Raw genomic sequence first — 223559 nt, 5'->3', positions numbered from 1 at the left:
CATTTTTCTGGGAGCAGAAAGCAGATTCTACGCACAAAATTTATTATAAGGTTTAAACATACAGACCAAACTATTCTAGCGTGCAAGATTCGCGGGTGTCTGCCCAGAAAAAATCAAGGACAACACACTATTGGCAAAAAGAAGCTGCTCTGCCAACATTAAATAGAACGTACAGCCAATCAACAAACCACACGTGACTCTTATCGCATCAAGATAAAGTCTAAATTGGAGTAACAATCACTTTATCAACAGCAAATCGATTGGTCATAACAATTATACATGACAACAAACTTTAGTAGCGCGCACGACGCGAGTGAACACACACGTGCTCGTATTTAATTAATAAAATGAATATTATTTCGTTGGCTATATGGACTTTAGAAAAAAACTGTTTTATAGTTTACAGTGGACTTATAGTTTGTTTTGTGGCGTTTACTTTGTACCACAAGAATAAATTGGAGGAGTATTACAGTGAGAATTCGAAAAAAGAAAAGTTAGCGCGAACTGGGAATGGCGGGAAAGGTGACAGTGACAGATAAACTTTTTTATTTACTTTTTTTATCGATACCTCCATAGACGAGGAAATGAAAAAAGTATGATTCATAGTTTGGAGTCTTAAAATAAATAAGTTATAATTTAACTTAACTTAGGTACTAATGTACTTTGATTGAAATGGTCAGAGGAAAATGCATTCAGGATAAAATATTTTTCCTGCCCAAAATTGTACAAGTCGTTATAGTAAAAAATATTATTGAGTAGATTATTTATTAAAATATAATACCCTTGGTATTTGCAAGAGGTTGAGGACATACATTTGCCATAAGGTGAAGTATTTGTTAATGACTGCTATCACAAAAAAGCTTGCTTCTTACTGACGAATTTAATAAGTTAGCAGATACAAAAAATACTAATTTGAAGTAGATGTTCCGTAGGTATCTGGCCTTCTCGTAATATTGGTATAAGGTGCCAACATGGTCTTTTGTTAATAATAAATAGAAAAAATATATTGGAAAGAAATACTAACGGCTTATCTTAGTCACGATCAAGTTGTTCTACTGCTAATAAAATGACTCTTGGTAAAGGAATGCATCCATTCAACTTGATTGGTGCTTGAACCCAAGACTCAGGAACAGAGGTTTTCGTGGGGATAAATTTTCATGTTACCAAACTGGTGGGTCCCGGATGTCATTGGAACATCTTTGGCAGTCATTACGGGTAGTCAGGAGCCAGGTCTGGCAATCAGTCTTACCAATATGTATCTGGTTGCCCAAGAAACTGGATAGGTAGTTGAAGTCAGATAGGCAGTCACTGCATGTAAAATACAGGTACTGAGCTGCATCTGGTTAGAATGGAAGCCGACCCCAACATAGTTGGGAAAAGCCAGGTAGATGATGATATTTTTATAGCCACATGTCTATTAAATTAATTGTGTCAGCTGCATATTATTAACAAAAAGGACACGAGGGAAATAGGTTATCGACAATATTATTATTGTTGAGACCTCTTCGACCTTCTACCATATTGATTGGAAAATTATAGTTTTGGCTTGTTAAACATATGTTACCGCGTTAGGTACTGCGTTCGATTCCCGAGACGGGCAAGAAATAATTTCTTTAAAAATAAAGGTCTATTAATGTAGCTTTTCAGTGAGTAATAATTGCGTATCGATAGAATATTAGGTATAATGCTTACTATTCAAGGAAACGCGTAAGTAAGCAATTACTTAGGTATAAAGGAAAATATGTTAATTAGCTGCAATGCGAAGTTATTAATCTTGATTTGATTCATGTCGTAATAACCTTCGTAATAATTTTATGTCATAGAAAATATACATTTGCAAATAAATAGGTTATTTTTTTGATGAACAAGTGTTGTTCTATTAATGTTTGTATTTTATAGAGTTGTAAAATCTTATAAAATGACCTTTTGAAATCACATTCACATCATCATCCTCCGAGCCTTTTTCCCAACTATGTTGGGGTCGGCTTCCAGTCTAACCGGATGTAGCTGAGTACCAGTGCTTTACAAGAAGCGACTGCCCTGCCTGTCTAAAATCACATTCACACCCAGATAAAAATTATACCTAGAACATAAAAAACCAAAACCAAAGCCTAATCTTTTCTTAATAGGTACACAGAAAGAATATTAGAATAAATGCATACTGCAGATTAAACAGTCGACCAACAGTTGACCAGATGTACGGCAATTTTTTTAAGAAAATCTTAAATCTGATAAAAGTTTTCAGTCGGTCTGATACCGGCTAAATTCCACATCTTTGTAATGAGCCAAACAAAATATCGGCCGACTAAAAGTTTTTAGTGTAGGTACTCAAGTAATTTTAAGGATCATGATGATAGTCCATTTTTTGTGAGCATTTTTTTTATTTTCCTTGTTGAGTCATTTTAGGTTCGCTTAAGGCTTTCTTAAGGACAAGACATGAAAAACAGAACAAGATTTCGTCTGCTTAGATATTTAATAATGTAGGATCTATAGGCAAAGATGATTTTACTCAGCTAACTAGCCTGTCTGCCAGAAGTTATAGCTGTCCAGTGGAATCTACACTACGTAGGCAATCGGTGAAAATTCAGACCATGTCCTTCCATGATAAGTGGTCTATCACACAAAGAAATATTTTTTCAAATCTGCTCAGTATTTCTCGAGTTAAGCGCGTTCAAGCAAACGAAATGAATCTTCAGTTTTTACTATATTAGTATGGATTTAAATAACACCACACATACATTTTTTACAGTTGTTCTACTGAAACTAAGAAAAATATTAGATACAGTTAACGCTGAAGAGAAATTCACCGTTAATTGAGTTATTAATATGCCAGGCAAAAACTGAGTTACGATATTAGTAAGTTATCTTATACTAACACAATAAAGCAGAACATTTTTAGTTTGTTTGTGTCCTCCGAAGCTTTCTTTGACCTAGACCCGATTTGAAAAATTCTTTAACTGTTGGAAAGCTATACTCTTCTCGAGTAACACAAGCTATATTTTATCCCGGTACGGGCAGTGGTTCCCATGGGACGCGGGTGACACCGCGGAAAAATGGCTAATACTTATGTCACAAAAATTACGTACGTAGGAACTACTCTCATTGACATAGTTTTTCAGGGCTCCAGTACCTAACGCGCCAAATTTTACTACAATAAATTCAGCCTTTTCACCAAACCGTTTAAATACAAACAAACTCACTTCAACATCATAATTTTTTTACTTCGTTGAAATATAAATGGTTATGCCTTTGTATAAATCAATTATATGGTTTTTATAACTTATATCTAGATTATAATATATAGGCACATATTTCTATTATTCTGAAAAAGATTTATTCATCTGTAGATTTCACGAATACCTACGCAAATAAATAGGAAATTGAGCAAATTGAAATACTATAGCATTGTATGCAAAATATCTAGTTCGTAGTCAATTAATTGCCAATAGCTATATGGGACAATTCGGTACAAATTGACCTATTAGCATTAATTGCTCAAATGGCATAAATAGGCTTTGTATCGGTTCTTCTGAATTTTGTAACTTGTTAGGTTCAGTTGACTCGAAGCTAATCTTTTTCTTTTTAGAACGATTGGATCAACTGTGCTACAAATTATAATAAGTTCATCATCTGCCTAGCCTTTTCTTAACAGCCTTTATGTTATAGAAGGCTTCCATTCTAACTGGACAACTGCCTGTCTGACCTCCTCAACCTACCTGGCCAATTCAATTGCAATTGACAAGACAGGTTATCAGACTGTCTAGCTAGTCAGACCACCATTACACAATGTTTAACTTGCCTTCCGAAAAATACTGCAAAAAATATAAATAAACTGGATCTATTGTTTTAACATTACAAATGTGGAGGAGGACAGGAAGTTACTCGTTGAGCAATGAACTAGATAATCAGACGGTAAATGACCTAGAATTGTGATAAATTTTACATAATATTGTAGCTAACGAGAATCCTGGCAATATTAAAAATAATGGTCATAACAAGTTACGTATCTGGATTTTAAGCAAAGGGCAGACAAACAGAGATATTATACGTTTTGACCTATAACGTTTTCCCGTTGTTTCACCTGGGTTCCTTGGGAACAAGTGCCTGTACTGGGACTGGAATACAACATAGCCTATGTTAATTGGGAAGAGTGTAGTTTTCCAACCGTGTATTTTTTCCAATCGGTTCATTCGTTTCTGAGCCTTTAACAATTTTTATTTTTCATTGTAAATTATATTAGTATAGTTACATTACAGTCACGTAATAAAAGAAAATCCTGCTACACAAATAAAAAATATATGTAGGTAATCAGACTAGTCCCATTTCGATTCCATCAATTTTTATGTTCTTCAAATAACAAAGGACCATAATAACACAACATACCTATTATAATCACACAATATATTTTTAGCCACGTAACAACAACACAAAAAAAGGTCATTGACGCGAAACAATTACAATTAGAACAAAAACAGATTATTATTCCGTAATAATCATAATTGCAGTATTTCCAAGATATACACAGTCTAGAGATCAAGGCAACACGCCAGTTATTCATAAAAACCAGTCAAATGTGAATCTAATTGCTAGCCATTTATTCTCGACACGGATTTGAAAGTAAATGGAGTACTCATTCCGAATATTAAGAGGATCTTGTTTGTGAAATGGAGAAAAAACTTTATTTTATTACTTAAATAACGATTTAGTATTTACTAGCTGCTGCTGTGTAGCAAGAGAACTCCTGCTCGCACCCGGATAAAAAGTATAGTCCTTTCTCAGACTTAAGACTCTATCTTTTAAAATGAACTTTAAATCAATTCAGTAGTGTCGGCGTGAAAGCGCGAATAACATATAGACGAAGTTAATTTGCTGTAGAAGGGTTAAAATATAGATAAAATCAATCCGTCATTAACATACGACTAGGAAAAATCAAATTTCCAATAAAAACCAAAATCCTTTCTGCTTATTTATTACAACCTAGTTCTGTTCTGTTACAATTTTATTTCTAACCCATGGTAAAAACATTACGTGTTGGAAAATAGATCGATAAACATGATTTATTTATGAGGTACCAATGGTTATAGGACAAGGTCACTCGTGAATGCCATGACTGATGGTAATACAGTATCTTCTTTCATATCAAATAGCAAAGGAATAAACTTTGAATAGGCTTATTGTTTTCGCTGAAGAGTATGTTATAATAATGGAGGAAGACAAGATAGCGGAGATGCTATAAGGACGGTATAGGTGTCAGGCCCTTCTTGTAAGTCAATGTAACGTAGGGCAGACGTGATCACTGACTAGAACTAACGAGGCGTTCGCGTTCCTTTTCAAATCAAAACACCCGCATTTTGGCGCGCTACTTTCTTAAGAGATTCTGCTGATTTTCTGCTCCCCTGTGTGAAAGAAATGCATGGAAAAGCAGAAAACAATGGATATGGCTTTGTAGGAACAAGCCCATGAAAGCATCATTCATTTTTATAGAAACCGGATATTATATTTACTCTAAAAATAGGAAGTGTCATTGTCGCTTGCATCGTGCAGTCAACGACTGATAAGGTTATTAGTCACGTTTATCTATACAAATAATATATTGCGTTAGAAATGTATGTAGGCCAGTAGGTTACCCAAATACATTTAATTATTTTAAACCAGGGTCAGTTTAAATTTTGTTCTTTTTCTACTCCTGTTAATGTAGTTAATCCGATACTGACCTATGTCAGTAACCCGCATTGAGCAAGCGTGGTGTTTAACTTGTGTTTAACGCTCAATCCTTCTCCGTGAGACAGGAGGCCGCAGCCCAGCAATGGGACGATAAAAAGGCTAATAATGATGACGTTATACCTATAAATGTATATATGACTTATAAATGGGCTACCTAAGACTTAACATTTTTTCAAATCGGGCCAGTAGTTCCTGAGATTTAGCGTGTTCAAGCCAACAAACAATCAAACAAATTCTTTAGCTTAATATATTACATATTAACATAATTAATAATATTACACAATTATTCTAATGTTATGCGCAGACTATGTACATTAGATACAATGTAATAGGTACATACATAACATATCATACATAAATAACTAGAAATGTTATTATAGTTATGTCGACCATTATTTGTTATCAAAGTCACGATATATTTCAAGGGAAATTACTACTGTAATATATTTTAAATGAACTGTGGTTGAACAATTGTTGATAACGTGTAATTGGACTATTTTAAATACATTTACATGAATATAGAAATAATGACTGACTTCCTTTATCGATTAGGCAGAAATGTTCAACACTAGCTCTTATCTGTGGTTTCGTATGCGTGCCGAGGAAACGACTTTCCGTAGGTACCTGGATAAAAAGAAGCCTATCTATTTATTTATAGTTATTCTGCTATCAATCTTCTTAAATACTATACTATACTTCTTAATTACATCCAAGTTGCATTAAAATTCATGCAGTAGATATTGCGTGACAGAGGAACCAACATACCTACTTATATTCATATTTAAAAACTTTCGCGTTTATTATCTTTCAATTAATTAAATAAACCTGAATACAATTAAAAATAAACGTTATCATTAACAATACAGCCAATTACCTATATCATCGTCAGTCGACCTTTTCAAAAATAATTGCCTGCCACAAGAATAGTATCTTGGACTTTGTAACCGAATGCAGCGTGATAGATAAGTAAACGTGAAAATAATCATTTAGAGTCCAATTAGTGAAATACATGGAAACAGTTAATGACTAAATTAACATTGTTGATAAGCATATATTTGCATTATGAGGTATTTTTAATTGGTTTTATGGAATGTCATCAAATGACTCCTCTCGCTGTAGGTGCAGCGTGAGGGAGTGTCAGACTGTTACTGACTAAAACCCACCATGTTCCTTCTTAAGCCCTATATGTAGCAGAGCCGTGGTTTTGATTGTTTCTACTGAAGAGTCATCATCTGTCCAGCCTTTTCCTAACTATATATATAGGGTCAGCTTCCAGTCTAATCGGATGCGGCAGAGTGCAGTCTTTTCCAGTCTAATCGGTTGCAGCAAAGTACCAATGTTTTACAATAAGCGACTGCCTATCTGACCTCCTAACCACAGTTACCCGGCAACCCAACACACCTGGTTAAACTTTCTGGCTTCTGATTACCCTAACGACTGCCAAAGATTCTCAAATGACTTAGATAAATAATAGTACCTAGGTAGCAAAATTAAGGTAAAAATCGGTAAAATCCGCTTTATTTATTCAGTAGTAAAATAAATTATAAAGGAGTAAATAATTGTTATAACAATTAACTGACAATAGTGGGCGTATTCACTATAACTACATTAAACAGATGTTCGTTTGTATAACAGACGCTACTTTCTCAGAAACCGCACGGTTAACCGCAGTGGAGTTATTTTTGTACCAGTTTATATAAACTAGCAATTATTTTCATGTTACGGTTATTAATAGATGATTGACTTGAATGGAAATAGTGATAATACATGTATTTTTAATGACAACTTATACTTATCTGTTCTGGTCGTGACCGAAACTTGTATTGAAAAAAGTAACTTTTATTAACTTCCGCTGCAATTTCACCTGGAATTATTCAAAACTTGGAAAATATTCTCTCAACTCTAAAAATGGGCTATCGGTCTCGCAAATAGCAGTTCTAAGCGACAGAAAGAGAAAGGGCGACGGAAAAAGGCGATTCCGTGCTGCCAGATGTGGTCCAACCCTAAATGTTGTTTTTTTTTAAATTAGTCCATGTTTGAGTTTATCAATTACAATCATAGAAACAAAAATAAATGTAGGTACTCCTCTTTACAATATTAGTAATGAGTTTACATAGGTACCAACTCACTACACAATAATCTAGCAAAACAGATTTGAAATTAGAGACGCTATTATTTCCATGTGTTTGTCGAATAAAATATTTTGCCGATAACTACGACTAAAGAATGTTTTGCATAGGTCAATATACAACAGATATTTTGTACTACATGCGTCATTACTTCGATTTATGCATAAAATCGCATCAAATATTGAATTGCTAAAACTGGTTTTTGATAACCAGTATCTAACGCTAAATTAGTAGTTTCGTAATAACATTAAAGGTAAATACCAAATCTACAAACAATATTGAAATTACTGTTGAAGATACAATAAAGGAAGAAATACTGTAAATCAGGACAACGTGGGCCTTAATAAAGCAGAAAAGCCAAACAATTAAAAAACATAATTAAGAAATCCAAAATCTCAAATATATTTTCAAAATTTTCCAGCTCGAGATTTCCAAGATGATGGGGACGATGACCCTGATCTCCTGGTGCCAGCGATCCCTGAAGACACTGCTCACATCCCCTACAGGCCTCCCAGGAGGTCTGATGATGAGATCCTCACGAGGTCCCGGGACTACTACGAGCTAATGGCAGAGAGGAGGACCGTGAGGTCTTTCAGCCCGGAGCCTATACCTCAGGAGGTGTTGGATAATCTTATTAAAACTGCTGGTAAGGATGTCGCATATTTGCAAAATTAAGTTATTTTCTTAGGGGGTTTACGTCATTCATCATCCTCCGAGCCTTTTTCTCAACTATGCTGGAGTCGGCTTCCAGTCTAACCGAATGTACCTTAGGGGGTCTACATGAAAGTAACATTTTTATAGGACCTCTCACGAATCTCATGTGAAAGAAACAGCTCAGAATTCCTAGAGAACTTCTTTTGAAAAACAAAGGTATTACTTGCTTTTTTCCTCCTTCTATTATCATTGGCAACTACACGCCTGTTCTATTTTAAACTTACCTATGCGATAAAGTATATATTTTTGCAACATTTCCTCAGCGGAACATCATTTTCAATTTATTTATCACTTTCATAGTGAGTTAGGTACTTTTTATCCGATCTTTATAATTATTAATCTCCTTAAAAGCATTGATAGAAAGTAACCACATACCTAATATTTTCTAGCTTTCTAATCTAGACGAGAAATACCAGGACTGCATAAGTATGTAAGAGTGAAACTTGTACTACTAGTCTATAGGGCTCCAAGTTTTCTTGGCTTTGCGTAATATCACGTTTATTTATGATATCCAAAACGTTATAGATATATTATAATAAATGTTTATTTACGCAAGTTTCCTAAGGTGATTAAAGTAGGTCGTGATTCTAGAATTAATGAGAGTCCATAGATAGATAAACTGTGCAAAAATAGGTAGGTAGGTGATATTTTTCATAATGACATTATTTCATTCAGAGTAAGATAGTTCACAAAACCAAGATTTGTAAGCAGAAACACATTTTACGCATTATAATAATAGTGGAAATTACTTGTGATTGTAGTAAATCTGATGCCACATTTGAATCATTGTAGTCATATTTTAAGATCTAACTGCGCATTTCTAAAGACAAAAGGTTATCAAAACAAGTGACAAATTAGATTAACTATTATATACACGTGTATTAGCATTCTGCTACTGGCCTCCAAATTACGGAACAAACGCTATGCTTATCATAATATCAAAGCAAATAGATAATCATGACGTTGATAAAAACCACGAAACTGGAAATGATAAAAACAAGAATTTCCCAAATATTGTTAACAGAGTTTATGGTGTTAATCTTTATACTATAATTCATTAGCTTGTATCTACTGTCCCACAAGAAAAAGAAACTATCTTGGGTGGTAAAAACTATGAAATTGTAGAAAAGGTATATTAATCTGTTGGTACCAGCTCCTGCAATACTCGGATAAGAAAAGTTACACTTTAAATAAAAATCGGAGTAAGGAAACAGATATAATTCTTATTTACGTTTATTTATTTACTTTTTAATTAATACGGTCAAGGGCCAATTCAATAAAGATAATGTTAACTGTATTATGTTAACAAGAAACATTCATTTGATGTACGATACTAATTTTTTTTGTCACTGTCCCACTTTTGTAATAAAAACGCCATACCCGGCAATTTTATTATTCATTCATAAGTAGTGGAACTATTTGAATAATAAACTATTTGTAGAAGAATATGTCTATACTTTTAATGACATTGATGATACTGTCGACTGGTGACATAAAGTGAAATTGTTTGCAATGTGACTGTGAAAATAAAGAATTTGAATACTTTTATAGTTATATGAGAAGAAATCATGAATTTGATCCGAATCAACTTAGTTCATATTTACCGGTTGATTTTGATAATAATTTTATTAGCTTTATTATGTGCAGTATATCAACAAGTATTGTCAATCAAGCATAAAAGAAGTAGTCAAGTAGTAACAATCGAATTGGATAACGCAGATTATGGAACCAAACCTACTCTAGAACCGAAAACAGATGTAGGACAAACTACTGTCACCGAAGACGATATAAAAGCTCGAATAAAACGTATCAACCTAAATCAAGCTGTTTATAATTGGATTTTGGGCCCTTTCAACTACCATTCCAACATTATAGTGATACAAGTGCATTCAAATATATTCAAATTTAAACAATTGCTGGAATCCTTAAAAAACGCCAGAGGAATACGAAATAGTCTACTCATCTTCTCTCACGATTACTGGGACGAAAAAATCAATGAACTAGTCAGAAACGTCCGCTTTGCTAAATATGTACAGATTTTCTATCCATATTCGATACAGTTGTACCCAAACGATTTTCCTGGGGAAGATTTCAAACTTTGCACTGAGGGTAAAGTCTGCAAGAATTCTATCGCGAGAAATGCTAAAGTTGCCCAAAGCAAACACCACTGGTGGTGGTTAGCAAACCAAGTCTTCGACAACATGGCTATCACGAATAATTTAAATGAAGACATCTTATTCCTTGAGGAAGGCGATTATGTCACTCCAGACTTCTTGTACACGTACAGATTGCTTAGAAAAGTTCAAACCTCAAAATGTGAGTATTGTGAATTTTTAAGTTTGGCTGCTCACAAGTATACTGGTCCTTACCAGTATCGCAACGTACAGGACACTATTCTTATAGAAGTTTGGACTGAAAATATACAAAAATCCGGTTTGGCTTTCAATAGAGAAACTTGGAAAGCCATAAAATCCTGGAGCAAAGATTTTTGCTATCACAACGACGCACGCTGGGACAAGTCTTTGAGAAATTTAAGGAATAGAAAATGGAATAAAAATATTTATGTGCTAGCAAATCACGGTCCTAGAGTATTTAGGTTTGACAAATGTGATGGTAAAGGGGATGATTGCAAATCGCTGGCTGATGTAAAAAAGATCATTGCAAGCATATCTCGAGAGTTATTTCCAACGGGTATACTGATCAAGTTGAAGAAAGAAGAAGTGTTTAATGAGACTGAGCCTTCAGGAGGTTGGCTTGACGTGAGGGATCAAGAACTCTGCATGCATTTCACTAAACAAAGCCTTTGGTACTAAATTGTATTTTTTACTTTGTTATGAAATTATATTTGCATGTTTTGTTACTGTAATTTTTTGTGTTTCATTTGCATTTCTGAGATGAGGTTAATGACCTGGCAGACGTTGACTTCAGATGATGATTAAGGCAAGAGGTCTTTCACACATTGATTTAAAAGAATAAAGAAATACATGTTTAACATAGGTTCATGTTTTAGGATTTCAATACCTATCGTCAAACTATGTTAATCATCTTCAGTTTCTGATGCAAAACAAATTAACATAAAAAGCTTACCTGTTACATCAACTTTTAGACAAGAAGTTTGGCTAGTTTTTTAGCATGCGTCCTTTTTTATAATCAGTTGTCATCTCATCGAGAATGACATTCTCATTTATGGCAGATTATGTTACGGTATCAGCTATGTAATTTATTTATTTAATTTAATGAATTTCTAATCTTACAGTATTTATTTTCAAAATTATATGTTATTGTTAAATTATCGGGGACCATGAGTTTAAATCCTGAGCATTTTGTCCGTATGTTCATCATTATATTCGTCGTCGTTATGTCTACAATATGCTATGGAATTTACCAACAAGTAAAGTTCGTCAAAAGGCAGCGGAAAGATCTTCTACACAACTTCAATGACGACGGTTGTGATAATATCACGTATTCTGATTATGTACAAGAAAGATTCAAAGTAAAACTACAGACTATGCAAAACATACTCAAAATGAAAGCTCAGATAAGGAAAATAAATAGTGAACAAACTGTGTATAATCAAAGATTGGGGCCTATCGGGAACGATACGTATATCATAGTTATACAAGTCCACTCAAATGTGTACTACCTCCAACAGCTTTTATTATCCTTAAAAGTTGCCAACGGAATCAGAAGGGCGTTGCTTATCTTCTCACATGACTACTTTAGTCACGAAATCAACACAATCATCAGAAATATTAATTTTGCGAAGTACATGCAAATTTTCTTTCCTTATTCCATACAATTGCATCCCAATGTGTTCCCTGGAAATGATGAACAGTTTTGCAATGAAGGGTATGTTTGCAAGAAGTCCAAACTGAGAGACCCCGAGGCAGCCCAAGCCAAGCATCACTGGTGGTGGGGAGTTAATCAGGTTTTCGACAACATGGAAGTCACAAAGGGTTTTAACAGCACTATTTTATTTCTTGAAGAAGGCGATTACGTAACCGAAGATTTTATATACGCTTACAAACTTATAAAACAGGCTAGATATTTGCATTGTCCGTTTTGTGAAGTATTAAGTTTAGGGGCTCATGAGCCTGAAATATCTAAATACGAAAAGAAAACTATGATAACAGTTGAAGTTTGGACAAATACTCTTTCCAGATCAGGTATAGCCTTTAACAGGCAAATCTGGAATGCTTTGAAAGCAAACAGCAGAGAGTTTTGTTATCATGATGACTACAATTGGGACAATTCCTTCAGACATGTTGGTATTAAGAAATGGGAAGGTAATGTTTATTTAACAGCTATAGCTGGTACAAGAGTATTTCATCTTGACAAGTGTGATGAAAAAGATGTTGGATGCAAAATGGAATACAAAGTTGCAGAAGTGGAAAAGTTTATTAATATAGTCTTGAGAAAACTATACCCATGGGGTATAATCATGGTGGTTAACAGAGAAGAGGAATTTAATGGTACTGCTGCAGGATTATTTGGAGATATAAGAGATCGTGAACTTTGCATGTATTTCACAGAACACAGTGTGTGGTATTAAATTGCCTGTTTGTGATATTTTTGATTTTGTAAAAACTATGTCTATTATAAACTGATATACCTAAATATAATGTTTCATTCTGTACTATGCAATTATAGTAGGTATAATTGCATAGTTGTCTTAAGTACGTCTACATTTTACTATAAAATATATAAATAAAATTCGCAGTCCTGCATATTAATCTTTGAAGATCTATTGTAAGGATTATCAACAATAATAAAGACAACATAGTTACTCCTGAGATCTATTTGTTCTCAAAATCATTAGCAAAATTGAACTATGTAACAGTCAGTACCATACACTCCCATTCGCAAACTGCATACAAAGCTCATGATCTCTAACATCGGTCCAGTAACCAGATGCAGTGTAATTAAAATCTTCTTCAGCCGTCACTTTAATTTTGATACTCAAAGGGTACAACTGCTTCTTAATCACTTTTATGAATTTCTTTACGTCTTCCACTTTATTTTGCAACTTGCAACTAGAGTCTTTAGGATCACATTCTTCTACACGAAATACTCTAGGACCATCTATTGCAGTCAAATAGATATTCCCATCCCATTTCTCAGCACCGACATGTTTCAACGACTGATCCCAATTTGAATCGTTGTAATAACAGAACATCTCTTTCCAAATTTTTATATTGTGCCAAATCTTCCTGTCGAATGCAATAGCAGTTCTAGGCATCGAGTTCTTCCAAACTTCCATAGCAACGATAGTCCTTCTTCTTCTATATCTAGGCAGGTCAGGATCATGTGCCGCCAAGCTTATCATTTCACAAAACGGACAGTGTATATCCCTCGTGTATATTAGCAGCCTGTACACAACCAAAACATCTTCAGTCACATAATTGTTTTCTTCAAGAAATAAAATTGGTTGTGTATAGTTCTGTAGAACACGTAGATGGTCAAAGATTTGGTTGGCTTGCCACCACCAATGGTGCTTTGACTGTGCTGCCTCAGGATCCCTGTAGTCAGCCTTCACACAAGGGAAACCTTCGATGCAAGACTTTGGTTCAGCTCCAGGAAAAGCGTTTGGATGCAGCTGCATAGAATATGGATAGAAAATTTGCATATACTTGGCAAAATTAACAGTTTTAATGAGCTGGTTCATTTTATAACTGTAGTGATCGTGTGAGAAAATGATGAGGGCTGTATTAATGAAAAAAGCCCTTCGTAAAGAACTCAAGAGCTGCTGCAGTAGATATATATTTGAATGGCACTGTATTACGATGACGTAAGTCTGATTATCGATTGACCCTAGCTCGTTGTTGTTGACCACTTGCCTAGTATTAAACCATTTTATTTGTGTTTTGATTTTATAAATATTCCGTAAATACATTCTCTTGTTTCTGAATAGCTTCCCTCCTTTTTCCAGTTTTTCATCTTCATCGTCATCACTGTGAAAGTTCTGAAGGAAATCTTGTCGTTCTTTTTTAATATACAAGACATGCTGGTAAACAGCATAAATAACCATGGATGCAATCATTAAAAATAATAAAAAGTAGAAACGTAGCGAATGTAGTATTTTCCTCATTTTTGTTAAAATACAAACAATTTCAAAAGAAAATTACAAAAATCGGATTGAAAAATTAATGTCACAATCATGTCAAAGTTAATATCACTGATAAAAAAGGATGATTACAGTTACAGTGATCCTCCGAGCCTTTTTCCCAATCATGTTGGGGTCGGCTTCCAGTCTAACCGGATTCAGCTGAGTACCAGTGCTTTACAAGGAGCGACTGCCTATCTGACCTCCTCAACCCAGTTACCCGGGCAACCCGATACCCCTTGGTTAGACTGGTGTCAGACTTTCTGGCTTCTGACTACCCGTAACGACTGCCAAGGATGTTCAATGACAGCCGGGACCTACAGTTTAACGTGCCATCCGAAACACAGTCAATGGTGTCTAAGATATACTTAGAAAGTACATACAAACTTAGAAAAGTTGTAGATTACAGTTACAGTGATACCAAAGATAAAAAAGTTTTACCAGAATATCTGAAATCGATACCAGATACCAAAACAGCTATTCAAAAAACGAATTCTGCAATTCCAGGTACTTCTCCATCAGGGGCTCACACAGAACCCTGGACATTCGTCGTGGTGCAAGACCAGGAGATGAAAACAGCCATAAGAGAGATAGTAGAAGAGGAAGAAGAGTTGAACTACAACAAGAGAATGTCCAGACAATGGGTGACGGACTTAAAGCCATTTGCCACGAAGCCACTGAAGCCATATCTGTCAGACGCACCAGCGTTGGTGTTGGTGTTCCGACAGACGCACTCGTGGAGGGAAGATGGGAAGAAGAGGATGCATTATTATAGTGAAATCAGTACTGCGATCGCTGCTGGTATTTTGTTGGCTGCTATTCATGTGAGTAGTCTTAATGATGAATAGTTTTATTTGAGATTTAAGATCGAGGAAGGCTGTAGCGCTATACTTTTGTATCCAGGTGCTTAAGTAATTCCCATGGGATGCCAGTGAAACCGTTGATGGAAGCTAAAAATAATTTGAAGAAATACATGTTAGCTATTCTAATCCACACCATTTAACAGTTAGAATCACGCCATATATTCAGATGTGTTTTCATGGGCTAGTTTATTGTAAACATGCAATAAATAACAGATCAAAGCATTTATTTTTGGCGGTTGATTATCTAGCAGATATTCGTCATTATTAACCTTGACTGCTGCTGTAGGCAAATAAAGTTCAACCTAGAAAAATATTTTATTATCTCTCGCATAAATGGCAATAGCTATATTGGCCTCGTTTTCAAATAAGCAATCAATAATCCACGTCGTATAATTTGTTTTGCATTTGATTTGCATTTCAAACCACTGGTTAGATCTTATATAGGTATTTCTAATAGTTTTCTATGTTATCATCTGAGTTCGATATTGGTTAGGCTTCATTAACTTTAATTTGGCCTTTTTACTGAAAACAATGCATCTGCATGGATGGTTTAATAACTTCTAACTGCTCTACCATAATCCGTCACCATCGAGTCACACTCTTCACTGATCTTTTGATTTATATATATTTTTTATATATTTCAGTACTGTGGCCTAGTAGCCCTAACTTCAACTCCCCTGAACTGCAACGCCCGTCTCCGGGACCTGCTGTCCAGGCCCCTCAATGAGAGGCTGGAACTCCTTCTACCAGTAGGCAGACCCCATGAGGACACCACTGTGCCTGATCTCCAACGAAAGACTCTAGAAGAAGTCATGGTGAAGATCTGAAAGGCTGATTTGTGATATTCCTTGTATATATTTTTGAGTTAGTTGGTACATTATGCTCGGCGCAGATAGGGCTACATGTCGAGAACTGCTTGTTGCTGTGTCTGCGCCGGCCCTAAGGATGTTTTCTATTTGAAATAGAATTGAGAATTGTTATGAAGTTGTTTTATTCATCGCTAATGATAATGATTAGGAAACAATCAATCCTTTCAACTTGGGAGACCGTTTTAATGCAAAACAATTAATTTAGAATGATAACACGGAGGAAAGAAAGATGAGCGTGTAAGCCATAGTAGGAAGGTTTTATCTAGTTTAACTACGAACCGTAAGCGTAATTAAACAAGTGATCTTGAACTCACACGGCGTTAAGATTGTCAAAGATTGGTGAATTTGGTTTTACACGAAAGAGCGTTTCAAGGCCCGTTGTTCGAAGCTCAGTTACGTCAAGGTTAGGGTTAAATTCTAGTTATAGTAAAACTAGCTTTTGCCCGCGACTTCGTTCGCGTGGAATAGTGACTTCCGGCAGATTTTTGGTTTTAACCACATAGTTCCCGATCTCGCGGGATTTTTGAGAAGTTTTCGCTCCCGCAGGATTTTTGGGATAAAAACTATCCTATGTCCTTTCTCGTTATATTAATATTAATTTTTTTACACCTTTTTACTGTTTATTTACATTTTTCTGATGGATTTTCCGATGAATTAAAACAATAACATGAACCGAACACGTGTAATGACACCATTGCGCGATTAACGCCATCTATCTACGGAGCATAGGAACAGCTCGACACATAGGAACAGCTCGACATTTGACCAATAGATGGCACTGTATGTCCGTAATAAATTTTATTTTTTATTTTTTGTAATAAAAACTATCCTATGTCCTTTCTCAAGTTTCAAACTATGTCTGTACCAAATTTCACACAAATCGGTTCAGTAGTTTAGGCGTGAAGAAAAGACAGACAGACAGACAGAAAGACAGACAGACAGACAGACAGAGTTACTTTCGCATTTATAATATTAGTTTGGATTAACAGAGTTTAAATTCAAAAAGCGTTGTTGAAGTACCAGTTAGTTTTACGAACGTCAAAATTTAATAATAAAAACGTCAAATTTACCGTGGTCAAAATTGACATCGGTCTTTTAACTTTAACTTTACCGTTACGTACGAACAACCGGGCCTAAAGAAGGCGTAAGAGAGCCTAGCCAGCGACGTTACTCGTCCCCCGAACACCCGCATTTTGGCGACGCTGCCTTCATAGGAGATTTTATTTTATCTCTGCTCGTCACTTTATGTTCTCCATAGGCGTTAACAACACGTTGAAATAAAACCACAAAACTATAGTTAATAAAAAAAGATATGTATAATAGGGTGAACACAAACAGCACGGAAAATTTAACCTTCACAGGCCTAACGGGCACAGTTTTATGATCAGCAGCGGCGGCGTCTGCGGCGGCGGGGACAACGTTTCTTCTTGCGTTTGCACGAGCGACGGCGCTTGCGGCTGCAGCTGCGGCGTCGCTTGCGTTTGCAGCTGCGACGCCGCTTACGACGACAACTCTTACGGCGCTTCTTCTTCTTCTACAAAAAGAAACTTATGTCAAAATCAAAATCAAAAGTCATTTATTCAAAGTAGGCTGAAAATCAGCACTTTTCGAACGTCAAATTTACAAAAGACAGCCCCCAAAACGCCCACCATTCACCACTTCCTATGTGTTTACAATTAAGCACTCTTACTCAGGCAACAACAGTTTTAACTTAGAAAACGGAACGTGAAATCTCATAGTGATTCCATTTGAACATCTTTGACAGTCTTTACTGGTAGTCAGAAGCCAGAAAGTTTGAAAATCAGTCTTACCAAGGGGTATTGGGTTGCCCGGGTAAATGAGTAGTGAAAGTCAGATAGGCAGTCGCTCCTTGTAAAACATAAGTACTCAGCTGCAACCGGTTGGACTGGAAGACGACCTCAACATAGTTGGAAAAAGGCTAGGCGAATAATGATGAAGTTTACGTTGACGATGAGTCAGAGCCTCGAAGACAAAACTATATGATTCCATGGTAATAAACCATGCAACACGTTTTAAAAATGAAATAAATGTTACTTGGGCTTTAGAACGTCATATGTATATGTAATCTAGTCCATCTCTAACCTCCTAGCTAATGCTCTAGTCTAGTATCATCACCATTTGCATAGCTTTTACCCAACTGTCTGGATCGGCTTGGCATAGAGCGACTGCTTGTCTGACCTAATCTGTAGTGATCAGATTGCAGAAAGGTAAGATGTTATGTCTAAAGCAGCAATAAAGTGGATAACTTACACAAGAGCGACGACGACGACGACGACGGCACTTCTTTTTCTTCCTTCTGCGGCACCCTCGGTCAGACGGATCGTCCGGGTCGATGGACCCCGACCGATGGGAGTACGAACGAGCTCGGTGCACGTACTTGCCGCCACGACGACTTTCGAACATGTAACACTCATCATCACTACATAATATAACACAAGTCCTCCGCCGCGTATTTTGTGGTGAACGCACACTTGTCGGACTCGAAAGCGGTGAAGGAATGTCATTCTGTCCAATGTCATATCGCTCGCTAGATTACATGTAAAGAATTCTAAAATTCGATTCCTGCGCCGCGGTCGAGTCTGACAGGTATGCGGTCACCATTAGAGTTCTGGACTATGCTCAAAAGAGAGCAGAGTTTGATGTTTGATAAACGGGTGTAGTCTGATGGCCGGTGAGGCCTTTCAAGAGAGAATTCAAGGAAAGCGGAGGAGGATCTGGTTAAATGGTGGACAAAACTGGACAGGCCTCTTCAGGTACAGGATTGGCAAACAGGATCACTTCTCACGGTGCATCCACACCGCAGTTAGTTATTGTGGAGAAACTTTTAAAGTAATTAGTGGGTAACATTCGATAACAAAAAGCAAAAAATGATATAGTCGCAATAATTGAAGAATTTTGTCCAATGTTGTTAGATGTTCTGCGGTGTGGATAGCGGACTGAATCATGAGCTCTTCTAACCTCAGTTCAGATAGGTAAAAGTAAAAATCTTTATTTGGCATTATTGCCTCATCAATGATCATCTGTTGCCAATTATTTAAGGAAATAATTACCTGATAGTGTTAAAAATTACTTCTAGACGGTCACAAGATTTACTTTGAATAAGCCTTTGCTAGATTTGTGGTGGAGGTAAAAAGTCAGACACGCATGGTTCCAAAAAGTGGATGCTATGGCAAAGAACAGTCAAATGACGGAGTGCGTTAAATGATTTAGCAGTAGTTACCTCCTGCTCATGCCGTCTTCATCATCCCCGATATGTTCTCTGTAAGGAGTAAAGAGGTACCTACACTCAGTAAATAAATAAGTTTAGTTGCGACTATGTACTAGTTCAAAGATGACAAAAGCTTCTCAATCACGCTTTTAACAGCTGAAGGCAATTGACTGTTTGGCATGAATTGTATTATTATGTAAATTTGCGATCCGAAAACGGTAAGTAATCTTAGTTTCTCTCGGGACGTGGGTCAGATGGGCAGTTTATATAGCTAGTAGTTACAGCCTTTTTAACGTCCCACTGCTGGGCACAGGCCTCCTCTCACACGGAGAAGGATTGAACGTTAATCACTACGCTTGCTCAATGCGGGTTGGTGATTTCAGACTATATAGTCCAGGTTTCTTCGAGATGTTTATATAGCACTTGTGGTAAAATGGAACTCACTGCTTGTCCGGAGCTTTATCTTTTAGGTCGCCATCAGTTTTCTTTTTAGTAGTTGAGTTGCTTTTCTTTTCGTGATGGCCGTGTTCAGAGTGGCGGCGCGCGGCCGCTGCTCTCCGACGCCTAAACAAAATGATATAGCAATATTAAGAACCGTTACGCTTTGCTATTTCACTCTTGGTAGGCGTTAATACCTATGTAGGACTCGGGAAAGGTAAATTGGATGTACTGCATAATAATCAGAACAGGTGATGATAAGAATGTAAAGAGGAATATGTGGTGTGAAGCTGCGTAGAAACCGGCTATCGTGGTATGCATGATGAGGAAGCATGAGTCATGTTGTGAGAAAGGTTCTGGGCATGAACATGGACGGTTATAGTGGAAGAGAACGACCAAAGAAATGATGGATGGATTGTGTGAAGGTTGATATGGCTCTAAATAATGTTACTTCCGAGATGACGGGAGATAGAAGAGTGTGGGAGGATAAGACATGCAATTTGAACATACGATTGGTAAAAGATAAATAGATAAAAAACTTTTATACAGCGGAAACAAATAACAAGACACAACAAGTTATAAAATAGTGATAGAAAGAAAAACATAAAATGCAAACAGAAATGAACGGCGTGGTGCAGTGTGCCTTAAGTTTTGCACCGAATACCTGACGCTGGTATTCTGCTGGATCCCTACAATGATGACGGACGTCGCGTTTACCGAACAATGAATATCATTAAGGCATAATTAGTGTAATTGAAAAGTGTTAATGAATAAGTGTTTTATGTTCTGTGTTTGAATATCAACTATTTAGGCTGATTAATGATACATAAGGGCATGAGGATGATGACATGACTTTGGGCGCACTGAAGAAATAGTTTCTATTGCTTTTACACCTGTCATAAGCAATTGATGAGTGCATGGTTGAATAGGTCAGATGGACAGTCGCTCCTTATAAAACACTGGTCCTCAGCTGCATCGGGTAAGACTGGAAGTCGACTCCAACATAGCTGGATAAAGAATAGATGGTAAGTCTTGTCTCGACCATAATACTGATAATACCAACTTTTGTTGGAAATCGACGTAGGTTTTCAGTCGGGCGGTATATCGCGGCGCTTCGGTTTCGCTACGTTTGCGCATAAAAACCACTACGTCATCGTTTAACTTCTTTTTTTTCTCATCGTCGGGCTCCATCGCACCGCGGCTCCCCTGTTCTGGTCACCTGGATGACAATTACAACAATTAGTCTTGGAATTATTAGTATAATTCACTGGATATCGATAGATCCTAGCATTTATTTCTCTTTCAAAATGGGTAAGTCAACGAATAACTGTCACTTTTGTCTCTTCGCTTCACTGATAAAAAACCATTATTCAGCTTTCTGAGAAACACACTGAAAATTAACAACATTAGTATAATGGAGAACACATAGAAGATAGAGACTAGAGACCTCTGCACTGTTCATCACAATGTAAGGTCCCCATCAAATTGTCTGGGCGTTGGTACGTCTTAAGTTTCGTATGTTTTGTTTCCCCTATCCACAGTTCAATATAGCATTAACAGCAGGCCATTGCAAATAACTTTTAGTTACTATTTGGTGCTAGGACTTGATGTCAATGACATGTCATTTTTGTCCAAGGCATCTGATCCTTAATCACATTTATTAAGCTCACTACAGACTTGTACTCCATCATTAGAACCACAATTGAATTACATATTACAACTACACTAAGCTATAACAGTCAAAATCTTAGGTATGTTTCCCACTTCTATATTACCACTTGTAACTTCCATAATTCATGTTAAAACTTAATTATAAATACCACGTTTTTGTTGCTCGCCGCCAGCACATTCTTGTCAGAACTTTAAAATGAAAATTTCTCCAAAAAAATAATTTCCAAAGATTTTTAAATTTTTAACAATTTTAATAAGTGCGTGACATTACAGGAAATTTCTTTGTTTCAACTGAACACCATTCTTCTGTTTATGAATATCTGTCAATGATGGCAAAAATTTAGTTTTCTGCCAGTTTTCCTGTATCAAACTTTTTACTTTGCTGTCAAACCTACATGGGGAGATCAAAATAAAAAAGAATTTTCTTTTTTTCAAAAAGAAGGAGGTTCTCAAAACGGATGTTTATAATTTTTCCTTTTTTATGGTTTGGGAGATTTTATTGGCAGATTCAGGGAGACCGTGGCCCATCAGAAAAGAGTTACTAATACATTTAAATAGGTAAATTTTTCGCAATAGGTGGTTCTCATTCTACATCTCACACTACCTAGCTGATCTTCGTGTATTAAGTAAAATACTGGGTACGTAAAGCAAACATAATTACAGTTATTTTGACAAAAATATTTGGATTTACCAAGAAACGGACAAGTTGATTAATGTTCTCATTAACTTTCTTACATTTTTCACGAGCCGTGTTCTTAAAACTTCGGCCATTAAAAAATCAGCCGCTAAATCGCATACAAGTCAAGAAAACGGGATTTTTAGTCCCTTTTTTCATAAATGGGTTAATGGGCTCACCGCTCGGAAGCAACGTGTTAGCATTAAGAATGTATTATTACAACAAAATTACATTTTACATAACAATTAAACCTTAATCCGTTGCAACAAAGAACATTTTCCCACGACTACAATGTACGGAATGTTCAAGTTAAAAATACGTGTTCGGAAACTTTCGGGCGTTTCCGCCGGCGCCCGACGAAGTTCGGCAGTGCGCGGCCGCCCGCCCGCCGTACGTGCGCATACGCGTTGGGCGGCGCTAACCATCAATTAAATATTATCAGTTTTAAATGATTTCAATACATAATTGATGCAAAAATATACCCAATACATATAACATTAGCATTAGTTTTAAATTTTCTTTATGTAATATTTAAATAATTTAAAATATGTTAAAAGCTTTAAAATAGTTTACTGAAGTGTGTTAGTAAAAGTGTACAGTGATATGAACGTATGTACAGTGTAAAGTGATAACCCTATTCGTGCCTAAATAACAGTGGACGTATAAGAGAGAGTACCAATAGAAATCACGATTGTATCAAAATGCATTCCGTTATAAGATGTCGTGCCGCGCCACCGGACGATGCACGTGTTTTTATTTTCATTTATAAATAGTCCAGACACAAACCGACACTCTGCGGCTGCAGTATGATGTCACTGAAAGAGAACAGTGACGTCACAGACGTCGGACACGCAGAAGAAGAGAAGAATGGCAAAGTTGAACGAAAAGAGCCGAAAGATTTGGCCGAGTTGCCCCCGAGCGGCACGTCTTTGCACAAGAGGCGCAGAGGGGAACCCCCTGCTTCTCTGTCCGTCAAATCCCCTCAAACCCCTTCAGATGCTGAAGGTTCATCACCATGTACCGCAGGACCTTCACCCCCTGAAGAATACTGGTCCCTTAACGATGGAGAAGTAACAGATCCTGAAACAATCTGTGAATCGATGCTGCAAAGGTTAAGAGACCAGAATGATGCTATTTCTAAGAGAGGAAAAGAAGTAGCGCAAAGAACGAAGGACACGGTCGAAGCTTTAGATCAGTTAGAAAAACTACTGGAATTACTAGACGAGTTTGTGACCCTAAAAGAATATAACACACGTCTTTTAAAAAGGTTAAAAGACGTTAATCATTTGAAAAGGCTTCACAGTGCTCATAAGAAAATAGATGGTGAAAATGAAAGGTTAAAATCAGAGACTAAAGAGTTAGAACTGATTAATGAGGCTCTAGATGCCGAATTCGAGTGTGAATATGGACAAATACTCTTTGATTCTGTGATGATGGGTAACAGAAGTATGAAGAGGTCAGGTTCAAAGTGGAAAGGTCATGCAAGGTTCGGAGGTTCCCTCTTGAGGAAGCAAAGGTCACGGTCTGCAGGAGGGGATGAGAGTGACGTGGCTCCTGGTACTCCTTTGCGAAGGAGGTCTGAGGGAATTTTCATGAAGGAGGTGGAGAAATCCAAGGTTTCAAAATGGACGAGAGTGAAGGCTGCGTTTAGGTAAATATGATATTATTTCACGTAGCAACAATCTTAATTAGTTATTTGGTGAAACTGACTGAGTTCAATATTTTTACCTTCCATAACACTCCTCTATGGTTTGGGAGGCTAGGTTAAAGAACTGGTACTCAGTTAAAATACTTTAATATTGGAAACCGAATTACCAAAACCCCAACCTATGTACATAGAGATAGGGAAAAGGCTAGGCAGATGCTCATGATAAAAATATCATTGGCCACTTAGATAAATAATTTGTGAATGATATATGATAGTGAATTTTTGCGGGAATGAGTGAAAGTGATTAATGGCCAAGATTTATCTGATGCGAGAAATGATATAATGATATACGAGGCGGAAATATGAAAGGATTTGCTTAAAGTTGCATTTATCTAGTTACAGTTGAGTGGTCATAGATGGCTACGGAAAATAAAAGTAAATAATTAAATGTGCAAATAATAAAAACATATTTTTAACATGAAATATGCCTCCATGAAAAATCTCAACTAACGAACTGAAGAAGAAATTCATAAACAAATTGAACAATCTTAGAAATTCATCAACAAATAGATATTCCATAGAACAGAGCCCCAGCTACAATTGTTTGAGTTCTTTCTTTCTTTTCAGTTCGTAATTGTGTTTTTTTGTTCGTTGATGCAGCCTGAAAAGAATAAAGAAGGTTTAAAGTTGGATATATTTCACTCGTAACGGTTACAAGACTACCTATACTACATATTATACTACAAAACCGAATAAGGGTAAATACTGGAAGCTAAAGTTTTCCTGTATATCCTTATTTTTCTTTAATTTTTCGATTACGAAGTCAATTATAGTTTACTCTGAGATTTATCAAGATTTACTGCACCTGATGTTTTGGTGGTCATCTCCGCACATTAAGTACTTATCTATAATTTATTATATTATATTACTTAATTACATACTTTATATAATATTCAGCTGAAGACTTTGTTTATTTGAATGCGCTAATTTCACGAAATACTCGACCAATTTGAGAAAAAATCTTTCAGTGTACTCAGCCCATTTATCGAGGAAGGGTGTAGGCAATTTTTCTAAAGTTATCTTGTAGTAGTTCTCACGAAACACGGGTGAAACCGCTGTCGGTACCTAGTATATAATACTGCTAAGGATTTCAACATTTCCCTAAACAGAACATCAGAATGTATCCTGTATCGGCGTTGCTTTTACACATGAATCTTGTATACATAAACACACAAACCGGGAACAGTTATCTAGGCTATACAAATATTTGTTACTAGCTGCTGCCCGCGGCTTTGCTCGCTTCGTATGCATTTAAAACATAATTTAATATGTGGATAACTCCTCAAAGACTCGTACCCCAGTGGAGGCCAACAGGGCCAAAGCCTGTAGATTCTTAGTATCCTTATAGTTTTTTTGTTTACTATATTGTGTAGATAGTCTGTAATTGTTAGTTTACTATATTAAAAAAATAAAGACATTATAATATTCCAATATATACTTTATTATTTGTGACTCTTTTGACTCTGACGAAACTGTTGCCTTTTAATTCGGTTCGGCCCTTTTGGTCATCCTCCGAGCCTATTTCCCAACTATGTTGGGGTCGGCTTCCAGTCTAACCGGATGTAGCTGAGTACCAGTGCTTTACAAGAAGCGACTGCCCTGCCTGACCTCCTCAACCCAGTTACCCGGGCAACCCCTTGGTCAGACTTACTGGCTTCTGACTACCCGTAACGACTGCCAAGGATGTTCAATGACAGCCGGGACCTACAGTTTAACGTGCCATCCGAAACACAGTCATTGGTGTCTAAGATATACTTAGAAAGTACATACAAACTTAGAAAAGTTGCATTGGTTCGGTCCTTTTGGTGATTGCTCCGAAAAGATGGGCAGAAAATGATATAAATACAATATTCAATCCTAAATGTGATGTTTGCCGATGAATCAATATGTTTATTATAATATCTTAAGTTTTATGACAGGAAGTATGACATACCTATATACTAGTGGTTCTAGTATATAGATATGTCATATGTAAATGTTCTATCTTTATGTCAATTAATGTAATTGGTTTTACTGCTTCAATTAAAATTGATTGCAGTTAGAAGTATAAATTGCATCAAGCATAACTACATAGAATACGATACATTGATTATGATCATAAATTATTAGATGCATAGAGATCAATAAAACTACAAAGTATACCTACCCTCGTACATTCGCATACATTGCATTTCAGCAATAATAATAATTTAATGTACTGAAGTGATGTGTGAATAGATTTACGACTTTTGTAACTAGTGATGCGTTTAGAATGAGCGTTACGTAGGTCATGTAATGATATTGGGAGATAGTAAAAACTTATCTTGGCACAGGTTGCAAAAAAGGTCTCGTACTACGTATTTTTCGATGTATGGAAAACTACGACGCAAACAACAAACTGGTGAACTATCGATAATGAAAAACTTTTTTTTTCATGAGAGTTCAATTTCATTCATCGTGAGCTTTAGAATTTAAATGATAGCATACGTGTCATGTATCAGCCCGAAATGTGGAAGTTGGTGATTGACACACCAATGCCACGGAGAGCATGCTAATATCGGTGTTGCGCCTAATCTCTCTCCGCGGTGGTCATCGGGCTATGAGAATGAAGGAATAGTGGGTGCACAGGTGCGTCTGCGCAAAAATGCCTGTGTACATTATGAGTTATCTCATGAACATCTGTTATTCCATCCATGGATCGACCGCACCTTACCTTACATTACAAAGAATTATGAGTCCATTAACAAATCATATAATTCTCTCAATTCCTCTTCTTCTTCTCAATTTGTACAGGTTGAACTGTAGGTTACACCGGTTATTTATAAATTTTTTACCACTTATCTTAAATGATCTACCAAGCCAATATTATCATAAACTTTTCCCTTCCACAGATGGGAGAAAGCCCAATGGCCACAATCGGTAATGGGCAGTGCCGCCAGTGCAGTAGCCGCTGGTGCCATGGTAGGCGCCGTGGCTCTCGCGGGATCATCTCCATCATCAGCCACTCTTGCCAACCCTGAGCCCAGGGACTCCGCTAGTCTGACTCCTGGCAGCGCCTTGTCTCTTACTCCTAATTCCTCTTGTGAGGAGCTAAGGGCTGACTCTGGTAAGTGGTAAAGCTTTTTAATGCTTTTGTGTACTTGGCAACAAAATAGCCCTCATACTTTAACAGTCTTACTTAAAAACGTGAATTAAATAATAAGTTTTACTTAAGGGGTGTTTAAGAAAAAATCTACAGCCTTACTTATAAATATCAACTAATCATCTTCTAAGCATTGTTTTAACTAATTACTACTTAAGCCTTAAGTAGTGATTAATATTTTTTATACCTATTGTAGGGACACATGTAAGTATGTATGGCAGAGTGCAAGGTAAGCAAAAACGTTGCTTAAGTAATGAACAGATAATGACATAAAAAACATACTAATTTCTCAGCACTACCTGAATGTTGGTAGCTTAAAAAAATATTTGTCATCAAAACGTTGTGTAATGGCAACAATGGCATCCGTAAAATATAAAACTAAAAAGTTGAGCTGTCAATAAACCGGAAATGAAAAATCAGCTGGTAAAGATCCAGACATTTTTCTAATTAGCGGGTTAAACAAGGGTGTGAGGCTACTTAATTTGACAGCTCATTTTAGACATTGCTAAGCAAGTGATTTAGTTAAGCCACGTTCATAAGTAAGATTTTTCCTTAAACACCTTTTAAGTATAACTTATTATTTAATTCACGTTTATAAGTAAGACTGTTAAATTATAAACGTGGCTTAACTAAATCATTTTCTTAGTAATGTCTTAAATGAGCTGTCAAATTAAGTAGCCTCACACCCTGTGGGCGAACACCCTGGCGGCCCGCAACCGCGCAGCGCTACGAAGACCACAGCGAGCGATGGCCATCAGGGTCATAAGGGGTTACCGAACGATCTCGTTCGAAGCGGCATGTCTCCTAGCCGGATCTCCGCCGTGGGACATGGACGGAAGAGTCCTCGCGTCACTCTATACATGGCGCGAGGAAGCGGTGGGGCGGGGCGAGCGTCTCGCACCTCGACAAGTTGAGGCGCGTAGGGCTGAGCTCCGCCAAGTGTTAATGGCGGAGTGGGAGCAGAGGCTTGCACGACCCACGGCAGGGCACGCCGTTATCGCGGCGATAAGGCCCGTAATGAAGGAGTGGCTGGAGAGAAGCCACGGCGCCCTCAGCTTCCGGCTGACACAGGTTCTCACCGGACATGGTTGTTTCGGAAAGTTCCTGTGTCGCATAGGCCGGGAGCCCACGCCCGAATGCCACCATTGTGGCACCGGCAACGAAGATTCGGCGTTGCATACGTTGGCGGAGTGCCCAGCATGGGCAACGCAGCGCCGTGATTTAACTGCGGTACTTGATGCTGCGGGAAATCTTTCGCTGCCGGCCGTTGTGTCTTGCATGGTCAGCAGCGAAGAAGAGTGGAATGCCGTCGCCTCCTTTTGCGAGGAGGTGATGGTTTTAAAGGAGGCGGCGGAAAGGGTGAGAGAATCTGCTACCTCTCCCCACCCGCAGCAGACGTAGGGGCGTCGCAGGGTGGCTGATCTCCGGCCACCATAGGGCGGCCTGCGGACGACAGACTAGGGGCGTCTGTCGTCCGATCAGAAACAGGCCTCGAGACGGTGGCGTTGTGTTGCGCGCGCCTCTCTCAGTGAAGTTACTGTGGCCGCTGGGTGACGGCCACAAAGGGTGACGGGGCCCGCCTTCGAACATCTGGCGGGCCAATACCTGTCGGGGGTGCGGAAGAATGCTTTGGCGATACCCGTGCCCTCGACAACAGGTAATTGGAGGCAACACCAGGTAGGGTTTTTAGCCGGTAAGAGTCCGGCACACCCCTCCACCTGCCCCAGGTGGAGTACAGTCCATGAGGATTTTCCCCCCTGACAAAAAAAAAAAGTAGCCTCACACCCTTGTTTAATCCGCTAATTAGCAAAATGGCTGGATTCTTATCAGCTGATTTTTCATTTCCGGTTTATTGACAGCTCAACTTTTTAATTTTATATTTTACGGATGCCATTGTTGCCATTACATAACGTTTTGATGACAAATATTTTTTTAAGCTACCAACATTCCGGTAGTGTTGAGAAATTAGTATGTTTTTATGACATTATCTGTTCATTACTTAAGACATGCTTAAGCAACGTTTATAGGTCAAAATATTTCAATCACTACTTAAGGCTTTAAGTAGTAATTAGTTAAAACAATACTTAGAAGATGATTTGTTGATTTTTATAAGTAAGGCTGTATTTTTTTACTTGTTGCTTAAAGCGGTTCCACTGGAACGTGGTGATACAGTAAGACATAATTTGATTCGGCTCTATACGGCTGGTTCGGCACAGTAGTCCTCTCAAGGCCGTACCTTGCCACTCATTCATTACCCTGCATCAATTTTCCTTTATTCTTTATGAAACGTTGCTTTAAACCAAGAAATCCATCCTGTATAAAAAGGAAAAGAGCTACTTTTCAAAATATTTCCCTCTTTGTTCATTGTTATAACGAGCACTTAAAAAAGTCAACTTTTCGAATAAACTTCTGATTTACAACGCGAACTCCTGCGCATAAAAATGAAGTGTTTTGCGCGCGCAAGTTAAACAAACGGAATGCTTGAACCGGGGAGTATTCATGTAATATTTTTATATTTCTGGATTATGTTTGTTTACAATACGTGAGAGAAACTTTCAGCGTATCAGATGTTTTGGGTTTCGGTTAAATGCTATTTGATTTTGATGGCTTTTTTTCTAACTGTAAATAGGTATAAAAAGAAAAATATGACTTTATGCTTCATTTAAAGAAAAAGAGAACGTTGTTCAAAAATTTCAGTACCGTTTTTCAGAAGCGACGTTAAATTATACTAAGATTAAAAATGCGAAAATAAGTTTGTTTCGATGGTACTTTGTAGACGGAGACGAGATACTTTAGATGTAAGAAGTAGTTCCCTGTATATATTTGGTGAAAAGCCGCGTTAAATACCTAGTTAAAAAGATATATTTTCCTTATCTTTAACGCGAGCGTTTAAAAATGTTGCAAATAATTTCTGAGAAAGTGTCTTGTCTGACAAATCACATCTGTTTCATCTCAAAATGAAAATTGGTGAAGCGCGACTCACTCTCATACATTACGTTTGTGTTAGGTACATCAATATTGCAAAATTTTCACAAAATATTTTGTTGTCCAAATCTGTAATTAATATTAGAATTAAAAGCGAAAGTAAAACTGTCTGTTTGTTGCCCTTTCACGCTAATACTACTGAACCAATTTGTATGCCTATGTGCTTTTATAAGCTCTGGACTACCTACCTACCGGTAGTCCAGAGCTTATTAAAGCACATAGGCATACTTTTTATCCGTGGGCGCGAAGTACTTTCTGCAGAACACGAGTGAAATTACGAGTAATAGTGAGTGATTACGAGTATATCCTTCGTCAATAAAAATCTTCCCAAATTAACATCCCATTTTCAAACATTAAGTATACCCCACTATAGATATATACCATATTACACGTGTATTACACATATTACCATATTGCACATACATATAATCCGTAGGTACGTACGTACATACATATATTCAGTTCCCGGATGACCCTATTCTGTCAGCGTGAGTCACTCCATACTCGCTGCCGACTCGACCGAGTTGCTATCGAGTTCTCTCTCACTGGGTTAACGTAAACTATTGCCAAGCGATGAAAAACATGCTTTTATACTGTCATGGGTTTAAAAGTTTTGGATTTAACTTTGTTTGGGAGAAATTCTATTTTGAGAGAAGTTGCTTTAAGGGAATATAGGTCAAATCAGTACCCTTCCGTGCTTGATACCATGTTCTACTAGTATTTGCCAGCAGTTTCATTTGTGTCTCGATTTCCTGAGGGAACTATTTTGCTATAGAAGATTACTTCGAATGTTAAAAAAGGCGAAAGATACTTTGGTATATTACTATAGTGAATGATAAGATTATGTCTCGTATTGACAACAACTTAAGTAAAATACCTATAGACACCTCACCTTAAGATATCCACAGCCTTTACCCATGGCAACTAAACTCCTTAATCTAGATAAACTAGGTAAAAATCATTATGTCCCGTTGAAAGTAGTTTGAAAATTAACGGTACATACATACGGAAAATCACACACAATGATTATAGACAGATCAATTCAATTAACAAACCACTTCTAGAAAACTTAATTTGGCACAACTAACAAATAAACTAATGAATTACAATTCCCATTCACCTACGTAGAATATTCCATTTCCCTGAAAAAAATATTTACCACGGATTTCCTTTCCCCGAAAAAAATACCTACATACACAACTAGGTTGAATTTCCCAGATTTCCTAGATTTCCCAGAAAATATTCGCAATAACCGGTCAATGTGTTCCAGGTATGCGCAAGAGTGCGCGGGAGGATGGCGACAACACATTCCTGCAAGCTCCTACGCAGGTCAGCATCAACAATGTATTAATATCACTGTGTAAGATAATGCAGTAGATCAATGACTAGTTAGAATTTTGAGTTTTGGATTAATAAGATCATGGAAAATAAATTACTCAAGGAAAATGTTAGCAAACTTTGTGGTTATAGAATAGCATCATTTATTTGCCATAAACATGTGTATACATGGTTCATATGGATTTCGATTTTCAATGGAATCAGCAAACATGTTGTTAAAAAAAATGCTATAACCAACAACTATACCGCCTCTTTAAAAAAAACGTGAGATAAAATTTTAAATAGATAATATCTACTTAAGCAAGTGTGTATATTCATAACAAGACAAAACTGTTAAGTAAATGTGAAGATGCCTTATCAAAATTTTAGAGTACTCACACTGATTCTTTATTATTGTTATATCTTTACAATTGACTGTTGACCATGTCAGCTACATACCTACACAACACAGAGAGCGTCTTTAGTGAAAGTGGTATTTCAAAGTTTCATTCATACTTAAACTTCTGCCTCACGCTTCCTACGACATTCTCTGAAATAGTTATTAGAAATAGACCCATTCACGCGCGAAAGCGTCTACTAAACGACTGGCGGAATTATTTATGATGATAATTGTGCTATAGATAGATATACCGAAGGATGCGCCAACGCATGACCGGTGAATCGATCAAAAGATCTGTCAATCTGATTCGATATAAATATCGATTAATTTTTTTTTTTTTATTAATAATCTTGCGATCGGCTTTACCAGCCTTAAACAGATTTTTTGTGAGGATTTATTGACAGTTGAGAACTGTTCCTCCAGCGAGGAAACCGTCTCATATTAGATTGGGATTAGTCAACAAAGAACGTCCCATGTGTGTTGTCTTTTTAGCCTTCTGTCCTTTAACGATTCACAGAGAGCTCATGCAAGTGTGTTGGTATGAGCGTCGATGCGATTCTTGTAAGCTTTAACTCTATTTTCTATTTCTTTCTTGACCATATTCATTTCAGTGTATTCATGGAGTTCATTTGTTCTGATTAACAGTGGTGCATTAGTTATTATTCTCAGTGCTTTATTTTGGAACCGTTGCAGAATCTCCACATTTGAGTTTTTTGCTGAGCCCCATAACTCAATTCCATACGTCCACACGGGTTTGATCACAGTTTTGTAAATAAGTATCTTATTTTCCATTGTGACGCAGGATCTTCTGCCTACCAGCCAATTTAGGGTTCTGAGTCGTGCGTTTAACTCTTCGCGTTTTTTTTTTATGTGGATTTTCCAGGTTTGCTTCCTATCAAGATGCATGCCCAAATACTTGGCTGAATCGTGGTGGGGTAGAGTATATCGATTAATGAAGTTTAATTTTGCAACTAATTTTATTTGTAAAATAACGCAGATAGGCGTAAATTCGTTGAATGACTTTGGCTTGAAACGTACAATTATTGTTAGACTTAATTTCAATCTATAACCAAATACATCACAGTTGAAAGGGGTAACGTGAAAGTAATCTAAAGTAATTAATCTCAATCATTATAGAAAAGTAAATAGTATATACAGCAGTACGTAAAAAACACACACTTCATCGGAAATGTTTAAGCAATTTGTAATTACTCTTAGCAATAAAATTCATAAATTTTCCCATATCTCCCAAAGGACGACAGTTCCACATCACCGTCTCCGAACAAACTTCACAAAAGCACGTGGGATAAGATGAGAGGCATCATCCAGCCCCGCAAGGAGTCCGTCAAGAAGAAGACCACTAACAGAGGCTCCAAGAGTTCCCCTGACGTGGTGCCCAAGAGACGAAGGTCGCTCAGTGATGGTGGAGACAGTGATGCACCACCAGCGCTCACCCTGACCATTCCTTCGTCTGAAGAACTTGGTGAGTTTAGTTTACTCTTACTTTCTACATTTGCCTTATTTGTTTGGTTGGTGATAAATCATCGAACGAATGATTCTGGTAAAGGCGGATACAGACCGTGGTAACCCTTCGGTGAATTTTACGATTGCCTAGCTCTTACTTTGAGTCAGCTGAGTAGCTTTGGATTGTCATTCATAACCTGTATCGACTCAGTATGATGGGGGTTTTCAGATGAAGTGATTGTCTATCTGACCTTACTAGTTACAGGTAAAATTGTTCTGTTGTTTTGATAATAAGTAGCGACTGTTGCGATGGTCCATAGAATGATTTGGTTCAAGCGTTCAGTACAGTATGATCGAAACTATTTTAGCGTTTTACCATCGTCGCCCAAAAACCTACGAAGGTCATTCGGAAAGTTCTTTCTGAGCCACGTTGAAAACTTAGAAAGCAAAGGTTAGCCCAATATACCTAGCCCTGTATACATCAGACATCTTATCTACAACACTTACATTAACGAACCACTTTAATACATGGACACGTTCCAATAGAACTTCACTTGAAACACAATGCGTACACATTTCCACAGAATGACTCCTATTTGACATTCGCATTCCAGACCAACTAGAAATTTCTACATTCATCATATGCACGTAATCCCCAATTCTTAAAAAGAGATAGTCTAATGACTGGTGACTGCCGATGTGACCACTACTGTTTCTCCATTTTTTATATTGGTTTGTTCTAAGAATTTTCAGTAATGCCATACTTCTCAAAAATAACAAGAAGAAAAAGATCTAGATCGCACTCAATCTTATTAATGTAATCCAATACTATGATCTTCCATACATCTTCTTTACAAGTCTTACCAGATCGAGTTGTACATAACTACATAGGTACCTAGCTATGCATGTATCGTTGTTACAGTTTGTGTTGTAAATACAGCCTAATCTTAGCTTCAATACAAAGTATCACAACTTTGTATGTGTTTATAGCACGTGCAGGAATCATAACAGTTATGATTTTACTCAAATCATAATTTTCGCGAAAACCCCTTAAATCATTTGCCACATTTGCTGAAGTGTGTTTCAGAAGCCGCTGACTTGGCGATAATTTCCAAAACGATCCTGGACCTGTGCTCGGACCTTCCATGATTCCCTTGTTTATTCCACTGGCATTATCATATCCTGTTCTTCGAAACCTTTTAGAATGATAGTTTGAGGCTCAATTAATCGAACATGTGGACCAACTATATACTCATGATGGTCAAAGAGGCTGTAAGCCGTAAGTCTTACTTGGAATCTTGACAAGTCTTCTCTCTTCCAGAATCTGAGCCCTCCCACCCCGTTCTTCGCAAGCAGCGATCCCTGGAGCTCGGAGCCAGGCCTCCTCAGCACCGCCCCCCCAGAGCCTCCAAGTGGACCAAGGTCAAGAGAGCCTTTCTGACGTCTGCGTCAGCTTCTGTCCCGTCCAGCCCTAACAGGCATTCTGCGTTCTTCACTGATGCAGGTTAGTGGCTTTTTTGGCCTCCATTAGGCCTTATTCATTCTGTTGAAAGACATTGCGGTCTTCCTAAAAGTCATCGGTTTTGATTCTCAACTGTAAATAACTTTCATGTTAAATGCCTAGTTAGATTACTGTCATCGACTTGGTCTTCATCGTCAGCTTTGCTTTGAAATTCGTCTAGAAGTCTGTCATGCAGAACTTTAAATATTTTAGTAGTGATAGAAGTTAGTACAAAATCGATAAAATGTATGTAATATTGTGCATACATAAAATGTATCAGAATAAACTTTGCTGTCCTAAGACTGACTAAATATTTTTCAGTGGCAAGTTACAAATAGCCAACATTCAAATAGGATCCGCTATTACTCAAAAAGCTCATAACTATGCCGATTTTAAAGCCCAACTTATTCCCTCACCATCCCAATTTACGATGGAACTACCACAATATTTGTTATGCTCACAGTTTATTACCGAAACCACTGCCAAGACTCATTGTCGTCAGTTACTTGTAAATATAGTCAGCAATTTTGTAGCAATATTATGCTTCATTGAGATGAGTTAGTTATGTTTATAGTGAAGGCACATATATCTATGCTCTTCTCTATCTTCTTTTTAGTATTAGAACCACATCATTCATCATCATCTTCAGCCTTTTTGTCGCCCTACTGTTGAGCACAGGCGTCCTCTCACACGGAGAAGGATTGAACGTTAATCACCACGCTTGCTTAATGCGGGTTGGTGACTTTGTCGTCCAGGTTTTCTCGAGAAGTTTTCCTTCATTTGTAATCAGTCATTGGTTTCCAAGATATAATTAGGACCGTATTTAAATAAAAAAATAAGTTGCGTTGGCACTTGTCTGACATGGAATAGAACCCTATATGAGATGTTGGTGTTTAACCCACTGGGCCATCACGACTTTTTTTAGTACCACCATTATATAGGGGCCATATAAATAGACCACAATACCTATCTATCGTATTAGTAAGTTATTTTAGTAATACTGCTCATACATTAGCAGATCTGTCGATATTATTGCTCTGGATCGCGTCACGACCGTCCCTGACATATATTTGTTTCACACGATTGAGTTTTTGCGGTAAATCGTTCGTGAGAATATTGGTTTTGGCAAAGGAAAACTGTTTTTATGGCCCTTTAGTTGATTGGTTTTAATAGTCTTAACGTATAATATTTTTGTGAATGCTTTAAAATCAAAGAATTCCACTGTGTTGAAATAATATCTATTGCGATGTTGCGATAAACTGTGTACCTACTTCTAGTTCCCGCCAAACTTTGTCATGACGGGTTCTTGCACAAGTCACTGTGCAGAAATCAATGGTTTCCCCCTGGCTTGTGAAAACTACCTGCTCCATGCTCTCGAATATAAAGAATGCTTCCAATCCTACATTGTAATAATTTTGCAAATCGGTCCAATAATTCCTGAGACCAGCGCGTTCAAACAAAGAAACTCTTCAGCCCTATAATATTAGTATTACATAGACATTTATATAGATACACGTTGTATGACGTAAATAATCCTGTGTAAACTAAAATAATGTTTAGTAAATAGTTCCAACTGAACGGTAAACTATAATCTTTCAGAGGAAGCACGTTTTAAATAATTTCCAAATGTTCCCAGGAAATGATTGGCTAAACAGTTGCTCTCATCACAAGCCAACGAGGAAATCTTTGTGTTTACGAAGGGAAATTAAAGCTGTATTTACGTGTTTATGTATCAGTTTGTTAGGACATGTGTTGGCTAAAATATAGGTAATATCATATATAACTTCAAGGAACGACCGTACATATTTCTTTCAGAAAGATCGGCAACGCACTTGCGATGTCCAGAATGCTACACAGTAGCAGTTGTAGTTACAATTCCAAATCAGATGTCGTCAGGCGGATTTCGGAAAACTCTGACTCTAGGGCTTGTAAGGTGATTAAACCTGCAGCTCACTCGATAAGAAGAAAAAGAAGACATCAATTTGACTCGAATTTAGACAAAAGTTATAAAAGCAAAGTAGTGCGAATGAAACCAAGCATATATTTTATAGGTGTTTTTTTTCAAATTCGTTCAAATAGGTAGTTCTTCTTTCTTTCACTACGTTCATTTTCATTCATTTCTGTCACTTTCAATAGTCCAAACAGATAAGACAGACGAACATTAGTCTAAAGATGTAGAACACTGTTAGTAATCAGAAATAGTTGGCGCTATTCCTTCATTTTTGTGGCTATCTAAGCGCCATTCTAAAATCCTACTTACATTTGACATTTACGAGGTTCACAGGAAGATGTAAACTATCTGATATCTCTTACAACTGTTGGCGGAAATCTATTTCTAAATATCTATTAAAATATGATTAGTGAATTTGAATTATTTATGTTTAACGAGCCATTTCCTGCGATTTCACCTGGGTGTTGGGAAATTGTTGACCAACCTAAAGGAAAAAGGAACTATAATTAATCCTAACGATATCACACTGGCTATCTCAAATTCAAATACACATCATTACAAAAAATTATGGCAACAATATGACTTTTCCGCACCCTGATTAACGAGAATATTTTTTGCACTTTCCGCAAATTATGATCCATAAAGCATCAAAAACTCAATTACAAACCACAAACATCCCTTTTATCAAGAATTATAACAGACAGCAACACTGACATCACATCCCACCACCGCAATACCATAAACAAACAACCACTCCAGTTTTTGAGATCATCACCCACAAACATACAAACAGAATCAAAGTATTCACGCATTAACACTTGGAAGGTAGCCAGACAGACAGACAGACAATTAAAAAGGCAAAGGGCATTCACCTTTTCTACTGAAAAACCATCATGGCGAATTATACTCATAATTATGTCATACAAGATATGATCAAAGAACTGAAACTACATCAGGAAAGGACAAGTTATTTCGGAGATTTTAACGATAAATAAATGACATGAAAATCCATTTGATATAAAATCACGCAAGGGAAGTGATGAAATTGATCTAAAGTTAGATGTATTATAAATACTTATCATTGGATTGAATGGAGGAGACGGAGTAAAAATAGCTAGACTAGAACTGTCAATCAGAAAGATTTAGAACTGTTTCTATAGCTAGATTTAGACGCAGTTACTATTCGTTTGTATTTTAGTAGATTTTTTTGGTACAAACCTAAAATCAAATTGTATATAATAATTTTGATGGAAAAAAAAACAATTTTAAAGGGAGATGTCTCTTCTTCATATCTTATTTTTACCAAATCTTTTACAGTAAGAAGTTAAAATTTTTACTTGATCATACCTAGACACAACGTCTGCCAAACGTTAAAACTGCTTAATAACCAGATCAGTCTAGTTAAAGAAACATACAGAATACCGAACCAGATAAACATCTGATTTATCCAGTTGACTTGCTTTATACTCCCCAAATCTTTTGACCTAAAATCAAAGATACGTTCCGTATTACGCCAAATCCCAATTAAAAACATCAATTTTATAAAACTTCGAATTGCATCACCCAAATCCTGCATAATGCATACAGCATCACTGTACGCCAATGAATGTTGTCTTAAGCTGCGTCTACAAAAAGCAAATCATTTATTTTGTGAATTTTGGTTGATCTGAATTGGCGACTGTTTAAGTCCTAATCTTAACAAAAATTGTACTCTAAGATTTATCTACACAGAAGCTGTTGGTAAACCCTTTAATAAATAAATAAACTGTTAGTAGCCGACTGAGCGAGCCGCAAAGTGGCGAAGTGATATTTGAGTTAGCTGAAAACTCAGATCAATTTTCAGACATGGTTTGCTGTGAGTTGGCCACTGATGCAGACGGCGCACGTAACGCTACAAATTGCGGAGTGTGACACCAAACTTGCAAACTGGACACTCCATTTTAAATACGTATATGGGAGTGCGTACTGTTTTGTTTTATTTCTTATCTTCTTATACCTATATAAAAATGAGTTGCTGTTCGTTAGTCTCACTAAAACTCGAGAAGCCAATACGCCGCAAACTCAGTGGGCTGCTAAGTTTGCCTACTGGGAACACAGCCTTAGCATTTCCACCACAAACTCTCGTTTCGCAAGTAGACTATTTTTAATGTCTGTATATCGAACCAGATTTAGGTTGAAGATTAAAATTTTATCCCGCTGTAAATTTGCTTTTGAAATAACGGTATTCATGGCAAGAGATAAAGAAGCTTTGATTGATCTGACAGATGATAAGTTGGTGAAAATAATGGCTTACATAACTAAATGCCGAATGAGAGCAAGGAGTGTATCTTTCAGTATATCCAATAACTCCTAACGAGAGCAATTTTTTATATAGGACAAGAATTATTACGCATAAGATAGAGATTGTCGCAATGTGCTACATAATGATGAACCTATCCCAGTGAAAGTATCATTCTCTAATAGGAGTATTGTATTAGGTTAAGAAACAACTAAATTCAAAACACGATCACTAAATCTTTATTTATCAACCTTATCCTTCTTAACAATTTCATTAGCATCAACAACTGCCAAATCCTGCTGTAACTTAGCCAATTTAGTCTTAAACGCTGAATCTATATCCTGAACTTTGTTTTCAGACAGCATCCTCCTAATCATATCCTTCATTTGCTTGACATCAGCCTCTTTCTCAGGTTTAGCTATTTTTTCAGGCTTTTCTAGGGTCTCTGTTTTCTTAACTTTATCTTTTCTAGGTATATCTAGGACTGTAGCGTTATTTTGTTTGATGTAGTCTTTTATTTCTTGTGTGAATGTATTGTTGGTGTATACACAAACTCTGACATTTTCAACTATAGTGAAGGCTTCGTCTTCAATATTTCTGATAACTTCTATGAGGCAAGCTTCGTGCATTGCTCCATGTGCCATCAGTTTTGTTAGGCTGACTACACCTTCGATTAGTTTGCTTGTTACGTCCATCATTGCTGCTTTTATTATTGGTGACTGGAACAGAAGAATTTCATTATAGTCTCTTTACAAATAAGTTGAAAGATCACGTGTGAATTAAAAATTAATTAACTGTTATTCTATTTATATTTGAAAAATTAATACCAATATAGCAACTAGTAATTCATTAACATCGAACAACCACTCTATCATTGCCCTCCTACGTCTTCCACTAAAATCCATCTTGCTTTAAAATTTCCTAACATTTATTTTTCTTATAAAAATGTATCAAATAAAACTATAAAATTATATCAGAAATCAGGCACTGAAAGCTTCATAGCCGAATATTCTCGTAAACCATTCGACCGTCGCATTTTGTTAAAATATTTGCTTGAACAGCGGAAATGAATCATTTTCCGTGGGTATTACAAATCTTTTGGAGTTCCGACCTGAGGTTAGAATTACTTTAATTTGTTCAGTAATATCCGTTTCCTGATGGTGTTTATGAGGTATATAAAAAGTAAGAGTATCATCTGTAAAATTATCTGTACTTAGTGTAATGTTTTCGACGTTAAAGCGATTATTGTCGTCAGTTTTGGCCGTTTTCGCCATACCAACAGCGATTTTGCCAAAAATATTTGTGTCATGGACTGATTTTAAACAAAGCTTCACATTCCTTTATTACGACTTCTTAAGAAGTACACGTATATCTACATGTTCTGTTATTCAATTTATCACGTCTGATCTAAGTAATTTTAGATTTTAGATAAAAGAGATGATTCGAAATACGTAGAATGATTTCTAATTACTATAATTTTGCAGATTAGTCAATTCTGCATTATTTGGTGCCCATTATTATTTAGTAATGCGACGACATATGAAAAATATAATAATTATGGTCAGTTTGGGCAAACCTTCATTTAAAGAGCTTTAATTTAGTAAACACTAACAATATCTAATCTGGACGTATGCAAAAACGTGCTATTTGTAGAATTATCACCAGACGTCATCATAGTTCCCATCAAAATCAGAACACTTCAAAACTGTGCCACGGTCTACCCTACACGAATCATTAAAGACACATAATTGATACTAAAGCACTAATACACGGTCCCATGAAACCCCACACTTCGTTAAAAGCCATTAATCCTCCCACCTTGGAGATGACGCACTTGATGACCTTCTTCAGCGTATCATGGTCATGTCCACAGACCTTCAGAAGACTGTAAACCTCGTTCTTTTGCTCGTATATCTGAAAATTTTATTTTCTGTTATGCACCTGGGACTGGCTTTGATGTTGGGTAACTTTAGATCCGGGGGATACTGAGTTTTTGGGTTTTTTGATGGTGGATTAAATTTATTTTTGGTAGATGTCGTTGTAATGATTCATATTGAGACGGTAATGATTTAGGAGTTTTACGATTACTTTGAACTTGGTAATGATTGTAGGTATTCTAAAACCCCCACAGTTTTCTGTCGTGGACAACATATACTCATATAACATATCATGACATGTCTTTATTACCACTGTTCAGAGTATTACAGTGAGTTAGATCGTCATACACAGCTCTTTCGTATAAATATTCTACGACTTTCCTTCGCCCCGGTAGGCCCCTACATTTTTTTAGTTCTAAACTATGCTAACACGGCTATCATCGTCCGCCAACTCCTGACGCCAGAGAACAAGCAGACGATCCACTGTTGTTATTCCTAAATTCTTAGAAATACTGTCCAGATTCCAGTTCAAATTATTTGCGTGGAAACCGCGGCGTTCACGAACACCATCCATCAATGTTGTTTATGAATGAAGGAGAAATATTTTGTTTGCAATAAAGGCAATTCTCGCTACGCAAATGCTAGCTTTTACAAAAAAATATACAAAGGAAATACCACATTCCCGAACGTGTATGCAGAATTTTCCAAAATCATTTCAATATGTAGATAATTGGATATAAGCCAATTTGATTGCAGACTACGGGTGAATTGATTTCGATGTTCCAGAACTGATAATGGAATGTTAGTGATTGCTTTAATTTTGATTTCTTCACTTAGGATGTCTTTCATGTTTTAATCATCGCGAAATGAAGAAATTTAGATACGGTTTACATTTAAAAATTGCAGCTAGTAAAAGCTTTCGATCATCGAGATATCTGGAAATAGAACAACTGGCTAGTTTGGCTAGACAGACACCATTAACAAAAATATTTCTGAAAGAGAAAACTTCTTGTGGCTTATAATACAAAACCAGATCTGATGTGAAAACATGGTGGATGATGTACAGGTCCCAAGATAGTCTCCTTTCTAACAGACTTAATATGATGAAGATGGCAGACCCATCAAACTCAAATTATTCATTAAATTCTGTCTAGAACGTCAAAGCTTTTTCTCCCCTTGCCCTTTTTTCTTGGTCTACATCTTACCGGCTTAATCCCCGTCCTGATCATGTTCTTAAGAGCTAGCACACTGTGAACTGCCTGGGCTGGGTCATGGCCTATCAGGGCGTACCCACAGACCACCATCTGATGAAGAGCCTTCTCTGCCAACGCTGAGGTCTCGTTCTGTTTCTTCTGGAGACAGGTCTCCAACTGGATGAAGAAGATAATCGATTTAAAGAGAAGTTTTGTTCAGTAAGCAAATTGAACGCGCCCAACAACTAGCAGTTGAAATAACCATGAGAATAAATTTGATTATAGTTCAGTAGCGTTATCCTAAATTGTTCATATATAAAGTTATTTTCATTTATCATGATGAACTTTAAATAATGTCATATATGAGTGAACTCAGTAAAATCTCCCTGTAAAGAGCCTGCATTGAGAGACATGTCCAAGGTTTGAGACCAATTTATTAAAACTTTTACCTCTTTTTCTCCATGTCCTTTAATAACGTCCAGCATATCCTGAAGTTCTGCCAGTCTGTCCTGAATGTGCAGAGTCCCATTCTTCAGTAACAGCTTGATCTTCGTCAGTACCATATCCACGGACCTGGTTAATCATTTCAATATACTTGATCTTTTATTTGTAATATTTATACCATCTGGTCAAATATTTATACTTTTTAATTTTTCTTGATTAGTTAAACAGTTAGATATCGTCGTACACTTCTCTCTTCGGCTGCGTTCAAACCAAGCTGAATGTCAGCCACCGAATGTCAGCATCTAGGCATATTACGCAATTTTCCTTCCAGCTTTCAAGTTTAGACTATTTCCTTCTTTTGCCTAGTTCAAAATCTGTATGAAACAACCAACTTACTTCTGTAGGTCCACCTGGAACTTCCTCTCGAGGGATTGTAGAAGATCTTCGCTCAGCTTCTGCGTTATTTCATCTTCTATTACCTTATCCACCTCTTCTTTCCCAATATCTTTGGCATCTGTTAACTTTTTACATATATTTATATAACTTATCGAGTACAATTTTTAGTGTTTTGAATATATATGTATGTATAATTTTATTATTCATGTACGTGTTTAGGTATATTTTACTTCCGTTGACTGCTAAGAGCAATAGTCTATCTATGTTCTATTATGTCCCTAAGTAAACAGTCTTATTTAGGAATACAAGCTATATAGATATTATAAACCTTTACAGTATTCCAGCTAACCATTAATAACAAATCAATTATGCTCCAACATTTCACAATTTGCCTAGCCTTTTCCTATGTATGTTGGAGTCGACTCATAGTGTAACTGGATGCAGCTCAATACCAATGTAGTGTAATGGAGCTATCTATCCATCCTCCTCAGGACAGTTACCAGGGCAACCCGATACCCCTTAGCTCTATCTGTTCTTGCACAAATATAGCTCAAAATACTAGAAGTAAAACTCACCAAAACCGAAGATAAGCAGGCATAAACGAGAACCACAATCATGACATCCTTCATGGTCGAACCAAACAGTCTACAGAAAATTTCAAAAGAGCGGTACCTAGGTCACAAATAAATCTTGTATAATCGAATATAATAGTTTATGATGAAAAGTCGTAAAGTTTATCGATATACAAGTGTGTTATAGGCTATTTTTTTCGCAAGCAAACATTCGGTTGATCGATTTATTTAACTATTTGTGTTTGGGAGTACCTATTGTCGATATTACACGCTACAGTTTTTAAAATACTCTAAAAGTTTTAGTTTTTATTTGCAAATGTAGGTGTAAAAGGTAATTGCTGTCCTTCCGCAAGTCATACCTAATTAAATGTAGATAAATTTTATTAAAACGAAAAATGCAATCCACTGGATTGTCCAGGGATGGTGGCATAGACATATTTGTAACTTTTTCATCATTTGCAATACCGCAAACCTTAATTAAACTAGTTTACAATGCCTGAAGTACCAAATTGAAAATGTATTTCTCATTACCGAACCGTGAACCAACGAAAACAGAAATAAAACTTCATAAAATACAATAAAGTTGCGTGTAATCATCGTAGAAAATACGAAAAACATTGACAATAAAAATTTTGACAACCGAATCGAGACTCCCTTCGGGAAATCTGTTAAAGACGTGCAACAATTTACTTAATATAAAGAAAATACACCACTATGTCAAAACCCTGGTCTTTCTGCAAGCCCGACTCTTGCTGCACTTGCACGGAACCCTGTCACTCCTCTCTGACGCCATGTGACCTACTCGTTCCTAAAAGTAGTAACAATAAGTCTTATAAGTCTTTATTTTATAATGTCCTTCTTTTAGGTGATGTGGGTCAAATATGGGTCTTACTACGTAGTAAGATGTTCGTAATTTTCTCCCCAGGAATAGATTGATAATAATATAAGGAAAGGATGAAAAGTAGCTTCTATGTCATTATGAAAACAGATGGAATAAAATTAATATCTATAGGTAGTTTATCAGTAAACTTACTTCTCGGCAACAAACAGCACGACACAAATCTTTGCTGTCGACAGTTTCCAAGAACCGATAGAACTGAAAATAAAATTGCTGTTATTTTTCACCACCAGTCTACGACTCTTAACTACACACAACAGGCAGAATTGTGTCCTGTTGGCTAAATTCTCTAAGCCTACCTTGAGCATTTAGCCAACAGGACATGCAATTCTCGAAACAGATTCTCTGCGCCACCGCGCAGGACATACTCGTATTAGGTATCCGTCAATTCAAATACTGCGCAAGGCATGTTATCGTACACAAGCATTTGCGCAGACACAGGTGCACTCTCTATTCCTTCATTCTCTTAGCCCGATGGGACAGTAAACCAACACGACCGGAGAGAGATCAGGCGCAGGACCGACATTAACGTGCTCTCCGAATCACCAACTTCTAGACTACGGGCTGCTTTTGGGAAAGTTTCTAAAACCCACAAAGTGATTTCGGTCCACCTCGGGAATCGAACCCGAGACCTTGTGCAAAGCAGTCGCGCTTACGACCACTAGAACATCAAGGCAGTCAAGTGCCCTTATAAATACTCTAATTACTATACCTATGGAAACTTGTTTACCTGCAGCTTCCCTTCATACAAAGCTTCTAAAGACAGGCACACTATCCTGTCAATAGTATCTGAAGCCACTTTACCAACCCTGAAAACACCACATTATTGGTTAAAATCACTTTTCCTCGTAATCGGCCCAACAAACTGAATGTTCTTTGTTGATTTATTTATATGGTTTCTAGTATAAGAGTAGTAGGTACTAGCTGTTCCCTGCGATGTCATTCAGGTCAAGGGACAGTCACTCCCAGAACCGTAAAAGTATAAATGTTACTCATTTGTCTGGCTGTTGAATACCAAACCAAATTCAATTGAAGGCGGACAAAACGAATCACTTTCGCATTTTGAAGATTAATAGAAGAGTTTGAAAGAAGAAAACATGATGCACTAACCCCTAGTAAAATTGGAATAAGGACAGGAGAATGATGATGATGATGAGGATGAATGATTAGGTACTTACTTTACCAGTATATTGTACATATCACATATACAGCACAATGCTGTGTTCTTGTCATGTAATGGCGGTTTTATTTCTATTTTTAGACAGGACCCTCCCTGAGGCTCCGCATTCGGGGGCGTATTACCGAGAGGTACATACTGTAGAAAAGAGGCAATCAGAACGAATAATAATATAGCAATAAAAGTACACACAAAAATAATCTGAGTGCCTTTTCACAACTGCATTGTTATCAGAACGACAGCCTGCTGTGATAAATCCTTTAGTTAAACCGTAAAGACTACTAAAATTGTCACGAACAATCAAATGAAATAGAAACAAAAAATAATAGGACTTGTATTTTCATCTTAAACCCATTGTCAAAAACCCGAAGACAATTTGAGAGTGTCCATAGAGTTTCTTGTCGGTGCTTCTCCGTGGAGCCAACTTTTTAGAACAGTACAACTAGTGTGAAGTTTTATAAGACCAAAGGGTTATTTGAAATAAAAGTATGAGCAAATAAACTTACCAGTATGAAAATGGTGATAGCAAGAAACAAGATTAATTTTGTTATGCATTGTATTGGACAGTTGCGTGCTGAAAATATATGTATTATCGTTTAAACACCCAGACCCAGAACATTATTATTATTTTGAATAAAAGGTATAGGAAAACATCTTAAGAAAACCCGAACTACAAAGCCTGAAATCACCATCCCGCATTGAGCAAGCATGGTGGTCAACGCTTAATCCTTCTCCGTGTGAGAGGAGGCCTGTACTCAGCAGAGGTACGATAAAAAGGCCGATGATGATGATGTTACGGGGCAAATTGTTGTTGGTCTCCGATGCAGGAGTGTTTAAATCACCAATTTCTAGACTTTAGGTTATTTTAATAGCAAGACACTGCAAAAGGTGCTGATTCTATTAAGTTACAAAAGAGACATGTAACAATTTAACTCTGAGGGTATTTTTTTGAAAAACACTGCTACCCTTTCTGTAGGCCTTTTGATCATCCAAAAATCAAAATGATTTACCTCCAGAAATGGGACATGCTCGTGATGAACTTCTTCTCCGTGCTGAACAAGAGTTAGAGCAACTCATTGCTCAGACTTACTGATGTAAAATTTGGAATTTTATTGCTTTCATATTTTGCAATGGTTTTTTATTCGATTCTTCCCATTCTTTTCATTAAATGAACTAGTTACACAAAAATTTTGAAGAGCTAAAATTAAGATACTATGCAATTTTTGTCAAATTTCTTGATCTTGACAGTACATTTCAAGTTTGTGACGTTTTTCTGCAGTTTTTTGATGTCATAGATACTCTGTTAGCGTGGAGGTTGTTATGTGAGTATATTTTGGCTATAAAAAATAATATTCTTGGGCTCCTACTATTCCCACCAAACCCTTTCCATTACCGGGATACTACGCATACCGTGATGCGCCACCGGTAAATTGGCGGACATTCAATACGTACATACAACATACTTGCATTTTTTATTGCGAACATCCTTATTCCACCTGTAGCTAAAGCACGAAATTCTCTGCTAGTCTGTTGCCAAAACCTGCTACAGCATAAGCTTTGACCTGGGACTCTATAAGTTACTTCTCTAAGCAACGTGCCCAGCTTTCGACCTCATCATGGCTTGCCACTAGATCAGATAATAATCAAATTACTACACCACTAATTATTCTACAATAGTAAAAAACGTCATCCAGTAAAATGCTTTATTCTCCTCCCTTTTGCTTTTTCTCATCTGCTCTCTCATCAGCTGTCGGACAGCCTCGAATACAAATTTTTCCTTGTTCAACACATTTTGAACAATTTATTGAATCATGAGACGTCTGCGATTCAGGATCTTGGACTTTACGGACTACCTTTGGTTCTTTAGAACATGTCTGATCATCAGAATGGACGGACTTTTTGGAAGTTGTGGGACTAGGTTTGGATGAACCTATACTCAATGGCTTTGTAGCTGTGGAATTATCAAAGGGGGAGGGTGCTGCTGTCATTATTTGGGGGGCTTCTGATGCCATATCTTGAGCAGGAGACGGTGGCGGAAGATCATGTGGTTTGTTCGCAGGAGACGGTGGCGGAAGATCTTGAGGTTTGTTCGCAGGAAACGGTGGCCTTGTTTTGAACGAAGTCGACGGTGTAACATGGGTTGGATCTGGTGCTGGATTTTCTTGGTCTGGTGGCTTTTCCTGCTGAGGTGGCTTAGGCAGGATTTGCACCGGCTGCGTAGATGTTGATAGCCTTGAGGCTATATCTTTTATTTTGGTAGCTATCTCGTCACCATACTGTTTAGCAAATTCTGATACAGAAGCATCGAGCGCACTTTTTTGGTTCTCTTCAGTCTTCTCTACCATTGTGAAGTCTTCGTTGGAATCGAAATTAGACCGGGAGTCCACCAACTGTAACAGAAAATTCTTAAGTAATTTTCTAAGATCCCTGATGTCTTAGTATAAATTAACAATAGCTGTTCCCCACGGTGTTACCCTCGAAAAACACAGAATTACTTTCGCACTTATATGTATGGATGTAAATGAGGCGAATGACTATGTTACTACATAATAAACTTTGATGATGTTTGATTGGAAAATAGAAGAAACTAATACGTACAGAATTACCTGCGCTTGTCGTCGGCAAGATGTGCGACATTGAAGCACTCTCGATGCTTTCTCAACTACCTCTTGAAACTGAAATAACATTCAACATATTATTCACTAGTTGTTTTCCGCGGTTTCACCCGAGTTCCGGGGAACTTTTTCCCGTACTCGGACAACCATAAGTGTATCAACAGTGATATAATTTTTCAAGTCGGTTCAATACTTTTAGAGCCTTTAGGGTACAAAAAAAATCCTATTTATTCTATCAACTAATCATTAAATCAAGTCAAGTCAAATAACATTAAAATCAAGGAATTGTTTATAATTAAAAGTATAAAATTGACACTGATTATGATAGCCAATTATATACACGCACTTATTGCAAGTTCGTTAGACAGAACTTCAGAAACAGTAACAGTTACAACTAATAGTTGAAATACTGAAATACAAAACAAGAGCGCTAAATACTGTCGATTTAGTTTCTCAAACGCCTCAGTTGGATCTATTCCAAAAAACTGTTAATTTCTCATTCGTTCGATGTTTTTAACACTCACCTTTTTGGCCAAATTGTTGTAGTATTGAGCTACTGCGTCCACCGAAGCAGTGTATAGTTGAGTGGCCGGCCCGCATTTTCTGTTAAGACCAGAAATATTTATTTCTATAACTGTACCAGAAGGTTACTTTTTGGTGAACTTTAGATATCACTCCGCAACATATTTTGAATTATCAAAGCGAATATCCACGTTGGAAAGACACGATTATTAGTGGACAACTATTACGGCATTGATCGCGCTTGCAAAAGAAAAGCAAATCATCCAGAGACTCTTAAACACCATCATCAGTCTCACTTACTTGAGGAAGTCCTCAATAAGAGCGCAGGGGCAAGACTCGCAAACACAGCCTTCCCTCTGGGTCCCCGTGGGGGGGGCCCCGAGGGCACTCAGGCCGCTGACATCGCTGTAGGTGCTGGCCTGGCACCCCAGGCGGCAGTCCCCAGTCCATACCTGCCGGATTGCAGATGCAGTTGCGTAGTACCGACTGTTATCATGTGTCTGAAAGCCACATGTGAACATCGGAATACATGGGATGTTCTACCCCAAAGTCTTTTACGTAAAATTACAAAAAAAAATGACGAAGAAGATATAGCGTCGTTAGTAGAGGAAAGATTAGTTCCTGACAAATCTTCAGGTATAGTCAGGGAAATTATCTATTGAACTTAAAGCTTTATCAAATGAATTCCATTCTCATATCAAAGGCTATAAAAAAGGAATCTGTTAATCGGAAACTTACGAGGCTATATATTATTATAATGAATATTGCGAGAAGAAAGTAGCCGATAACCATTTGCCTGGTTTCGGCTGCCACCTGCAACCAAAAATTGTAGTTTTTAATTACACATTACTATAGAAAGAATTCTCAAGTGCAATTCGCATACCTGTTGCTAGCAAACAGACCAAGTAAGAATGCGTGTTATCATTGAAAATCATAGCCTGATCTCCAGGAATGACTAATAAAATTATTCGGATATATTAGTCTGAATAATATCTAGCAAAAATGATGATTAACGCTTAAACCCTCTCTGTATGAGAGGAGGCCTGAGCCCAAAAGTGGGACGTCCAAAAGAAGGCTGATAATGATTATTCTGTTCCATGCCTTCCCAATTACGATCATTTTTGAAGATCTTAAAGATAAATTCTCGCATAAAGGATATCAAATACTTACATGTTCCTGGTTTTGCCCTATTCTTTACAATTTACAGCACTTCATTGTATATATTTCAATAATCAGTGCTTTGAGGCACATGTTTGACAACGCGTTCGCGTGACGGATTTGACGTGACTGCTTGCTATAAACAACATGATTTTTATTTTCTATTTATCGATCTTTCTTTATCTGTATAAGGTTAGTAGCTAATAGTGACAAGGGTCTATCGATCATAAGGTTAAGCATCGCTTGGCGCGGTCGGTCCGTGTATGAGTGACCATCTAGCTACATAATAACAAGTTCGCCTTGTTTCGGAAGGCTCGTTAAATTGTCAGACCCTATTATTTTAACATCAGTCTATAGGCAGATGCCGAAAAGGATATCTGGTTTCCGAACCCAGCAGGGAACAGGTAGTCAATGTAATGGATTGATTGTCGATTTTGACGTTTGTATTTTGAATCGATATTTATAATAATGAATGTGTTCCAGAAACAGAGGGCCTGAGCAGTGGTTGTGAAGCGAGCGGTGTGCGAGAAGAGATAGCGCGTGACTACGCGGCATTGCAGTCCAGGCTGAGAAGAGAGTTCTCTGATAGACGGGGGAAGTTGTATGCTGGTAAGATATTGATTTTCTTAAGGCTACTCGCAAAATAACTAATAACTTTATAACGGCTGTGCCAATTTTGATGAAACATAACTAAGACAATTTGCATCTTAAAAATACCACATTTAAATCGTTTCAACCATTTAAGAGGTGTCACAGAAAGACACACATAGTGGTGACACCTACCACAACCCAATTTTGGGTTAGTGGGTTAATAAAGTAGAGATAAAAAAAAAAAGATTATTTACCATTTGACACACAAATTACAAATTAATAGCCAACTTGCATTACTTTTTCGACACAATTGTCACCAACTATTGAAGAGTACTTATATTCTAGAAGAATACTTAGCACTTTTATAACCTTGGATAATTTGAATTTCAGCGACACGTCCAGTAGCGACCGAGGAGCAGTTATCAGCAGACTTCAGGAAGAAGCTAGCTGAGTGGCAGCTCAAGAAGGGAGTCAAACAACCTCTGCCAGTCCCTGCTCGACAGGATCTTAGCGAAGACTTCCTGAGGAGATGGGGTAAGATGTACTTAAAGTATATAAGGATTGATGGACTATTAAGAGCTATATGAGCATGCCCACAGACTATATGGGAGTAAATAGGGGAGTAAATAAAGCAGTTTAAAGAAAGAGTTCATAGGGCGACACCCCTATAAGTTTACTTTCTTATGTACTCCCTTATGTATTCCTATACATAATCCCCCTGTTGTACCTGAATTTAATGAATGACAACTTTCAGCCACATAAAGTGGATGTGTACATATTCTTTCTTAAGGGCAGATCCTCGAACACATTTTAATAAAAAAATATTTAAATAGAAACTGTATTTTACAGACGAATGGAAACGCATGAAAGAAACCAATTCAGTGCCAGCTTGGGAAGAGGAAGCGAAACCGGATGAAGTTCTAGTTCAAACCTCTACTGGACTCTTTAAATTCCAAGGTACGGACTGCTCCTCCTTTGTATCACGAGTTGCTAACTTATATAATAACACCCAAGATCGACAGTTTACTGGCTTAGCCACGTGCGACCTACCAAATTAATAATCTTAAATGAAATACCATAGATCAGATCTTTGCCACAGTCAACTGGACTAACAGTCGCGAGCGACCAGTTGGCCACTCCTAATTTATATTCTTAAAATATTTTCAGGAATTTCTCGTTCCTTCACTCGCAAGCTTCACGAGTGGGAGAAGTCACGAGGCATCGCCCCTGAAGCCTCCACTTCAGCACTCCTGAGGGCAGCAAGAGCTCGCAACAGCAAGGTTCCTCAGGCACCCCTCACCAGGACCCAGTCTGATGGCAGTGTGGCTCCGTCAGCGGCTGGGTCTGGTAGACTCCATGCTTCGAGTCTTAGTGTCAATGATGCTGATGATTTCGATTCGGAGTACGATAGAGAAGATCATTCTGTGAGTTGATGTGATGATTATATTAATATTCATACAGCAAACAATGCTATATTTCCTTTAAGATATGAAAATTAATAATCTTTAGGTTGTACTTGGAACTCACTACAAAAGTATAGTATTTTTTTACTGTGAACACAGGTTTAACAGATTGTTCTATGTATACAATTGGATACATTTATACAATTGGTTTCATTATTTCCATTTTAGTCATACAATCTGAAACCATTTTGATGTAAACCTAAATTTCAAATAACACATATTCTTAACTCTATCGTACTACTATCCACAGCTGGGCATCGACGACTGTGATGGACCACAGACTCGTGGAGCAGTTCTGGTGGAAGTGGAAGACGAAGAGGTTTGCACAGCAGCTCCGCTCATGGCTGTGACCCCACGCCATACTCCTCAGAAGCCAGTGTACACTTACGGTCAAGCTGAGGCAAGACTGTTGTGTGAAACCAGCTCTGCAGTGACTGGGACGGCTGTTCTACAGCCCAATGGAGCTGGTAAGCAGATTATAGAATAACATGATGAAATACATGTACGTTTCATTGAGGAGGAGGAAAGGTCTAATGGTCCCTATAGTTGTCCTTTCAGATGCACGAAGTGTAAAATCAAAGGAGTCATCCGGAGCAAGACCGAAGATCCGAGAACAGGTAACACACACATTGATTACAGACTAAGGAATTTGGATTAAATTCTTCATAAGTAAATAACTTTTCAGAACAAACACACAGAGAAGAGCAGAAAAAAGATCATGAGACAGCCAAGCATTGAAGAAGATGCAATGTTTATAAGAAAAACAATTGAAGAAATAGAAAGGGGAAGTTCTAGTCGTTTTAGAGATAGGGAAGCTACAGATAATGAAACTCTTCACAAAAGTCCAGAAAGAGAATTACCAGTTATACCACACAGAGAAATAGAAAGAGATTACAGTCCTAAAACTAATAAAGCAAGTGATAAAGAAAGAACCGTTGATACTAAAGATAGAGATAGCTTTGATGAATCAAAAGATGATTTTAAAAAGAAGGAAGCAGAGAAGACTAATGGAAAAAAGAAATCGAAGTCTAGAGCCAGGTTAGAAAGGGAGCAATCCAAACCATCAGAAAGTGATACGGAGCCAGAAGTAGATACAGTAACAGTAGAGATACCAAGGAGAAGGAAAAGGCCGAGACGTGCATCAGAAAAACCACGAACACCACCAACTTCACTGCATTCAGATTCAGAGGGAGAGGTTAGTAGAAAAAACTCTTTAATTTCATACTGATCAATTCTTGCGAGATTTTTAAAAATAAATGGTACCATATTTCCAGATATTCGTCCTCAAATTGAAAGCACCAGAACAGAGAGATCACTCACCAGAAGTTATAGTAAAAACCACACGTAAAATCTTCTCACCAGTTGTACGCAGCGGCGAATCAGTACCCAGAGCTGTAATACCAGTAGACGTTGAGGACTTAGCCGAAGTCAGACCTTCAGACCACAGCCACAGACACGAAGCTAAGAAGAAAGAGCCTAAGTCTGAAAAAGTAAAGCAAGAAAAGACTGCTCGTTCCAAAAGTTCTGGTGATCTGCAAGAGGTTGAAGAATCAAAGAAGAGGACCAGACCTCCATTGCCATCTTCTCCGTCGTCACAGAGGAAGCCACAGCCACCGAAAGAAACTGCGCCGTCAATCAGGATAATGATTCAGCGTTATAATAAAAAGATTAATGAGGAAGGTACGAGCCCATTAACGATTTAACTAAAAACACATATATGAGTGAAACCAAGGCATAAATGAAAGACCGTACAGAAGAAAAAGTAGATTTTCATTCCCATGAGTTGAAAAAAAATTGAATAATTAACTAACAAAATTACCAAGTACTAGTCTTGATGCAATCGGTATTTACTATTTTGTCAGTGGTTTTTACTTATGCTGAGTTTACAAACACAATAAAATTGAATGCACCAACTGGTATTTTGGCATTAAAATAACTTGTTTTCGAAATATGCACAGAAACTGGTTTTGTTAATTCTAGCATTTACAAATCATTATAATCACTGCCAACCTAGGATTCTGCTCATTAGTGCGTTGAAACAAAACATGCAAACATGTAAATATCTAAATTAAATTTTATAATAGTTTTTAAAAGACAATATTTTTGATGGTTTACTGGTAGAGAGTGCCTTGTGGCATAATATCTCCATTCTTGTACATAAAATATAGATAAATAAATTTTACTGAAATGTGGCTTGTTCCAGGGCATACTTCAGGAGCCAGCAGTGGTGCATCATCACCTGCGTGGAGATCACCGTCTACTGAACGGCGAAGACCTCCCGACATGCCTGTTGGTGTTAACATCAGGTAAGCAGCCAATGTTCGCAAAACCCTTTATTTTATTTATTTATTTGGCACCCATAATTAAGTACACTCAAACAATATGGGTTACAAGATCAATGATGGTCGAGTGTATCTCTTTCAAGTAAGCACATCATGCACTAAATATTGATCAAAATGTATGAAGGCTATTTAAAATTACTGGAATATTTGATGCACAAAGAACAATCAGGCTCCTCGGGCCAAATCAAAACGAAAAGTTAGCAAGAGCATCCATTCAAGAGAAATCTTTTTTTGACAGCCATAAAAGATTTGTTTCTATAACTGGCTCTATTTTATTTTTTTTCAGAAATAACCCATTCCTCGAAAGGGAAGTCCAAAAGTCAGCAAGCGCCTGCCAATTATCAAGACGTGATGCTACTTCAGCAGAGAAGCGGCTCACCCCAGCCCCAACAACTGGACTCGATGGAGTACTCAAATCTCACAGTGCAAACGCTCTTCACCCAGAGAAATCTATCGTTGAACAAGTAAAAAAGAAAATTGAAGATAGTCAGGAAACTATAATACCAACAGCCAGTACTGATACTATAGTGCCTGATCTTACGAGAAATCTTCCAGAAACATCTTCGAATGCTGAATCAATGCCAGCTTTGAGGAATGTTTCAGATGTGACAGTGCCTACATTCAGTAGTTTCATGTCAGGGCAACCAGGGTTGTTCGGGAGGTCGATATCTACTGTAGAAACTCCGACTCATTATGAGGATTACGAGGCCAGTGCTGCAACGTTGTCAGAGAGGGCTGCGAAACTGAGGGCCGCGAGAGAGAGGTTCCTGTCGTCGACGGTGCCGATGAGGAGAGAGGGAACCAGCTCTGCTAGCGATTTGAGACCTGGAGACAGGTGCGTTTGTTAACAACTGTATCTAATCTCTTAAATAGTTTTGTAAAGTAACTGGTTGGTAGGGTCGATTAATTCTCCCCAAAGATAAACATGTTAACAAAAGTGTTTTGTATGTTTGAGAACGAACATATTTCCTAGCAGAAATCCTTAGTCTTTTTTGGTAATGAGCATTTTTCACCATCCCATCCCATCATCTCACGAACCTTTTCAACATAGTTGGGGTCGGCTTCCAGTCTAACCGGATGCTGTATTAGTGTTTTAGAAGGAGCGTCTGCCTATCCGACCTCCTTAACAAAGTTACCCGCATTTTTTAATACTGCTGCTTTATAATTTTCCAGGTCAAGTAGAATAAGTTGTGAGAGCGACGTAGCTGAAGGGTCTCAAGGGTCCAGCTCGCAGGAGGCTGGAGCACTCGGCAGGAGTGCGTCCACAGGCATGGTCAATGTGGATAGGGAGGCGTGGCAGAGGGTGGCTGAAGGTAAGGAGTTCTGGCTTTTAAGTACTTGAATTTATTGGTAGGATCCTTTTATGGATGTTTCATGTTACATAAGCGGATGATTAAATCACACTTGTGTATGTAAAGGTGCACGGACACGGTCTTGGATGACTCGGCGCCAAATTGCACGTCTAAAATGAAAAAATCTATGATAATTTAAAATACCATCTTTTCCCCAGGGTCTCGTCGAGAAAGTCGTTCAAAGTCCCGGTTCAGCCTAGCCAGACTGACAGCCAAGCTGCGCAGACGCGACGAGGGAGGAGCGGTCTCCCGTCTCTGCCGTCAGAGTCTACTGGTGCAGCTCATTAACAAACACTGAATTATTGTAATTATATTGTACGCATTGTATTCTGGTGTTTTATTTTTTATACCTAACTAGTTTTCGCTCGCGGTTTCACCAGCGTCCCGAGATAACTGCTTCCCGTAGCCGAATGGTGACAAAAACTATCCTTTGTCCTTCTCTGGAAAATTAGAGGGGAGATAACTTAGACCCCAAGGTCTAATTTTCAGCTTAAACAGTTCAGCCATTCTTAAGTTATAAAATGTGTAACTAACACGTTTTTCTACATAGCTTTGGTAAACTATCAACTTTAGTACAGCTGCCTGGTTCTACAGGGTAGGTCGATACCTATGAAACGCCGTTATGAAGTTTGTTATTTTTTTTCTTCATAAATCGAGGAAGGATAGGCTGCTTTTTGTCCCACATACCTAGTAGTAGAGTTGTTCCATTAGTTCACATTGAAAATATTTACAGGAATTGGAATAAAAATGGGTCAAAAATAAAACTAAACGATTACTTTATTTTCAAATTTAATATCGTTTCGTACAATACCGTGTTAACAGTCCGACGTCCGCATTCAATAGTTCGGTAACAATAATTACCATATCAAAAGGTGGATGCTCGAACTAATAGCATTTATTATAAAAAACACTACATTTCAGTTATTTATTAGTAATAATAAGACTCAAAAGAACACTTACAAACAATATTAAAGGGTAATTTGGTTGAGGTAGATTCAGTTATATTTTTTTAATAACTAACTTTTTTTGTTGTGGGTACATGATTAGGCAACTTTCGCGCGTTTAATTTTCAATTTATTTTTTTAGACTGGTCACATTTTTTTCATTATTTCAAGACAATTTTTAATGTCCCAAGTATATAATTTTTGCTGCCAAGTTAAGTTCAGGATTCTATAATTATTTTTATTGTTAATTTTAAAACCAAATTCAAACCAAAAAAATACAATAAACATTATCATGTCCCCACAATATATTTTGAATAATTCCTTATTTTATAGGTTTTTAAACGAACATTGGGATAATTTAATACACGAAAGAATTTAGGATTTCTACAATAAAGTTATGATCTAATAGAAAAAATATCTCAAATTAAAGAAAAATGATCTAATATAAAAATTATAAAACATTAAAGTATCCCAATTATTCGTAGTTTTACAAAATATTTGACTTAAAAGCACGGTTCGTGGCTATGTTCATTACGTCTGCACTTACATCGAAATTGAGCCACCACAATGGTCTTAAAATTTTTAAACTTGTATAATATTAATATACAACAACATCTTAAATTATCGCTTGTAGAAATGCTATTGGCGCTTTGCAACGAATTTTTGAAAAAATCAACTTGACTGATGCACTACCATACGTCTGATTTTACAAAAAAAAAAACGTCTGCCTTGTTATATAAAAAAAAAATATATGTTGTAGAGAAGAGAAAAAAAATGAATATAATTTTACAGTTTCAGTTTTTTTATTATGTTTACCTTTCAACTTAAAAAATATTATTTCTTCAAAAATACTCTGAAGCTCTAGTCTTTCTTATGTTGTGCCAAAGAAGACATAGAACTTAAGTATCAATTTTAATTATTATTTCGTTAAAAAGACAATTAAAAAGTCACCAGGGTTTCTCGCCGCCTTCAGAAGCGAGAAATTGGTGAACTCTATCGAGGCAGAAGTATACACAAAAAAATGTAGTCTAGGCCAATCAGAAGTCAGCTTAAGAAAAATCTTTAGACAATTTTAATTTTATTTAAAAGCAGATTTCATAGGAAATTACTACAGAGGTTGGTCCCCTGATATTTAGTACTAAAATTGTAGAAAATAGACTTTTTTGTAAGACAAAAAAGTTCGGTATTTTGTTTGTTTTATCGTCGCAAAGATAACCAATAACACACCTCCTGTCAAAAAGGGAACAAAATAAAATTGAAAATTAAAAAAACTTAAATCAACTCGTGTTAGATCGCGAACTAAGTTAAAAAATTTTATTTTTATTTATATTCTGGACGCGTTTCACTAAGTACATGCTACTAAATAAACGTCAAACTAAACTGAGTCTTGGTTATGTTGTTTTGTGGTCTATTTTGCAATCAAAAGATATTTTATGTCTCAAGTCATTGCCGTAGGAGGTAACGTATGTTTTTTGTATTATAGATGGTATAACAATATGATTTGATCGCAAAACGATGGAACAATTCGGACAGTATAAAAAACTAATACCAATATATACAGGGTGAATTGAAAAAAATACCCGAAATCTCTTAACTTTTTCTAGCACTTTAAATGTTTTTTGTTTCTTTTAGGCATCACTGGTAAGTGTGAAAATTGCTAGCAGGCTAACTGCAAGGATCAATATTATTAAATTTAAAATATGTTAAAATGCCAAAAAATATTTAGAAATGCGAAAAAAAACTTGCGAAAAGATTTTGGATATTTTTCCAAATGACCATGTATAAACAACAAATACGTATAAACTATTCTATTGCTTTACATTTTCAGGTGTATCAAGATATTACCAATTTGCGAATCTGCTAACAATAATTTCCAAATAAAATGGTTTTCTGTGAACAATTCCTGTATGCAAGATGACTTTCAAACTATTTTGCAAAAAGCATATGACAAAAAAGTATTGCAACTACAGAAAAATCATATAGAGGAAATCTTTTATCTTATTTTGTTACAACAACATGGCTAATTAATAACATATTATTGCTTATAAATGAGTTCTATTTATTAATATTTTGTAACAAATTGGTCAGCTATATTTAATGTTGGTAGAAGTCACTTAGTATAAAATGTAACGTTACATTTGTGTATAGTTTAAATAAAATAATGATAACTATATTACAATAAAAAAAAAAAACAAGAAAAACTGTATTTACAACATATAATCTGTTTGGTAAGTGGAACTATTGCAGTCAATATGGAATGTGCGTTAGTAGAAATAATGTATCTATTGTAAAAATATAGTGGAATGGTATACCCGCTTTGAAACTATTAAAAAAACATGTGAAAATTTAACAATGGAAGGTGAACAGTGAATAAATGAAGTGAAAACTAATTTCAGATAGGGGATGGCTTGTAGTTTGTCCTCTTATTCCTATTCGTCAAGACTTTTTGACAAAATGAAAAACATTACGAAGGTAAACTGGGCAACTAATGTTACTACAATAAAAATCACATTTTTGCAAAAGATTTCAAGAATGGTTACTTTTAAAACCATCCCCAATTTTAAGTTTACAATTAATATATTGCGAAATGAGATTCAAAATTATCATCAGAGGCACAATATCAGGCTTTTAATTATTTTTCTTTTTTTTTCATTTTCACTCCAAGGACGGACAAGCCAATGTAAAAAACGATTAAAAAAACTGTATAGAAACAACAATAAAATCAATATCAGCATATGGGAACAACTATTGTAGTTAACCTTAACTCTATTTTACTTATTTGGTTGGTGCATTTATCAGTTAAAATATAAAGAAAATGTATTTCTTGGAATGTACCTACTACAGTCACTTGTTTTGTTTTATATAGATAAGTACAATACAGGGTGATAAAAATCTTGGATATATTAAAATTTCTAAAGATTTTTTAGGTGGACCGTATATTTTTTCCAATAAACTATACCAACCAAATGAGTATACAACATACTTTATCAATGCATGCACTACTGTTTTATAAATAAGTTACAAAAAAACATTGTACATCATTCAGGTATCTGTTATTGCGTCAACGATTCAATTGTTTTGGTTTCACAATACAATCATAGAAAAAATAATAATAAATCCAACAGTTTGCAGTAATACAGATAAAGTGGTTAAATTATTTCTTAACACAACCACGAGTGAACTTGAAACTTTAATAAATTGAATTAGAATAGTAATAAAATAATAAGTTACAATAAAATTGTTAACTACACGGTAATCCTATGGGTAGAAATTAATAATTACCAACTATTTTAAATCTACGGTACTTTTTGAACATTGAAAGATAAATCTATTATTTTTTTAAGTTGTATAAAATCAAATGCATTATAATTATTTTATTTTCATTTAAAAGTAGCAAATACTATCTGTCATAATTTTATTTATAATTATTAAAAATGCAACTCTTCAAAAATTGTTAAACATCATATTTTTTTTACTCGAGAAACAGTATTTTGTCCCTATTCACAGATTATCTCCAATTATAAGAAAAATATGTTTTGGTGTTATAGTTTTATAAAGTCATTAATTTTATTTTATTTTAATCTATAGAAAACATTGAAATCGTGATTTTTATTAAAATAGTCACCGAAGCATTTGTATTTCGAATGTAATTTCCAAAGTTTTTATACAACTTACATTTAAAAACTTAAATAAGTGATTCAATAAATCGTGTATTTATACATTTTTGGCTGTAAATGGTCCGTTCGGACTTAGTTTTACCATTAAACAGAAATTCATCAACGGTGATTCAAAAAAGACAACAGCGAAATTCTTACACGCATGTAGCAATACTGGGGACAAATAAAATAATAAAAATACTTGTGTTAATGAAGAAAACCAGCGCACTACGTCGAGACCTAGACCATACGTTCAAATGTTGAATCAAAATAATGCATAGTTTTGCTTAAATAAACTAAGGAAAAAAACAGCGCTCATTTTGCATCTATTTAGAATCGAAGCTGAGACCCTGTGACAAAACCTAGCGTCAAAGATAAAATTCTAAATTTTTAAAGATCTAAAAACTACATCTAAGTCTAGCTAACTTAGTGTAATTGAATTTTTTTCAGGTACATAGTCGGCGTTTTTTCCTTTTCAATTTAATTTTAAACTGAGTTTTATATTTTATATTATTTACAATGGCGACCGCGTGCCTTAATAAGTCAAAAAATAAATACATTTAGATTTATTAAATATTAAATGTCACATTAATATTCGAGAGAAAAATTTACACTGAGAGAACCAAGATATTATTATTTTGAAAATTTTAATTTTTGACTTTTTCCGCGGTCGCTTTACCTTACCGTATAATTAATTGTACCTAGGTGCTTTTAACTCAAAATATAAATAGGTACATTATATAATATTATATACTCGATATAGGCGTCTGATTTTAGTGCGATAAAACATAATAAAATCAGTCATGATTTTTGTACATAAATAAAAACAAAAAACGTGAAAAAGGGCTTTGACGTAAAGTCTAAGAACTCTTGGAGTTGGTCGATATTATTTGATAAATATTGTGGTAAAATATAATACGAGTAGAATAAAATGAATGTGCTATTGAAACAAAAAAAAAAACAATCGGTAATTCAATATGAAGAAAACACCATGTATTACATCGAATTATTCAAAATAGTTGTGTGAAAATATAATATCGACCAAGAAAGAGTCACTAACGCTACTTAAAAAAAAATTGGGAGAAAAAAAAGAGAAAAAAAAACATTACAAATTATCAGTGAAATACTTACTGTCCTAACAATAAATAAATAATAAAAAAACACCACTTAATCTAACCAGTAAGAGCCGTGAAACCACTTCGTTGGGTTACAGTAGAAAACTTAATCGTGATCAACATTTAAAATTTTCCAATAACATCTAAAATAATCTAAAACGAATAAAATGAGGTAGATATAAATTGTGATATGGAATAATGATCAGCAAACATTATTTTTTGTAATGTACGCTGAGTTGAAACATGCTTAGCTTACGTCACTATAGATTTGGCCATGTCAGTCTTGTATTTTTTATTATTGAATAATTATATTTATTTAGTAAAGCACATACATACGTATATGATGTCCTCCTAACCGATAATCGGCCACGGCGGCTATTAGCGAGCTGCGCAGGACATGTTATAGTGCACGAGCATTTGCGCAGACACAGGTGCACTCACTATTCCTTCACTCTCTTCGCCCGATGGGACGGGAATCCGACACGACCGGAGAGAGATCTCTTTTTAATCTATCTATCTCTGCTTATTTTTTTACGTTTAAATTATTCAGAAATCAGATGAAATGTTGCTTAGAATTACCGATTAACGGAGCATTATGTCAGTGCTCTATAAGTTCTGGGTATATAAGAATATATAAATATTTTTTACTGAAGGTAACTATAACTATTGTGTAAGGAATGTGACAAATGGGTGGGTTTGGGTAATCTACTAATAACATTAACTAGAACTGGATAAAATGTATGATTTTTACGTCTGATGTATCTAAGTTCCTTTAAATAGCTCTCTTTCCTATAAATAGCTTATTTCTGTCTGCAAGACTAAATTAATTTAGCGAGCAACAGTAAAGTACGGTATGTATATGAAATGTATTATGTATTTTTATGTTTACTTGATTTTCAGTACAACTAAAATGGCCAGATCATTTTGTTTTAGTAAGACGTAAGCTAAGCATATCCCAACTTCATAAAAAAGAGGAAAAATGTGCATAACGTTTTAGTAACTTTTTATAACGATAACGCGTGATTTTATAAACTATTTTCATTCTATAATAGTCATAGTTCGTTGTAATAAATTATTACTTTTATCATAATATATATTTTATATTTTACAATTACTTTTTATTCTATCTACTTGATTTCTTAGGTTTTAAGTATCTAGAATTTGTGGATTAAAAGTTGTAAAACTGCTTTAAACAAAGTATATAACAGTAGGAAATATAATAAAAAAACCTGTGCGTTATAATATTATCTATTGTGTTGTGTAAAATATATATGTTTAAATAAAACTGGAATGTAAATTGTGAAGATAACTAGCATCTGAGGCTTTGTCTATGATCTGTGTGAAAATAAATCGGGAGAAAAAAATAAATATAGTTATTCATCATCATTTTAACATCGATAAAATACTTCTTTTTACCCGACTGCCAAAGAAGGAGGGTAATGTTTTTCGAGTGTATGTAAGTATGTATGTATGTATGTATGTATGTATGTCTGTTCCTTTGTGACCTCCTGTAGCCTAAACGGCTTGATGGATTTTGATGTATGAGGTATCGTTAGATTTGTCTTGATTACGGGAGTGTCATAGGATACATTTTATCCTAAAAGTCCCACGGGATATTTTTTCTAAATTTCCCTTTAAAAAAATATGTATGCGGTATCATTAGATTCATTTCAATCACGGGAGTAATTAATATAGGATACGTTTTTTCTCAAAATTCCCACGGGAACATGTTAATTCTGCGTCAACGCAAAGCAACTCATGCGTTAGCAAGCAAAAAGCGATTCTTTTGGCGATACAATCACGTCGTCTTGATCAAATGCATGAACGTCGTCTTGATCGTCTTGAACGTCGCATTGGCGGTAAATTTATGTTGCGGAGTAACATCACTCGTAATCTAAAGCCAAATGTCGTCGAAATAATTTAAAATGGTACTTACATATACATAGTCTTCTACATCTACAACATTTTCGTTAAATAAAAACAGCTAAAAGTTATAAATAAAAGAATTATTATTAAAAACAAAATACCCGACTGCACACTAAAAAAAGAGTAAAACAAGCCCCACAATAATATTGATCAATACAACTTTACTGAATATAATTTATAAATATTGATGGAAAGCATCGCAGGCGGGGACCACCTTGACCGCCACCAACGAAAATTCTGCTAAATGGTGCACAACCGAAATGACTATAAATAAGCCTCTGTTGGTCCCCGCCTGCGATGCTTTCCATCAATATTTATAAATTATATTCAGTAAAGTTGTATTGATCAATATTATTGTGGGGCTTGTTTTACTCTTTTTTTAGTGTGCAGTCGGGTATTTTGTTTTTTTTTATGTTATTTATGTACACGCGAATTCAATGAGTGTTTGGAATTATTTTGGTCTATATTTTGTACGATTATGTTGCACTAACGGTGAATCTATTTGTATGACTTATGATCAGTGTGTACTTCGAGAGGCACTGTTTATACACTAAGAGGTGACGACGCAGCACACTCACGTCTCAGTGACGCGTCATTCCTACATTATTGTCGGGCGCATATAATCTCAGGCCGTAACCGAACAACGCTATATACAAGTGCGGCTTGCCATAAAACCGGCAATAAAAACGTTATATATACACAATAACAATCGTAGGGTGTCGTTCACGACGGCGTTCCGACAGATCGGCGAGAATAACTCCACGTGGCATTGAACAACAGTTACGTCCGACCTGAATCCATTTTTAACACTTAAATTATTTACCCGTACTATTGTTTACCAAAAAATATCAGCCTTACAATAATTAAAAATAAATTCTAACGTTAGGAACGAAACACGTAAGCTATCCTCGCGCGAACCCGTATCGACCGGACTGTGTGAAGCCTCATTATTATCTATTAAAAACTTCAAGTATTACCCTTCTTATTATAGTCGTATATCCATTTTACTGTGTCTAACGAGCAACTAGTAAAAAAAAAACGATTTTGTCTGTACACAATCTCAATCCTTGACTTAAAAATAGCAACACCATTCGAATTGACGCGAGAAATCGGTATCGGTGAATCGATACCTGATTTCAGGGGCCGCCTACCCCTATTGTAGTTCTAGGTAACCGGGTGGGGGGGTGTTTCAACCGTTAGGCTGTAGCGTGGGGAGAATTTTGCTGTTGTCTAGTTGGAAGTCGGTGCTGCGGGTGAGTTCTGAGTTCATGTTATCGTCAGGGAGTTTATTGAAGGAGTTGTTCGAGCTGATGTCCCGGGAGGACCTGCAGAGGTCGTACTCTGGTCTCCGGGAGGTGTCGAGGAGGTTGAAGGTGGTGGAGGCAGAGGTGTCGGGGTCTAGAACTGTCTCGAGGGTGGAGTCGGGGTCTTCGTATCGAGCGACGTCGAAGGCAGCCTCGTAGCGACGGCCTTTTCTCATGCGCCCGTTTGGTGTTTTTGATTGCTGTGGAGTAATGAGAAAAGTTTATTAATTTTTTAGTATATCGGCTTACTTTCTGAGTTCACAATGATGACATAACCCGAGTATGTATTACCACTAAATATTCTTTACAATTTGTTATTGTTAGATTTGATTGCCATGTTTCCACGCAAAAACAAAAATATGAAGAGATTTCACACGTTATTAAGTATGATAAGTTCTATTTCTACAAAGTTTATTATTTTAATTAATGTTATGGTGTTTGCTGAAATTCATTTAGCAAGGCACTTAAATGACTACATTTAGTACTCACGTTAGGGTTCTCTGTGATGTGAACATGGCCATTCAAGAGTGGTTCCCCCGCGTCCTTCGAGCCGCCGCCATTGGCCAACCTGTTGCCAATGTTCTGCAAAAAAATATATAAATATGTCAAATGGTAAATGATCAACAAAAACTATGGGCCGATAAAAAATCAGCAGTGTGCCGAGTTCTCGCTGTTTAACTTAAGCTCTCTTAAAATCCCTGAGCCAAGCAATCATGCTAGGTTTTCGTAATGGCTTTTGAAACATGAAGATTTAAATGACTGGTAGGTAATGATAGTGGTATTTATGTCATAAGATGCATACCTTCATTTCCGCTCCTTCTTCTTCATTACCTTCGGGAGAAGAAAGGTTCCTTCGACGAGACCTGAAAACATTTTTATTTTTTTAACGCAAAGTTCAAGTATCAAGTATTAATTTTGTAACGCAATGTTCAAATATGAACTTATGAGGTAAGATATCAGCTTCTTTTAATTAAGTAAAACAACAACATAGCGTAAAAATATGTCAAACCTGACAGGAGATTGCGACCTCTTCCGTCTACGCCAAATGCAAATGGCGGCGACTGCCAGCAGACACAGCAACACCACGCCACAACCGATACCTATACCTGGATAATAATAATGCTGTGAGGATTTACGGGGATAAATAGCTAAACTGCACCTAATTATCCGAATTAAAAACCCCTCCTTTTTGGGAAGTCGTATAAGTAGGCTATAATGAAAAGAGGCAGTGCAACTCACACTCGACTACTTTCGTTATTGTACCGGCTTCCAAAAACCGAGGTTCGCAATTCGGATAACATAGACGGATTTGCAAAACTTTTTTTGTAATTTTTTCATTTATACCCAATATGGTCCCAAAAGATGAATGGACGGTAGTATGCAATGTTGCAATAATGTTGATGATTTATGATAATATGGCGTCATGCAGAACAAACGATACCGATTACAAAATTATGTTTCCCGTACAGACCATTAGCAATTCTTAAACGGTCAATTTCTATAACCTATCCATCGGATAGATAAGGTTGTACTTACTGAGGTAGAACGAGGAGTGGTCAGGCGGTCGTGGTGGTACCGTCACCACCTGGCTGCGGAGACTGGGGCCTGGGGCCGCCACCACCACGTAAGTCGACTGCTCTGGCTCTAGGCCAGTTATCTGGAAGTAGGGACAGTTTTTATTGCGAAGTACGGTATGGGTGGGTATAGAATATACAGGTAAATCTCAATCTTATAAGTAAGACACAAAGGCTCAGATTCAATTACACATACAATCTAAAATTCAACATAATATATAAACACATACAACCGACAATAAAACTTCAGTTGAATCTCAACCTTAAATCTAAGATACAGCAGCTCAAATTCCCTTGCACATAAAATCAAACGTATAACCATGTAATTCTCAACCTTATCTTCAAGCCACAAAAGTCCAAATTCCTTTACACATTAAATACTCACATGAACAATATTTGTGGTAACATTGATGGTGGGCCACTTGTCCAGTGACTGGGTCAGGTTCTGGGAGTACATCACCTGCCGCGGACCCTCGCCGCGCCACGTCACTGTCAGCCCGGAGCGAGTGAACCAGTACTGCAGCTCTTTGGTCTCTGGAAGGTCAAGGGATGGTGGTGAAAATGCTGTAGAGGTCATATGGGACCCAATAAGTGCCTGAGAACATGACAAACTCTCCCAAACTCGTTTAAATGGGAAATCTCCCAAATCAATTATTTTATTTCGGAAATCATCAAATGGGGTAATTTCCCGTCAGTCCCGTAGTGGTACAGGAAGGAGGAGGGGAGTGAGAGTCAGACTTTTACCGACTAAATCCCACCTTTGTTGCTTCTGGAGCCAAGACCGTGGTAATCGTACCGAATGTTCATACCGCCCAAATATTACATTTCAAGTTGAAAAAATAACACTAACACTAAAAGGGTTGCGGAGTTCGAATAGGCAATCGCTCAATGTAAAACACTGGTACACAGCTGCATCCTATTACACTGGAAACCGACTCCAACATAGCAAATGGCTAGGCAGATGATATAACTCTTGGACTTACCTGGTACAGTAACATTCAGTATCTGGCTGCGGCCAAGTGGCTCGTATCCTGTCACCATTACGTACATCTCCTTAGTCAGGTCCAAGCCGGTTAGCTGGAATATTAATTATATTTAGAAGAGTGGGAATTTTACTAATATCGGTATCAAAATATCAAGTACAAAGCAAAAAAAAGTAACTTATGTATAAAAAAATTATAAGCATTTTTATGACCAACTGCTAGATTGGTTACCTTTGAATGAAGCCAAAAACTTTATCATAGACAAAAGACTTTTCCCTGTTTCGCATTTGCAAACCACACTTTATCATATCAAAGATATTCAAATTGTTTATTGATCTCACATAACACAATTTAATTAAAACTGAACTCTATCTACCTAAAAATAAATCTCAAAGGACAATGGGCACAAATATATGGGACCTGGTATACCCCACCAATAGCAATGTCATGCATATCATTGGATAGGCCTTTTTATGTAGAACAACATTTACTATGACAGCTTTGCTGAAATGTTTGTCCGTTCTGAGATATAGATCAAAAACTGTCCAAAAGTTAAACTAAAGTTAACTTAATAATCTATTGATATCTCAAGTTTTAAGATGGGGTAAGGAGATCAGATAGGCAATTACATCCGGTTAGAATGGAAGCTGACTGCATGATAGCTGGGAAAAGGCTAATAAGATCATATTGAATTATTTAAATGTACAAAGTAACGTATGAACGAAATGTGGATAATAATATTATTCTTATATTCATATCGTCTATTTCATTCCGCAATGTACAGTATAAGGTGGAACTGCTAAATATAGTAACAAATGCAGACTCGCAGCAGGTACTTAGTACATCGAAGACATACATAGATTTTCCTTTAAACACTTAATCTGCATTAATTTTAAGTTTGTATTTTATCTATATCTCAGAACGGACAAACAATAGAACAAAGCTGTCATAGTAAATGTTGTTCCAGTTAAAAAGACCTATCGATCGATATGCATGACTTTGTTATTGGTGGGATCTATTATTATGCCCTGGGCAGGAGAAAGAAGAAGACAGTATAGGGTTGAAATGAAAAATAATAGTAACAATTATGGACCCTAATGGGTACAGTAGGTAGGACTCAGGAGACTTACACTTAGTGGAACTTAGTTTTTCCTCTTAAAACTTGAGATATCAATAGATTATTAAGTTAACTGTAGTTTAACTTTTGCTCAGTTTTTGATCTATATCTCAAAACGGACAAACATTTCAGCAAAGCTGTCATCGTAAATGTTGTTCTACATAAAAAGACCTATCCAATGATATGCATGACATCGCTATTGGTGGGGTATACCAATCTGCCCAATGTCCTTTCCTTACCAGCACAGTATTCCCCATGGTGTCCACCGAAGACCACTGGTTGAGGGGCACATTGCGCTCATTGCTGTAGTGGATCGTATATTTGCCGGGAACGCTGTTCCAGGATACTCGGAGAGTTGTGGCGTTCACCAGCTTAGCTGAAAGGTCCTTGAAACGCTGGGGGCCTGGGGAGACATGATGATAGAAGTTAAGCAAATGTAAACTGAGAATGAACTCGGAATCCGGTGTCAAGGAATGTCACTGGTTAAAAAGATTTTCAGAACTATTTGTTATACCATATTTGGAAGGATCATGACACTTGGATCTGAAAAGATCTTAATTTGTTCTTTATTACAACCTCATAGCCCGATGGGACGGCAATCCGACACCACCGGAGAGAGGTCAGGCTTCAAATTCAGAGGAGATCAGGGAGACTTCAAATACATACCATCAGAGGGAGTGGTAATAGTGATTGGCGCGGAGAAATCGCCGGCCGCGTCCCGCGCTCGCACTCGCGCCTGCACGCGCACCTCGTACATAGTGCTGGGGGACAGCTTGTCTATGCGGACTGACTTTAGCTGGCTGCAGAGGAGAAAGTTAGTCAGTATGTCGGAAGATAAAGATAAAAGTCATTTATTTAAAGTAGGCCGAAAATCAACAGTTTTCGAAGCTCAAATTTACAAAGGGCAGCCTACAAAACGACCGCCCTTCACCACTTCCTATGTGTTTTTACTGGGAAGAAGAAGTGGTGGAACAAACTCTCCAGCAACACAATTCTGTCTTTATGGTTTGAAGAACCGTATACTGTCGGTTCTCTAAAAGATTGTCTCTGTTGGTTATTTGTATACCTTGTGTTTTTTTCTATACCTATGACAAATAAATATATAGGTGTGCCACTAAAACAAATATACAGAACACTTTTAACTATCTTTATCGACAAGTCCAATGAACTCACGTCTCCACACAGTCCTCGTTGCCGTCGATTCTCCTGGTGCAGACCATATAAGAGAAGATATCGGGAGACAGATCCGCCTCCTCGCAGCGCCAGCGCACAGTGAATCCTTCTGGTCGAATGTCTGTTACCTCCACATCTTCGGGGATTGCTTTCACCTCTCTGAAGGTTATAATAGGCATAATGTCATGTTTGGATGTAAAGCTTAACGATATGTGGGGTAAAATATTGGTTTTAGAATGACGTAGAAATCATTTTGTATGCTTGGATCATCTATTCAGTGACTATTTACTTCGTATTTTTTTAGCTATCAATGCAAAGATCATTTATATCAGAAAAAAAATCGCGAAAACAAATTATCGGAAAGAACACCTCTGCTTCACAAATACATTTATTTTTGCTACAAAATTAATCTTTCAGACTTAAAAACCCCCTTTTTTGAAAAAATACCATGTACCCAGTTCAAGCAAACAGCTCAAATCTTATATCCCCTTTTGAAGACCCTTTGTGTATGTACCACAGCAACTTTCAAATGATCCCTTCAACCGAAAACCCCTTGTATTTATTCCCAAAACTCCAAATTAAATAATTGCAGATCTGTCTATCGGCAACAGAACCTCACCCGGCGTCAGGGGCTCTCACAGCCACGCTGGTGGACGTCCACGGCACTAGCGTCAGGTTTTGATGCAGCCAGGGAAGGTACTTCGTGCCGAGCACCCTCACTTGGAGGGGCTCTTGTGTTGATCCTGAGAACAAAATTCATCGTCATCATATAAGGCTAGTGGCGTTCATTGTTGAAAAGGAGCATGGTTAGAGAATAAAGATTTTTATATAAAGCTGATTTCTATAGATTGTTAATGTTGGAAAACAACATTTGAAAATGGCGCCATTTTCTTTTAAGAGAAAGAATGACAGTAATTTGATACTACAATGAACCGATCTGGAAGATTCTTTTTTTTCTTAAAAATAAAAGATCCCTTCTGTAAGGTTTATCGAACATCATTGGTAAATAGGTAATTGCCAGATTTTTTATATTTTGTATCACAAGGCCCAACTATTTCATGTCCATTTCATATTATCTCTTTGAGTCCACCGACTCTCAAGTGTCTTACCATAATCTTTTTTTTACATACAGAATGTACATATGTATGACTGTTACTGGAGTTGAAATATTCCTACCTTTAATAGTATAGTTGGTGACTTTTCCATCGAGGGTCACATTAAGTTCATCGGTGCTGTTCTCGACCTTATACTGCAGGATCCACTGCAGCACGCCAGGAGTCTGGTCTGCGAACTGCTTCCACGAGACCAGGATGTCATCATTTTGGCGGGCTAGTTTGATGGGTACTGGGGAAAGTACGAATAGGTTAAATTATGCAGATTTGTACAAGTATATCTTCTGATATCTGATTATTCGTTGGTCGCACATTCACGACAGGACAAAACGAATGAACCTATTTAAATAATATTTGGTACTCTGAAACTCTAGAGCCTGAAAAAAGATACAGACTTCTTTTTATTTGGGTGTGTACAAATGTAAATAAATATAATAAAAAAGTCAATTTACACAGGTTCCTGAAAATTGATTATGTAGGAATAGTAGAACAACGTAATTTTTGCATTGCGTGTTTACTTACCTCCCTGTCCTTGGCACGTGACACTCTCGGACATGTCACTCGCCACATTCCTGTTTGTCGTCGGTGATTTGATGTATGCACGGACCTGTTTCACAAAGAGATAATGTTTATAGAAATCTGTTATTTCAACATTCCCAAGGTTCTTTTGAGAATTTTGTAAGAAGTTCAGAGTGAGATGACTAAAAATGCTGATTAAAATGATTCTGACCTGGAACCCGTATGGTGTCAATGGCTCTGCGACGGTTATGATGTCTTCGATGCCAATCACAGGTTGGCCGGGCAAAGAGATTCCACCTGCGGAAAATAAAGAAAAATGTTTGTATTAGAGCTTGATATATCGATCAATTTGTTACTAAGTCTGCGGGTGTAATTAAAACTGAGGGTACAGTTTGGTTAATATTTTACTGAATGCTAGAGCTGAAGAGTGGGGGTTAAGGCCACTAAACACAGCACCGGTGAAAATACCGACGTCCCGACCGTTGGACCGATGGTACCTGCCACGTTGTACCTGTTGGGGCGGGCATTCTAGTTGACTCTCGTTGACAATATATTCCCTTGGACGATATATTTCTCGGAATGGAGCATTGCCTAGAGTGTACAGTAACATACCAGGAGTAGTGATCTGCACAGTGTAGGCCATGACGTCAGCGCGCACGCGCGGCCAGCGCACCAGCACGGCGCGCGCGCCCGCCGCGCCGCACGTCACGCCCGTCGGGGCGGCGGCGCCGGCGCCCGTCACGTTCAGCGTGGCCCACGCTGACGCTGTGGAGTGCGGCGTCTGCGCGAAGCATTGGTATACTCCTGGGAAACAAGAAAGATTCATAATAATGGAATGATCTTTGCAAAACATGAGGTCTGCCCGTGACAGACAAAAAAAGTTTGTGACGCTATTTACCTGCATCTTCTGAGGTCACGCTTCTGATGAGAAGTTCCAGTCGCTTGCCATCTACTGATGGTAACACCACGATCTAAAAAGATATAGACTCATTTTAGTGAAAAATAAAACACATCTTTCATTCGCATCCAACCCAATATCTTAGCCACACCATAATACTAAAATCCTCGAAATCAAAACCACGAAAGCAACAATTTGTAGCAAGTTAAAGGGACTGGTAACAATTAGGTAACAACTTTCTATATTTATTTCGAGGGAAAATAGGAGTGACAGAGATTCTGACGCCCCGTTACCTGTAGATACCCTAGCCACTAGCCCTAGAAAATCCTCAGTAACCAACCACTCACCCGTCCAGCCAGCGTGAGCGGCTTCCCATCCTTGTACCAGGTGACGGTAGGAGCTGGTTTCCCGGCAGCCGTGCAGTTGAATCGCACGGTGCTCGCTCTGAAGGTCTGCTTAGAGGTGGGGTGCACTGTAATGCGGGCTGGCTCTGTTAGAGATACGGCGAACGTCTGTGGAGAATAAGATGAGTAAGTGGATTTTTAAGGAAGAATCTTTTGACTGATGATAGTTAAATCTTTGGTGGATTTTGGCAGTTGAATCAGTCGTTATATCTATATAATTATCTTATTCTGGATACATCCCTGTATTGTGAGTAAAATGGTTGCCGACCTCTTCCAAGTACAACATGGAAAATTTTACGCAATATCAGACATGTAAGTACAATTTATGTTCATAGTAAACATCCCTACTCAATTCCTCAGAAAAACAAACGCGATACCATATCATATTGCTCACAAAAACGGGAGCAAACAAATCCATTGTATTAAAAGAACAATTTCCTTATCAACAACAGAATCAAATATCGGAATATGATATACAATAATCAAATACGCCTTAGGTTAACATTCAGTTAAATAAAGCAATATATATGTACCTATTCAATTCTTAACACAAAATGCCTTCAAGCCATACAGATATTTCGAGAAAACATCATATTATATACTCTATGTAAACCTGAAAGCAATTACGAGCTCGTACATAGATAACCTTATTTAATTTGAATTAAATATTACATGATAAGACTGCCTGTTTGCCTAATTTAGGCTGAGTACACATTTGCTTGTGGGTGTGATGCACGAGTGACATGGTACGTGAGATATTCATAAAATTACAGAAAGAAGTGAACATACGTTGTCGTTATAAAACTTTTTCAAATACGAATAATAATAAAACTAATCTACATTCTACTGTTCAAGTAACAAAAGACAATCGACTCGATAAGCTTAACTGGTTCCCAGCAGTATTCTTATGGCAAGATTCATCCCATGTTCGGCACTATGTCGTAGGTACACAAATGCTTCTTCTAGTCTACTTGCTCTCGTAACAAATTAGGTCCGAAAATAATGTAATCGTGAAACTGCAACCTTTAGTGCGCGAACGCAGGCTAGTAGTAGATCTTCCCTAGACCAAGGTTGCAGAGGAAGTACCATAAAAACGATTCTATTACCATATTTCAATAAAACCTTCATTTTTTAAATGTCATCCTTTTTATTTTAACTATATGTAGTAAAAGAATGAAAAACATATGAACCTTACCAATGTGTACTCACCTTTCACGAGCTCGTGTAAGCTTCAGGCGAACAGTTCAACAGTACGATGTTAAACAATAGATAGGTTATATCTATCTTTCTATTACGATTTAACGATTAATTGTACAATCGATGTAGTTAGATATTTTATCTAACTAAAAAAATCTGTATCTATTTAGATACAGATTTTTTTCGTAATTCTGGGTTATTTTAACAATATTCTAAACGTGAAAAAATCAATAAGTATTGAAATGAAACTACGATAAATAGAGCGTATTTCGACAACCAAAAAATAGGTTCTACACGTTAATATATTTTTTGTATATGTTCATCAGCTTCCGTCATTTTATCGCACTATTTTTTAATATCTAGCAGGGGCAATGACGTTCGCGTCAACTATGAACAGGAATGCATCAATCTCAACGGATTACCGTATAAAAGGTCTGTCTTCAGTGATGGACTGAATACGGCTGATGATCATGTCCTTAGTGTAAGTTAATGAATTTAATAGGGGCTTTAACCGGCCCTAGTTTAACTGTCTTTAGCCATTCTCAGTCTTCTACTCACCTTCACCAGGTCGCTGTTTCCCTCAACAGTGCAGGTATACACTCCCTCCTGCTCAGGGCCTACGTCACGGAGGATCAGGACTTCGTCTGTGGCTTCCAGCTCACTGGTCCTCTCGCCAGGTTGGGAGAACTCCCATATTAGCTGCAAGAGGAGGATTTTGTTACATTAGTTCTCATAGGAGAATAGAGGTATATGGTATTTGCCAGTTAGCTATGCTTGACATAAAGAAACATACAATATAATTATATTAGGTGCCTGTATAATACCAAAAATAAACGAATTGAAATGTCAATTTCAATCACGCAGATACTTGATAAACTATTTAGCAATTTTTGATATTCCTCTGACTGATTGTCAATTTCTGTAAAGAGATTTACTTCGCATTGGGATCGTCGTTTATAACCGTAAGAAAACAGGTTTTGCAAAGTTTTCTTTGTAGTTTTTACATAAACAATTATGATTAAATTACCTTAGGCCTAGGCCACCCTGTGACAGGACAAGGCAGCACAACGGTACTGCCCCTCGGAACTGCAATATCCTTCTCATGGTGGACCGGCAGCATAGCCGGGTCGGTATCCGGGTTACCCGGGTACTCCTCAACTTGCAGCTTGCCCTCATGGCTGTATCTCGTTCTGTTTGCGTGGGAGTTTGTTGCTTTGCATCTAGTGAGAAGATTTTTTAATAATATTATTAATTCAGAAAAAGTGTACATAATATGTATTATAATAATATTAAATAGATGTTTTATATGTAAATTGTAATGGCCTTACTACAAAAACTTTAAACACTGTTACACTTGCCTAAAAAAAATGTGGCTCCAAAATGAACCATATGTCAACGTCATAATTTGACAATTTTTTAGACAAGTCTTAAACTGACGTTAAAAAGTTTTTGCGGTAAGACGGTAAATATTTCAAATAAATAGGTGAGAAGAACAAATCATGGTTTAAGATAGCTAGCTGTTTACCGCGGTTTGTCACGCACGTCCTGGGGGGACTTCCCGTACCCAAACACAATATAGACCATATTACTCGGGGACAGTGTAGTTTCCGAGCCTTTAGGACACAAACAAACAAATATTTCCTATTTATTATGTTAGCAAAGAAATAATTTCTTAAAGTTATAGTGAGTTGCATTGTTTTATCGAATGAAATGTGACTTGGCAAGAATGCATCGCGTAGCAGTGTGCTACGGCGTAGCTCGTAGCAATGCATCACAGATACTTCGTAGCGAATTATATTGGCGTAAGCTGTATTTGAGTAGCCGCGATTTTGTATGCAAGTTGGACAATAAAAAACTGAACAAATCAGTTGGCTTATGTAGCTTATAGTCTTGATGTATTTACCTGTATAATCCAGAATCTTCTCCTGTCACGTCCGTGATAAGTAGCTGATTTTTCAGCACTGTGTATCTGAAACAAAAAAAAATAATGAGCATTTCAACCAAATTGCAAGCGCCCATTTTCATCAACCTGTTGGAACAATGCTGAACTTGCTAATGTTTCAGTACAGCACAAATTCTCAAGGACATACCTATTATTCTGCGGCAAAGGCTCTCCATCCTTCTGCCAGGAGATGGCGGCGGCTGGACCCGAGCTGATGCTGCAGTTCAGCACGAAGGGCTGGCCGCGCCATGCCGTCGCGTTCTCGGGGTGCACCGAGAACTGCTTATCTAGGTCTGTAAAAGATAAAGCATGGTGATGAGCTTCGAAGGTTATAGAAGTAACGTAATGGAAGATTTTTATGGCCACTGATAAAAATCTGGTATAGAGGAATAAGAAGAAAGTCGACGCTTATTAACAGCTGCAGTCGATCCTTAGATAAAACGCTGATACTCAGGTGCATCTAGTTAGACTGGAAGCCGACCCATAGCCGGCATAGTTGGGAATAAGCTGATGATAAGTAAAACTTTGTCCAGGAAGAGATTATTTTTGTACTTCTAAATATAAAGAAAAGCTTTGAAATATATTTTGCTATTTATTGGAACGCGGAAATACGCTTTGAAACAGGTGACATTCAATTCCTCACAACTAAGTATTTAAACTCAAAGGAAACGTAGAATATAATTATCAAACCTGTTACTAAAGTCCAAAAGTTAAAGATCAGAACTGCGGTGTAAACAGAGATCAAAGTTTAATTCAAGATGAAACTTCAAACGTTAATGTAAGGTTGTTCGCAGCATCATCCTACGCACTCCTATTAAATATAGGAAACTTTCCTATTCGAACGCTTAAAGGTCTATTTTTAGGATCTCCTTGGTTTCTTAATTCCTTCTCATTTGAGTGAACTATCATACAGATGAATAATACATTCCGATAAAAAAAATGGTTGAATTTTTACCATCAAGAAAATGGATGCGAAATACTATTTCATAGACAATATTTTTGCTCTAAAAAAAACCTTAAAAGACACACTGCAGTATATACATATATAGGTAGTTGTTTTTTTTTTTCAAGAAAATTCTATCGATGTTTTTATTCGGTCTGATACGGGCTAAATACCTGATATTTGTAATATGCGTACTACCATTCACCTTCATGAAGATTTATGAGCCCAAAAAACTATAGACCGGCTAAAAGTTTACAGTATTCCCACACACTCTTAATATTATTGAAAGAGCAATATGATTAGTCCTTCAGTATTTCTAACAATAGGCTATACCATTACGGAAAAACTTCAGAGTATGGAATGCCAAAACTGCCTGTGTCCCATATCGTAAACATTGATGGCTACCCCCATAACGCTACAGGCTTGCGTCATGACTGAAATTATACTAAAACGTTATATCCAGCAAGATTTTCAGGAGCCTGAAATTGGGTAGTGCTAAGTTTTTATTTTTATTTGAAGATTTGAGGTCACATGAGGTCAGTAGCGTTCTAACTTGAAGACAATGTATGTCAGCTGCATCATCTTGTAACCTTTTCCCAACTATGTTGGGGTCAGCTTCCAGTCTAACTGAATGCAGCTGAGTACCAGCGCTTTACAAGGAGCGACTGCCTATCCAACCTAGTCAACCCAGTTACCCGGGCAACTCAACACCCCTTCATAAGACTGCGTCTCATATAAACTACTTCTTTGTGTAGTCGATGGATGGGATATACAATACGACCCGACTTTCAACAGATTTTTCGTTCACCAAATATCACCAAGTACTTCCTAATCTAGGCTGAACAACCTGGCAGTATAAATCAACTGTTAACACAACGGTAAATCATTGTCTACCCTTCATGTCGGCGCGAATATCGCTCTGTATCGCTATCCATAGCTTTGATTGATTGTGAAGCAAACTCGCGTGTCACGGCATGTTATACAACATATGTAGGCATAGGCATGAACTAAGAGTATTTTGCCAACTGGAGACGCTTTGAACAGAAACAAAAGTCTGCCCAATCACGCGCAGAGGCAACGTAACAAATGTGATAGCGATAGATCATTCATGTATTTTCCATACGCATTGGGACGCTTGGTCACGACATAATTGTCGAACACGTATAAATAAAATGCATGCACTAGCTGTTTACCAAAGTTTCACCCACATCTTGGGGGATCTTCTATTCGTGCCCAGACGAAATATACCTATGTTACTGGGAAAATCTAGCTTCATAACAGTGAAATAAATTTTTCTCAATAGTTTCGGAGCCTTTAGCGCCACATACACACAAAAATCCTTTTATTGAATAGAAGATGGGCGGTGCTCTCGTATCGTTGGCAAAGGCGATAGGCACGACAATATCGTCTCCAGTTGGTTACATGCTCTAAGTAATATAACGATATACTAGGGAAAAACAAGGGCACTTGTGTTGATTTATATTCGTTTTCGGGAAGTGTTTCGACAAAATTATCGAGGTTATGTAGAAAATTGGGTCAATGAAATATGAGCAGATATCCCTTCGTGTGGGTTAAAGATAAACACGAGCAAAAAGTTAGAAGATAAAAAAAAATACTTAAAATAATAGTATCAGCAAGCATCCCTTTCAAGTAAAGGAAAACGAAAGGAAGAAATAAACACTTGCTGTTTTGAAGAGACTGTCTATGGAGTTTTTTTACCAGTTCTTCCCCATGAGAAAAACGTTTTCATAGGCTTTTTTGAAATAAATTTAAAAATAAGTTGAGTTTAATTCAATTCTTCCACCAGATAAGTATGTATCTTTGTCAATAAAGGTGATCTCTCATGGTTACTACGTAGATACCTATATGTACCTATACTTCATTGCGTGAACTTGGACAAACATACAAAAATAACAACAGTCCTGATAACACAGTTCAGGTGTCATCTATTTTGGTAATAATTAATTAGGTAAAAAAACAATATCATTAATTATTTTCATTCAATTTAAGAATGTTATTTTTATCTCAATTTTTATCGAAACAACATGTATTTTTAAACTCAGTTGAAATTTTATAAAAACGTTTTCTTAACTTACACTCAGAGTAGCTTAAGAAAACGTTTACTCTTATTATTATATTCAAATGAAATCTAAGAATTCCCATGAATTCAATATACATAGAGCGCCCTTTTATTCCACTTCAAAACTCATGTAGATCAATGACCTTACTACGATTCAAAACATTGGGTTCATAGATACATTTCATAAAGTGATGCATGACAGCTTACTATGGGTATGAATATTTCTTCTGGGCTAATCCCACTAGTAACCAGCAACAAATTGCACGCAAACATTGCTAAAATGTCCACTTCACTGCAATCTTTATACGCGAACATATTCTAGCAGTGGATTCGCGCCGACATTTTGTGTTCGCGAACAAATGTACGCGAACAACGATTCGACATCGCAGTGTTGTAACCTGGCCCTTACTCTAAAAAAACAACCATACCGCCCCAGAAATATTGAGAAAACAAGCTATTTCTTGATAAAACATAATTATAACATTTATAATATGTTTTCCGTGTTGAGTAGCGTAGAAATAAGGTCGGCGCGGGTTGTCGAGGCTCCATAAATTATTCAAGGCAGAATATAATTTTAGTATCTAAACGGTTATAAGTTATCTAGGGTACCTACGCTTGTGGCTACCTAGGTATTAAGTAATACTTATCAGTACGTTGTAATTTTCCTTAAATTGTCTAGGCGTTATTTTGTATAATGACTACTAATTTCTAGGCATGGAAATCGTGTGAACTTTTCACCCTCATAGGAAAACTTTGCAGTTCCAATTACATGTGCCAAATTTTCTACAAATTATGCTAAGGGTTGCATTGTGAAAAAGTGAATAAGAAAGATAATACATTTATTTAAGCAAATATAATGATACTTAATGCTCGTTCTGAACCGTACAGTTAGTAGATATATACCCAAATATGACCTTCTATATCCCCGTAAGGTTTACTTACATGTTATCTTAGGAATATTTTTTTCCAGCAACTGACAATTAGATGTCGAGGTAAATAACCTAAAACTGTTTAGTTCAAAACACAAAGTAACAAACATTCAAATATTTAGATAGCCTTCAGGTCAAACGCCTAAAATTTTTAGTTTTACCTATTTTTTCAGTCGTAAACAACATGATATTATTTTGCTAAAACTTGTTGTAACCTGCCAAGATTTTTTAAATAATTGTATAATAAATTATATTACTCATTCATTACCCACTGATAAAGCAACGAAAACAAAATAATTGCTAATTGCATATTTTTATATTACAAACCTTATCTAGAACTCTTTATTTATTTTTAAATATGTATCATTCATACCTATATACATAACCTAGGTGTTGTCTAAATATATCTGAACAATTAGGTATTATAAAAGTGTGTATTGAACAAATAAACACAAACCCTAAAATTATTTTACTATGTAGTAAAATCCTACACTAACCCTATGGGGTACATTTCATCCCGCCGCGAGAAGTTGTTTCTTTTACATACGGCTGTCTTAACATCCCTTTTTTTACCTTTAAGATATAGGTATACCATTTATAATATCGTAGTCTTATCAATAAATAAAAGCTGATGAAACAGTACCATATTTAGACAGTAGATTCTGTCGAGGAGGCATGATAATGGGCTGTGATTTCAAAAGGTGACAACCAAGCAACGTGGGGACACCTTTGACTATTAATATTGTAAACACACTGGATTCGCGGTTGATGCGGGCGAGGTGTAGATTTTTTATACTTATTCAGATAGAACATACATATCTACACATTTGCATGTACAGATGTCTATAGTCTTGATTTTTAACAAGCCATTTTTTTTAAATATTAACATTGTATTGTAAGTGTTACGATATATTCGCTTAATATAAAAGTTTTACCCAATTTCAATGCACGTTAGAAGAACACTTCCTAAAAATAAAAATCTCTACAAAAAATATGAACATTATTTAACCATTTAAAATACAAGAATCTTGTAGGAACTGTCTGCATTCTCGTCCCGTATGTCATTGATACTGAAATTGAATGAAATTGAGATCAAAGGCACGCTTGTGATTGAGTACCTACAGATATAACTTGATTTTCTTCAGTCAAAGACTTCAGGTAAAATGTACGCTTTACCAAAGATCATTTAATAGTTCCTACGTAGTTTTGCTGTAGCATTAGAAACCGCTCGATAAAATGTCTTTGGGGTAAATTCAAGTAAAAAAAAAATCTCGATAATCGTCCGCTTAATTTGTTGCCCCTGGAGCTTTCGAACAGCAAAATTTCATTTACAATGGTGTTTTGAACAACCTCACCAACTATCATATAACTTGGGTGCTTGTAACTTCGGATACCTAAATTGACCAAACTACAAATGTGTTTTTGATACGCCAAGAACTTCTCCATCCTTAAACAACTATCGGAAGACCTCAATTAATCACCTGAAACCCATTCTCATAAACCTCTCACAAGAACTTGTCCCATACATCATATAACCAAACTATAAGTCTCAAGATATGGAGTACTTCCACCCATCTATTATTTAAATAACCCATAAGGCCTAAGGAAATGGTTTAATACACCCAACTGCAATAAACAAAGACAGATGGTTAGACAAGAAGCTTATAAATCCTAGCGTGAATAACTAGCTTATAACTTAGGACAATAACGGGAGTGTCTACACTATCTACCAAAGAACAGACCCTTCTGTCGTCCAAGATTTATCAGACGGGTAGACAGTAATTCTACCTGTATCCCGATAGCATCTGAGAGGAAAATAACAACTTGTTTGTCAAATGGTGTTTTCTTCGTGTGTACGAAAATAGGCGCGTCTTTTGCCGGCTTCCGTAAGTAATGTCAGTTCTGTTTGTTGTGAAATAGGCCGCAAAAAATGTCTAAGAGATACGAAAAATGTAAGGAGGTCAATAAGAGAAGAGATACCGTCAAAATATTTAAGTGTGTGTCCAAAAATTGCGGGTAAAATAGGTTATCAGATATTTTAGCTTTCGTATATACTCCGTAAAGATTGCCTAAGATATTCAAGTGACTAAAAGGACCCACTACGTGCCTCTCAAAAATTGAGGAACTCTTTATGACATAGAAAATCACACATCTGCAGACCAACCGCACCAAGCGTTGCTTAATCTTAGGTTCATCGAACCCTACGGCTGTTATTTAACGAGCTCCAACGGAAATGATCACCCATCCTTGAAATTACCGCAAAATGAAGCTTCAAAGATCAGATAAAAATAAACAAAAGGCAGAAAATGTCTTCCCTTAGAACACCCACTCTTAGAGCGCGCACACACTACAAACTTTTAGTCGGTCGACTGTCAGAACGTTGGTAGGAAAACCATATTTTTTTTAGAAAGTCGTGAATAAAATCAAAGTTTTTAGTCGGTCTGATAACGAATAAATACCTGATCGTTGTTTCGTGTGTATCCATCGTTTCATTCATCTTCATACTGATTTTATGAGCCCAAATCAACTATCGGCCGACTAAAAGATTGTAGTGTGCGATCGCTCTTAACCTTTTTAAACGTTGTCAATAGCTGTACCTACTCTCTAATTTTCCGAAGCTGTGTAAATAACTTTTATTTACAACGGTTCGGAGTAAATATTGGGATGTTTATGCCCATTTACTTGCTAGGTGAGTGTTTATGTACTTATTTGATTAATAAAAATGTTTAATTAATTAATAAGTAAGGGAAGCATTTAACGATCCTCCCGATTCCCGTAATATCTTATTTCTATTTCGCAAAGACCAAGCATTTTGTTAAATTATTATATCATGTACGCCGTATGTTTTATGTACCGTTTTGAGTGTACATCGAACGTCATAATCATCCACGAATGAAATTAATTGTTAAAATAACCAACCCGACACTTTTATACAAACCTTTTTTATATACCATATCAGCACACACATTCACGCACACACACACACCAGCACAACAAAGACCCAAAAGATACAAAATGGTCAAAAACAAAAGGATATCTAACTAGCTTGTCAAATAGGTATTGTTGCAAAAGTAACGGTGATTACCGGGGCACAATAAAATTAAGCCTAGATTTAATCAGGCCAAAAGTACTGGACACTGGTTTTTCAGTTGCTTGTCCCTTCGGAATTAGGACACCTTATGTGCTTGAAAACTAAGTATTATACGTACTGGTTTGTTTTTTTTTTGGAAGAAAAGAAAATGTAATAGAGAATCACGTTTTTATTGAAAATATTACCAGTCCTCTGACTACAATAATACTTTGTTAGTTACCTATTTGGGGAATTTCTACATCTATTTATGTCGATATGTGTACCCTATCAAAGTCAAAGTACTGTCTGGACTGTCGAAAAATTGTCTACTTCAGTTCTTATAATTATACTTTCCAATTGCCTTTGTGCAGGTCTTCTTTGGTAAATCCAAAATATTGCAAAATGTGAAATTTTCTGACAGCATTTAATTTCCATTGTATGTGTTGCAATCATACTTTGCAGAAATCACTTATTAATAGGATAACATCGTCTATGATTCCCCAAAGTGTAATCCAACTCCATACTCCGAAACCATATCAGACATACACACAGATTTAATTTCCCACTAAATAATATAAGCAAGGATATTCTGACGAGACCAACTATTGTACGACCACAACTCTAGATCATTTCTCCTAGATAAACCCTTGTATAATAGGCAACAATTTGCTTTTGTTGGTAAACTGTCAGAGTGAAGCAAATGTATAAATTGTCGACTCTAGGGATTTACTGTTTCAGTGAACTGGGAATTATTATAATGGGATTTCATATTCTAACGCGTACTTATAAGAAAGGTATCCTATTTACTACGAGTTTGTAAAACCAATTTATCAACATTAAATGTATGTTATAAATCTGATAAACCTTATAGAAATAATTAAACAATTTCACATATTAGTAGTCTTACCATGGGCTTTGAAATTGCCCAGGACACTGGGTTGAGGAAGTCAGATAGGCAACCGTTCCATAAAAACACTGACACTCAGTTAGACTGAAAGCCGACCCCAACATAGTTTTGAAATGGTTAGATATATGATGATGATGATGTTACAAATTATCCGAAAGAAAACTTCTAAAAGAGAATCTTTCGGGCACATGTTTTACATACAAAAATAGACATATCACTACAATTAAACCTATATTAACTTCAAAACATGATGAAGACGATCTCAAACAGAAATCTACAACAATCAATGTTATCCAAAGCAGATATACACATTACTTACCCAACTATAAACCGGGACAATCAGAAACTGCCACTTCGTATAAACAGAACTAGTTCTACCCTAAATAAATAACTAAGTTCCCAGTTCCCAGATCCCAGTCAAAATAGGAGGAACAAACAATAATGAAGTCTGACAGATTATTCATGAAGTGCGTAACCGTTCGGCTGTAACTTGAGGATCTTAAGATGTTCTAAATAACTTTGATGTTATAACTTATGGTATCTGTAGAGATCATAATCTAAACTAATATTATGAAGAGGATAAGTTTATTGTTTGTTTGTTGGAGTACTCTAAAACTATTAAACCTGGTTTTTATCCGGATACGCGGCACAGTTTCCGTCAAATTCGGAAAAAGCGACACTTGAAATGATCTCAATTTAGTATCCAGTTTCCCGAATTTTTTAACTAACACGTGCCAATATACCAAATTCTGTAAACATTCTCTGTACACAAACGAATATAATATATTACAGCAGTGAAGATAACTAAGTAAATAACAGAATTGCCTACCCGTGCGAGCTATGTAAATGTTTGTTGATAGAAGCGACCTCCCCGATGTACGCACTTGCTTGTTTTTTTACCAGCAAGTGTAATGTATTGAGTTTATTACTTTACGGAGTGTAATGAGATAGATGATTGTTGATATAGGACCCCTATTAACTTGATGCTGCATAATGTATGAGATTTTTGGAGTTCAGGGAATCTTGCTATCCAACGTCGCGGCGTGTTATCCTAGTTCGTCAATTTATATTTAATACATATTCTTCGGTATTTTTAAGAACTTTATTATTTTGACAGGTCTTTAATACTGTTCTTATTGCCTATGCAGTTTCCGTACACAGAAGAGATAAGCACCAAGAAGGAGAATCTTCATGTTCTTTTGCTGAGCAACGTGAATGACGCCTTTAACTAAACCAACCTAAAATAAAACCAGAGCTAGTGCTGTTTCAAACGCAGCCTGGTACAATTTACCACAAAGAACAGTAAACACTATTAATACAAGTAAAACTACTTACAAGCAAACTTGAGCTGCACAGGGTACCCGAGCACGAGGCCAGCATGGTGCCTCACGGTGCACTGGTACACCCCCTCGGAGCTACCGTCCTTCTTCTTCGACACTTCCAGAGTACCATTGCTTAGTACCCTGCAACAAGAACATGGGTTAAAGTGCTTTTCTAATTATAGTTTAGGCTGAAAATTAGGAGTCTTGGACTGTCAATTAAGATAGTTAGAAAAAGGCTGTTCCGTTTTCCCTTGTGTGTTTCTGGGAAGAAGAAATGGCGCAATAAACTTTCCAATGACATAAATAATTAATTTACACAATGGCCTTATCCGGGTAACGTTGTACTTTTCTAAGGACTTGACACCTGGTGGAATATTAATTGGTATATGCAGGTAATAGCTCCAATTCTGGAGTGATAACTAACTATTCCTAAGTACACAATTATACCCTTAACTGATTCTTCGAACTGTATATTACAGAACGTTTCCAAGTAAGAGCCTCTGAGGACTTCTTGATTCAGAGAAATTCTAAAGAACATTCCAGACTGAAGTATCTCACTAAAGCTACCAAATTAACGATTTAGGTTTCCCTTCGAATACACATAGGAAATAGTCTAAAGCAGGCGTTTTAGGAGGCTGTCTTATGCAAATCTTGACCATCAAAAATGGCTGATTTATAGCCTATTTTTAAGTTTTATCATCATGGCTCCTTACTCACCGTTTAACCTCCTCATCGCCCTTCCTCCAGACGTAGGGCTTCGGTCTCGGCCTGTCTTCAGCCTCGAGTGGGGGCGGGGGGCGTCTCGCCGGGATCCGGTCCGCGTCCGGCACCACACACGGCACCGAAGCGCGCGGGGACGACAACCACGTTATCGGGACATCTGCTGAAGATAGGAGCGGTTGAGAAGGTGGATCTTGGATGTGAAGCTAATAAATAATAATAAGGTAATTCCAAATGACATAGTTTATAGAGACTAATAGCTTATCGTAAGCGGAAAGGACGTATCCTATTCCGAATTTTACACTGATTTCAACGGCATTTTACAGCCGCTTTTCATTCTTGAAAATTAGGATTTTATCAACTTTACTATACTATAGCTCTAATCTAATACCAAAACATTCACGTGATACAGCGTATTAAATAAAAATGAAACCTTAAAAATTACTGGAAGAGTACTAGCTAAAAAGTTGAAAAAATTATAGCAAAATTATACAACAATAACGATTTTCCAGACTTGTCCGTTTTTACAATAAATATCAAACAAAAGGATGAAACAAATTCATAACAGAAAATTTTATACGTATTTGTATGACTTCACAAAAACAACATAATGAAAATTCAGTTAACATGGTAAAAAAATAAAGTTTAAACGTGCGTAAAATTGTTCAAGAAAAACAAACCTGAAATCCTTTGGAAACGGCGAACTTGGGCTAATTAAGTTAAGTTTTTAACTTACCGGGAGTTAACTTAGAAGCAGGTTTTACTGGGACTCCATCAAAAGCAGAAGATAAAATCTAAAGGCTGAAAAGTGTAAAATTACCTATTTCTTAACGTAAATAAAATACTGAACTAGTTGATCCCGACTGATTAAACCTATTGGCAGACAGGTTGTCAGAAACCAGTAAGCCACCAGTCCTACCAAGGAATATCTGATGACCCGAGTAACTGGGTTGAGGAAGTCAAATAGGTAGCCGATCCATATAAAACACGGATACAGTACTCACCTGTATTTTGTCCAACTGGAAGTCGACCCCAACAGACATGGGAAAAGGCTAAGCAGATGATAATGAGTTCCTGGTGACAACTCAATACCGTAATTCCAAAGTATTCAACAACAAAAAAATCCTAGACCACAATACAATTTTCTAGATCCAATTTCAACTTCCAACAAAGCGTCTAAAAACTTCATTATTAAGAAAATTTGCAAAACAAACGCTCAGCGGATATTAAATGGCGCAATTAGGGCGTTATTTTGTGGCCCACAATTAAAATGGCGTCACAAGCTCTGAGGAAATCTATTAATGTTGAAACTAATAGAAAAACGGGAACAACTCACAAACACCAGGAAATTGCTTGCGAATTACTTGCTAACTCGATAGTTAGTTTACTAAGGGTTAAGGAAAAACAATTGCTGCTGAAAATCTGGTGCTTCGTTCTTGTTTAAGAGAAAAGCAATGACAAGGTATAAGGTATAATACTATTATGTTATGGTCCTTATTCCTCGATTGATCAAATCAAGGTTTAAAATCTAGATCATCCAAAGTTCTTAAAAACTGTATATTTTTATGATGTACCAGATTCAACCCATGTCCTATGGGAACCTGGTTAAATGTTTATTGACTTTTAATAAGTAGCCTTCCTCGACAAATGGGCCATCTAAACACTGAAATATAATATTTCAAATCCGCCATCTTCACAATAATACTACAGAATAGTATCGTGGAAAATTCCTCAAATAAACAGAAAGTTTATTTTATCTCCTAACGTCTGTGATCTCGTTTAACTAAGAGGATACTGACCATTTTCATGAGGTAAAGTATCAAGCAATACAAAGTAAATCCCCACTTGAAAAGGTATCTAGAAAAATGTGAGAATTTAACCTAAATCCTGTCAAAAGGTACCCGTTACTGTTTTGCCCTAATGAGTTTTGGTCCTGAAGGAAATTGCCCATTTAGCCTGAGGGTTTTGTAAACAGCTTACTTGAAATTCTTTCTGCCCACACAATGTTTGAATACGTTTGAATTACTTGACAATTCATTTATTTTTATACTAGTGCTTCCTGCGTTTTGATTTGCATAGAGTTTGTGAACTAAAGCTCCGTTTTCTATAAGTATACTGCTTAAATAGATGTATAAAATTAATGAGATATGTAAAAGTTTATTTGAGATAAGAATAAAGTGTATCACATACGTACATACAAACTACGAGCTAAAACATAACCCTTTTTTGCAATCGGGAAAAAGGCCGTTGGAAAGTCAAGAAAAATATCGAAATGGTACGATAACAAGAGTTCAGTTTTTTGTAGGCTAGGTCTAACTTACACAAAAAAATCTCTGGACCTATAAAAATCTAATACTACGGACAGTTGTTATAACATTAGAATATAATAACAAAAGAAATAGTTATTTTAACGGAAAAACTATACGAATACCTAGTTAATAAAAGAGGTCCTAGATAAACAGGATTGTTTTGTTTTATTTTTGAGTTTTTATTTTCTAAAATATAAAGAATATTGATATAGAAATTCACTATGATAAAAAAATATACATATAAATGAATAGTAGTGACATATCATTGCAAAAAAATAGTAGGTTGATACATATCCAACTAACTGCGGTTTCCGCCACGTCCTATGGGAACTACTTCGCGTGCCCCGAAAAATATTAGCCTACATATAGCTTTCCTCTATGCATGATCGTAACATACTTACACGTCCACAAAATCAATCAATGAAAATCGAAGAATCGATTGACGAACACCTTTAGTTCCCACACTGTCTTTCAATAAAACGTTACCGCTTCTCAAAACAAACATCATTACAATAAAACCATGTTTTGTAATCCACACAAGATGTTCAGCGGTTACGTATTCAGAAGGCAAGAAACTTCAATGGAAAATTCGTAGAATATGCGGGTAGGTTGTTGGAGAGTTTAACTAACTGGAGACGCCATAGCCGTGCCATCCTTTTGACAAAGGTACAAACAATCATCGGCCCTTTTCTAAGCCATTGCAAGGCACAGGCCTCGTCTTATATGAAAAAGGATTTTTCGTGATGAAAATTATGTGATTGAAAATGCATCAGTAATATAAATATATCGGGACACCTATCACACACGGTCGGATAGCCCCTAGTAAGCTATTTATTAGCTTGTAACACAACTGCTAAAAAAATAATACCTGTATGCTCATAAATACATATAACACCCAGACCACAGCCAACAAGCATGTTTATCACACAAATGTTGACCGTACTAGGAATCGGACCCGGGACCATCATTTGTTGCGATCTTGGGTCCTCGTGAACAATGTGCATATCTTTCGCATACATATTTGTGCTCATAGCGGTTCCGGTTAGTTAACCGCTCTAAGGATAGGTTGTACGTGGTAGCAAGTTTTTAGAACCGACGTCGATAAATGAATGTACAGCTATCTGGGTCAATATTAACATTTTGTGGTGTTGCCCATTTTGTACAAGTGGGGAGTTTGTTATGAATATTATTGATGGTTACTGTGATAAGGAGTTTATTGAAGTAATTTGGTTTCAATATCTTAGCTAAGATAATTATAGAAAATAGGATATTTCAGTCTTAGCTTTCAGGGGACCTGGTACTTCCGTGCATAATTTGAAAACCGTTACGAATAGCAATAGAACCTAATAAACGAACCTTAATTCTGAAATCTTTAATTCAATTAAAATTTAAAGGTTCCAATTTTGACAAAAAATCAAAGTTATTAAAAAATTTTGAGATCTGTTCAAAACCTTTAGGAAACGTTCCCAGGCCTCTTAGGACTTGTTTTGAGACCTAAATTACTAAGTTTATTAAACAAATACAAAACTTTTGTTTTTGAAAGGTTTTAAGCAAATTAATTTTGTTATTAACGGACGAAGAAAATTAATTTTATTACTAATTATTTAAAAATTATTTAAAAATATGTTTTTAGTAACTTTTAACTTTGGAGACAGAAATAAATAAATTAAATTAGAATTCTTCGTAGATAGAATACCTATTTATAGGGATATCTATTTTTTGTGCAGTTGACAGCTGTCAATTTACTCAAGTTTATTTTTATTTTTTTACTGACTGACAGGATTGTCAACTGGATCAAAAAACGACGATGAATAGAATAAAACATCTTACGTCAACTTCATCATCCTCTGAGCCTTTTTCCCAACTATTTTGGGGTCGGCTTGCAGATAGCTAGGTACCAGTGCTTTACAAGGAACGACTGCCCTATCTGACCCCCTCAACCCAGTTACCCGGGCAACCCAATACCCCTTGGTTAGACTGGTGTCAGACTTACTGGCTTCTGACTACTGACGTCAACTTACTTACTCCAAACAATTCAAATATCGAATTCATACGACGCCATTACTTAATTCCGTTAAAACGACAAATCCTCATTCACACAAATAAAAACAAACATAAAGCTATCAATTTAAAAACTGGAAATACCTTTCTCACCAACAATTTATTTTTTAAGGCAATCACGTCACGTATTGTGTCAATTTGTAGATAAAAATCCGGCGGACATTTTTCTCGCACCATTTATTATTTAATATTAATATTATAAAGAGGATTTTTTTGTTTGTTTGTACCCTGAAGGCTGCGGAAACTACTGGACTGATTAGAAAATTCTTTCATAGTTGGAAAGCTACACTATTCCCGAGTAACATAGGCTATATTTCATCCCGGAAAGGGCGTTAGATCCCACGGGATGCGTTTGAAACTGCTGGAAAATGGCTAGTAATATAATAAAGAGAAAAAAAATGTTTATAATGTAGAAACTCAAAAACTACTGGACCGATTTTATAAATTCACCTTTAGAAAGATACAATATCTGCGAGTATCTCGGTACGGGAATTCTATATTTTATCCCTAGAACGGGCAGTAGTTCCCGCAGAACACGGGTAAAACCGCAGGCAAACTGCTAGTTTGTAGATTTTCGGCGGACATTTTTCTCGCGCCATTTATCTATATCTATACATCTATACATATAATAAATCTGTAAAAAAACTGTGTCTGTACATTGAATATATTTAAAAAATAATAATTGGGTGGGGTTTAGAAACAGTAATGGAGCACAAATCCAAAAAAAAAATTCTGTCTGTATGTCTGTATGTCTGTTTGTTTGTACACGCTAATCTTCGGAACTACAGGACGGATTTCAATGATTTTTTCTTTGTTGTATCAGTATTAAGCCTGGTCAACATATAGGCTATAATTTATCTTCGAAACTTGAAGACCTGATGCAGAACACCAACAGACCAACAAAACTATAAGAGATACAAAAATGGTGCCATAACAAAAATTGTTTCATGTGATGAGCATTTTCAGCTGAGATAATAAATTTTAAGATCTGGAACACCTGATATGGAACCCCAAGAGCCCAGCTTCTCTGTAGCATATACAGGTATGACGTTTTAGCAAAAGTTGTTCAACTTGATAAGCACTTTCTATTGACTTATACAAATTGAAGATCTAAAACACCTGATATGGAACTCCAGGGGCCCAGCTAGACTATAGCATATAGAGGTGTGATGTTTTAGCAAAAGTTGTTCAATCTGATAAGCACTCTCTGTTGACTTATAAAAATTGAAGATGTAAAACACCTGATGTGGATCCCCAGGAGCCCAGCTAGACTATAGCATATAAAGATATGACGTTTTTGCAAAAGTGGTTCAATTTAATAAGCACTCTCTATTGACGTATATACATCGAAGATCTGGAACACCTGATGTGGAACTTCAAGAGCAATACTACTCTTGAAACGTATAGAACGAATGTTATGAAATAGGTATGGTGACACAAAACCGACGATTATCCGACGGTTATTACTATAGAAATGAACCCAAGGACAATCCACGGTGGACGTCGTTAAAAAAAAAAAGACAATCCCGGGTTCTGTGCTATACCATTGCTAACTGTGGATGAAAACTACTTGGGCTATTGTGATGGGATGCTAATGGACTAGGAATGGGGAAACTACGGGAACTATGGCACCTGCCGATGACAATGTATTAGATACATGTAAAAATTGCAGGTGGAGACTTCGCCAGCTCACTTACTGGGCCCCCGGGAATCAGTCACTGAATAGCAACAAGAGGGCAACAGGGACATGAGCGGCTGAAGTGTGAGAATACCTCGGCGGATTTTAAACGCAGATTACGCGCTCCCTGTGGGTCACTTACCACGAGGCACCTATCCTCCGATCAGGGCTACTAACCCTGCTCTAGCGACTCCACTCTGGACGGCCAAGCCAAGCCAGAGGCGTGAGACCTACCCCCGTCATGGTTCACTCCGACCAGCCGGAGATGGGGGACAGTATACTCTCCCTGGAGAAATCAGTATATATAGCCCCGCGGGGTAGCTACTCCCCGTCATCAGCCTCAGATGTCCTGCGGTGCTTATATCTCATTATTATTGTCGTTATTATCTCAAGAGCCTTTGTCCCAATTATGTTAGAGTCGACTTCCAGTCACGATGCAACTGAGTACCAGTGTTTTACAAGGAGCGACTGCCTATCTGACCTCCACAACCCGGTTACCCGCTCAACCCAACACCCCTTGGTAAAACTGGTCAGACTTACTGGTCTGACTACCCATAACGACTGCCAAGAATGTTCAATGACAGCCGGAACCTACAGTTTAACATGCCTTCCAAATAACGGTCATTGGTGTCCAAAATATACGTAGAAAGTACCTACATACGAACTTAGAAAAGTTGCATTGGCAGGTACTTGCCAGACCTGGAATCAAAGACGCACGCTCATACTTGAGAGATTGGTTCTCTACCCACTCAACCACCACGACTTCCACTAAGTCACCACGACTTTGTCATCTATTTAATGTTTTTTTACGTAATAATACGTGTAATATTTTTGCCACACACAACTTAAATGCGGACTAATTAGAATCACTACTTTTATCCCTATGGTCGCGTCTATTGCGGTTCAGTTCTCAACGTTTTGTTAAGTCTGCTGTGCTTTTGCCGTTGAAGTACAAAAATTAAATATATGGAACGTTTCTAATGCGTATTCCATTGTTTTCAAGTCAACGGGCCCGTAAAATTCAATATCAGACGATTCAGATCTTTGATTTTGCTGTCCCCGTAGTCGCTGGCATAAGGGACAGGATCCGCGTACGAAGTCGCGGGCAGAAGCTAGTTATTAATATGAAGTTTCGGATACTCGCCGCGCGGTGGCGCTGTCCGCTTCCACTGCGCAGGTCAAGGTTACCTAGCCTTGTCCTTGTCTAACTTCCTTGTTTTGTGCGCCCTCTCGCTCTAGCGTACGGCGTCCACGTGATGGTACGTCCGTATTTTGTTTTGGGTGTTGCCATTAATGGTTTTTTTGCCTTTGTTTTGAGAAATGTTATTCTTAATTGTAAATAGGAACTATAGGTAATAATGGGTCCCGGCTGTCATTTGAATATAGTAGTCAATAAGGGTATTGGGGTGCAAGGGTGACTATTTTAAGGAGGTCAGAAAAGCAGTCGCTCCTTGTAAAACTTAGTACTCAGCTGCATCCGCTAAGACTAGAAGCCAACCCTTGGCAAAAGGCTAGGCCGATGATGATGTCGATAGAAAGTGAAAAGGAAAGTAGCTGACGTAAATTAAGCTGAATGAAAATAGAAGACTTGAAAATACATACCTTTTTCATTCAACTTTTAATTCACTTCAGTTCACTGGAATTGCGTTGATGTTAAGCCAGTCAATGAATCATTAAGTACTGCTCATGAGTTTAAAATTAATTACTAAGTTTATAGGTATTAATTATTACATGTAATTAATAAATTATTTGTTTGATTAATATTTTCTCAATACTCATTAAACACGCTGTTTATGCTTAATTTATTGTGATTTTTCTCATGTAACTGTTATTATAAAAATAATTTATAATAACTGAAATATTATTTTATTAGTTCCAAAGCATGTTCAAGATGATTTATTAATTCTTAAAACAGATATAAAAATTCAATTATTCAAGCACCTGTCTCATGCTGTATAAATAGATTTTCATCTTTTTATTTTATACATTCAACGATAAATTGATAATTATTCATCATAATTACTTTATTACATGTACACTTTATTATTGCAGTTTTCCCGCGGTTTCACTCGCGTCCCGTGGGAACTACTGCCCGTACCGGGATAAAATATAGCCTTTGTTACTGGAAGATAATGTAGCTTTCTAATAGTGAAAGAATTTTCAAAATCGGTCCAGTAGTTTCTGAGTTCATTCATTACAAAAAAAAACTAAAAAAAACCTCCTAATAATATTAGTATAGATATTTCGAATCCTTGTAAGTAATATTCAAATGCTATTACACACAAAACAACTGTTTTTACCCTAAACAGTATTAAAACAAAACGTACCTACCTCAAAAAAGGTCAAGGTCCTACCATAAATTCGTGGACTTTTGAAACCTGACCTGGTATACCCGTCAATTCCACGCTAATGCCCCTCTGATGAAATCACCACGCAATTCCCGACTTTATTTACAGAGCATCAGGTTACATTATCGTTCAATAGGCTTTGTTTAAACGCACACATGTTTACTTAACATGCTAGTGATAGTTCCATTACAGGAATTTGGACTTTAAGGTGTGGTGATAAAGTTGGTTTTTGGTCGACTCGTTTTTGTTTATATGTGTATGTTAGTCGAAATTTTTGTAGCTTGTAGTAAAGTGTGTTTTTGTATACGATTGTAGTATCGAACAAATGCGGAAGAGTAATGCTTTTACTATGGCATTGATGTATGTAAGCGTATAAGTGTTTTTGGGAATGTTTACAATACAATTTTAGTGGTTTTCTTTCTTTAAATCGAGGTTACAATAGTATGATTCACCTACCTATTAGGTTTCTATCTAGTAGCAGACTAGCTGAGTTATAGGTAGCTAGAATATATCGATAAATAAAAATTGATCACACAAATAATTATTATTGATGTGAATGTTAGGGTACAACTTATTTACACTTTCACGCAAAAATTAGGTACCTAGTCTTCGTTTTAGGTATTTCCGCAATTGGGTAAAAAGTAGCTTTTGTCCTTCCTCAGGCTAGCATAGACTACATTTTTTAAATAGAGAACAAATTGAGATTGAGGGTTAATGGGCTACGTGTATGACAGTCAATATCGTCAAAAATCATCAACTTATGCAAATATATTCAAATAAACGATAACCAAGTTTAGTCCCAAAACTCACAAATTGCCAATTTCTTAAAGCTCACATATGCACCTTTCAATACATCTCCAAATAAAAAAAAATGCGAAAAACATTTTCTTTTCAATTTCACACAAAATACCCGCACTATTATCATTTAGCAAAGTCAGCACATAGGGCTATATAATTTGGCCAAAACGTACACTCAACAAAAAAAGTGTTTTGACTGAAAAAAATATTATTTCTACCACATTTACTTTTTACTAACAATGGTAAAATCTAGTTGTATTTTTTTTTTACTTTTTTATCTAGTTTTTATATACTATTGTGGCTAAATAACAATTGTCGAGTAAATAAATGAAGGCATCGTTAGTTCCTTTGTCCCGACAAATGAGGCTGAGCAAATCTGTAGTTATCTCCGGATTTTATATTGTCAAGTCCACTTTGGTCAGTCGGCTGTTTTGTAAATTATTTTCTTTGTTATCGAAGAAATACTAGTAGACTAGTTGATGGCTGTGGACATGCTTCCATGTTAAAAAGTCAATGAAATTTTTTTACTATAAGTAGAGCAAATTAATAGTGTAGTAAATGTGCAAATTGGGGTTCGTTATCCACAATGTAAATTCATGCCATTAAAAACGGCAGTCAAACCCACTTACTTAATGAAATCCATATCTTTTAACCTTTGAATATTTCGTCCGGAAAAAGAAAGAAAAATACATTTTCCCGAATTTTTCAAAAACCACCCACTATCCCCGTCTGTACCCGCATCACCTTACTCAACTTTCCGGGAGCGAACGTGCCAACAGACATAAAGCCATGTTCACACGAGTACAGCACTTAGCCGACTTTCAAAATTACAGCCACCGATATTGTCATCAACAACTAATAAAACTTCGGTAAGGATAAAAAGTATGAAGTTTGTATCCGGGCTAGTTTGTCATTCCAGTCACGAGTATGGAATAGCAAGTTTTGGACGTGTTCCGAAGTTTAGTAACGTGTAACACTCTTACTAGCTTGTCTTTTGTTTTGTAAAAAAATTACTTGTAAGCTTTTGCCTGTGACTTGAGGAGTGAGTATGGATACTGGGCTATATCCTTACTCAGGCTCTTGATTAAATGAATCTGCTTAGTAATTTTGGCGTATAAGTGCGACTGACAGAGACATTTGTATTTATTATACAACCAAAGATGTTTGAGTACCTATATAATTTAACCAAAATCATTCATTACATTCATGAAATAATAAGAAACAATAACTATGTCCATAGTTTTGTCAAAATTCACACTATATACGTATCTGTGTTTCTTTTCATAAAACAATAACAATAATGCATCCTGAACAATTAAGCAGCCATTTTCACAAAATCTCTTTAACAATATTAAAAAAACTTGATATAAAGTGAGGAATAAAGGTAGGAACAATTTTCAGCACTCCCATTTCACTGATCCAATTGTGTTGAGAATAAATATCGGTATCAAAGAGATATTGACACTACCGATTCTCGATTTATATTGAATATCACATGTATGGAGCGCGTAATATTTATTATTGCGTACCGTTTTGCCTCCGCAAAACGTATATTTTTTGTTTTAAAGCTGGTATAACATTTTCAGTTATTTGCCTCATAAAAAACAATTTAAAATGTCATGCTAGTAACTTTAAAAATGCACTTAACTTCTTGTATGTCGCTAATTATAAAACAATAGAAAATCAATTGTGTCTCGAGTATATCTGGCTCCATACAAAGGGTTAAATTATAAGCTTACCTAATACACAACAGGAGCACCATAAAAGAATTTTCGAAATCAACATTCTTTACTTCTAACTTCACATATTGCGTCTATTTAATAACTTCACTATTAAAAACACCATCACTCACACACATTATCACAAAAAAAAACTTAAAAACATTAATAATTACTCATCTCCGTAACTAACATGAGCCAGTAACTATACTAGTACGCATCACTCTCCCGATCACTATACCCGTCTGAACCCGAGTGTATGTTAGGTTGCCGCAACCCGCTGGGTCGGTCCAACTCGGTCAAGGTTGACATCGGTTCTTTGGGGAGACAATTGCTTTAAGCAGATAATGTTACCCTATTTGCTAAATGTTGGATGACTAAATTATAAGGTTTTTGTAAGGACTAAATAATGAGAAAATGTATTGTAGCTCAGTTTCGTTTGCATTGGGATTTTGTATATAAGCTCAGTTCCCATTGTTCAGTTGCCATATATCTATATGGCAAACCAGGAAAAAAGTAAAAATCCTAAGCCTTTTTGGTTAAATCAAAATTGGAGGAAAAGCTGCGGACTAAGAACTTTTCACTGTACTCTATTTGTAATTTAATTCGTTCGTTTTCAATGAGGCACCAAAAAATTACACACCTCGTGTATTTTAGTACAGGAAAAATATTTAATAGTAGTTATGAAAGATGTTTTTAAAACCATGTAGGTATGTAATATGAAACAAACCTATATATTCAGTAACTTTATGAAATTGTGTCGCAATAGCGCAATTGGTTTTTCTGCGTCAAAAACTTTTACCTTTGTCGTTTCTAAAAGGATTAGGGAACAATTTGGTAAAGTGGTTACACGGCCTATTCGTATAAAATATACATAAGTAAACCTTAACAAATACATTTTTCTAAATAATGGCGTCTTAGCCAATTGTCAGTTGTATAAGGAGATCAGTCAGACAATAAAGGCTCCGAAACTGCTGAACCGATTTAAAAAGTCTTTCACTGTTGGAAAAATTTGTGTAACTTCCCGAATAACAGCTTTTTTTTCCACTTTATTTACATAGTTAGATATAGTGTTTTTTTTTGTATTGTTTTACTAGGATAGTTTTTTTTGTGTTGTAAATATCTATGTAAATAACAGCTTGTATTTTATCCAGGTGCGGAAAAAGTCCCTCCTGACGCGGGTGAAACCGCGACAAAACAGCAAGTTTTTCTACAATTTCAATAGCAAAACCTTTACCTAACAAAACATAGTCCAAAAATAACATAGAACCTTCTAATTGTAATTAATTAACCAATAAGGGGGTAGCTCCCCATAGTCCCCATGGCAGAGAGAGACACCACAACATTAGATAAAAGAATGGGGTGCGTCTCTCTGCCCTTAACCTTTCAGCCGAGGTGGAGGGGATACGATTCAATCATGTAAGATAAAAATATTTTATTTCGAAGGACATTTTTGAAGGTCACTCTTGGAGGGTTGATTTTGACCTTGACTTATGTATTTACATTTTTAACGTTCATAAGGCCTAAATGAAATACAATGATTGAATTGAATGACTTGGTTACATTAATCGAACGCGCTTCTAAAGAAGTAGTATGTATTGGTCCGATCCCATGAATTCATATCATCAGGAGGTTCTAAGACTTAGAACCTCCTGATGATATATGAAACTGAACCTTTTAAATACTTAGAATCTAAGTATTTAAAAGGTTCAGTTTTAGATAACCCATTTATCTAGGAGCTATAGATTATTTTTTGTCCGTTTGCGCGTTGTAGTTCCTAAGGGACAATAAGCCATAAAAGGAAGTTAGGGCACTTACTGATAATACAATCCTAATTAAGTAACACTTTGAAATACTAAACAGAACAGAGTTTTGAGGATAAACCATTTAATTTCTCAAACACCAAAAATGTCTTGAATTATTACATTTAAGTAATGTACCTACTGTGTGTGACTGAACTGAAACTAAAACCCCTGTATTTCAGTGACCACACATCTTTACTAATCACATTTTCCTACATAAAAACTTCATTACTCAACATTACATTAGTTAGACCTAATTAACTAAATTATCAAATCTTGTCATCTTTTGAGCCCTTTTTAGTATTAAACCTTAGTCCCTAAACCTAGGGTTTATAAAACCTATGTAAACTTAGGGGTCCACACGAAACACTAATTGTAATTAAAATAACACCTTACTGAAACCCTCTATTACCAGTTTAACCCTTCACCGCTTGTGGTCAAAGTGGGAACTGCCAAAGTTACTAAATATGTCGGACTTTAAATTTCGTTGCGAAATTTCGACAAATATAGTAACTAAAGGGATACAAATATGTAGATCAGGTTATTATTAACGTATTGCGAGAATACAATTGTTGTTTATCAGAAAGCAATCTTGACTAACAAAGCGAATTAAAAACCATCAAGTCAGTAAGTATCAAGCACCTGGTTTTAACAAAGACTCTTTTTTGACTCAAAATAAACTAAATACAATTGTCGGCTAAAATATAAACAGCATTCTATACCTACCCTTGAGTTAAGCAGCTGACCCAACCCTTTTCGCAAAAAAAAGAGCACGAATTCATGTCATAATATCTAAAAGCAATGCAACTTGTGAACCAAACATGCTAACTGGCTCAATACATTCTTCGACCGGCCGGTCCCGGGTAGACGGAGACAGACAACGTGGTTTAGAAAGAGCAAAGAGTACAGCAACACTGACCTACATCAATAAGTGGACATTTTGCTCAGCGGAAGGAATGCAGAACTCCCTCTGTGTGTGCGTTTGTTTGTCTGTGTGTATGTGTATCTGTGGTATTTTGCGAGTATTTGGTCATAGTTTGAGCTAGGCATTTATGTAGTTAGGTTCTAGTTATTTGGAGTTCTATGTAATTGAAATGGAAGCTTTAGAATTTTATTGTTGTTTTTTGTATTTTATAACGATGTTAGTCACTACTTTATATCATACAAAGGCCAATAAAGTGACCTATATTAAGTAGAACCTTTGGATAATCTGAAAATCTTGATAAATGCTAAGAAAAACACGGCCATTTTTCCCTATGACGTAAGGCTAACGAAGAATTCAATCTGGGAAGTGGCATAACATCTAAATCTGAGTCACAATGGATGACTATATTAATCTTATACTCATTTATTATCCTAGTAGCTCAGATTTACTAGAGCATTCACAGGTTAACTTTATTAAAAAATATTTGGACTTACTCTTGTTTTACGGTTGTAACAATGTAATGAAGAAAGTTGTCAAATATTAAAACAAAATGCTGACTATTATTCGCTAAATTCACTCGCGTACCGTGAAAACTACTAGGCCCTTCACAATGGACTTTCTAACATTGAAGTATTTTTTGAAATTGGACAGGTGTATTCGTACAGTTCAGCATTATATAAAACTGAAGAGTTTGTTTATGTGGTAACTATTAGTATAGGTTATCAACTTTACCCGTTATGATGTTATACCCAACTCTTCCGGGCTTCAACCGGTCAATCCAGCTAATACCACTTGAAGCGGACTTATAAAATTACCTTTTTTATAGTCTGGCAATAAAATAGAGCGGCGTTCTTTTGTTACGCTTATAAATATAAAATAATACTAGTACCCTATAGGGTTGCCAGCTCGTTATATTAATAATACTTAGGGCACTTTACCTTGATTAATGTGAATACTTAAAAGATTAAATACAATTTTAATTTCCACGTTTCTCTCGAGACAAAAGTTTGTTGAACATTTTCCTTAATAAGAACCAAATCTTCGCAAGTTTTCAGCCTGTTTTCATTTTAGAATTTGGTTTTACGTGGAAGAAAGGAACATGTTTTTGGGACAAAAAACACGCTCCTTCTATGGGAAACCTATAGAAGTTATCAGAATCCTATTGCAGACAAGTTTCTCACGGACTCATTCGCTTCCCGGGAGAACTTCTTCCTATACCCGGATAAAATATAGCCTATGTCACTCTAGAATAGTGTAGCTACCCAACAGTGAAAGTATTTTTATAATCGGTTTAATAGTTTCGGTAAGAGCACAAACAAACGGTTATCTTCATATTATCAGTTTAGAGAACCATATGCCTTCTATTGCCCCTTATATCCCAGGGTCATTCTAACTCTCAAACGGTCAGACAGCCCTGTTAGGATCTTACTAGCACCCTCAAACGTCTGAGACATGACAGCATCTGCCAGATTCCCACCAGTGAATCTGGTTTACACCACCCCTCGATTAAATCCCCTAGCAAGTTGCAACTAAGTTATTCAAATGTTGGACATTATAAAGGCTCTTAAAGATAAGTGTAGGTCTAGATTCGGATGTCTTTTTGTGTGCAATTTGGAGCAAGTTTTATTATTTGTGTAAGACACATCGTTTTATGCAGGAAAGGCAAGCATATGCTTATGCTGAAGGGTTCTTGAAATGCTCTCATCTTAGGAACTACTGAACCGATTTGAAAAAAAAAATACTGTGTTAGGCAGGTAGCCCTTTTATCGAAAAAAACTAAAGGCTACTTTTTATCCATGTTTGTAGAGTTGCTCCCACGGGACACGAGAGAAACTGCGCGCTTTTGAAAACTAGTATCCGAGACCAAAAATTTGTATAATTAGAAGTCACAGGGAGATCCCTGTCTGATCTTTAAGATTGTATTCATTCTTGTAAACACAAATTAAATGATTTAAAGTAAATTCTTTAACGGTGAATCGAAAAATAACTCTGCATACCGGGTTGTGATGACCCTACGGTCAGGGAATGGCTTTATCCTCGCGAGCTTGCCCTTCACGAAGTGAATTTTTATGATATTTATCAGATATAAATAATTGATTGGCTACAGTCTCCATTGAACGCGTAAATACACACTGTAGCCTGTTTTAATATTACTTTATTACTTAATTTGAGCTTTTTGTTGTAAACGCCGTGTTTTGGTTTGCTTGGTTTAATGGCAACTATTTTTAACATTCTATTGCAATTGCTTCTCAAAATAAAGTGTTAAAATAATTGAAAGTAATTAAATACATATATGTTCTCACTATACGCTTTGACTTTTTTGCTACCCAGAGCTACATAACTAATAATAGCGTCATTCTTGACATCTAAAAGGAAATTACAACTATAATCAAATAACTTGGGCAGACTGAAATTGGTTACTGATGACTGTACAACAGTAAGATTGTGTGAGAATAAAAAAAAATAAAAAAAACAAAAACCATGCATTGTTTCAAACTCAAAAAAACCATCAGCCCGAACCGGAACTTCCCAAAATTGAATGAAAATCACCCACTATTGCATTCAAGCCACGCAATTTCAATTTAAATGGTGCACCGTTTAAAAATCACGGCTGCACACCATGACGTCATCTAGTGCAATGATCTTAACGAGACTGCGCAGGAGTTCGTGAGTGCCACACTGACACTTTATTAACTCAAGCTGTAATGCTTCTGTTTACCCTCAAAGTCATGTAGTTGGGAATGTTATGTGGTGTACGGTCAGAGTAAAAAATATGTGTGCACTTGATCTGTGGTGAATTGTAAAGTTGACTTAAATACTGTTGAACCTTTGCTCACTAAAAGCATAGAAGTCGAATCTATCTATCTAATAAATAAAAAAACTCTTTGGTACAAAATAACTATGAGTAATTCTTTGATTTCTTAAAACCGCTTAGCAAACAGACCACACAGAAAGTCAACAGCAAGCAAGAACATCCATTGATAATTCGATTCAAATAAATAAAACATACTTAAATTGCAAAAATAAATCAATAAATATACACCAATAAATTAGAAAATCAACAAAAATTAAATAAACGCTAAAAATACACAAACCACTTAAATAAACATAATAACAAATTATTTTGCAAAAGTTTGAACGCTAAACAAAATGCGTTGCATCGTCGACTCACGCGCAAGGTGACGTAATCCTTCAGTGCAATGATCTTATGCGCAAGAGTGGCGAACTACAACCTAACTAGGTATAGTATGAGTTTGATATATTGTCCTTATGGGATAGCCTTCGGTTCGAGGTGCAAAATGACCTTCAATAAGGAGATGGGTGAAGGCACTTATTTGTGGGTGATCTCATTATTGGGCTTTTTATTTCCCACTGTTGGGCTAACTTTAAAACCTACAATGCATAGTAGAATAATTATTGGATTTTGTTCTTAGAAGGTAAAACTGTGAGAATAGCTTCAAACGTCTTTCAGAAGTTTCATAAACAATGGGGAAAAGGAAAATTGATAAAAAATGAAAATGTTGGACGGTGTCAAGGGGTTTAGTCTGAAGAAAAGCCAACAAAATCTCTATGGACATTCTCTCCACAGTATTTACCGATTAAAATATAACTTACAAAAGCATGAAATATTTTAATACAGTTTCTGCCTGCTAAAACAATTAAAAGTACAGGAAGTTATAAAAACTAACTGAGGTGGGCGTCGTTATCGCTAAAAGCAATTAGACAACGGGCATCAAATGTGCAAGGAGATAAAGATTAAAATTGTTCTATTGTTCTGAATCAGAAATAGATAAAGTAAGAAGTAAGTGGATATCAAAATAAACTTATGAATCACTACAAACACTATCGATAATATTGATATACCTAGGTACCTACTTAATGTAACTGCATATTCAATTTAAACGCAATAACCTTCTGTCTTCTTTCTTATATATGTCAATCTTCATATCGAGTGAACAGCACCTAACAAGCTAAAGTTGACGTGATATACTTATTTTAATTCTGATGTTTTAGGTGCTCTCATTGACATAGCATACCTAGATGTGCTTATGTAAGGCAGTATTATTGTTTTTATAAAACCAGACCATTTATTTTTGCAAAAAATGCATAACTGATATATAACAATGTGCATGTACATTTACATCCACAAGTTTGGATCACTTCCTTTTATGAGATAAAACTTCTATTACTTATGTGCAACATTTTACAAATAGGTATATTTTTAAATAAGTAGAAGATGCAGATGACATCACTTCAAAACTAGCACAAAATAACCATTATAACTAAGAATACGACAACAGAACCAATCAAACAATTTAACAGCATGTTATTCAACACACAAACAAACAAACTAACTAAACAACTTGCATTTAACGAGCTGCATTCGATGACGTAACAGTGCAATGATCTTGATGAGTGCGCGACATTTTTTGCGCTTGCGCACGCCAGTTTTTGTTACTAGAGGTTTTGGTGTAGTAGGGGAGACTGGGGCCGGTTGTGACATTTTTATTTCAAAGTGTTATAATTTTTTATTGATTTGATTGTTTTACTTGAATACAGGTTTGTTTGATTAAGTAACTATTCAAGATTTTAATTTAAAATGAATTTTATGTAAGAGATAAATAGAAACGACACAAATCAATGAATTCTAAAAAAAGAGACGTGTCACTTTCAACCCTGCCTTGGGGCTGGTTGTGACACTACAAGGTAAGTAGTTACAACAAAACACAAGCGTATTACAAGAGTTTTATTAGAAATAATTATCACAATTAAGTTCTTACTTAATTTAAATGACAATAGTAATAATGCTTAAAGCAGTCTTATTCCTCGTGGACACAAAAACATGTTATATTCTAAAATTTAAATCAATTTTTTTTTTGGTTTTACACCTCGTGAAAATAATATTTATGAATAATTTCTGACCTATAAACTTATAAACTTCTGTATTTAACAAAACATAAGTATAAATAAACAAAACGAATAGTATTATGACTCATTAATAAAAATACCAAAATTAACCTTTCTTAAAAAAATCAGATTCTTAAAGAAAAACTTAACAGATCAGAGTTCAGTCACTGTAGTCTGAACAGTCACTTTCACAATTCAAACATACATAATGTACAATATTACCCCTAACACATTTCACATGTGACCAATTCTTACAAACAACACATTCTACCCATTCCTCACCAGATTTTTTTGGATCAAAAGGATCACAACAAATCAGACAAAAATAACCGTCTTCTTCGCTTTCTTCATCACTTTCGTGTAATACCTTTCTCTGTACAGAAAGCTTTCCTGTTCCCTTTATTTTCTTTCCTTTACTGGTATTTCCTTGGTCATTTTTCTTTCCTGTTTTTTGCCCTTTGGTAGACTTTCCACTTTTAGGTTTATTTTCCTTCTTCTTACTCTGTTCCAGCGCCAACGCAGTTTTTTCGGGAGTGTCTGTTAAAACAGCTGATTTCCGCGAACTTTTTTAGTTTTATCCTCCTCTAAAATAACTGCTGCTTGTTCGTATACATCTTTAGATATGTTGCCACGCTCAGATTTTCTTTTATACGTCCTCATCCTATAAAAAAAACATTATATTATGTAGCACAAAATATATCAGTCAACAAGAAATACTATGGGGCAGGTTGTGACAAATCACAACCTACCCCGAGCAAATGTCACTTTTAGCCCCGACACCAAAACTGCGCATTTAAGGTTATGTAGCGAAAACGAAACATACTATAGTTGTAAAATCGTAGATTCATCACAAAACAAAAGAATTAGTGCGTAAATAACACGACAGAGACATCTCCATTTGTATAGAACATCGGTTTTAGACCAAAATTACTAAAAATTCAAAATTTTACTTACCTGCGATTTTAATGGCAGCACGCGCGTGCTCCTCACATAAACACGTTAGCGCCACTGGCTCTTGCGGTGTAGTAGCCGGTCGCGGCGGGAGTATTTGTCTCTTTCTGACGTCAGTATAGCGTTCTCTGTTTCGCCACCGTTGCCACTGTAACAACCTACCCCTGTCACTACCAGCCCCAGTCTCCCCTACCTATGTTTGTTGTGTGGAAAATTTGAAGTTTACCAATGTTATTTTAATATTTTCGTTTTTTTTAACAGTAAAGAATGTACCTTATTGTATAGGCTTTTATTAACCGACTTCAAAAAAAGGAGGAGGTTCTCATTATGTCGGAATCTTTCTTTTAGATTGCTAAGGACAAGACTCTCTATTTTGCTTGATAGTACAAATAGCAAAAAAAACACAGCCTCTTTCTCGCCTACAACCGACAAACTTGACAGCTTTTTATGACATTACGATAACAATCAAAAAGCTAATAAAACAAAAACCATGTAGGTGTTAACATCCTTCGTATCGCGAATTCTACCCACAGAGTGCTCGCATAATACCAACGCAGGAACCATCCAGGGTTACGGAATAAGGAAATATGAGCAGAGATGACATGAAGCATGCAGGCAAGGTGCCTTCATCTAGGTCCAATTCGTACGGTGGGCATGACCAAAAGGGTTAAGTTACAAGTCAACTAATAAGGCGTTTGGGTTTTTGAGACATCTGTCAACGATTTTAGGTTTGTCGGGTCCAAAGAAAGCGTATACGGTCGAAAACAGTAACGTTCCTCGTTCCCTTCACACCCGCATTTTGGCGCGCTTCTTTAAGCGGTTTTTCATAATGGCACCTCCGCTATTCATTTATTTCTCCATGTCCAGGATGCTGTGACGTCACAGCCCCCCTCGTGACGTCACGAACCATGAATTATTGATAAGGCAAAAGATATAGATGATGAATACTGTAGTACGTAGGAGTTATGCTTCAGAAGTTATAAGTCATTGCCCATTGTGCAGTTATGTTCGTCATTTCATTTGCGATTAATGGTAGGATGTTAAGATTATTTATTGTTTTTGTTTTATTTGTTGGGAGTAAGAATATGATGAAGCTTTCTTGAAGGGTTAAACATACATACTAGCACAATATATATGTATATGTTGCTAAGGTACTCTTTTATATTTTAAAATCTCGTTCCTTGAAGACGAGAAGACGACTGCAAATCTATACTAATATTATAAAGCTGAATTTGATTGTTCGTTTGCTAATAATGTAATCATTTATTGATCCGGGTGCATGATATAGTTCCCACGGGACGCGGTTGAAACCGCTTTATAATCATCATGTTTATAAAAATAAGTTATTCAATTTATAGTTCAGAAGCGAGCACCTACAAGTGAATCATAGTTAATTAAAACAGACTATTTCTGTACCTACTAATCTTTTATTTATGAATCAGTTAATCAACGAGTAAAGAATTAAAACTTATATGAGGTACAAAAGTAATAAAAAGTAAATAGTTTTAATAATCTATACCCAATGAGAAAACATTTTTTTATACCCTAAATGCCAGGTGTTTGTTTGTACCCTAAAGGCTTCGAAACTACAGAACCGATTTGAAAAAATCTTTAACTGTTGGAAAGCTACACTCTTCCTGAGTAACATAGGCTATATTTTAACCGGGTAAAAAACCAATAACATGGTCTCAAATAAAAAGAAGTTTTAACTTAGAAATGACATGACAGCGAAATATAACCAACATAGTTCAGGAGTCAGAGACCTGATTACGTTCGTTAATTACAAAGGTGTGACAATATTACTCATAACCACATGGGACATTAACAAAATTGACAATCTATAGAAATTTTTCATAGTTTGGTGATCCACGGAATAACATTAGTAGTGTAGAAAAACAATGCAAATAAAGCGATTTTTGGTCTTCATTAAATTATAAAAGACGGTTGATGTCAAAAAAACATATTTTAAATTCGATCATAAAATGTACGCGGCTCCTTAATTTATGTTTTACGAATGAATCCCCTCGAATTCAACAAATAACTTCGTTACTTTCGTCTCGAGTTGATCAAGTTAGAAATTCTTGACATTTTGCAATGACAGAACACGTTTTTTAATATTCCAAAATAAATATTAATTCGTAATTCTTAAACATCAAAACTAATGTTTATTTCCGAATAATAAACTACTTTGTTAAACTGATTATGTAAACACATTACTACGCAGTATCAAAATTTTATCGTTCAACGTAAAAACGCTAAAAATACACAAAAAATCATACGCAGTACATTAAAAACGAACTAGCATCTAAAGTTCAATTAATAACAATCCCGGCCGAGATCGTGAAACATCGTTTTTACGTTGAGCAGACGGACAAACACAGGTTGTGTAACGGCACACGATGATCGCGAAAACAACTGTCGCGGCTGCGCAGACGCATGTATTAGGTGGCGTGAACGTCCTCGCACAAGGCTGTCTACCACTGATGCAATTCAATCAGATTCTAGATACGTATATCTCATACATAATATCTCAGAGCTTTGAAAATGTTTATTTTTTATGCCATTTCGTATGATTCGCCGGCGCATATAGCATAATTAATCGATTTCTGACAAGTTTGGCATCCGCGTCTGGCTGTCATTTTTGTTTTACGTTTTATTTAAGCAGCGTCCATTGACTAGAGACGCAGACTAGTTAGTTATTTTTACGCGTTTTTATTTAAAAACTCAAATAGCATTTAACAAAAGATAAAAAAATGCATGATCTAAGTAGAAAGCGATATTACTCTCGGTATACACTTTCTCTGTCTGAGCTATAACAGGACATAGATAAATTATACGTTCGCGATCGACACACCGGTCGTAAATAGTCCATATAGGCACCTACGAGCCAAATAAGACGTTAAAATAACAAAGGAAATGCATTGTCGTTCTGAGAACTGGAGCCACCCCCGTCAATGGCTCGGAATACCAACGTAGCTACATTTTCTTTAAAAAGAGGAACTGTAGACTTCCGGGCTGAACAATAGTGCCACACGAGACTTGAATTGTAATAATCTTCGCCTATTTTCGTACACCACTTACAATGTAAAGTGACTTAATGAGTTCCGATTATACTTGCGATACCGTATTAAGATTTTATCGACCGCCATTTACGAATATTCATTTGGTTTTAATTGCTTTAGTTAGAGCAATATACTGCAGTACATTTCAATGAGAATTTAATTGTGTTGACATTTGGGAATTTCCTCTAAGAACAAGATTAGATGTTTCTTTTTGTGGCTTGTTTACGTTGTAGCGTGCTTGCGAACTAATTGCCAATGAACTTAATGGAAAAAGAAGTAAAATGATTCTACGTCTAGCTGGTTCTACAATAATGGGAACTAAAATCGTCAAGCAGAATTACATCACACATTAAACCGTGTCACACCTAATATTGATACACATTATTAAAAAATACATATTTAAGCAATTCTCTAGCCTTCACGGTTGCGACAGAAAATTTCAACATCCCGACCTTCCTCAAATTTTAACCTTCGCAAAAAAATACAACTACCTACTAGTAGTATTTTCGATGGGAAAATTTTCAATGCCACAGGCTCTTGGACTATATTATTGAGTTGTAGGACGGAAAAAACTCAGCTATCATATATCAGGGGATAATTTGTGTAGCTGTGTATTGCCGGGGATGGTATGCAAATGGGGTGAAAGTAGGGCGGGGGGCGTTCGAAGGGATGGGATGGGGGAGGGATGTACTCGTACTTATAATTTGTTTTTGGGGTGAGTTTGTCCGTATCTGATGCGAAGGTCACGTTTAAAGATGTTTGTTTTTATGAAGGTTGGAAAATATATTATCGTGGTAAATGTACTCGGTTATAATTATTTTACCAGGAAGAGTGTTTAGTAGGCTGTTTTTAGGGTTCCGTAGCCAAAATGGCAAAAACGGAACCCTTATAGTTTCGTCATGTCCGTCTGTCCGTCTGTCCGTCTGTCACAGCCGATTTACTCGGAAACTATAAGTACTACAGTGATGAAATTTGATGGGAATATGTGTTGTATGAACCGCTACAAAAATATGACACTAAATAGTAAAAAAAAGAATTGGGGGTGGGGCCCCCCATACATGTAACTGAGGGATGAAATTTTTTTTTTCGATGTACATACCCGTGTGGGGTATCAATGGAAAGGTCTTTTAAAATGATATAAAGTTTTCTAAAAAACATTTTTCTTAAAGTGAACGGTTTTTGAGATATCAGCTCTCAAAGTCGTAAAAAGTATGTCCCCCCCCCCTCTATTTTTATAACTACGGGGTATAAAATTCTAAAAAAAATAGAGGTGATGCATGCTAATTAACTCTTTCAACGATTTTTGGTTTGATCAAAGTATCTCTTATAGTTTTTGAGATAGGTTGATTTAACTGTAATTTACGGAACCCTTCGTGCACGAGTCCGACTCGCACTTGGCCGGTTTTTTCTAGATACGTAACGAAAATGCTAAGTTATGTAACTCTACTTAAAAGTAACTCTAGCTCTTCTATTTTCTATTTATTTTCAAAAAACTTCAAAACATACTTATAGTTCAAGCCCGAATCATACTAATACCAATGCAACTTTTCTAAGTTATATCTACTACACAATGGCTGAATATAGGTGAAAGATAAAGGACTTTTAAAAGTATGAAATAGCCATTCCGCCATGAATTCCTGTCTCTATACGAAAACAGGTCTGTACCCCGCAGTAGGACCATTGAGAAGCGACAATAAAAGGGCTGATGACAATATCGCAGAAACTTCAGTAGATATGTAAATTCAGATTAAACCTATCTTTTATTAAATAGCTTATAGATTACACAAAAAACGTTAATAAAACTATTTAATCTTCTATCCCCCTTTTTACCCGACAGTGTAAAGTTGTACCTTCGTTTCCTCACGGCCACTAAGCAAAGGGTTGCGTTTAACTGTAGTGATTTGCATTTACGACTCAAACTACCCTCCGTGTGGTCTTCCGGTGTTCAGGAAGGCTCACCTAAAGTTTTATACTTTCTTCTAATATTTGCTTGGTGTTTTAAGATCTTTTTTGGGTTTGTTTAGGTAAGTTGGAGTATTTTCGCGGATTCAACATTGAGGATGCCCGAGCCATTATTTGGTAATCGCTATCCCCACCTTGAAAATGGTACAAATTGATTGTATGAAATTTTTTTTAAAGATTTAGGCACGATGTCAATTTTTTTTCCAACTGTGTACAATCCCAAACCACGTTCCATGTTTCTACATCAAACATGTCAAAGTAAAAAAACCCATGAATCCTATAAACTTACTCCATAGGTACACCATACGTTTAGCTTCACCATAAAACAAGTCTGCCATAAAAAATAACGGCAACTTAATAAAACCCGACTGAACGTACAAAAAAAAGAAAAAAACTGCATTGACGTAAAAAAGGGGTAAAAAAACTTCGAGTAGCTGGTAACACAGTTTCGTGAGGCCTTGCGGAGGTCCCCCCTCCCACGTTTTGCAGTGTTTCCTCCCTGAATATTTCATGAGTCCTTTAACGGACCGTGTTTATTGTAAAATAAATCGTTTATAAGGGTTATTCGACGTTGTAACTCAACAATAAATGCGTGGAAAGTCGAATTTTGTTGAAATTATTACTTTAGGTGCTTAACATCGAATCTTGTGCTGTAGATAAAGACTTTATTTTTGTGCCTATTATATAACAAGTACTTAGCTGTCCTTCTGTAGAAGTAGGTATTTCTAAGGGCTACTCTTAGACCTCACCCCTTTTTGGAGATATGTAGGCCTAAGACAGAAGTCTGCTAAACACCACATTTAGTTGTCACTTTTTACCTATGTAATTAAAATGGACGTAAGTATATAAAATAAGAAAATATTAATTTAATTATCATCCCATTGAAACTTCCTTGATCGTTATCGACTCCAAATCGAATGTATGTTTTAATGCCATCGTGATTATATTATCAAATATGGTAGAGTAAAAGTCTAATCCTGCCAATATTATTATTTCTTCCACTAAAACAATAAACTGGTAACATCATTGTAAACAATGACCAAAAACCCATTAAACTCTTATTAGCTTAACTGGGTAAAACAGTGATGAGGGACCTAGGTAATTAAAAGTACAGGTACATACAGGTATTAACTTTTAAAGCTGTGTACCGCAGGCAGGGTGTGATTAATTGGACATATTATGATGTGTGATTCTAAACAGGCTTTGATTTGGGTACAATGTTAACACGTTAAGTGCCTACATTTTTATCTTAGTGAAAAGGTATCTAATTTTAGTGGATAAGCTATACATATGTGTAAAGGAATCTTTGTACATGGAAATTCAGGAGCCCTTAGTAGTGGTCGATTCGCCATACCATCTGTACAAAAATTCATTAAGATATACCTAATCAAATATATGTGCGGTTATGTACTTTTCTAAAAGCTAGACTGTTTTTCTTGGTCTGGTAAGCAAGATCCAGTACTCAATTATAAGGATTTCCCAGGTTCAATGTCCGTGTTAGTTCAAGTGTTTTTGGGGTTTCCCACGAGCTACCTACGTTACGTTCTCAGTGATGGAACCCCGAAATTTTGAAAATTTTGCTGATTTCAGCAACATCATGTACCTTATATTAACGAAGTATATATGTAGGTAGTCTAGGTACCGATTATTTGACCTTTCCCAAAGTGACAGCATAAAAAACAATCAAGCTTACCTCCATTATGTTCCCACTACACTAAAAACAAAAAAAAACTACCCAGACAAAATGATACCGAAAAAAAAAATGTTATAACTATTCTCTCATTGTTATTCTTTAAAAGCTCAGCATCATGAATGCACCGTCATCTCCGCTTCCAACCGCTGGAGTAATTTGGGGGGTTGGGGGAGTGGGGGAATTCCCCCATCCGCCATCCACCCACTCCTCCGGGAAAAGGGGGGACATATCGTGTCAAATTGTACCAACATGGTATATGATTAATGTTTCGCAGTAATGTGGGGTACGTATACATTATTTATGTGTACGAAATGGAGAAATGTATGTATGGTGGTACATAATATAAGACGTTTGTCATTTGAACTTGTAAGTGGCTTGGCTTTCTGATATTTTGGGAGCGGTGCTAATATTTGTTCATGTTGATATACCTATATTTTGTACATTTTGTAAACCCATGACATGCCCTAAGGGAATTATAAAGTGCTTTAAGTAATATATGGACAGGACAAAGTATTTTTCTGTAACTACAATTTGGGCTTCTTGTGACAAAAGAAAAGGGTACAAGAACAAAACTATCACCCACATGGACCGTTGTCAAGAAAACAATTTTCAAACTAGACCACAAAAATAAATATCAAGAAGTAAACTTGAAATCCCAAAAGCACAATGGGTCAAAAAACGCACTTAAGAAGTTTACATTAAAAATAAATATAATTTTGACCGGAAAACTGCAAAAATACCTTCCCAATTGACATTTAAGTTGTAAAAACTTGTAGTTTATCAGCTCGCGTGCTAACCCGCCGTAGGGTGAGCAGGGAGGGACAATTAGAGCGGGTTCGATGCCCGACCCACCCCGGTGCACCGCTCGAACACGCCTGTTAACCAATATTTATGATCTCACGTATTTGCGAAATGAGCTGGTATGTGGGTAATTACTAATTATGGCTTTTTGTCGGTTGGTCGTTTTTTTGACGGTAAGTGTAATAAGCTGTATCATTTTAGACATTTTTGGGCGTTTTGTACTTCTATTAAACAACTGAAATAGAAAGAAAGATACAGCACTTCATATTTCAATTATTTATAAGGTTTACATATCACTTTCAGCAGAATATTCATTGAAAAATGTTGTAGGTAACTGAACATAGAAACTCCTACGTTTTGGGAAGTCGGTTAAAAATCACTAATTACAACTTCACCCAGACTAAAATAATGAGCAAAAAAAACTACACATACGACTACACCACTTAATAACACAAAGGGAAATTAAAATTAACCCAACAATTCTTAGAAAAACTTATTACTAAAACAAAACCTTTATAGAGTACAAAATAATAACTCCATTACCAATTTAAAAGCGATATGTAAAACATGCATAAGTTAGCTATACGAAATCGTTTCACACCGCCTAGGCGGATAGTTGAAGCGTGTCGGCTTTTGTTCATTATAATTAAAAGTAATTAGCTTTCTGGCCACCCCTTGAACTAGCGGCGTGAAGTTTGTTTACCGAGTCAAGTTAAAGATCAAAGAAGTTAGTAATATTGCCGACGTTTTAACAGGTACGTTGACTTTTTCTAAATTGTTTTAACCTAAGTTTTGTGTGATGGGGGATCATTTTTTTTTATTAAATATCTACTTTCTTTATTGAAAACACAATTAAGTTTAAAAAGTTGTATTATTTAAAGAAGCTTCCGCCATTTTTTCTATCAAAGAATGAATACATTTTTCAATCGGACCAATAGTTAAAAGTTTAGCTCGTTAAAAAAACTGTCGAGCTTAACTATTAGTAATTATTTGAAGTGGCCGATCAAAAATTAACTCATCTTGAGACATTCATATTTTCACCTCGTAAGTGAAAAAAAATAAGGCTACAAGCTTCAATAAGACCATTCATAAATCAATATAAACAATTGATCAATGAAAGCCTGTCATATCGTCGTAATAAATGATGACCACATGGACGCTTTTTTGTTATTTTCATTCAACTAGACTTCGTAGGTGTATAAAATATCAGAGTTCGACGTATTTTCTTTGACATAGAGGGTCATTTAAACACACTTTCTCTGATTAGAAATGAACTATGTTTTCAGCTATTCAATTTCTACTTTTTCAGTGACATACAGACAGATAGAGAATGTACAACTCTAATCTACATGACTACTACTCTTGTATTTGCATTTTCAAAATAGATCAGCTTTATCAGCCTTTTTATCGTTCAACTGTTGGGCACAGGCCTCCTCTCACACTAAGCATTATTTAGCGTTAACAATTTATAAAAATTATAATTATTGAGATTACATCAAATGAGGCTCTTAACAGAGATCCAAGGTTTTTCTGAAAAAATCACAAAAGCCAATGACAATACATACATACATTCTCTAAGGTCTTTATAGGTCGTAAAACGTAGGAAGATTGTATCACATTTCTAATTACATAAATACGATAAATAACTACCAAGAAAGCAAACTATTATATACCAAAAACAAAACACAATCTCTATGTAAACCCTACAATAACAGATATCAAACATCGTGACATTTCAACTAAAGGTTTTCACTAATAATTCAGAACCTATATAAACTCTCACCACTACGATCAACCTACAATATTCAACAGAAGCCAGCATATCAACCTACAATCTTTATTTAATACATTTTCAACTCTATCTCCAAAACACAAGGTTCTATATTGATCGGGATGTTGGTACCGTCATCCAGGTACGTAAAGGCTGAATCCGATAAGTTCCCAGATCCCAGTTCCCAGTTCCCTGGTCCCGTCAGTTTGTGGTGAACGACAGCGGGCACAATTTCATGCGCGATTTCACTGCTCCGCGATCCAATAATAGTTTAGGGCAAGGTCTTAGAACTGGCGGATAGCGAAAAAACGGGTGAAATTGAAAATCTGAACTGTCATTTGAGACTTAAAGACTACATGAGATGTTCCTTTGGGTAATAGAAGCTCAAAGTTCTGCCAATTTTTGCTTCTCTGCATTGACAAAAAGTCTTTAGTAATCTATGCCGTTATATAATATATTTTTTTCAATAGACAAGTCTTTATAAAAATACCATAAGTATTGAGAAGCAGAAATTAATGACCTTATTCTTCAAGACAAAAAACTTACTTTCTACAATTACTAGAAAATTAAAAATGCAATCATTATATTCTAGGTAGGTATGCACAAATGTTTTTTGCAAACTTTTGATCCATGACCGAAAAGTATTGATGTTAATCGACTGTTTTTTACACACATTCTTTTTTACTAGGTTATGTCCCGCGAGAACCAATTCCCGCAACGGGGTAAAAAGTAGCCCAAGTATTTTCTCGGGCTCTAGACTCTACCGCGTGAAAGCGCGACAGACCGACAAACAAAGATACTTATTTACAATATTCGAAAAGATTTCAAGTCTAATATAAGTACCCAGTGTAACCCCAAGCTATTCACAGAATCCTATACTTAAGCAAGGTATGTACGTACAAACCAATGGTTTGCAGACGTGCCACGAAAAACTAGAGAGGCCGCAATTTCATGGGCGATTGGCCTGCATTAAGGTTCAATAACATTTGAATGGCAGTAGCATCCACGAGCTATGGTCATATTGCAAGCGACTACACAAAATAACAAACAAAAAATACTACCTAAGACAGTTTTTTTGTAGGGAATCAGCGACTGGTTCCAAAACATGACATTTAGAAACGTTTTTCCAATATATCTCTTGCACAACCATATTAATTATGCTTAATTATTGGAATTTATTAACAAACGGTTTCGTTTTTTTAATCTAGTACTTAAAATACAGAATTATTAGCTCAAAAACGGAATCCCGTATCCGGCAAGTGAACAAATTTCAAATTCAATGACTAGCAAAGACGCACCATCCTGCCCTTATCCCAATTTTATTCATGGCTAGCATTTCGCACTAGAACTAAGGGCAGAATTTGAAGGAAATGCATATTTAGAATGACACCATTAATTGGCGACAACCATTCTTATCGAAGGTCATCCAGATTAGGAGATTCAGATAGAACATTACTCCATGTGAGACTCTGGTACTCAGCTGCCTCCGTTTACAAACCGACCCCAAACATAGTTGGGAAAAGCCTAGGCAGATTAATATCTATGTAACCCAGCTAGGTACAATTACTGAAATAACATTGTAAAGAGCAAAATGTAATCGAGGATATAAATCTTGAACTTAAGCAGGTGCTTACCATCTGCCAGACTGCGACCGTTGACCGATTGCCGCGGGAAATGGGAGGTCATGCTTTGTTGAACAATTAAGTAAGTAGTTAAATTGATAATAACAGTTCTGTAAGCCTGTAAGAAGTTTTAGAGCTACGTTAGATTTTTGTAGTTAAGTTTTTTACAGTATTTTCTCTAAATACCTTTATAAATCGAATTCTTTATGTAAAGTTATGAGATAGAAGTTTACTTGACCGATTTCTGACAATCTTAATATTTATCTACTTTTAAAAATCAAAAGTTACTGAACCGAAAGTACAACTACTCAGACATTTCATTCATAAAAATATAATTTTCTTAAACATCTTCCTTTAAGAAAATTTGAACGGTTCAAGAAATAAAATACCCGAGTGATCCCCAGTCACTTATCCTTATAATACGTTACGCTACAAACGTAATCCCCTATTTAATCTTCCTTTCAATATTATACGACAACTTAACTGAAGTTGTTCTTAAACCGATGCGAGATATTATTAAGAACTTTGGCTTGAAATCATTTATTTGTGGAACTTTTAATTCACCTGCTTAGACTTTTCTCAACTATGTACGCTTTTCAGTCTAACTGTATGCAGCTGAACTTAACATAAAACAATTGCATCTCTGGCCTCATCAACCAAGTTAATTCAGCAACTTTGTACTCCAAGGTTAGACAGGTTTCTTTAACCAATATCCACGTCAATTTCATCTCAATCCAATCAACCCACGATTCAACCGTATTTTCTGAGCGATGTTTTCTATTTTACTATTCTTCTACGCTCTGTATTCTAACTCTCCTACTACCCACCGGTCTGCTAGAAGACATTTCATTAGAAATAAGCAGCACCTTTGTACTATTTTATGGCATTACTTCTTCTGTCACGTATTAACTGTGCACATAAATAGTTAAATAGATGAACTTAGGATAGGATTCTTTTATCGATTACTCTTTATTTTACACAAAAATATTTTAATACAAACACAATACAGAGAGGTTATGTACAAAGGCGAGCTTAACCCAGAGTTGAGTTCTCTAACAGCAAACCTTAGTTAGAGCAATAGAGAGATGCCATAGGATGATTATTGTATCAAACGTAAACAGAACCACAGTTACAAGCCATGTTATAAACTTTCCACATTACCAAGGTACCAAGTTACGACAGTATCGGTGTCCAGTAACACAATGCCGGCGACGTCACCGCGGCATCTCTTTGATATCGGATCTGTCAACTGTTATCGTTAACTGTGAGACCACACGCGGTAACGAGAAGGATGTTGACTGTTTTGTAGTAAACAGGGAGTAATATATAGATTAAAGGTGAAAAATAGTGAAAAAGAAGTCCCAAATACTAAGTAACACTATGCGAAATTAAAAGCCATGTTATAATTACCTAAAGGGTGGAAAACGTTTTAAAAAAAGTTCTAAGTAAAATATGCGTATGCACAATTAGAATGAAAGTTTCAGCAATTTATTTTACTTAGAAAAAAAATAGATAAATCATCCCTTATTTAATTATATTCCTATCTGCAAGTATGTGTAGCTGAAAAACTTGCAATATTAAAAAAAGGATCGAACGTACCAAAAGAATGTTAAGCCCAACTAAAAAAGAAAGAAAAATAGATAACTTATCTTCAACAAATGATGGATCTGAACTTTTAAAATGAAATAAATTATCGATAGAGCACGTTGAAATAAAATGTTTCAAGCCTTTACGATTGAAAGAAGGATAGGATTCAGTCAGATAATAATGTCTAGACTAAGTTTTACGTTTAAGTACTATCAAGGTTTATTATTATTTATTAGTAACTGTTTTGAAAGATCGTAGAACAAAATATCGGAACTTCAATGTTTGACTGTTATTCAGTTCTGAAGTGTTGAAAGTTTTATTTTTTTGCGAAATGTCGGCAATATTGTAAATAGTTGGTTATATTATAGTATAAGAGATAAATATTAGAACATTTAATCGAATATTATGTAAGACATTTTTTAAAAATTCAATTGAAAAGTTGCATGGCGTTATTTTTTCCAAGTTACGTACATTTACTAAAATACATCGGCAAATCTCCATAAGGCATTCAAACCCTAAATAATAATCTAAAACATTAAAATTACAACTTCAAACGCCAAACCCAACAAACTAACTAGAACTGCAAAATACCTACCCTCAAACTACCAACACAATTCCTCAGTATCCGTTACTCTCATACCGATGCAGGTATTGACCAACATTCCTAAGCAAAGGCTCTCCCACGATCTCCCCTCCCCCTCCCCGCGCCACGCCCCGCCCCTTCCCCCTCTCTCCGGAAACGGCGGCGCCCGCGCACCGAGCATGCAAAGCCTAGCGTAGGGTGAATGCACTCAGCGCTGACCGTTCGAATTAGGGATCGGAAATTGTTAAATAACTTTGTAAAGCTGGTAGTTTTTTGTTTTCTCGTTTTTTGTAACAAAACTGGTTAAGTATATAATCGTTTTTATTTAGGTATTTTGTTTTGCAAAGGTGCATCCATCCATGTATGCGGCTGTAAAGGATCCGAAAAATAGGGATTAAATAATATTAATATAACCGCGATAAAATCCGTAAAAGTAGTTTTTATTTAAATGTCTAATATTCGCGTAAGTGCCAGAAATCAAAGTGCATTTATCTTGTAACTAAAATTATGTATGTATATTAATATATTTGTTTAATATACAGGTATTATATTAATAATCTCCACTAAATTACCGTGTCATCGACACGAAAATAAACGATGCATCCGAATAATTATTGGAAAAAACATAACTGTAAGCGGCAGGAGATTAATATTATAATCAATTAGAATCCATTTTGGGGTCTATTAATAGAACGAGAATATTGTTAAGCCGTTTAAAAATCGCATTCCGATCCCCAGCAAATACTAGTAGGTACCTAATAACTTAGAGAACTTATGACACTTAAATAAGCCACACACTGAAGACTAAATAGTCGGCCGACAGTTGACCTGACGGCAATTTTTTTAAAAGAAAATCTTCATTCCTATCAAAGTTTTCAGTCAGTCTGATACGGGCTAAATACCTGATCTTTGTAATGTGCGTACTACAATTCATCTTCATACTGATTAAGCCCGAACAAACTATCGGCCGACTAAAAGTTTTCAGTATACTCAGGAATTATTGCATTTAATAAAAAAGCCCAATAAAACGTTAATAAAGCTATGAAATGGGTTTGGTGTGGGAGTTCGAAAGTTCACCTTGCTTCGGTCACACACCATCGATTCATGGGGTTATAAGCCGTAGAAAACAAACAGACGAGGGTAAAGACTTATACTTAATACCTCAGTTTTCACGGAAAAGGGTGTTTTCTCCATTACTTCAAAAGGGGTTTAAAAGATTAGTTTTTATTATCCGAGTAGTTTTTTTAGTGAATTTCTGTTTAATTACTAGTAGTGGATATATCACTTAAATTAATTAAAATTGTGACTTTTTAATCTGCAGACTTTTCTATTAACGAAAAAGTACTTCTGAGCTTTTAAATTCTTTTGGAAAAGTCAGTTTTAAGAAAAGATAGTTAGAGATAGATCTAAATATTTCAATCGAACTGAATTAGGCCGAGGTTTTACCTTAATTGGTGATTATATCATTAACTGAAACCAGGAAAAAAACAATACAACAAGTATTATAGTTTCCGTGATTCCCCAAGTTCAAAAAAAGTGTACAGTGTAGCAAATCTATCAATCTATGACTCAATAAACCGAACATTCTTCACAGAAAATATCTCGAATTACAAATCGGCAAAACAGCTAACTTCGTAGGTACGTATATAACACACGAACGTGAAAATCTCTTAGCAATAACAATAAAAATTTATAACAAAATTACACGTTGTCCATTGATCGTTCATGTTCATTCAATCGTTCATTTCGTTCACTCACTGCGGTTATGGTTCGCGCGCATTCATCATGGCGCTTGGCTTGACTGAGCTGGTTTTTGAAAAGGTTTATTGGTGAATGACTTTGGTTTTTACACTTAATAGTTGTAACGTAAAATCGGCCTTTTAAATAATAGTTTTTAACTGACAGCAAAAGGGAGGAGGTTCCCAGTTCTGTTTTTTTAAACAACATTTTCAAATCTTCATTGGTCACATAGCAAAACGCCTTTAGGATAGACTTGAGATAAGCCCATAATAACCAATTTGGTAAAGCCTATTATAAAAGCTAATAAATTAACTAACTTAAAACTGTAATAACAAGATTTAATAACAAACTATTTAATAAAATTACCTATCAAGCAAAATGAAAACCACAAAAGCTAAATTAAAGTCGATGACTTCGGAAAATCTCCTTAAAATTGCCAAGCATTACGGTTTAAAGAGGATTAACAGCTTTATAAAGAAAGAAAAAGTGCTTTATTGAGCGCAAAAACTCGGTTAAAGCATACTGCAAACTTATAGTGTGTTAGGGCTCATAAATCAGTATGAAGATGAATGGTAGTTCGCACATTACAAAGATCAGGTACATATTTAGCCCATTTCCGAACGACTGAATTCATGATTGGGATCATGATTGTCTTTAAAAATAAAATTTTGCCAACCATTTAAAAAGCTTGTAAAAATGCTTATAAATATTATAAAAGGCATTGATTCTTTGTTTGTTTGTGACGCACAGGGCTACTTGAGGAAGGCTCGCTGCCATTTTTTTTTTTCTTTTTAAGCCCATCACTGAGTCATGGCCGGATATTATGAGATTCCAAGATACAATACCTTCGTGGTCGCTCACGTTTTCTATTTGCCAGCTTAGTTTTAGACGTTGGTCTATCGATATTAAGATTTCTATGTATTTTTTGCATTGATAATTGTGACAAGTTTTAATGAAAATTAAATACTTAGTATTTATAAAATTCAGCCATGTTTATTGTTATCATATAGTGGAAAAGATAGGCCTTAGAAAGTTATTGTACCAAATAGAGAAAAAAAATCAATGTTAGGTACCTATCTCATTTATCGGAAACGGCTTTAGGCTACTTTTATCCGCAAACGCAAATTGAGAACCTCCTCCCTTTTTGAAATCGGTTAAATAATCAGCAAATAATTCACCTGACACATGACAAATAACTTCTACACACAGGAAATGTAAAATAACATAGATATTTGTAATGCATTATAAATACTTGGACATGTTTCATCCGAGCTGCGTTTGTGCATGTCAATCGAGCGTGTATGGTATTTACAGGAAGTTCTTACACGGGTATATGCAATTAGATATTTTTATACATTCCAGACATTTTTGTAAGCAGATATTTGACAGTAATGTAGTTTTTTTTTTTTAAAGATAGTGCAGTTCTCGTTAAATCAATTTGCTGCTCTGAAAAAAACTATCGCGCATGCGGCTTACTTTTTTCCTTTTGTTACTAACTTCAGGGAAGCAAAGATATTTGGCAAGAGGTTTATATTCGGGGATTTTCTCTTGATGCATTAACAGATTTTGAAAACCATAATGAGGAATAATTTTATTGGTTTTCTATTCTCGAGTTGTTTACGAGTTCTGTATAGGTAGGTAAGTTTATTTGCTTGTTTTGCAATAAATCATGATACACAAATAAAACACAGGAAATGCTATAAATAAATTAAATTAAAACAACAAACCTTATTTTCCTATTATTTTAATTAATAGTCAAGCATTACCTAGTATTCTTATCAGTAATTAATAACTATATTACTATGACCTTTGAGTAAATAGAATTTAAATTTAGCTATGAATAGTAATACAGTATTTTCCTTCTAGCCAAGTAATGTGCTGTAGGGTGAATGCGCCTATAACCAGCCTACGTGTTTTACACAAAACGTTGGAATGTCTTTGTTGAAAATTATTGGGTATGTTGGGAATCTATTAAGATGTTTGTATTGTATTGAATTGAATAGAATATAAGAATTCGCCTTAAACGATTAAAACGGCTTTTAAAATAAGTTTCTTTAAAAATGATAATTTAAAACTTTATATTCCGACCATCACAATAGCCGAAGTATTTATACAAAAAAAACCGGCCAAGTGCGAGTCGGACTCGTGCACGAAGGGTTCCGTAAATTACAGTTAAATCAACCTATCTCAAAAACTATAAGAGATACTTTGATCAAACCAAAAATCGTTGAAAGAGTTAATTAGCATGCATCACCTCTATTTTTTTTAGAATTTTATACCCCGTAGTTATAAAAATAGAGGGGGGGGGACATACTTTTTACGACTTTGAGAGCTGATATCTCAAAAACCGTTCACTTTAAGAAAAATGTTTTTTAGAAAACTTTATATCATTTTAAAAGACCTTTCCATTGATACCCCACACGGGTATGTACATCGAAAAAAAAAATTTCATCCCTCAGTTACATGTATGGGGGGCCCCACCCCCAATTCTTTTTTTTACTATTTAGTGTCATATTTTTGTAGCGGTTCATACAACACATATTCCCATCAAATTTCATCACTGTAGTACTTATAGTTTCCGAGTAAATCGGCTGTGACAGACGGACAGACGGACAGACGGACAGACGGACATGACGAAACTATAAGGGTTCCGTTTTTGCCATTTTGGCTACGGAACCCTAAAAAATGATTTTATTTTTTTACCATAGCAGCCGTAATTCTAAATCCATAAACCATAGCAAATAATGACCACCCCCTAAGTAAGTACCCCTAGGTAAGACTGGTTGTCAGACTTACTGACTACCCGTAACGACTGCCAAAGATGTTCAATAACAGCCGGGACCTACAGTTTAAGTACCATAAACTTAAACAAATGACATGATAATATCATCATGTATCATCGAGCACCCCACCCTTGAACGTCTAACCCTACCAATCGTTGCATTAACCCTCAATTTGCATGACATTTGCAAAAAATATGCAAATGTAAACACATGCAAAATAACTCGCGGAGAATGCGACATTCCTCACATGACTTTTGTAACGATAAAAATACCCTTCCTTATGCAAATAGAGCTGTTAAACTTCAGCACTATATACCTATTATGTAAACATGTTACTGGAAAGGTCATATTTATTTATTTACTATGCACCTACATATACCTATAGACAGAACATATATTTTTTAATTTCTTGCGAATCTCTGGTTGTCTGTCAAACACACTTAACTACATTTCAGTAAAACGACTGAAAGATGATACAGATATAAATATTGGATCCTGCAGCAGGAAAATCGCATGGTTTACAAAATCAAAAAGAAAGCTTTTTTTTATATCCAGGTTTCTCAAAGATCCTGAAGAACTGCAGTACAATATACATTTATGTTATATGATGTTAGTTATTTTTATCTAAAAAGCCTGCTCTTATAACGTACCTAAACCGATTTACAACTCAATCTTTATTAAAATATTGACACCTGAAACAGAACCTACTACTAAGTCCAGAACACAAGCAAAGCCACGGTACCACTACTACTCGTTACATTACAGCTCCCCCCGCACCTGGTGTCGGGGTCAATGCACTTATAATGGCTGAGCTGAAGGCTGGGACGCCCGTTATGAAATACTGTCTATGCATCGTGAAATGCAACGGTGTGAAGTGTAGTTACTGAAAGTTGATAATTTTTCAGGGATTGGTAATTTTATAGTGGTTTTTTAGTACTGCCAATGATCCGGTTAATGCAGAGGTATACAGTTAAATGTACAAAGTACGGATTATATAAGAAAGAGCGCATTTAGGAGATTGCAAATATTGAAAAAAAAGTTACTCAATTGCTATACACATACCTAAGCAAAAACATATAGGCTCTCCTGCTTAGTTAACAGAGGCTTTCAGAGACACCTTTTTAAATCTACTCACATTATTCGCACATCAAAACCAGACAGACTAATAGCAATTCTCATCATCAAACTAATCTAAAACAAAAAGTGATACACAGAGTAGGTACCACAATTAACAATAAAAAAAATCTTAACAAAAACTTTATACAATTCCAAACTCAAATTCTAATCGAATAATAAGAAAAAAAATACCAAAACGACCGTTACTAAACGCAATGGAATGCAAAACGAGAGAGAAAACGTTTCGTTCAATTTTCAGTCATCCTCAAGCGTGCGAATACCAGTATAATTAGATAATAAAAAAGGTCTTACACGGTTTATCTAGAAACCGCATCTAGATATAAAAGAATTAACAGAATTCTCACACGGCAAACATTAAATTTCATGTCTATCTTTTCGAGAAATGTTTTATTGGCTCTTAAGAAAACACTTTGAAGCGTCAATCATTTAAATGGCGGATTTAATATAGGAATCGGACACGGCAGAGATAGGCCGATAACTTTAGATTGACTGTGTAATAGACTGAACAAACCCCGTTACGTTAGAGGCAAGCTCACTAACGATTAGCACAGAACCATGAAATAAAATAACTTTGCAAAGCGTGAGAAACGTTCGCGGAATTGTAATAATTAGACTGAAACGATGACTTGAAAAATTTTGCTAAATAGATGTATGTATGTAATTGACTATTATTTTAATCGAATTTTGAGTAAGCTCTTTCATTCAAAGATTGCCAAGCATTTTAAAAGTAATGGTATCTGGTTTAGATATACGGTTTTTAGAAAGTTAATTAACAAATCCATACAGACATATAAGGAAAAACACAACTTTTAACTACATTTCCATAATCACTGCACCAATTACACAAACGTAAAATTTTTACACACTCAAAACAACAATACACTCACTCTTACCTCAAACAAACCTTACTTATTCACCACCAAAAGAAAAAAAAAACAAACAAAAAAAAAATTATACCAGACACATTCGCACGGCCGACAACAATCCCCTTCACCTCGCGGTATGCGCAAGAGTCACGAGCGCCGAGTTTATCGCCAACAAATACCTTAGCTGTGACAGCTAACGGCCCGGGAACCGAACCTGGCCCCTAACAGTCCCTAACCGTACTATGTATAATTCTGCACTAACATTGTAGAACGGAATGCAGGTAGGATTATAAAATGTGTATTTTATGTTCGAAACTGGTTAGAAAATGGCGGCCGGATTAATAAATAGTTAAGTTGTGTGTAAATGTTTTTGAGATGGCGTCAGAGTGTTCAACTTGAAGTGGCTTTGCACTTAACCGACTTCGAAAGAGGAGGTTATGCTAATGTTATTTTCTTCAAAGGAATATTCATAAATACTGGTGCTTTATTTAAAGCTTGTTGTTGTTTGTTTGGTTGAACTAGCTTACTTAAAGAGCTATAATCGAATAAGAAAAAATCTTTCAGTGTTAGTTACCTCATATATTAAAGCTACTTTTTAGCCGGGTGTATGCACAAGTCTCATTGGACGTAGTCAAAAAGAATATTCCTGTAAGATCTTAGAAAAATGCTCCGATGAGGTTTGAACTTTGGTCTCATAAGTTTTATTGAAGTGGTTTCTTTGCAAATACGATTGATTCTTTTGGATTGATGTTCTCTCTCTAACTAACTAGGAAAAAGGCTAGTTTCACTAACCTTTGAACTTAGTCATGTTTATTTTGTACCAACTTTTTGATTTTGTTTCCTGCATCAGTCAGTTTCCCTCAATCATGAATCGAATCAAAACGTGACTTCCAAAATTGAACAAAGCAGGAAAATCCAGTGACATCTAGAAAAACAATATCGTGAACTGCAAACATGCAAATTCCGGTGCAAAGAGAACAATGATGAGTCAGAATTTTCAAAAGAATTTTTAAGTTACACAAGAAGCTATGAGGTCGTCAACACCTTGACCTACATGGTGGTAGACAGCCATTATCCCCATCTATCATCACCACAATACCGTCTAGTGCATCACCACCAAACACCATTATCACACCGTCCGTTGACCCCCACTTTCACTAGCATTCTATGGCAGAAGAGGTCAAGCTGTCTGGTTGTACCACGGAGTAAGGAAAGAGCGGAGATGCCATTGTGCAGGTAGGTCAGGCGCCTTCTTCTAGGCCAAATAAGGACGGCGGGCATGACCAAAACGATCACTCACGAAGTTACGATTGAACTAACAAGGCGTTCGGGTTTTTTGAGACATCTGTCAACGATTTTCAGGACCATAGAAGGCGTATAAGGACGTAGACAGGAACGTTCCTCGTGCCCCGCACACGTGCATATTAGCACGCTACTTTCTTAGGAGAATTTCCGTCATGGCATCTCCGCTAGTAATTTTGTTTTCCATGTTCCGCGCACATCATTTGTTTAGCCGTGAAAAATTGATGAGTGCAATAATTGTATGGAAACAAAAGAATGTCTGGTGGATCCGTGGTCTGAATGGAAATGAGGGCCTCGTTAGGTCTGAACAAAAAATCTGTCTAGCTTTAAGTGGTACAGACTAGACTGGACATCTTCAAGTAATTCTGTCTGTGCGGGTGTTTGTTGCTTTCACGGTAACTGTTGGTCTTTTTTTGATAAGGTGGTAAGCACTACATAAATTCTCAAAATATGGAGTTTCTTCCGCACATATTTACAATCATAAATCTCATATTTACCTATACGAATATATCCGTGGTTCGCAGCAAACCAGAAAAAGTACTTACTATCTCCCACAAAAGAAAAACTTCACTTGTAAGACCAGTAAATCTCCGAACACGATCATCCCCAAATTTCTTTTTAACTATCACTAAAAAAACCATACTCAAAGAAACTTATTTATGACACACTACAACTATGGGTTATAAACTGACATTTATACCGATAGTAAAAAGCACAGCGAAACTCCAGCGAATCATCTAGCTACAATAAATTTTATTTGCGACAAAGTAATATAATAAAAATCATAAAACTGTTATGTAGGGATCATAATACAGAAAACAGTAAAACGGTTCTTACGACCTTTTAGAACTACCGGACATCGATACTTAGGGATGACAACCTTGATAAATCAGAATTTGATTCGACATTATTCATCATCTCTCGAGCCTTTTCCCAACTATGTTGAGGTCGGCTTCCAGTCTAACCAGATGCAACAGTACCCACTAGTGTTTTACATGAAGCATCTGCCTATCTGACCTCGTCAACTCGTTACCCGGGCAGCCCAATACTCCTAGACTGGTTGCCAGACTTACTGGCCACTGACTACCTATTACTATTTCAACATTCTCATTTCGCGAAGTAAAGCATTATGCGACAAGTTAACCGATTAAATCGCTATAATTTAGAACCAATAGTTAACAGAGTTCAGAAAGTCACACAAACAAAATCTATTTAAATAACTGAAGGTCTGAATAACCTAAATGTGCCTAAAACTAACTAAACGCTAAAGTAAAATAATTTCCAGTCTAAATAAGCACTAGAAAATATTGAGCAAGGAAATTTTATGAAACTGAAATAGTGACTCATGACACTTATGAGGTTGTATATCAAATAACATGTAAGTTTGCATGGGGCTGCCATATCATATCACGGTTTCCCTGAAAAGCAGTACGTATAATATACACTTGAGTTTGCATATAGACATTAAACTTGGCATTGGACTTCAATTATTTAAATAGATTTTTTCCGGCATTCCACGTTTTATGTATTATTCTTTATTTTTTTTAGGTGTTTTCTTAATTACCTTTTTCAATTATTTTCATTTAATAGAAATGAAACTATAACATAATAATAACAAAAGTGAGTTGGCGAGTCTCCACCTGCCATTTTAACATGTATTTAATACATTGTCATCGGCAGGTGCCATAGTTCCCGTAGTTTCCCCATTCCTAGTCCATTAGCATCCCATCACAATAGCCCAAGTAGTTTTATTCATAGTTAGCAATAGTTTAGCACAGAACCGGGGATTGTCCTTGGGTACATTTCTATAGTGTATACAGGGATAATCGTCGGTTTTGTGTCACCATTTCATTAAAGTTGTCTCAAAAGGGCTTCAGCGTGTTGGCTTCGGCCCCACGTTTGCCTCCCAAAAATCCGGGACTCTATAGTCCCGAGGTCTGGAAGAGACATACATATAATACAAAACAATATCTTAATACCCATTACGAAGCATCCGTTCTAATTTCGACAGTTTGACGTAAAAATAATCGTACCTAACAAAAAAATATCATAAAAAACCGGCCAAGTGCGAGTCGGACTCGTGCACGAAGGGTTCCGTAAATTACAGTTAAATCAACCTATCTCAAAAACTATAAGAGATACTTTGATCAAACCAAAAATCGTTGAAAGAGTTAATTAGCATGCATCACCTCTATTTTTTTTAGAATTTTATACCCCGTAGTTATAAAAATAGAGGGGGGGGGACATACTTTTTACGACTTTGAGAGCTGATATCTCAAAAACCGTTCACTTTAAGAAAAATGTTTTTTAGAAAACTTTATATCATTTTAAAAGACCTTTCCATTGATACCCCACACGGGTATGTACATCGAAAAAAAAAATTTCATCCCTCAGTTACATGTATGGGGGGCCCCACCCCCAATTCTTTTTTTTACTATTTAGTGTCATATTTTTGTAGCGGTTCATACAACACATATTCCCATCAAATTTCATCACTGTAGTACTTATAGTTTCCGAGTAAATCGGCTGTGACAGACGGACAGACGGACAGACGGACATGACGAAACTATAAGGGTTCCGTTTTTGCCATTTTGGCTACGGAACCCTAAAAAAACGAGAACCATAAACCCGTCAATTGGTAAGAAAGTACATTTGATAGAAACACGATATTTCCCTCAGGACTCGGAGCTGGCAACACTGACAGCCGATACGAGCTGATCGCGAGAATTACAAAGTACTTTTGTTTTTATTCTATACGTAGAAAATATTAGTTGATCGATGCCTGACAACTTTGTTTACGTTAGTCCGTACTTTTTGGTCGTAACTCATTTACAAATTGGGATTTTCGAACGAAATAACAAACGTGTTGAATGAGGGTTTTTGAAATTTTTTCTGCCACCGGGTGGCGCCACGTATGCGTCTGGTCCAAACAGCTGTCAAATAGTATGGAATTGTAGGTGCCGAACTTATTGTTTATTGAAATTCTGTTATATTGGAAGTGTTATTGATTTTATTATGGACTACGGTCAGAATAAGGTTTCCGAACTAAAAATTGAGCTAAGAGTGAGGGTGCAAAAGTCACTGGTACTAAGGAAAAACTTGTTGAAAAATTTGTTAACACAATATGATTTAGTTTTTTTTATTTACTCAACCGCAATAGTAAAACAATAATGCAGTGCTTTAATTATAAAATAAAAAAAACACTAAAATCGTTCACTATTCATAGTAAAGATAAGCACTTTGACAGTTATCTGGACCTGACGACTCGGTGCTGCCACCTGGTGGACGCCATTTTAGAAAACCCTCATTAGTTTTTTTTTTTTTCAATTCGATTAATAAGACAAATTGCACAGTTATTAATACCTTGATTTATGGAAAACAGACACGGTGGACTTTTAAATATACTTAAAATCTATTTTAATGGTACAATATCGATCTTCTGCCATAGAAAGAAATAATAAAGATAATCTTTATTTCGAATCAATTGACCTTAATGGTTTCTTAAATTCTATTAACTTTTATAAATAAAATGAGAACATTATGATACTTAAATAGAGTGTTATTATAATAAACTCTAGTATTTCGTAGTAAGCAGCTGATTAAATAGATACTTTTTTGAAATGCATCACCGGCGCACGGGGTGAATGAACTTTTGACGTTTGCACCAATATGGCAGGCGCGGGAAACCCGAGAGCACTTATTTAAATTGCCTCTTGACTATTTTTTAGTGGTTTGCGGTTTTAATAATTATGTTTTACTTAATGTTGTTTGTTAGAGTAGTTTTTTAATGATTCCGTAGCTTAATTGCCGAGTAATATCCATGAATGACTTTAAGTACGTATTAGTTACATGTTGTGGAGCAAAAATAATGGAGTTTATAAAAAAATATCTTTGCCTATGTCGAGAAAAAATATTTTTAACTGCATTAACATGTAGATGTTTTCGAAAGTTTATAAAGAAGTGTGACTTAATGTTTCTTTTATGACCATTGTATTTTGTTGTACTGTTATATTCTCTCTTCTTTATAAACACTGTTCAAATATTTTTAAAGTTGTGTATCATAGGTCAGCATCACTAACTTTCGACTTGGTAGCACTGTAAAGATGATTGTCCTAGGTTAGTGATTACGAATAGCGCCCCTACCGCCCACGCTGAGCGTTTGTATTCAAGTACCTATTTGCACAAGAATTATACCTATTTGCAACAGTCTTCACCGATGTTGTGTAGGCTTATTATAGCTTAGTATGATGCTGTTATTTCCTTTGGTAAAGAAACTTGAGAAAACTTAATTCACCTAAGTACTAACTGTTTTGGCTAAATTGTATTGGCAATTTGATTGATTTCTTGAGAAATATGAAACTGTACTATTTTTGCAATAACACCCTTATGAATATAATATCATATATAAATGAGGAAGTAACTTTGTCTGTCCGGCTTTCACGACAAAACTACTGAAGCGATTTAAATGAATTTTAGTAGACGGTAGTTTCGAGCGTGAGAAAGGAACATTTAGGCTACTTTTCATCCGGATAGGTAAATAATCCAGTTGATACACAGGATCTAGCTAGTACCATACAAGTACATAAGTAACATAAGCTATAGAAGACTGTAACAAAGACCAAAAATATCTTTGATTTCATTTCGCTCTATTAACTCACCTCCAATCGCCTATTTCCTGTACTCCAAATAAAAAAACAAAATTAGCAACGATTTGAACAACACTCAAATCCAAGTGGTTATAATCTGTCCTTTTATCATCAAAAGTGCTCGAAAATTCTTCGTCAAAAATATGAGCGTCGCGTCCCATCAAATTAGATTTATTTCATCAATAAAGGTAGGTAAGAGGGTAGATTACATAATCATTTGGGAGCTGGGGTGTGGGGGCTGGGCATTGTCGCGAATTGGCCGGTTACTGGGAGACTGCGTGACTAGGTTTAATCCCGATAGTGCCTTCAAATAGAAGGGAAAGTAAAGTTTAGGAAGAGAATTTGATTGTAAGGTATTTTACCTATAGTATGACGGGAATTGGACAAGCATATTTTACCAATATTTTTGTTTTGATTGAAAACATTGCCTTGTTTTGCTTGCTTTAGTGATTTTTTGTTTATAGCAACTTAGAACTTCAAAATTTAAATTAGGGCTATGCTCAGCATGTCGATTCTATAAAATATCACAACTCACTTCGACATCACTCTCACTTCGACTTCGATCTAAAGGTAGAATTCCGTGGACGCGACAATAGTCAACCTATGAAAATGTATGGCACCGTTGTCGAGGCCCGTGACAGTCGCGCGCGGCCGACGAATTTCGTAAGCTGCTCGCGGCATTGTCAAAAATTTAATTCTGGTTTTACTAAAATTCTATAGATGTTATTAAGCGCTAGACCATGTTGAGAAGCGTACGGCCGCGAGCGGCTCACGAAATTCGTCGTCCGCGCGCGACTGTCGCAGCCCTCGGCAGCGGTGCCATACATTTTCATAGGTTGACTTTTGTCGCGCGCGGCTGCGACAATCGCGACCCACGGAATTCTACCTTAAAGTTTCGTGATTGACATTGTCAAACTACACTAGCGCTACACTATCGAGCGTGTTGACAAGTTGAACTAAATCAAAGTCGAGATTTTGACAGATCTGTCAAAATCTGTCTATCTATAGGGAGGTAGGGGAGAGATGGGCAGTTGGGAGACATGATCAAATCAGAATAAAAGGGGGGTCCTTTTATTCTGATTTCTGATCATAGTTTTGTTTTTTTTTATTGGGTAGTTTACGTTACCGACTGGTAACGGTGTTCATCCATAGACTATCTGTCATTTCTGTGAGTTGTCAAGAACAAACACTCGTAAAAGTACTTAAATATTTTGTTGCGGTTTCGGATCGTTATAAAGAGAAAACTAATGAAAGGTATGTGTATTTTCTATTATTAATTATTGATTGTCAAAATCTCCAGTTACAATTATAGTAAGTCGATGCAATCCACACCTATTATACCTTTAGAAGAGAGTACTACAGCAATAGTTAATGGGCCCCACGTTTTATTTTAGTCTAATATGACCGGGACCACCTACGTAGGTTGACAGGTAAGTAACTATTTTTATTTTCTAGTTTTCAGTGCACATAAGATAAAACCGTTTAACTTAAAAGTTTTTTACCGATTTTTTTCATAAACTAAGTCAAAGTGTCCAATGCTCCCTATGGTAGGGAGGCTTGGACATACCATGTAATGTATAATTTGTAAATTTTTGCTCTTCTTCGTCAGTGAAAATTTGTGAGGTTATAAAACTGCGCGAAAAATCCTTTATAGAATCTTGTTTCAGGTACCGTTGCCAACTTGATCTAGAGACTATTATATTTAAAATAGTGTTTAAATAAAGTTCTAAGTGTTTTAAAGTGATTAAGTGCCTACCTTTAACGATGGCTAGAATGTTTTTGCTTAAATCTTTATTAGAAGAAGCTCATGCTTTAGATAATTTAGAAAAGCGTCAACAATCTGCTAGAATTCGTAGTTTATCTTTTATAACTCGCGATGATGACTATGTGAGCATATATAGATTGTCAAAGGAGCTAATTGACCAACTGGAGTCTGATTTACTGCCCCTGATAAAGCCCACAAAACGTCGAGGCAAAGGACTTACAACTCGTGTAAAAGTAAGTATTGACACAGTTTATAGTTGAAAAATTGTAATCAAGCACACAATAATAAGAAAAACACTTAGTTCTTAATAAGGAGTAGTATGTGGTTTCCCCGCCAGCTGATATGTTTTCAAAAGACTCTGTACTTCAGTTATAATATTGGTATTCTCTTAAGCATGAAAATAACCAAATTGGTCTCAATTTTGTTTTCACTAAATCCAGATAAAGTAGGTATTACATTTTTTATTGATTTATTGTTTCACAGATACTATGTACTTTATCATTCTTGGCTAGTGGCAGTTACCAGAAGGTTATTAAAGAGGGCATCAGAACTTATTTATCGCAACCGTCTGCATCTCGTTGCATAAATGAAGTAGTGGAAGCTCTGAACAATCCGGCCGTAGTAAAAAAATATATAAGGTTTCCTCAAAATCAGCAAGAAAGGCAAATTGGCGCTGTCAGTATTTTTTTTCGTAGGGTAAGCATAGATCACAGCACGAATTTAGAGATTTCTGTTTATTTTATACTTAAAAGCTGCCTCAAATTCCTTACAATAACAAATTATAACTAAAACATCATATTTAGCTAAAATTCTGTGTCAAAACTGATAAAATTAAAACTGATTAATCTCGGTTGACATTTTGTCGAGTGGGAAGTCACTAGCACAGCATTGGTCGATGTCGAGCTCACTTCACTTCGCAAGTGATTAGGTGATGTTTACAGAATGCAAAATCAAGGTCGTTCTGAATCGAATGCGAAGTGAGAGTGAATAGCGAAGTGAAATGCGAGTTGTTGTTCGAATTTTATAGAATCGACGTGCAGGCAGGCCTTGGCCCTGTTGGGCCCCTGGGGTTGCTGACAGTATTCTACTTGTGTAGCCCTTTCATTTGATATCCATATTGAGGGGGCTGTGCCATTTTGTGCCGGCGGCCATATTGGATTTAATTAAAGGTGTATACAAAATTTCAGACCAATCGGTTGACAGGAAGAGAGTGAAATTTGAATTACTAAATTTGATCCAAGAATAAATAATAAAACAAACGGGGTGAGCTAAATAAAACCGTTTAAATATCTCGTAATGTTGAAACTGAGTGTAATTTTTAGGAAAGCTCTTTCATTATATCTAGCCGAATATAAGAAATGGCAATAAAAGTTGATCATGATCTGTAAAATCTGATTTTTTATGCAATAAATTGTGAAAAAGTGCCCATCCCTCCCCTACCTCCCCTAAAGTATGAAATGACATTACGAATCGAAGTGAAATGCGAGTTGTTGATCGAGTTTTATAGAATCGCAGTACAGTACTGAGAATCATACTCACACTATAGGAACCTTTTATTAATAAATTATTCATGTAGAGTATTAACACTGATTTGAAACAAACTTACTCACCTACTTTGGTTTAACATTCAGACATTTTTGAGGCTCAAAGGAAACCAAATTAGTTACTACAGCAGATCAGAACCATAAACACAATCATTAATCACTCAATATGTCTAACTAAAGATCAATTAATCAAACTGATAAAAATACGACACTTCAGAGACAGGATTCTTGGAAAATCCTTCGAGAAATCCACCCTCGGTAATATAAGTTGAGTGGGAAGTTACTGCAGTCCATTCAGCTTTCGGCTTCATGTAGCTTTATGAAGTGAGAATCAAATACATATAAAAAAATAAAAGAATACCAAGTCTGCTTTGTGCATGAAAATTAACCGTATTACCTGTGATATTACCATGAAATTGGCAACATTTGAATGCACAGTGACGAGAAATTAGTCGTAATAAGAGTTATACACACAAGTATGAAAACGCGTAGTGCGTTTAACGAAATAGTTTTAAATGGAAGTATCTTCAATGAAATAAAATATAGTCTATCCTTTCCTGAAAGCAGAGCTTAAACCCAGTTGATCTTAATACCATTTCACTTCTATCTTAATAAATTAAAACCTACTGAATTTAGCCTTCTGAACTTATTATGTACTGCTAATAAACTAACCACGGGCTGTCATCTAAAACAATTGATATCAATATCTCTGAATAGTGTATTGTTTCAGTGTGACAATACTAGGGATAGGTACTGAAGTAGACAAATTGTTCATTTTGTATTTTAGTGATCATTTTTCGGATATGGAACTAGGTCAACTACCTAGATAAGTTTCTAGGTGCCAGCTGTAATACTAGGAAGCGGCGAAAGGGTGGGTTTTTGGGGGTGCTGTCCAATGTAATTGACGTGAAAAACAGCTAATTTAATTAGCTTACTATCTTTAAACGATTTTGACTTTAAAGATGTTGAAGATTGACTTGTACGTATTTCAAAGTAAAATAATTTGATGTTTATGGTCAAATATAATTTTTTTATGTTTCTATTTCTGTATGAAACTATAGTTCTTACACATAGTTACAATATTGATTATGTTCCCAAAGGCTCTATGTTATGCCCTACATACAAACATAACACTCTTTCTATCATTTTCGGGTAAAAAGGATTCAAATTATATTCACAATTAATAATAACAAGAAACACAAGAAATTAATACTTCGCAGACATTTCAGTAAAGCCTACAAGGCAGGCAAAAACCTTTTAGACTTGAAAAGCCTTTGACTTCATGAAAATGAAGAGAAAACACTCTGTTTTTCTTAAATTCAGGATCTTATTACGTTTAAGCACATGTAACAGTACGTAAGACTATTTAATACGAAATTGTCGTGTTGTAGGTTCAAACGTGCGCTTAAAATAATTGTTAAACGTTTGTTTTGTTCTTAGGGTATTGAACTAGCCGGAGACGCCACCGCATATACTCATGTCTCTACATGATCTGTGCTTCAAGTATATGCTTTTGTTTGTCAATTTTGTAGTGTGCTTGCATAAAGATGTGATCATAAACGGTAAGTATTGAGTGAGAAAACACACTTCGTCGTATTGTTAAACTGGCAGAGATTGTTCGAAAGAGTTACTGCGGACCTTGTACATGAAGGGCTCCAGAAGGTATATGGTGGATTTTAGTTAGTGTCTGACACTTCCTCACGCTATACTCACAGTGGGACTCATTTGATTTTCCATGAAAAATACTTTTTCGCGTAGAGATTTGTTTTCATGGCAGCTCCAGTTGGTTTAATGCTCTAAGAATTTGTCACATGTGTGGGAAATATTTTTAATAGTATGTTACTTCTTGGGTGGTTTTGGTAATTAATAGTAAATGTGTGTTGGCATTAGGGTTGCCAACTTTTTTTACAAGAAATAAAGCATATTAAGGTCTATGAAGATTATTAAACAGTATTTGAGCAAAACAAACAGTATTTATTTATTATTTTTATAAAAATAATATTTAAAAAAAATTGTGAGCGTCTAAATGTAACACATAATAATGTGTCTGCATTTTGTTGCTGAAAACAGTATTTTGTATACTTTTTTTTTGTTAAACAGTAAACAGTATAATTTAGTGAAAAACAGTAGAATACTGTTTAAAACAGTATAGTTGGCAACCCTAGTTGGCATCCCATTAAGTTAATCCTTTTTATGGCCTAGCACGTGGAAACGTCTACTTTATGAATGGTGAAGACATTCATAAAACTTGCTAAACTTGCTTAAGCTAAACTTTGAAATATTTCTTTACATTTTAAAGTTAAAACCAATAAACTTTGTCCAAAGATGTCTAAGTAGAGGTAAAATCAAAAGCAATGGTAACGGCAAATTAATATACCCATATTATTTTAAACTTAGGCGTATCCAAGTAATTTATCCGCAAACAATTTTTCAAAACAAACACGCATCAAAAAGGCCTTTCTATTTCCTCATAAAAGCTCAAGCGTTAAACCCTAAAAAACCATTCGACACAAATGTATTGAAAAAATATAAAAACCACCTATCATTGAGCAATACGCATTTACTTGAAAACGATAGCTTTTTGCGGTTCCCCTTTATTTTGAAAAGTAAGTAAAGTAGATAACATTCGTGCATGTTCAAGAAACACCTTGAAACCAAATGATGTGTAAAACGATGTGTTTGGATGGGTACGACACCTTTCAAAACCCTTGAAGTGAGGTTTCTGGGTAATGTACTGTGTTAAGGGTTAATATACCCCTTTAAAATCTTCAAGTATAAGAATATCACACTGAAGACGAACTGTCGGCCAACAGTTGCCCTGAGCGTAGGCAATTTTTTAAAGGAAGATCTCGTTTCCAATCAAAGTTTTCAGTCCGTCTGATAAGGGTAAGTACCTGATCTTTGTAATGTGCGTACTACCATTCATCTTCATACTGATTTATGAAGCCGAACAAACTATCGGCCGACTAAAAGTTTTCAGTATGCGTGGAAGCTAAGTTTAAAGTCTTCAAGTGAAAAAGCTCGGTAAAAAATCGTTGTACTTTTATCAAGTTTGTACAGAAAAGCTCCTTTGAGCTTTCTTGGGTTGGAAATGTGTGTCAGGCTTTCCAATTTCTACGTGCTAGCGGCTTCAATACAGATATATTACATACGATTGATCAATACATTGAATGTCAAGCGTGAAAATAGAATTCAATTTATCAAATTAAGCTGAATTTTATATCACATCCTATATTTATGCAGTTTGTGAAGCCATCTACATAAACTACTTTACCATTTACTCCATTATGCATTAACATAAGGTAATGGTAATATTTAATTATTACGTACGTTAGCATCGTAAATAGGATTAATAAGAAAAGCTAAAGTAACACAGGCAAGCATTTATTAAGTATCAAACGTGGAAATGCAGCCAACCTTTTGGATACAGCACAATATCTGATCAACCAAATTCTATAATTCTAGAAAGATGATGTTAGCCTTTCCCAACTATGTTGGGGTCGGCTTCCAGTCTAACCGCATGCAGCTGAGTACCAGTGTTTTACAAGGAGCGACTGCCAATATGACCTCCTCAACCCAATATCGCTAGGTAAGTCTGGGTAATTCAAGTACGTCACCATAATATAAAACCCGTAGCCTTCTCAACATTTAGCTACATTGTCGCGTGTCGCAGGCACATCGCGCTCGGATCGATGGCCATCGGATCACCCACCGAGGGGTGGTGACTGTCGAGGACAAGGTTCAAGGTCCAATAGATTCCGTGTATGATTGATCGACTCCGCTTGTTGTTTCCGTATTATCGTCAAAAGGGAAATAATAAATGATCGGAATTTTTTGGTGAAAGAATTTTTGTGCGCTACTTGTACTTGGTTGAGAAAATTCTAAGTATGCGATAGATGCTTGCTATCTTCTATCTTCTAATATATAAAAATGAAACCCGCTTTCTGTTCTCACGACATAACATGAAAACGGCTTGAGCGATTTGGCTGAAAATTAGAGGGGAGGGAGACTTAGACCCGAGAGAAGGTTTTAGGATAGTTTTTGTCACCATCCGGCTACGGGACGCGAGTGAAACCGCGGGCGAAAGCTAGTTGTATAATAAAAGTCTTCTCATAATATTAAAACTGTAACATACTAATACTAAGATAAAAGGGTTTAACCTTGGCCTGCTATGCAGCATGTAATTCTCATTTTCCTGTGCGAAAATAGAATTATTTCTAGTAAGGCAAATGTTTCTTTCCTTAACGATTAGTTGGAATAATTAAGTCATTTCAAGGATGCTGGTGGAGTACCAATTACATACATATTATTCACATTTAATAGCCTACTAATTAATAAATAGAGTAGCGATAAGTAAAAGTTTTTTTAATAATTCTATCTGCCCAAAATAGTACCCTATAAATAAATGAACTTAGAACTTTGAAATATTAGAATCGATTTAACTATAAAAAAAATACCTATACCTACATCTATCATAATAATAGAACTCAGGTACAATACTTATAACCGGACATAAGGAACAGCGCTTGTACCATTCATAAAATACACCCACAAGCTGGTCCTCAGACCCAAAAACCTCAATTTTGCTACAACACTATTAAAAATCGGCAACACAGCGGTTACGAAGCCAATCCGGGTAGGGACGCCCATAATCCGGGCAGGGAACTACCCGGGTAACCCGGGTAACTCGCAGCATATGCTAATGTTACTAGAACAGGTTGACCCGACATGTGGTGGTACTTCGGAAGCTGGGAAATAGTCTATTTGACCTACTTTTGACTACAGTTTTTGTGCTCACCTACACATGTTTTGGGAGAATCAGTAAATCATCTTTTTTTTTAAACGTAGGTATATAGTTTAGGAGTACTAACAAAAATAATCTCTTAAATCGACACCAATAAAAAAAAACCTCAATCCTTACAAATATTTTAAAATTTACGTAACTCTGTCTGATCCTGTAGATAGTCTATACTCTGTTTGAGTTGGTTGGCACTTAATTAAAGGTAAGCAATCTTGATAGAACTTTTTACAAAAATACATGTAAATACACTTAATACACGTAAAAAAAAAGAAAAAAACTTCTGCTTAAAATAATCTTTCAATTAATGAAGTAATGGTTACTATTGTCCGGTTGGTGGGACAAATATTCGAATTAATGAAAGTATTTTCGATTTCATTTATTTACACACCTAAAAATAACTAGGTACGTAGACCCTTTCCACAATAGATTGTGTCAAGATAAAAATGTTGGTCAGTCAGAAAGGTGTGCCGAACATTTAAGAATTTTTACCACTCACTAATATACGTGAATAAAAACTCAGTATATTTCCAAAAATCTATATTAATATACCGTGTCCCTTTGGAAACTACACATCCGAAGTCCGCTATTTATATCCCACAGACTGTCAAAAAACTAGACTATCCATTATTAACTTCTACAAGTTTTGACGCCAAAATATATCTCCTTTCAACTCCATCCGTTTAGTCACATTTTTAAAATAAATGAAGTAATAACTTCTAGTAGACTTTTAACTTCTGTTATTATGCTAAATATGATTTTATTTGTTTACTACAATTGCGCAATAGACGGAGATGAAAACACAAACTTACGATTGTCAAGCCACTATTGGGTTATTATGACTTCATAATTAATGAATAATTAAACAAAACCATCTCATTTGTTTAAAACAAGTGTCATTACAGTCATACATTATATTTAATACATATATTATTGAAAAGTAAAGCTGCGGAGCGTGACAGCTGGCCTTGAATCAGTACTCGGTGGGCCTCACTGCGCAGACGCACGTTAACCTTGTGACGTAGCCAATAGCTATGTTGTAGCGAAAAAATATTTGGCTAAAATCATTTCCCATGATTCGAGTGATCTTGAACGTCTGTGTGTACTTATTACCATGGCATTTCAACATAGTATTAATTGTGTTATTGTAGAAAAAAATAGTAATTCTCGTTAGCTTCTATTGATCAAGAATTCTTTCTCTCACGTGTTACAAAAAATACAAAAACAATTAAAAGAAAGAAAAGAGAACATTTGTATACCTGTCTCTTTCCTCGTAACTCTGTGCCCAAACTTCAAACTTACACCGAAATCAACATTTACAGACAAAAGCCTGCAAAAACCATGTAACAGTATTAATGAGACCGTGGGAAACATTATGAGGTTTCCCAAAAAAGTTGTTTACTATTGCAAGCGACCCTCGTTCCAGGATAAAACTGGTTCAAGTGACCCGTTGTTTGTTGACCATGAACCCCTAAATAAGTGAAAAGAAACCGTGTCAACGAAATTAACTAAGAATTAGAACAACGAACGCACGCAGAGTTGTCGTGTTGTGGGGAAGTCAGAAGGTCTATTAGCGTGAATAATCTGTAGTTGGTATTTAAGATCATTTATATTAGAATATTAATATTTGTGGAAAAATCATTTATTTATTTATTCAGGTAATACATCAATTTTTAACAACTTTACCAAATAACGTAAAAATACTATCATTCAAGTTCAACAATTACCTCGTATTATAAATTAATCATGAAATTTGCATTACGGTGTTGGGCTTAATTTATCATTGTGAATTCAAAGACCGAAACTAGCCTTTTACACTATCTGGTTTTGATGACATAGTCACCTAAAAAAACAAAAGAACTACCAAAATCTTCATTGTGAACAAAAACACACAATCTCCGAAAACATTTTTTTTTACGTGACATGTTCAGAACCTTACAATGATCGGTCATAGACCCCTAGCGTAGTTTAGAGTATTTCTGCTTAGAAAAGATATATATTCGACATTTCGTATTTATGGCTTGTCCACAAGTGATATATTAGAAACTAACGCTGAATTCTAATTTTACTGGAGCTACCGCTGAGTTTATTTAATTTATTATCGGCGTATGATCTATTATGTCTACGGCTAATATTTAATAAAATATTGAAATAGGAATCGTTATGATAAAATTATATAAATCTTGTTTTAACAACGATTATAATAATTTAGATAAAAATAGATTTTTTCCTAAAATGACCTATATGATGAAAGAAAAATTCTGGCAAAAAGTAAATATGTATTATGATGATCACGTTATGTGTGACCTAAAATCAATTTCCAGTTCAAATTAACATTGAAAAGGGATACATGATGACATAACCAGGAGTCATGTCGTGGCATAATCGGAGTCACTTCAAACTAGAAGTTAAAGATTTCTTACAGAAAAAGTAATCGAAGGATCATTTCCTAATTCAAACGTATTGGGACTTCTGTATTCAGCCACATATGGGTGAAAATAACAATGTAAGAGGCCTCACACCCGCATGGCGGTGGGCCTCATTGCTGTGATGTCATATTGTCATACCTAATGGAATCCATAACTACTTGAAACTGTTAATTACTATTTTTCCAATACAACACATCTTTTTAAACATGACCTTTTTTTATGTATTGACACATGTTTTTTTTTTATTCGTTTTGTGTCATATAAAACATTTGATATCCTTGAAAATGTTATCATGTTGTGTCTAACTACATCCACGTGGATGTTCTTTGACATATTTAAGAAGTTCCTTGACATAAAAGGCCTATAGAATACAAAAAACATTTAAGGCAATGTTATATTTCGCAGTTACATAGTATGTACTTACATAGGCTATTTATACAGAAAACTCTGAGCCTACTGCAGTCTTTTTAATCAAACATGCTATATCCAAAATGTATTCTTTACCAAATTGAACTATGTTCTACCTCAGTGATGAAAGTCATTTACCTCAATCTAAAATCAAAGCTTGAATACAATTCTACTACGCACTATGATCAGTGGGCCTCACGGCTGCGCGAGCGCCGGTGACGTGTACCGTCGTAATAGCACTGTTTATTAGTTTCTCGACGTACTCTCTATATTTATATTTTACCGACATATAGGTAACCAATAACACTAGACTAATAAAGGCTCTTGAAGTTAATCTTAGGTCATAAATTAAAACTACGTTATTTTCAATTTAGCCCTAAATAGGCGGTTATTTACTAAATAATATCCTAACAAATCTAGAATCTTTAAAAATTACACAAGGAAATCCCTAGCATCACTATTAGAAAATAATAACTCCAGCATTTTCTTTTTGTTTTTAGTCATCCAATGACTTAATAGGCCTAGCTAGATGTGAATATTTAACTAAACCCAGTACCTATAATATACCTATTTAAATAATAAGAATCTCTCAGCCTCCAGCCTAAGTAGCGTCTCATCAAACTATTAAAAGAAACAAGGTTATCCACCCATCCATTCACAGTCAAAACACTATATTCATCAAAACATCCTAGCATACTCTAATATTTGTGTGCGAAAAAATTTCGTACGTTAAACAGTGGGCCTCAACTCCCGCGCAAGTGACGTAGACGTTCGTAATAGCACATTTTATGGCGAGCACAGAATGGAGATGGATAGAAGTTCCACTGATCAAGAGTTGGTAAAAAAGTGATGACTACTTTTGTTACTGAAAAAGATATCGAGTGTTGGAAATTACAGTAATCACAAGAATCATTAAGTACCTTTTGTCGTTTATTATCCAGATTGAACCTGATTTAGAAGTAAATTCTCTGTTATGTCATTATTTTTATGGGAAAGAAATTTTGATTAAAAGTAAAATCGCTTATGAAATGATGTGGCGTTAAATCAATGTACTTCATGGCATAAACTTTAGTAATATATTTTACTGTCACAAAAAAAAAACTATATTTATAAAGATCCATGAAAATCTATTTCATCCAAATAGTAATAAGGTGTGACTTTTTTTTGTATAGTATTTAGTGACAAGGCTGATTTATTAAAACAATATAAATCTAAGTGGAACTTCTGCAATTCATCTGTTGACTAAACATAGTGACACGTACCTCTTGATAATTGACTAGCAAATGTTTTCGTTTCTATGTATTTCTGTATCGTTTATTTAATGTATTAGTCGGCGTGAATTAGTTTACATTATACTGATAGCCGACTAATATTTTGGCGGATACCGGTATTTTTTTTCGCTATGGCCGGTTTTTGAAATTGACTTTATACCTACCTATCGCTTTTTGAGTGTCATTCTTTATCGAAAAACAATTTATAACATAAAAGTGTTAAATACTGTGAAGATTTCGCTTCTGTTTGTAAACGGCCAAAAATCTTGCATAACATTTTAACATATTTTTTTTATTTTTACACACCTAAGAACCACACAAAACCATAGCAGGGTTTATCTATGATTAATATTGGGAATATCAAACAAAAACCGACCGCCCTTTAGCCACAAAAAACCCCAAGATATTGTACTATTCGAAGACCATTAATAAAGCTGCCCTAAGCCGCCCAAAACCTGTGTTCCGGGCATCAAACTACAGGCCTTCCGAAGATCTGGGTACAAAAAGGGATCCCAGCTACTTGGGTGAAGGACTCTCCAATTAAAGAGGTTCGGTCAAAGACCCCGGGGCTTAATGAGAAGTGATCTATTGTATCTATACTGCTTATACTAGATGTGTCCTGCGGTTTCACCCGCGTCCTGAGAGACTATAGGGTACTCTACGACCATGCCTTAACTCTACATGAAACTTTGGCTAATTCAGTGTGTAGGTTTCAGAAAGTTTTGGGTATCATCTTTGCATTTCTTTGAAAATCAGGGTAATATTTATTAATCTTTTAAATCTTCATCTTCATCATCAGCCTATCGCAGTCCACTGCTGGACATAGGCCTCTCCAAGTGCACGCCACTGAGATCGATTTTCGGCTTCTCGCATCCACTTATATTTTACTGCTTCAGTATATATGTTAATCAAGGTAAAGTAGGTATTTTATAATAGTGTGAAGTATATGTTTTGTATTGTTGTTGTATTTATACTGTGGTCAAAAGTCAGCTGTAATACATACCGAAAAAGTTACTTGTTTTAATTTACATTTTAACGGGAATTATTTAATTACAGGCTTAATTAATTATGCTTTAGTCACGTGCATTGTAAGAAACAGTATGTATTAGTGCAAAAGGTATCTTAATACCGGATATCGAGGTATCTTCTTACTTTTATCAAAATGGCGTAAGTATGACGCCGCAACATAGTTAAGAAAAGGCTAGGCAGATGATGATGACAAAAACTATCGCATTCAATGAATGCCATTCAAAATATTAGTAATGATAAATTAAGAGTAGAAAACATTAAAAATAAGTACCTAACTAAGTTTAAGATTAGGTACGTAACCGAACGTAATCCCGTAACGTGTGACACGAAAATCTAAAATGTAGGCAAACAAAAGGAAAATCGCCAAAAATACTCGGTAGTATTAAAATGTATAACATATTCAAAATGATCCAGTTTGTCTGTCTGTCAAGGTTTCTCCGCTATATCGTTTGTAGCTATAAAATGCTTCTATCGATCACAATGTATTGGAAATTCGTGGTAACTTGTTTCAATTTTGAAGTAATGTTTCTATTTTTAAGTTTTTGTAGTAAGATACGAGTTTAAAACGCAGACTTAAAAATAAATTTAAAGTAGAACTGACTTTGAAATTCTGCAATTTTTTAATAAAAAAACTGCTTTGCTTTATTTTTCTGTGACACATTTTTTTCATCTAATCCTTTTAACTCAATACTCTTATTAAAATCTCTCAATGGTATTATTTTACTTTAAGAACTTATTTATCCAACTTTTCCTTGTTTGTCCGCCTTACAACCCTTAAAAAATATCTTCAGGAGACTTTATTTTCCGAATTACACGCTACGTCATGTCAGACACAAGATTTTCTATTTTGTTACAAACTGGTCAGGAGTGACAGACTTTGATCTGATGCCAAGACTTGAAGGAAACGCAAGAGCCAGTCTAGACGATAGGAAATTACAACTGACGGATTGTTTTGAGAACATTTACAAATTAACGTCTCAATTTTTTCTCGACATACTTAGTATATTTTTAATATTTTACAATATTATGAAATATATCTATCTCAATAATTATCACTACTTTAACAAAATAAGCCGATATGCAAATATTTCTTTCAATTGTAAAAGGTCTATCTGTGGCATTAGTTCCAGTCTACTAAGCGTTAACGTCTTCTAATACCTAGATAAAATAATTATTTGTGACTTATATTGATTGTAAATTCTAACAACGTTTATAGAGGTATACTGCTTACACTGAATTCCCATATTTACTATAGCAAACAAGTCAATATCTAATATCAATAACACAACATAAATAATCATAATTTAAATAAACACTTCGAAACACCTTCATACGCGAAAATTTCATCCCTTAAGGCAAAATACAATACCTACCACCCTACTCCGTATCCCCTTTGTACGTTCCCATCCATCAAACAGAACCGATCAATTGATACGAACATTGTTTCTACATAGAAACCTTCAATGAACAAAGATTCGAGCTCCTCAGAGGGTAATTCAACCTTGAAAACGTACGAATTATATATAGAAAACATCACAATTATCTAATGATTGCTCAAAATGGCCCTACTCCCTTCCGTGCCTCGTAACACGACCGAATTAAAAACACACCGTGTAATATCAACGTGTAGAAGAATTTGCGTGTCTTCTCAATTTCGCCGGCCAAACGGTGTAATACTGTGCGTAAAACATAAGAAAAAACATTGTACTTCATTAACAATCTTATGTTGGAGATGCGACATTTGTTTGATATCGATTTATTGAATTCTAGATCAGGTATACGTAGTATTCGTGGAAGGCTTGCAGCAGATTTAATAGTTAAGAAAGAAAAGTTAAGGTCCCATGTTTGTCAGTTCGTAATCGATTGGTGTGTGTAAGTGTTTTTAGTTTATTAGTAATAGTTTGTTTTTACTAAACTTTATTTGCAATATAAAACTTATTTATTCTCGCATATCAAACTATTTTTATTTAAATTCGTAGTATAATGAAACACGTGTTTAACGACAACATACTAACCTTTAGCTCTTTAATTTATTTCAAACGTTGCTTTTCAGCGTGAAATCAAAAGTAGCTAATTATGAAATTATTTTTATTTCAAAGCTTTTCGTAAATTTTTAACGCATCCATTTAAATTAATAGTATTTTTTGGAATACTATCAATAAAAAAAACTCATATTAAGAGTTTAAATGACGTCTTTCAGTAAATTTCCATTTTTAGGCAAAACGTGTTAAATTGAAAAAAAAGTCGTTAAGATTAAAATAGTTCAAAACATAGCTATGAAATGAATGTTCATTTATTTTTATAGGTACTTAAAATTATTATGTTACTTAAAATTAACTTAAATTACTTACTTAAATTACTTATTACTTACTTAAATTTTTATGTAGGCAAGTGTTAAAAATAAGTAGGTACCTTTCATAATAATTGTTAGGAACCGTTGGTTATTCATTAACTGATTGGCGCCTCTGATTTGCATATTATTCTAATCTATGGCCGGGTTCAATAGTCGGGGCGCGTGGCGGGCGCCCAAACTCGACGTCTGCGTCTGCGCAGAATACGAGAAAACATAGAAAATGTTCGTGTTATTTATTTGTTATAGACAAAAATTATACGCTTAGTAAGAAACTTTTCAAAGTTTTGTAATTCTGAGTACATGTTATAGTAATTATGAAAGTTATTTATTTCTTACTAATTTCTTTTAAGTTATTATATTTTGTACTATAATATTTCTAACACTTTCAAAATTAGATCCCTAGCATAAGTTCCTGTCTACTAAACGTAAGTGTATTCTAATAAATAGAATTATTATTTTGTGACGTATTACGTATTTTCCAACATTCGTAACATGAGTACCACGTTTGTTTCATAAATGATGTTGAATTTTTATGAGCAGATTGGCTTTATTCGCCATTTCTGTTGATCAGAAAATGAATAATAGGGCAATTTTCAAATGTCCTCCAATTTTTTTTTTTTCATCAAAGTTTTAGGAAATTCTTCTTCGAAAATACGATTATATAACATGTTTATGTGAATTTATTAAAGAGTGCTGGTAACAGGATCCCCTCAGTTAAGTCTATATTTAACCCCGGCGACAGGGGCGGCGTACACCCATTCATTTTAACTGAAACTAGGTCACCGCCCTATTTATAGTTGTTTACTTTCAAACAAAACTAAATACGAATAGTAAACAACATTTAGATGAATTTGTTTTTCATTTAAGGGTTGAAAGAATGGAAAAGGTACCCTTTCACATTGTTTTTATCTCGTATCTGGTAGGTATCTCCTACTTGTCCAATTGGAAAATTTTAACGTGTTTTGAAAATATTTCTGTAAATGAACGTAGCCCACGATAATAATGTTTTTGTATTTATTTAGTTTTGTTCTTAAATGTAGATTTAGTATGTAGATACGTACTTTGAACCATGCTCCTCCATTCTTCGATCGACCTCAGATCAACCTTATCAAACACTATATCCTTCAACGCTATTGCCCCCAAAACCTCTTCACAAAAACAATTCCAAGCAATGATGTAACCTGTTTATTTACCTCAAAAACAAGCTCAAAATAAAATGTTAAAATCCATTAAGCTCGTCAACCAGTACAAAATATTACCACCAACAGAAGATATTTCAAACCATTTCTCTAAAACTCCGACTATTAGAATACCTGCATACTGCAGACTAAATAGTAGCCCAAAAGTTGACCCGATGATTAGCAACATTTTTAAAGAAAATTTTGATTTCAGTCAGTCTGATACCAGCTAAATACCTGATCATTGTAATGTGCGTACTACCATTCATCCCTCATCTCTCATTCATGCTTGATCTCTCTCCGGTCGTGTCGGATTGCCGTCCCATCGAGCTATGAGAGTGAATGAATAGTGAGTGCACCGGTGTCTGCGCAAATGCTTGTACACTATAATATGTCCTGTGCAGTTGGCTGATCTCCTTACATGAGAACAGCCGCCGTAGGAGGACATCTTTACTACCATTCATCTTCATACTGCTTTACGAGCCCAAACAAACAATCGGCCGACTAAAAGTTTGCAGTATGCTAAGCTACGTCTACTATGCTTATAGATAGCAACTTCCTCATGTTCGGTAAAGACCTAAGTGTTGAAACACAGATCTCAGATTATCCTAGTGCTGATATAAGGTAAACTGAAGTCTGGATTTTAATCTAGAAGTTTACACAATGTAATGGATTGTGGTGTCGATAGATAGAAACCTTCTTGCGATGTTTCGGAGCTGTTACATTTTTTTTGCAATACTTATTATGCACAGTTATTTTTAGATGTTTTGCTTTGGGCCATGTTTTTTTGTAGAAATTACAGGGATTTTTGGATGAAAATACGTTGATATTTAATGTATAGTTTTAAGTTTACATAGGACGCACTATACCTAAACTATGGCTGATCGAACTATGATAAGATCAGGTAGAAATTAAGAAACAATTTGTCCATTTCTTAATTGACGCTAGGGCTCTTATGATCCACAAGATTTTAACTACTTTTCAACTATAATAGCTATGTCATCTCCTGTTTTTATTACATAGGTACTTTATCGTTTATTTAATATATGAATGCCTGAACATGATTGACAAAGATCACGCCACAAAATACATAGGTACAGAAGTCAATCTACATACAAAGCGCGTTCGAGTCACGCAGACATAGGTGTCTATGTGTGCGTGTTCACAGACGCGCTGTCTCAAAACAACTCAAAACAGTGCGAGCGCGGCTGCCGCTTTCTTGAGATAAGTGCGTCACACCATACACAAGGTAGATAAATGTGCACGCGTTGTGATACCAACCTAACTGTAATTTGACTGTAATATTTTTAATTTTAATAACAAAAGAAAAAGTAATAATGGAGCAACAAAATTCGTATTATAATTGTTCAGTGGACGGTTGTTTTTATACAACAATAAACAGTGAATTGTCGTTTTTTTAGCCTGCCGTATTACCTATAGTATGTACCTACTTATTTTCTCATATTTCGATGGTTCGTTTAATAAACGCAGTAGGTAGGTACAGTTAGGTGGGTAGGTAAGCGCCCCGGCGGCGGCCTCTGGCCCAATGCCGTAATAAGTTTTGCTAGTGTCGACCCAGGCGAACCTGCCTACCTACCCTCAAAGATTATTGCTAGTAGGAGTTGATAATTTTTGTGATCATGGCGAGAGTATGTTGTAAGGTAGACGAAATAAAACTCGCACATCAAGGTTTCTGTAGGTAGAAACAAGCTTAGATCAGGGACTGTACCAACCCATTACATACAAAAATATTTTTTTCACAAGTAAAGAGTAGGGTAAGTATATATGTATGAATAACAAAATTATAAATTGCGGTTTTTGAAAAAGTTCGGTATCTCGTTGAAACGAATTTCCGTTGAAAGTGTTTATCAACCTCTTGTATGCCACATTAAATTTTTTATTATTATTGGTTTATATTTCATTTTTCCTGTTTTATTCTCAACAATACATCAAATAATTAGATACGAGTAGGTACCACTACCACGTTAGTTTTATGCGCATAAAACAGTTGACAACCCTAGCGCGACCGCCGAGTTTAGGCATGAAAAGAGAAGTACATACATGAGATTGACTTCTGTACCTATGTATTTTGTGATCACGCTTTGTTAACACCAACTCATTTTCTACAATAATATTTAGCTATTTATATTCATGAGAAAGACGTATATTCACGACCAAAAAACTTGGAAAATAAACATAATTAAGGAAAGTTTAGAAACACATGGAGAGTTATACCTATGTATAATATTATATTATTGTAATAGAATGTATATATAATATCATTTCGCTAACTTATACAATAACAGTACTTCCGACTTCTCGATATTAGATAAGTTTACACCGACATATTTGTTTTGTATTGCGCGTTACATATTTTCGAGTATTCTCCTCTATATACAAAAATAAGACTTTCTGGGAACACTTGTAATATAGTGTGTAGGGAGGTGATTATAAGTACTTATTTACCTATACCTTCTACCTGCACAGTTAGAGGTCCATTCAAATAGGAGTATGTTATCTACATATACTATGTAATATTAAAAGCTGAAGAGTTTATTTGTCTACTTGAACACGCCTATAAACTACTGGTCCGATTTCAAATTTTTTTTCAGTATCAGATAGACTCATTTACTGACGTGAGCTTACCTACAGGCTTTCTCTCGGAGCGCCTGAAGACGACTCACGAGACACAAGTGAAACATATATTTGAATACTATCTTAACATAAAGCCTACGTTCCAAGATACACAAATTCCCATTTCCCAAACAAACGAAGATAAACTGTACATAAACAAGCCGAGCATAAAACTAAGTTTAACCGTGACGTCTACTATCCCCGTCTATATCGGGAAGAGCTTGATCTACCACAACTGAACATATCAGAACTAACTGACGCAATTTCAGTACTTGAGAATTATAGACTTTAATGTTCTGTGGTTCTTCTCACTTCCGCTTTGATTTTTTTCCTAAATCTTTTTATGAGTATTGTAGTGTGTAGAGAGAGCTAGCATACACTGCAAGATTTTTGTCGGCCGATAGTTTGTTCAGGCTCATAAATTAATAGAAGTAGGCACATTACTAAGAACAGGTATTCAGTCAATATAAGACCGTCTGAAAACTTAGTTTTTTTTTTTTTAATTTTTTTTTCAGACCTTCGGGTCAAGTGTCGGTCAACTGTAGTCCGCACCGTGCGTGAAGATTTTGGAAACAAAGAAAAAGGAGTATTTCAATTAAATAACGCTTCAATAAAAAAGTGAACATTAGAACAAGTAGTTTTATACTACAATTTCTCTACTACCCAGTACAGCAAGTTTTTATTTGATCTACAGCCGAAGTCTGGCAACACAAGAAGAACATTAGTACTTAACTCTCGCAGGAGATAACTGACTATCTGAGAATCACACCTTAACGACTTGCCTAACAAACTTCGGCTCTTCACTTTTTATTGCTCTTGTAAACGTCAAATAAACAGACTTTTCTTGAGATGTAGCTTTTCTTTGCGAGATTTAATTGTCATGACTTTTATTTGTAGTTCATTAAATGTCTGAAATATCTTGAATTTCGTACATAGTGCAGCATTGAACGGACCCAAGAATGTTGACTACAATGTCCTTTGATTGATCTAGGAGTACACTTTGAGGTCAATTGCAGTAAAGACAAAAGAAGGGTCGTGTATTGAAAAGGAATTTGCATTTTTTCTTCGAATTCTCTTCAAAAATTCACGCCTTTGATGAAAAGTAAGAGTACGACATTGGCCGACAGTTGGCCCGATTCATTGGCAAAAATTCCAATCAGTTTTCAGTCGATCTGATACCGGCTAAATACCTGTCTACTCTCTGTTATATGTATTGTTTAAATTATAACCCAAAACAAACTATCTGCCGACTCAAAGTATGCAATTTTTTGACACAGAAAGAGTATCTATTTGGTATTTCAAGCACAAAACCTCTTTACTGCATAAATAAATTGTAGCCAACCTTACATTTTCTCTCTTACTACATACAAGGAATACTTTAAATAATAAAAACTACGGCGTTTTTCTCTGTCCGACCTAAGTGTGATATATTCTTGTTCGTCCCAAATCGGTAGTTTATCATTTTTAGCACTAAATGTAGAAATATTAGCCATAAAACAGTTCTGTTACGGAAAAAGCTGCCGAATAACTGTAACTATGTTCCCAGGATGGTGAAGGGTTAATCCTATACTAAATAGTAGTAATAAAAGTAAGTGAAACCAGGTGCAAAACTAGTGATATGGCGATTAGTCCCATTTAATTAGGTTTGAGGTTCGTTGAATTTAAATGTTACTTTATTCAGTCAGTTATGGAGTTAGATAAAAATAAGCCACATATTAAGAGTTGAAGTTTTTAAAATAATTACAGTTAACTCTTGCTTTCTTTCCAGTGAGTCTTGACGGTTCCGTACGTGTAATACTCTTATCCATTTCTCAATAATCTGCGATGTTATAGAATTTACCAGAACAGTAATTAATTGCAAAGCCTTGCCGAGTTCAACTAAAATAAAAAAAAAAACACGATGTAACTTTTACCAATCATTAAACAAAATAACAATTTCTCTCCCAAAAAATACCTAAAATAATAAAGCATAAAAATCTGACCTCACAAAAATCAGTTTTCCTTGCCAAACTAAAAATGACCTTGTGCAAATGAGTTCAAAATATTTTATAGTTCAAAGGTGTGTGAACTTGTGACTTAGCCGCTGTCATTTCGTCCTAGAGCCTACGAATATATCTAGGCATGCTTTCAAGTATTCTTGAACTGAAATTAGTTGAAATGCTATCTAGATTTATCTAATTGAAAAGTTGGAATTGGGTTTCTAATGTGTGAGGCACATGCAATTATTAAAAGTTTTATTTTGCGTTACACGTGGGTCTAGACTTCACCTTGTTTTTTTTTAATTAGGTATTGATTTGTGCCTTATTAGTGGCAGTAAATTAGCCCATATTTTCTTGAAATGTAATTGTAGGAACTAAGACAACACAGCCGCAAACTTTTAATTTTAAAAGACGAAAAGGGTTGCACAGGCATAATTTTATTTAGGCATAGAATAAGACGCTATGGCAGAAACCAGTAGAATATGTGTATATACGTATAAGTAGGTACTTAGGTCGTCTGAATTTATTATTCTGCTGAAATCCTTACGAATTTCCTCCGAAGTGAAACTTCATTAAGAATTTGTAGATCGCATTGCCTACATCTATAAACTACAATTGTGTGTTTAAGGGAAAAGATATTATGACTTGTCAAGATAATAAACCTATTATTATCATGACAAGTCATAGCACAATACTCGTCAAATATCCTTTCACTCACATATCACAACCCAGCCACTAGGATCCTAGTTCAGAGTGAGGATGTTATTTAACGATATCTGTTGAATCCTATGGCAAGGAAGGAAATTTTCAACTCCCAAATCTAAAATGGCCACCACTTGAAAGGCAACCACATTACTCAATAACACAATCCTACATATCAGAATATTAGCAAAATACTCCTGAAATACCGTACCGTACATTTAGAAGCACTTCTGGGCTTACAGACTTCAAACAAACCAGTCAGAAGTCGATCACTAATCCAATTTAGGGGGCACTTAAACATTCACTTTGCTACCTAGATATGTTAGGAATGTTTCAAAGATCTTTCTCAGAGGATTCCTTGTGCTCTTAATATATATTTGCCAAGGAAAACTTTGTAGGAAAACGTATGTATTATTTATTATCTTGTTGAACTAGTTTTGTGGTTTTGATACTTGAAAGAAGAGGTATTTACTGAAATGAATAAGTTTATGGGATTTCATGCATAGAATCGCGTTAACATTGTACGGTCTTTATTTTTCTACCATGTTTCTTCTGATGTAACTCTTTCGAACAATCCCCACAGACATGGGTAAAAAAATCAGTATGACTAACAGATGGGTATATTAATCATGTATATATCTATAACTAGATCTCTGTCTCGGTCTGTCTAGTATTCCCACAGATCTGTAGTACCGCACTTTCTTAAAATAATTTCGTAGTACATATTTGCGTAGTTCTTACGTAGAAGACTTTCGTAGCACGTAGCACTTTCTTGCTACGAAGAGATATGAATTTCAAAGAATCTCTTTCTGTACTTATAATAATAAGGCTGTTCTCATATAAGGAGATCAGTCAGCTGCGGAGGACATATTATAGTGCACCAGTATTTACTTATAATAAAGTAAGTATGTAGATATTATATGCCTAAAGCTAAAATATCTTTTCCCACGGCACTCGAGGACAACAAGTCAGACTCAATTTGATGACCAGTCATCTTGAATTCGTAGTATTTCTATACAAAATTTTGCTATTATTTTAGGAACTGAATTTTATTTTTGAAATCCAGTTTCTCATTGCCGTCATCTCGCATAAAAAATAATCTGATTCAAATGCGAGAATGTGTGAAAATAAAATATTTTAACATAACATTAGTTTCTTAGTAACATGAGTAACAGTCTTACAAGATGTAATTATGTATAAAAAAAGTATTTCAACAATTGAATGGTAGAAAAGACGCAGACTTGCTAAACTCGATATCCCCCTAAACTTGAACGAAACCAGTCCATTGGTCTACCACATAGTGATTAGCACATCCGAAACCAAATCTATCGATACTTTTCTATTTTATCGACGTTAAATTAACAAAGTTCTAAAAGAGTAGGTATAATTGGCAGTTTTAATTTTTCCGCATAATAATTACGAATAATGCGAAGCAGGATATAGTAAATCATAAAACTTGAGTCATTCATGAATCAAAGATTTTATTATTTTTAATTATACGACGCTAAAGCGGACATCGAGTCTCACTCGTTTATAGATATTTAAAAACAATCAATCCATTGTTATGGTCGTGATTTGAATTTTTTACTCGAGTTTTATTAGTTGCGTTTCGATATGATGCTCGTAAATGCTCGTGGGACATACAGAAACGATTATTTTGATTTTATCGTTGAGCAAGCTATAGCTGGTACACAGTGGCATAAACTGCTGTGATGTACGCAACAGCTCAAAATATTGAAATACCTATATTTTTATCGTTTACTTTTGTAATGTTAAAGGTTAGAATAGAAGATAAAAATATAGTGCGCAGCTTTTCTACTCCGTATGCGTTTATTTTTCTCTTCGAAATTTTTTACGCAAATACGCTTTATTTTATTATGGTTGTTGAACACATGCCTATTTCTTAGAAAATATCGGAATTGTTCCCTATAACAACTTTTGTAATATTTCACATGTGATTTTATATACAGAAATTGGTTCCTTACTAAGTATGGGAACTACACAGATGTTTCATTCATAAACCGTAACAATAATAACGAAAAACAAGCCCACAAAAAACAATTAATGTTTGGATAATATTCTCATTCTTAAGTATTTCGAGTTAATGACAGGAAATTATAACCGAGCTGCTTTATTCAATCAAGACGTTAAAAAGAGTAATTAAAGCGAATAATTAAAAGCCGTAGTCCTTGATGGCCGTAAGCTCACTATACAAAACCATAAAGTTTATCTTCAAGTAAAAATATACTGATATCAATTTACATAAAAGAGGTGGAGTGGTACTCCGAAACTTTTTGTATTCCTTAGGTATAAAACATTATTTACTTGAAGCACTGCTAGTAAAATTCATACCGAACAAGACGCCGAGAGAAAAAACACCTATCAGGGTGACTACCGTATCTTTCCATAGTTTCCAAAATAACAGGACACATTACTAAATCCTGTTTCGCAAAGGGAAATTAACCTCAAAGTGCACGATTATTATCTCGTCAAAAATATGGGCAGGAAACTCAATAACAATTAAATTATGTAAATTTTGTTATTTATGAAGCCTATTGCGAATTATGAATTAAAACGTAAAAATTAAAATCTCTGAAATTGTTATGGTTTGCTTATCATTCACGAGCGTATGAATGATATTTATGATAATTAGGTAAAAATGTCCGGTTGTAGCCGAAAACTGCGTACAATTTGTGAGTAATGGGTTCTTTGAGCTTTGAGATAAGTTGAGACTGTTGAAAGGTTCATTAGTAAAAATGGGATAAGATAACTCTTATCGTTTACACATTTCTTAATTTAGAATCTACAAAAATACATTCGTTCCAATTATCTGACATATTGTCCAAGACTTTTTCTCATTGAGTTAACCTGTTGATCGATAATATCGATATTTTGAACTCCCATCCCTATTGTTGGATTTCAAAGCGATCTTGAATGGAAGCGTGCCGCATTCGATGTCCTTCATCGTAAAGCATCAGAGCACCTGCACACGGCCAACTTTTAGTCGGACGATAGTTTCTTTGGGCACACATATCACTATGAAGGTGAAGGAAAGGAAAGATCAGGTATGTAACTGTATCACACTGAGTGAAAACTTTGATTGGAATCAAGATGAGATAAAGAAAAAAAAATGCTAACCATTGGGTCAACTGTCGGCCGACTGTTTAGTTTGTAGTCTGTGGGTTCTCGGACGCACAAACAATAAAATATATTTGCTTTCAGTACATATTATATTAAAATGATGAAGCTTTTATGTGATCATCATTCCCCTTATGAATATTGCTTTTAAAGAGCCATAAAACGGGCCCATGCGCGTTTAATAAAATCGTAAGTAGTGATCTTCATAAAAATGTATACTTTGTGAACAACTTTATTTTATTCGTTAAAAGGTAGCCGCTCTTTTATTTTATTTGCTATAATTATTTTGCTCACATCCTGACTAAAATTACTTCATGCATGTAGAACCATATTTATAAATGTACCATCCGTTTTCCTTACGTTTCACCCTGTTTACTAAAATATGTATGTATAGTCCATGTTACTCGGGAAAAGTATAGTTTCCTCTATAATTCTATAGAAATTAATCCAGCTCCTACTAGCTAACCTGTGTTTGTCATATTTTATAGGATTCTAAACACTCATAGTTTTCTACGGTAGTTAAAATGAGTTCAGTACCTATAAGTTTCAATGATTACTCATCACATCAAGGTTACCTAAGTTTAACATGCATGTAATATTCATGTCTATTTCATTGCGAAAATGTAAGTTTAATTAATTACCACTTAATTAGGGTATTTCGTCCCTAACAGAACATTAAAGGCTCATTATCTACTCCGACACTTTACCGAAATATGTTTCGAAATAATTCTCACGGTTGAAACTTCCTAAAAATAAATATATTCTAAAACCTTTATACAGTAACAAAACAGGTCTGAATTTAAGGGTCACAAATACCGTTTACGATGACCCTTCAGATCCCTACAATTGATGTAAGGTGAGGTCAGTTTTTTTGCTAAAACGACCTACAGTGTTGCTATGCAATTTCATATGTCTTAGTTTAAGAGTCCTATAAAGGGTCCAAAAACTGAACTGAGATACTTGTAACATCGCATCCCAGAAACGGATTTAACACACAGGAGAATTTTCAAAATTTATTGTGATTCTTTTCATTTATGTTGTCGAATGACGTAATAGAACTATCTACTAAATTGTAGCCTTTGCCACAAGCAACTATGAGAGATTCTACTTAAATAAGCTAACATAACCAATCTGTGGGTTTTCCCAGGACTTAAGGATGCGTAAAGTGTTTTGACCTGTTCAGCCGTTTAAAGGCTTCCAAGGTCCAAAGCCAGTCCTTAAAGGCTATCACAACATAGGTAACACTCGTAGGTACATAGGTAATGTCACGGAGTAAGGAAAGATGAGCGGAGACGCCGTAGCAGGTAGGTCAGGCGCCTTCTTCTAGGTCAAATTCATACGGTGGACATGACTGATAAAACGGTGAGTTATGAGTGAACAAACGAGGCGTTTGGGTTCTTTGAGACATCTGTCAACGATATTTGGTATAAAAAAAATGGTCGGGTCCAAAGAAGGCGTATAATGGTGGAGCTAGTAACGTTTCTCGTCCCCCGAACACCTACATTTTGATGCGTTATTTTCTTAGGAGATTTTTCATTATGGCACCTCCGCTTTTTATGTAATCTGGGGTTAAAGTGGACAGGTAGCCTCTAGGCGTCCTAGCTCTTTTACATAATCTCTCTGTAAGCTATTTATGTGGGTTCACGAACAAATTGTAAAATGGTTCTGTTTTGTAGCAGGTACTTATGTAGTTAAATTATATTGAGAAAGGGTGTGAAGAAGTTATAAAGCTCAATTGTATGAAAATATTGTTTGTGGAATTTATTTTGAGGTGTATTTCATAGCTTAATAATCAAAAAATAAATTCATAGCTTAGAGTAACCACGAAGTTTCTTGCTCGTTCTTCTCTATAAGAAGCTACTTTTGAAATGGGCAAATACAATCAAACTTGTTTACATTTTTGACGTTCAGAAGTGCTTGTAAATGCCTAAATGAAATGATTGTCACATTGTAACATTTCTTTTAAATAAATAAATAATTGGAATATGTTTATGGAAGCATCTAGATTTAGAAAAGTCAGTTTTACGGAGATAATTAATCTGACCTTTAAACTTAGCTTTTTAAAGCAATAAAAATATAAAGTTTTTACATATTACACATGTGGGATAAAATAACAAACCAAGTCAAGATTACAGGAAAATAGAAAATACAGTTATTTTACTTTATTTCATACAAAAACAACGAAATTCGCTTGAAATAAACGTGTGACATGGAAAAGTTTTCCTTGAAAAAGGTTATACCCACCCATGTTGTACCATTATACCGTATACCGTATACCATAGAATATATATTGGTATTCTAATTAATTTTTGTCCCTTTCTTTGTGTATGCCACAATGGGATGTTGACGTTTTATTTCGTATTTAGGCATTATAATGTAACTTTTTTAGACTTACATTTGCCTATATAAAATATACAATCCTATAAAGGCAATATTACGAACGAAAAGAGAGCATATTTCAGATTTTCTGATGCTCATATCGGTACAAAAAGGATATTTATAATAAAAAAATCTGACGTTTTAATAATCCAAATAGTTTTACCAATTTGATAACTTGCAAAACTATGAAAACTTCAAAATCTTAATTGAGTAATACTGAAACTATCTCAAGTTACGAGTAAAAACAAACAAAAGTTCTAAACTTATTGACTTAGGTTTCTGAAATACCGCTGATTAAATATTCTCATTGATGAAAGCTTGATATCTAGAATAGCAATTGTTTCTAAGTCCTAGATATTTTAGGCCTCAAAAGTTATGGTAACAGACAGACAAACTTATATATCGTCTGCCGAGCGTTTTCCCAACTATTTTGAGGTCGCCTTCCAGTCTTACAGGATGCAGCTGAGTACCAATGTTTTACAAGAAGCGACTGCCTATCTGACCTGTTCAACCCAGTTACCCGGGCCACCCAATACCCCTTGGTAAGACTGGTTGTCTTACTAGCTTCTGACTACCCGTAACGACTGCCAAAGATGTTCAAATGACAGCAAACATAAAACTTATGTTTATACATTTTTATAGACAAGATCTTGTCTGTTATCTTATCTCAGTTTAAGTGGTTTATTTCTCATGGTTTTATTTATGTTAGTTTCCTTCAATTATGCAGTTTTATCACGTAACGGTTACTTTGTGTTGCCGACTGTGTACGTTTAGCGTTTACAATGTTAGTTTTCCTGTGGGTCGGTTTTGAATTATTAATTACAAGTCCCTGCTGCATATTTAAGTGTACCTATACCATCTATACTAATGATATAAAGCTGAAGTGTTTGTTTCTTTGCTTAAACGCGGAAGATCAGTTCAAAGTGTAACATGTCCCATTTATCGAGGAATACTATACTCATCTTTGCATCCCTTTGTTTAGATATAAATTTCTGTAAGCAAGGTTCCAAAATGTAATAGTTAGTAACTTCAAAAAACAATGCACGAACGACGACCACTTCAAAAAGCTAGACCATTTCTTTAAAGGCAACTGATAAACATATCCACAAGACAAGAATATACCCAGATATCTAATATTAACGAGTAGGGTATTCCCCCAAAGGATCGGTTTAGGCAAATATCGGGCGGGGTTATTATCAAAGAGCCCGTTAAGGGTTTCAGGGTAACAAATGACCGGAATCGTGACCTGAAAGTGGATTCAGGACATATTGGCGGATTGATCTTTTACAGTGAAGGACGGAATTCAATTGATAAGTGTTTTGTCAGTTACTAGAACCCCGGTTTTGCTCGGGTATATATTGTGTACTAGTACTAAAACCTTCCTTTGTTATCACAAAAAAAATACTGTATCAAAATCCGTTGCTTTCAAATGTGAGCATACGTATGTACTGACTAAGTAGGAGTTTGTAGCTCCTAAATAAAAGCAGATTAAGTGATTAAAGTTAAGCTGTAGTAGCTTCGGTTAGACCGTGGATGGGTAACCACTCTTGCGTGTAGTTGACATTTTCACATAGTTGCCTGAACTTTTTGGACTGAAAACGGATACTTGAAAATACAGATGAGAAAAGGCTAGGCAAGGTTTGGCTGTCCAGAGGCTATTTCGCCGTAACTACTTGTGCAGTAGAAACCTCAACAGACCTGACCTACCAAAACATTAAAACTAGCTACATATTTTCAAAAGTGGTAAATAAATGTTGTACTGAATGTAATATTTATTCAGTACTGTATGTAGAGTCATTGTTATCGTTCGACTGACCCAGTGAGACGCGCGACAATTGTATTCATTTCCTCTTTTATTTTATTCTACAGTGTTGTTTTCAATATTTCTCATTGTTTCGTCAACGTTTTGGGAAATGTTCGAACATTTTGCGTTTCAGTTCTGAAATTGTCGGGGCTTTCAGTCCTATACTGACGTAAATAGTATACCGGTTTTGACAAAAATTTATATGTGAAACTTTAAACGCTATTGATTACGTTTCTAAAGGTGCGTGAGTAAAAAATCTTGTGGTCCTGTTATTTCATGACATTCATTTAAATGTACCAGGTGGAATGTCTTGCTCCAATATATTTGGCCACTTTTATGAAAAGACTAATTAATGATTTTGTAGCATTCTGCGTTGACAACAGAACTGTTCCATACCGTAACGTAATGTATAACTTATTTATCAATAAATGTTTTTACCAGTTCAAGAATTCCAGAGTTTACCCTCACACATACAGAGATACAAACTCTTTTATAAAGATCTACATAGCATGACGTCACAACTGTGTACGATACGGCCATTGAGCTGGCTTCACGCTTCATAGAGCGCAAGCGAGGTATGGCAGAACTGTGCGTATTTGGCCACTCTGGGACCCCTAGTTATAAATATTTGAACAGATAAGCAATCAATTGCAAATATTATGCCAAAGTGTTTGGGCTTGAGCCTAAAATAGCTTTTTGGGATTTGGAATAATATTTTTTTACCTACTTAAAGTTCAGTATTTAAATTTCATAAGTCAACATTCAGAGAAATCTTTCCCAGTCATTAACGGATTTGTATAATCTGTTTGCTTACTAGATCGAGATAGAATTAAAAGCTCCATAAAAGTTATGTTAAAATGCAATCTCCAGCAATACCAATATGTATAGAATTCTGCTGTAAACCAATAGATTTTAAAAATAAAAAAGATATCAAAAATGACTACGAAACTCGAGAATGCATTTTTGTATAAGATAAGGTATGTAGACATAACTGAGAAAACCTAAACTTTATAATTAACAATATAAACGTAACCTCGTTAACCACTTATAAATAAATTTTCGCAGTATTTCGTAACTAACATCAAAAAGAATAACACATTGACAGTATGAAAACAAACATTCATACCTAATTACGTCTTCCACGGTCGTAATTAACGACTTGAGTAATTAATAACATTGACTTATCAAAGCAGTTTTTCGTGCAAAGATTAAAATCAACATTATTTATTACGACACTCGGAATAACGTCTTTTTTTTTCATTTTATTTTCCCACTGCAGGGCACAGGCCTCTTCTCGTACAGAGAAGGAATGAGCGTCCATGATCACGCTTCCTCAAGTCGGCTTGGTGACTTCAGATTAAAGTCCAGAATAATATCAAGAGACAAGTGTTTTGCGAAACATCTTGTTGGGTCGAAACATCAAATTTCATCTTTGAAGTAATCAGTATTTTGGTATTCCCTTTCCTTTTCCTCCATTAACTTCTTATCTTACTCGTCTTCTGCTTAGTCATACATAGGTATTTCATCATTAGTACAATCATTACATATGCGTTTGCTATGACAAACAATACCTAGAAACCGATCTTCTCTGTCATTGGACCCAGTTTGAAACTTACTCCAAATTGTTCTTAAATATTAGACACAGTTTCAAATACACGTGCTGAATAATGAGAACAAGATAAAAAGCGAAGGCCAAATCTAAAATCATCAACATACATAAGTTCAAAATTGATAACTTTACTAACCGTTAAAGTCAGAACATTAAAATGTTTATTCTGACGCCGATTTTCAAGATTACATTACAAACAGAACTTCCGAAAACAGACACTTTAAAAACCACATCTCGTGGACTTGTTTGCAAATATTAATTAGACTTCAACGTTTCGGCTTCATCGTACGATGCGTTTTTTTCGCCATTTTTTCGAGCAACTGCCGAGACGCTCCGGAACCAGCCTCTGAGCTCGTTTTCAAATGGACGTAAGTAGAATTTCTATTTTTAACATCCAAAAGTACTATTTAGTGTAACGACAAGACGATTGTTTGAACTGATGTAGTGGAAGATCATGCCATTTTCATCAACGGCAAAGAAAACTTTCAAGGTCTCCAAGTTTCGCCGTAACAGTACATAAAACATCAAGTTTTGCAAGATACTGCTATTTTTGTACATCATGACATGTATCACAAAGCTCTCCATAAACTGCCTTAAAACGCTTCAATGGTTCAAATTGTAGGCTAATATCAAATGCAGGGTCTTTACAAAAGCTGGGTTTTGTTCTTGAAATTCTTTGTCTATCAAAAAGGTATCGTCTAACACGAGGCTCCCTCTCGCTATCTCAAGGGCACCAGCTAATCATGTTATGACGCATATATTTACGTTTTAACGTATTATTTTAGCAGACTAATTAGCAGTTCCCGCCTATTGGTAACGCGCAATTTTTCTATTGAACCCAAAAAAACTACGTTTTTTCCTTAAAGTTATCAGATTTTATAATAAAACTGTAACTAATTGACTAGCAAAACGATAATAAAACCAGATTTTGAAGAGTCGTAAATATTCAGTATTCAAATCAAGGTTCAATCACTAATCCGTTAACAAAAGTTGTTTGTTATGATGCCAAGCGTGGTCAAATGAATAACGAACATTTAGGTAAGAGAACACAGCCTACCTGGGAAGCTTTCATACATCAAGCATGAGGATTTGTTTATAAGGGTCAGGAGCACTTTTGGTGAATAGAGGCGTGGACAGGCGCGGCTAGTGCGAAGGATCGTGGTAGTCTGTAGCTTGCGCCCGCGCCGGGGCCCCTGACCTTGCTGAGCGCACGCGGTGCCCCCCACCCCGCCGGCCTCTTCCCCCGCCCCTCGTCTCACCCGCCGCGCCCCTCACTACAAGCCACTTTGATTTCCACAAAGTTTATGTAATCAACGTAGTAAGGATAGAAAAATTATTATAATCCGTAGTAGAACTAGCCATTGTCATTTTAAGCAGCAAAAATGTTTAGAACAATCAATTGTCTTATTCGCGCGTTTTGTAAAGGTTACTTCAAAAGGCGCGCAGATCGTGCTTGCTTGTATGTCTATGCGCTTTTAGACCTGTTAGGGTTTCTTTGTTGAATTTAATTCAGGTTTTCTGTAGTAAAGTTAATGAAAGTTTAGCCGGGTGTGTGAGTTGTAGGGTCAGTCCTGTTATCGCGGTTTTTGCTTGACCAGTCTGGCTTTTCTTTCCTCAACTTATATGAGTTGGGTAGTTCTTAGACAGCTGTTACATTTGTCTGTTTAACTTTTTCTATATTAACTTGTACTTGAAAGATACCAAGATACCGTTTGTTATTATGTATCAAGTTTCGTATATGTAGATGACTTTCTAATTCCGTAAAGGACATTTCTTTAAGCCTTTCCTTATTTTGCCCAATATTAAATCATTGAGTGAAAGTGGTTTATTAGTAGGGCACTTTTGTAAATTAACAGTTTCAATCATGTTTTAATACTTAATGAATCAGGGTCAAGCAGCAAATTAATTGTTTTACCAATTAATAACGCCGGAACAGAATTAATATGTTTTGTTTGAAAGCATTTGAGGATGCCAGGAATAGTTTTCTAATGAACAGCTAGAAGACTCCTTGTTACACCAAATTACTGTGATTAAATACCTAATAGGATATAGATGACGAATCAGCCAGTGAGGATAAGTTATTAAAGCATACCATTCTTAGATGATCGATTGTGACTACACGGTGTCATTTAGAATTCCTTGTCTTTTGAAGGTCTGATGACCAATACAGGACAGTGGCTTTCGATAAGATGGTAAACCTGATATATGAAGTTATGACGCCCCGATGACGTCATTAACAAAAGGTCCTTATATTATGCCAACTGTAATTGAATTGGTCAGAATGTTGTTTCGTAAGCTACAGATCCAAAGTCTGACCATTCAATATTTTCTGACGAATTTCCGTTGTAATCCAAGTTGCTGCTTATCTCGCTATGTATGGCTGGCAGAATGCCCGTCGTGTTCAAACCAACACGCTTACAACATAAGTTTTGTAGGAAATACACATAAAATGTACTTGTTATTAGGGCTTTTTGGTTAGACGCTGGTAGAATGCAAAATTTTGATGTGGTTTTTGCGGTATTAGTAAAATACTCGCCTTATGGTTCCAGAAAACTGGATTATATTGGAGCTTTCTCGAATGGTTCAGATAGGTACCTACTTGTGTGATGCAGTTCAATGTTTTTACCCAGGATTTTAGATGATTCCAAGCTTAAGACGTTTCAAAAGTAACTGTGGTCAAGTTTTTAAGTAAATAATAAGCAAACAGAAAAATACATAACGTATGTTTTTCTCTTGTCAGTTAATCATTGATGTATACCTTTGAGTTTTTCATTCCAGACTGTTGTTATAAAACCTGTATATCGTATCAGACATTAAAATGTAAACGTTTCCCAAAACTCATGAATTACAAAATTAGAACTCGGAAACAAACAGTTCAAACTAACACCTTTTTTGTCAAGTTTTTCATTCACGTTATTTTTAGAAAAGACATATTTTGATTCAAAGATGTTTGCAGTTCAAAATAAACGTAATATATTCAATGGCAGACATTTCCAGTAACTCAAAGAATCTCTAATATTTAATAATTTAAAATGATCGTTCCTTCCTAATATTTGCGACACAAGATGGGAGATATTCGCAGAGATTCTTAAGAGGAATTCTAAAATTAAGGATAGATGAGACAAAAGGTAATAAATTAGTACAATAATGCCTGGGATTTGCGAGAAATGCGGACGAGTAACTTTCGTGGAAAGGTTTACAATGATGGAGACTAATTCAGGAGTATCATTTAGATGAAGAGCACACCTGATAAGGAGGTCTAAAGATTTTATAAATTAAAAGCTTTGATCTGTTTAAATGCAATAATTATTTGTCCTGGAAGGATTAAACTGCAAGTCTGTGAAGATGAACATGTAAATGGCTGCGCACATTCTAGAAAAGTGTGAACATAAAGATCCCAAGCCCTATATGGAAGTAAGTACTTTCATCTCCCATTTCTTCCAATAACAATCAAGTAAAGAACATTCCTGCTAAGCCTAGCAGTACTAAAGGCGTAGACGATCAAACATCTGGTCGTACGCCATTTTCTCTAAAGCACCGTTCTACACTTACAGCCTTGATTCACAATTTTTTTGCTATTGTAAAAACAGTGCGAGGCCTCTGCGATGAACGATACTTACAACGCTAAAGATTAATCGCTTTATAATGGTACAACGTTTTAATACTTGCCATACGATTTTCTGTGTTTTAGCAAATAGGCCTTTAAGTTTTTGTTTATCTGTTAATTTGTTTTGTTGTTCCCATGTGTTTGGGATTGTAAGTTCAGATGCTAGAGGTTTTGTATGTACATTGTACAAGTTTTAATGTGAATGTTTTCTACAGGAAATTAGTGGCTTTATGAAGATGATAATGTACAAAGGCTTTCTAGTATTACGTTCTGTTACACATTATAGTAATAGAAATATTTGCGTCTTTGTGAATCATGCCTATTTTCATTGTACAGCCTGATCCTTTTTGACAGTCACATTCCCATGTAAATGGTCTTTGTAGCCTTAAATATTGTTCGTCAGTAAGGAAAATAAATAGACGATAAAATGTAACGGGTATAATTTAGGCGATCACCAAAAATATTTTTGAGACTCTAAGCTGAGGCACCAAATAAAATAAACAACTCCAAAAAAAATAAATTGACTTTATTAAAAGGGCACTAAAGTATATAATATTATGATCCAAAAAAAATAAAATAACATCAGAAAAATCGCAAATCTCGCACAAATATTATTTTTGGTTCCCAAAATGGATTAATGGTCACCAAATTCTATCCAACTAAAAGATTAATATTACTACCAAAATCAAAGTTAGTGACGAAAACGAATCGCTGCAAAACCGACTCCACGTAGTCTTGTCTGCCCTACCCCTAGAATGCAATTCAAAACCGCGTAGGCGCGGAGGGGCGAGGCGGCCTGCGAGCTGAGGCGCAGGTAGTTTTTAAGGCTGCGGTGGTGAGCGTGAAAACCATCTGCGACGATAAGCTCGCATGGGACCGCCGGAGCCCCGCAGTGCCGGAGCCGTGACAGAAGCCATGCTTGCTGCATGTTGCGTGCTTACATTTTACTACTGAGTTACACACAAATTCATATAACAATAAATAAGCGACGTACGTTTGGGAACCCCAGTATATTAATTGGTATTTGGGAAATATTCTAACGATCGTTAGCTTTTTTAGTCTAACAAAAATGACCAAATTAGGAGTCATGGTATTACATAATTGGTAACATCTAAGTAGTGACAATATATAATATTTGGTCTAAAGTGTATTTTAAAGGCGTCCATATATTTTTTTAGTAGTCAATAATACGAAAAAATGGTTTTACCTAATAATATTTTTGGAAACGTTATTTGGTGACCATTTATCCATTTTGGTAACCGTTTAGAATTTTTTTGGTAGTAAAATAGGTACTTTTTTGGGTGGTGTTTAAACACAAGCCAAATGTAACTTCAAATATAAAATCTACTCAATCACTACTGTATTTTTGTTGTTATTGGTTGTACTTGTCTAAAAATTCCGGCCCTAAAGAAGTAAATAAAATTCAGTCACTGAAAATATCAAAAGGCGCTATAAATAGCTCCTTCTGTAGGTCAAATCGATATGAAATCGGCTCAAAACAAAATTGTTTCGTCGAAAAAATCCCTATTTACTTAATGCTTTCTTATTTTCTTATTAAGGTCCTTATTCAGTGGTCTATATGAGATTTTATGAGTCACCACCAAAACGGCTGATGAAATATCTTCTAGTATATTGTTGATACTCGTAAATAAATCACTTATAATGGTTTCCGAAAAAATATTGTGATTTGTATGCAAATATTTCATAAGGAATGCTTTGGCTACCAATGATTGTCTACTAAGTTTGCAACCGAACCACATTATGATAAATGTTTAACATGACAAATTAATGGTGAATTTGCCATGTTTTACCGGGATTAGTGCCTTGCCTTAAACTGACTTTTGACACAGAATTTTCACAATATTGCTATTAATATTTTCGATTTTTAATCACCAGTGATCACAATCGTTCCTGTTCCCAATCAGAGCGTGCTAACTACTAACTAAACAAAAGTTATATTCGGAATTCCACCAAATAAAATCGTCACAACATACAGAGTCCTTAATAGCTAGTGAAGCGACTAGACACAAATTGGTGTATCACACAATAAACAGATATTTACGCAATTACCCTGACCTTGTGCCCACCCCAGTTTAGTGAACAGCTGACTCAGTGCAAAACAATTTGGGAGTGATTTGTTTGGTAGTTATTACTTTTGATACCGTATGATATGTTTTCATGCAGTGCGGTCAAGTTAAACTCAAATGTTCGGAAGAGTAAGGTGGCTTTTCACAATTCAGTTACACTGTGGATTGAATTGACATCTTTATTAATTAGTGTGTCAATATCACAGAGATTTAACCGTCCTCCAAACACGTGTTCTAATAAATTTCATACTAAAGAGTAGTTTCCAAAGTCAGCAACCTCTTCGGCGCACACTCATCGCATGTCTTGGTAATAAATTCAGTCTCCCAAACTGCGCAACTTAGTCATCCAAACTATTATTTTAATGGATACTTATAAATCCATTCATAAATCAAATGGTGATATTAAATACCCAATCTCTTTGTAACAAGCCCATTAAAAACAAAATGAATTACAGTTTACATCAGTTTGAACGGCGCCCAATCACAAATTGCAAAGGTGACCACTTAAACTGTTATAAGTATACATAATATTCGATAAATATTAATGGGAATCAATGTTGGAGAAAACAATGATACCACACACAGTTTATTGCTTGTTCATCCATATTTATTGGCGTTTAAACTAAATGAGTGTCTGGTGTTGCAGCTTATGCCACTTAGGCTGATGTGAAATATTATACAAAGGTCTCTTTGTGGGGGTTAGTCATAAGCAATGCAATAGCGAAGCAAACGAATCATGCTTTGATGGAGTTGCAGCAGGAGGAGACAGGGTGAGGAAAGAAGCGAAGCTGAAGAAACACCGGGATACCTGTAAATAACGAAAGCTGGTGAAAAATGTCTAAACTAGAGAATTTAAAGAGCATTGCCCAAAACTAACTAGATTTAAGCCGAACAAATGCCCCTAATTTTAAGCAAAGACAACCTAAGACAATATCTTGGTAGGTGTAGGGATCGTTATGTAAAACGGGCCTTATTATGGAAACTTAGTAAAAAAAACAACAGACTTACTTTAACATCCTAGAGTAAACGCAGATCTTAGTTAAAACAAATAGGTAAAACTTAATTAATATAGAGACAACATTGCTGAAACGTTTCATTTTGGCGAAGGATTACTAAGTAAGACAACTTCGTCCTTTGATAAAATGAAACGTTTGGCGTTGAGTAAGGATAAACTTCATGATAGACAAATGGTAGAGAAAACTCAGTTTAATTTAACAACTACATTTACGGATACGCGTTAGAAGAAATCATTGGTGACTTTGAACATCATTGAACAGCTTTTAGAACTTAGTGATGACAGGAATTCGTATTATCTCTCATATGTGTGTGCCACAATGCTAATGTACTTTTAAGAGTGTGTATTTCATCCGTACTTCCCGTGAGCGCATTGTTTTATTTCCATTATCTTATCGTAATGCCCTACTTTATTTGATAGATCTTTTATTTAACTTTTATTGATATCCCTATTCTTTTCATCTTTATTAATTCAAACATGCAGTTCAATAGTGGCATCCTTGACTCCAGCCGGTAGACCACACGGGCTCTGCTTATCACAAGCCATTGATAGTCTAATACGACACACTGTTCTATTGTCACCAACAAGTGAAGCTTTGTTAGGCTAGACTTATTGATAGACGGAAAGATAATACTTATCACACAATAGTCATCTGTAGGATATCTTTAGACAACGTTATTCCCGATAACGGTATTGGAAATGTCAGCCATTGTTGGCTAGATCTCAATACCAGTGCTTAATTGCCATCTGATACTTACTTTATTCGATATTTCACACATAATACTGGTCTTATTACCAAAAGATGGCTAGGAGTCAGTTTTCGGTATATTGATGCTGGTATTGTTATATGAAACCAGTCAGGGATTCTGGATGTTAACCTTCAAAGTCTAGTGTTTTATGAATTGAGAATTCCCGTAACCCTTCAACATTGAGCCGTTTTATTTGATGTGATAATCCCTAACACAAACAGCGGAGATTAGGTTTCAAACATTGATTTTAGTAGGGATTTTCGTATTATCGTGTAATCGAGAACTAAACTATTCAGATTTATGCTACCGCAGGATATTCTTATTCAGCCTTACAAGGCGAGAATAGCAGAAAATCAGAATAACAGACTTAATTAGTTTTTGTACAAACAAGATTTATCTCGTTAATCATGACCAGGCGGTCTTAGGTGATGTTTAGAAATAAGAAATGTATTTATAGAAAAATCGATGTATTTTTAGCCTGAATCACAAATGCGGAAATTGTTCTGGTCATTGTTGCAAACCTGTAATTTGGAGCATTAGGAAGTCGTCCGGACTACAGTTTTAGTTTCTGACGTATTTCGGAAATAATAGTTTTAAATATGACCACTCTTTGTCGCCAAAACAAAGGAGAAACATTCGAAAACATATCAAGAGTACCTACTAACGTTTTCAACAGGTATTAAAGAAAATACAATTACATATACAAAGCTTTAGGAAAATGTAACAAACAGTCAAGTACTTTATTTCTCACAGCTTATAAGATACTTATACGAATCTTTGAAACAGAATTTATTCAACGGCGGATCCAGGGGGTAGGTCACAAGGTCATGACCCCCCCCTGGGCCAGGTTCAGGACCTAAGAGGACCAATAATTGAAATGGTTAAACACGATGTTTTATGCTTTTGTTATAAGTATGAGATAATTTTTATTCCGTGTGAATAGGTAGATAGATACCTACCTACATAGTTACAGGTAGAGTAGTTTTGCTGAAGAATTCGTGCTCGCAACGCTCGGTTTCTATTCTTTATCTACTCTTTATCCGTACCCAAAAGGAGGAAACGGGACCGTGTTACTAAGAATCCGCTGTCCCGATTGTCTACATTACATGCTGTATCTCATGCAGGGCCGTTTTAACCTATGGTGAAATTCTAGCTCGCTACGCTCGCGGGTAAATGACTATGTCTGTACTGTATTTCTGATTGTTCATTATTTTTATTGACGCACCGAATCAAGGAACACAAATGGCATTCGCTCTAATCACGGTTCCTTTTTATTTGTACGTAATTCCCAGTCTGATTTGTGAGTCTTCAAACAAATAATTTAAAAAACTTCGCGCTCGCGGCTACTTGTTGCTTTACAGTGTGTTTAATCAGGTGCTTTTGTGTCGTAGGCTCAAAAAATTTCGCGCTCGCTTCGCTCGCGCAATATTATATATTATACTTTCCTTCGATAACTTCATAAGTCAAATATAGCAAAAAAAAACAGTCCTCAAAAACAAAACAGTTTGCGCTTCCGACTGCTTGTTACTTTACAGCGCTTTTTAAAACTTATGAACATTTACCCTCTTATTATAAAACGCGGTATCAAATAAGTATCGGCTTTTGTACTACCTTTAATCCAGCTATAAGTACGACCTTGAAAAAACGTTATTACAAAACGCAGTTTATCGCAAGTCCTATTACTATCTGTAGTACAAAAGATAAACCATCGAGCCCCCTAGTTTAACTGCAGTACTTAGTCGACAAACGTCAAATTCCGACATTATTTACTTTTGAGGTTATTTGTTTTGTGATGAAAAAAACGAAAGTGGATATAAATATGTGTGATTTGGAATACTTGGATGTGTTAGAATACTATTGAGTGTCCGGGGACCCAACAGAGTGCGTCATCGAGAAAATCTCTTCAAATTACCTGACGATAATTTTCGATGTAAATATCGATTTACGTTTTTCGAAATAATAGTCAATTGAATGCATGATGATAATCCATGATGATCCAGGATGATGATATGATGCTCAACAGGGCTCGCCATAAAGTAAGTAGCCTTTACAGTGCAAGTAGGTTGCCAAAACATCCTAATTAATTGTATAAGAGTGGAAGTTTTTATTATGGATGTTTGTTTATGTTCCACGCATAAACTACCACATGGATTTTGATGAAACTCCGAAAATATATCAGATTATCATACAGTCTACTGTTTATTTACAGATTCAAGACTATTTTGGCGTTTTACACGCCGTATCTCTGCCAGTAATATGCAATGTTTGTAAAAGACTGGAAGCTTGCTAAAATGTACAAAAATGCCAAGATGAGAAAGGGAACAAGATTGTGTGATGAAGAACAGTGTCCAACATGTATCAGTGCGTTTAACTGTATAAATAGACATCGGAATAAAATATAATTTTCTACTTTTATGTTGTTTCATTTTCTTTTGGTAATTTAATGCACACGATATTCTGTGTGTAAGTTATTGTGCACTTAATTTTGAAGAGGTTCTAATTAGATGCACAACGTCTTATTTAATCATTTAAATCGGGATGAAAATAATCCAAGTTATTTCTAACCTAAAAACAAAACATAACTCGGATACGCGCGCTGACGTTCCGTTACACGCGCAAACTCGATAGTTGTTTAAAAGAGAATAATTGGATCATGTATATCGTTAAAAGATACTAGAAATACAAAATTACCTTTAAGTAATGAAAAGTAATCTTTTCAACCGCAGAGATATTTTTTTTATTATCATAGTTATCTATTTTTCATCAAAATAGACTTAACAAAATAATGTAAAAAGGAACGGCGCATAGAATTCGGAACGATTGAACGAATGATTTAAATATTTGTTGCTTATAATCTGTGGATATTATTTCAACCACAGACAAATCGAAGTACCAAACAGTCTTCTCTTAGTCTACGTTTTGTAATAAGGATGTAAAGACTATCGTAAGTACCGTAACAAACCAAGACGTCTTCAGTCTGGTTTAAACCACTACTTGCGGCAGTTTTTATAATAAGAGGGTTAGTGTCCCAACATTAAAAAATTTTGCGCGCTCGCTTCGCTCGCGCAAATTTTTACAGTTACGTTGTCCTGTTTCGACTTTCATAACTACCAACATTTTGAGCCTACAATGATTTGGAAACAATTTTTTAAGTCCTTTACCTGCCAAAAAGTGGCTTTCGTTCGAACGTTCTTATTTATATTCCTTGTAAAGTACTTCGATCAATATGTACTACTCAAAATGTTCCAGTAGATACATAGGCGGCGCTTGGGTGATGATTGCACCCAGGCGCAGTGGCGGATTTACCAATAGGCCAAGTAGGCCAGTGCCTAGAGCGGCAGATTTAGAGGGGCGGCAAAATTAGCAATTTTTTTTACAGGTTTTTTTATAATTGAGTAGATATATGAGTACACAATCCATATATAAATAGACGATTAATAAACGCAAAATTAATAAACTGTAATATACATATACTTAGGTACTTACGTGATCATGAATTTTAAAATATTCTAATAGCGTTTCAATAAAAATAAAATAAAAAATCCGCTCGCTTCGCTCGCGGTTTCGCGGCTTTTTTCATCATTCCTGGTTTGTTCTGCGCTCTTTGAGTCCTCAATTTAACAAAAAGTTAAAGCACCGAAGTAGTAAAAACAACTGACGCGTGGAGGACTTTTGTGTCCAAAACTCGAAAAATTTCGCGCTCGCTGCGCTCTCAGCTTTTTCACTTTACACTGGTTTTTTTCAAACTTGTTTGAGTATTTTTGTGTTCTGTGACTCAAAAAATTTCGCGCTCGCTGCGCTCGCGCCATTCACTTGACAGTGGCTGTTTTCTGATTTCTTTAGGTATTATTGCGTCCCAAACATCAAAAATTTCGCGCTCGCTACGCTCGCGGCTTCTTCTCTTTGCAGTGCTTTTTTCCACTCTTGTTCAGGTAGATATTTTTGTGTACCAAAACTAAAAAAAAATTCGCGCTCGCTTCGCTCGCGACTCTTTCACTTTACAAAATTATTGAGTTTTGGAACAGAAATGTATTTACATTTGTCGTTTTTTTTGGGGGGCTGCACAATAGGTAGTCCGCCCCCGGTGCCATCCGATGCTACGTCGCCACTGCATCATAGCACCCGAACGAATGAACCGATTTCAATTTAGTTTTTTTTTAGTGTATGATGAAAATCGATTGAGCCGTTTAAAAGTTACAGAAGTTTTACGCTTCAAAGTCGCTGTCATATAAACTTGTTAACATTAAACTCTTCGGTACATACATAGAGGCTTGCAAAAATAATCTAGTAACTGACAGAAATATCATTAAGTTCACAATCATTAGAGGCGGCAAAAATTGAATGGCCTACTAGCGGCAAGTTTGTAAATCCGCCACTGCCCAGGCGCTACATGAGCTAGAGACGGCCCTGATCTCATGAACCCTTACCAATAGTAAGACAATTGAAGTTTTCACAGAAAATGTTTTACTGTTGCTGCAATAAAAAACGTACGCGGTCTTTTCTGCGTAGGTACACAATACTTTTCAAACGTTTAGTCTTCAACCTGAAAAAAATTCTCGCGCTTGCTATGATCGCGCTTTCTTGTATTTGTGCTGTATATTTGTTATACAGCAAGAAAGCGTTTACATCTACTTTTAGTTCTCGAACTGAAAAAAAATTTTCGCGCTCGCTTCGCTCGCGCTTTTTTCCATTTCGTGTCTCTGATTATGTCCAAGAAATCGCGTTCATAAAAACACTTTTTTAACCTTAGTCCTCGACCTGAACAAAAATTTTCGCGCTCGCTTCGCTCGCGCTTTTTTGTTTGGCACACGTTTGTAGTAGGTATATATACGAGAAATTGCGCTCACTCTGCTCGGGCCGTTTTCTACATGAAAACACTTTTCTTAACATTCGTAAAAATTTCGAGCTCGCTACGATCGCGCTTATTGTATTTATACTACTACTTTTAATATTAAAAGAAGATATACGCTACAATATAATATTTTTTGTGACTTGACCACGACTGTGTGACCCCCCCCTGGCACCGAAGCTGGATCCGCCCTTGAATTTATTAAGTAAGTCTTTCAAGAGAAGGCGATTACATACTTTAGTACTGAACATTTAATTGAACTACTTAATAAGGCGTATTCAAGTAATGAAGCAAGTTGTTCCTAAGTTAATTTCTTAGGCCCATTTTAGGACAGATTTATTTTTGCCCTTAATGATGTTAGGGAAAAGAATTTTAATTTTCGGGAGGTTTGTGTTGATAAAATTAGGTTGTTAAATTAGGGAAGGCCTAGCATTGAACGGCAATAGAGTGATAAGATTAAGTAGCTACCTATTTAACTCAAAAAGGCTTAGGGAAGTATGTGGTGACTAAAATTTGCAGAGAAATAAATAATTGGACCGTAGAACATGACTTCAACCAATGGTTGGTTTCTTTTGTCTTATGAAATCTCAGGTATTTTCTTAACTTCCTTCCTTGTGGTCAAACGACTAATCGATCGATTTTTTCGTTTCCAGAATACATCGATTCATTTTCCTTATGAGAAATATTTCGTTCATTCTATGAGGTTTTAACGAATCTACCATCCGTGAACAAAACCAATAGTATCTTGTTTATAGAAACTATACTCGTCAGTTCCTTGTTGTCCTCCAAACGCAAATTCTTGATAAGACTTCTGAATATTCAAGAAAAATTCGCAGAAATTTTTGTGCAAATTTTGTTCTTGACACAGTAATTTCCGATCTCATAATTAGTCGGCAATTAGTCTCCGATATAATTCGCGCGTCTCATTTCCAAAGATAATTTCTTTAGACATCTTGAAGGTTCTTTAGGCAAAATAATTTCAGTTTAAAAGACGCTATTAGCTTATTAATGTTTCAAAAACAAATCGTTGTGAATTTCTTGTTAAGTTTCTAACGAAATATCTCACTAGACTTAATTCAGTTCCAAACAAACTTGTCCGGAAGGCGAGAGTTTGGGCTCCAGATGGAGTTTCCAACTTCATCTTGTAACTATCTGTAATTATCTCCATAGCTTCGGCAACAAATTGACTTTACAGCAGTTAGACAAGTGGATTGACCACAGGGTCAATGAATTGTCCTTTGACATTGTCCAAAGGGCAAGATCTAATTAAATAAAGGCTTAGAACGTGAGAAAGGATATTGAAGCTGAATTAGAAGGCAAGGAATATTTGGTGATGCCAGTGTGTTTAAAGGCATTAAGATAGATTAATCAAATTCAAACACAATTTCAAGTGGTGACTATAAACATAAACGTGTTAAGATTTTTATTTATTAATTCTGACGTTCTTTAAATCATTTGATTAAGGGGAATTTAATGAACAAAGAAATGAAAAAGTTTCGGCTCATCAAACCTCTAATTAGGTGCCCAGTTAGAGATTAAGCAACAACAATCCCACGTCGTTTTGAAAACAGGAGTAGGTATCGTTACATGTGGTACATGTGCTAATTATAATTAATTGCCATGTATTCCTGGTAGGACGATCATGAAAACAATGTACCTTATTAAGGGCACTGACGTCATCCGCGGGAAACATGTTTGGACATCATGATCAGCGAGAAGGACATTAAATCATAACAATAGATGATTCAAAAAGGTAAGAATAATATGCAAATGAAGATGAGGAAATAGAAGCATCGTAAAAGAAGTTAATAAAAACAGTTCGCCCAAAAACAAAGGCCACAAAAGGACAGAATTATCAAGGTGCACATAACTTATTCATGTCCGAGTGTTGCTGACCCACTGACTGAGACACGGACACCGATAGAGCTGTCCTTGAGGCCGAACTGAGAAAATTGGAAAGCAACGTGATTCCTACGCGAATTCCAATAAGTAGGCCACACAGCAATAAGTATTAAGTTACTATTTACTATTGTTCTTTGGTAAACATCGCACCCAACTTCTTGGAAACGCTCCATAGCAGTGAAACTGAATGAGATTCACGAGTAACAACTCAAACTTAGAGCCTGTAGCGGGATAAAGGATGCCTAAACTGAACACAGTGGAATAACAGTAAACTCGGACGGTATTCGCTAAAACAAGTATGATATCGTGAGAAAACAAGTTGTATCGATTACCTTGGCTTGCCTGTTTATCGGTGACCACATCTCGAGATCTATATCTAGACTTACTTGACGGACCAAAAACATGTAGGTACGAGTAGGCTGTAAGTTAGGCCGGTGTTTGACCCGCCGTAGGCGACGCAAACAAGCGGAGCGCATGCGCCAGCCGCGCCGTAAACAGCGGCTCGCTCCCGGCCGAAAACACGTGGACGCTACAACAACCATCACAATCGACACAGATAAATAACAAACCGTCGGCGGCCGCCGCGATCACACCCAGCACCAACACTCGTAGTAATGTGACCGCCATATAAACACAAGCATTTGCACAAAACACTCGGAATTTCTCGATTAGCGGGCTGCGTGGAACACGTACGGCGCAGCCCGCTGCCTCCGGCGCACTGACGCTCCGCTCCGCTCGGCCGCGGCACCGCCCGCCCCGCGCACCCCCGCCAGAGCCTTGTCCATTCAACGCATTTTCTGTCATAAGCAAATCGATAATGGCATTATACTTCCGCTTTGAAGCACGCGCGCTGCATCTAAACTATGTCACGAGGTACATCGCGGGGCGACCGCGCGGCGCCGCTCGCCACCCGCCCACCCGGCGAGCCTTGTATGCGGCCCTAACGTCAATGTCTCTCAAAGCGTCGCCGTAAACTTTACCAAGTTTAAAATGTTTGGAGAGTGGAATTTACAACTTTTATCGTCACGCGTTTGATATTAAAACTACTATGAGCAAATCTAGTAGTTGGTGGTTAATTTAGTATGTAAGAGTGTCACGGCGAGTGTGAATGTGTCGAGTTTACGATATGATATCGGGCGGCATTCGACGAGGCCGCGAGAAGTGCGCTGTCAACATTATAAGTTAGGTTAGGTTAGTTACAGTTGTGCATTGTGACATCATCTTCGGATCAATGCCATTGGTGCACGTTGCGTCATTGCAAATGTATGTTATTAATATAATACATAACACTTTGTATAAACTGAAACTTGTAGCCGTAAATAGGAAGAAGGAAAATTTGCATTTCGTGCATATTATTGACTGAGATAAAAGGTGTTTATAAATGAGAGGTCATTATGTAGGTAGGTGTGGATAACAATAAAATGGCCTACCTGCCAGGAATCGGTAGGTATATCTACGAAGGGAGCTTCAATCCAACGCATATTAATTGTACAACTAATAGCAAATAATAAGAGAACAATTTTAAACATTTAACCTAATAGGTAACCAGCATTTCCAAAATCTGACCTTCCTTTAAACTTTAAAGAATGCAACTTGATATGGAAAAACCGAAAGTCGCGTCAATTATCGTTTGGGGGCGTTTTATACCGGGGGGTTCCCTTCAACAAGGGTTGGCAGATCCTTTGTATCGGCTAACACCCCCAATTGGTTATTATAATATGGTTACGGGTTAATTGGTGACAAGTGCACATGCAGGTAATAAGATTATGGCATGGCATAAGAAATCAGTTTTTAGTAAATTAGTTTGTGGCAAACCATTTTTTAAAAAAATCCTAGTAATTGTTGTTTTTATTTTAAGATAAATTATGGGATGTTATTTTACGGAAATCCATAACATAAAATGCTCAGAAAAATATTTCTTGCAAATTTTGCGTACCAATAAGTCGGGGTTTGGATGTAGGTGTAGTCCTACTCTTACTTATGCAGCGATTCCTGAGAGGTCGACGAGTCAAGATCTCTTGAGGATGACCCGTAGAGAGTCGAAACACGTGTCGTGTGGGTATGGTTTCGGTTTATAGAGAAAAAATTGACTAGCGGAGATGTCGTTACTCAAATAAGACTACATCCTGCATTCAAGACTCGATTTATTGTCTCGCGTAATTTTTCCTAACATTTAGTTGTTAATATTGAGGGTGCTTCTACGCGCTACTACCTAAATAGCAGACCAATCGCAAATCAATCGAATGTCGTTGGAATACGACTTTTTTGTTAGTAGAGGTATACATATAGAGGTATATATTATAACCTGCCGTTCAATTGATAAAGATTTTTGTTACTGCCCTTTCCTGTTCTGTTTAAATTACGAGAAAAACTAGCTGGAAGATTTGAATGGTATTTTCCTTAAAAAATTGAGGAAATATTGAAGTGATTGCCAAATTAAATGATGTGAATGTGATTTTATTGGCAAATTAAGTTCAGTTTGTGAAACTTATGAAATTTATTCCTAATACTCTTTATTCGTGTGCTGGAAGTAGTTATGGGACGCAGGAGAAACCCGAAGCTAGCACCAATTCCAATTCTTAACTTAATTTTTTACCATTTTTTAATTGTTCACTAGTCAATCTTGGCTCGAATGCAGTTTATTAAACACACAGGTACCTTAGGTGTACACCAATTTTAAAAGTTACGAGTATTGTTTCATCCAGCGAAATAACCTGAAGCTTCTTCAGATAAGTAGTAGGTACCAATTGCACACGGTCGTCAGCAGCGATCCTTTTGATACTGATCAATTTGTTACTGTTTGCTAGAGCGAGTAGACCAGAAGAAACATTTGTCTGCCACCTGCGTCCATTACTCCAGAGTGTCGCAGACCAGTGGAATCTCGTATTGAGGAAATGTATGGGCTGACCGCTGACGTCTATCACATAGGCGTGTCGTAATCTGTTTTCGCATTTGCCACATTCAGAAATAGACGAAACCGAAGTTATGTTACGGTTTGCATTTGAAATAAGGGTTTCAGTAAGTATAAAGCCAGTTTTATGTAATGTTACCGAATTAGTAGTAGTAGTACGCGTGCCTGTTCGCGAAGATGCCCACTGAGGTAACCTACCTACTTTCAATAATCACTGTTTCAGGCCAGAGCCCTATATAGCACTGACAGCCAAGAATATCTACCTAGGAACCCAATACTGCAGGCGGCAATTAATTATTTGTGATATGCTTATAAATGATAGTTAATAATTAACGAAGCTTACTATCACGGTCCCATGTTGGGCGCCAATTTTATTCCACTACTCAAAGTGAACTTTCTTTTACTTCATATAGACCTATCAATAACGGGTTCTTACGAAACGACAACAGCTAGGTGCTCGGTTCAGAAGATCTTATCAAGGATTTTATGGAGAAGAACTTCTAGCTCTTTCGCATGTTTTTTTCTGTGCGTCCCTAGTAAACTACGTTTATCCGAAGGCTCACAAATTGCATCCTGCTATGCGTAAAAGGGTTTGTTGTTAAAAAAATTTGTTCAGAAGATCCAATACCATGACTACAATGAGATAACTTGAAGTTATCAGTGGCGGATTTACCGCGTAGTGGGCACTGTCGGCATGTTCACAAGTCGTGAATCACAACTCTGATGTACCTACTTGTGGTTTAACATTTCTTCGTTGAGTTCCACGGGTTGAAAATCCACTAATTCGTTAAAGATGACCAAATGGAATGTAGAATGAATATGAAAACTAGTCCGTAATGTTGGCGCAGTAAGATTTGTTCTGTCCTAATATGTATTGTCCCTTATATACTTCCCTCATGTACTACTATTATACAGGTATGAATTTTAATCAGTGCAAAAAAAAGATACTGGTGGTCCAGAATCAACAACAGAACATATCTGCATCATCAGTAATTTTTTTTTCATTTTTTTATCCGCCCTAAAATTAGCAAAATATGGATACCAACTATACTTAACTAAACCGGTTTCGCGTTGCCGCCGTGCATACTATGACGACTGTGACCGTACAATCGGTAACAAAATAAACATCTTTCGCTATCAATAACTATTATTTTTTGTAGGTATTGAAACACAACAAAATATAAAAATATACGTATCTATAAAACTTATTTTAACTATAAGTTGACAAAGTTTTTGCACCGAATAAAATTCATTCCTGTAAGTATACTGCCTTAAGAATCTTATGGTTTTTCATCCATATTGGATGGATGTGCCTACAACTGTATGAACTTGTATGTATCCAAACTTAAACAAGGATCACAATAGGTAAACGGTAAATAAAACACAAAGTGGAGAAATACAATTTTATTGACGTAAATATATCTGTAGTCATTATAAGGTATTCGTCGGACACTTACATTCCTTACATATAAGGTACAATTTTGTCGTATTTACTATGACTGACAAGTGAAAAGCAACTCTATTGATTGTCAATAGGTTTCAAAATTACCTTCTGGATAAAGGAATACAGGGCTATAAATATTCTATGTTCTAGATATGGCAATGTAGAAAATACTTAAAAGAGGGATATTATGTTGAGAATATTATTAAAATAAACATGAAGTTACTGTTTGTAATATGTATTTAATCCGTTGTCCACACAAGTTCTGTAAAATAGAGTAAAACTAAAACACGTTTATACTGATATCGAACTAAAATTTTTATTTATCTGATAAAAGCACACACTTATCGTCAACTTAACTAAACATCGATTTTAATATTTTCGTATTAAAATCACTGTATACACTGACTTGTGTATAAAAAAAGTTCATTTCTATTTTGTATGTCCTTAATAAAATTTCAAGCGCATCGAAAAGGCTGCGCAAGTCTTGAATGTCTTAAAACTAAAATATAGAAACAAAAACAAATTAAGAACCTTCTCCTTTTCGAAGTCGGTTAAAAACAGAAGGAGCCTATATAAAAATTATATGTATCTTTCACCGATAACTTTTTCATGTCTGACGATGAATACTTTTACAAATTAATAATACCGGCCATATTTTAATGCAACGTGATACCACAGGTGATACTAAAGATATTTTTTTAAAGACACATTTGATTTAATAAAACATTTCTCATCGAAAATATATTTTATGATTACACGGAGTAAGGAAAGTATACCTCTGCAAACTCGCGTAAATATTGGGGATCCATGAATACAAGCAAGATTAAAGAGAAAAGTAATTTTTGGACTCAATCTTTAAAACCAGTACTTTTGACTGTTAGACAAGTTCTGATTTTAACCAAAAATACTCTCAAAATACGTTAAACACACTTTTAGAGTAAAACATCCCCCACACTAGTCGCGAAGTTCCTCTGCGAGGTATTTGGGAAGGCTCATCGGAGCCAATGAGGAGGCAAAGTAACTCAAAGTGCCCCTAAATACTCCTCGTATCCACCTTATCTCGGCCAACTTTGCGAGTAGTGTGGACTGTTATAGACGGCTAAACGAAGTAAATGAAATGGCCCTAAATATCCCACGTCACATCATTATTTTTCCTCTTTTAATCACTCTCGTACAGCTCATGAGTCCACTAGTCAATATAAAATAATGTTCACTATATCCTAGAGTACATAATATAATAAGTCACGTACAATAATAATGTTTAGCGGTCGGAGGATGAGCGGCGTCGGTCGCGTCGCTCGCGGCGCGGGGAGCGCGAGCGGCGTCTGCGCGGGCGACGCTCAGAGCTAGAGTGACGACCTCTGTAGGAGAAATTGGGAGTTGTAGGAATTAAGTCAAGCAAAATTTGTGAAATGCTTGTGATATTTTATTAATGTTTCAATTAAAATCTACAAAGTATGCTTCTAAATAGATTGGAGATAACTTGCAGAATTTCCTGTCATCTTACGGCCGTTCCCTATATTCCATTCCTATTACATTTATGTTATGTTATATTCCAGCATTTTTATCGTCCATTAAACACAACTGTCTCATTTAATTTATATCTCAAGAGGTAGTGAACAAAACAACAGATCAAATATTGGGAAAGGCCGTAAAAGATAATGTATAACAATATTGAAGGTAAATAAATAGCTTTAGGTTCAAAAGATAAATTAATTTTCATGACTCTTACGCATTTATAAATTTCAGTTTTAAAATGCCTTTAGCTAAAGCCTTACAAATTTGTTACTACGACAAAATATTAAACCATTTGTATAAAAAATACTTCAAGGAGTATCACATTTATACAATAATTATTTAGTAAATAAATAATCTAACACACTAACCTGGAGCTACTCCGTCTCCTGCGGTCCCTGTCTGAGGAGCGTCGTCGTCTCTTCTCGTGCTCCGAGTCAGAACTGTCAGAGTCGGACGATTCACGCTTCTTCTTAGCTTGAACTGTACATAATAGAAGTTATTATATTATTATTATTATAACAATATTACTTTCGGATTTATATTTATAAAAAATCGGGTAACTAAAAGGCGTATTCGCGAACAAAAAGTTCTGTACCGTTACCAATTTTTCGCAGAAAAATAACAAAATAAGTATTAGGTTTATGATAGGATAGCTCTATTAAATATTGATTTTATAGCTTTTATTACTTGTCGATAAGCCGTAAATTGAAATTCATCCCATTTGAAACTTAACTATATGGCTGTCACAGTTCGAAACTTGCTAAAATTATGTTTATTTTTATAACTACTAAGAAACTCACCTGCAGCCTGTTTGTTCTCCCTGTCGCGCTGTCTGGACTTGATGAGGCGAACTATCTCCATCAGCTCTTTGCGAGCCTCATTACGTTCATCTTCTTGCTGCAGGAGATAAAAAAAAACGTTGAGAGTGGGAATAGGAAAGCTTGGAACAGGTATAAAATAGATATAACTCATAGGGCGATTGTGTATTGCGATATGAAATTAGTTGCGAATTGCTACTAAGTTTGGGGGTACCTGTAAACTGTACCATCGTTAATACTATCTAATTGTGTGAATACTTACACCTACCTTCTTCTTGTCGTCATCTTGCGGTGTGCGCTCGCCACTCTTCTCTCGCGTCTCTGTCACTGATTGCTTACGATCGCGGGACTTAGATCTAATAATTAAAACATGATTACATAGTAAGTTAATAAATAAAAAAGTTGGTAATGAAGCCTTTTCTGTACAAATGTATACATGTGTCGGTGTACTTTCTTTTCAGAACATTTTTTTATGTCAGTTGAAAAGTTTTTGGTGGTTAGGGATCATTAACCTGCTTCTGTAATTTTAATTACCAGTACATACCTATTTTTAATTTGCTACAAACTTAGTTAAAAAAGTAATGGTTGTTCAATCGATTCCGTCGTTTGAACAATTTTAAGTTAATTTTACCTAAGCGCCTAAGCCTTACCTCTCTTTAGCCGGCGACGGAGTACGCGACCGTCTCCTCTTCTTATCCTTATCATCGTCCCTAGCCTTACTCCTATCATCATCTCTACTCTTCTCACTTCTCCCACGCTCCTTACTCTTGTCCCTCTGCTCAGATCTCTCTCTCCTCTGTCGGTCATTCCTCCTGTAATCTGAATGCTTACGATCCCTATCTTCTCTTTCACTTCTCTGCTCTGAATGTTTACGAACCCTGTCATCTTTCTCATTCCTCTGCTCAGAATTCTTACGGTCTCTTTCGCTTCTCTTATTATCATCGTCCTTATCATTCTTCTGCTCAGAGTTTTTACGTTGTCTTTCCTCTTTTTCGTTTCTCGGTTCGGACATTTCAGATAGTTTCCTAAGTCTTTCTTCTTTATCTTTATTGTCTGGTTTACGAGATCTTTCGTCTTTTTCGTTCTTAGCCTCTGAAGGTTTGCGGCCCCTGTCCTCCTTGTCGTTTCTTTGTTCCGAATGTTTACGATCCCTGTCGTCTTTTTCACTTCTGAAGCGATCGCGTCTGTCATCTTTTTCTTTTTCCTTCTCCTTTTCTCCTAAACGTGATTTTACTGTTTCGCGGCGATCTGGACGCTCCGGTTCTTTCCTGGGGTAATTAATATCTTCTTGAAAAATTGTTTAAAATTTTCGTTTTGGGACATTGTACCTTAAAACTTTGGGTGGCACTAGATTGGTTAAAGATATTTGAAACACACAAACCTTTGCTCCTTCTTCTCCCCCCTATTAAACGTGCTCCTCAACAGACTGAAAGGATCGTAGTCATCCTTGGCCTTATCCTCATGATGTCCCTTAGCGAGGCCTTCCGACACGTTGGCCACGGCTGAGGACAGCTTGGGAGCCGCGTAGCCCACGGTGGACGAGAGGCCTTCACGGCGACGAGGGGGACCTTCGCGGGCGTCGCGAGTGTCGCGGCTGAATGCTGCGTCTCTGGGGGTGGACATTAGATTATATTGTAGTGTAATAGGTGGGTTTATGAAAATACAACAGTAAACATGTTTTTTATTGGTTCTGATTTTTTTTGTGATAGCACATTATTAATAAAAGCACTTGAAGTATGTTTACTTCGATTTGAGAAGAAGGGTAAGTGCAGTGGGACATAAAAATGCTGATGATGATGAATTGTTACTTTCAATAGTTATGCCTTTAGGCCAATACAAATACAGTTTGTGCCAATTGACTTTTCAATTCAGAAACTAGCCATTAGCCACCCAGTAGCCATCTTTGGCCAAGCTAAGCTTCTCGACAATATTGGTATGGAGATATGCGTAAGGAAACAATAGCCAGCAGATACCTTTAGAAATGCAAAGTTAAATGACGCGAAATGTGTTTGATGCAAATGCGTACGTAAATACAGTGAAATAATTTTTAAAATGGGTTCTGTAGTTACGGAGCCTTTAGGGTACAAATATACAATAAAAAGTTTCCTCATTATTACATTAGTATAAAGAAGACGTCGTGAAACCCTACTAACCTCTGCTGATCATGCTTAGGGTTGACTCCTAACGCCATGGCCAGCATGTCGGCCCTGTTCTCCGGCGTCGGCCGCCGAGCGTCGCGACGTCGCTCCGGCTTCTCCACTGTCTTGCGTTTGTTAGACGAATCCTCTGAGAAAGTAGTAGATAAATTATTAATTTTATTATTCAAGAAGTAAGATTAAACTATTAAAACATATTTCACATTTAAATAGATAAGTCATGATAAACATATTCTAAACATGCACAATCGGTAAATAAATAAATGAAACCAAAAAGTACGAATGTATTTGCCTCGTCAGACTGTGGGGTAAAAATAATAGTCACACACACTTTTTAGAATACATAAAAATATGTAAAATAATAGTAATTGAATAACATTAAAAAGTGTTTTCTCACAACAATAGTACAACAAAAAAATCCATGCATTTTTCGAAGCTTTTATAACATTTGCTGACATTTTCAATCGTAACAAATGATCAAATAATTGAAATCAAACTACTAATTTACCAACTTTTTCATCAACATTAGTACATAATATGTATGTTTATTATAATACATAGTCTGCGTTTCCATCACCTCTTTTCTCTAACCATTGTTTTTCCAACATACATTATTGTCCAAAACTATAACATACAATAAATAAAGCCTGTAGATAACATTGGTACATGTAGGACATAAGGTTAAGCTTAAGTCCAGCCTGCAGTTGGCAACTGTCCAGTTATGGGCAACTGTCTAATGATGTGGTAATTATTACCGTCATGTTCAATGTCCTCTTCGAAATCCAACGCGTTGTAATCAATCTTCTCGTGGCGAGAACGGTCTGAAAACGTCAGAAGTATTAGTAAAAGTACAGCTCTTGTTAGAAATAGAATTAATGCATTTAATAATTTTCTATGATATGATACTGCTAGTTATTATAAATCCGGAAGTTTGTAAAGATGTATGTTTATTACTCTTTCACGTAAAAACACTTAATGGCCGTCCCCACTTTCATATCTATCTAATTGGTCTGCCTGCTAAAGATAGAATTTTGACATTTGCCTTACAACAGTAATGTCAAATTCCTGTGTCTATTAAGCAAAACAATACATAGATAAAATTTTGGGAAAGGCCATACATACATTTTGACATCACACATTACAATAAAATAAAAGTAATTTTATCCATGTGCAGTAAGTTGTTCCTTCAGTATGCGTTAAACCAACCACCGAATTACTCCTACTACTAACCAATGGTAGAATCGCATTCCCCTTCCTCTTTCTCCTCGGGGTCATTGACCGGAGTGTTGCCACCGTCATCAGCATCACCTGAAAAGTATTAGTGTTGCCATGCTTTTATTTTAAGGTTTTATGTTTAGGAAATGATGTTTGAAAAAGTAAAATTATTTTTTAAAATTATTTGGAGATTACATTATGTATCTATTTATTTATCTAATCTGAAAGAGTGTTCAGTGGTAATAAAGATTATTATGTTTTTACATAATACATAATCATTGTGTTTTCCTATAAATAAATAAAGGACAGAAACATTTTCAGACGTAAAAGTAATGTTCAGTTCAATACAATTCATCCATTATAAGAGTATAAGTTTTGCAGTTCTGTTTCAAAATCTACTATCTTTACAATTAAGTGATCATTTCAATATAAATGTCGACTGAAATATAAAGCAATAGTCATGAGAAACGTTTCACTAATTCTATGTTTAAACTCACGGCTCTGCTGCCTCTCAATCTCTTTCTTCTTAGAAGACTCTTGTTGTTCCTTCTCTCTCTCTTGCTCGGCGCGCTGTAAATGTTTTGATTTGTGATCCTATTGTAACATTTAAGAGAATTATAAATACATATATTTTTTTTGTGTGAGTAGAATAATAATGCCATGATGATTTTTGATGATGTGCTAAAGAATCTAAAGCCAAGAAATGTGTAAATTAAAGAAAATAGTTTCTTATTACATAAATTAAGAAAGACAAGGTTACAATTTCAATTAATTTACATCATGATTGCTTTTTGAGAAGCTACTTATATCAAGATCTTATACTGTATTTTTTGGAAACAAAATTTCATCTAGAACAACCTTATGTAAGCCCTTATCCAAACTAATATTATAAAGTGAGGTAATGTGAAAGTAACTCTGTCTGTCTTTTCTTCACGCCTAAACTCCTGAACCGATTTGTGTGAAATTTGGTACAGACATAGTTTGGAACTTGAGAAACGACATAGGATAGTTTTAATTACAAAAAAAGAATAAAAATATTTCGGACATATAGTGCCATCTATTGATCAAACCAAAAATCTGCTGGAAGTCACTATTCCACGCGAACGAAGTCGCGGGCAAAAGCTAGTATATAATATAAGTTGTATTTCTCAAAAAGCCCTGGTCATTTAGTATTCCTATCCTTGTATTCACAGCTAGGTCAGCACCATTTGATAACTTTGAATGGAAAATGTGATTTAACCACACATAAATAACGCCCAATATACCTCAAACTCAGACAGCTTGATGATGCGTCGCTGCGCCTGCCGCCAGTGAGGCGGCGTCACCGAGCGCGAGCGGGACCGCGAGCGAGACGGCGTGCGGTAACGCTGTGAATATATTAGTATTGATACTGTACTAATATTATATGTTTAAGGGGTACTTACAAAAATGCGTCAAAAAGTCACGTTATTTAGAAATGTCATAGGCTATATTTTATTCTGGTTCGGACATAGGACTTGTAAATATCAAAAAATTCTGGAAAGATCAAGACGAAAAATACATCTACTATTTGCTAAAACGTTGAGTTATTAACTCTTTGACTAATAATCTAGAAATTAATTAAAAGGTTTTAAAAAGTGGACTACAAAACTAAGAATATGCGGATCACTATCGTTGAATTATGTCTTATTATACATAGATAGTCTATATTTAAATTAATTGCGTCTAGGAAAAAACCTAACAATAAACAAAGAATTAGTATAATACAGACTTTGCCCTCTATTCTGAAATCAGTAATATATTGAGTCGGCGTGGCATACTTTAATTAATTACCTCTTATATTAGCAATTCATTACTGATAGATAAAATTAACGTTATTATAATATCATGAATGACTTACAAATACGCCCCGCCCCTTAATGACACGCCCACTGCGCGTGTATGAGCGATGTTCTCTCTCACGATACCTCATCCTTTCGGAAAAAATATTAAATAAAATAAGGAAATGTTACAACCTTTTGTTAAGGCATAAATAATACAAAGTAGTATAGAGGAAGATGTCGGTTCTATTACATTGATATTTGAAGACTAAAGAGAAAATAAAAACATCAAATACTGAAGCCACTTACATCAAAAAACGACAGAAACTGTGAAATAAAATTGAAATGGGACATTTACTTTACAACACCATAACTAACTTATAAAATAAATCCTTTCAACAACCTTCCAAAATTATTTATTTTACACTTAGCGCAAAAAGTTGCCCCAACATTGCGCAAAATCTTGCGCTACTTTGCGCTAAATAATTTTAAGATTACCTATTAATTCGCTCCTCCTGACTTAAAACTTATCAATACATTACCTCTCGCGATCCCTTCTGTCAGTCCTCTGATCATCCTGGTCCCTCCCTCCTCTCATGAGGAACCTGTTAGTGGGGACATCGGGTATCTCTCTAGGGTCTATCTTGGTGGTGGAAACGAGGGGGTGAGAAGGTGCCTCCGGTTCCTCGTCCTCGTCTCCTGAGCCGGAGTGGCGCCTGTAATGTATTATTATAGTGTAATTTGTGTTTTAGAGTTTTTATGAATACACACTTAACGCTCAATCCTTCTCCGTGTGAGAGGGGCCTGTGCGTTGCAGTGGGACGATAAAAAGGCTGTAACTTAACTTTTAAATGAATACATAGTTTGACAGATCTTTGACTTATGGAAAGTTAGTCCGTTTTATTTTGGCCAAGTTGGCTTTTTATTTGGATACAAATATATATTTAATACCCAGCCGATTTGGGCTTTATACATTAAATAAAAATTTTATTCATTTAATGACATACTGCATTGTACATAGGTTGTTGTAGAAATGATTTTTTAAATATGTACCTTGCACTATGTAAGCATCGATAAGGAATGTCAAAGGTGAAGGAAATTAGAGGTTGCTAAAAATAATATATAATTAATACATGGTAATTTTTGAGATAACAAAGTATCTTATCTCTGAACCGTAAAAGGTTTTTGCCTATCAAATTAACTTAGCGGAATTCCTAGGTCAACCTTATCTAATTTATTTACCTCAAATGAGTACCTAAGCATAAATTCTCAATTTATATGTATAGCCTATGTCCATCAAGTACATTAACACTATTTTATCTATCTTATGTTCATAATTTATAGGACTACTTGATTAAATTTATTTGTTTAGTAACACGTGTATAATATTAAAATAATTTAATTAAGTACCATTCAGCTGTCAAATTTGCAAGTCAGTTTAATGCGAAACATATCAGTTAAGTTTATTTACATAAGATAAAAACTATTAAAATGAACAAATCTTTATTATTATTTAATTCTAATACATTCATAGGAGTTGTTCTGATATGATTTTATCAATTTTAATTTGAATCGAATGCTTTTATCCCACGCACAAATAATCTAACCCGGAACTACAATTTGCGTCAGTAAACCGAAAACAAAAAAATTAAAATATTTCAAATTCACGTGTAAATCGAAGACGCGATCAATAACCTATTACTCAACAGCATTAGTTTTAATAAATTAATGAATTGTTTAGCAAATTCGCTAGTGACATTCCCACGATACAATTGGATGGGCGATAGTTTTCGATCTATGGTACAAATATAATTCCAAAAATCCTATTGCATTATACAAATGATCAGCTTTCACGCAATTATTTATTTAGGTCTCAAATTGGTCACGTCTGAATTGCGATTATTTGATAAAAAGGTCATCATCTCACCAATTTGATTCGTTTACAAAATAATGAGCCTACTCAAAAATGTATGAACGTGTATCTGACTCTTTTAAATGGTTTTTGTACTAAAACCTTGAAAATTGTAACTCTCAACTAATGTGTGAACGCACAGCTGTAAGAATTGACCGCATCGATCGAAGCGAAGGTAGCGAAGAACACTTTAATTTTATATACAATTTCAAACCTGGCTCAATGTAAAAAACTATTCGCCTTACTACAAAAAGTACACAACACATGTTTAAGGGAAATTCGTGACAACGTTTATGCTTCGTGAATATGCATTTGTGCTACCCGCCAGCGAATTTCGCTTACCGTTCCGGGCACTCAGTAATTGCACTCTGAGCCGGGCTAAGCAAAGTAGTTATTCGATATTTTGATCTCTTTTTAAGTGTTTGATGTTGTTTATCCATACCTCTTCTTCTTCTTTTCCTTCTTGTCCTTCTTCTTCTTCTTATCTTTCTTATGAGAGTGCTCAGACTCAGCATCGCTTTCAGCTTTTTGTTCCTTCTCTTGTTTACGTTTCTTTGCTGTGGAAGAATATTAAGTTAGTAACCTTTAACCTTTATAACATTGGTTTACATAAACATTAATAAAATATACACAACTGAGTTTGGTACCCCGATAAAATATAGCCCACGTTACCTGGGGACAGTGCAGCTTACAAGAAAACCAAACAGACAGACATGTGTTGTTGGGGAGTTTGTTGCACTACCTTTTCTTCCCAGCAATAACACATAGGAAGTGGTGCAGGGTGGGCGTTACGGGGACTGTCTTTGTGTATTTTTGGGCGTTCAAAAAGTGCTGACTTTCAGCCTAATTTGATTAACTGATTTAGATTTTTTGACACACTGATAAATCAGCCGCATACGTTTAGACTGGAGGTTTAACCGACCCCAACTTAGCTGGGAAAAAGTTCGGGACATGATGATGTTTTGACTCACCGCTGAGCCTGACCAGCTGTCCACAGTTGGTGACGCAGACGTCCTGCAGAGGCCGCGCGTTGCGGTCCACGGGCAGCGCCTCCAGCTGCCGCACCAGCGTCGCGCCGCCGATAACGTGACCAAACACTACGTGCACACTGTACGACAAAGAGAATCATGTTGAAAGGCTTGCAAATAATTTCTATAAATTCTTGAAAATCAATCTTATGCCTTGAAAGATAGGAATCATATTAAAAAGATCAATAATCCAGTTTAGATCACAGTGAACAAGTTTGATGAGAGTTGAACTGTGAGTATTGTGGCTCACTGGATAATATTGGACGGTAACACTTGACTTTGGATTTGGTGAGGCAATTGAATAAGAAACAATTAATAAAATATAAAAGTAAATACTCACTTGTCGAGATGCGGCGCCGGCTGTGTGGTTCTACAACACACAGAACACAAACAATGATAGCGGGCGAGCTGCGCAGGAGCCGCGGCCGCCGACAGCGACCTCTACACAACGCATACACAACACGTTTCATAACTGTATACACCCTATGTAGAGATTTGCTGTAGATCCTATAGTGTAGGAGATATGGTACATTGTTCGAATGTCATAACAGTGTGGACACCCTATGTGTAGCTTTTTTTTTTTAAACTAAAAACCGTCGTTATCCGTCATAGGCCTTTTATGTGCCAGGGCCGCGGTATCTCTTTCGAACAACCCGCAGCCCCGGCAGATTCTATGTGTAGCTGCTATAGATTCTATAGTAAGTGTAAGAGATATGAGATCGCTAGACCCCAGATAGTATGATAGAGTCCTCATTGTATGATGCCTATATGGTCTACGGCAGCCAGTGAATACTATATTTGAACAAATGATGCACGAGTGTCCACATAGTAATAAGTGCAGCCTGAGAATTGCAATAAATGGAAATAGGTGAGATGTAGAACTGGAGGAGCATAATAATTCTGGTAATAACTCCAATCAACTGTAGAGGCCAGATGATGAGATTTATCAGTATTAAACTACCAGTCATTTAGATAATGACTCCTATGATATTGAAAATGTACCTAAATGGATGTGAAAATATGCTGTTGTTGTTGTATATGGGAAGTTGTGGAGGCTTAATGGCTAAGCACCAGCATCTCAAGAACTAGTGTGCAGGTTCTGATATCAGGTCAAACAAGTACAGATTTAACCAATCTGCCTTGAGCAAGCGTAGTGATTAAAGCTCGTTCCTTCTCTTCATAAGAAGAGGCCTTAACCTTGCCGTGGGACTGTAAAGAGATGATGATGAAAGGAATCTCTAAACTTTTGTTTGTGAGCTGCTGTACCCTGAGAGAGTTTTATTTCAATAAACTAGTATGTATCTGGATCTTGATCGTATCATTTCTCTCTAAGACACAATCCTAAACCCAGTCTAGTATGAATTCATTTCATAAGCTGCATTATTTACTGTATTTTCATAACAAACTAGATTTAAATAAGCATATCCACGTAACAATTGCCACAGCCCAGTTTTTTCATATCAATATGCTTGCATAAATTAGTATTTGCTTCATAACACAAGTGTATCTGGGACATTTTCTAGTAAAAAAACTTTTATGCTAGGTGGAAATAAGAATCTGACTGCTACCAAAAAATCTTTCTTCTCAGGGTTATTACTGAGTGCAAGGGATAAGATGTTTGGCAGATTTTATCTCATATTTACATAGATAGGTCAGCCAACTTTAACATATTGGAAAATAGCAAGCTGGTACATGAAGTGTGACTCTTCATTTTATGTGGAGTTAAACTCCCCTTACCCATGTCCTCAACAACTTACATAAAGAATTGGGAACCATTTGTGTCTTTGCCCCTGTTTGCCATAGACAACAAATATGGCCGATCATGCTGCAGCTCAAACGTCTCATCTGAAAATATAACAGAATTACATTAAAAATCAATCAAAGATCCACAGAACAACCATTATTACAAGATTTTGCAGGATCTGATAAAGGCATCAGTTATTATAAGTAGTCAGAGCTCAGAAAGTATGAGAATCAGTCTTTCCAATGGATACATACCTTCAAAAGTACCACCGTAGATAGATTCCCCACCAGTTCCATTAGCATTGGTGAAGTCTCCACCCTGGATCATGAAGTCCTTCACCACTCTGTGGAATAGCATGCCCTGAGGAAGACAAATATAAATATTATTAGCATTAATAAGCAGTAGAATTGATTGAGAAGTGAGTAATCTGAGCGATCTGGGAGTGAAGCACAAGGTGTGCAGAGGACTCGGGAATTTTTCATGAAAAATATGCTACCAAACCCTTGGAAGTTGCAATATTGTTAAATGAATCAGAACATTTGTAGCCAAACTGTTTTAATTTCCACTATTATTCTCAACCGGTGATTAGACTCTGCAGAGTAGCAGACTCTTCAGTAAGAAAGTAGACCATAAAGAAATAAACAGCGCTACAAATTGTAGTAAAATCTTCTTCGTCTAACCTTATACGTCAACGGTTTTCCGGTATTCTTCCCAATACCCAAGTCTCCGGCGCATAACGCACGGAAATTCTCCGCAGTCTTCGGAGCGATGTCATTGAACAACTCGAAGACCAAGCGGCCAGAAGGCAAGCCCCCTATTGATATGTCCATGAACACGCGAAACCGGGCCGCTTTCTCGTCCCCGTCCACCGTCATTTTAACACTTTTTATAAATCACACGTAAAGGAAACACAATTTGAATCAATTTAAAGATATTTCCCTTCAAAATACAACGTTAAAGTTGGCAATTTAGTTATTTTCCCAATTGAAACTGAAATTCGATTGAAAGAATCTACGACAGCGACAAACAGCAGAAGCAGAAAATTATTTTTTTCTGTTCCTGTCAAACTAAAACTGACAACAGTGTTTCCACTTTTTAAGTGACAGAACTGACGATAATCGAACTTTCTTTTCATTTCAGTCGCTGCTTGTGGTAATTTTCAGGTTTTTACTTGTAAGCCTGTTTACACAAAACACTTGTACCGAAATGTATAGGTTTTAGGTAAGCTTTGAGTAAGTAACACTTTTTTAAATACAAATCTAACCCATGATTTTGGTACTAATGACTACGACTGGCAACTTTATGTTATCCCATAGACAAGTGCAGCAATCGTTGTGATTGTTTATGCGACATTATGGAACAGGCAGAAATCGTATGGAACGGAACAGCATTATGGAACAGATAAATCTTGGAATGATAAAATTATTTTTTTTTGAAGAAAGAGAACTTCCTTATTTACTTCCTACTCCCTTATTCACTTTCTTATGCACACCCTGATGAAAATTTCACTGAAACATTTACATTTCTATATTTTTGCTGGGAAGAAGTGGCGCAACAAACTCCACAGCAACCTACTTAGCTGATCAAATAGATAACATCTAACTTAGCCACAGTTGTGAGGTTATATCTACTTATGTGTACACCTAGTCCAAGTCGAATACAACTGAAGCCGCATTGGCGCATATAGCCGGTTACACTTTACCTTGCTGTAGCCGGTGAAACTAGGTGTAACCGTACTTCAGGCATAACAGCCGTAAAATTTAAGCAGGAAAAATAATATTAAGGAAGATTTTTTAAAAGAATAGCTTTTGATTGTATTTCAAAAGTTTGGTTTTCAATTCAATGACTATTAACGAATATTATCACTAATACTTGCAAAACGGTCCGTACAGTATCGAAGGAACTGTTCCTAAGTTCCTAGTATTCTTTTTTTTTTTTTTTAATTTTAATGGCCGACCAAGCGAAGCGGGTGTTCGACGCTTGTCGCGAAAATTCTATTTAAATTTTGCGATTTACTACCGTGATTTTACATTTGGTATTTTTGAAGTAATTCACTTTTAAGTTATTTTCGAGAAGTGGTTGTGTTTAATTCGCAGCGATGTTGGGTTCTGGGGATAGTAGTTACATTATAAAGTTGCGCGGACTGCCTTTCTCCACCACGGTGGAAGATGTCCTCGATTTCCTGAGCGGCGTCAACGTGTATAACGGCAAAGAAGGTAATCTGTTCTTATGTGGACCCATGAATCTGTAGGTTTGAATATTTTGGTAAGTCATCTCAAGATGGCAGCTTTTTTCACCCAAATTGCAATGTTCCCTTGGTTTAGTGACCTTTACCAAAAATGCCGGTAATTTAAATCCCACTTTAAAACTTCGTCTCCTACTGTTTGTATTGGTGAATAATATAATAGCAAAACACCAGTAGTTAGTCTGTTTTCGTAAGTTCCGGCTAAATACACGTAACGTGTGCTAAACTGGAATATGAAAGTACATAATAAATTCGCAGTTTAAAGTGTGTGGTTATTTTGCAAGCGTTCCAGCCGGTTTGTTGTGTGGTAATCATGCGAATTATGTCTTTTTTGTGGTCCGTTTAAAGTTGTATTTTCGTTGAATGTCGGCGGGACAGGTCGCGCGGTCATTTCGTCCTACGCCTATTTTTTGTTTGCATATTTAGCACTACTTGTCTGAAAGTTCTTCAACATTACAATTATCCATTGTGACGGTCCTATCTTGTGAGAATGTTCATTATAAACTTAGGTTTGTTCACACAAGTATAGGATTGACTACTCGCAATGATTTAACATTTTATTTTCAATTTTGAATGCACTTGTAGGATATCCGTCAGATAAAACTGATATGATAAGAGGTAGAATTCTGTAGGCAGTATCTTTATAATGCATATTTTTACTTTATGTTTTTACAAAATAAATATACCTTTGACAATTTAACATACTGTTGATTGTTTAAAATTTGTTTGTGCGATGTTTTTAGAACAATTCATTGTTTCAGGAGTACATTTAACTGAAGTGCGTCCAGGCCGACCTTCTGGTGAATGTTTTGTGGAAGTGGAAAGCCAGCAGGATGTGGAAGAAGCTCTCAAGAAGGACAAGGACAATATGGGAAAACGGTACATTGAAGGTGAGTTCAGATTTATTTAGAAAGTTCAATTTGGTCAATCTAAACCGGGAAATTCAAAAATGAGATTGGACAACTCCAATATTATTTGAAAACTGCTGATCAGATTTTGGTGATGCTTTGCAGTAATATAACACTATCATCCTAATAACAAATTAACTATACTCAAAAAATTATGCCAAATGTATTTTAGTTTAATCCTGCCCTTCTTTCAATTTTATTTGGGATTGGTATTGTATGGCTTATAAATAATAAACTAAAAATGGAATTTATAGTTGTCCAGTAATTTTAGGTAAAACAATACAGAATTTGTAGTGCAAACCAAAAATAAATGATTATTCAATCATGCTACAATATCACAATAGTGAGGTAAATTAAGGAAAAAAAATCATAGTACCTATTGTTTCATTTATTTGAATTTTTTCCCTATTTTCTTTGTTACTAGATTAATAATGTCTGTTAACAATGCTAGCAGTTCCCCATTAAATCATCATTCTTTTGTCAAATGTTAAACCAGTTTCCTCAAAAAGCAATTCAAAGCAAAATTTGCCTCCTCATTTGTTCCAGTTTTCTCCACTGACCGCCAAGACATGGAATGGGCAATAAACGCTATGCATCAAACTGATAACGGCGGTGGCTTTGACGGCATACCCAATGTATCTGATGACATGGGCATTGTCAAGCTCCGTGGCCTACCATTCGGCTGCAACAAGGAAGAAGTCATACAGTTCTTTGACGGTAAGAAATTGCAAGAATATTTCATTTTCTAAATCACATAAATGTGGGGTTGTTAGGTATTTTTGGTAGCTGTGCTGTGGGTAAAACCACAATTTTACAACAGAAAAATGCAAATCAGAATAATATTACTTTAACAATCTATTTTTAAATACAAGATTGGAGCCAAAATTGCTGTTACTATGTATATTTGACAGCCAGAAGCAGAAAAAAATAATAAAACCTTATTCAATGAATATGCTGCCTTATACAATTTATAAAACAGCCAGTACCCTGCATGAATTACCCCCAGCTGGCTACCATCTCCCACTTGGCATATAACCTGATCTTTATTTGCACGTCGGGTGGGGCAGGCCTGACGGTCGCCACGGATGGGGTCCACTTACTCTCCGACGTGACGGGGCGGGCCTCGGGCGAGGCCTTCGTTCACTTCGTAGACAAGGAGAGCGCACAAGAGGCGCTCAACAGGGACAGGGAGAAAATAGGACACAGGTGGGGGGTTACAAAGTTATTTACAATGTGCCCGCAGTTTGACTTCATGCTGTGGTGGGGATTTAGGATGGATATGGAAAAAAATGAGATAGATTTTATACATTTTTTTAATTTGGTGACATTGCTGAGATATTAAATTATAATTTTCACTGTGGCACAGAAGCTGCTTTTGCATATTTTTTGTAATTTATGTGTCTACTTCTGTATGTCTGGAATCAAATGAAGCTAGCTCCTTACTTTAATTATTAAAACCCAGTAATCCTTCCGAAGCAGATGGATTATGCAACTAACAATGGTTTTCAGGATGCAAATTAACCTATTGATAAAATAATTGTCTTTATACTTCGGCCGTTCAGAGAATGCGTTCCTGACACCTATCAGTTAGTCAGGACTAGTGATGGGCACAACATAACACTGAGTTCGTTACCGTTCCTCCAAAATGAACGGCCGCATTATTTTAAGATTATTTTCGTTTTAAATTGGCGGAATCATTTAAAATTTATATTTTAGTTATTTAAGTGGAAACCAAAAAAGGTAATATGTTACAAAGTTACAATCTGTATTTCTATACAATAAAGTAAGTACATTGAATATAGTTATATTAATCAGACTCCGATTCGCTTGAGGAGGTGGTGTCTTCATCATCATCTTCGCTTACATGTATAATTATATTATTATCAATAACTGAATCAATCCTGATATCTCAGTCAAAATTTCAACCTTTGCCCAGTCATCTCTTGTGACTTCCCCGTAGGCTTCTTTTAATAGGGTCATCATGTTTTTCGTGCTGAATGGCGGGGAAGTATTATGGCGGGCGGCGTAACCTTTTATTTGAGCCCAGATTAGCTCGATCGCGTTATATTGGCAATGATACGGTGGAATTCTTAGAACGCGATGACCGTCCAGAGCCAGTTCATCGATTTGGCGGCCCATAACACCATTTGGGGTTACCATTTTCAACCTAAATATAAAAATGCTACTTTCTTTCGCGCGTTCGGTTTGGTCATAGTTTTATTTTTATATTTCAAGTTATCTTATAGTCCATTATTTTCAAATTCTTAAAAAGAAAAACAAAACGTATTATTTTATATTATAAGTATAACTGTATAACAGATTACGATACTTGCCTGTTATTTTTAGCACAGCACTACAAAATATAAGGCGCTGACATAACCTTGTAATAGCGCAGTATAGATTTAGAAAAATTTTGTTTACCAAGTTTTTTGACACTCAGTTTGGCACAAAATTATAACATTCATTGATTATTGATATAATAATGTTGTTTTAATGCTCATCAATTGTTAAAACGGTAAACAACCAGCAAAAATATTTTTATCGTAACTGCAACGCCATTACAAAGTTACGTCGTCAGTTCAATCGCGATGTGTCAGGAACGCATTCTCTGAACGGCCGAACTATAATAGGTGTAAAGATGTATTCAATTTGAAATAGGGGAAAAAATTAAGTTTGTAGAATCCTCCTATTTACCCATCACAGCAAAACAAACCCTGGAGGCAATATTATATTTGGTGTAGTGGGTTAAGTATGGGACCTCCTATGTTATTGGTCTACTTCTATGGTTTTCTTTTATTTTTGGACAATCAAAAGCATAATTTGGTCAGATTTAATGGAATATGAGAATGGTAAAAATCATAATGGCCAGTAACAGAATGGTGGGCGTAATAGTTGCATTTTTGGGATTCATTGTATTATGGACAAAATGTATAAAGTGAAAGATTTTCAATTTCCACACTTTCTTAATGTCACCTTTGTTTCGCTCTTTTATGTTTAAGTTAACAACTAGCGGTGTACGTCATGCAAAAATAATTGACGGTCTACTGCGTTTTTATGGGCAGCCATTTTGTATTTTTTTTGTTTTATTTTTATTTGTTTTACTGACTTAAACATAAAAGTGTTGTTGTTGGATAGTTTGCTTGGGTACGGTATTGAAGGAATCAAGTACCGTATCTTGTCGACTAATCCTTAGAAGGTGGCATTTAGGGGTGTTCCTAGTGATTGGTTGTTGAGTTGTCAGAGGTTGGGAGCGCGGGGCGAGGGGAGCGGGTCGCGGGGAGAAGAGACGAAGAGGGCATCACGGACTACGGGATCCACATTGTTATATTATTACGTATAAACGTGGTATTTGTTAGTATAAGGGTTTTCAGGTTATATGTACTTTTAGGATAATAGTTTATCTTTCTATGTCTTATTTTAGCATTTTCAGCTGTAAAAAAACTGCAAGAAAGGTGTAAAATATTAACTATAAATAAATTGTAGTAACGAATCATCCATCTGAAAACACGAAAAAAACTACAGTTTTTACTATTATATGCATATAGGCTTTACATACAATATTTTCCTAAAACTGGTTACATATCAGCATACAAGTTGAACTCAGTTAAAACTAAGCTAATTAATAATCCATAACAGTTTAAATTGAGAGTTCCTCATGATTTATCAACCTTTGATAAGGAAATAACGAAAATATTGTTTAATTTTACTGATTAAAAATAATTAAACAGGATACAATCCAACACGGAAACACAATTGTACATAGCATAATTATGAAATATTATGTACATATTCGCACTTTTGTCTTTAAAAATATGTCATTTTAAAAAAAGAGACAATAATGCAACATGTGGCATCCATGGCCATAAAAAGCACCTACCTTCATAAATATAATTTTCTACCAACTCTACTTTTTACCCCGACACAACACCAATTCCCCAAAATTCTCCCCGAAAAAATATTCTCCCATTAACCGTCTCCCTTCTCCCCAACAGGTACATAGAAGTGTTCCTGAGTTCGGCAGACGAAGTGAGATCGTACACCGCTCGCATTGAGAGTGGGTTCCGTTCGTCCCGAGGGTACAGGCCGACCCCATATGATAGGAACGACCGGTTCTCCGGAAGGTTCGGCGGCAGGGGCCGAGGTTCTTTCGGTAGGGGTGAGTTTTTCTTGGTGGTGGTTATTCGCTTTGGGTGGTAATAATTGCTTTTGTGCATGGTGGATGTGTCTCTGCAAAAATAAATAAATGAAGCAGGAATTTAAGAAAAAATATCTGCTTATCCACCAACTTGAACTACCTTCCCTAAAAAGGAGGATGTTCTCGATTTGGATTTAAGTTTTTTTTTTGACCTCATCAACTAATCTGACATTCAAATCTTTATCTTTACAGCAACTTACAGTTGCTAATTAGGGTTTTTGGAATTCTTATTGGGATATACCAAAATATAACATTTCTTGTAATCTACAACTACTAAGTCTTATAAAACATGTTTTGTTTCTTAGGTGGTGGATACGGCGGTGGTCGCGGCGGGTTCCGTCGCGGCGGTGGTCACCATTGCGTGCACATGCGCGGGTTACCCTTCAAAGCTTCACCACAGGACATTGCTTATGTAAGTATATTTAGGTTCTTAGTAAGTAACTAGCTGTTCCACCCTCGTAGTTTTTCAGTTAACCAGATAAAAAATAGCATGTGTTGTTCTGTCGTATAAACTATATTTATGCTAAATTAAAAGAAAAATCACACGCAAATCTACCTTTTAGCAGTTTTCGCGTGTATTAGCGCCAACGGTTACGTGCAATAGAAATTCGCAATAGAAAATATTGCGTGTGCTCTCATAAACTTTCACCTTTATAATATTAGTGTAATTAATAAAGTCTACTGAGAATTTCAATAAATCTATACTAATATTATAAAGCTGAAGAGTTTGTTTGTCTGTTTGTTTGTTTGAACGCACTAATCTCAGGGACTACTGGTCCGATTTGAAAATTTCTTTCAGTGTTAGATAGCCCATTTATCGAGGAAGGCTATAGGCTACTTCTTATCCCGGTACGGGAAGTAGTACCCACGGGATGCGGGTGAAACCGCTGGCAGAAGCTAGTCAAAAATAATTTAGTTGACAAAAGTTAACCAATGGACAGAAATGTAAGCCTTGATTTCTCGTGATTGCAGTTCTTCAAGCCGATCCGTCCGATGACCATCAACATATTGTACGACAACAGCGGCAGGCCGTCTGGCGAGGCTGACGTCGAGTTTGAGTGCCATGAGGATGCTATGAGGGTGAGTAACTAGTAAAATTACCCAAAACCTAAATAGCTACTCAAGCTTAACAAAACTTCGTCTATGGTGGCTGAGCGATGAGACGGTAATATGACGCGACCGGATAGAGATCACAAGCAATCCTGTCATTTATGTGATCTCAATGCATGGGTGGATGTATTTGTATCCATGGATAAGTTATCAATCCATATCAAAATTATGCTAAGAAGGCAGTATATGGCTAACTACATATTATAAAAGACGCCCAACCTGCACCAGTGTTTTTTTGCTGGAAAGATTATTCAAAGGGAAAAAGCCAAACTATTAAAAAGCTTCCATTCAGCATAGAATTTACAACCTTTCTATTGTTCAGGCAATGAGACGCGACAAGAACAACATGGACCACCGTTACATCGAGCTATTCCTCAACTCTTCGCCCGGAGGTGGTGGCGGTGGCGGCTTCAAGCCCAACAGGAATTTCAGGAACAACTACTGAACCAAGTCACAGCGGTAAGCGGGTACCTGATGAAACACTGATGCTGACTTAACATCCTAGAAATTTTCTTAATTGTATGTTGTTTTTAACCAACTGTGTCAGAAAGATAGTTGCGTTTTAGCCGTATACTCATATGGCTTTGTGTATTCGAACTGAGCTTATAGTTGAAACGATTTCTTGGTTAAACTAAGATAAATTTTGATGAGCTCAAAAAGTAAATCTATGAAGATTTGGTCAACTTTCTCCTCCTTTGACTATAAAAAAGATCATTGAATATCCCTAGTCAAAGGGTTTTGATGTCAAGATTATAACGAGCCTTATTTGATCAGTGTTTCGTAAACAAGTCTCCCTTATCGCTAGAATTTTGACTCCATTTAAACATTGACTGTCATTTCGCAAGTACATTTTATTAGATTAATAAAAACTAGTACACAAAAGTTATCATGGCAAATGCAATTTTTTGACCAGCGAAAATGTTCGTACTTTATGTACGGAAGTCAAAAATATAGGTATGTTTTTACCATCTTTTAGCTAGGTAAGTCAAAATTTTGATAATATCTCATCACTTTCATTCATAATATTAATAACTGATATGCCAACATAACTGATAGGTTAGTAAATTCATAGTCTACCATAAGGTAATAATAATTAGCAGTTCTGCGTTAGTTAAATAAAATCCTACATTTAAAATAAACATTTTGAGAGAATGAACATAGCAGTCAATTAGTATTACATAATGTGGTACAATCAAGATTAAGGCAGACCTGCTAATTTGTTATCTTATGGAATACAAATATACCTTAAAAATACTTGTATAGATTTTGGTGATTGTCTTACAAAATATAATTAAAATAACTTACTGGTCACAGTTTTATTTAACAAGTTTGGATATACTTAATTTTTCGACTATACGCCATATTGGTGAAGTTTATTACGAAAGACATTTATTAAATTTATGTCGCTTTTTCAGAGGAGATATTAGTAGAGTTAGTTTATAAATTCGTTCTTTAGTGAGTTTTTCTAGCAGGAACAACGCTTTTTATTCACACTGCCAGTGAAAGTATTTTACTAGTCAAAATGGCATCTAATCTATATTATCAACCCGTTAAACTAATTTAAGAGATTACAAATATTGATCTAGTAAAATACTCTCTGAAAACCAATTCTCAAAACATTAAACGTATTAAAATGTACTTAATTAAATAAATATTATTGTATAAAATATAGCATCGACAACGAAATATGTAAATATATGGAATAACTCACTAAAGATATAAAATTAAGGCTGTAAGTAAACGGGCGATTAGTCGGACCAAAAAACTTTGAATTGTCGCAAGTATAAGAACTGGTTTATTTGCCAAAACTGATGGTTGAATTATAAATATAATATAGCCGATTAATCGTCCTGGTTTTCGACTAAACCTTACATTTATGTACTAAGTACATAATATGTATTTGGTACATAAATACTGTATACATAATAATAACATTTTAAAACTGTTTAACTATAGAACCTTATATATAAATGTGCGTTGGAGTGGATCGGGTCCAAAGTTATTTTTGTACCATTACTACAAAATTAGTTTGCCTATATTATTGTACGGAGATTTTTTTGTATTATTTTCCCGCACAAACTTTATACGTGAGACTATTATAGACACTGCGCCAATAATTATTAAAGATATTTTCTAATTACATAAAAATATTAGGCACATAACAGACTAGCTTGTAAATGGCAGTCTATAGTTACTTTAAATATATCTATGATTATGATGTGTTTATGATCAGTAAAGATAAGTGTTCTGTATTTTATGAGTCGCCTCAAGTCTTTGAAATTAGCTATCTGTTATGTGTCTTATATTATCAAGTGTTACTGAAATAAATGGTTGTTATTATATTCCTCAATGCAGAGTAGATTTTTAAAATTCTTGTACAGAGATCTGAATATTCTGTAAGTGCAATGTCTTTTAAACTTAATGCACGATACGCATTTGCGATTATTTTCCTAAAAATCGTTAATCGCAAGTGTGAATCGAGCCTAAACGCTCGCAGGTCGCAGTGTCGGCAGGAAATTGTTTGATTTTGTGAAACAGACTGTAAAGGAGAATGTTAATATTTGTTTCGTGGAATACTAGATAAGTAATTTTTACTTTAATAAATTAAACAGATGTATTCAGTTGTTTTAATGACCACCCTGAAACGACCGCATACAGATTTAAAATTCCTCTTGATAAACTAAAGCTCCCACACCCAGTGTGTGCTAGATATACAAATAAAAGATCAGAAACATGACAAAAAAACTAAATATTGTAGATGAACCATGCCCTAAGAATTCATAATTATTTTTCTTTCCCAAATGTCATGTGATGAGCGCTGACGAATACCCCCTGTGGGGCGCCGTGTAACTACCGGCTATCGAACCTGTTTACCGACGCCGCGACGAGACCACGATTAGACATGAGTCAGGCTGATCTCTCTGTAGGTATCCAATTAGATAGGAAGATTATAAATTATTGAGAGTCAGGAATAGTTTTTTATATCAGGCTGATTTTCAGCCCCGAAGCAGTTCTTGAAGGAGATAAGCCAGCTGCTCAGGACATCTATTAATTACTGTTATAGCCCTATGGAACGGAAATTCGTCAAGACTAGTAAGATTTGCGTGCTCTCTGAGGTACAGTTGCATCGCAACCAATTCCCATTTCGGCCCGACCCGGGAATAGAACCCGATACCCCGTGCACGGAAATAACAAGGCATGGTAAGATTTTTCGTCATATTTTTTAGAAAAGTTAATTGGTTTTAAAAGTTTATGTACCTACATATCATACTTCGGTACTGTACATAACCTATGACGACGGCTCCTAAGTATACTGAGTCAACTAACAAATTTTTCGAATTGCGCTTTTTTGTGTATTAACACAAATAACAATAAAAATATTGTAAATACACAAAAAAGTGCAATTCGCAAAATTTGTTAGTTGACTCAGTATACTTAGGAGCCGTCGATGAAACTGATGGCATAAATAAGAGACAAAAAGTATCGTGATCATAATCATATCGTTAATAACAGGATTTTGAATTTCAAAGTTAGGAATTAAAATATAGCTTTCCAGTTTTTACTAACTTGCAATAAAAGCATATCCTTAATCTCTTAAGTTTAAATAACTTCCAAAGGCCAAAAACTTGACTAATTGACCACATGATACCAAAATTAGTCATTTAGAAGCCACTTAATATAAATAAATTACCAATCCATCTGAAAATTACGCGACAAGAACTGCCAACTTAACTTCTTACTTAAAATACAATGTCCTAAAAATTACCAGTACAATTGTTGGCAGACTGGTAAAAAGAATGGAGTGGTACACCTTTCCATCATCTGGTGGAATCGGGCGACTATAAAAATAAGCTGGGCAAATAAATCATGAGCAATCATTAGTGGGGCTCTTGGTAGGCCGCGGTAGTGTGACGAGCGGAGCGAGCGCGGGAGCGGATAACGTACGCATGTACGCCCGAAATAATCAAACTCAAAATCATAAAATAACTTTTCATTTGAAAAGAGATAATCTTGATTGAGCATGCATGAGAAGCATTTTTAGCTCAAAAGGATGCATAAATATTTTCTATTTTAAGGATGTATTAATATCTTTATTGGCACACACGCGGTATTGCCGATTTCAACAATAAGCTTAGGTAGGTTTTTAAGCAAAAATTATCACAGATAGAAAAGAGTGGAGAAAAAAAATTAGGAAAACTGACCGTGGGTAGGGCTGCCATCCGTCCGGGTTTCCCCGGATTTGTCCTCGTTTGGAGGCCGTCCGGGGGCCGTCCGGGCGGGGTTTCAAGAAGTGTCCGGGGAAAACCCGGACATTTTTCATAGGGCCATCTTAACCTATGGTGCCTGGGTAGAGTTATTCCCAATTTGTCATTAGTACCGATTGGTCACCAACTATTTTTTCCATACACCAAATCCCAATTGGTCATTCGAGCAAAATAAATAATTTAATATTTAAATTTAGAGTTCCGATTCGTCACCCGCATAAAATTTCACGTACCGTCAGAAATAAAAATGTTAGAAGAAATTTTTAATGAAAAACTTCGATGTAGGTAAAGGTGTAGCTCTCATATAAATATAATAAAATTTACATTAAAACACAGGTGAAGACAACATGGGCATTTTATAAACCCGAAAATGTGACTCGATACTTTTTGTGCCGGTAACAAAAGTACCAGGTTCCCATAATTAGCAAAGAGATTGTATACATAAAAATGATGTATGATGGTGTAAATTGGTATGTTTATCTACAATTAGGAAAAAAACGTAAAATCCTGACACTCTTGACTGCTATACTCCTGTAAGTTATGTTGTCCTAGTACACGGTGGGTAGTTCCATGGACACTCGTTCATTGGTATATTACTTATCTGATTTATGCGATCCTGGTATTTTGGTTTTGGCCGTGCGGTGTGTGACGCCGTTGAAATCGCGATTTTATTAATAGCGTCTTGCCATATTCGGAAAAAACATAACCAACATAAATTAAAAAAAAAAAAACATATTACAATATTGTAAAGCTTATCTTGTTGACAGTACTTTTTACAAAATAAAGTACGGATGACCAATTGGGACTAAGCAAAATAAAATATTTTATTGAATGACAAACTGGGACACGTTTTTTATGGATGCCAAATCACTAAAATGACGAATTGGGCTTAACTCCCTGGGTATGCGAATTACCCGGGCGCCTAATAATGCAGAAGTCGAAGTGTCCCAAAACTCCAAAATCTACGCGCTCGCTTCGCTTGCGGCTTCTTCACTTTGCGGATTTTTTTATTATACAAGTTTAGGTGCTTTAGTGACCCAAAACTCAAAAATTTTCGCGCTCGCTGCGCTCGCGGCGACTTCACTTTACAGTTGTTTGTATTTTTCAACATTTTTTTGGTCTACCCTATCAAGAAGGTAACTCCTAGTTTCCATATGAGCTTTCTTAATTATGACCTTCGAAATACATTAAGTCACAATCATTCAATACTAGGTACTACATGAGCTAGAGACGGCCCTGACTTTTCATGTAAGGAAGGACCTCATTGAATTTAAGTAATATGGTAATATTAAAAATTAGGTCTTGTTTTATTAAACAAAAAAAATCGGACTCGTCCGGGGAAAAAATGCTATTTACGCCAAATGTCCGGGTTTTTTTTAATATTTGTCCGGGTTTGGCGAAATTCGAAATGGCAGCCCTAACCGTGGGGTATGTGGGATACATAGTAGGAAAGAGAGAGATTTAAGTAGCAATTGAAAAGTTTCAGTTCAAACATTTCAGTGGAGCAATTTCATCTCTATACGGGCCTGACCCAACAAACACGTATAAAAACTTACACTACCTATCTGTAATCTTCCCAAAAAAATCCAAACCTGTCGAAACATGCAATCGCTCCTCTCCCACTAGCACAGCAGCCCAACATTCTCGTGGACCGCGGGGCGCCGCCGGCGGCGGGTCGTCGCGGCTCCCCGGCACCGGGCACAAATAAGTAGGCGCCACGGCTGTTGTTCCTGCAGCTTGGCCGGCCATGCCACCTCCATTGCCTATTGTTATATGCCCTTAATAATCTTGTTATAAAGACAAACTCGTGTTTTGATGGGTCAATTAAGGTGACTTTAAGGCTAGTACAAGATTGTAAGCTTTTGGGCGAACGGTGACCGAACATGATAGTTTTTGTAGACCTTATGACAGGCAGTGGTATAACCTGGCATGTGTTGGTGTGATTATGCAAACTTAGGTACCTAGAACCAAAATAATCTAAGCAAAGAGCAATTTATTGTGGGAAAACAAAGTTTACTACGTACTTAGATAACTATATTTTTATGCCCCTTAATGACGGCGGTAAATCAAAGCTAACTTAATGTTCAAGATAATTTTTATCTCTTTTTTGAAAAACACGATATATTTACCTACCCATATTGCTAAATATTTGATTGACCCTCCCCGACCGCGGCTCTTAAAACAAAACAAATCAACTTATTGTAACCGGCCCGACTTGCTTTATTCTCAGAAATGCATAATTTTAATACCGCATGAATGGCAGCCAACGATAAAGAAAAAATAATAAGTTTATTGGGATGATGAAATTAACATATACCTATATAGATAGGTGAGTTTTGTAGCTAATTAGTGAATAGCAAAAACAAATGACACATCTTGACATCTCAACATAGAAACCACAGAAAACATTTTTCTACAGTCTCAAACATAATTTTTATGCACTTAGTCTAATGTCTAAAACGGCATTCATAACAGGGTCTACGAAATAGGTCTTTGGTGTCTGAAAGCCACGAGAAACAATTTAAATAACTGAAGTTTCTTCTTAGGCGCCAGACTGACAAAAGCCGAACGCCTGCTAAAGTTTCGTCAATGTCAGGGTGCAAAGGCTATAGACCTAAATTAACTAGCAATTGCTTGAATTACAATATTAGTACTACAACCACGTCTACAAATACTCAATTGAGTTAAAAGAAAACAATAGCAAGCCCTGATGTATTGTTACAGCCTAGTCGCGTCAAACAGGCGTTATCCTCCTTTTATGATACCAACTCGAGCAGAATTGTAATCAGCTGTTGTTATTTACATACATTATGATAGTTATTGACCACTAATACAACTTAAAGTTGGAAAACAGATGAAGGGTCGATATATTGGCAAGGTGAATCCTTGGATGGGTGGCTGTTTGCCCCCTTGAAAATAACCTTTCCTCTTGAACAAACGTAGTTATTAACGTTTATTACTTCTCTATACGAGAAGAGGCCATAGTCCTGCAGTGGGACATTGAAAATGCTGATGATCTTTAAACCTCCTTCAAAGTATATTTTCTACCCGATCCGATGCTGTTCCATGGGGACCAAGCTATTATAAGACAACTTTAAATTAGTAGGTAAAAGGTTGCTCTTCAAAAGGACTTTTTAATGTTTATTGATGAATTTGTGGTGTCATTTCTTAGCACAACATCAATCGTCCTCCAATATTTAACTAGCTCTACTTAAACTATTCATTGACCCACAGTCCTTGCGTATGCGCAAGCGAGCACTATACTAATGGCAATAAACATGTCTAATGCAGTGGCTACATGTAAATGTCTGTCTGTCTGTCCCGGGTGCAACTGCTGCAGGAATGCGGACGCTATGGTCTGCCAAACGGTCAATCTACGAGTTCGCTTAACGCGTATACACTTAATACCTACTGTACATATGTAACTGGTGTATTATGTTTTTTGTAGTAAATAGGAAAGACTGATTTATGTATGTCTAATTGTCAATTTCTTATTTTTTACAAATCAGAGTCTGGAACGTCTGGAACTTTGGTCTTTGCATCCGTTTTGTAGAGAAAACGTAGTGTTAAGTGTAGGCAATTTTCTATGGTGGATTCAGGATCATATTTTTTAGGTTACATAACTTTTCGGGTTATACGGAAGAGTGATATTTATTCAAAATAGAATTAATGCACTAAAAGTGATTGACAGCCGATATCACCCTTCAAAGTGAATTTAAACTGTCATCTCTGCGGCTCTGCCGCCATATTATTACTTCATCCTCCAATTTTTCTACCCCTCTCGTGTCCCACATGTTCTCAATAGCTAATGTACCAAAATAATCAATATTAGGTGAGTGTAGTTGTTTATAATAAACGGCGAGCGATGCTGCGTCGTGGCGGCGCCGGCGGCGGCGCCGACTGCGTCGCGAGCGCGGCGGCGCTTTGTGGTGCGGCCATGAAAAATGCGGGAAGCGAGTTGGTGTAACTTGTATTTATGCCAACTTGGGGGGCTTCTAAATTGTAGGAGACACATATATATACCTTTAGGACTAAATGGGGGACAAAGTTAAGGTTATTTTAACGCCGCAATGTTATTTTTCGTTTTCAACTTTCACAGTATTTTTTACATTTCTATACTTATCGAAAAAACAAAAAAAAAAGTATCTCGGGTACAAGTCTACAATTGGGTGGTTTATAATGATTAAATGTAGGGGGGAGTTTTTAAGTAGTTAGGAACACTGGTTAGTTGTATCCACTGATGACTGCAGCCGGATGTCGACTTCTGAGGACAGATCACCGTCACTTTCGTAGAACTCAATTAAGGGGTTCGTCTCAGTCTGTTAATGTTTAACATAAATTCTTGCTTCCTGTATGTTGTGACACGACTTTATCTTTGTTGTGAACTTTTTTGAGATTGAAGTACTTAACAGTTATCAGCTAAAGAGCTCGTAACTCATTAATACTTTAATGCGGAGAACAAATCTACAAATAAGTAACCATGTCATATGAAAAGATGAAACAGTTTAAGATAGGTGTGGGAAAATGTTTCCTTTCAAACTCCAACTCAAAATATTTATTTGTTTATAGTTATTTAATTGAGCACCTGTTATAATTAATGTTTTGTATAGTAAATCTATCTAATCTAATCGAATTATTTAAGAATGATTTACAAAAAAAAAAAACTGTCAAAAATCCCATAATCATGCAACTTCAAACCCGCCCACTTCCTGGCCCCCGCATCACTGTCCAACAGTTTTTTAATGTTTGCATTGCATTGTGGCACTATTATATAAATTAGGAGCGAGGGGGGGGGTATTGATCCTTTGACATGCCGCCGAGGGTTGGAAGTCATCCCCTAAGGACATCCGGTATATTTAAAATACTGTCATCGCTAAAAATAGAAATGATTTGCTATTTGTTTAACTTATTGAAATGCTATCGGCAATTCTTTTTGATCTAGCCGCGTCAGCTGATAGTAATGGTTATTTATGTATTAAGATAGTGGGGTAGGTTAGTAATAGTCTGAGAACTTGGTGTGTGGAAACTTTGTGTCACCGTTTTTATGACACACATCTACTCATAACTACGCCAATAATACAAAGTAGGTATGTCAAACTTAAATTCAAAAAATCAAAATCAAAGTAGGAACTATTTTACCTCTTTTTCAACTATGATTCCAGACAAAAGTTCGTTTAAAGTTTAATTGCAAAGGAAGTCATCATCACCTGCCTAGCTACATCGGTGTCGGCTGTTTAGTCTGACTGAATGCAGCAATTTACAGGAAGCGGCTATCTGAACTCACCCCAGTTACCCGCCAAACCTGATACCTATGCTCTTGTACCAAGACTCTTAAAACAAGTAGGTACCTTATTAATTCAGTAGCTTTCATCTTGGTTGCATCTTAAAACAAACAGTGTATTTGGACCATTTATTTAATGAGAACTAAGCATCGTTAATTTCACAATGACTGTAAACCTATAAGCATCACCAGTAACTGAGAATTCCACTGACTCACTGACTGAGAATTGTATTTCAACTGGTTTCCGCATTTTTCCTCGTTCAGTCAGCTATAGCTTTTCTTTTATTTATGACTGACTAGCTTCTGCCTGCGAATTCGACTGTGTGTCTTCAGTACGGTGTCCAGTTACCAAGAATCTTAATTACTTTTGAAAAAGATAAAAAAAAACTAGTTTTCGTGATTTACTTTGGTATGTAGTAACTTTAAAAAAAGGCTAACAAAGTTCTAAAGCTCTTATGAAAACATTTACCCCTATATAACATTTTTCTTTCAATTACTAAAAGCAAAACGATTTCACTTCTACGTGCAATAAATCTTATGTATCTCTAATTAATTTAACACAACCAATTAATTAATCACAAGGAGAGCTTTGGAAATGGGCCAAAACAATAATTATGTACCATAAACCGTATATATTGTATACTTTTCACAATTCCTGGTCAATAATGTCCAAAAGGGAAGTAAATAATACTTCGATTCATCTTTCCGAGACGAAGGACGTTGGGCATCACTCAGGATCACTGATGCGTTCACCGAGTCCCTTTTTATAATATTTTCCTTATATGTAGTTATTATTTATCGTTTTTTATAAAAATATGGACGCACAAAATGTTTTTGTTTCCGACAGCAAACTTTTTGAAAATCGTTTGTGTCTTTTGGTCCCAAGATCGAGTGATTTCATAAAAACTTAAAATTGGAAACAGAATTTGCATGGGTGACCTCTTATTTACTAAAGCTCAGTAGGTAATATCCTACTAATCATAAAAACAAATTCTATACAGCCAAACTACGTCAAAGACCAGTATCAATGAACTTTACCAGTCTTGTTTTCCCAATAATTTCAGCAAAACAGTCTTATTTATCGTACTATATTTAGACCTAATCATAGCAACCTAGCTACTTATTAAATATCAATGAAAGCACATTACCGATCCAAATTATTTTTATTGTCAAGAATCATGTGAATGTGTCAAGTTGGCGCCTGAATTTGGCGCCAAAAAGTAGCGTCGGTGCGTCGCGTCGTCGCGGCCAAGACGTAAACAATTCAGCTAGTGCTAATAATTCTGTTATGTTTTACTATTGATTAATTATTTGGATTCTGGTTATGATATTTGATGAAAATTGGACGTTACTAAAGTGTTTGATATAATAGAAATTGGCATTTTTGTCCTACTTAAAACTTGGGAACCTAAAACAAAAAATTACAACCTCAGTTTTGTTGGGTACCAATTTAGAGTTCCTTATAATATAGATCTTTTAGTTCAAATGGGTTTTCAACTGATCAATTATTAACAAAGCTATCGGGTTTTTTTTCAAAATGCATTTTATAAATTACATAAAAACTCTTTTCATGTCCTCTTTTCAGTCGTCAAATTCACACGTTACTAATAGGAGCACGTTTACCAACAGACACATTCCGATGCTGTACCAATAATGATTGATTGCATCAAATCGCAGCTTAGCCGAGGAGATCTCATTAGCAAGTCGTATGAAACAAATATAGGCCAACAGTTACAAACTGAAACTTACACGTTTCAGGAATTTCAAAGATAACATAGAAATACTCAAACGTAGGTAACTTAAAGTTATACTTTAAAAGTATATGCACGAGAAGTTGTAATATACGTGACAAACATAGATAGAAGGATCTTTCAGCAGACTTTAAAACAAAGTGGCGTTTCAATTTTCGGCTCATGCTTTGTAAAACTCATTTAATTTTAATTGGATTTTTGATTTAGGATTTGATGGAAATCGGGATTGTTTTCCTATTAATGCTCTGAAAATGTGGAAAACAGTTTTCCACAAATATTTAACACGAAAGTTTGTTCGAAGGAGTCTCAGATCATTCTATGTTTGAAGAATCTAAAATCATTGTTGTTAAGTTTAAGATTTTATAGCCTACTTTCAGCAACTGAAAAGGAGAACTGATATTTATATACTGATATATACATGAGATATTATGTACAGACAAATAGAGATATATGCAGTTTAAGATTGAGCCTATATAATTAGGGTTCAAAATCGCTATATCTGTAAGGTCGTTACAGCAACTGAAATCTATACAGTTCACCTCCTGAAACATGCACAGTTACGTACCAGGTTTCAGCCGATGGATCTTCAAACCGTGACTATACGCAAGCGTATCGTAAATCAAACTAACTGAATATCGATGAGAGCTGCTGAATAAATCATTACAACCCACCGTTTAACCATATCATCCTCCGAGCCTTTTCCCAATCACGTTGGGGTCGGCTTCCAGTCTAACCGGATTCAGCTGAGTACCAGTGCTTTACAAGAAGCGAGTGCCTATCTGACCTCCTCAACCCAGTAACCCGGGCAACCCGATACCCCTTGACAACCCACCGTTTAACATAATACCATATTTAATTAATGTAAAAATAATCTGTAGGAAAACTGCCGGAGAAATAAAAGAGATTTTCATAACGACGACCCCGTTGCCGCAATTTTAAAAACAACTGCCGAACTGAAGGTCCTGGGTTCAATCCACGGAATGGTTAAGAATTTTATGTGATGAGCATGTTTGTTGATGATGATTTTTGTAAAAGGTGTCCTGATAAACATTCATACAATCATTCATACCTTCCTCGGTGCTCCATTGGTCTAGTAGTCGCAGTCCGCGACTGGTGTCAAAGATTCGATTCCCTTACACTTTAGTTCACATTTCATGTTTTTGTAACTAATAAAATCGAGCTAACACAATAGTTTTTACGCAATCATTTCAGCAGTTTCATTACAGTTGTGTATGAGAAAAAGTTTAGTTTTATGCTTTGTGTGTGAAGTTGTAAATATTTGTAGGTATTGTGAAATCTTCTCATAGAGGTAGTTATTGCTAAGTATTATTTTCTTTGTTTTATCACCTCAATGGTTTAGAAGCTAATTGTACCTACCAGTTAGTCTGAAGCATGAAGTCTGGAGTTCGATTCTCTGATTAAGTGAACGGGTACTGATAAATATTATATTTTTTTATGAAACAACTTGAAACTGAACTCAGAACTTCAAATAGGTACGAACTCCTACATAAATTGTAACGTTAGTAGGACAGAAAATTTGGACACTTACCTACAGAACAACCTCCATCAGAACTTACTCAAGTAATTATCATTAACACCCGTCATAAAAAAACTTCTAAAACAAAAACAAGACATATTTACCTGTAAGTACCTACAAATTACAATAGCAACAAAATGTTTGTGCCATAAAAGCACCATAGTAGCGAGTTGGATGCGCGCCGACAGTAAGACGCCCAGCGCCGGCTAGGATGACAGTCGCCACCAGCCCCGGTGAATCATACGTATCTCCTTTTGGTGATTTAAAACAAGTATTCATTAGGAATATGAATAAGCTGTCGTTGCCATTTGATTTGTGAAGGGTTGTGCCGGATGCAAGATGTACTTACTTACTTTAAACTTTTTTGAATGATATTCGTTGTAGGATCTGCGATTTGAAATATTTATTGAGCAGATTTAAATATACGAAAGGTACATAAAGAAGTTGTAAAAATTAATTGAATATAAGTGTCGGATCTTGGATGTATCCGGGTAACTTGTAGGTGTTGCTTAAGCTTCCAGTCTAACAGGATGCAGCTGAGTAACAGTGCTTTACTTGGAACGACTGTCTATCTGACCTCCTCAACCCACTTACTGGGGCAATCCTTTGGTAGTAGGTATTAGGTGAACAAGAAACACGACCCTAGAGTTGCTAAACCTTATGATTGATCGACCCTTGAAGGTGATACTAATAAGACTACAAATAGGAGAAGAGATAAAAATAGCCTTCAAATGAAATAAAGTATCTATTCATATTTTAAGTAAGTAAGAAAAATATTTGTAATGTATAATGTAGCCATCATTTTACATCACTTGTCTGGCCATGGGACCCGCAGTCGCCGATGCTAATATGCGAATAAAGGAATAACAAACAAACACTGCATATTTGTTTCCCTCTACATTTGAGCTCGTAAATATCGCTGGCCGTGGAACTTGTAGGAAGAAGGATACTGCAAGGGACGGGGTTGTGTTCCCACGTGGGTCATTGCTGATTTTGTGGGTTTAGAAGTAGTTCTTAGTACCTATACTTAATTACATATCTTTAGAAAGTATGTATGGCTACGTAGCTTGAGAATAGTCGGTAAGTAGGTTCATAAATTGTGACACAAGCGGGAGTCGAATCTGTCATTCATCCATCTGCACGTAAACCGTTAAATTGTTGGAACTTCAATTTTTTTAGAAAAACTTTCAGAAGATAAGAAAAGTTTACAACATTAAAAACTTAAAAAAAAAGTTGCTCTCCTAAACTTTTATAAGTTTAGAATATTGAATAAAGGGTGACTGGTTTAAATCATTTAAATTTAGACAAACTATGAAATTGCATAATCATCTGCGTAGAACAGGTGTCATTAAGCTAATCATTGATACCTACACTTACTTATTTCCCTTAGAAGTAAATACAACAATTCTTAAAGACAACCTCCAATATTATCACAATTCCCCAATTACATCTAAGATACTTATAACAATCGGATTAAAAAGTGCACCAATATAGGCAGGCGTCGTTCCGTCGCGATCCCTCGCCAAAGGTGACCGTCCAATGTTTGTGATCCTCACGCTACGCCCAACGGTGCTGGGCAGGGGTCCAGCCAACTTTCTGCAACTTATCCGTCCTGCGAATGTAGAACTATTGTGTTTTATTGGGGGTAAATAGCCGGGGTTAGTAAGTATAGAAAAATAAGTAGGATTGTTTTGAATTGTGTGATAATGAAGTAAGGATAGATTTTTGAAGATATTGGTCATATTTGGATATTTAGAAAATTTGAATTCTTAATTAACATAAAGGAACTTTCAGGTGCACTCTTTAGGAACCCATAAACGCTTAGGTACAGTGTTTGTAACTTTGCAAGCACTTGCTCCTTGATTATTTACAGATTGAGTTACATTGGTTCAATTCCAGATCTGGATGATATCGTATCATTTTATTCTACTCAAAATAGGCAGGTAACTTAAAGGCGCGTCATATTTACACTCAAATCTTATGACGCAAAATCTAGATGAGAGATCTATAATAACAACTGTACAGATCTCATCCCGCGCTCCTCACTTCCACAAAACACAAACAGACAAACAAACAGCACACAAAACACATACCCCATGTTGTAAGCATGGTGTAAACACCATGATGTTTACAGCACGTGCGATCGGCGGCGGGAAGGCGCGACACAACGCCGCGACATTGCGACTGTGCGCCATCACGCGACGCAGTGTCGCCGGACTGCTGGCGCGAAGGTTGGGAGATTGGGGGATAGTAGTGTAGGTTTTGCTGGTGGAATAGACCTTATGTTGCTATTCCTCAATGGAGAAGGCTTAAAATTAAGATAGCTTTTAAAATTCCCATGTTTCTTTCTCTAAACATAAACCGTTTATTGGCAAAACATGACAAGCCGGGAAGTGCTTAGCACCTTAGCTGATCAAGGATGAATATATAGGGTAAAATTTTGCCAAAATCGGGATTTGTGATCATTTAATGAAAGGCTCCTTTAAATGTACTTAACTGCAGAGTATGTAAGTAACGATAGCTAAAGTATTACCTACTCCATCTTCAAGGAGACTTGAAATCATAAGAGTTTTCTAAACAAAGTTAATATATATCCAGCTGAGTCAATGACACCACATAAGTTGTTGACAAAACTAATGTTCTACCAACAAGCCAAAAACTTAACTCTTAACTTAAATTAGGTCGATCATATAGACTGGAACTGTGATACAGACTCTTCGATCAAAATCAGTCTTTTCCAGTCTTGTAACACTTGGTATTAATTTCTTGTGCAGCTACATAATCTGTCAACCCATTTCTCTGACAGGATGGATGATACTTTTAAAAAACAATAAAAAAGAGGGAAGGAAAGAATGAGGAAACGAATATTGTACGGATGCAACGAAATATAAAGTAAGTACCTAGGTACTTATTGCAAACAAATCTTTATTTAAATTGTAACTTGTCAATAACTTAAAGTCTTTCTGACTATCTTGTCTCCTTACAAGTAGAGTACAAGTCCAGAATTGCTACAGTAATTAACATTTATCCTTATTTCCTCGAATCTAAGGTGTATATTAGAAAACCTGCATCAGTAGTCAAGATTTACTCAAAATGCCCGCCAACAGCTCCAAATCAAACTTGAAAACAGGACCTACAAAGGCTATAAACAATAATACATTTGAAAACAGAGAAATTTAGACTTAACCAACTTAAAAATGAACCCTCATTATAAACGTAACTACCATCGATGATCCAACCCGTTAAGACATGAAGCTTGTAGATAAACAGCCCGGTTCGGAGCGGAGCGGCGGCGGTGAGACGCGTCGGCGCGGCGCGGCGCGACTTTCCGACGCACGCCACTGCCCGATGGGATGACCTATGCCACCATGCGAGATAACGAACTGGGAAGTGCACTACACGAGATTTTCAATTTTATGTAGGTGGTAATAACGTGGCATGATTACCTTTGTAAGAAGGCTGTAGGCCAAGTAGAAACTAGAACGATTAGGAGTCTGCTTAGCCTAAAGTTTTCTCTAACTTTGAAGACGATTAGAATTGACAACATCGATCCATTCTGTTGTCAAATTATGCAGGGTCATCAAAAGATCCTTATATTTATATCGAGGTCATGTAATTGCATTTCTTTTTGAACAAGATCTACTGCAACTACCTATCACTATATTACGTGCTTTTTGACCCACAACTTTCTCAAACAACTCTTCAATCACTGATTTTTGACCTATAACTTCCACAGCCACCAATACACCTCTTCAATCACCCAACACCTGGTGTCCCGTACCCTATACCCTAACCATCCCTGGTCTTACATATCTGCTTACCCCACATCTATTAGCATGATCCCCTTGCGACGGCGGCGCGGGGACGCGTCGGCGTGGCGCGCTCAGTGGCGCCGCCGGTCACCTTCCGAGGGTTGCCAGATACAATCGCTCACCACCTACTGCGTTATCTCGTCACAAACAAACTAAATGATGATAAGCTTGTTTAAACTTAATTGTTGGTTGATTTTGTGGGGTTTTAATGTGGAGTCAGTAATATTTTGAAAGTTTTTACTAATTGATATCGGTAAATATGATGGCTGTCTATGTAAGAAGGCTTCCGTGAAAATAGTAGGTCAAAAAGTGTCATAAAAGTACGCACCTGAAGGTTTTCATACTCTACTCCCCTCGATGACAAATCAGCTTTTAAAATTAACCTGTTTCAATAAAGATGGATCCTAAGGAAACAGGGATTACAAAAGTAGTAAAATGCTCGAAATATACTTACGGGAGGCCCACTAAACAGTGGACTGCTAAATAAGGTGAATAAACGCATCCAATACCTTAAAAAAAAGAAAATTAATGCAAAAACAAATAAGAATTTATCCTTCCCAGCTAGCAACACCAAGATCGCTGCCAATCTACAGTTCGTTACTTTATTATTCGCTACATAAGATGATACTACATGAACGCATTCGCCCATGAAACTGACAAATTAGTCTGAACACCCCATTTTCTGTTAGTGTTAAGAAATTATTCTCTTTAGTAGTAAACTTCTAGCTAGAGTTTATGTAGACAGACTAGCATTAGTGCTTAGAAGTTATCTTTGTTTATTGAGGTTGTTTTTCGATAGTAGTAATTATCATATATCTATCTAAATCTATATCTTGGACACATTGAGCAGTAATGATTGAGTAAACTTGAAAGCAAACATTGAAAAAACGTGTATTTAAAAGTTAGAAGTCGCTTACACATCTCTGTATTAGAAGAGTCTTGTGCCCTGCAGTGGGATGATAATAAGTGCAGTGCCTAGTGGGACGATGATCTAATTAGATTAACCATGTCTCTTAAGAATAAGTAGAACTTAAAAACGTTGAGAATAATCATGAATTTGTGCTTTACCCTATTATACCTCATGTTACAGAGTACCTTACTGAATAAAATCATAGTTTGCTGTAATATAAGGCTGATAGAAACTGGGTTGAACGATGCCTATCCGGATTAAGGTAATCAGATTCTAAAGTTCAGGACAGAGCCTCGTGATATTTAAGTAATGAAACAATAAATGATTTCAATAATTCAGGAATACTAATCACTCATGTTTTCTCTAATGCAACGATTTTTCAGACTGCCATTCTTATACAACCTAGCAAGTTTTTCCAGGCACGACAAATTGTCACTTTACAAGCAATCCCCTAGTTCCCGCTGCGTGCTTACTCACTCAAATCGCGGGCTTTACAATCCCATTCAGTTTCATTCAGTATTCCCGGCCGTGGATGCATAAATAGCGCGATTTTCCGCGTTTTCGCGCCATTCCCGCGCCGACCGGCAGCCATGACACGCGCCGCCATATTGGAAAACATACGAATTTGTTCACGACAATACTTAGAAGTTTTAATGTAATTTATATATTTAATAATTGTTATATTCGTAATAGTGGAAATTGTATGTGTACTTTAAGGATGATTTTAAGGATATTTAAGATTTTATGAGGTAAGTTTTGATGAAAAGGTAAATTTTCGTAATTGAAAAAAAAAGCTTCGTTACAACAGTGACTGTTTTTTTGTTGGCTGTACATTAGTTTTGCTTTATAAAAAATAATCAAAAAAGTTAAATCGCATTAAAAGTTTTAAAACTTCATTTATAAACTTATACATCATATTCTGAGTTGCTCTATATGTTACGCTCAATGTTTTCATTTTCTAAACGCTTTTATTACATAAAAAAATATTACAAGCCGCGAAAAAATCTGAAAAATATCGCAATACATTATATTTTACGAGACTTTTTCATTTAGTTCGTCTCCGCTTGGCTGCGTTCAAATTAATTTTATGACAGCTTGTACATTAAAGATGGCGCCGACAACTATTTAAAATGCAATGTTGATATAAATCTCTTTGCTTATGCTAATATAATCCTTTATGTTAGTTCTCGCGCCTTCTCATTGGCAAATTATAAAATATTCTAAATCGTAATTGTTGAAATTCTAGTTTTGGCTAATAAATGTAAACAAGTCTATTGAGAAGTTAAAATGATTATTTAATTCTTGTAGTTTGGACTGTTTGTTGAGATTTTTTTGCGTATTTCTGTTGATAGACAGCACAATACGTTCTTTGTCTCTAGATTTAGCAAATAACATGCCATTATTTAAGATTTTCAAGACAGTAGGAAAATAAAAATTTTCACAATTTACTTTCTCACACACAAGTCTAATCTTATTCATATGACATTGGACAGTTATTGTATCTACCTATTTATATTGTTCTATATCGAAAACTTCACACGCAATTTCCATTTATTTTCCTAGGTCTTATATAGGTAAGTACCTTTTATTTACTTTTTACAAAGTTGCTTGTAACTGCTGAAAATAGGCCATATAAAATCATTTAATTATGCCATCTCTTGCATCCATAAAGTACCTACCTATACCTACCTAATTTTTACACCACATGAATAAAATACATAAAAAGTATATTAATAACCAAATATGTAAAAACTAAGATTTTCCCACGAACACAAATATTATCTACATAAGATCTAAAATAAATCAATATTCAATATTAACCCCTTATATCCAATTATCAAGGAGTCTATTAAAACATTTCGTCACTCGCGAACCGGACCGTATGACGTCACATACCGTGTTGGAACCACATCTTAAGCGCCGGGGACTCGTTCCGATAGCTAATACGCAATAACATGTTGACATTTCAAAGAACTAGTATCCGTATTGTTGAGTATTTTTTAGATTGTAGACTGATAGATCTAAATAGGATTTGGAGTCCTAAACAATATCGCATGTCTTATAGGAAGAGGCATCTATCTTACAGAGAAGAAAAGATGCTTGATCATAGAGGCGAAGCAGTCAAATAATAGAATTATAACTGGTTCTAGTTATAAGGAAAATAATTCTGAAGATAATAATTAAAGAATCAACTATTTTAAACACAAGAGTAGCAATTACTTTAAAGAAAACAAAACTATTAATGATGAAGTACTCATTACGAAAATAAAATTTTCCTTAAACGCCAAATGGGAGAATTATCAGATAAATTTATGAAAAAATGGGCTAATCTCCTTAGGAAGCGGCAGAAACTACGGGTAGAAGCTAGAAATTACATAAGTATAACTTTATTAACATTAACAGCAACACATAGCTTAAGGGTACAGATGCAACTCAAGTTGATCAGACGTTGCAGTCTTGTCTCTTTGACAGCAGTGCATCTGCAGTGCCTCCGGTGCAACATGACCATTTACTACGAGGTGGTCCTGTTTGCTATCATGATCATATAATACTTATCACAATTAACTAGTTTCTGTCAGTGGTTATACCCGCATCTCAGTTGAATTATTTCGCGTAAAAAGTAGCCTTTCTCGTTTTCAAATCGGATCCATAGTTGCAGAGATTCGCGTGATCAAGTAAACAAACATACTATTCGAACTTTATAAAAGATTTCATCAATTAATGGATCTCTCAAATAAATGAATATTATAATTAATATAAAAGGACGGTTTTATAAAGGTCAATAGATTGAGTATTGGAATTGATGGGACTACCCCAAGAGGGTTTAGCCAACTTTTTAGGTATCTAACGTACATGAAGTAGGTAGTTTTTTCAGGATGCAAGTGGCCATGAAAACCAGCCAGGGGATATAAATAGCTATTTATGATTGACAATTTCAATTAAATATTGTAATTTTAATTTTTAAAAGACACAGGTGTGCAAATGTCAAAAAACAAAACCCGACAATTTGGCTTACGTGTGCCTAATTAAAAATTTAAGTTGAAGGAAAATGCTGCTATTTGTTTGACTGCATGCATTAATTAATTTTAAAAAAGTTTGGAGATACAAAACCCAAAAAGATTTGTTTCTGAAAACCCCAAAATTTATATTTTTATAATCAGCTCATTTTTGTATTAGTCCTGTTTTGCTCTACACCTAACACAACTAGTATTTTAGGAGAGTTTGAAAGTAAAAGTGTTCAAACACCTGATTTTAGAAGCTACAGTCTATCCAGTTAGAACGACTATGGTACGAATCCCCATAGACACACAACGCCATCTACTAGAAACTTAGGATAACTAACAAACACATAGTTTTGGTGCAAACCATGAATGGCCAGGTTTTCTTTACAATGCTCCTTTTTTGATCCAAAATGAATGAATGTTATTCATGATCTCATCTTCACATACAACTTAACTGGATTTATATTTAGTTTCAAAGGTAGATTAACTAAAACTTGATTTATTTTTACCAAGTTCTCCTATGGTTTTTTAAGTGTCGTGTATGGGTTTTCCTGAACTTACGAGCGGAATAAATTAAAAAGTATAATGCTCTATTCTTCTTTGGGATTAGCAGAAGCTAGTCCAAGTAAATCTAGTTGAAAGTGAAAAGATTATGTTTTATGGGGAGTTAGAACTTACGAAAGTTTTCGATCTCATTTACGAAAGTTAAGGACTTAATTTACTCTTTTGCACTAAGTAATTGTTTCAATTCAAATCTCCTCCAAATGACGAAATGCCTATTGACATCCATTACACAGCTGCCAATTTATCTCAGTCAAGTTCCGCCATCTGCAGTCCAAAGCAGGTGCCACCAAGCCGAGGACTGCACACATTCATACGTGCATATAGGCTCATGTAACTTCCCATTTACATAAAGGCATTGCACTTACACAGGTTGACATTCTGGAAGCTTAATGGCAGGCGCCAGCTCCTTAGATCCGTCTCTGCCTATCTCGCAGCTGCCCTGGCGTGAAGGTGAGCGGCGCCGCGGCACGCCGCTAGTTATCTTGTACGTTTATTTTGTTGATGTGTCTTTTAGCTCTGCGCATTCCGACCCATGAGCAGCCATAGAATAGGTAAATTGTTAAGATGGGATTTGTTATTGAACAGTCTAAAAATATGATTACAATTTTTAGAGAAAATTATTTAATGTAATTCAAGTCAATTACATGGTAAAGTATAGGGAGAGGTCCTGTATGAGACCCTTGAGGCACACCTTTCCTTGAAAATATGAAATTACAAGATGTCTGCAATTGTTTCTACGTTTTGTGGGATATAGACTGTCTATATGGGTGCTAGTAGATTTAACTACTACCCATACTGAACAGAAAAATATAATTTGACCTATGATCAAGGCTTCCTTAATCAAAAGCTTATAACAAGTCAGTATTAAAGGATTTTCAAATTAACAGCTTCAATCAACTTTACGTCGGTTGTTATTCAATTAGCATTGTTGGATTAGGTCCAATGAAGCGTGAATGATCTTTTGTCAGCCTCACAGATGGCTCGTATAGTTTTCTACCAAGCTTGCGTTCCGCGTCGCATCTACATGGTCGGCTGGCGCTTGTCTGTGTTCGGTGGCGCCGCACGCACACAGGCGCGCGCACCTGACGCCGCCGGTGGCGCCAGGCGAGCGCCCCCGCCCGCGCGTCCCGCTCACCCGCGCCGGGGCGACGATGCCAACCGACTCCCTGTATTGTGGGAGATTTTGGTTGAAGTTGAGAATAATGGGGAGGTTTTTGATATGTGACTGATATATTATTTGGTGTCTGTAGGAGTTAGTGAGGGTTGATATCTTTCCAATATGCTACCTATGTCCATATAGTTTAATAGTAAAAAATATGATAGAATGTAATTTTGATAATTGTAATTTATGGGTACCTAAATAAAAAATATCTAAAAATATTTTTTAGATAAATAAAGTTATCATTACGATTTGGAGGAACGTTGTTACTTAAAACCATTTTGCCTGATTAGATAATTAAAATAAGGTATCAATTTAGGTTTTAATCCGAAATAATATACCTACAATTCAAATATGCTCTATAATCATGCTATGAATTTGAGTTTCTTCTTCTTCCTCTTGCCCTGTTCTCAATTT

General features: G+C 35.9%; 9 protein-coding genes and 1 long non-coding RNA gene across 22 annotated transcripts; 4 read left to right on the top strand and 6 right to left on the bottom strand.

Moving 5' to 3' along the window:
• Positions 1-281: 281 nt before the first annotated feature.
• Iyd (Iodotyrosine deiodinase) lies at positions 282-16513 on the top strand. The gene is made up of 4 exons (XM_021342929.3): positions 282-522; positions 8275-8499; positions 15178-15494; positions 16178-16513. Exons 1-4 carry the CDS (start codon positions 348-350, stop codon positions 16358-16360), a joined length of 900 nt encoding a protein of 299 aa, XP_021198604.3. The 5' UTR covers positions 282-347; the 3' UTR covers positions 16361-16513.
• Positions 16514-17694: 1181 nt separating this feature from the next.
• On the bottom strand, positions 17695-22048 carry LOC110382327 (protamine-2). Of its 4 annotated transcripts, none has more exons than XM_021342924.3 (6): positions 21890-22048; positions 21133-21288; positions 20076-20195; positions 19644-19703; positions 18674-18842; positions 17695-17936 (listed from the first exon to the last, which is right to left on the bottom strand). In XM_021342924.3, the coding sequence occupies exons 2-6, from the start codon at positions 21258-21260 to the stop codon at positions 17787-17789; spliced, it is 627 nt and encodes a 208-aa protein (XP_021198599.3). In that variant the 5' UTR covers positions 21261-21288; positions 21890-22048; the 3' UTR covers positions 17695-17786. The 4 variants fall into 4 exon arrangements, with proteins under 4 accessions (XP_021198599.3, XP_021198601.3, XP_021198600.2 ...); XM_021342926.3 differs by having other exon boundaries at positions 18674-18815; XM_021342925.3 differs by having other exon boundaries at positions 19644-19682.
• A 737-nt stretch (positions 22049-22785) lies between these two features.
• Positions 22786-56068, top strand: LOC110382323 (PHD finger protein rhinoceros). Of its 4 annotated transcripts, none has more exons than XM_021342914.3 (17): positions 22786-24067; positions 26995-27209; positions 31501-31559; positions 33202-33430; positions 34733-34915; positions 50483-50602; positions 50975-51118; positions 51434-51541; positions 51752-52008; positions 52298-52514; positions 52594-52664; positions 52733-53242; positions 53322-53727; positions 54251-54353; positions 54676-55224; positions 55563-55702; positions 55900-56068. In XM_021342914.3, the coding sequence occupies exons 1-17, from the start codon at positions 23223-23225 to the stop codon at positions 56037-56039; spliced, it is 4296 nt and encodes a 1431-aa protein (XP_021198589.3). In that variant the 5' UTR covers positions 22786-23222; the 3' UTR covers positions 56040-56068. The 4 variants fall into 4 exon arrangements, with proteins under 4 accessions (XP_021198589.3, XP_021198588.3, XP_021198591.3 ...); XM_021342913.3 differs by having other exon boundaries at positions 50477-50602; XM_021342916.3 differs by lacking the exon at positions 34733-34915.
• On the bottom strand, positions 39364-43771 carry LOC110382325 (uncharacterized). Its single transcript, XM_021342920.3, has 6 exons — positions 43627-43771; positions 43052-43176; positions 42661-42784; positions 42224-42388; positions 40960-41055; positions 39364-39860 (listed from the first exon to the last, which is right to left on the bottom strand). Exons 1-6 carry the CDS (start codon positions 43678-43680, stop codon positions 39381-39383), a joined length of 1044 nt encoding a protein of 347 aa, XP_021198595.3. The 5' UTR covers positions 43681-43771; the 3' UTR covers positions 39364-39380.
• LOC110382326 (uncharacterized) lies at positions 44197-46963 on the bottom strand. Of its 2 annotated transcripts, none has more exons than XM_021342923.3 (6): positions 46709-46963; positions 46205-46272; positions 45700-45836; positions 45252-45330; positions 44657-44719; positions 44197-44452 (listed from the first exon to the last, which is right to left on the bottom strand). In XM_021342923.3, the coding sequence occupies exons 1-6, from the start codon at positions 46773-46775 to the stop codon at positions 44432-44434; spliced, it is 435 nt and encodes a 144-aa protein (XP_021198598.3). In that variant the 5' UTR covers positions 46776-46963; the 3' UTR covers positions 44197-44431. The 2 variants fall into 2 exon arrangements, with proteins under 2 accessions (XP_021198598.3, XP_021198597.3); XM_021342922.3 differs by having other exon boundaries at positions 44197-44431; positions 46709-46961.
• Positions 47380-50137, bottom strand: LOC110382324 (proteoglycan 4). 2 transcript variants are annotated; one of them, XM_021342917.3, is made up of 6 exons: positions 50006-50137; positions 49574-49648; positions 49136-49335; positions 48838-48916; positions 48305-48373; positions 47380-48088 (listed from the first exon to the last, which is right to left on the bottom strand). In XM_021342917.3, the coding sequence occupies exons 2-6, from the start codon at positions 49625-49627 to the stop codon at positions 47402-47404; spliced, it is 1089 nt and encodes a 362-aa protein (XP_021198592.3). In that variant the 5' UTR covers positions 49628-49648; positions 50006-50137; the 3' UTR covers positions 47380-47401. The 2 variants fall into 2 exon arrangements, with proteins under 2 accessions (XP_021198592.3, XP_021198594.3); XM_021342919.3 differs by having other exon boundaries at positions 49136-49287.
• A 7410-nt stretch (positions 56069-63478) lies between the features above and the next one.
• Positions 63479-176603, bottom strand: LOC110382330 (protogenin A). 2 transcript variants are annotated; one of them, XM_064037765.1, is made up of 24 exons: positions 176428-176603; positions 85574-85739; positions 84870-84997; positions 75754-75898; positions 75567-75632; positions 74691-74883; positions 74222-74362; positions 72410-72574; positions 72063-72135; positions 71777-71968; positions 71376-71461; positions 71168-71252; positions 70710-70877; positions 70153-70276; positions 69534-69692; positions 69027-69160; positions 68600-68763; positions 67244-67337; positions 66646-66794; positions 66223-66343; positions 65696-65792; positions 65489-65549; positions 65176-65268; positions 63479-64886 (listed from the first exon to the last, which is right to left on the bottom strand). In XM_064037765.1, exons 1-24 carry the CDS (start codon positions 176483-176485, stop codon positions 64572-64574), a joined length of 3177 nt encoding a protein of 1058 aa, XP_063893835.1. In that variant the 5' UTR covers positions 176486-176603; the 3' UTR covers positions 63479-64571. The 2 variants fall into 2 exon arrangements, with proteins under 2 accessions (XP_063893835.1, XP_063893836.1); XM_064037766.1 differs by having other exon boundaries at positions 85574-85736.
• On the top strand, positions 170170-171520 carry LOC135117763 (uncharacterized). The gene is made up of 2 exons (XR_010277139.1): positions 170170-171143; positions 171317-171520. It is a non-coding gene; the product is annotated as an uncharacterized LOC135117763 (long non-coding RNA).
• A 3835-nt stretch (positions 176604-180438) lies between the features above and the next one.
• On the bottom strand, positions 180439-193473 carry LOC110378256 (peptidyl-prolyl cis-trans isomerase G). Of its 3 annotated transcripts, none has more exons than XM_064037775.1 (19): positions 193084-193473; positions 192658-192763; positions 192417-192504; positions 191000-191029; positions 190603-190739; positions 190074-190188; positions 188262-188435; positions 187800-187872; positions 187186-187287; positions 186418-186514; positions 185936-186013; positions 185461-185526; positions 184703-184835; positions 183931-184158; positions 183200-183817; positions 182812-182905; positions 182532-182628; positions 182100-182211; positions 180439-181574 (listed from the first exon to the last, which is right to left on the bottom strand). In XM_064037775.1, the coding sequence occupies exons 1-19, from the start codon at positions 193276-193278 to the stop codon at positions 181475-181477; spliced, it is 2643 nt and encodes an 880-aa protein (XP_063893845.1). In that variant the 5' UTR covers positions 193279-193473; the 3' UTR covers positions 180439-181474. The 3 variants fall into 3 exon arrangements, with proteins under 3 accessions (XP_063893845.1, XP_063893846.1, XP_063893847.1); XM_064037776.1 differs by having other exon boundaries at positions 182818-182905; XM_064037777.1 differs by having other exon boundaries at positions 186418-186490; positions 193084-193472.
• A 684-nt stretch (positions 193474-194157) lies between these two features.
• LOC110378255 (heterogeneous nuclear ribonucleoprotein H2) lies at positions 194158-203478 on the top strand. Of its 2 annotated transcripts, none has more exons than XM_021337440.3 (8): positions 194158-194619; positions 195410-195538; positions 196103-196273; positions 196624-196762; positions 199549-199712; positions 200057-200163; positions 200724-200831; positions 201184-203478. In XM_021337440.3, exons 1-8 carry the CDS (start codon positions 194502-194504, stop codon positions 201304-201306), a joined length of 1059 nt encoding a protein of 352 aa, XP_021193115.1. In that variant the 5' UTR covers positions 194158-194501; the 3' UTR covers positions 201307-203478. The 2 variants fall into 2 exon arrangements, with proteins under 2 accessions (XP_021193115.1, XP_021193116.1); XM_021337441.3 differs by having other exon boundaries at positions 194159-194619; positions 199549-199706.
• The last annotated feature ends 20081 nt before the right edge of the window (positions 203479-223559 follow it).

This window comes from Helicoverpa armigera, chromosome 14, assembly GCF_030705265.1.
Source record: "Helicoverpa armigera isolate CAAS_96S chromosome 14, ASM3070526v1, whole genome shotgun sequence".
NCBI classification, from domain to species: domain Eukaryota; kingdom Metazoa; phylum Arthropoda; class Insecta; order Lepidoptera; family Noctuidae; genus Helicoverpa; species Helicoverpa armigera.
This window is presented reverse-complemented; position numbering and strand designations above follow the sequence as displayed.

Excerpts from the sequence above, each read along its gene's own strand:
- LOC110382326 (XM_021342922.3), bottom strand. The coding sequence starts at position 46,775 with ATGAGTTGCTCTAACTCTTGTTCAGCACGGAGAAGAAGTTCATCACGA. Across the intron at positions 46,273-46,708 it reads AGCATGTCCCATTTCTGGAG|CACGCAACTGTCCAATACAA; the intron begins GTAAATCATTTT and ends ATATATTTTCAG. Across the intron at positions 45,331-45,699 it reads ATGTACAATATACTGGTAAA|GGTTGGTAAAGTGGCTTCAG; the intron begins GTAAGTACCTAA and ends TGGTGTTTTCAG.
- LOC110382327 (XM_021342924.3), bottom strand. The coding sequence starts at position 21,260 with ATGGAGCCCGACGATGAGAAAAAAAAGAAGTTAAACGATGACGTAGTG. Across the intron at positions 20,196-21,132 it reads TACGTCGATTTCCAACAAAA|GCGTCGGAGAGCAGCGGCCG; the intron begins GTTGGTATTATC and ends CATTTTGTTTAG. Across the intron at positions 19,704-20,075 it reads GATAAAGCTCCGGACAAGCA|GTACCTCTTTACTCCTTACA; the intron begins GTGAGTTCCATT and ends TACTGAGTGTAG.
- LOC110378256 (XM_064037775.1), bottom strand. The coding sequence starts at position 193,278 with ATGACGGTGGACGGGGACGAGAAAGCGGCCCGGTTTCGCGTGTTCATG. Across the intron at positions 186,014-186,417 it reads GATTGAGAGGCAGCAGAGCC|GTGATGCTGATGACGGTGGC; the intron begins GTGAGTTTAAAC and ends AATACTTTTCAG. Across the intron at positions 185,527-185,935 it reads GGAATGCGATTCTACCATTG|ACCGTTCTCGCCACGAGAAG; the intron begins GTTAGTAGTAGG and ends TGACGTTTTCAG.
- LOC110382323 (XM_021342913.3), top strand. The coding sequence starts at position 23,223 with ATGATGTCACTGAAAGAGAACAGTGACGTCACAGACGTCGGACACGCA. Across the intron at positions 24,068-26,994 it reads AGAGTGAAGGCTGCGTTTAG|ATGGGAGAAAGCCCAATGGC; the intron begins GTAAATATGATA and ends TCCCTTCCACAG. Across the intron at positions 51,542-51,751 it reads TGGACTCTTTAAATTCCAAG|GAATTTCTCGTTCCTTCACT; the intron begins GTACGGACTGCT and ends AAATATTTTCAG.
- LOC110382330 (XM_064037765.1), bottom strand. The coding sequence starts at position 176,485 with ATGGCGGTCACATTACTACGAGTGTTGGTGCTGGGTGTGATCGCGGCG. Across the intron at positions 74,884-75,566 it reads GAAGATTCTGGATTATACAG|ATGCAAAGCAACAAACTCCC; the intron begins GTAAATACATCA and ends TCTTCTCACTAG. Across the intron at positions 71,253-71,375 it reads TGACACCATACGGGTTCCAG|GTCCGTGCATACATCAAATC; the intron begins GTCAGAATCATT and ends TTTGTGAAACAG.
- LOC110378255 (XM_021337440.3), top strand. The coding sequence starts at position 194,502 with ATGTTGGGTTCTGGGGATAGTAGTTACATTATAAAGTTGCGCGGACTG. Across the intron at positions 194,620-195,409 it reads CGTGTATAACGGCAAAGAAG|GAGTACATTTAACTGAAGTG; the intron begins GTAATCTGTTCT and ends TCATTGTTTCAG. Across the intron at positions 196,763-199,548 it reads AGGGAGAAAATAGGACACAG|GTACATAGAAGTGTTCCTGA; the intron begins GTGGGGGGTTAC and ends TCTCCCCAACAG.
- LOC110382324 (XM_021342917.3), bottom strand. The coding sequence starts at position 49,627 with ATGGTTATCGGCTACTTTCTTCTCGCAATATTCATTATAATAATATAT. Across the intron at positions 49,336-49,573 it reads TTATAATAATATATAGCCTC|ACACATGATAACAGTCGGTA; the intron begins GTAAGTTTCCGA and ends TGTGGCTTTCAG. Across the intron at positions 48,374-48,837 it reads ACAACAATTTGGCCAAAAAG|TTTCAAGAGGTAGTTGAGAA; the intron begins GTGAGTGTTAAA and ends ATGTTATTTCAG.
- Iyd (XM_021342929.3), top strand. The coding sequence starts at position 348 with ATGAATATTATTTCGTTGGCTATATGGACTTTAGAAAAAAACTGTTTT. Across the intron at positions 8,500-15,177 it reads TAATCTTATTAAAACTGCTG|GTACTTCTCCATCAGGGGCT; the intron begins GTAAGGATGTCG and ends CTGCAATTCCAG. Across the intron at positions 15,495-16,177 it reads TTTTGTTGGCTGCTATTCAT|TACTGTGGCCTAGTAGCCCT; the intron begins GTGAGTAGTCTT and ends TATATATTTCAG.
- LOC110382325 (XM_021342920.3), bottom strand. The coding sequence starts at position 43,680 with ATGAAGGATGTCATGATTGTGGTTCTCGTTTATGCCTGCTTATCTTCG. Across the intron at positions 43,177-43,626 it reads CCTGCTTATCTTCGGTTTTG|TTAACAGATGCCAAAGATAT; the intron begins GTGAGTTTTACT and ends ATATGTAAAAAG. Across the intron at positions 39,861-40,959 it reads TCAAGTGCGTCATCTCCAAG|TCACCAATAATAAAAGCAGC; the intron begins GTGGGAGGATTA and ends CTTCTGTTCCAG.